We start from the raw sequence: 288,358 nt of genomic DNA on the forward strand, positions 1-288,358 counted from the left end.
TGTTATAAAATAAAATTAAATCTCTTTTACTGACCTAAATCTCGTGTGGAAAACTCTGAGTGGACGGGAGACCAAAACATAAAGTAAAACACATGTTTTCAAAGATATTTGTGTCTTGACTGATTGATAGATTCTGAACGACAGAAGTCCTCCTGTCCAGTGAGACAAAAACAGGCGGAAAAAAACAGGGGGAAATTTACAGATATGTTAGGGGTTATGCATACAGAGCATGAGTATTATAACTAATCATCAAACCTGTAATCTCGGTCATTTGCAGTCTACGAACATAAACTGTGGAGGGCGGTGTTTCACATTCCAAGAAATGCACGGCTGGAATTTTAGTAGAAGAAGAAAAACTTCACCCGGGATGCTAAACTACTAGCCAATAGATCCATGTTACTAGCTACATTTTGTGAGTAACTCGCAACAAAATGATTTCAAGTCTGCAAAGAAATATTGTGCGTTAAGTGGTTGTTGTATATCTGAAGAAGACGTTCTCCGCTGCCTGGTATGTTCGCTAATATCTCTGAAGAGCTCACTGTTAGCTTCAGAAGTGTTTGTCACCGTCAGCCCACATGCTAACGTTAGCTGCTGTGCTTCATCTGGCGGTGTGATGCTGACGATGATGAGTGTTTGTGCTGCTGTCAGATACACAGGATGAAGGTGAAGATCCGCCAGTGGAACGGGGTGGCCTCCTGGCTTTGGGTGGCTAATGACGAGAACTGTGGGATCTGCAGGATGCCTTTCAATGGCTGCTGTCCGGACTGTGAGTAACCGCGCTAACAGGATGATCTATGGCTGACCGACCTGTGCAATACGTGTGGCAGCAGTAGCTGTCTCTGCAGCAGCTGCTTGACATGTCCAGATCGCCCTGCAGGTGGACTGTTGTCTAACCTCTAAGCACATTTTGTATAGCACATACTGTATTTAAATGAAATCAGCAGGGCAGCAGCATTACTAGGACACAGAGGCTGTGTTTCTACTAGGAAGAGATGGGCAGAAATTAAAATAAATGATTGTAATTAAACAACTTTAAATTCATATTCTAATGAAATTATAATTTATATCATCATTTATTTATTGATTTATTATTATTATTATTATTATTATTATTATTATTACTATTTTAAGGATTTAGTTAAACAAATCAGGCTTGTCCTTTCACATGGGAGTTTTAATTTGCAGTATATTTATGCTATAATTCTTAATTGGCCTCAAGTTTATAATAACATTATAATATTGCAAAAAATGTATTTGATAAAATAATTTTAATCATTGTTTAATTATTGCATTTTAAAGTGAGTGCAAAAAGCATACAGTGGTCATATTCTCAAAGGGTATACAAATCAGTGAAGTCAATTTGTAGAAGAGTCAGTATTTTAAATTAAGTAGAACAGGATGACTTTTTAAAACTTAATTTTTATTCATTGCAGTATTACAGTAACTGTAGATGATGAAGTTTAGGTAAGGATGGTTTACTGAAGTGCCCCACCGGGCACAGGCCCAGAGCTTCAAAATGCCACTCCCCATTAACAGGGACAGGAAGGGACTCAAAATGACCACTAAGAAACATAAAAGGACTTCAGAGTCATGCAGAAATACCACAAAGAGACATAAAGCTACAATATATGCAAAACAGCTGCAAAGTGAAACAAAGACTCACGACAACTACGAAGAGGAAAAACAATCACAAAGTGACTACAAAGAGAAATGAAGAAACAACGGAAAGACACAAAGCGACTAAAAACAGATTTAAAAAAGACTTCATGGAGATGCAAAGTGACTAAAAAAAAAAAGCTGGACAACTATAAAACCTGCATGTCTTGTTCCTCTGTAGGAGAGGTGGTGGGTCCTTATGCATGGCTGTGTCCGGGGGGCCAGTTGTCTCATAATGCCCTCCATGAGTCTTTGGCTGTAGGCTATCTTTATTTATCACCAGTCATGCTATTTCAGAAACTAATTTTATTCATCACAGTTCAAACACTGAACTGTAACAGTCAAACTGTACTGGGTATTGATGGTTAATATTTGTTTCTCACCTCTCGTGCTGAGTTGTAATAATAGACTGATTTTGCAGGTAAAGTGCCCGGGGACGACTGCCCGCTAGTCTGGGGTCAGTGCTCTCACTGTTTCCACATGCACTGCATCCTGAAGTGGCTCAACTCGCAGCAGGTCCAGCAGCAGTGCCCCATGTGCCGACAGGAGTGGAAGTTCAAAGAATGAAGCAGTGGTGTTGGCCTGCAGAGACTCAGACACAGAGACATCCCCTCACAGGGGCCCGCTATCGGATTGAACTTTTATATCAGCTGTATATAACAATGTTTTTATATTCCTCCATTTCATGTAATGCTAAGCACATTCGGAACCTGTTAAATACGTGATTAAATCAAAAGAAAAGTGGACAGCCTGTGCTATGTTTGCCTCTCTGGACATGTGAGTGTTTCATCAGTCCGGTTGATTGCCCAGAATCCTCTGGCAGCGGTTTGGAAGCATATGACCTGATGTCAGCGTGCTGCTGACTGATTCTGACTTTAATCCCTCTTGATGAGATTTAGCAGATTGTTTTTGTGTTTCCAGTAATGGGCCTCAAGAGGCTCTTAATGAGAAGTTTATATCGGAGTCAAATTTTTCCTTTGAAATGGAATTGGAGATTTCTATATTTGAACTTTTTCGGCTCATATATCCATTTAGACTTAAATCTTTGTATCTTTAAAGCTGCATTAGTTGCTCTTTTGGCCACTTGGGGGCAGTAGAGCTGACAATTAACAACATTAGTGGCATTAGTGCAGTTATGTAGCCTTAACACACCGTAACACCACGTTACACACACACTTGTTTTTTTTACTATCACAGCCAAGGATTTGTCAGTGAGTATCAGCAGCATTGATTTTTATACATTATTTTTTTTGTGCAGTGTCAAATGCTCACACTCATACTGCTCTGCACACATAATGCGCTTTTCAAAATCAGGCTATAAAATAAGTTTTTACTTACACTGAGTTTATTTTTTTAACCATTATCAGACCTAATCATAAATATCAAATATTCATTAATTCTCAGAATTTTAACCCTTTAAATGCCAGTTTTTTGTCATGATGTGACTATGATTTCGATTTAAAAAATATTTTCAATATAATACATGTTAAGTAGATGTATTTATTTATTTTATTTTATTTGTTATGATCACAGCCTGGGATATATTTTATGATTAGCAGCAACAGTGCACCTAGTGGAAATAGTATGGATTTTCTCCTTATGACAAATTTGTTAAAAATGACATCATCAGATGGAAAAAAAATAAAAAAAGACAAATTCTAAAGTAAAAGCTCAGAATAATACCAAGAAATAATACAATGCATGTTTTTATGCTTTGATGGTTGTGGGATCAAAATATCAGTGTGAATGGGTTTCAATGGCATATTTTGATCATAAAATGAAGAATGAAAGGTGTGTAAAATGTGCCAACAGCTGTTTGGTGCCGGGCAGGTGGTGTATGGTGGGTTTATAGGAGAAGGTTTTGCTAAAACCCACTATTTGATGCTGGAAACTAGGTTGATAAGAGTGGTGTTTGGAGATGGTATCTGCAGAGTGATCTGAATCTGAATCTGAATCAAGTGTCCTGGGATGTCGCTGCGGGAAGCCGAGGTGGCGGCTCAGATTCTGAAGGTGTGTCCAGAGTAGTGTATGGGAGAGATGCCAGACTAAGAAAGAACGTGATGGAAGTGTTGGTGGAACCAAAAGCTGGTAACCACCTGGCCAGGTTCGGAGGCAAACAGAGGATCATCCTGGATGTGCTTTGTGACATCCGGAAATGTAAGTAGCTGGAGCGAATTAGGATGGGGTTTAGTACTGATTGAATGTTGAAGTAGAAGACAGGAGTGGGTTGGCCAGATTGGTTGGCTTTGGTTTTTTTCAATTAATAAACAGTGGTGTCATTTGAGAAAAAGGAAAGGTCCGAAAGGCAGCGGTGCCAACATAAATCGTAGCAAAGGGTTGAAGCAGTGAATTCTGAGCATATGAGAAAACTAGAGAAGGCGAAAATGAACATGGCCTCTAGATTTTGGGTTACGTAAGGAATGCTTTATCCGGAGTGGATGGTGTGAATGCAACATGACAGCAAATCCATAGTTAGTGGAAGTGAGCCATGAGCTGGGCCGGGACTGCCGGTTAGGAGCGTGGAGATAAACAAAATGCTGCTGAGGTAGACTTTGATGGTCTGGGTTTTGATTCCCAAGGCAGAATAGGTGTGGGTGATAAAGCAGGTTATGGTGATGAGATCAAGCAATGGAAAAGTTATGTTATGCCTGTCATGAAAGTGGCAGAAACAATTCCAAGCAGACCAATATGATGGGAGTTGCAGGGGACAAGGTATAGTGAAAAATTGAGGTGGCCCAGGAGGGAAAGGAGCCTGGCGTGGACAGAAACGGAGCAAGAGGAGGCTGGGTAAGATGGAGCACCACATAGGGAGCATTGCGGAGCTGCAAGAGCAGCAAAGATGCTGCAGGAATTTTCATTGTCCAGACCGCCCCAATGAGTGTCTTCATTGAATTGTCGAAGACGGGCCAAAGCATCAGAGGCAAAGTGGACACGATATTGGTGAAAACCACTGCCGCCAAAGTGGAGGGCCAAAATGAGAATGACTGCCAAGTAGTCGTCCATTTCCTGTCGACGGACAGGGTAACAGGAACACAGAATTTCCCTAAAGAGAGAGAAAGTACAAGCAAATTCTTTGGGTGTTGGCTCCCTGGACCAGGTTGTTGACCTCCCCCGCCGGTGGAGGAGCTCCTCATGGCCTTTAAGAAATCTGTCCCCAGGAGGCTGGTGAAGAGAAGGCAAGAGAAGAAGCGCAAGATCTGTGTAATAACCAACAATGATCCGATTACGAAGATTGGAGGGAACCGGAAGATGAAAGCATTAGGATGGTGGATGGGAGGATTAGTCGTGGCCAGGGTGAAGGCAGGTGATGTCTGCCGCAACGTAAAATGATCAGAAGAGACCAGAACCTTGGGAAGGAACTACGCGGTGCACGGGATGAGAGGGAAAAGTCGGTGGCAGGCGTGGAGGTTGAGCAGTACAGGGCACCGGCAAGCTCAGTGCCAGATGCCACAAGGAGAGTGAGCTGCCGTAGACGGCACAGTTGAGCAGGAAGCAGCGCTGGCATCCCAGTGCCAGATGACCCAGCGAGACTGAACTGGTGCAGTTGCTGAGGTTGTAACGCTGGGGGCACCAGCATCCCGGTGCCAGATGCCCCAACGAAAGCGAACTGTTGAGGTTGCTGCAGGAGTACAACTGGGGGAAACTACATCCCGGTGCCAGATGCCCCAGCGAGAGTGAAGTGGTGTTGTTGCCAAGCAAGTATGGCCTGGGGCATCGGCATCCCACTGCCAGATCCCCCATCAAAATCAAACTGCTGCAGGCAGTGAGGTTGAGCAGCAGAGAGCACCGGCAGTACCAGAAGCCCCAAGGAGAGTGAGCTGCTGTAGATGTCACAGTTGATCAGTAAATGGTGCTGGCATCCCGGTGCCAGATGAGCCAACCTGAGCGAGTCGCTTTAATAGAGGTGGGAGAACAGTCAAGGGCACAGGCATTCCGATGCCGAGGTCCCCAGGTTAGGCAAGCCGGTAGGAGTGAGAGGGTGCTGCCAACATTGCTGACGCCCAGGGTAAACCTGACTGCAGTGGCCGACGGGACCAAGGAGAAGTGGCCGCTGTAGCCATGGTGCCTCATGGTTTGCCCAAAGGTGCACGTCCCCGCTTTCCTTGCAGCTCATGCCGCTGGTCATGGGTCATCGGGTGTGGGCGAACTGGCCCCTTAACGGAGGTGCTGATGTCACAGCGCACAATGGGGGCTGTCGTAATGTCATCCGGTAGAGCGCAGATGTTTACAGAGCAGCCATGGCACGCTGACGTCAGAGAGTTGAAAAGTTTGGCTTTATTGTCAGTTCTGCGAAATGGGATTCCCCTGGCCCTCAATGCTCGTTGAAGGGTGGCCGCTGTCCAGTCGGATAGTTTTTGAAGGCAGCCGGCATTCGGGAAACCTTGTCGGCGGTGAGCCACGGAGCCGGCAGAGTCGGGACAATGGCTGGAGGCCGCCACCATCCACCACGTCGATGGAGTGGGAGAACCACAGCGGCGCAGGGCTGTCCTCGGGTGACCACGTCCTTGTTTCCCGCCGAGGGAGGTGGACTGGGAGAAGCAGAGGAGTCACCGGCTGAACTGTAGCCTTGTATGATGAGCAGAGAAGAACCAGGGGGAATACGGACCATGGAGGAAAACCAGTGGCAACATGCCAGAGTTGCTCGCTCGCCGGGCGCCAGTTGCACGGCGGAGGTCGGCGTCTCCGGCACTGAGGCAAGGGAGAGGTTTTCGGTGTCAGATCCCAGGTATGCCAGCACGGCTTGACGGAAACGCTGAGGGTGGTCGTCCTATCCTTGGCCAAACAGATCGTCATCTGACGGGGACAAGGAGATGGAGTCCATACTGCGGAACGGGTGAGTAGGCAAATCGCAGTTGACAAGAGAGAGGAGAAGCTCGGTGGCGTGGCGGTACGTGCTTGTGCAGAGTACATGTCCGAAAGAAGAGGAGAGGGTTAGGAGGGTATTTAAACTGGAAGAGGCAAGGTTGAGTTGTGGTCCAGCCCCTGAAACTCTGCTGGACAGCTTCACTTAAAGTTAGCCCCAATGGCATCTAGAAGCTATCCCCTAGAAGTGGTGTTCTCACAACTCAACCACTAGAATGCCAAGCATGTTGTGTAAACAGCTTGCCATCTGGTAGCCACAAGCTCGCAAATTCCATTTTAACCCTTTAACATCCTGATCTGCATTACTTGTCTTATTCCGCATTCAACCAGCATTTACACCTTTGAAACGTGAGGAAATTGGTTTGAATTCTGTCAAAAACATGGGAAAAAAACATAATGAGCAACTTGGCAAGAAATATCCAGCAAACTGATATATATATCTTATATTTATATACATATATATATATAATAAATAGTAAAAGGTGACAAGGAAATTATATATTATATTATAAGGAATATATATTTTTTAATAATTATAATTATAATAATAATAAATAGTAAAAGGTGACAAGGAAATTATCTGACTAATAGCTGGGCGGCATTAGTAGATATTATCCAAAAAAAGACCAGAAAACTACATTTAATTCTCTTTTAATTATATATTTAAGATTATGTTACAGAACAAAAATTGTGTATTTTTAGCACTTTCTTCAGGTCATTTTCTTGTTTTGTTTTTTTTAATTTAATATTTTTTTTCTTAATAATTTTGGGGATTTTTCTTTTAACTTTTTATTAGTTTCTTGCAAATTTTTGGGCCATTTCTTGTTAAGTTGTATGTTTTTGAAAAGAAATTATGCCAATTTGCTCAGGTTTCAAAGAGTTAAGGCAGCATTCATCTTTATGATGGCAGTCCTTTCACATGCACATTGCCAGTAGGTGAAGTTGTGCCAGAATGCTTCGAGTCTGTGTCATTAAAGCTGATGTGATGCTCACTCAGACGTTCACAGTAGTGCTATGATCACTTTTGTTCCCGCACAGTGCAGGTGGGGTCCAAGTTATTATAATTATTAATGTGGACCAAAAGGAAACAGTAACAAACTGAAATTGTTTGATAAACTTTATTTAGTTTATTAAGTATAAAATGTCATATACAAACAACAACAAATGAATACAGTTCACTTAGTCTAAAAGTGATCAGAAGGCAAGAAAAATAATTATAAAAAACAACCATGGGTGTTAATAACTTCTGATTAATTGCAAACATATATGATAGTAAGGCAATAAACACAAGCCTGTTTGCTATGCTTAGCTTTGTGGTGCGAACAGTGGAACAACCGTTTCAACTTTGAAAACATTCAGAAGCTCTACTTCCAGCAACATGCCAGATAAAATACAAACCCAATGATTCAATCACTTCATTTCAGTATAAAAAAGATGGTGCGCTCTTATAGGATGCACGACATATGTACAGCCCGAGATCAGGTGGGGGGGTCGAGCAGCAAAAGTTCACTCCACTCAGGAGGCAGCCTCCTTCCACCATACATCCTCAGTCTTTGACCTCCAGAGCTCAGACAGCTCACAGCATCAATATGCTGGACCGACGTGTCCTTTTCTGTCCTCCCCTGCGCAGCAGTCAGGTGACTGGGCAGTAGGTTTCACATGAGTTTGTGGCTTTAAAAAGCAGGATGTTTTCATTCACTGACAGCCACCCCGAAGAGCTCCAGCAGCTCCTTGTTGTCCAGTTCAATGAGGTCAGCCGGCTTCTCCCCGCACTCGTTTTCCAGCTCCGGGTCTGCACCCAGCGACAGGAGGTAGCTGGAAGAAACACAACACAGCCCTGCTCAGTGAAGAAGCAACTTGGCAGAAAATGTCTTGCAAACTGCAAAAATAAATAAATAAATAAAAAGTTACAAGAAAAATAACGTGAACAAGAAGAGAGAGAGGGAGTAAATCACAAGGAAATTTAACAAAAAATGGAATAAAATCCAGAAAAATAGTTATTATAATGATCTATTTAATGAATTATTTTTCATTTTTATTTTACTGTTGTTGTTTTTTTTCCTGTCTTATGCTAACTTTCAGGAAATGTTCTTGTATCTTTTACCAATTTAATGCAATTTTTTAAAAAAATCTTTGCTTATTTCTTTCAAGAACTTCAGAAAAAAAAGCATTGAGGCAATTTGTCCAGGTTTCAAAGGGTTAAAGTGCAACTATGTAGTGTTTTTGCTTGTGTAATATTGAAAGTAAAGACCATATCCTCACCGTGCAATGTGAGGGAAGCCATCGCTGCAGGCCATGTGCAGTGGGGTCCATCCCTCCTCGTCCCTCTGGTGGATATCTGCTCCGTGCTGGACCAGCAGCTTCACACAGTCCAGGTTCCCGGACAGGACGGCCTCATGGATGGCAGCCATACCTGCACAGAGAGCAGTGATGAATGACCATCAGGTCAGCATGAAATTAAGCTAGATCTGGAAGTGCTTCGGGGCGGTGTAAATGCTCGTCTCACCTGAGTGGTAGATGGTGTCCAGACTGACTCTTCTGGCTCGGATGAAACGTCCAATCCTCTCCAGCTCGCCGTGTCGCACATAGTCCTGAAAAACGACGTCGTTGGGGAAGTGCACGCTGCGGATTGGCTTCAGAGAAGCAGAGTTCTTGCAGCTGACTGGGATGTCACAATCCTGGGGGTAAGCCTTGATTCCCATGGTCTGGGACACGGGGCACTGGTAGTACTTCATCCTGGTCAGTTTAAATTCACCTCAGGTCTTGCTGAAAAACTGCTCAAATCCAGCAACAATCACAAAGATAAGCAGCTTTCTTAAGATCGGGTAAATCAGAGATGTTCTGGATGTTCTGAGGGGTTCTCCTGCAGACAGATCAAGCTCCTAAGTGTGGCTCTTCAGCTCTGTGGTGTCCTACTATGTCTCACCAGGCCTCCATGTGGCTCTTTATACTCTCCGTCTAGCTATTTTAAGACATGACACCTCACAGATCCAGTGGCGGGATTTGGAAGATGAGTAGCTCCCTAGTCAGATCCCTCCCACAAGTCTCCAGACATGACAGCCAGTAACCTCTGTTGTCCCGCTCGGGTGCCCACTTAAAGAAAGTGGTGACACCTCACGAGCTGCGGGGGAGGGACGGAGGGGGAGTCCGGAGGCTTCGAGTAAACAGCAGGCTGGATAAAAGTGGTTCACTGCTAAAGTGTGTTGGTGCCAACTGCAGGGGCACGCAGAGGTGAGGAGCTATGTGACCATGGACTGCACTGACATAAACAGTCAAGAAAGGCTCTGGTCCCCAGAGTCAGAGTCTATCTTAATCTCTGATGAGAGACACAGGGCGGGTAATTTCCAAATGACTGAGTGGTTTGCATCATTCTGTTTATTGCTGGTAGGAAATAATGTCACATTTAAAAAGAAAAGATTATTTAAAGTGGATAAATGCCAAACATTGTCTGGTTTGGGCTTTTCTCAATTTTATTTAAATTTTTGTGTTCATCATTCAAAGAAGGAGAAATTTTTATAATGGGCTCTGGAAAATTTTGTTGGTTACTTTTTGCTATTTTATAGATTCCCCTGAGGAATGAGACTAAAACCCCGCAAATAAGTTAGCATTTTAGCATTCCTGATTCCCTTCTTTTGAAGTCAGTGTTTTTTTGTTGTTTTTTTTTGCCTACATCAGACTAAACCATCGACTCTTTACTCTCCGTTTCCATCTTCAGATTTAGTCAACTCGATCTCAGCTGAGTGGGCGGATTCAAAGGTCTGGATTTTTCTGGTTAGATGTCTGAAATAAGGTCTGTGGTTGACACAAGCTGAGACTTTAACTTTTTATTTTACAACATAAAATATGTAGTAAATACCCTGCTGTGAATTTTGAAGCTTTTTGTGTTTAAAACGGCTGTAGTGGCTAAACAAGTGGCTAAATGAGGCTACAGAACGTCATCACACTGAGTCAAGCTGGACATGGCTTCACAGTGGCGATGACGTGCATGCAACCGTTGTGGTTTGTTTGAAGCCTTAAGTTTTTTTTTCCTATGGCGATGACATATTGGCTTCAAAAATCCTGAATGTGGCGTTCATTTGTGAAGATTATCTTGCTGACGAAATATGTATCTCTGCTGAAGACAAAAAACAGCTGAAAGCTAGGTTACGCTGGTAGCTGGTATTAGTTGGTTTTAGTTTGTCAAAGATGGTCTTCGATGGTCCTGACCCAGTTCTTGCTGGTCTTTGATGGTTTAGCTGGGTGGGCCAGCAGACGGACATGCTCATATTTGATTATAAAACAAAGTACAGGAAGATTTAAGATTTTGATCTGAAGTAAATGGCATTCATTTTTTGGTCTAGTGTGTATGTTTTACTGGCATCTAGTGGGAAGGTTGGGGGTTTCAATCAACTGAAACTTCTCTCCTGTGAAAGCACAGGACAACTATGGTGGGTGACATGAAAAAGCAAATGGCCCCATCAAAAGTCAAATGTTTGGTTTACAACTTCTGGACTACTGACAAACAACATGGCAGACCCATGCGTCGATATAAATGGCTCATTCTAAAGTAATGGAAACAAAACAATCCTTAGTTTCAAGTGATTATGCAAAATGAAATTTTATGTTCAGTTTCTGCCAATATATGCACCCAAATCCTACATACTGGGAATGCCTAAATTAGTGGGATTCACCCTGAGGATCTGTAAGAAATATGTTACAGCTCCAATGTTTGTGAATTTAAGTCTGGACAGCATTTGTTAACCAACACTGACACCGTAGTGCCAGAGTACACACACAGGTGTCAGCATTTGCTGCTTTTCTTTGCCTTAAAATGATAGAAAACTGAATATCTTTGGATCATTTTTCTACTGAAAACAAGTTTTAAAGACGCCACTTTGGGCTCAGGGATCTTCTGATGGGCATTTAGACAATTTCTTCACACATTCATCACGAAATAATCAAGGAGAAGAGCCCTGCACACTTGTCTATCCATACATACTGAGCAAAAATTTAAAAGCAACATTTTAGTTTCAGCTCCTATTTCTCACAGGATGAAGTTCTAAGAGTGTTAGTGAGAACCTTCCGTCCTCCTGACAGGTGAGAGTGCAGTTTTATGACACAACACAAAGGGGCTCATGCAGCAACGTTCTCTTAAATTTCTCTTATATTATCTTTTAAATATTTTGGTAAGAGAAAATAAAAAAGAAGTCAACTTCAGACTCAACAAATGTTCTGAACCATTCAAATGTGCTCTGACCAGGTGAGCTCAATCATGGATCCCATTGATCATAAGTCACCTGTTAGCACAGGTAACACCTCCTAAACTCTATATACGGGCAGGTTTAGTGCAAAGACTCTGACACATGAACAAGACTAGAGACATGACACCATAAAAAAATTGTAAGAACTTGTGCAGGAGTGAAACTGACATATCTACTGTTAAATAAATTTAAACAAAGTAAATGTGATTTCAGGTTAATGCATTGATGTATTAAAAGTCAAATATTAAACTTGGTTTCCTTGTATTGGACAAATAGTGGACTGTGAAAGATGTGTTTCTTTTATTTTACTACGAGTATTCTCAACCACAGATTTCTCCTACCTGAGAGAAAAAAAACATTGGTGAATCCCTGAAATCAGTGGGTACTAACAAAATAAGAACAAATCCTGGATACAAGCAAAATCTAAGAAAAAATGTGTACATATATAGTTTCTTGCATGAGGCCCATTGTCACAGACGTTGCAAGTTTTGAGGCAGCGTGCCATTGTCATGCTGACTGCAGGAATGTCCACCAGAGCTGTTGCCCGTTAACTAAATGTTCATTTCATGACCATTAGCCATCTCAAATATTTTGGTGAATTTGCCAGTACATCCAACTGCTGTCATAACCACTAGCTTTATTTTCACCTGAAAGATTGTCTGAGAGCAGCCGCCAGACAGCTAATGCAAAAGTTGGATTTGCACAACCCAAGAAGTTCTGTCCAAACCGTCAGACAGCATCTCAAGTTCAGCATGGTCACAGTCCTCACAATGGTTTTGACCTGACAGCAATTTGTCATCATCACAGACTTGCTACATCTGGCTGGTTGGATGTACTGCCAAATTAATGGAAACGACTTTGAGATGTCTTATGAAAGTGAAATGAACATTCAGTTTACATTACATTAAGTGTAAATTCTAAATTGCAAGGTTCACTTGTGGAACAACCAACATTTCAACAACAAAAAACAAAACAATAATGAAGACAGATGTTTTTTTTCCAATTTTTTTGTTTATTGGCCACCATTTCACATTTTCCACATCAATTTGGATATGATGGAATGCTTTGTTAAGTTTCCCCCACTGCTGTAGATGTCAAACCCATCACCTTGCTCTACTCAAGTCTCCCCTCCCACACACACACACACACACACACACACACACACACACACACACACACACACACACACACACACACACATTACATTTACTCTCCTGTTCATGGACAGCCAGAAAATATGAACTAATCACTCAACTCACAATTTATACACCATTCACACAGCACACTTAGCACTCTCTCTCTCTCTCTCTCACTCACACACTCACACACTCACACACACACACACACACACACACACACACACACACACACACAGCTGTGGCAACAAGGGTGTTGGGTAGAGCCAAGAGGGATGCAGGAGGTACAGTATGGGTGAGGGGTGGGGCTGTGCAATTGTTCCCTCCCACTTCAGATAGAATTGACACGTCTCTCAGACCAACCTGACCAGTACACTGGACCAATCTCTGTCTGCTTCAGTAACCACAGTGAATCTCCAAATAGGCATGGATGCAGTGCGACCTATCAGATCTGGCTCTGAAAACCATCCCCAGGTCTGAGAGTGTGTCCAAGGGCCAACTCTGCCCCAACACAGGGCCAACTGGCTACAGTTGGGCACAACGGTACATCATTAAAATGACAAGTCCTAAATTAAAAAAAACCCCAAAAAATCATAGTGAAAGCAATTAAATAAAACAGGAGTTTCCCCGAAACTTTGTTCCTTTTAGAAAATAGTCAGTAGCCATGCCCAAATGAGGAGACTGAAGCGAAAACTTAATTGGGAATGAAGAAATGAAAAGTAGACTTACCCCCCACCAAAAGAAAAAAACTACTGGTCTCAGCTACAGATTGGGGGGTTTTGTGCTACACTGGACAAGCTCTGTGGGGTTTATTATAGTGACGACATTGCAAAGTAAACACATCTATAGGATGGCCCCTTGTCCCCTGAGAGATCAGTCCTTACAAAACCACTAATGCTAAACTCTGGTCCTCTGGCTTTTCCTCAGAGGGAACAGAACATCGGCACCCTCCCTTACCTACAGATACAGGTTACATCGCTTGGTTAGCTTGTTCCCACACACAATGGCAAGGCTTTTTTACGAGGAGGGGAGCTAATTCAACAAGAAAAGAAACAAACATTTTGCAAACTGGATCTCAATGCCATTTTTACATTTGGTTTAAAATATACAAGGCAAACAGCTGATGTGGAGCTTTGTTAGAGAAGGCATTGAGGTCTTCCAAAGAGGTGGTGCGCTGTTCCACAGTCCCCTCAGGTGGGACAAGACGAGTCTGGCCAGAAGTTATGAGGTTGGAGATGTAGCTGTCAAAAAAAGGCCCTGCCACGCCACTGATGGACTGAGTGAGTGGCGGGCTGGACAGCAGGCCGGCTGACTGACTGACTGAGAGGCAGTTAAAGGGGAAATATTAATGTTCACAGGAAAGGGAAGGTCCACAAGGAAGTGAAGGTGGTGATGGTGACTGGTTTGAAGGGTTTGGGCGGGACTCGTCTCCTCTCTCTCTCTATCTCTCTCTCTCTCTCTCTCTCTCTCTCCTCTGCCAGCTCTTACAACTCATCGTGTCCGTCATCGTCCTCACCGTCAGAGTCCTCGTCCTGTCCTTCGTCCACATCATCCAAATCCTGAAGAGCAGAGGAGGAGAGGGGTTGTGTCAAGACAAGTATTACACTGCTGAAAAGATTAACAAAACCAAGATGGCTACTGGGGCTGCCCCTTCAAAGTTGGAGTTGTGAATAAGAAAATACCTCAGTCAACTGAGATTGCTTCAAGTCAAGCAGTCTTTTTTGGCTAGTCAGCATGCAGTGCAGTGTGCTTCTGCAGATGTTTTGGTTACCAGATTTTGCTGTGGAGTGAATGCTCTTATCTTTTATGCTATTCTTTGGTACAGAGGGCTGCAGACATGCAGGCAGCAGCACAGAGGAGGAGAGAGGAAGGACCTTCTGCATTGAAGTGCTGAGACAACAGCTTACAGCGACGTAATATGACGTAGCTCTATTCTTTGTGTCCATGGCAGTGGCATGGGTGGCGGGCGATATGAAAATGTGGTAGTACAGACTGTAGTTTAAGGAATAGCCTGAAAGCCAGTGAAACACCGCTGGATGACACGTTTTGCATTCATTTGGTTAGATGGTGGGACGTCTACTACAGTTCATCTACACATACTACCCACATTGTTTTAATACAATCGGTGAAGTATGCCTTCAAGATAGAATGCCAAACATGCACTACAACTTTATAATACATGCACAACAAACTAGACCTGCAGCTTCTTTAGATAAGAAAACAGATTTCCACCAGCTCATTCTCAGACATGCTCGGTGTCTGAACCTTAGCATGAGGCCATCATGAAGTCTAAACAAATCACATCCATCATCACCCAGCAGGATGTAGGATCAACGCTGTCACAGCCACAGATATACTTTTAGCCTATGGATGACATCTTGGTTTTTACTCAACCATTGCTTCACGTCTAGTCTGAGGACAGGTGGGTGGGGAGATGAGTCGGATACAGGAAGACCCTAATGTTGACCACAGTGCTGCACGTGCTGCTTTTATCATGTGTCCGGTAGCAGGCCAGTAAAGCAGCTCTGACAGCTGCAGAAGGCATTAGCCTACAGCATTCAGCTGGGCTGGAATTAGACTTCTGAGAAGGGGGCGTGGTGGCAATAATGGAAAGCTGTGAGTGAAAAGGATATAATAATATGCGCTGAATGCAGCAGAGCTGTAGCACACAGGAGGATATGTGAGAACGTGCAGGCATCCTCTACATTTTTAACCAAGATGTGATGCCAAGTATTACTGATGACTCTGCCCCATCTCAATGTGTAAGGAAGTTTAGGAAAGGTAATATTGTTGGCATAATTTCTAAAAAAACAGCATGGATGTTTTCTTCTAACAGGTATTTAATCCTGGGACCGTTTCTGTGACCCTTCCCGTACTCCTCAAGAAAAGACAACTGGGTCACCTCTAAGGTTACAGCTTACAACCCTGATGAGTTGGTCCTATTTTGGGTAGCTTTGGACTTGATGCCAAATATGCCTCCAAAAAGTGCTAGGGTTTCAATGAGACACGTACACGCACCTGAAACCAATCTTTCGACTTTCATAGTCACATGAATTAGTACTCAACTCCAAGAGGGAATGACTAAATAATATTCAGAATAACTGTTACAGAGAATGAGCCAATAAATTCAGCAGATAAGCAGCAGGTCTTTCTGATTGACTGAGGGTGTATTTTCTGGTTTTAAGCATTATGCTTAATCTTAAAAACTTAAGTGTAACAATAAAACCATTCCCTAAACACTAGTTATTCTTTAAACAACTCAAGGAATAGAACAATCAGTCTCTAAATCCTCACACTGAAGCCACTCTTTCAGTGTGGCAGCTGTTGTTCTTGTTTTAGTCACTGTCATCTACAGTTTCCCTAATTTATGGCTGCCTCCTCAATATGAATATGTCCCCCAGCGGTGTTGGGTATCAGGACACAACAAAGGGATAATGAGTATATATACACATTTGTCCACAGTCATTATGCAGTCCAAATCCATAATGCTTATTTTATGTGGTCTGCAAAGGAGAATACAACAAGAGCCAATACATCCAGATGACATGAACAGATTCTCAGGTCCAATCCCTTTTCTTGTTTTTAACCCTACCCCTTGCTTTGGCCTGCCCCTTTGCCCCTCAGAACAGAGTTAGAAGTGGTACTGGTTGACATCTTCATTGTGTAACAGGACAACCCTTCAAGACCTTGATACGTCGTCAATAGTCGCTGGTGGCGTAAACAGACGCCACTATAGCGATAATGGCATCACAATGACATATGCCATTTATCTGATGGAGATAGAAAAGCATAGACTTACAAGATTCATATTACCCTACCAGTCTGCACTGATATAAGAGGAGCGCTAACAAGTGCAGCAACTTCGCAGCTGGACTTAAGAGTTCAGTGTTTCCCACAAATTCATGCATTTGTGATAGTCCGCCATGATTAAAATGTCTGCCGCCACATATTGATTATATATTCTTGACATTGGACCATTCATTACGGGCGCTATAGGAAAATATATACCATTTGATTATTCAATGCACCTCAAGGAGCAGAGTGCCAGGTGCAGTGAAAGTGAAACTTTAGAGTTAATTGCACTAGGTTTACTTTCATTCCCTCTGCAGCAGCTGCTCCTCTCATTCATCAATTTGGTCAGCTCTGATCAAATTGACAGATTGATTATCCACCCCACAACTCAAACTTCTCAAACTGCTAAGACAAAAAAGAACTTGGAGAGTTACACCTGTGCTGTGTTCACAGACCTGAAAAAAAACCCATATGACTTAAAGAGGAAACATAAAATGATATAAAAAGGGATAACACGTATACAAAAGGAAAAGAAGGAAAGGAAAGTTAATTGAAAACATCCTGTTTGCCTAGGCATGAATATGCAATATAGAGGGGTAAAGGCTTAGTGGTAGGGATATGGGCTATATTGAACCTTTATCTAACTACATTCATTAAAGCTCAGACAGTTTTTTCCTATAAGGCTACATTTGTGCTGTGACAGCACTGCTTCCTATAGAGTGTGTTAATGCGTCTGTCAGGTGACATGATCTTACCTCTGCCTCCAGATCGTCATCATCGTCGTCTCCTGCAGGGGCACCGCCCTCCTTACCACCACTCTCTAGGAACTTGGTGAAGCCGTCCAATGTTCTCTCCCCGTTGTAATCAATCACCTGTTGATCAGACATGATTTCTGATAAATGTCCTACATTGTGTCTTATCCCCAGCCAAAGAAAAGTCTAGACCATGCTTGTGCACCAACTGCAAAAATATCCCTGAGTCTTTGACATCGGACCGTGCCATTTAAAAGTAGCCAATAAAGTTTGGCACTCTGTCTTTGAATTGTGCCGAGTTGGCCTCAGGTGATCTATGAGCAGTGACACAGCAACAAGCCAGAGGGATGACTGCTAAAATAAGGCTGTGCAAGAAGGGGACAATCAAAGGACATCTGCAAAGCGACACATTTAGTTTTTGGCCATTTCATCTGGCCATAAGAATATGCTACTGGGCAGGGTGATATGGCTAAAAAAATTATATCCTGATAATTTTCAGCTATATTACGATACACACACACACACACACACACACACACACACAAATCTCCTCTAACAGCTGCTACTAAAATTAAAAAAATACATATTAAATGGACTAAAGTAACAGTAAAGTTTAATAAAGTACTGTTATAATATGGTTAAATAAAGTATTGTTATAATAAAGTTAAATAAAGTACAGTTATAATAAAAGGTAAAGAGCTGTTCCAATAAAGTTAAATAAAATACTGTTATGAAGTGTAAAGACATACTATTATAATTAAAGTAATCATAGCAGAGGCCATGGTGCTTTTATTTTGAAGGACACAGCTCAACTCAGCCTGGAAGTGTTGATGTTTTTGCTGTTAACTTGAAGCTTCCAGTCAACAGTTAGATGTCAGCAGTTAGCATGAAGTTTAAGTGTTATGGCTGTGCCTTAAATCATATGGATTCACTTACTGTGAGCTGAAAAAAAACCTAAAACTAACAGCTCTCCAGTTCATATATTAATAGCATTTGCAAGTCACAGTGGTGTTCCATGGTCACAAAATGAGACTAAATGGTCACGGTGTGGACCTCTGCAAAAGCCGTGCTTACGTGTGTGTTTGTGAGCAGCAGAGAGCTGCAGGAGGGAGCAAGAGAACCCATAGCTGGAGTGTGGCCTATGCCAGTGGCTAAAAAAAAAAAAAACTAAAATAATTTACACTCCATGTTTGCAATATAGTCATTTTATACATTGCACGTGGAACAGGACACGATGCATATTCAGTATAACGTCTGCCCCAATGTGCTACACAACACCAAATGGCTGCCAATACAGCTCCATGCTTTTAAGAGCCTGGGTCCTGATGGGTCTTCTGCATGCTTCTTCTAAGCAGGGTCATGGGCTAATCCTTAGACTTACTATGAGGTAGCCTCAGTGTATACCACTCATTTAAGATTGCTAGGCTGCAGGCTGGCATGTGAACGGTGGGTAAATAAGGAGGACTTTGGAGAGAGGCAGGTGCAGGCTGAGCAGAGAGGCTCAGTGTGAGTGAAGTCATTGAGCAGGAATCCAGGAGAACCAAACACCACCATAATGGTGCAGAAACCCACGAAGCCAACCAGCTCAGGTTTCTGCACATGGTTTACACTGCTAAATCAAGACTCACTTATGTTACTCAGAAGGCCAATATGGCAATGATTTTAGATCCAAATAACCACGCAGATCACTTTAAGTCACAACTGCAGAGGCATGTCATGAATAAGCAGGCAAACCCAATTAATAGGGACAGAGAGGAGATGGAAGCATTATCAACATTAATGGAGAGGTTTACAGAAGATCCTGAAGGTAAAAGAGATGATGCCAATTAAATATGTAATCTCTATCTCTGCTGATGGGTCAAATGTAACAAAGGAAAGAAAACACTGTCTAGACAGTTGTAGACTCACTTTGTGGTCATCTCCTGCAGGGAAGAATTTAAGGGTGGGGAAGCTGTGGACTTTGACTGCCTCGATCTCATTGGCTGTGGAGTCCATCTTAGCCACAATGATGTCTGCGCTGTCCTTATACTTCTCTCCCAGCTTCTCCCAGATGGGAGTCAGCTGTTTGCAGTGTCCGCACCACGGTGCATCTGGAATACAACAACAAAAAGTACTTAAGTATTTAATTATAACAAATAAAGTCTTTTCTTCCATTTAATGAAGCTCTGCTGAATAGGGTGTCTGGATGTGTAATATTGTATAAATCAAGTGGACGTAGCAAACATGAAGTTACCCACGTGTTCGTGGACTACAGTTTTTAACTTTTGATGTTGCCATCTTGGTTTTTTGGAGCCATAAATCACAACATTTGGATGAGAGGGAGGAGTTTTGGAGAAGTGAGAGATGGATCTGACCCGAGGGAACAATGCACGGTCATTTATATCAGCCACCTGGCTGCACCTGGCTGCACTGTAGTTATCTGCTAACCCTAGTGCTAGCTGATTAGCTTGGTTTGCAAGGTGCTAAATTCACATAAATAGAATGCACCAGGGATGAAGTGTTTTAGTAGGCAGACACAGAAGTTAGAATTGCCCTAGTTCCCTCGTCAAGAAGCCTATAGGATTTTCCCATTTGGATCATAAAATATGCAAAGCAAAATAAGCTCTGTGGTAAACAAACATTTATGATACTTTGACATTTTGTTCAGCACTAATGAACATCACTTTCAGGATTTCTGAAGCCTAAATTCAATCAGCAGAAGTAATAAACTAACATTAGGCAACAAACGAACTACATCACGGTCACACTGCCACCACTACGCAGCCGTAAAGCCGTTTTCAGCTTGGTTTGACATTCTGTAGTCTCATTTCGCCACTTGTTAGCAATCGCCTTTTTGAAGACTTGTAAAAGCTTCAAAGCGGGGTTCATACTGACTTATTTTATGATGTAATACAAAACATGAAAGTCTCTGGAGCTTGTGTTAACCACAGACCTATTATGGGCTTCTAACCAAATTCCATTCAAAAAACCCCACTGACTTCAAGACGAGGGAACTGGAGGTGCTGAAATGCTAACTCAGTTTCAGATTTTAGGACTCATTACTGGGGTACTCTACTGTGATATTAATTGGGATGTTAATTTTGGCTACTAATGAGGCAGGCTTAAAACAAACACTTAACAGAAAAACTTTACAGCAAACTCCTTAAGACTTGGACATACTTGGTTTGCTTCAGCCCCTGGCAGTGTACAGGAGGGCCGGGACTTGGGCTTACCATGTCCCTACTGTCAACATCTTGTGAAAGTGATCAGTGCCGCTGGGTCTGGAGTGAATGTTAAAAATTCTAACTTCACCATGATGAGGGGGTTGTGGCTGGCTTGAAAGCAGCGTTTAGGAGTCGATTAGAGTGTGGAACAAGAGATTGGGCGTGCATTTTGGCATGCTTGGCTGCACTCGGACATACACATACGGTCCATGTGGACCCTCAAGAACGTGTGGATGACGACATTTACATTACGCATAGCAAAGCGGACCCTCACAGACACAGAAACTATGATTTGGCACTTAAGAGTGTATTTTAGTACAACCAAACACTGAACAAGACATTTTTAACTGTCCAAAATGTTATAACTAACTTCCATGGACTGAAAACACACTGCGAAAAGGGTTAAAGGTTTGTGACAAAAACATGAACACCCCAAAACAAGTTCATAGTTTTTTAAATGTATACAGTGCCATGGATTCGCATTCCTGCACCTCTATCCCATCTGACAGGTTGCTGTAGTAGCAACTTATCAATCACAAGGGAGCCACACCCTAAAGCAAACCCCGTTTTATTGGCTATTTTACTCCAAACAGGTCCATAATTTAAAAAAATTAACATCATGATGTATTTAAAAAGACTTGAAATTAGTGACTGACAGCATAAACTCATCTGGGAATTGTTGACTAGGGTAATAAATCAAGTGAGAAGCAGGGTTATTTCATACAATCCAGAGCATGTGAGCGGAGTGGAGCAATGAGAATTCCCACTGCTCGCGCATGGAGGTGTACGTTCTGCCCACTTGCCCACTCAGAGGCGATGTGGGCCGCTACGCTTATTATTGCTCTACCCTTCAGATTTCAAACCACTCCAATCGGTCAGCGCTTGCGCTCCAGAAAAAGAAAATAAAAACATCTGCCTTGAATCTTAATTTTAGCTTTTGACTTGACATTTTTGACTTGTGAGAGCACAGGCGGTCCTTCATCCTCCTCTTCCTCATGTTCAGCACTGCTGCTGCTGCTGCTGCTGCTGCTGCAGGCATCTGCGGTTACCTCACTATCCTTTTCCCCAGTGCCAGGGAGGAGGTTAAATGCTTCTGTCATATTGCTGTCAGTCACAACCTGAATCACAGGCCATTGCACATTCCAATTTTTCAGTGCACTTTCGTACTTTTGGTACACGCTATTGCAGAGCGAAACTTTACAGACTGAAACAATGTCGCCACAGTCTTTTCCTTTTTTTATCATTGCCTCTGTTACTTTTACAGGAATAATACACCAATATGTATGACTTCTCAGCTTCCTTTTTAAAATACTTTCTGGGTCAGATATGCTTCAGATGTATGGTGTGAGCGGTACCGCAGCGAAATTGGAGTGGGATGGAGCGAGAGATAAGGTGATGCTGCAGCTTTTTATAAAAGGCGCGCTGCGCTCCAGCCAAAATCCTCCCGCTGCGCTCCGCTCACATGCTACAATACAATTTGACTTCTTTTCACCCCCTGCTGGCCATTAACAGACACACAGATTCAAGGAACACTGGCTTCATTTTTCAGACCCGGAGGTTGCATCCACCTTTTTCTAAACAGGCTATGGTTTGATTTCTGACAGGTCTTTCCATCCTGCTGCAATGTATAGCTTGAAGCAGACAAACACTGAACATGTCCCACACAGCAGCTTCATGACCCTGCTAACCTTTGACTTGGCTGGGAAACCCTCCCCTCTTCCTCCCCACCTGTCAGGGAATACGGGCCTACCCTGCTGCACATGACTGGTAACAATCTGTATTTAACAGCCAGCAATGGAAAATTCCTCCAAAAATAGTGCAAGTTTGGATGTGCATCACTATAAAAAAAAATCCAGCAGCTATATTTAACAGCATCTTTTCAACTTCAGGGTCTGGTAACAAATTAATTTGCAGAGAGGGGGGCTGAGGGGGTGAGTGGGCCCCTAGCATCAGCTCTTGGTATTTCGAAAAGGGCTTAGCACAGGCAAAGTAAGCACAAGCAAGATTTGAGTTTCAGATACTCAAAGCTAGAGGCTTTGCCAAATCTCCCACCTATGAGCAACCTCTGACTGCAAAATACCCTTATAAAAAGTTGAACACGTTTAACCACAGCAAAAAGAGTATTTATAAATACAACTTAGTTTTGGAATTTAGAAATGTCCTCTGTCAAGAGGAAAACAGAACTTACAGAATTCCACAAAGACATTCTTTGATGGATCGAAAGCAACTTCCTCGAAATTCTTGCCGACCAAAACCTTGACAGGGTTTTTGTCCCAGTCTTCAGGGATGTCCTGACTCATAAGGTGGGGCTGCGAGAGAAGAATTACCTCAGAATTAATCCCATATATCTACAACATACATGTGATGCCATGTCTAAACACTCCTATCTCTCACCTTGAGTTTGCCCTCAATAAACAGTTTGCAGAATTCGGTGATGCTTCCTGCTGTGATGTCGTTGCTCTCGGGCTTGTACTTGGTCATCTCATCCTCCAGGGTGATGAGGCGGATGGCTGGGCACTCCTCTTTCTTCAGGCCAAAGAACTCCAGGATGCGCTGGTTGTCGTCCACGTCACTGTCAATGAAGATGAACAGGATCTGGACGAAGGAGATGAAAGGGGTCACTATTTGCTTTTGTCAGGTAATTTAAAATATCATGTCTGAGCAACGTATTCGAGTCACTGATCTTCCTTCTCAGGTCTGTGATCGAAATACATGCCCAAATTGAAAGAGTATTTCTCTCCAACTACATGGTCTATTTGATTAACCTTGGTCAAATATTAAAATTGACACTTGGGACATTTTCTAAGAGGTGTCAGTAAAGATGCTACTCGGTGAGATTAAATAAATAAATAATTATCTTCTCCTGAAAAAAACGTTACAGTTTTTGAGTCAATATAACGTTCAGGTGATATACCAGGGTATTCAGAAAGGGTATTCAGGTTATTCCTAAAGGTATGTTTTTAAATACTGTCATAAATACAGGTGCTCCCTTTTCAATTAAACTCATTGTATGTAGTGCACAGCATGCACTACCAGAGCTCAGCCTCTGGTCTCTACTGGTGGAACAGGCAGCTGAGCTGAAAGATACTGCAACACCTCATAGTGGAGGGAGAAGTTACAGGACTGCAAACAGCCGGCGGCCAGCAGGCAGAGAGATCGTGGGAAATAATGGCATGTTTTTTTACATCTAACTCAGTGAATTAAAGATTTATTACGACCAAACCAGAGCTGGTGATTGTTGGAACAGTGGACTTACTAACTAGATTACTAACAAGAGTAACCACAAAGGTTTCGGTGAGTTTTATAAGTGTGTTTTATGATGAGTTTAATAAGGAAAAAGAATATTTGAGAATATTTTCTTAACATTGTGTGGGTTTCTATTGTGTATTTATTAGTCTGAAAAGCTACAAATAAGTACATGTGCAACACAATATACCATTATATACTGTATATCGCGGTGAAATTTCAGAAAGGTATTTAATATTACATACAGCCCAAGCTTAGTCAATATGCCTTTAAAATGATGTAGTTGCAGCCCAAAACCACTAGTACACCAACAACAACCGCCCACCATCTGTGTGAAGCCACCATCAAATGAAGCAGAACACAGTCAGAGAGGCTTCACTAAGAAACCCTTTTTAGCTCTGCAAGTATTAAATCCATAAAAAGAACCGTTTTTGGCTTTATTTCAACAAAAAAAGTCATACTCGTACACATGTTCGCATTCAATGAAAACCATAATAAATGGTCAGAATGAGAGGAGATGTTTTTAATATAAAAAGAATGTGCACCAATCCCATTTGACTTTAAAACAGATCACCTACCTGACCCTTGAATCCCTCTGCGGCTTTCTTAAACTGATCCATTTTGTCCTGGAAGTCATCAGAAGTTTTGGGCAGGAACATGAGGATGTGGGACTTGATTTCTCCACCAAAGATTTTGGGGGCGGTCTGCAGAAAGCAGGCATACAACATATTTGGCATGTGAGGATAACACTTTGATTTACACTTTTCATCGTTGTCGACCGTAGTTTGGGGTGGGAAGACGAGATGGAATAGTGCATGTTGATGTGCATGGCCGCAGTCATTACCTGCTCTGTGAACTCAATGACCAGAGGCAGCTGGTTGGCCTTGACGAAAGACAGCAAGTTTTCTTTGGTCAGCTCTCCATCGAAGGTATTGCGCCCTTCATCAAACTGGGAAGGAAACATGGAAACATTTAGATACAAATACCATCCATCTGTGTAGTCTGCCTGTTAACGCCAAACATAGATTTACCAGACAACCCTTTACAAAATCCCCTGGAGATTTCCACAGAGCCAGCAGCCCCCATGGACTTTTATTAAGTGTTGAGGATAGCAGTGTACAGCTGTGCTAAACAACCCTTACTGGCATACAATTGGAAAAAAGTGCCTCAGTCAGTGCCAGCCCAGCGGGCACTGACTGAGGCCATGAAACTCAAGCCTTAAACCCTGCTGCAATAAACAAGTGAAAGACCCCAGCTGTTTATTGAGACTGAGCCCCTGCTTTTAGAGGGTTTGCCCAACTGGAGGCAACAAGCCAATACATCAGCGATGTTTGTATTGGAGTAAAGTTACCAACATGGATCAGAGGCCAGACAATGGCATTGGGAGGACTGATTCTTGAGCCAAAGTGAAAGATCATCCTTCTGACACTCACCAGACTGAGATATTAGGTTGCTGTTTCCTGTTGAAGCAGCTGCATGAAATTATGCCATTACTGATCTACAGCAAATTCTAAACAAATATCACATACAATTATGCCCATTATGAGATATCACAAGAAAAAGTTCTATGAGACATGAGTTTTAACCGCAATCTATGTTAAACAAGGGCCATCTCAAATACCACTTTCTGGGCTCTGGAGCTTTGCCATGAAAGAAGCATGTTTGCGTTCAGGTGCTGCTCACACCGACATTAAAATGTCTCGACTCAATCAATAAACCCATCGATAACTATTGGGCAAAATGATCATTCCTGTCACTGTGTGTGTGACAGGCACAGCATCAGGATCAGAAACACTGAAATGGCATCCATCCTCTGCAAAAAGAAAAAAAAAGACAGAAATATCCAAATGTCTAAATTGAAAACCGAATACCTACCCAATTGATGAATAGCCCTACACACCCTCACATAGCCCTAATGCAAATTCACTTTAACATTTGCACCTATTGAGGTTGAGCTTGAGTGTCCCTTTTGCTTTTTTAAAATACCGAGATATGATAAATGAACTCCAATCATGCAACACCTGAAAGCAGTCCAAAGCACTTCATCTGCAACCATTGCCACATACGCTGATGACAGCAGTGCTGTCACGCAAGGATCTGGTCTGCACGTTCGGGGTGGGTAGGGTTTCAGTGTCGTGTCAATGATTAAATCACCAACCCTCTGAGTGATTAAATACACAGATTAAAATCTCCCGAGGAAAACATTCAATCCTTTGGCTGCTAAATGTTCAACTATGGTCACCAGCTAGTAGGGTTGCAACAGTGGGAAAGTTTCAGCATATAATAAGAACATTTCACAGTTTCACAGAGTACAGTATTACCAGGGCCCAGGAAAGCAACTGAGCTTTGCAACCAATAGAGAACCCCATTACTAAGTCCTAAAATCTGGAAATGAACAAGCATTTCCGCACCTCCAGTTGCCTTGTGTCAAACTAATTTTTTTGAATGGGTTTTTGGTTAGAGGCCTGAAATCATGTCTGTGGTTAACACAAGCTGAAGAGACTTTCAGGTTTTGTTCTATGACATCAGTAATACATCAGTAAATACCCCACTGTAAACTCTGAAGCCTTCATGTGTCTTAAAAAATGCAGTTGCTAGCAAGTGGCTAAATGAGACTTAAGCAAATCCTCACACGGAGCCGAGCCAAACACAACTTTACAGGCTCGCTGACCATAGTGTAGTTTGTCAATACCGTAACAATAGATTTTTACTTCCGGCAATTTTGAAGATTATCTTGCTGAACAAAACGTTCAAGCATCATAAACGTTTGTTTGCTTGTTGGGCAGCTGTGACTCAGAGGTTGAGCAGGCTGCCCTCTAATCGGAAGGTCAGCGGTTCGATCCCCAGCTCCTCCAGTCAACATGTCGAAGTATCCCTGGCAAGATACTGAACTTGCTCCTGATGCTGCGCCATTGAGTGAGTGTGTGTGAATGGTTACTGAGTAGCAGACGGCAACTTGTACAGTAGCCTCGGCCACCAGTGTGTGAATGTGAATGTGTGTGTGAATGTTACAGGTAGTGTGAAAGCCTTTTGAGTGGTCAAAAAGACTAGAAAAACACTTTACAAATACAGTCCATTTCCATCAGAGCATATTTTTCTGCAGTGATCAAAAATCCAATGACAAAATCCCATAGGCTTTTTGAGGCGGGAACCAGGGCGACGTTTAGCTTCCTGGTTGTCCTACAGAAGAACGTTATCCCTGAGGCACTCTTATTTTTGCCAGTAACCATGTTAGAATCCCCCGCGACCGAAACGCATCTTCCCCATAGACCATTATTGTAACAGAGACGCAGGGATTTTCCCACACATTCATTTATTTGTAGCAGGCCACCATGACAAAATCACCCACTGCCACAAATAGATTTTTGGAGCTGAACTGTTAATAAGGAGCACTATTAGAATGGGTACGCATAACATTTGGTTATTTATAGCACAGTTGGGGCAGAGAGTGCAGCAGAACGTCAGGTGCATTGAAAGTGAAACTTTAGTGTTCACTCATTTGGGTCTTCAGCTTTGCTTTCACTTACAAACCTCTGCAAACAGCTCCTCTCATTCATTGATGCGATCTGATCAGTTGTGAATGCCACAGATCACTCATCTACCCCACGAGTGACAAACTGCTTTGGAGGGAAAAAGAAGTCATGGAAACTCAGCCTGTTGAGCTGTGTTCATGGACCCGCAAAAACAGCAGATTTGAAAGATATCATTATAAATAAGGATAAAAAAATAAAAAACATTTTTCATTGGAAGTATGTAAAATTTCTGACTGGCAATTATGGAAGAAAGGAGATGCACAGGTGAGATTCTCTGTCCATTTGCTCTTGCATTCTAGAAGCAGGTAATGAGTTTCAAATGTAAGAGTTCAAACAATAACATTTAGAGATGTGGTCAAATTTAAGCAGATGAATCTCTCAGAGCTGCAGGGTGAATGATGAGGGAATATTTGCTGCTGTGAGCTGACAATATTAGGATTTAAAGAGTTAAATTAATCAAACACCCACACGTCACTCAGTTGGCTCATTTTTTAAACTGCAAACAAACTGGACCTTGACCCAATCTGACAAATCTGCACGCCGACTGAGATACTGCTGGGCTGATAAGAGAGATAAATGATCTCTGACCTAATCTGACTGGGATGGCTGTGGTAACCTCAGGGGTGCAAACTCAGGCATGAAAAAAGGTCAAAAACCCTCTAATTGTTTTTAAATACCAGCTTTAAAATATGGATTTCCAGTTGATTTCAGCACAGGGACAAAGGGAAAAACCCACCCTAAAATTAATGTAATCTTACTGCTGCAAAAATAACATAAGGAGGTGCAGTTAAGGCCACTAAAAAAAATAGTCAAGAGTGGAGATCTGGCTCCAAAACTCTATCAAAGTACATTGTAGCTAGTTAAAATTAATGTGCTTTTTGCTCTTTTCAGCTGTTGCAACTGCTGTTTGGTCAACTACAAAAAAGAGCTTAGATATGACTGACAGATTTATAGATTGATTTTTAAAACTACTACAACTAAAAGAAAATTTGTCATAAGGTTGGGTAGGGGGTTATTTTAATTTAGCTTCTGTCGTTTTCAGTGAGCTTGTTATTTTCCCATTTCTTAGGAACATGAATTAAGCTTCTTTAACAAGCGTTCTGTTTGACTCCATCACAAATAACAGAGGTCCATTAGCCAATTGTCAGCATTTTTTCATTTCATCTATATTATGGAAGCACTGAGCACCTCTAGAATTCTGGGCCAATACCATGTTTAAAAAAAAAAAAAACCCAAAAAACAATTTGTCTGATAACCAACACCAAAGGCTTCAGTCCTTAATTACACTGCCTGTGGATGAGCATACATTCAATCATATTGTGTGTGTGTGTATATATATATGTGTATATATATATATATATATATATATATATATATATGTGTATATATATATATATATATATATATATATTTTTTTAGTTTAGTTAGTTTCTCACCAAAAACTACATTTTACAAGGTTACATATGAACATATTATAAGAATGTTATATTTTACCTTTGCCCAATACTCATTTTTACTTAATAAAACTTGAACACATCATAATGTAACTCAATGCAACCTCCATGAGCTCTTCCCTCTGGTCACTGGCTGCTTACAGCCAACGCTAATTAGCTCTTCTCCTGCTGATTTCAACTTGGATTTCTTGCTCACACTGTCGCATTTAGGAAAGGTCATCATAAAGCTACCGTAAAAGATTCCTGACATGCTGACAGACAAAAACTGACCTCATTTAGTCCTCGAGACTCTTCGCAGCCCCAGACCACCCCCAACCTTCAGCTTTTCTTATCTGATCTACACAAATCTCACAAATGAACTATTATGTATTCAAAAAGCGATTTTCATCGAAAGGTGACAAGTTCGCAGCCCTGCAGCCATTAGGAACATCCCATATTGTCTAAATTTCAATGAGCTTAAGCTTCAATGGCCTATTTGGCCTCGACAGGGAGCACACAGCTGCCCCTCATTCATCCTGCGCTCATAGCAATGGGGCTAGGTGAGGGACGCAGCATCGCCTAAACGGCGTGTACCCACCAAACGCGATGAAAATTATTTCATTGCGCCTCAAATGAAATCGCGTCGCGCCGGACGCTCCAGTTTTGACGCTCGTACAAAAACCCCAAAATGGGACCCGCCCAAACAACAACATTTCTTCCGCCATTTCATTCTCTCGTTGACCATGCCTGAGATAACCACGATCGCTGCACTGCACCTGCTCTGGAGAAGTTCCCAGCGTCGTCTGCGGGCTAGGCGCCGACGTCGGTTCTGGGTGCATGCTACCCTACGGAGGCGGCCTGGTCTTTCTTGTTCCTGTCCCTGTACAAGGGACAGGAACTGTCGTACAGCTCTGGGTGAGCGGTGACGGCGATGATAAGCTGCTCCTCCATTGTTTCTGGCGGTTTGATTAGATTTTGCGAGGGAACACCAGGACGTCCATACGTCAGCACGTCGATGACGATCTCAACGCTGATAGGCTGTCGCGGCGCGTCTTCATGCGACGACGCCGCAAAAGTTAAATTATTTCAACTCGAGCGTTGGACTCGAGCGTTGGACGCGAGGCGTTGGACGCGACGCGAATTTCGCGTCCAATGTGCCGCGCAATCGCGTCCATCGCGTCGCCCGACAAAATGACGCGTCAAATCGCGTCTTTGCACTGACTTTGTATGTAATCTTGAGGCGCGATCATTTTTCATCGCGTTTGGTGGGTACACGCCGTAATACAGCTCCTCACCATTCATCAGCACGAGCTCAACATTCTGAGGTCATCCACTGGGTAGGTTGAGCAACATGCCCAAAGGCAAGCGCACGATGTCAAACGTAGAACTAGCTCAGATGAGCCAAGATTAGCATCAGAGAGCAGATACTGTGAGGTCGACAGCGTCACGTTACACAAGTGTAGATCAAAAACACCAGGGTGTCTTCAGCAGCTTGTCTGTGACATACGTGTGTGTTTCACTAACTTATGCAAGGCCACTGATAACCTATTTACTGTATAATGTTAAAAATCAACTGGGCCAGCCAATAACATTTAAAATAATAACGAGTCAACCAATTACGGATCTGTATCTTATTATCTGTCTGTCTGTCTGAATACACATTGAATATGGAATATTTGTGAGCTGGTACTTTCATGCTGTGTGTCACATCTAAAGCAATTATTATGGCACAGTGAGTAAGTAAACTTAAGAACTTTGATTCACCTTCTTGAAGAGGACAACGCTGTCCTTGGACACCTCAAACTTGGAGAAGATGGCATCGTCTGCGGTAATGGCGAAGGGAATGTCGTCTGTGGCTTCAGCTGCTTTTTCATAGGCCTTGGCACCATCAGATTCAGCATCCTGCAGACACATGAAATCTTTCCTCATGATAAAGCTCGAAACAAGGGGTCCCCAATATTTTTAAAAAATATTTTAACTGCAGTGCTGTTCTTTAGATGCTTTGAAAGCAAAAAAAAAAAAAAAGCGGAGTGATAAAGGTGATGCTAGAAAATTTATTTCTAAATAATGAAGATATTTGGTGCCAGATCGACAAGCTTCTCCTGACCCCTGCTCAACCACAATGTAAGAATACAATTAAAACATGTAATCAAAACTTAAAGTCATACCTTAAAGAATCCAATGACTGCCACCTCATTGTCAGCGATCAGAGATTCTGCCTCGGTGACTCCACCTAGAGTGGTGACGGCTGGGCCTGTGCGTTTCTTCAGCCAGCTGACGATGTCATCAGCCTGTCTGCCAGCTGCAACACAACACAACACGTTCACTCAAGCAATTCTGGGACTGGTCAAAAGCTAAACTTTAATCAATCTTAAAGGGACAGTTCAGATTTTTTGAGGTGGGGTTGTATGGGGTACTAATTTATAGTCAATGTATTACATATAGTAAGAGTCAGTTGGCACGTTCCCCGTCTGGAGAAGCAGGCTGGAGTCCAACATGTTAACTAAGCTATGATATGTCCTGCTGTGGATGGGGGTCAGCAACAAAATGTATGTCATCTAAAAAAAAATCCCACCTAGAACAATCAATATCACTTAAAGTGCACCCTGTATTTAGAATATTTCACTACTTTACCTTAATGTCTACCAAGAAAATAAGGCAGTTTTATTGCACTCTTCAAAGCCAGACTCAAGTGAGAAAAAAAAAGTGATTTAACATCACTGAGCACAGGAGCTGCTGGTCTAACAGCTGTCTCATCAGTCAGCTTGTTTGTGTTATTGTGTGACTTTGGTGAATCCAAACTAACCCTTTCATTACCACAATGACACAAATTTACTGCCTGACTGAAGCAGCAGCAGACTAGCACCTTCTGTGTTAATCAAGCTACACTTACTGTTTTTCCTCAATGGAGTCTGGTGGCTTTGAGGAGAGCACAGATGGGTAACTGAAGGAGTTAATGGCTTCCCCATCAAAACCGACTGTCTGACATTGAGGTAAAGCAGTGAAAATATTCTCAATATAGCTTACACTTAAACTGATATTGACGTTTTTTAGATAAGAGTTTTATTTTAGGTGGCTAAAATACGTTTTGCGCTGACCCTCCACAGCAGAACATTACTTAACTTCCATGTCAGACTCCAGCCTGCTTCTCCAAATTGAATACATAGACTATGGATAAGTACCCCACACAACTCCACTTCACAAACACCTGAAGTATCCCTATAAAAAAATATGGACATTTTGATCAATGTGACATTTGGAAAGAAGGACACATTTTTCTTGGGGTTTGAAATAAGCAAAAGACACACTGAAGCTTAACTTAAATATTTGGGTGCTTCGCAGGTGCAGATGTTAAAGTGAATTTCCACTTGGGCTATTCCTGTATTCATCAATTGGGTAGGTATTCAGTTTTCAATTTAGACAATTGGATATTTCTTCCTTTTTTTTTTGCAGAGGATGGATGTCATTTCAGTGTTTGTGATCCTGCTGCTGTGCCTGTCACACACGCACAGTGACAGGAATGATCATTTAACCCAATAGTTATGGATGGGTTTATTGACTGAGTCGAGACATTTCAGTGTTGGTGTGAGCAGCACCTTAATGCAAACATGCTTCTTTTATGGCGAAGCTCCAGAGCCCAGAATATGGTTTTCGAGATGGCCCTAATTTGCACCGTCTCTGCTGCGGTCAAACTAAATAAGTGCAAGCACAGAAATTTCCCTGTGTGAAAGCTGAAGTGCATTTTGAAAGTGAAAATGTGTCAACAGTGTGCATGAAACCTCTCTGGCTACAGCTCTTATAATTCACATGACAATACAAAACACATTAATTTGTTTTCACTTTAAAATCTGAGCACTATGCTGTGTGAAAAGTCTGGCCTTCTCATTCAAGCTGCTCCCATTTGGACAATATCATTGCCCCCCTCTTATTTTTTTTTTCCAAAGAACAGATCCAAACTTAAATTTTTAAACATGCACAAATTACACACAGTAAGTCCAGCTGCTCTGGTAAATCCCATTTCCTATGTCCTGTCTCATCAAATTCTTATTCAAGGTGCCATGTGTGTGGTACGTTTACTGATGTGTTCACTTTTGTTATGCGGATACATAGAAATGTCAAGTGGTTGGCTGCTGCAAACCAATTTCCCTTCATGGATAAATAAAGTATCTACAAAAACTATGATTCAACTTTGAGGCTGCACAAACTTGTCTACCTTTTCTTGAAGTATGACTGTTACAATTAAACTGGACTCGAGACAGCCCTGGCTGTCAGACTGAACCAATGATGCAACCTAGCAGCAATTTCACTGAGAAACACAGTGTGATGCAGCACGTAGCCTCGGAGCGATGCTGGGAGGTTTTGTGGTAGTCACTTCCACAAAGAAAACACTTCCCCGCCACCCCTCCCTCCCCCTGCAAAGGGAGCCTGGCCCAGGCCAGCAGCAGAGAGGCAACGTGAAGAACTGCACATATCTCTACTGGCTCCTAGTCAGCATGAGAGGAACGTACAGGGAAAGCCCAACCCACATTGTGTCTCAGTCATGTTGTTCAAAGCTGATTGGCTGACCTGCAGTTTATGCTGCTGTGCAGATCATATTACCAAGATGAACAGGGCTAGCCTCTAGGTGTCAGAGCAGAATCTTTATGCCATCTATGAAGTCTTTCCATAGTTTATTTTATGATAAAATATTCACTCTCTTTCCTATGACAGGAGTTACTCAAGATTACATCATTTTGTGAAAATTTCTCCCATTCATTAAATTGCAATGGGTAGAGAAAAACAACAAGAAAAACAATAGGAGAAAAAGACACTTGACAGTTTTAAAAATGGGTACATGACTAACTTCAAATACACTAAGTTATATGTTGTAATTTGGGCAAATAGCAACAGTATAAACATCAAATCTTACTCCAACATACAAGTATAGAAAACACATCAACAGACACAGGTATGTATGTATGTATATATATATATATATATATATATATATATACATATATACACATACATATATATAAATAGAGAGAGAGAGAGAGAGAGAGAGAGAGAGAGAGAGAGAGAGTTAATGCATTAATGAAATTCACAACCATGCTCACCAGAGTACTCTTTGGGTGCCTCCTTCTCTCCGCCCTTAAAGAACTTGATGGTGGGGTATCCCCTGACGCCGTACTCTTGGGCCAGTTCGGTCTCCTCTGTGGCGTCCACTTTACCCAGGCGGACCTCTGAACCCTCAGTCTTCAGCATACCGGCGGCCTTGGCATACTCTGGGGCCAGGGCCTTGCAGTGACCACACCATGGGGCATCTGCAGGAAGTTTTTGGAGGACATTTAGCACATACACACAAATTTGCATTGTTGTTGATATGTAAACCTGATCTAGAGAGGTGCTCATTTTTGGCACAAACATTTCTTCAGGGTGAATCAAGTTTTGTCTTATCTTAAAATATTGACAACAAGACCACAGATTTATTTACAAATGCAATGTGACAGATATGGGGCTTCAACATGTTATTGTCATTCATGAAGCTCAAACTGAAATTTTTTTCCGCTGATGCAAAATCACCTCCAGTCCAAGCAACACGCACATCCAAAAGTGACAGAAACTAGGTGCTAAAGCAAAAATAGATATGAAAGAATAAATAAACTCTGCACACTAGTGCATGCTCCTTCCTCAGAGGAAGGGCTAACAAAAACCTTAATAACTTGACCAAGACACTGTCCTGTGAAAACGGAGCAGAATATAATGGTGGAAACAGTTAGCTGATTCATCATGAGAAATGATAACCAACTACTTTGACAAATGAAAATATCTAGCCCACTAGATACATTTTGCTGCAATAAAAATGACTGAAGTATGTTGAACAGTCTGCAAACTTTTTCTTATTAGATAAAAACAGACGTTGACAAAATGTTTCCTTAATTTGCAATTAAAAAAGGTAATAAATCAAACAATATGTTATCACAATACTCAGTGCAACAACAACAAAAAAAACATCTAAAATTGTGATAATATTGTTTTGTGTCATAAGTATCGTGATAATATTGTATCTGTGGGCCTCTGGTGATTCCTACCAGGAAGTGCAGGTTAAAAGTACAGAGACTAAGAAAAGTAAAATTGAGAGAATTAATATAATAATAATGTGATTGGCATTCATTTAAAAGTCAGATTAAATAAAAAGGTTTACAGCTGTTGTTTAACAAATATCGTCAGGTTTGAACATTTTTTTTCAGTTAATAACAGTTAATAAACTAAACCTCATATATTCAATATTATTGTAATACTAATGGATGATGGAAATAAAAAAGTGGCAATCCTTCATTGATATATTTCCAGATAACTTATTGTGAAATTAGTTCAACCTTTTTAGAGCAAAAGTTTAAACTTTAAAAGGTTCTCTTTGTGGATTAGTTGCAGCAACATTTTGCTGGATAATTTCATTGCTACTGTGGTTTTACGAGATAATTTGTAATTCATGGTGTACAATTATACAAGTCTGGACTCAAAATCCAAGCAGATAATCACATTATCACAAATTACACGTCAAATAAAATGACCTGCATTGCATCACCTTAAATTTTTGACAAAGAACAAAACTTCCTTGTCCCAGTGCAGCCAATATAAACGCACAGATGAACTTTTGCAAAGTACACGTCAACCTAGCTCCACATCACCCTGAGAGCCCGCCCAGTCACACAGACGTGGTCAGAGAAACGTTTTCGGCCCTCCCAGCCGGAGCTCATTGGAGGAACTTGCCCTCGGCCATCTGTGACTGGTCCACTGGTTTGTCACACAGAATGTGAACAGGTCAACAATCAGACAAAAGTATAGCGGGATGGGCCTGCAGGCTCTGAAGAATAGGCTCAATAAGGACTAAGCTATGGCACGTAAACTAAACAATTTATTGTAGTAAAAAACACAATAAATGAGACTTTTGGGCAGCACAAAAACTGAAACGTACTGTATGAAACTCCAGCAAGCAATTGAAACTTATTAGCCCCACACTGTAGTGATTCACCTAACGTTACTCCTTTGTCACTGGCTGATGATGGCGTTAGTGGTGATGCTATTACAGCATTATTCCGACGGCTAACAGATAATGCACGGCAAACGACTCCTCAAATGCAACTCGGTGCGCTGTTTTTAGCCATTTATAACATCATGGAGCTATCAAGTTAGCAAAATTATAACAAACATACGGCTAAACATAAGTTGCTATATGATAAACGTCTATTGTGTAACAAGTTGGGGGTTAACGAGTGCGTTGTGGAAAGTTTCCTCGTCAGGGTCTGTTTGATACTCTCTGCTAGCTCGTCAAATTTTATGGAAACTAGTCTGTGAAATCCAAAACGCAGTGTCAAACAATGTCCCCTCTGTTATTCACTCGGTTTGAAGTACGGTGAAACAGCTGGTATGAAAATAAGTTTAATAAACTCACGAATGAACGCGAATTAAACACGACATTAGTAAGTTAGCCGCTAACCGCAGCAACTTGTCACAAGTGTCAAAGTTTAATGCTAACATTAACACAGGCTGAATGTAGCTAGCTAGCCGGATAACCAGTAAGCCTATCTGAGAAAGCTAAAGCTAGCTGCAGAGATTTTGAAGCTACGTTGTACTTACAGAATTCAACCAAGAGGTTGGGGTGAGCTTTAAGAGCCTCGTCGAAGTTACTTTTCTTCAGCACCAGGACATCTTCTTCTTCGGTGATCTCGGCTCTGCTGGCCACAGCCAGTGTGCAGATGAGCAGAAACTTGAGCATAGTTACCGTCGAGTAATTCTCCCTGACAGAGAGGCGAGGGCTGCAGACACGACCGGCTACGGTTGGTTTGAGAAATTGGCCTTAGTTTTGGTGTTTTTCCTTGTTTAAGGTTGGGAGAGTAGCTGGTATTTTGTGTCTACCGCTACTAACGTGGCATCGCACGCAGAAACCGGAGGGGTCAGCCGTAGTGCGCATGCGCATTTATCAGGCCGAAAGCTGTTCGTGTTGAAATGTGACTGGACCGCAGCGGGCTGCACCTGGAAGTGAAAGAGCGGCGCTCCCTGCTCCCTGCCGGCGTGCCCACACATCAGCCTGACTGATAACACACAGACGTCATGACAAACTGCAAGGAAAAGATGTTTTTTAAGCACCCTCACTATATGAACCGACAAAGTCAACTACATCTAAACACAGTTTTAATCATATTCTAGCTACATTATGCAGTGTTTGTTTTGTGTATTCAAATGTGTTTTTACTTTATTCTTTAAGAACAATAAATGTATTAATAACTATATGTTCCTTAAGTGAAAATATTGACAATATTTTTTCTGACTCTATGTGTAACCTATGTAATTGTAACTGATGCAGCTATGTGAAGGGGAGGTGTTTAGAAAAGTGTTTTTTGTGTTTGCAAAGGGGAAAGGTCAAAGTCTGAATGAGTAACACTTGCAACATATGTCACGTGATGTTATTATGAAAAACTCTGCTTACACTTTAGTAGAAATCACTCTAAAGGATATAAAATTATTGATGTCCTGATGTAGTTAGGGATAAAGGGTTGGTTTACCCAACTGATTAAAAAACAAACAACCCGTATGGTGGTGTACCTATGGAGCCCCTGAAGGATTACAATGTCTTTTGATATTTATTTTTCTGAGCTACGTTTGCCTTTCCTCTAAATGTGTATTTGCATTCCCCCTGAGTCACATGGACAGCGAGTGTTAATGCAATCTAGTTATAAGACCCAGCAAGTTTAGGGAAATGCCCTACAAACACTATGTGGAAAGGAGAGATGATGAGACACTTTAAATGATGTGTCTGTTGCTCATTCGTTCTTTCAGAAGGCCGTCCTGCCTGAGTATAGGATCACACACACTGGCTGTGAGCACAGCTGCAGCTGTGCTGGGTGAAGCTATGGATGCTATTTTAACATTCAAACTATGGCTGCAGTTGTTAATAAACGTTTGATTCCATGGATATAATTATGGTATCTGTGCTGTGACCAGGGGCGGAGCACAGAATTCTGGGCCCTGGACATTCTCTATAGGCCCCTCCAAAGCTGTTCATTGTCATACTGTTTGGTGCATTTCCACTGCATGGTACAGCAGGGCGTAATTCACTCTCTCTCAACTCACTCGTTCTTGGATGATGTTTTTGTTACCTTAGAATGAGCGCTTAATATTTTAGCTCTGTCTACTAGAAATTATGAATATATACAACTGATTTGAAATGGCAAATACATTTTCAGGGAAACATAATGCCGACCAAATTACATTTTCTTTTAACAAAATGAGGAAATGTTGGTAATAATCAGTGTGAAAATGTTGACAATGAACGTATAACCAAATGTTCACTGACAGTATACATCAGTTGTTTCTGAAATTGGAATTCCTTCAATACAGTATTGACTCATGGTGACTACAGCATTATGTGTCATTAACATTTAACCAAAATTGCGATCTTTCCCTAAGTTACACCAAAGTGCATTTGTTACCTAAAACTAAGACAAGAGTCTTTCTTATTATTTTTTATAAAAGTCAATCTGAAGTCACAATCTCTCACAATCGCTCCTCCAGTCAACATCTCGAAGTATCCTTGGGCAAGACACCGAACCCCAAATTGCTCCCGATGCTGCGTCATCGGAGTGTGAGTCCGTGTGAATGGTTACTGAGTAGCAGGTGGCACCATGTACAGTAGCCAGTGTGTGAATTTGTGTGTGAATGGGTGAATGTGACATGTCCTGTGAAAGCACTTTGAGTGATGAGAAAGACTAGAAAAGCGCTATACAAGTGCTGTCCATTTACCGTTAAGCAATCATAGTTGCATATCCATATGACAAAAATACCATAGAAAATTGTTATAGATTTCTGCAGACTATTTTACAAAAAAGACAAAAGAAAACCATGAAAGAGATGGGTTTGCTTTTTCGGGGGATCATATTGTAAATGGCTACATCAAAGAAGCAATTTCATTTCTTTGTGCACAGGAGTCTTTCAAAGGTGGTACTGTTTGCAAAAGTCTGATTTTCCATTTCCCAACATATTGTTGTTTTGTTGTAACATGCAGGACAAGTTTTGGTCAGATTTCATTTAAAACAATGACAGTGACTATCAAAAGTTGGTTCAGTTTCCTGGCAACATGCTTTTTTGGTTTTCAAGTTAAATTAGTATTTATCCTCATCTCAAATGATTTCTACATCTTTGACTTTGGAACAGTTTTAAATTGTGATATGTGGTTGCCATAGAATTGCATGGATAAGTAAAAGTAGCTAATATCATGTTTACTTACAGTCTTTTTACACAAGTGTTCAGGAAATGACTGCAGTACCTGTGGACTGCTGTTTGCTTTGCTCTAACTAGATCCTGTCAATATTTCATAGAGGACACCAGATTTGGTGCGTGCTTATGCAGTAATAGTGCTTGCACAAATACTGCACGTAACACCTTAATGTCTCAGTGCCAACTTTACATTTTATTTCCAGCAAGGACAAAAAGACAGGCCTCCCTGTCCTTGTTAAGCCCCATGTGTCATGAACGCCTGGCACGCCTCAATCTGACAGAGCAGCGAGTTCTGCAAGCTGATTGGTGAAAACAGTTTGTCGCTTTTGCACCCGGTTTGACCACATCCTTAAAACTGTCACAGAAGACAAACCAGAATATCCTCACGCTAATCATGATACAGCATTCATATAATGATATAAAGTCACTGGTGTTATGAAATGTTCTGTTGTTTTCCTACGCTTACAGTTAGGTGCTACAGTAGTTTTTGCCCTTTTGCAGCTGTACTTTTCATATTAACTCACACAGTTTCTGCAAAACATGATCAATTTAAGCATGTATACAGGGAGAGGCTGCCGGTTTATCTTATCAAGGGCGTTTTTAAATGCAAATATTGCCCTCCCTTACAGCAGCTCAGCAAATTACCTCTCTTTTTTTTATTATTTGTTTAACTTTTATACAATCAGGCAGGCCAGCCCCAAACAGTCTGTGGTTTATAATGATAGAAAATGAAGACAATTAAGCCTTAGGGACTGCATTTTACGATTTCAGGCACTTTTAATTCTTCATTTTTTGATCATTTGGCTGTGTTCATGTATATGGCATACACTTTGGCAAGATTATGTATTTTTTTAAATCTTGGAATTTCCAGCTCAGCTCCTACAAGAGATGTCACAAAATTGTTACATTCATACTGTTAAGTACAAAAAAGTGCCATTTTAACCCATTCAAACTGCCCATCTGGCCATCCTTGTAATATTGTTTGTTTTTTTTAGAGCACCACCACCTCAAAATTATACTTCAAAAAATTATTCAGTACTCAAATGAATTAAAGGCTTACTTCTTTCACCATTGTGTATTTAAATACTGTAGCTAATAAAACTAGAAAAAGTATTTACTTAGTATTCAAGTGTTGGTCTTTAAAGGTATTCTATGGCTGAAGAAATCTGTGTGGATGCAGAAGATTTTTTAGCTCCGTGTTTGGTTCTCACTGCAGATGACCAAGGAGATTCTGAGCCACACTGAATCAGACGACAGAAAAAGCAGGCAAAGAGGAAATGTAATTGTTCCTATGAATGAGTGCAGCAGGAAGTTCGGTAATAAGCAGGATGAATTCATAGCAGGAGGACAGAATGAAAGACGAGGACACACTGATTGACGCACACAGCATCTCCAGCTCATGTTTTGACCAAAATGTATGCGTTCAACTTATTAAAGCTTAATGGGATTTTAATAAGGATGTTGGCAGTGGACAGGCAGGGAGGAGATAGAGAGAGAGAAACGTTCAGCTCTAAATACATTTATTAACAAAAAAAAAAAGAAGTCCAGTCACCATGCCAACGCCCCTAGGGACCCTGAGGTTACTGGAGGCAGGACATTAAATTACAGGGCACTCTGAATATGATGTGAGTTTATAATAAACAATGCGGACACTGATGTCATGGGGGAATTACAGTGGGTGCTGGCATGTTCTAGAATGTCAGTTAAAGGTATCTTTTAACCCTTTGAAAACATGAGCAGGTTAGCTCGATATCTTTCTAAAACATGAGCAATGAGCACCTTAAGAATAAATGACCCGGAATTAGCAAGATATTTATAAAAAGTACCAGAAATTACCTGAAAATTAGCAAAGAAATAAACTAAACACCCACCCATGTTTTTTAAAAAAAAAATAAATCAGTTTGCTCAAGGTTCAAATGTTTAAATATGTGCAAAAGGCATCTGAATGCGCAGCACAAGAAAGGCATTAAAAGAACCATAAAATGATGAACATGTATTATAAGCTGTTTCCAGACCTGTAAAGCATGAGCTATTTACACCAGATTGTTTAAAGGAATAAATCTGAGAATTAAGTTTGTTTTACTTATTTCTCTTGTTTAACAACACATTTTGTATTCACAACAAATTGGAATAGCACAAGAGGACACAAGGTTATGAATATTCATACATTATGCCAATACATTGTGTGTTTTCACAATTCATACCAGGCGCTCATTACCAGGCACTTCCTGTAGAGCCTCAGGCTCATATTACACATAACAATGATGATGATGAGAAAATATCAACTTCTTCCACTTTCTGCGCTACATTTGCTCAATGACCTTGCGTAAATGACTACTGGAGCCCGATTGCTTTTGTGCGCATTCTTCTTCCTCTTCTTCTTCTTCTTCTTCTTCTTCTTCTTCTTTTTCTTCTTCTTCTTCTTTATTTCTTCTTATTTGTTTTTCTCCACAAAGACTATATGACAAAAACTCAACAAAACTGGTAGGTAGGTTGCAAATTCCATCCATTTCTCAGGTACATAGATATAACACCCAATAACCTTAAGGTGGCACTGTAACAATTAACTTTACATTTCAGTAATTATCTCAAAAATGGCTCGGCTTAGAGACAAATTTATTTGCTCCTTTTGCAACTTTTTCCTCAATTTTCTCTAAATCATACTTTTACAAATTCGTATCAGACAGTTGGTCTAATTGTCGACACTTCTGCTGTATCATTTATTATTTTGAAGTTAACAAGGAAACTCTGATGAGTCACTTTTAAAGCATTTTTTAACATTTGTCTTTAAGTTTAATTTTACATGAATTCTCTTAAATCAAAAATGGTGCAGGCAGATGCAACCAAACTTGCTATGTATGTGTGAATGGTTTTATGACATTTTTGACGATACACTATAGTATAACGTTGTTGTGAAATAGGATATACTGAAGTGTGTTGTTTTTATACCAATATGGTTATACATACAATAGTTTGAATTTTTCATGCCATTTTGGACTACATACTATACTAAGATGTTTTTATGCCTTTTTGGATGATATACTATGGTATGACGTTTTCATGCTATTTTTGATGACATAATATAGTATGACTTTTTTATGCCATTTTTTACAGCATAATATAGTATGACATTTGTATGCAATTTTGGACCACATACTATAGTATGACAGTTGTATGAAAGTTTGGACGACATTTTGAATTTCATTCCATTTTGAATGACAAATGTTACAATGACTTTTTTAGGGTAGGTAGTGTCACGATCCCTGCTCCTCTCCTCCTTCCAGTACTTTTCCATTCACTCCCCCTCTGCTCACTCTACCTGCTAACCACGCCCACTCTGCCTGCTCTGCTCACTCACCTCCCAGCTGCAGCTCATCAGTATCAACCCAGGATATAAGCCTCCTCCACACACACACTCGTCGCCAGATTGTGCTTCCGCGCCATGCAAGACTCTCCAGCATTCTCCTGCCTGATCTTCGAAAGCCGACCCTGCCTGTTCCCGACCTGCTCTCTTCGCCTGATCCCCGGTAAACCTACCTGCCTTCTGTCCCCGACCACGAGTTCTGCTTCGGCGTTCCTGATCTGCTCCGCTGGTAAAGACTCCTCCGCCTGGCTCCGACGATTCTGCTGTTTGATCCCTATTGGTACCGCTGCATTAACGGACTGCTCAACCGGCTTCGAAATCTCCGCCTGTTCCCGACCACGCTTCCGCCTTCTCCTCGACAGTATCTCCACACGTGCTGCCGAGCCGTCGGACTACGGGGTTTCCTCCGCATCCACGCCGAGTGACGTAAGCTTCGTTTCTTCGCTTCGATCTCCCTCCAGAGACTTTGTTTTGGGTTCCGACCCGAAGAACGAACTTTGTGCAGAATTGCTTCACCTTGCTTCGTGTTTGATTTGTGCTGGGTTGAATAAACGTCATTACCAACTACTCCAGTTTACCGGTGTACTGCATCTGGGTTCACACAACACCCGTTTCAGTACAATCTGGCCAAACATGGACCCAGCAGATAACACCGCTCTCCAGTCCCGAATTGCCCGCGTTGAGGGAATGCTGCAACAGCATGAGGCTCAGCTCACCTCTAACGCAGCCGAAGCTCACCAATCGGCTTCAGCGTTGGAGCGTGCGCTAACCCAGTTAGCCACCCAAGTGCAGCAGATAGCTTCCTCGTTGACTCAGCACGCTCCGCCAACACCGGCTCCCGCCTCGCCTGCTCCACCACAGATGCTAACGCTCAGCCCGGCATCCGAACCTCGGGTGGGGGCTCCTGAACGATACGCCGGGGATCCAGAGGGCTGTAACCCGTTCCTGACAAACTGTTCGATCCTGTTTGCCCTGCAGCCACACACTTTCGCCACTGAGGGAGCCAGAGTCGCCTTCACCATTAATCACCTCACCGGCAGAGCACGCTTGTGGGGAACGGCGGAATGGGAGAGAGGCACGCCAGCTTGTGCCTCCCTCCAGTCCTTCGCGGAGGAATTACGAAAGGTTTTCAGACCAGTTCCAGCGGGACCTGACGCCACCGGGGGTCTCCTGAGTCAGCGACAGGGGAATCGGACGGTCGCTGATTTCGCCATTGACTTCAGAACCCGGGCCAGGCTGAGCGAGTGGAACATGGCGGCTCAGTGTGACGCCTTCCTCAATGGGCTAGCTCCATACATTAAGGACGAGTTGGTTTCGTTCGACCTTCCCAGCTCATTGGATGGCCTGATAGAACTGACCACAAGGTTAGACAGGCGGATTCAGGCCAGAAGGAGGGAGCAACGGTTGGAGGGAGCTGACCATCGGTTCCCCATCCGCCAGCATGGGCCACCTGCTAACCCCGGTCTCCATTCTGAAACCACCCCGGGAGCAGAACCCATGCAGGTGGGTCGCACCGGTCTGCCGCCCGAGGAACGTGAGAGACGACGTCGAGGGAATCTCTGTCTCTACTGTGGCCAGGCCGGCCATTTTGTGTCACGGTGTCCAGCAAAAGGGAGGGCTCAGCGGTAGACGGGGGCATCCTGCTGAGCCGATCACTGAACTCTGCCTCTAATCAACGGCCACTGTTTCATGCCCAGCTACTGTTGGCGGAGGGATCCCACACCCTCGCCGCCTTCATTGACTCTGGAGCCGATGTTAATCTCATCGATGAGGAACTCGCCCGGCAGCTGGAGATCGAGCTGGACCCTCTGCCCCGTCCCATACCGGCCAGCACTCTAGATGGTCACCTCCTGGGAAGAGTCACTCATCAGACCACGCCCATCTCGATGCTCCTGTCAGGCACGCACCTCGAGACCATCAGCTTTCATGTACTAAGGTCTCCTAACCTCCCCCTGATCCTTGGTTATCCCTGGCTGCGCCGTCATAATCCCCACATTGACTGGTCCATGGGGTCCATTTTGGGGTGGAGCCCCTCTTGCCGCCAGATCTGCCTGCAACAGACTGTCACGCCCATGCCACCTGCCATTTCCTGCTCCACACCGGATCTCTCCATTGACCTCCTTCCTGGTTTTGTTCCTCCCAAGGGGCGCCTGTATTCCCTGTCGGCACCTCAAAGAGAGGCTATGGATACATACATTAAGGATGCCTTGGCGTCCGGCATCATCCGTCCCTCCTCCTCTCCCGCTGGCGCGGGGTTCTTCTTCATCGGCAAGAAAGATGGCTCCCTGCGGCCCTGCATTGATTACCGGGGCCTCAATGACATTACCATCAAGAATCGTTATCCTCTGCCTCTCATTGCCTCAGCTTTTGAGCTACTCCAAGGGTCCACCATCTACACTAAGCTGGATCTACGAAACGCCTACCACCTGGTTCGAATCCGTGAGGGGGACGAATGGAAGACGGCCTTCAACACACCAACGGGACACTATGAATATTTGGTGATGCCTTTCGGGCTGACCAATGCCCCGGCCGTTTTCCAGGCTCTCATCAAGGACGTGCTCAGAGACCTGCTCAACAAGTACATGTTTGTGTACCTGGATGATATTCTGATCTTCTCCCGCACGAAGCAAGAACACGTACACCACGTTCAAACTGTCCTACAACGTCTGCTGAGTAACTCCCTCTTCGTAAAGGCTGAGAAATGTGAGTTCCACGCCTCATCAGTTTCCTTCCTGGGCTACATCATAAGCCACAATCATATGGAGATGGACCCTGCCAAGGTCTCGGCGGTTACCTCATGGCCAGTTCCTGATTCCCGCAAGCAGCTGCAGCGCTTCCTGGGGTTTGCCAATTTCTACAGGCGGTTCATCTGGGGCTACAGTGCTGTGGCGGCCCCTCTCACAGCCCTCATCTCCTGCAACATCCCCTTCCGTTGGTCTCCGGCCGCGGAGGTCTCCAAGCGCTCAAGAGACGCTTCAGCTCGGCCCCCATCCTCCTGATCCCGGACCCTGAACGACAATTCGTGGTGGAGGTGGATGCTTCCGATGTGGGAGTGGGGGCCGTTCTCTCCCAACGGTCCACTAAGGACCAGAAACTTCATCCCTGTGCCTTCTTCTCTCGACGTTTATCCCCAGCAGAGAAAAATTATGATATTGGCAACCGTGAGCTGTTGGCGGTAAAATTGGCGTTGGAAGAATGGAGGCACTGGTTACAGGGAACCAAGGTCCCCTTCCTCGTCTGGACAGATCATAAAAACCTCGAGTACATCCGCTCAGCCAAGAGACTCAACTCACACCAAGCCCGGTGGGCTCTGTTCTTTGCAAGATTCACTTTCACCCTGTCATACCGACCCGGTTCCTGCAATATCAAGCCTGACGCTCTGTCCCGTCAGTTTCTGGTTGGGGAGGGGGACTCCTCCAACCCGGACAGTACAATTCCTGCCTCTTGTCTCCTGGCCGCCCTCACCTGGGAGATCGAGGAACGAGTTAAGGCTGCGGTGGAGGACCAGCCGGGGCCCAGCTCATGCCCTCCGGACCGACTCTTCGTTCCCCAAGATCTAAGATCCGAGGTCCTGCAATGGGCTCACAGTTCCCGGCTCACCTGTCATCCAGGTATTGCTCGAACCAAGGAGGTGGTGCAACGGCGGTTTTGGTGGGCTACCATGGACGAAGACATCACTGATTTTGTTAACGCCTGCCCAGTCTGCAGCCAGATTTAAGACACCACGGGGGGCTCCTGCCGGTCATCTTCAGCCACTACCTGTGCCTCATCGCCCCTGGTCCCACATTTCCTTGGACTTTGTAACCAGTCTGCCACTGTCGGGAGGCAACACCACAATCCCAAGCTCCCGGCTGCTAAAGAGACTGCCGAGTTGCTTCTGGAACACATGTTCTGGCTCCATGGCCTTCCATCTGATGTGGTCTCGGACCGGGGCCCTCAGTTCACCTCTTCGTTTTGGAGGGAATTCTGCCGTCTCCTGGGTGCATCTACCAGCCTGTCCACCCACAGTCCAACGGCCAGACGGAGAGGAAGAACCAGCAGATGGAGACAGCACTCCGCTGTATGGCGTCTAAACACCCTGCCTCCTGGGCCTCACAACTGTTGTGGGTAGAGTACGCTCACAACACTCTCACCAGCTCTGCCACTGGCATGTCCCCATTCCAGTGTGCTTATGGGTTTCAACCCCCCCTGTTCCCAGACCAAGAGAGAGAGACTGCCTACCCTTCAGTTGAGGCCTTCATCCGTCGCTGCCGTCGGACTTGGGTCCAGGCCAGATCCGCACTGCTGGGGTCCGCAGAACGGTACGCTGCAGCTGCCAACCGTCGCCGTTCCCGAGCCCCCGCCTACCAAGTGGGGCAGAAGGTTTGGCTGTCGACCCGGGACCTTCCCCTGAGAGAGGACTCAAAGAAATTGGCTCCCAAGTTCGTCGGTCCGTTCCCCATCTACAAGGTGATCAACCCGGTGGCGGTCCCACTACGGCTGCCCCGAACCATGCGGGTCCACTCCACCTTTCACGTCTCCCGACTCAAGCCATTCAGAGAGAGCCCCCTACAACCGGCGTCCCGGCCACCTCCTCCTCCCCGCATCATTGATGGGACTCCTACCTACACGGTGCACCGCCTGCTACGCTCTCGCCGCCGTGGGAGGGGGCTTCAGTACCTCGTGGATTGGGAGGGGTACGGACCGGAGGAGCGGTCATGGGTTCCGGCACGCCAGATTCTGGATGACCGACTCGTGGAAGAGTTTCACCGTCTGCACCCCGACCAACCCTCCAGACTCGCCCTGGCACGTGGGAGTTCCGATTCTGTTCCCTGTCCTGCCCCTGTTTCCACGCCGCCCGGGGATGACGACGTGGGGTCTGCCTCGGAGGACGACGGTTCCCTCTCCGAGGACGGGGGGAGTGTTTCGGAATTCTCCGAGGAGTTCTGAATTGCTTCACCTTGCTTCGTGCTTGATTTGTGCTGCGTTAAATAAACGTCATTACCAACTACTCCTGTTTACCGGTGTACTGCATCTGGGTCCACACCACACCCGTTACAATTAGTATGTCATACAAAATTGCTTTTAAACATAATAGTACACTTTGTTGCCAAAAATGGCATAAAAAAATCATACGATAGTATGTCGTCCAAAAGTTCAAAAAATCATCATACCATAGTATGTTGTCCAACAGCATATAGATGTAATACGATAGCATGCCATTAAAATGGCATTGTCCAAAAAATTTCATACAAAAATCATACTGTAGTACTACGTCAAAAATAATATGTTGTCCAAAATGGAATAAAAACATCATAATATAGGTTGTTGTCTAAATGGCATGAAAATGTCATATGATACTTTGACACAAAAATGACACAAACTTTTATATATCCTCAAAATTAGCATGACAATGTCATGCTAATTTGCATGTAATTAAATTCTTCATCCAAAATGACTTAAAAAAATCTTATTATAATATTTTGTCTATAATGGTATAAAAATGTCATACTAAAGTATGTCGTCCAAAATTTCATAAAATCATCATACTATACTATGTTGTCAAAATTTGCATAAAATGCATTGTATAGTATGTTATCCAAAGTGACATAAAAATGTTTTAATACAGAATGCCCTCCAAAACAGCATGAAAACATCATACTATACCATATTGTCCAAATTTGTGTGAAAGTGTCATTGTATAGTATGTTGTCCAAAATGGCATAAAAATGGCATTCTATAATCCATATTGTAACATATCGTCCAGAAGTTTTTCAAAAGGTGATACTATAGTATGTCATCCCAAATGTCATAAAATTGTTATACTATAGTATATTGTCCAAAATGGCATAAAAACATCATTCTATAGTATGCCGTCCAAAATGGTATAAAAATGTCATAGTATAGTACATATCGTCCAAAATTTCATAAAATTGTCATTGTAAAGTATGTTATCCAGAATGGCATGAAAATGGCATACTATGGTGTGTTGTCCAAAATGGCATAAACAATACACGATACAACAGTATGACATAGAATGTGGCCACAAATTGAATAAAAAAAACATCCTACTAACATCTGTCAACAACATAGTCTTTCAAAATGGCTTAAATGTCACTATAGTGTGTTGTCTTAAATTTCATAAAATCATCTTAATATAGTATGACTTCAAAAATGGCATTAATACTACACAATCTATATATTATACTCTATTATGTAATCTAAAATGGTATAAAGACATAAACGTTATAAAAAAACAAAGCATTTTATAGTTTGTTGTCCAAAATTTAATGAGAGTCATATTATTAAATTGTGTAGTCCTAAATGGCATAAAAAAGACATACTGTAGATTGTCATCCAGAATGGTACAAAAACGAGATAGATAGATAGATAGATAGATAGATAGATAGATAGACAGATAGATAGATAGATGTAAAAAATATTGATAGTATAATAAAAATCACTAAAATGTCATTGTATGCCATAGTTTGTCTACAAATGTCATAATATAGTATGCAAAAATAAGTCATCATAGTATAGTATGAAACATGAAAATTTCATAGTATAGCATGTAAAAAAATATACATAGTATGGTATGTAATAAAAAAATCTGTATGTCAAAAAAAGCATAGTATACCATGCCATAAAAAAGTCATAGTGTGTTATGTAAAAATCTCACTGAATAAATTATAGTATAGTATGTCAACAAAATATGTTATGGTATAGTCTGCTATAAAAATACATGAATAAATCACTGTATGGTAAAGTAGTATTGTAAAAAAAAATTCCCCGCCATAATATAGTCTGTCATAAAAAGCTGCAAAAAGAATAGCATGCCATAAAATTTCATAATATTGCATAAATCTTCTCCCTCAATGCCAGCAACCACTAGAGGGCGCCATATGACAGGAAATGGGTGAAACCATGTCACTGCTCACAACTAGTCAATGTGCTGTTTATAACCAGCCGGCAAGCAAACTTTACACTACTGTAACTGTGAGTTTCATTAAACATGTATGTCAGTGTGTACATGCAATTTATACAGTATACACATGTTGAGGTTATCTTAAATAACTAAATACAGTAGAAAGATAAAGTCATCTGAAGAAATTAGAAATGTGTGCATGAGTGAGTGAGTGAGAGAGTGAGAGACTGTGTTTTATTCATGGTGTGAGACAGCTCAGGCCTTGCTCCACTGTTATCTGGTGGCCTCCTACTCCTCCACCACCACAATGGCTCCTGCTACCACATTTATCAACTTGTCACCACACACACTCACACACACACACACACACACTCTCACTCCACACTGTTTCCTCTCTCTCCCTCCATATGTCTTTCCACTCCACATTTCCCCGGCTACATTTGTTTTCACCGTATTGCTCTCAGAGAGGGAGAGTGAGTGAATGATTCTTCTAACTCATCTCCCACTCTTTGTGACACATCATTTGTCGTTGTGATTAGAAGCCATAACGGTGTGTGTGTGTGTGTGTGTGTGTGTGTGTGAGGCTGATTGTGTGTGTGTGTGTGTGTGTGTGTGAGTTGCTACAGGAGGAAACTGCCTGTCATTAACTGGTGGGCTTGTGGCTGACTTGCTGCTGCTGATCTCCTGAGATCAGCTGTGTGTGAGTACATGAGAGCTTTTACCTGCCTCCTGCCCTGTGTGTGCAGCAGTGCAGTGAGTTGGGTTAAGCTTATGATGTGATTTTAGTGCAAAAATCATTAAACAACATTTGTTCTGCAAATGTATCAAGTTGTATAGCAACCCTAATGAGAGATGGTTGGAAGAGACTTTGGTCTCGAATAAATATCTTTACTAACTGATTGTTATGAAATCGATATCTCTGAGAAAATGAAGCCCTTTGACTCTGGTGTTCATTCAACTTTTTTTGTCCTCATTTTATTATTTTAATTTCAATATTATCCTTACTTGTCTTACATGACATATTAATTATTGTTTTAAAATAATTTCATCATTTTTTTCGTGTAAAATTACCAAATACTTACAGTTTTATCCTCTTAAATGTGTTTTTGTAATAGTTCTATGTGTGTGTAAGATATATATATATATATATAGAAATGCATGGAGAGCGGTGATGTCACGACTGCACTTTGTGCGTACGCATTACGTTTCAGAAAAAAACAGCCATATGCGAGTAGGAGGACAACGATAACAACAGTGGCAGATTACCAAGCTGTGTTTGTGCTGCTGACTCTACTGAGCTTATTAACGCTGTTGCTTCTTGTGCGTGTGTTTGTCATCGTCTTCTTGTTTGTTTATGCTCGCCGCTCTGTAGGAGAACGCCTTTTTGCACCAGTGTTCTTCCATGGTGTGGTATTACAAAGTTACACTGCCAACTCCTGGCCTGGCATGCATACAACAGCGTTGTCCATTGTTTTTGCAATCTGTGTACATGAGGATCATTTTCACAACGTTATTATTTAACCACGGAAAGACTTATCTGTTTTTAGTGGGGCCATTCTCTCTCGTCTAAACGTGGCCTTAGCCTTGATGGTCTGGACTGCTGCTTCTATCAACAGTTGCTCTACTTATTCACACTGGTAATGAGCACCTCAACATCGGGCTCTCTGGAGATGTTAAGGTGTGTTTGCTTGGGGGTTGACTGTAGCAATCACCCCCAACTGCAACAATCCCCCTGCTCCCCCTTTACCCCCCGTCTTCCTCTTGTCCTGTCCTTCATCCTTCCTCTTCCTCTTGTTTTTCCCCGTCCCAGGTGGTGTCGCTACCGAACATGAGTAATGATGTTGTCATCTCTGTTAGTCTCCATTTATCAATGTCAAAAGGGATGCAGGAGTGTTGGATATGTGTGTGTGTGTGTGTGTGTGTGTGTGTGTGTGTGTGTGTGTGTGTGTGTGTGTGTGTGTGTGTGTGTGTGTGTGTGTGGTGCTGGTGGGTGGGGGGTAGAGAGTGGAGGAGAAACAAGGCAGTGGAGAGGGCAGTGGAAAAATGGAGCGGTAATATGAGGAGGAGAGGTAGAGTGAGATGGCCGTGATGAAGAGGAGAGATGAAGAAAAGGGGCCTCACTGACAGAGAATAAGGGAATAAGTTTGAAAGGGGCAGAAAAATGAATTACAACAAAAAGGTCCTGCCACTACGTGTGGTCCATCTGTCTGTCTGTCTGTCTGTCTGTCTGCTGACACCAACATGGAGCCTGTGATTCATCACCACCGTTACTGCCAGACAGAATTAAGGCTCTGCTCTTTAGCATATGCAAGTCTAATTATGCAAATCAGCTCCGTTAGACAAAACATTACTACAGCAGTTAGTCAGTCTGCTCGGAGGCGCTACATGAATGCGTGCAAATTTGTCTCCGTCAGTCTTGCGACCCTGAAATGAAATGAAATGACTTCCTTGTCAACTAACTGGGTAATATTGATGTCGCTGCATATCCGCAGGCAAAAATGGTGGTGTGGGGAGCCCCAGAAATGGACAATAACTTCTGACCAAATGTTCAAATACAGTGACATTTTTTTCTCCTAGCTGTTTTAACTGGAAATTTTCTTTTCATCACCAAATTTCCAACAAACCGAGCTTTGTCATCAAATACAGTAGTCAGTGCATGCGTTGTATATCATATTTATAAGCTGGAGAAAGAAAAGATTCTATTTTGAATTTCCCTGGGTAACTTTGGTAGCATTTGCCTACTGAATGTTTTCATTTGTGATGTATTAAGTTCCATTTTAGACTTGTCTGATAACCTTTGACTGCATTCTGTTAGTTTGGAGGCTCCACAGTTGTGGTCTAATGACTACACCAACAAATGAGCATTCATTTAATATGATCAGCGAGAACATTCTCTCTTTATTGTATCTTTTTGAAAAACAAACAAACAAAAAAAAGTCTTTTGTAATTCTCTTTTGTTAACATTTCAGAATTCTGTACAGGATAAAAAGAAATAAGCACTGCTTAAGAACTGAGTCAAATCTCAAACTAGAAAAAACAAAAGGAAAAAAATCCCAAAAGAGAGGTTTACATTACAAATTAGTAGTAAGACATTGTCTGAAGTGCAATGGCATAGCTCAGATGGGTTAAACGTGAAACCAAAAAACTTCAAAATAAAAATACTTCTCTATTTTCCAACAAACAGTAAATTCTTTACAGAGTAGAGACTGTATTATCTGATGTATTTAAACTTGTAAAAACATATTTACAAATAGCCATTATCTTTTATATACTTTTTCTCATAATCACATATATGTCAGCACCAGTAAAAAAAACAAACAAAAAAAAAACAAATCAAACAAAGAACATCAACAGTTTTTGTTAAAATGTTGTCTACAGACTTGGTCCCGGTACATAATGATATTTGGAGGAAGCTTTCTTGCTCTTCCTGAAGGGATTTCAAACCATATCATGAACCTTTACTTTGAAGACAAAAAGGTCACAGATGTCATGACCTTAACACTGACACACAAGTGTTTCTCCACCTTCCTGCCTCCAGTTTGGAGTGTTAAACCTCAGGTGTTTTCCTCCATCACTGGTCTCACACTGAGTTATTCTGTAAGCCTGCCTGCAGTACTGGAGCTGTCGACATTTTGGAAGCATCAGCAAACAATCCAAGAGTTGATCTAGACCTTGACACGCGTTTTTTATTGATTTCATCATCTCCCCATGATAAAAAAAAAAAGCGGAGCGCTACCACCCTAAAACATGTGCCTGCTGTTGACCTTCAGACTCCACACAGTGAGACAAACAGAGGACTCCTGCTCCCCAAACATGACAGACTCAAAGCACAAAAGCTCATTGGTCGGGGCTGCCAAATGCAGCGACGCTTACAGGATGAAGGGTTTAAAGTTTGTCTTTAAAGGGTTGGATTATACAACATCAACAACCAGGAGAAAATGCATCAAATGACGAGGAGTTACTTTACAGAGAAGAAGGCTTTTTGGTTTGTTGATTACAGCATCGTTCTCCAAACGTTCACTCTGATGAGATAAATACAAAGTAATGCAAGTACGACCACGCTGTCATCCACCGTTTCACCTGGAATACAAAACAGTTAGAGAAGGAAAGTCTACCGTACTACTGGACTGGATTAAAACCTATCGCACACATTAGTTACTCAGCCAATCAGGACAGCTTGGTGATGAATGAACGCCAGGAGGAAAGCTTGACTTCAGTAAGCTTGCACAGAGACACTGACTTCAGTGGAAGCACAGACTGATTTGACGCTAACTGGCACCAACCATCATCACCTTTAAAGGGACAATTCACCCCAAAATCAAAACTGCATATTTTTCCTCTTACCTGTAGTGCCATTTATCAGTCTGGGTAGTTTGGGTTGGATTTTGCACACTGAAGATGTTGTAGAGTTGTCTGCCTTCTGTCCATTATAATGGAGCTAGTTGGCTTGAGGTGCAGAAGGAAGCTTGCATCTACTCACAGACGAGAGACTCGTGATCGTGCCAGCGCGAGATGTAAATATTAATGCTCAGCCGAGCTGTCACGTTGGCTAGCTCAGTGGTGCAAGGCAGCGGTAAAATAAAGTATGTAGTTTCTTTACTCATGTAAAAGTACTGATTCCATACTTACTGTTTGGTAAATGTTACTTAAGCGAAAGTGAGTAAGTAATTTTAAGAGAATGTACTTAATACTTTGCAACCTAAGCAGCACTGAATGAATAAATGGCCCAAAAATTATCAAACATTTGTTAAAAGCTAAAAAATTATGACCTGAAAATTAGTAAAAATGACAAAAGAATGAAAACAGTAAAAAAGTAGATGCTTTAAAATGTATTATACTGTAGTTCTATAACATAAGTTTAAATATGTAATTATGATAATTATAAAGTATTTTTTTAAACTATAGATAATCATAGTTTTTACCTAGCTTTTTCCTTTTTCCCCTTTGACATTTTCCTTAGCTTTTTAAAAATAATAACATTCTAAATCTACTAATTTCTTGCAATTTGTGGAACATGACTTACCAACAAAACAAAACAACAAAAATGAAATTAGAAAAAAAAATAGAAAAATACCTACATGTTCACTAAAATAGTTGGCAATTAATTTTCACTCAGTTGGCTCATTGATTAATCAACTAATTGTTTAATCTGTATCGTATATATATCATATTTGATAAATTTGTATTATTTAAGCAAAAATCGAAATTTGTAAAGTAACTAAAGCTGTCAGATAAATGTAATGGAGTAAAAAGTACAACATGTCCGTCTGAAATGTAGTGGAGTAGAAGTATAGAGTGGCATGAAAAGAATAGACTCAAGTCAAGTACAAGTACATCAATTCAGTGCAGGAGTACATGTACTTAGTTATATTCCACCACGGTGAGCAAGCAGTAGATGCACGCTTCCGGCTGCACAGTGATACAGTTGGCGTGTGTAGTTTGACAGAAGGGAAATAGTTCCTGCATGAAACTGCACACAACAAGGTCTGTGGATAATCTTGAGTAACTGGGTCATGATTTCTGGAAAGAGATGCTGCTGTTGAGTTCTTTGCGCCTTGAACACAACATGCTGCGTGTTATTTAGTTCCATTATTTTGGAGAGAAGGCAGACATCTCAATGGCCGATATCTTCAACACTCTGCAACACACCACAACTATCTAGATTGATAAATAGCACTGGAGGTGAGAGGAAAAATATGAATGTTTGATTTTGGGGTGCATCGTCCCTTTAAGCCCAGTCAGCTGTCTCTACTGTTTCTCTGCTGTCTATCAAACAAAGTCAGGGCTTCGCAGTGGTTCCTTGTTGGAAGGGGACAACTCTTCAATGCAGTGTTACAGTACAGCACAGGCGTGTTGTAGTTTGGAGCAAAGGCGATTTCCAGCCGCGGAACAAGAGAAGCCATGATGTAAAGCCATGGTGACTGACAAGCTGCTGTGTCACGATGGGAGGGAAGGCTGCGCCGTGACCGGAGGACAAACAGATTTTCAAAAGACAACACAAACTAAAAAGAGGCTAACTTTTTTTTTTTTTTTTTTTTTACTTTTAATCGACAAAAACACAACCAGCATCATTGTTTTCGAGATCAAACAGCAACAAACAGTTGGGTTGGCTTTCAGTGAGCTTTTGTTTTTTTTTGTTTTTTTTCCTTAAAAAGAAGAAGTCACTTGTGGTGCTCAGATACATTCAGTGCCCAGCGATCATTTAGCCTCGCCTGATGAATGCGCTGCGGTTTGTGTCACACAGGCGGAGGGTTTAATGTAATATTAGCTGTGCTAGCTGCCTCTCACACATCCGCTCATCCTCCCAGGCTCATGCTTGTTTGTTGGTTAGTATGTGTGTGTATATGTGTGTGTGTGTGTGTGTGTGTGTTTGTGTGTGTGTGTGTGTGTGTGTGTGTGTGAGCTTTTGAGTCCAAGTGCTTGCTGTAGCTGCCTATTTTCTCCCTCCTCTGCTTTTTACTGTCTTTGTCTTCCCCTGCATGCACACCCGTCATCCACAGCTACGCACAGGAAATGAAACCCCCCCAAAAAACGCCAGCGAGGTCTGTTGCCTAGCAAAAGCACTAGAGGGCAGAGTGTGCTTGTGTGGGAAAATAGAGGAACATCATTTGTTCTGTTGTGATGTTCACAAGTTAAACAGAGAAAGGAGTGTTGAGAGCGAGGAATGGGTCTCTGGAGAGGAGGGGGGGAGAAAGAGAGAGAGAGATCAAGTGAGGAGAACAGAGAGACCGCAGAGGCGACAGATTTGTGTGTGTGTGTGTGTGTGTATGGGGGGCAGAAATCTAAGAGAGGAAATGAGAGCGCTGAGAGTGCTTTCTATTCCCTTCAGCTCCTCACACAGTGGAGAGATATGAAGCACTGAGCTGGGTGGCACAAACACACAAACACAAATAAATTGCTGTCTTGAGAACAAGTCTTCCTTCCCCTTCATCAGTCTGCGGCGTTCAATCAGCCCCTGCTGAAGCTGGAGCGACGCTGTGTAAATGGGGCTCGCTTTCAAACACTGAAACATGAGGAAAATTCACTCCGCGGAGAAAAGAGGGAAACTAATGAAACACAACTCTTAATCTCTATATTGGTTTTTCATTAATATGCACAAGACATAATGATTGCCCTCTCCATCTCTCTCTCATACACACACGCACGCACGCACGCACGCATGCACGCGCACACACACACACACACACACACAGAAAACACAAGAACTCATTTATAACCTTGCTCGTGTTTTACAAAACAAAAAAACATGCCAGTCTACTTCATGTCATCCTTTTTGTTTGACTTTCTCAGGTTTGAACGTTTGTCCGACTTTCACCTTTAGTTCATCCAGTAAAATCTCTTCTCCGGTTTCCCCGTTGGCTATTGGCTCGGGAAAAACTCCTCCATCCACCCATCGCTTGAGTCCAGCTCCGCCCCTGAGCCATCGCCCAATCCAAAGGCTCCTCCCCCTGAGGGCCCGCCCCCATATCCATAGGATGACATGTCCTGATTGGCTGTCCTCTGGTAGCCTGGTGGCTGACCTCCGACACCTACCCCCCCTGGTCCGTAGGGTCCACCTCCTCCTCCCCCTGCTCCTATTCCAGGCCCCCCAGGGCCCGGCCCAAAACCCCCCATCGCACTCATACCCTGGCCCATCACCCCCTGGTTCATCCCTTGGTTCATGACCATGGGCCGGGGCTGGTTGGTCCTGGGCTGACCGCCCATGTGAGGGCCCATCATTGGGCCACCCATACCGGCAGCTGGGTTGCCCACGCGGGGGTCCATTCCCTGGCCCATCCCTTGACCCGGCCCCTGAAAGTGTTGCTTGGCCATACGCGGAGGTTGACCCGGTTGCATCCCGTAACCCTGGGAGGAGCTGAACCCCACCATGTCTCCTCCCCCTCCTCCTGTAGTCCTTCCGACTCCTCCCCCTATCGCCTGCAGACTTTGTCCTTGCTGCTGCGGCCAGCCACCTGCCGCCATTCCCCCGCCTCCTCCTCCTGCTCCCAACATGCTTTGCAGTCTCTGTGCTTGGGCTTTGGCATTCGGAGGGCCTTTGAGGGGTTGCTGGGTCATGGAGTTCATTAACATTCCCTGTCCTCCATACCCTCCAGCTCCACCACTTCCGGGGCCTCCGGGCATACCTCCTACCCCGGGACCTGCGCCTGCCTGCCGGGGAGGCACTCCGGCGGGGTTGTGCTGCGGTGGAAGACCCATGGAGGCTTGCACACTTTGGCTCTGGTGCTGTTGCTGGTGAATCATTTGGCTCATGGAGGGGTTAAGCCCATACAGGGAACCCTGGTTGGACCCCTGGTTGCCATAGGGTAAGCCCATGTCAGACTGGGGTCCCACAGAGCCCCCCTGGCCCGGAACAGAACTCATTTGGACCATCTGCTGCTGGTTCTGCTGCTGCTGTTGTAGGAGACGGGCAGCCCGAATGTTCTGAAGAGCCTGGCTTCTGGATGCTAGATCCTGAGGAGGACCTAAGAGAGAAGAATCACAGGAGTTAACACTGAGAAACAGAGATGATAGAGTTTGGAAAGAATAAGAGAGGCACATGGAGACAGAAATCCTAAAGGAGATTGACTTTTGTAAAAGACTTTCTGAGCCTGTACACTAGATCCACAAATGGCATGTAAGACCAATCCATTAGTCACTGCTGGGGCAAAGATTTATGATCTGTGAGGACTCAAGAAACAAATCCTTCCTTCCAAATTTGGTTTAAATCTTGAATCCAACCACACTGAAACTAGAATTACTGCTGCACGGTTTTATACCTCTGCGCACCAGCTAAGTCTCTCTTACAGTTTACATCCATGTCCGTGAAAACATAGATGCTTACACACAACTTGAATGAATGAAAAAATCTCACTACTTCATCATTATATTATAATAGACATTTGTGTTACGTTGCATCCTTATTAGCTTAAGAACTCTTGAGTTATGGCCAAAAACATGTTTTGTACGGTCATATCGACCTTAACCTTTTATCACCAAAATCTAACCAGTTCACTATTGAGTCCAAGTAAATGTTTGGGCCAGTCTTATAGAAATTCCCTCAAGGTGTTGTAGGTGTTGTAGGAGATACTGTGTTCATGAGAATGAGATGGATCAAAGTGACCTAGATCTTTCACCTATGACCACCAAAATCTAATCAGTTCATCGATGACTCCAAGTTAATGTTTGTGCCAAATTTGAAAACATTCCCTCAAGGCAATCTTGAGATATTGCATACACAAGAATGAGACAGACAAGGTCACAGTGACCTTCACCTTTAAGCTATGAGCACCAAAATTTAACCAGCTCATTGTTGAGTCCGAGTTGACATTTGTGCAAAATTGGAAGAAATGCCCTTGTTGTGTTCTTGACATATTCCATTCAAGAGAATGGGACGGACAGTCAGATGGACATAGGGACGGACAATGTAAAAACGCAATACCTCCAATGATGGCTATCGCTAGCATGGAGGTATAATAAAACTTAAAACACCAATATTATAGCAGGAGTTATAAGAAGTGTTATTCCATCACATAACTCTCCAAAGGTTTAGCGGGTCATCTGGTAGTTTTAAATCCACAATTCCTCTGTGAAATCGTGGACTATCACCTGTCAGAAATCCCTCATACGTGGTCGCTCCCACTTATAAGGGGCTCGCCTTTCCATTATCGCTCGCTAACACGCCTACGTGGCCTTGGATTGGAAATAATGATGACTAGTGAGGTGGCTGCAACAGAAATAAACCTGCTAATGCTTTAGCATCCATCACCATGGCTCTTTAAATGATACCATGAGAGGAAGAGTTGCATAACATCACTCAATGGAAATGCAGTCATCTCACAATTGTGTTTCATCCACATTTTGTAACTATTGCTTAAATTTTGTGCAAATCTGTAATGGAAACCCACCTACAGAGAGGACCATCACACACCCCAGAGTTGTAAGCAGGGAGTGTACAGAGTTGGAGGTAATGTAACATTACACTGTTCCACCAGTCTTGATTATGGCTGCAGGTGATACTGGTGCTACGTAGCTTTTGAATGATGGGTTTGCTGCAGAATAAGTGAACTAACAGACATATTTGTGGGCCAGAGTTCAGAGCAGAAACCCCTCCTCCTCTTAGCATAATCTGCTGGATTCGCAGTCGCACTCTCTGATGGCTATAAATGGCTTTTGACATGCCCCCCCTCCCTGTATTTTCTTCATCTCTCCATCATACTCTCACCCACTCATCTCCCTCTTTCTTTCTCTTCCTCTACCTACCAGACCATCTACCAAATCCTGCCCCCCCCACATCCCTCCTCTCATCCATCTCTCTGACTTCCCCGGAACTCTGGGGGATCCAGGACAGACAAGTTGCCGTGGTAACAGGCAGAGCAGGAATATTCTTTTTTTTTTGGAGGGAGCAAGAGAGAGAGAGAGAGAGAGAGAGAGAGAGAGAGAGAGAGAGGCTGAAGAGCATCTGAGCGCCAACTGATGTATCTGACAGACAGAGAGGACGAGGTTTGGTTTCATGGTGATGCTCAATCACCGCTGCTGTTTGCATACATGTTTTTATGTGTTTGTGTGTCTCTGTCTGTCTCTAAATATGTCACAGAGTGAACTGTAAAATCTGTTGAATGTCTTGGCTCTCTACCATGTATACCATACTTGTTGCAGACCAAGTGTGCATTTGCGATTGTAGGCCTCTTTTTGTGTAACCGCCCAGATGCTCTGCAAAGAACTAGATACTGATTTACCAAAAATCCATTTTCTAGTGTGCTCATCAATAAAATGCGGAAGGTCTCGCCTTGTTTATTAGAAAATCTATTGGGGTGCTGCCATTTTTATGTTTATGCACAGACTGTGTGCATCTCTGCACAGAGGAAATGGGTGGATGAGTTGGTGTGTCTCACCTTGGTACTGATTGACCTGGGGGTATGGATTCCTTTGGCCTTGGCCCATTTGTCTGGGGAGATGCTGCTGCTGTTGGAGCTACACACACACACACACACACACACACACACACACACACACACACACACACACACACACACACACACACAGAGAGTTGTTGAGAATGTAATTTCATACATTCAAACTTAAAGGGTCACACAACAGATTTTTTAAACATAATTTAATAAATGTATATTGATGTCTGAAAGTCCAGAATGAAGCCAAGCTACCGTTTACTAGATCCAAATTTGGGCAAACATTTTTGCCAATTTTGTTTTCATTAAACTGTGTTGGACATAAGTGTGCAAAACCTTCTTTCCTCCCTATTAAATTATTTCAGACTTCTTGCACCTGAACAGATTTTTCGTACAGCAGAGACGGATGTTTGGCACAGCAGAAACAGATGTTTGGTTCAGCAAAGACAGATGTTCGGTATAACAGAAACAGATGTTTGGTACAGTAGAGCGGGATGTTTGCTTGAGCACAGACATATGTTTGGTACAACAGAAACATGTTTGGTACAGTAGAGACAGATGTTTGCTTGAGCAGAGACAGATGTTTGGTACAGTCGAGACAGATGTTTGGTATAATAGAGATTGATGTTTGGTTCAGCAAAGACAGATGTTTGGTATAGCAGAGACAGATGTTTGTTCAGCAGAGACAGATGTTTGGTTTAGCAAAGGCAGATGTTTGGTTCAGCAGAAATAGACAGATGTTGGCACAGCAGATGTGAGCCAGATGTTTGTTACAGTAGAGACAGATGTTTGAATCAGCAAAGACAGATGTTTGGTACAGCAGAAGTATGACAGATGTTTGGTAGACAGGCAGATGTTGGATGAACAGTGTGCATAATAGTCGCAGTTTTGGTGCAGATATAAAACATTTAGAAGAAAAACTTCATAGTCTGGATCCTTGCAGCTACTGAATGTGGGTCTGGACAGCATGAGGTGTTACTCATTTAAAAGGAGGTATGATATCTATTTAACGATGTACAGTAGAGCCAGGCAGGATGTTTCCTTTCAGACACCTATATTTGTGTGTCTGTGTATGTTTCTGCAGATCCAATTAAAACCAACATGGTGGGTGGTGACTTCAGAGTTCAGATCTCTTTAACACTTGATTCCCTCACAGAGAGAAATAAAAAGAAAACACCACATTATCACAGCAGGCGGCATGTGGCAAATACACACACACACACACACACACACACGCACACACACACACTCACTCGACAAAGATGAAAAGGGAGTTGTGAAGAGGGGCTGGTTGAGGGTAATTATACATGCAACGAGACAACAGTAAGGAAGAGGAGAGGATGAGCTGCACACACAGACATATGCAAGAGTGTATGAACATACACAAAACGCATTTAATGCCAGACAGATGAATCCCACAGGCCTAGCATTTTGTTTCATCACTACACCATCACAGCAACCTCATGCTATAAGCACACTCACCTGCTCAGCCAGGAGCTGCTGCTGCTGCTGCCTCTGCTCTCTGAAGAGCTGCTGCTTCTGCTGCTCCATCATGTGCATCTGCACCCTCTTCTCCTGCTCCATTGCCATCATCTGCTTCATCATGGCTGCCTGCTGCTGGTTGCCCACGTAGCCAGGAGGTGGTCCTGACCCCTGATTCGGCCCCACCCCTGAGGCCACGCCCCCAGCAGGGTGAGGAGGCGGGATGGCGCCCGGGGGTCGTGACATTCCCACCACACCTTGTTCCTGTACAGACAGATAGTAGGGGACAGCTGGTCACATGGATTGTTGGGCAATCAATCACTTATCAATCAGGTAAAAGGAAAAGGAATACTTTCACACTTAAGAAAGCTGAAATGCCTATTTGATTTTTTTGCTCTCATTTATCTTGCCTAGAACAGGCAGTACAAAGCTTTTGGTTAGCTTAGCTAAGCTTACAGTCCCTCCAGGATTTTGTGATGTTGTGTTTCCCAAAAATAACGCAAATTCAGCCAATCCCTGTGATTTCAGCACAACTTGCAATTTTGTCCAATCACTGCAAATATCTAATTTTCTCATTTTACTCTTGACACAGCGGCACAGCATATTGATCTCTCTTTCGCTCTCTGCTTATCATGAGACTGCTGCTGCACCTGTGACAGTCACACAAACACACACTGAAAGGAATAACCGTTAGTAACCAACGATCCAACGATCACCAATGATCAGCTGCTGCTGTCCCCGTCCCATCCACCCTCATACAATCATAAATTGATAATAATTCTGCAAAAATAACTGAATACTAAATGCTCCATATCTGAAACAGTATCACAGCTATTTTTGCAATTTCATTTGCCCCATCAATGTCATTCCAGAAATGCCTAAAAATATATAACATTATTTGCATTTTTTTTTTTTTTAGAAAAGCTGCTGTGAAATCAGGCATTTCAGGCTGCAACAATCACAAAAACAGCCCACCAAATCCTGAAGGGACTGCATAATGACCAGAAACAGGGGCAAACCACTGTCCAGGCTCCATTTAAAGGTAACCAACGTGTTATTGTATCTTGTTATGGCTAAAACTTCCTGCAGTCTCCGCTGGGTGTACTATAACTGCTCAGAAACAATTGGGTACGTAACCCCCCATAAAATAGTAAATTGTTGTTCTGAAAATTGTCTGCTCTGTAAATTGTCTGCCACTCATAGGAGGTCCTTAGAATTACTGTTTGATAATTTTATTTTGCTTTGTTCAAAATTTTAAATATGTCTGAAAATAAACATTAATATGAATCCAATGTACCTTATTATTAACAATGATAAAACAGATTTTCCATTTAACAAAAATAAATAAATAAAAAATTACAGTCCACATTAATGAGGCTAACTGTTACCCATGAATCATGTGAGTGAGCTAATGCTAAATCACTGAGCAGCACATCTCCAAAATGGTGAGGTGAACTTGTAAGCTAACATTTATGTATTTTTGAAACACATTGGCCAATTAGGTGTATTGTCCTTCCAAGGGTACAGAAATTCCTGTGAGCCACGCTGGATCGTTTTGTCACTTTTCAAGCAAGAGACTCTGACACATAGTCCACCTCAGAAACCACAGATTTAAGTACAGGGGAACCATGCTCCAACTGCTGCTAACTTAGCAGCTACAGGCAAACAAGAGAAGACACAACAATGATCAGAAAATGATCTCAAGTGCAAATTAATTTTATAAAATAAATGTAGTAGGGGGTTCCTGCTGCGTCTCTCTTGCTGAGGGGTGAGGGGTCCTTGGCTTGAAAAATGTTGAAAACCCCTGTGCTAGGGGGATGTTATCTTCAGACAGCCAGGCTAACTAGCTGCTGGGAGTAGCATCATATTTACCTTAGGCCTACAAGTGTATGAGTGGTAAAGATTTTCTTCTGTAGCTCCTGGAAAGAAAGCAAATAAGGGTATTCCCCAAAATGTTAAGCTAATAGCTAATGCTTTGAAATATATTTTAAAATCTGAATAGCTAAAATAAGGGGCGTTCCTTGGATTTGCGGACATTAAGGGCTTAGCCTGGGGTGTAAGGGTCCAAGGGATCCTTCCCCAGACTTTTTTTTTGTTTTTGTTGTTTTTCCTTTATGAACAAGCTTTATTTTGATGTTTTTTATGCACTCTAGACCCTTATTACTAACTTCCCAGATTACTTATGAATTGTGATGAGAACAATATTAGTAGCTGGATTAAAAATCTATTGGCTAACAATGGAAAAACAGTTAATTGGATGTAGTTATGTCGACAGGGTATTTAATCAAGTACAAATATGAACAAAGTGACAGATTATTAGATTGGGGACCTTTTTGTTATTTGGCCCATTTCCATTAAAATAGATAGATGGATAGACTGATAGATAGACAGATAGATAGATAGATAGATAGATAGATAGATAGATAGATAGATAGATAGATAGATAGATAGATAGATAGAAAGATCGATAGATCCTTGTCAGTACCTTTGTTACTTCTTTTTGTCAAAAGTGAATGTTGCAAAATGACTGAGTGCAGAAAGAATGCACACTCAGTACACTTTCAGTGTTGTTGCCATCTCCAGTGACACCTTTGCACACTCTGTTTTAAGCATATAACTGCAGTCAGCCGTTGTGTTGTATGATAGCGGTCTGTGAACTGGAACATGAATCAAACACAAGATAAAGACAGGACTGCCTCAAGTTTCAGCCTGGCCACTGTGAGTCCTTCCAACGGGGCACTGGTCCCTCTGCATACATTAGACTGTCATTAGCATATAAAGAGCACTCCTCCTCCACTCAGCCGGATGCTAATCTCTAATAGGATGAAATGGCCTGCTCTGGCCAATGGCAGGGGAGCGTTTATGAATCTATTAAAGGTTAGACAGCTGAACGAGAGTGGACACCGTTTAGGCCTGCTGGCAGGAAAGAGAGGGGAGAGGCTGGAGAGGAGAAAAAACCATTCAAACGCAACAACACGCAGCCACCCACAGCACACACACAATGTACAACAAATCACATTTAACTGCAGGGCAAGAATGAAACAGCAAAAGCAGGATTACAGCAGCATCGCAGCATTGGCAGAGTCTGTAACACACCACTATACTCAATATGTTTTGAAAGAGCTAAAGCCTCATAATCCATATTGAGGCTTGGCTCTTCTTAGAAAGGAGTTAGGTGGAGATAAACCTCATATATTAGAGCACAAAAAAAAAACCCTGCGGAGCAAACAGAATCGTCTGCTTAAGACTGGCTCAGCAGACAGCCGGAGCAGACTGATCGATGTTCAGAGCTACGTGTCTCATCTCCGGTTGGCATGTTCCTCGCGGATGGCAGCAAGGCATTGATACAATAAGAAGGTGCGTAGTGTCAGAGACTGACCAACAGGTGGCAGTGGTGATCTTTAAGCATGCGTTTGTGTGTGTGTGTGTGTGTGTGTGTGTGCGTGTTTGAGTCTCACTGGCCTCTCAGCAGATGGCTCAATCATGACGGTTCTGATCTACGATCTCTCCCTCTCCCCCACTCACTCTTTTCTCTCTCTCTTTTCTTGCCTTCTCTCCAAACACCCCGCCATCAAACTCCTTTCTCCACTCGTTTTCTGCTTTGCTCTCTCTCTCTCTGCAGACAGGGGGCCCTGAGTCATGTCCGCACAATTGCCAGGGAGCGAAGGAACGGAAGAGAGATGGATTTCAAAGGAAGGAGGAGGGGAAAAGTCTCGGAGAATTAAAGATTTTTGGTGGAAGTGGTGTGTGTGTTGCTGGGGAGAGGAGGCAGGAGGAGCACGGCAGCAATGACAGAAAGCGTCAATGTAGTTAGTTCAGTAAAGACATGCAAAAGAGAGGAAAGGATGAAAACAGATCACAGACAGAACAAATTAGCCGTAGTATCAGTCGTTTTTCAGAATAAGTGCCTCACTGAAGCATTGCTAATATACTGTAGACTGAATGTCATGCCAATAAAGTTATTGAATAGAAAGCAGGTTTCCCCAGGTATATTAAAGGGAAGAGAAAAGAACATGTATGAGGACAGAGGGGAGTCACAAGAGCAGGTTTTTGGGAGAAAAGACTGGAGGAATTAAGGGGGTGACGAGCCCGAAGCAGAGGAGTAAAAGGTGGCATAGAAGAGAGGAGAGCAGGTACCCTGGCAACAGTTGCTGCAGCGAGGAGCAGATGGTGCTTGAAAGAGCAGTTATGGCCCCCGTGCATGGTCACCCTCCACAATACTGGGCAGACCAGAACAAGTCACACGTACAGTATATACACACAAACACACACATCTCTCCTGAAATGTTTCTTTGGCTTTCTTTAACTTCTGTGTGTTTAACATCTCCCACTTTTCTGTCCTCTGTTTCCTCTCTGTCCTAACTCAGGGATAGTCAACTTTCTTTGCTATAGGGTCACTTTTGCAAAAGGACAGGAGGCCAAGGGCCAGTCGCAGTAGCCCCAAACATGTTTCTCAGATTTTAGGACGTTTCTTGGATTTTAGGACATTTCTAAGATTTCAGGACATTTCTAGGATTTCAGGACATTTTTCAGTTTTTTGGACATTTCTACGACTTCAGGACGTTTCTAGGATTTAAGGACATTTCTAGGACTACAGGACATTTCTAGGTTTTTAGCACAAATCTACAATTTTTGGTAATATCTAGGATTTCAGGACATTATTTTGATTTCAGGACATTTCTTGGGTTTAAGGACATTTCTAGGATTTTACGATGTTTTGAGGGTTTTAAGACATTTCTTGGACTGTAGGACGTTTCTCGGGTTTTAGGACATTTCTAGGACTTTAAGGCATTAGGGCCTTAGCTAGTACCTCAGTCTGTCAGTCTGGTGCGAGGGATCCTCCACTCGCACTTTTTTAGAGGCCATAAGTTGAGTATCACTGTCCTAACTCATGAATGTTGGCTGATTGATGTAACAAAGGTCCTCCACAATCTATTTCCTCTTTTAGTCCCATCAATCCAACTCTCCCTGTGTTTGACTCTTGTCTCTTCATCAGCCCAGATGCTTCATTTTGGCGCCTTGGACTGGCCCCAGTCAGTCCCCTAACTCTGTAGGTGAACAAAGGTTGTTTTGGAGGATGGATGTGTGTGTGTGTGTGTGTGTGTGTGTGTGTGTGTGTGTGTGTGTGTGTGTGTGTGTGTATGGAGGCTGTCAGCATTATTGAGTTAGGAAGCATGGAGAGCCCAGGTGATTACATTATACGTGAAGTGAGCGGAAATGTGTGAGTGCATGTGTGCAAGTGAGAGAGTTTGGGGGAGAGATAGTGAGAGATTGTCCATTTCATTCCTATGTCTCATGGATCGGGATCGGGATTAAATCACCTGACGAAAGACATACACACACACACACACACACACACACACAGTACAGTACATTCAACCATATTCAAAAACCACAGACAATCACAGATGGACAGACTACTACGGCACAACACGATGCCTCGCAGTTCATGCATAACGGCATTCAGTGAAACACGGAGCTGCACATCATGCGTAAACACACACACACACACACACACACACACACACACACACACACACACACACACACACACACACACACACACACACAGAGCCTATAAAGCAGCGGCGCCTGGCAGCAGAGTGCTGGGTGTCTGTGTGCTCTCCAGAGTGGCTCACATCTGTTACCCACTTGTGTAAGAGAAAAGAGGGAGGGAGTGTGAAGAGGAGGAGAGCCGGAGCCGTGAAAGAGTGGAAACAGAGAGAGAGACAGAGGGCTGAATGGATGAGGAGATACTTCATTAGACTACGGCTGTAATCACACTGAGAAAGTAAGCAGGAAGTACATCTGCTGGCATTATCATTACACCACCATGCGGGCCGCAGCCGTGCCCTGAGGTGATGTGTTTTGGGGTTGTCTGTCCGACCATCCATCTGATTTTTGTGAAGGCGATATATCAGGAACACTTTGAGGGAATTTCTTAAAACTTGGTGCAAACTTCCACTTGGACTAAAGGACAAACTGATTAGATTTTGGTGGTCAAATGTCACTGTGACCTCACAACGTATGTTTTTGACCCTAACTCAGAAATTTGCTCATTGATAAATAATTAATTTTTTCATTTCCTATTCTAATAGGACAAAACGAGTGAGTGAGTGATTACATTTAATATCCAATAGGTCAAAGGCCAACTTCGCTGTGACATCATACTGTTCTGGAAAAACACTTATCTAGCTATTATTTAACATCAAAACTGTATAGTCCTGCTGTGCTGCTGGGTTGAAGATACAATTTATATTACATTCCTTCAAAGTCTTCACTACAAATATTATATGAATCTGGAAAGACATGAATGTGAACTCCAACCTGACTGGTTGGTAGAGGTATACAACTGGGAGGTGGTATTTCTAATTTGGGTTTTGCATTTTCATCAGCAGCAAAGCTGAAGCAATGGGGAATGTTACCGCAGCTAAAGGTTTGTCCAATAGATGCATAGAGTGAGTCAAAGCTTCAAGGTCACAGGGTCACATCTCCTTCACAGCCAGTGCTCATCCATGTCTCAATGTCCTTGAGCTTCATGCTGGTTGACCTTGCACTTTGACTCTCCTGGTGATGCCTGAGATGTGTAGAAATATGCAAATCAAATCACTCTGTTCAAGACAATGGTAGAAATCCGACTGGATACAAATACCAAGCTGCCACTTCATGTAAACACACAGTTTAACAATTGTCCTTTATGAAATCTGGAGACCCTATTATGGTCGACGTCACAATGATGTCACGGTATAGAGTGGTGAAGGGATGACGAATTTTTGTAGCACTGCACTGGTTCTCTCTTCAAAAACCTTTTGGGAATTTTGAATGGGATTTTCAATTATCGCCAAAAATAAGCTCTGTGACAAACACAAGTTCATGATACTTACACGTTTTGTTCATCATAATAATCTTCACCGATGAACACGACTTTTGTGTGTTTTGAAGCGTAAATGCAATCGCCAGAAGCAAAAAGCTATTGTTAGGCTATACATGGACTACATCGTGGTAGCACAACCACTTGCCACTTGTTCGTGACCCCCTTTTTTAAGATGAGTAAAACCTTAAAAGTTCAAAAATTGGGTCTGTACGGATGTATTTTGTGTTGTTGAACAAAATGTCGAAATACCTTTAGCCTGTGTTAACCACAGACCTTATTTAAGGCCTTTTACGGAAAACCCATTCAAAAAACCCATAGACTTTGAGACGAGGGAACCAGAAGGGCAAAAAAACTAATGGACTTCCACGTTTTAGGACTCATTACTTCAGCACTCTATTAGCTGAAGGCAAAACATGGGAAAACTAGAAGGAAACACAAATCGCCACTACAGGACTGTAGGCTACAAAGGAGTCTTGTTGTGTTGTCGGGTGCCAGAATAGAAGGAGCAAAGGCTCAAAACTAGCTGACTGCCCGTCAACAAAAACGAAGACTATGGTTCACTGCAATAAGATGAAAGGACTGGACATAGGCAATCATGAAAAATGCTTGCGTGTACAGCGCATACTTTATATCAGGTATTAAGTATTTACTGTTGTAGGGATGAATAATGTCATGTGTATTAAGGGTAATCATATCCACCTAATCAGAAATTGGGGAGGTATTAAGAGGAATATTGGATTTCTTTGTAATGCTAACTTTTTAGTGCGTTAGCTTACATTAGCTTCCTTAGCAAAACAGAACAGAGGACAACAATTAAGAGTCATCCTCCGACAGTTATAGGCATCAGGACTTACACGCCCTCAGTTTGTCTTGACTACACACTTGTTTTTTCTATCAGCTAAGTGTAAATGTTCGGGCATTCCACCTTCAGCAGTCCCGTCAGATCATATATGCACTGAGTGAGAGCATATGGGTCAGCCAGTCTGCTCCAGCTGGTCACTGTAACTTCCACTAAAACTTGGAGAGTGAGCAACCTGATGTATTAAGAGACCCTTAACTGTCATCTTTCTCCACTGTCAAAAATAAGCCAACAAAACTTGCGAGCTAAGGCTTGCTAACGTCTGTAGAGAATCAGTTTACCTCCAGCTAAGCCCCGCCCACCCAAAAAAACATCATACTGTTAAGTGTAAAGTGTACTTTTTTTTTGACTTTTATATGCCATATGATGCTATGGCTATGCGTTTGTTGGTAGGAACTGGCTCCCTCAGGCATGATGCAGCAGGAGCTATAAGAGGTGTTATTGCATCACATAATAGTTAAGTTCATCATCCCCACAAACGTTGAGCAGATCATCCGGAAGTTTTAAATCCACAATTCCTCTGTAAAATCATGGACTATCACCTTTCATTCAAGATCTGACATGCATATCTGTCCATATCTATTCATTTATTCACAAATAGCCCAAAAATAAGAGCATTTGTGGTGTCCTCCAGTGGCAGAATATCTTGAGACTGCCCAGCGAAGCTCAGACATCCAAACATGTGTACCAGTATTTTTGTAACAATGAACTTAGAGCAGTGCATGTAGATGCAGCAGCCAGTAGCTCCTCCCCCCACGACTTTTCTATATATATATATATATATATATATATATATATATATATTAATCTTATAATTATATATTTAAAATTATGTTACAGAGAGAAACAGATTTAAATGAAGTTTAATTTCTGTTTTTTTAACTTTTTTTTTTTAACTTTTCTTTTTTAATGCTTATTTAAAGGTCATTTTATTGTAACTTTTTACTATTTTCTTGCTATTTTTGAACTGAAGCCTATTTTCTCAGGTTTCAAAGAGTTAACATGTTAGATGTAAATTATTTGTAATGATTATTGGTAACACACAGACACACACACGGTCACAAGCATAGGTGGAAGTATGAAGGCAGCAGTTTGATACTCAGCCACCAGTTGTGTGGAAAACCTCCACCCACTTACTCTAACCTCACCCCCTCAAACACACACACACACACACACACACACACACACGCCTACGCAGTTTGTCCCTGAAGAGAGTTATATTTAAACTACTGGAGAGGAGTCTTGCTCCCCACAGAGGTCTGTTTAATCTCTTAACATCTCTGCTCTAAACCCTAACTGGCCTATTTCTGAATCTTGGAATCACACACACATGCACACCATACATGCACGTACAAACATATATATAACTTCAGGGGCAATGTCAAAGTGAGATGCACACTTATGGTAATTCCCTGCACACAGTGCAAAATGATGGATTAACAGGTTTTCTTGGGCTCATTCTTCAGTCAGAACTTAAACAACATGTAAAAGCATCCTGCAGAATGCTGTTTGTGGGCGCTGTACTAAAGTGAGGCAATTCTCCTCATGATATGATGCCACCCACAGACAGTACACGAACTGGGATGTTATGTCAACCTTGATTACCATTATGTAGCACAACATAAAAAACAAACCATAAAATCACATTTTACCCAACAAGAGCTTCATTGGTATGTCTGTCTTTATAGTTACAGACGCAGCAAGCAATAATAATAATATTAATATTCATTCTAAAGACTAATGAAACAAAACAAATTTTGCTTTTGTCCCTGAATTAGCATCACAAACTACCCAATATTTTTCTTATGACCTGCTACCTGCCTAACTAATCTCCGGTACTTTGGGTTTTGTGCTAATTAGCAAGTGTTATCATGCTAATACTCAAAATAAAGGTGGTGAAACTCGCAAGTGGGAAAAATGTTACCTCAGTTTGAGACATATTACGATATACTGAAAACAAATGCAAATTCAATGAGTCTTGGCCTGTGGTCTCAGACTTCATTTACAGTCATTTACATTTAAGAGTTGCAAAGCTGAGGTGACTTCTAGTTTACCTGGTAGAGTGTACGCCAAGCCCCCAGGAAGTGCGCCAGGCTCTGATGCTAATTTTTATGTAGAGGTCATTTTACACAATTCTAAACCTGGAATTTTTTTAGATTCATGCACCAATGAGCAGCTTTCATAGAAAAGAACAGAGCCCTGCCCCCATGGCTGCATCCAGACATGTTTATAGAGGGTATGCACGTGACGTCACAGCACACAGAAGTCACTGGGGTTTGCAGAGTGGCAGTGTTAGCCTGAATGCTGCGACAACACAAAAACCACATCTGAAATGAGGAGGAGCTGTTGTGCTATTGACTGTACAAATAGATTCAACAAGCAGTTGAAGCTAACTCCGGGCTAAGTCCAGGAATGGAAACGTGGATTTGCGGTTCCCATTTCGTATTAACTGTACTTAAGTATCAAAAGTAATTTTCTTGCTTTGCATTGTGTTTTTTCGTGGCATCAAAATCAGGTAAATATAAATGTCAAGTAAATGATTTCTGGCCACATGTCAATGTCCATGGACCACTGGTTGTACGGTAAGTCGTAAGGATCATTGTCAAATCCAACTGCCCTTAGTTTCAGCAGATAATTTTTTGTTGTACTCCCGGTTTCACTATTTCCCCTGATAAATGCCGTCAGGTTGATGAATGTTTTGCCACTCAGTCTGACTGAAAGGGGCGTGTTCCGGGGATGAAGTGAGGTCAGTGCATACCCTCTATAATACATCCATGGTGTATGCCCTATAAGGGCTGAGCCCTTTGCAGCAGCCCGGATTTGATTCCAACATGCTGCCTTTTGCTTTGTGTCATCTCCTCTTCTCTCTCTCCTGCTGTGCTATTATAAAGGCAAAAAGCCCTAAAAGGTAATCTTTACTTTTAGTTTAGTTAGTTTTAGTTCAATCTTAGTAAGTTCGTTGAGTAAACTGTAGCAGAAAATGGTCAACTTATATCAAAATACAATACAATGTAATTTCCCCCAAAATATAGAATGGCCACAGTTAAGTGGCTAATGCTATTATTATTCAGAAATACTAATGACTGAGCTCGTGCATGAAGCTGCAATCTGTTAAGAAAATCTGATGACTTCACATTGTTGGTTTTTTTGAGGATAAATAGGCTACCTAGTTAGCTACTCAACGTCCAAGTAGCTAACGGACCAAGTAAGGCAGTAAACAGACCTATTTATTTATTTTAATTAAAATTTTTAATTAAAAATAAAGTTAAAATTTTAATTTAAACATTTATTTTTGGTCAAAATTAGATCCAAGTCAGGCAGTCTAAACCTCATGTGAGCGTAAAAGCTTTTTGGGGATAAATGCTGTTTTGTTGTTGTTTTTTGTTTTATTATATTGATGTGTTTTCATTAGGTGTATTCTATATTTGCAATTTCAATTTGTGCAATTTGAAGGTTAATGGAATCCCACCTGCCTATTTGGTTTTGTTTGGTTCTGACTGTATGATTTCTTAATGGCCATGGTGACATCTTCAAGTTGCTTTTGTCCTCTAAATGGTCCAAAACTTAAAAATAATCACTGACATAAAAGAAAAAAGCAGCGACTTTTTGACGAACGAAAGACTTTCTTAAACGAGTGATCAAAATCTCATCAAATATCTAAATATCAATTCATTTTCTTTCAGTCAACTAATCATTGATCAACACATATTTTAAGCCCCACTTTTTACTCTTGGTCATTTGGACCTTTATTCTTCCCGTTTTTGCGTGTTGCACCTGAGGAGGATAAGCAGTGGCAGACAGAGGAATGTGACGAGCGATGCAAGGACAGAAGACGGGAGTAAATTATGTTCATGACAACAAGCGAGGGAGGGAGTGTGAGCCAAGCACAGGGATGAGATCATTGGCGGCTGGGGAGTGATTGTGGCGAGCAGACGAGTGTACCACCCTGAGAGGGACCAGGTGCTATAGTAAATCACCCTGGAAACGGTTGCCATGGAGACCTTAAAGACACATGTGCACACACAACAGAGCGGCAATGTCTGGGAGAGTGTTTGAGTGAGGGATGTAAATGAGTGTGAGTATTTTAAAAGCGGAGAATAGTGTGTGTGTGTGTGTGTGTGTGTGTGTGTGTGAGTGAGAGAGAGAGAAAGAGAGGGAGGGAGAGACTGATGTGTTTCTGTGTAATCTAATCATGGTGGCTGAGAATGGTACATCTGAGTGACAACCAGAGCCACAGCAGGTGGACTGCTCTTCATCTGCTCTCATGTGCTTTCATATCATAACCTCCTTTATTACAACTGCGCTCACGTGCACACATATTAATGCGTACTGAGGGTAATATACACAGCTTGTAGCTGGTGGTAGCAATAAAGAGAGAGCGAGAGAATGAGTGTGTGTGTGTGAGGTCATCTCGTGCGGGCTACTCCCAGAGAGAAGTCTCAACTAAAGCGTTTAACTTACTCACAGCTGCGATCAGTGCTTTAACACAGCTATTATGTAAAGATGCGCTCCACACATCCACCTATTCTCTCGTCTCTGTTTACCTCCCTCCTTCATTCTTTCAATAGTACTCTGCCTTTTTCATCCATCCAGCCAGTCTCCATCTGTCCGAATAACCTCCTCAGTTTCCTTCTTTAACCCACTGAAATGGGTTAGAGCAAATTGGTTTGAGTACTTGCAAAAACATGGGGAGAAGGCGATGAGCAGCGGCCAAGACATGGCCCAAAAATAAGCAAAATATTCGCAAAAAAAATAGAAGAGAAAATTACCTGAAACTAAAATAAGAACAAATAAATGTATGAAAACAAGAAATAAAATAAAATTAACAGTGCTAAAAATGGAAACAAATATGTTCATTTTTTCCTGTAACACCGTTTTAAATATGTAATAATAATTATGAATAAATTTTTTCATTTTTTAAATATTTATAATAATAAACATTTACTTATTAACATATAATAATAATAATAATAATAATAATAAAAATAAATGTATGATCTTTTTCTTGTCACCATTTAATTTTTAGCAATATATGGGACATTTTTTGCCAAGCTCTCTTGCCCATGTTTTTCGAAAAACATCAAAACAGTTTGCTCAGGTTTTAAAGGGTTAAACAGCTTGTAAAAGGCATCTGAACGCAGCACTAGAAAATTGATGTGGATCCAGCTTTCAAAGGGTTAACGCCTCACCACTCACTCTGTTCCTCTCTTTCTTTTTGCTCTCACTCAGTCTATTCCTCTTTCAGTCTTTCCTTTTCCATCGTTCTCTCATTCATCTTCTCTCTCAGATCTCTCTCTCTATCTAAGATCTCTCCATCTAGCCACCCCTCCGCCCCACACCGCCCTTCCTCCCTTGTTCACTGTCCACCTTTCAAATCCATCCATCTTCCATTTATTTCCTTTCTTCTTTGTTCACCCGAGGGCTTATCCTGTCTCTTCTCGCCCGCCTCACCACCCAACACCGCTCCTCTCCTCCTCCTCCTCCTCCTCCTCCTCCTCCTCCCTTCAGCCCAGCTTTCATTTGTTTTTCTACCTGTTTCACATTTGTTTTTCAACATCCACACTCATCCATCTTTATCCTCGCTTGTGTTAATTTAACGTCTGGATCTGCTCCTGCCTCAGTCACTTTGCTCCTTCGCCTCCCTCCACCTCCCTTCTACCATTTTCCGTCTTCCTCCCTTTTTCCTCTCTCCCCCTGCTTTCTTTGACTCCATCTTTACCGAGTGGCCGTGTAACCTCCACCTCTCTTTGTCTCTCCCTCCATCTCCCTGCTTAAATCTATCTCTGCCTCTGTCATAGCCCCCTCATAATGCCCTCTCCTCCTCTCCACTCCCTCCCTCTCTCCAGGGGAGCCATTAGGTGCTGCTCTAAGGCTATCACTCTTTTGCTCTCTCCCTCTCTTTTCACTCTATTTTTCTCTCTCTGCTGTAGTCTCAGGTCAATAGCCTCCCCCTGCCATCCCTCCTCAGTCTCTCTATCTCTCTCCTCTTGCGGTTCTTCTTTTCTCTCCTCCTTTTCCCTCCCCCTCTCCACACGTCTTCACATCATCTGGCTCCCTTCCGCCTCCACCCTCTTTGCCCTACCTCCATCTTGATTTCTCCAACCTTCCAACCACCCCCCACCTCTCCCTCCATCCTGTTCCAGTGAGAGAGTCCACTGTAGCACCGGGCTCTTATACGCTCCATAAGATATCTATCTATCTATAGATTTAGTTTGTGTACGATACTGTCACAGATATTATACATTTTTTAACCCTTTGAAACCTGGATCCACATCAGTTTTCTCGTGCTGCATTCAGACGCCTTTCACAAACATTTAAACCTTTGAAATGTGAGCAAATTGGTTTGATTTCTTTCAATAACATGGGAAAAAAAGAGGCAATCAGCAACTTGGAAACTGCAAAAAAAAAAAACAAAAAAAAAAACTAAAAGGTGACCTGAAAATAATCATAAAAAATCTTTAAAAAAAGCAAAAACATTTTGAAATAACTAGGGAAAAATATCAAGAAAAATATAGAATTTTTATAATAATATATTTAAAATTAGCTTACAGAAAAAAAATAATTATTTCTGCATTTATTTAGGTTATCTTCTGTTTTCATTCTTTTACTTTTTTCTTTAATTTTAATTTTTAAAATATTTTTTGCGTTATTTCCATGTTTTCACAGAAAAGAAGCCAATTTGCTGACATTTCAAAGGGTTAAACCTTCAAGAATACCTCTGCTGTGGAATTCTGTTGAGTTGATAAAATGATGAATAAATAATTTTTTTTTAACCACTTACTGTATTAGAGGCACACCTTTGCAAATCAGTCTGAGCACGCACACTAACTACATTGACTTGCTTTTGTCTTACACATGTAGCTGCCTTTCTATGCTGCACCTTCAGCTATCTCCATCGCCCCCCGACTCTGCTCGTCTTTGTACGCCATTTTTCTCTCTCTTCCTTTACCTCCTCTGTTGTAGCTCTCCCTCTGCAGGGGAGAGAAATATGGAGACAGTCAAAGAGAGAGTGACCATTATCTAAGCCAGCATCTGCAATAATTCCACAGCAGCCTATTATCCACAATAGAGCCAAAATGGCCTTTGGTAATATGATGAAATCTGCCGTAAAAAGTAGAAATGGGACTAAAAGCGTCAGAGTGTAGAAAAACCTCCATTCCTCAGCTGCTTTATCACATTATTGCATTCTACTCATCTCTCTCTCTCTCAGCCTCCCTCCCTCCCTCCCTCCCACATTCACACCATTACTTTCTCCAAATTCTCTCTATTTCACTGTTTGTCTCTTTCTCTCTGCTTGTTTGGTGATCCCCTTCCCTCCATCAATCACACACTCCGCTCCTCTCTATTGCTTTCCTCGTCTCTCATTTTCTCTCTCTATCTCTTTTCTCTCTCCGAGGCTCTCGATGAGTGTGTGTCTATCTGTCGCCGGATAACATCATGTTCTCAAAAAAGGAGAAAATGGAAATTCCATTAAACTAAGTGTTGGTCTCAGTCTCTTCCTAATACAAGCTAAAACGCTAATCCAACTGACACACACGCGCGCAGACAGACAGACATGACTATGACATACACACACAATAGAGAGAGGACATTCCAATCAGTGCAAATAGGTGCAGAAAAAACAATTTGCTGTCATTGCTAACAGCTGCTGCTGTTATTGTGTGTGTGTGTGTACGCGTGTGTGAGAAAGAGTGAGAGCACCAGGACTATCTCTCCCCCATTCCTTTTCTCCCCTCCTCCACTGTGTCGTCCCAGGGGAGGTGGAGAGGTGATGTATGGACCCTCTCCTGATCGCACGACTCAGCAGAACAGATGGACACAGAGAGAGAAAGAGAGAGAGAGAGAGAGGGGTGTACAGTTATAGACTTAACAAAAGGGCCATGCGATGGTGTGTGTGTAGACCAAAGATGCTGAGAGCAAATACATTGTTTCAATAATCTGTGAAGCTGGTGTCCATAGTGTTCGCTGTATTACACATGTAAGGTGAGGGATCTTCAAACACCTCGCCAATGCATTTATCGTGACTGGACACATTCTCCATAGTTTGGTATTGATAAATATTGATCGGCCTGACAGAACACAGCACACTTGCCAGCATCATCTTTGGAGTCTGACAAAAGCTATTTCTAATGGCTTCCACCATGGATGCATGAAGAAAACGCAACACACTCTCATACAAGCCCGTCACATGGTGCTGCTCTGTCAGTGACCCTTTGCATCTACTTGTGCTGTTTTAGATATCCTTAGGTATCCATCTGCTTTTGCTCCAGGATGCTTTTATGGTGATATCAACAAATGCTCATGGTGGAATGAAGCAGCAAGGTCTTAATGATTACACAACCAACACCGACTTACTCGGGATTAGGCAACAAAGTTACGGATGGTTAGGTTTAGGCAAAAGAGGCACATGGTAAGGTGTGGAAAAAAAACCACATACCCACATGGGAAGTGAACTCCAGACTCCTGCACAAAAATCATTAGTTTGTGGGATCCATGCACATGGCTGCCCAATAAGCACGCTCAGATGCTACCAGACCTACAGAGCATCCACACTGTGCCGGAGCGGGTAACTTCCGCCTGTGGCATGGCTATGTTTGAGCAACAAACACCACGGCTGGCATGGATGGTTAGGTTTAGGCAAACGAGGCACATGGGAAGGTGAAGAAAAAACCACTACATTCTGATGGGAAGTGAACACCAAACTCCCACATAAGAGTCCATCCACCATCCTTCCGCCTGTTCTATAGGTACCCTCATGCTCCTATATTCCATTGTTCCCAGCAGCATTTCAACCTAACGCCGTCCTGCTGCATCTCATGCGCACACAATAGGTTCCGTCTGGCCGCATTCTCAAGTAATGTCGCCTGTGCGCTTATCATGTGGACACGGCAAGTGCTGTTCTTCCATCTGGTGGTGTATAATAACACTGCGACCGGGTCTGTCCAGACGCTTGATGCTGTCAAGTGGCGTATCATGCACAAGCTAAAGGTGCAAAACACTCACAAAGCAGCGTTATTTTACAAATATGGAATGAAAGCAGGCTGGATAGTCCCATGGATAACTGTATCCAAATTTTTGTAAACCCAATTATGGTTATGTCTATGTATATCTGAAAATCCAATGTCTATAACCATATGGTTCTAGACATACAGAGACATGCTGATACATACACCAGCTGCAACACAACAGGACCCAACCAGCACCTAGTTAGGCTGAATATAGTCATCTGGACTCTGGACTCTGGACATCTGTTACTTGTCTTGGTCCCAAGTGGACCCATCTGAATCACAAGATGCTAGTGACACATACAGTATACCACTCCATCTACCCAACAATCATAAACTTATTTTAAAGTTGCATTCATTTTTTGTTGTTTTTTTGCAGTGGAAACAGTAAACAACATAATATCTTTGAAGTTCATACAGCAAACTTGTTAGTAAACAGTCAAAAGTTCACTTTAATTCTGTTTGTGGTCACCATTGACTCCAGAGAAATCTCTCCAGCTCTTTAGCTTTAAAGAGGCTACGTGCTCTGTAGAGTTGACTGTGGTGATACTGTCAGTGGGTTCATTACTACTTGTACATAAACACTTGATCCACTGTTGATATAAAATATCGATAACATTTTAAGTTTCATTAAATAAGTGTTGCAAAGTGAAACTAGAATACCATCACGCAGTTGTATGCCTCCACACACCAGTCAAGTTACACTTAAAGTTTACATCCATGTCTGTGAAAACATGGAAACTTTACACGTTTTCCCCCACAGAAGGTCTCTACAATCAAGATTAGTGTCACCAATTCAGTATCTGACCAAATGTCTCCCCTTCTGTTTCTAAGTTATGGTGCTGAGTAATGGACAGAAAAAAACACTGAAGCTGACCATTACCTTATGGATATAAAACGTCATAACTTCATCATTTTATCCTATTCGACATTTTTGTGAAATTAGGTCATAATTGGTGTATGGATTTTTGAGCCAAAAACATGTTTTGTAAGGTCACATTGACCTTGTCCTTTGACCTTAATCACCAGATTCTAATCAGTTCACTCTTAGGTGCAAGTGGACTTTTGTGCCAAATTTGAGAAAATTCCCTCAGGGCCTTCTTGAGATATTGCATTAAAGAGAATGAAACAGAGGCAAAGTCACCATGACCTTCACCTTTGACCACAAAAATCTGATGAGTTCATTGTTGAGTCATTTGCGCAAAATCTGAAAAAAATAATTTTATGGTGTTCTTGGGATATCACATTCAGAAGAAAGAGACATACAGTACAAGGTCACAGTGATGTTGTTAATAATAGTTAATCCTTAACTCCAAATGGACATTTGTACTATTTGAAGAAATTCCCTCAGGTATTCTTGAGATATCACATTTACAAGAGCAAAACATACACAAGTTCACAGTGACCTTGAACTCTGATCACAAAAATCAAATCAGTTCATTGATGAGTCCAAGTGAACGTTTATGCGAATTTGTAAAAATTCCCTTAAGGTGTTCTTATGATATCGCATTCACAAGAATGATACATACAAAGGTCACTCATTACTTTGAGCTTTGACCTTTGACCACCAAAATCTAACCAGTTCATTCTTGTGTCCAAGTGGATGTTTGAGCTAAATTTGAAGAAATTCTCTTGAGGTTTTCTTGAGATATCTTGTTCAAATAAAATGGATGCAAGTTCACAATGACCTTGACCTTTGACCACCTAAATCTAATTAATTCATCCTTGAGTTCAAGTAAACATTTGTCCCAGATTTGAAGAAATTCCCTCTAGATGTTCTTGAGTTATTGCCTTCACAACAATGATACATACAAGGTCATAGTGACCTTGACCTTTGACCTGTGTCCAACAATTTCTCATCAGTTCATCCTTGATTCCAAGTGGACATTTGTGTGAAATTTGAAAAAAAATTTCTTGAGGTGTGCTTGAAATATCAGATTCATGAGAATGGGACAAATGTATGTACAGACAGACGGACAGACAACACAAAAACATAAAGCCTCGCACAGTGTCCAGTATGTGTGTCCATGATGGACTCAGTGGTATGGTAAGTAGGACAGCTATCAGTCGGTAACCACTGAACCCGACGACAGAGAGCGGAGCATAAAGCCTGGGCAGACTCATCAAAGAGCAGCGTCTGTTCATTTATGCGAACATGTCACTTCTTTGAAAGTGTACCTGTGCAGGAAATAGACCTTCACGGGCTGACACGACACTGCAGGGCTGTGGTGGTGAGGCGGACTAAACCGGAACACTCTCCACACAAAACTGAGCTGTAAAGAGTCAATTACCTCAGTGTGACCAGAGACACTTCCTCCTGCCGCCTAATCATTTCTACAAAACAAGAGCAATTGAGGAGTGGTTAAGAGGGAGGGAGAGGAGCGAGTGAAGGGTGGGTGGAGGAATGACTCGAGGAGGGGTGGAGGGAACGCTGTTGATAAAGGAAAGGGAGCAAACAGCTACCCTGAGGAGATGAGGAGAAACGGTAAGAGGAGGGAGGGAGGGAGGGATATATAGGGGAAATCATTTTTGAAGGAATGGACTGTTGGCCAACCTAGAGGGAGAAATAGATGTGTAAATAAACATTGGCTATAGGGACAAACACAAGCGAGTCGGAGGGAGAAGGAGAGGAGGGAGGTGGGGCGAGATGGAGGCAGAGTGGGAGGATGGCATGGAGAGAAAAAAACAAGCTTGACCATGTGTTTAAGTCAACAACAGCGAAAGAAAGCTCAATAAAGAAAAAGGTGTGGGCTGAGAAAACACTCCACGGGGAGAGAGGAGACAGATGTAGAAGGAAACAGGCACTGTGAGGAGCGAAGAGAGATGGAGAGAGGAGGACAGAGACGGACTGAGAGATCCTCAGAGAAGAAAATCAAGATATATCGCCATGCAGACGCTTCCTATAGCTCAGTGACAGCGCTGAGTGGTGCCAGCAGGAAGACGAAGGCGAGGTGGGAGGAGAGGAATGGAGTGATGGAGGGGTTGTGGGAATTCGACAACAAGACGAAAAACTAATTATTCTGTGATTCCGCTAATTAGCTCTGGCTTTACTGACAAGCTTTGCAAGGCAACAGACGTTTACCAAAGGATTCACACTACCCTGATGGCCCGGGTGGGAGGGACCGCAGGAGGGAGGGAGGGAGGGAGAGGATGAGGGAAGGCAAGGTGGGAGGGAAAAAGAGCTAAAAAGATGGGTGGAGGGAGGGGGGAGGCGCAGAAAAACGGATGAACGGAGAGGGATAGAAGGAGAGAGGAAGGTGGGTGAGGTGGTGGCGGTAATGTGGTGCTGAAGTTAGCTAAAACTGCTCCATCAAGTAAGAGAGAGAGAGAGAGAGAGAGAGAGAGAGAAAGAGAGAGAGAATAGTAACCCCCCCGGGAATAAACATGTGAAGTCTTTTTACCCAGCAGCTTTCACATAAACTAACAATTAAAATACCTCATTTCAGCTCTTAGCACTGCAGATAACACACACAGTGGCACTCCAGTGAGGGGAAGTCATCTTTAAACACTGGCTACTGTGACACAGGCACCAATATCCTGCTGTTATTCCGAATGTGACAATATTCTGAATGTGACGCGGGTCATATAAACGGCATATTCCTTTTACATATTCCCAATCAGACCATTTTCCAATTTTAGCATTTTCAGATTAAGACGTGGGATATGCCGGTAATATTCGGATTTAAGGAGCATAATTTAGACAGGTATGCAGCCAATTTGGAATATGAGTTGCAGTGTTGCTGTGTTTTTTTTTTTTTTAAGTCTGTCTACGGTCAGCTCTGTGTGTTATCATGGATATGTTGGAGTCAAACCAGCTCGCCAAAAGTTTGTAAATCTCTGGCGTAGAGCCGTATGCAATAAACAATCCCAAATTTCTGGTTGGAAGGAGAAACACACTTGCTTTTAACCTTTATGAAAGACTTCGATATCAGCAGGTTTTTGGATATGCACAAATGTCGCAGTGCTGATGTTTTCAAGATGGGGTGGTTTACTTAATTTTTAAATTATTACTTCTTGGGAATCTTTTCGTAGGATTTTTCCAGCCCGTTCTTACTCTGAGGTCATCAAATACTGCCACTTTTCGGCCACAGATGCCAACACCAAAAGCCACCTTTCACATCCGAATCATACGCTGCTGATTGGTCTCAGATGAGAACGCAGACAGACAGAACTGTTCATGGTGTTATGATACATCTGTGGCGGCAGCATGATACGCCGCTGGACGGGGTCAGCTTGAAATGCTGCCGGTAACAACACATTATAAGGAGCACAAAGGTCCCTATGATGTGGGCAGGAGGGGCAGAAGATGGTTCTAATAAACCTTGGAGTCGGGTATTCGCTTACCCTCAGAATTTATGTTGATTTATGTTACACCTTACCATGTGCCTCCTTCCCCTAATTCTAACCATCAGTGTCAGCATGTGCATTTGTTGACGTCCCACTGTTGGTTATTATGTGCTTTTGTTTTCTTAACATAACCATGTGCAGTGTCATCCCACCACGTGCTTCTGTTGACATCATAATAGGGGCATCCCGGAATGTAAATAGCAGATAGAGAAAGATACCAAGAGCGTAATATGTAGAATCTATTGGAAAGTGGCAACATGTGATGACTTAGGATGTTGGATTTTTCAACATCAGTGAAGTTTGAACACAATCACAGCAATTAATGCAAATTCAACCAATCTCTTTGAATTCTGCACAACCTTATAATTTTGGTCAATAACTGCAGATTTGACTATTTAAAACGGGTAAGATCTCCTCAATCTAGAGCAGCACAGGGTATTGATCTGCTCAGCCCCTCCGTCTCTCTCTCTGTTTATCATGAGACTACTGCTGTGCCTGTGACATCTCTCAAACACACTGACAGGGATAACTGCTAGCATCCCACAGTTAACGATACCTAATGTTTATCAACAGGTTTAATGGCAGAGTAGTGCCATTTCACTGTCAGTGTGAGATTGTTGGGACAGTTTACCAGCTTAGTGTCTGTTGTTTGCCACTGCTGTTAGCTCACGCCGGGCAGAGAGAAGCAGGAAAGAAGCTTACATTAGATGTTCCTTCAGTCGTGGTTCAAAGCGGCAGCAACAGTCGATCGTCAGCAATAAATATTGCAACTTACATCGCAATTGTTTTTAAAATCATACATTTCAGGCCACAAAAAACGCTAAAACAGCATACAAAATCATGGAGGGACTAAACTTCTGCTACTTCTGTCCACATTTCTATTCCAGCACGGCACATTGCTGACTGATATTTTAGCTCTGGCTAGCTAACATATGTAATCTACCATTAACTTCATGTGACACTCTTCAGTATGTGATCACAGGTGTTTCTCCTGGGAAAAGGTAAGGAGATTCTGGAAAGAATTTCCACAAAATCCTGTGATCCTGTGAAACGTGAAAGAGGAAAGTGTTTGTGCCTATGCTAAGAGCTCATTTGCAGTTTCTGCGTTTTACTTTGGCTGTGAGGTACGCCACGTGCCGGGAACGTGGCACTCAACAAAGCATTAGTTTACTGATCACATACACACACATTCAAACACACACACACACACACATGCACACACACACATGCACACACACACACACACACACACACACACACACACACACACACAGGCACGCTGCAGCTAATAGTTACTGGCAGATCCAAGCACAAGTGAAGGGGGCGAAATGAAAGAGAGGGGTTAAGTCGCTGAGTATGGAGGGATTTAGACCTCAAACAGTTAGAGGAAAAGAGAGCGAGAAAGGGGGGGGGGTACAGAGAATGACTCACTGAGCGTGTAAGTGTTTAACTGTGCCGTGCTGGTGTTAGTGAGCGATAGGGAAATCTACAGGGACCAATGGTGAAGGTAATGCCACCACTGCGGCAGTAACGTCTCTCTCTCGATTTCACTTGCTTTCCGCTTTTCTGGATCCCCGTGAGCCCCAGGAGATGGGAGGAAGAGGAGAACATGCTGTGGAAGGAAGAAGGGATATCCCTGCATCTCATTTCTCTTCTCTGACTCTCTATCCTTCCTCCCATCGTGTGCTCCAAAGGGATGCTTCTTTAACAGATGAGATATCCCACATTATTGACCCACTGTATTGATACGCTCCACATTTTTTTGTGTGCATGTATGTGTGTGTGTGTGTGTGTGTGTGTGTGTGTGTGTGTGTGATTGTCCTGGGAGACTAATGTTATGCCTCCAGTTTTTGCTGCAGAGAAATCAATGACAACACAACCCATCCACCTTAGAAAACCAATGATGAGGTGGTTAGCAACACATGTATGTGGCTCAGTGTGCATGCTGTGTGTGTGTGTGTATGTGCTTGTTAGCTAGTTAGCTGATATTTACACATCCTCTTCTTTTCTGCATCAAAGAGGGATATCAGGGCAATTCATAGCTACACAGATAAAATATGTCAACCTATCTGCTAATCCTCGCTGTGACAGTGTCTTTGAAAGCAGGAGGTGTTTATTGGTGCTGGCTAATGGCAGCCGAGGTGGGCTAATGCATCAGGTCCTCTCGGAGAGCAGAGAGGGCCATTTGTGCCGGGGCTGCTCAGATTGATTGGGGGTGGGCGAGAGCGGCATATTGTAGCGTCATTAGCCTTGCTCATTGACCATATGGAGATCAATACTTAGAGCGGCCCGAGGACAGTCAGAAACACACACACATAACGTGAGCACACCCACATTCCTCTATAGGCAAACACAGAGAGCGAGAGAGAGAGAGAGAGAGAGAGAGAGAGAGAGAGAGGTGTACACACTCTACATCCACAAACAGCCTGTGGTCTAAAAAATGTTAATGATTTGACCATTAGGACTGAGGCATGAATCAGTGGTAATGGCTTCAAGAGAGGGGCTGTATTGACAAATTGTTACACGTGTACATGCACGTTTACACACACACACACACACACACACACACACACACACACACACACACACACACACACACACACACACACGTCCTAATACACACAACGTAGCATGCAGCAAAATACAATTGGAGCCACACATTTGAGAGCTGCAAAACCCAGAGCGTGTCCAAGGGTAGTAAAGAGACAAAGACGTATCCTGTTCTGACATTAACCTGTTTCTGATCGGGACCAATCAGGGAGGACAAACGGCTGATGACAGTTTCAGCTTTCATTCCTCTGAATGTGGAAAGTAATCACAGCAACGATTGATCTTCCACCTTTACAATCATGAATCATTTACTGATATTCATTAAAACTTCATGTCACAAACGAATCAATCATTGTTTACTTATTTACGCATATAGTGTACTGCAGGAATGATCCTGCCCTCACGTGTACATTGGAAATATCACAAAGTCGGAATTACAAGTGACAAATTTTGATGACACCCGAGTTGCCAAGTTCTGATGTTTGCGTGATGTTTCAGGTCAGCAGAAATGGCTGAAAGCATGTAAAGAATGTCAGCAGTTTATGGTAAAAAAATTATAGATTTTGTTTCTAGTAGCTATCATTTACTGTTAGTAGTTGCACATTTTAGTATGGCATCTATTAGCTGTAGTTAGCAAGCAAACTTTGAACTAAAAAGCATGCCAGGGGAGTATACAACATTGACGATAATTTATAACATGCGTTGCTGACTTGACGTCATAAATGCATAAAGAAATGTTTTTATTAATTCACGTATTAAATACCGATTTTTGATCACATGTAAAGTGCAATACGGAATTGATATTAACTGCTAAACTGCTCTGTCTAAAAATATAATGTATAATATGTCAAATATTAAAAAAATAAAATAAAAAAAATATATATATACAAAAATATAAATGAACTGGAAACAGCTATCAACCTCTTGCTTAACCACTCTTAGCAATAAAATGCAACCAATTTTCTTATAGCTTCCACGTTGTTCCCACTGTACAACCTCAAAGGACATGAATGCAACAAATTTGGAAGAATGACATCCCAACTCAGAAACTACGACCTTTCCACATCACATAAATGTAGCATGAATCTTAAAACTTGGACCCGGATGTGAGAGTTTGATGCCTGCAATAAGGTCTGTGGTTAACCAACTATTTCTCATACAACGGGCCATACCATATCCTAGGAAAAAACAAGCACAACAGTTTGTATGATATCGTACAAATTAGCGCCCCACGAATGATAGTACGTTGTGTAATATTATTTAATTAAAATACTGTTGCATCGGTTCGTGTCTTTACTCGGCAGCAGCAAACCATGAATTTTTGGGGCCGTTAATGTTTTACATTAACAGCGAAACTCTGTAAGATGACTTTCTTTGACGGGCAAGAAAAAACGTGTTTCTGATTGGAGTTCAATCCACAGAAATAATGTTTCAGAACAGAAACAAAGTTGTGGCATCAATCTCATAATGATTTATTAGAGAAAAGTCGTGGGAAGTAACTAAGTTAAAAGTACTTAAGTGCCGTACTTTTGTACAGTTTAGAGGTACTTTTATTTTATTTAAGAACTTCTATTTTGTGCTACTTCTACTCCACCAATTCTCAAATATCTGTATTATCTATATATATTTTTTAAACTGAGGAACATTTATGTCACAACTTTAGTTAATAGTTACTTTCACACCTTTGTAAAATATATGAATATATGAAAATGAACAGTTACTTACACATTAAAATGTCTATTAAATCAAATGTTCTTTTCTCTGTCACCTACAGACTGCTGAAAAGCATCAGTTAAATGGCAGTATGGCACTACTTCACCAAAGATGGCGATGCAGTTGTCAAAAAATACTTGTAAAGCCAGGCATCTAGCATATCCGTTCATTTGTTCATTTGTAGAATTGGTTAGCAGGGTAAATCAAAAGTGAAATATTCTTAAATTATTTGTTGAAGAAATCAGCCTTGTGAGTACCTTTGTATGGTCATATCAAAGCAAAATCAGTGCACAATCTGAATAGAAAATGTCTATTTTTCAAAAAATTAACTTTATCAGCCGCCATATTGGTAATCTGTGATTTGTTTTCCTCTCTAAAATCAGGATCAGCGTCTATCCCACATTGGTCAGACTGTAGTATTTTGGACCACCAAATATTAAGCTTAATCCGGGCTTGACTCAGGTTTGGAAAACATACATTTAGGTATCACAAGGTCACAGTCACATTGTGACTGCAGTTTGGCCAGTCCTGAGCAGGCATGAGGAGGAACGACAGGACCGTTTAGGGTCCGTATTCCCAGGTGAGTCTCAAGACACTATGCCGGCTATTTCAGTCTCATCTGCAAGGAGGGAGAAAAGGAGGAGCAGGAGAGAAGGAACGGGAGGGTAGGAGAAGGAGGAACGGAAACTAAGGCTCTAAATTTAGCCCAATGCGACATTCCAGAGAAGAATAATACTGCTTCCCCCTGCTGCTGCTGCTGTTGCTGCTGCTGGAGGGAGACAGAGGGAGAGGGAGGCACCAGAGGTGGGACACATGAAGACACACTGATGTTCCCATTTTTAGAGGCCCGAAAACTGAGACAATTGACTACCAATGACAGGTTAAGAATGTCTGTGTGGTGAAAACAATGCTGTGATCTGAAAAGTTTCCACTCTCAGAATTGATGCTGAACGTGGAAGATTTCAGTCTGAGTAGTGATACTATCATGTGACTATGATCGTCCTCATAGCCCTGACCTTCTGCAGAGGGAGAGAGAGAGGGGGGTGGAGAGTAGAGTGAGTGGAGGAAGGAAAAAAAGGGAGGAGAAGGAATGTTGAAAAAGCAAGGAGTAGAGGTATTAAAGAGAGAAAGGAAAAAGAAGGAAAACACCCCCCCCACACACACACACACACACACTCTATTGGCTGGCTACATGGCTGCAAACACACACACGCACACACAAACAAAATTATTTGACGGTGTTGTTTCCACAATATGGTTGGTTTGTGTGATTGCGAGTAAGTATGTGTGTGCGTGCTCTTCAGACTCACGCTGACATGACCACACACACAGCTTGTGGTGCATCACACACCAGGTGACTGTGTGCTCACATCAAAACACCTGCTATATGTGTTACACATGACCTTTATCTGTCAGTGTGTTCCTGTGTATATGCATATCCAAATGAGCAAGAGCAAAGACAGTTATCATCATGTTATCTCTTAAACAGACTGGAAAGCCTTAAACTGTGTCCACTCTCCCAAAACTAGAACTGAAATTAACTGTCTGTGCCTTAACTCTAACCCTACCCTAACCCTAACACCCCTCCCCACACACTTTGTTTAAAGGTCCCAAATTGTAAAAAGTCAGATTTCCACATCTTTTTAAAATTATAAAACAGGCGTAAGTGCTGCTGAAAGTATCAAAATGCTAAATCCACAGAGAAATTTAAAGTCCTTATTATATAATCTGTGTCTCTAAACGAGCTGTCAGGATTTCCATTAAGTTGTGATGTCACAACTAGAGTTGACTTGATTACTAGATTTGCCGTCTGGTTCGGCTTAAACGAACTTGAACCAGTTTGATTTATGCAAACCAGCTGAACTGGTATTTGTCAATATGACACATTCTGGCAATTTTAAAAGTAGCCAAAGTCACAAGCACTAAATCCACTTAAAATTGCATTAGTGATAGGCAATTTGACAGCGTGATTATTGTACGATCATGTTTGTATATTGACGAACGGGGCCACTAGTGTCCAGTAGGCTGTGTGTAATTAACTGCCGAGCCAAGGCGGCTGGTGTCTGCAACATGAAAGAGATCAAATTTCAGCAGAGGGGGGAAAGCGGCACTCTGTTAGCTTACTTTTTGGGGTGATGAGGAGACATGGTAGTTAGTCTATTAAAAAAAGACTAAAACTGCACCAGTATGGCAACATTTTGGATTCAAAGTCAACAACAAAAAGGTTGTCCTTACTGGTTACAGGTGTTATGCTGTGTTTCTATTTATTCATGTTGCTTGCCTTGAAAGCATCACAGTGGAATAGGAACGGCTGATTCATAACATTGAAATAAGGAAATATTGAAACTAAAATTGAAATTATTGAAACACTCCTTGAAATGTGGAACTATTCCTAAAATCTGAATGAATGTCAGACTCATTTTTAGCAATGTTTCAAATGCATGGGAAGGAGACAATATGCAACACACAAGTTCCATGTTATCTTAGTGTACATCATTTGTAGACCAAACCATGTAAATATCATGTAAATCCAATGATCATTTTCCCTCAAGGCTTACTTGCTCTTGCCTGTAGGTGGGGCTATTATGACTAGTGAATATTGTCATACAGATGTGTTCAAGGTGGAACCCTCATAAAACCTATGAGGTTTCATGCAGATCAGACAATGTTCACCAAAGTTAAAACAACGCCCGAACGGGAAAACTGGAAAAGTTTTGCATGGACCTTTGATAACTTTCAATTGTGAATGTCTTAAGATCATACAGACAGAATTTCACCTGGATCTGATTAATTGTGTAGACCAAGTTCATAAAAAGTAGAAAAAAAGTTATTTCCTGTGGCCACTAGGTGGTGTTATCACGACTAGTGAATATTGTCATACAGATGTGTTCAGGGCGGGACCCTTATCAAACCTATTTCAGGCAGATCTGACAAAGTACACCAAAGTTACAACAATTTCCTGTTTTATGGCAAGACATCAAAATTGTACGCTACGTAAAGGGAAAACCGTAAAAGTGTTTTGCGGACCTGTAATAACTTTTCATCACCAAGGGGTTGAGAATGGACACACCACATTTGAAGTCGATAGGATTAATCCTGTAGGACAAGATGGCTTAAGTATGAGGCCCCGAAATCGCCAAAAATGAGCACATAATTCAAAATGGCCAACTTCCTGTTGTGTTTGCGGGGGGGGAGGGGTATCCAAGAGGCTTTGTGTGTCTTGGCATGATACAAGTGTACCGAATATTGTAAATGTGGGTGAAACCGGCCTTTGGGGCTACACGTTAGGGGGCGCTGTGGAACCATTTTGCCACTCCCATTTCCAAAACCACCAAGATACAACATTTTTCACCAGGCCAGATGTGCGTACCAACTTTCATGAGTTTTTGATTATGTTTAGACCTCCAAATTCCTCCGATTCATTTGGTAAAAAAACAAAATTCCTTGCATTCCAATAAAGTCCTTGCACCGGTCGGTGCTTGGGCCCTAAATAATTTTTTTTCTGGAATGTAATTTCGAATATACTTTTCTGGATACTGTTTTTTTTTTTGGATAACATCTAACAATCTCACCTCATAATTTTCAAGTTATTTTCTAATTTGCCCTTGTTTTTTTTTGTTGTTGTTTTTTAAATCAAGCCAATATCTTCAGTTTCCAGAGGGTTTAAATGCTTGTGAAAGGCATCTAAACGCAGCATAACAACACTCAATCCAGGTGCCAAAGGGTTAGCTTGGTACATAGTTGTAAGAGTTGATAGAAACAGCGGCCAAACTTACAAATTTAGGACCCAAGTGGAAAAACATTGAAAATCCTTTCAGAATCATCCCTCAATTAAAGCACCTTAACTGAGCTGGAGTGGGAGGGTGACAGGAAGCAGACAAGTGTTAACTCAACTTCAGCGCAGAGTACCAGTGTGTGAAAGCAGGAAAGAGAGAGTGAGAGAGAGCAGCAGAGATTGGGCCAGAGGAGTAGGAGTTGAAGGGCAAGTTTGTGAGATTTTGCAAGGAACTGTTTGTGCCGTTCTAGACCGAGGTGACATGATGGCGGCACGCATTAACAAACTATCAGAACACCAGGATCAAACTGCAGCTTGATTAAAGTCACTTCTCGGCACTCTTAGACGGCAGCGACTCAGCAGAGACATGAGCAGAGCTGTGATGGGACAGCGCGTGTAAGAGTGTGTGTATTGGTGACCTCTTGTTACATGTAGACAAACAACCCCACCGCTTCTATCTCCGTGTCTCTTTCTGTCTCAGGGGTAGAGTGGCAGGGCCCGCCCACCTCGATGTCAAAGACAGATTTACTCTCTTATCAATTGGAGCAGACAGCTGCCTGTCAAAGGGGCGAGACGGAAAGAAGGAGAGATGAAAGATGGAGGCATGGATGAGATGGGAGAGCTGAGACGGGCAAGGTCACGTTACTATGGAGATTTTACAGTGGCGTGACGTTGACGGCGACTGTTGTGACTGTCTGACACAGACGCACACGTCAAGGTCTCCGATCCAGAGAGTGAAAAAAAATGGAAGGAGAGAGTGATAGATGGAAAACAAGACAAATTTGGTCTTTGCTGTGGCAGCGATGGAGAAAGCAGAGAGCTCAGTGTGTGTGCGTGTGTGTGCTGCAGCCCTCCTCTGCCAGATTACAGAGTGACGTAGTGTTATCATTTCTGTGATAGGAGGTCTGCCACAAGAGGAGGAAGAGGAGGAGGCTCAGGATGGAGGGAGAGGACAGAAAGGGGGAGGGGTGACAAGTCTCAATGCTGGAAAAATGGTCTGATAGATGAGAGAAGGGCAGGGAGGGAGGGAGGGAGGGAGGGAAAAGGGAAAGTGAGGCAGAGAGAGCAGAGATAGAGACATAGTGCCACACAAAGGAACAGAGCATACACAAAGAAAGAGAAACAGGCTGAGGAAAAAAGAGGGCAAAGGAAAGGGAGAGCAGTTGAAAGTGAAAGAAGAGGAAAAAAAGGCAGGGAGCTTGAAAAGAGAGAAGTCTTTGTGTGTGAGATGAGAGAGTGCAGAAGCAAGGCGAAAAGTTAAAAAACAAGCAGAGTAAAAAAAAAAAGGGAGGAAGAAAACAGAGAGGTGACGGAGAGGTGAGAAGGCAAGAGGAGAGAGACGGGGAGAAAGACAGGGAAACAAAGAAGAAAAAAAGAAAAGATGAGGGGCAAGATACCCTGAGGTGCCCTGAGAGGCTGGTGGGTCACAGAAAGTGTGTGTGTTCGTGCGTCCGCATGGCAGCAGCAAGCAACATTTACAAAGAGGCAGCTGTTCCATTAGCTACTGCCATTGTGTCTAATTACATCCTGATCCCATTAGACACACACACACACACACACACACACACACACACACACACACACACACACACACAGACAGCATATGTGCATATAAACACACAATTACTGCCTCTCCAGCCAACCACGAAATCCCTACCATGCAAGCTAACAAGGAAAGGAACTTGGAACGACAGACCCACAGCATGTGTGTGTGTGTGTGTGTGTGTGTGTGTGTGTGTGTGTGTGTGTGTGTGTGTGTGTGTGTGTGTGTGTGTGTACGCGTATGTCTGTGTTAATCACAGTGTCATGCACACTCCCTTACAACCCCACCCCCCTCAACACAAGAATACAAGGCAGAGAAAAGATCCACGAGTGGCTGCTTGTGTGTGTTAGCCAGAATCTCTCTCTTTCTCTTTTTCTCAAACACACACACACACACACACACACACACACACACACACACACACACACACCTCCCCCAGTCTTTGAGGAGAGGAGGATCTGAGGCTTTGTGAAATACCAAACATACCAGAGAAGCCACATGAGAGAGAAAAAGGCAGCTTTTGAGGAGCCTCAAAAGACACACACAAACACACACACACACACACACACACACACACACACACACACACACACACACACACACACACACACACACACACACACACACACACACACACACACACACACACACACACACACACAGGCACGCTGACTGAGACACAGGGTTTACAGGAGTGAGGCTTTTCACACACAAACACACACGCACGCTAAACTAACATGATATAAAAGCAGATAGGCAAACAAATTTTCACACTAAGAAACACAAGCACGCACACACGCACTTATGCACGCACACACGCAGACATCCTCCCTAATCAGCTCAGTGGTGTAGCATTTGGATAAGAAGCCCTCCTAAGACTCCTCGACAATGGTGAGACAGGAGAGCTTACATTGTATTAAACCAGACAAACTGTACACAAGCATCCTTCAAACTAAGCACCACTGCAAACCTGCTGTCTGAGGAACACACCGGCACAGAGAAACCAAAACCCAACGGGGCTACGAGCCAACAAAACACCAGCATGATTTTCCATCAAGTCAAGCCAAAAAGGTTTGTCACAATGTAATCTGCAGCAAGCCAACGAAATACAACTTTAAATGTAAAACAAGGACAGCAGAAAGCTGTTGTTGTTTAAAATATCCAAGTCATGACAATCTAGTTGTTACAATGTGCAGACACGTAGATACCAAATATCAATTACCACATAAAGACTGAACACAAAAGATGTCCCGTGTCACAAGATTATTAGCGTGTCCTGAATTCATACAACATACTTATTCTTAAGTATGAACTACTGCAGGGATACTAAACTTTCTTTGCTTGGAGGCCCCTAATACAAAATGACAGGAGGGCAGGGGCCAGTCTCTCTCTCTCTCTCTCTCTCAAACACATACGTACACACACACACACACACACACACACACACACACACACACAAAATTTTTATGCTTACATGAGGTGGTGTCTCAGGTGATTTGAAAAAGCCATCTTTCACAAAACTGCAATGGAAACCCTGTTATTGGCTTTTCTAGGTCACATGGTGCTATGGTTATGTGCTTGTCAGTAGGAACTGGCTCCCTCATGATGCAGCAGGAGCTATAAGAGGTGTTATTGCATCACATAACTCTTCAAAAGTTGAGCGGATCATCTGGAAGTTTTGAATCCACAATTCCTCTGTGAAACTATCACCTCCCAGAAATCCCTCATACATGGCCACTCCCACATATAAGGGAATTGTCTTCCATTATGGCTCCATAACACGCCTAAGCGGCCTTAGATTGGAAAAAATGACGGCGAGTGTGGTGGCTGCTATAGAAATAAAACTGCTAATGTTTTGCTTCCTATCTTATTTTCATTTTAAAAAAATATTGCTTCAGTTCTGTGCAAATCTGTAATGGAAACCTGCCTAGTGTTGTGTTACACATCATGCCTCTTTAGCTTCCAGTGTTGTTTGGTTCAGCATAGAAAAGCTTAGCCGGCATACTGGCAAATCTTCACTGCAGAACTGCTGAATCTCTGATTACAAAGTGCCAGAGAGAGAGAGACAGAAGCAGAGACAGAAGCAGAGAGAGAGACAGCCAGAGAGACAGAAGCAGAGAGACAGAAGAAGAGAGACAGAAGCAGAGACAGAAGCAGAGAGAGACAGCCAGAGAGACAGAAGCAGAGAGACAGAAGAAGAGAGACAGAAGCAGAGACAGAAGCAGAGAGAGACAGCCAGAGAGACAGAAGCAGAGAGACAGAAGAAGAGAGACAGAAGCAGAGACAGAAGCAGAGAGAGACAGCCAGAGAGACAGAAGCAGAGAGACAGAAGAAGAGAGACAGAAGCAGAGACAGAAGCAGAGAGAGAGACAGCCAGAGAGACAGAAGCAGAGAGACAGAAGAAGAGAGACAGAAGCAGAGAGAGAGACAGCCAGAGAGAGAGAGAGACAGTGAGGCAGAGAGACAGCCAGAGAGAGAGAGAGACAGTGAGGCAGAGAGACAGCCAGAGAGACAGAAGGAGAGAGAGAGAGACACAGCCAGAGACAGAAGCAGAGAGAGAGACAGCAAGAGAGACAGAGAGAGACAGTAAGGCAGAGAGAGAGACAACCAGAGAGAGAGAGAGAGCGAGAGAGAGAGAGAGAGAGAGAGAGAGAGAGAGAGAGAGAGAGAGAGAGAGAGAGGCAGAGAGACAGCCAGAGAGAGAGAGAGAGAGAGACAGAGAGGCAGAGAGACAGCCAGAGAGAGAGAGACAGAGAGGCAGAGAGACAGCCAGAGAGAGAGAGACAGAGAGGCAGAGAGACAGCCAGAGAGAGAGAGACAGAGAGGCAGAGAGACAGCCAGAGAGAGAGACAGAGAGAGAGAGCGAGAGAGAGACAGAGAGGCAGCCAGAGAGAGAGAGAGAGAGAGAGAGAGACAGCCAGAGAGACAGAGAGGCAGAGAGGGACAGCCAGAGAGAGAGAGAGAGAGAGACAGAGAGGCAGAGACAGAGAGACAGCCAGAGAGCGAGAGAGAGAGAGAGAGACAGAGAGGCAGAGACAGAGAGACAGCCAGAGAGACAGAGAGGGACAGCCAGAGAGAGAGAGAGAGAGAGAGAGAGAGACAGAGAGGCAGAGACAGAGAGACAGCCAGAGAGACAGAGAGACAGAGAGGCAGAGACAGAGAGACAGCCAGAGAGGCAGAGAGGCAGAGAGGCAGAGAGAGAAAGATGAAGCAGGCAAGTCACCTCGTGGAGCTTGGTTCTCTCCCACACACACACACACACACACACACACACACACACACACACACACGCACACACACACACACACACACACACCACAGGTTTCTCTCATCTCACACTTAGGAGGGGAATGGGAGGAGTTTGAGTGACTGCATTACCATTGCTCTGAGGGCATACTGTCCATTACAGCTCATTAGTTTCCTAAATTGCTATTCATTTTCAATGGGGCGCCCTGTGGTCTAATCCCACCGCGAGGAGGAAATGGGAGGCCATACAGGAGGGAGAGAGAAATCGCTCATGTCATCAACGAAGAGGCTGACACCGTGCTGACGTCAAATAAAGCAAATACAACATCTGAGGAGATACACACACGCCCCGCTAACGGCAGGTATGATCCTGGTAAAAGAGTAACATACTTCACACACAGTCACCCCCTCCCCACACACACACACACAAACACACACACACATAGAGTCTTCATCCCTATTTCCATCCCCCACCCAGATTTATGAGCTCAACCTGGGATTGCTTTCCACACGAAAGGGAGAAACGTATACCAGCCTGCTTTTTGAAAGACACACACACACACATACACACACACATGTCATAAACCCATGCCTGCCATCCATGTCAAGGTGAAACGGAGTAGGAAAACAAATAGATGTGCTCGTGGCAAACCACTGGTCTGCTGAACAGCGACTCTGGAATAACTGTTGGACACACACACACACACACACACACACACACACACTTGAATGATCTTTTTAAATTTTTTCCGTCTACATCCAGCAATCAGCGTGACAATAAAGATGTAGAGGTGTGCAGGTCTGCAGATTGCACCTGACCTGCAGAGGTCACATGGTCTGAAGGGATTATACCATTTAATGTGTTGCCTCTCTTACTGCTGCTGATGTTCAGTATACCAACTCCACTATCATGAGCTGTGACAGATTGAAAACAAAAACACACACACTTTTACCCTTTTTCACCGGAAAGGTGATGTCCATCCAGGTTTCAAAGAGTTAACCATTTGCACGCGCTCACTAACTGATGGCACAGTTTGGGTTCTAGTATCTTGACCAAGGATACTGCAACATGCGGACTGGAAGAGCTGGGGATGAAACTGCAGATTTTTCGATTAGCGGACGACCCGCTCTACCTCTTGAGCTACACCTGATCAGCAGCTGCAGTGTTTCTACTTTAGGTCTTTAAGGATGACGTTGAGATGCATGCGTGGAACTGTGTGTATAGTTCTGTGATGTGAGTGTCCAAAACAGGCCAAAGGAGACGCAAATGCCCTTGTGTGTGACGCATCACTCAGCCAAGAGCCCAGGTGTCAAACAGATACTGAAGACTGATGGTACCTCATTCCTGTTTCTGTCTATGAGTGTGTGTGTGTGTGTGTGTGTGTGTGTCATCACTAAAAACAGAAACATATAACCTCTAATGCCCAGAAATAGTCTTCTGAATGATACTGTCAGCATGATCTGTAGTCTGTTACCGTCCAGCCAGCAAGCTAAGCCAGAGCCAGGCTCTAGAACAGCAGACAGTGCTGTTGTGGATTAGCCTACATAACCGTACATGTATTAAAGGATGTAATGCAGGTATTTAGCAGTTCTGGATTTAGAGCTACCCCTGCTTCTCTGCTGTCAACCAGAGGGGAGCACAGACATCTTTAAAGCAGCAAAACGGAATATGGAATGCCATTCACTTTCACACCACAACTCTACTGACAAGATTTTTATGTGAGGAAACACCAGAGAAGTTTGTCCTGGTTGATGCTGATATGCTGGATAAAGTTGTTTCACAATTGAAACAAGCAACCTGCCTTTTAGATCCCATTCCCACATCCTTTCTTAAAACTGTTTATACCTTTTAAATAAAAATGTTCCTAATATTGTTAATTATTCTCTTCAGACGGGTGTTTTCCCCCACTGCTTTTAAGACCGCTATAGTTAAGCCCTGTCTGAAGAGAAACAGTTTAGATCCCTCAGTTTTTAATGACTACAGACCAGTGTCCAATCTGTCATTTTTAAGTAAGATTTTAGAGAAGCTTGTTTTATAAACACCCACAATATTTATGAAAAATATCAATCTGGCTTTTGGGTAAATCACAGCACTGAGACAGCACTGGTCAAAGTTGCTAATGACCTCAGGTCATATATGGACATAAAAAAAGTTTCCGTATTGGTCCTTTGATACTGTGGACCTCTTCATTCTTTTAGATAGACTTCAAAATTTGATTGGCATCTCTGGTACTGTTTTTAACTGGTTTAAATCTTACCTCACTGATAGACAGTTTTATGTTACGACACTTTTTAACATTTACATGCTACCACTTGGCAACGTCATCAGGAGTCATGACATTAACTTCCATAGTTATGCTGATGACACACAGTTGTACACTGCCGTGTCTCCTGATGATTCAGGGCCAGTTGATGCCCTTTTTAACTGTATTTTAGATATCAAGTCATGGATGTCAGTAAACTTCCTTCAGCTCAACCAGGACAAAACTGAGGTCTTAATTATTGGTCCTGAAGCTCAGAGAGAAACTGATTTTAAAACTCAGGACATTATCACTGACACCCTGTAAACAAGCAAAAACCTTGGAGTTCTCTTTTTTTTCAGATCTTACCTTTCAACCCCATATCAGAAATACTACTACAACAGCATTTTACCATCTGAAGAACATTGCCAGAGCCCAGACGTTTCTCTCTCAAGCCAATGAGAGGTTAATTCATGCTTTTACTACTAGTAGAATTGATTACTGCAATATTCTACTTTCTGGTCGCCCTAAGAAAATTATATCTCATTTGCAATTGCTACAAAACTTAGCAGCATGTGTGCTGACGAGGACCAGAAGTAGAGCTCATACTACATCAATTTTGAGGTCTCTGCATTGGCTCCCAGTGTGTTTCAGAATCGATTTTAAGATTCTTTTATTCGTTTTTAAAACTCCTAACGGTCTTAGTCCCAGTTATTCATCAGATTTGCTTTTATCTCATGAGCCCTCTCGTACCTTCAGTTCCTCTAGCAGTGGCCTGTTAATAGTCCCTAAAGTCAAGAACAAAGACCTATGGCGAGGCATCTTTTCATTACTGCGCTCCACATTTGTGGAGCAGCCTGCCTGCAGACCTGAGGGCAGCAGAGGGGATGATATCTTTTAAAAGCAAACTCAAGACCTACCTTTTTAGTTTGGCTTTCAACTGAACTTATTCATTTATTGATTATTTATTTTACTTTCTTCATCATTTAATTATTTTTTAAAAATATTTATTCATTTTACTTTCTGATTTTACCTACAATTCTACAATTTTATCCAAAGCGACGTACAACACAAGCAAGAATTTAGACTTTAGAAAAAACCCTTAGTAAGTGCAAAAAGTGCTTCAGGTGTGATTGGTCACAGGTATTGCCGTCTAGTGGCAGAAGAAGTGCCGCACAGCCCCCCCACCCCCTTTTTTTTTTTGGAAACCAAAGTAATAACCAGTAGCGATCTCAGCATCTGAGATTCAGCAATCTCAGTATCACTACTTACGATGACAGTCAACATACATCATCAAGTGCTGGGTTTGGACCTTCTGACTTACTCTACCCCAAAGGGCAAAGAGGAGAAGAGTCAGGTTAAGTGCCTAGGTGTTCTCGGAACAATTGAGTTTTCAATTGTCTCTTAAAAGTACCCTTAATCTTCCTCTTTTTTTACAGTTTGCATATTTTAACAATTACTCATCTACTTATTTATTTATTTTTATCACTATTATTATGTCATTTATTCATCATTTTATCCGCTTCCTTATTTATTTACTTTTTCATCTTTTATCTATAGGTCTTATCCTACCTCTGGTGTTTCCTCACTTATGGTAGCATTTCGCATTTCCTCAGTTCCCGGTTTTGATGAGTACAATTTTTTGTGTTTTTATTTACATGCTTTTGCATGTGTGTGCGTGTGTGTGTTTTGGGAGGTGGGGGTAGGTTTTGGTTATATTGTAAGTAACACTTTTTGTTACAGTTCACCTGTATGAAAAGTGCTATACAAATAAAGTCTGACTGATTGATTGATTGACAGATTTAATCAACATCATAATTTCAATAACATAAGAGTTGTTTAAAGCCTCTGGGAACTCAAATCATCAAAAACTTTCTTAATATATAATTTAGGGTCTTAAGTGCATAATAAAAAGCATCAGAAATGATCAGACATTAGCCTCAATCCAAATCTGAAATCTTGTCATTTTAGTTTTTTCACAGTTTCCTGAAGCTGGGTTGATTTGGGTGTGGTTATCCCCAGTCAGCTGTCAGTTGATGGATTTCAGTTTGTTAAATTAGAACAAACTGAAATCCATCAATGCAGCACTGTATGTTACATAACCAGATGTGTCTATGTCATTCTGGCATGTATTTGACAGTGTTTGTGTGTGTGTTACTGGCTTTTACCAACGTTACACAGATCAACGAGACCAGTGAGTATGTTGCAAATGGGAAAAAATATTGAGGATAAATTAACAATATGGCATTAGTGTTTGCTAACCCTACAATGCCATAATTTATCATTGTATTCATAGTTTTGATAACAAATGGCTGCATCTCAGCTTATGTCACATGGGCTCTGTTATGCTAACTGTATTTCATTAACATTCACTCTGAGTGCTGGAGTGCACTCTGGCACAAACTGGACCGTTGGTAAATTTAGAGCACTATTGGAATGTGCCATTCAGTTAATCAGAGCACCACACTCTGGGGGCAGCAGAACGCCAAACTGATTGAACGTGTGATGAACTTAACAGTTGGTTACTTCATGGAGAAACAGAACGCTCTGTGGCTTTGAACAACAGCTCTCTCATTTTAGTGTAGTGTCAGATTAGATTTAGGAACGAAGCCAGAGTCAGAGGGCTGGAACAGATAGAGCTGTACCACGCCGACTCTGCTTTGCTCCATGGCTGTTGTCATGGAGATGAGAGAGAGTCGATAAAGGTGGAATCCACGGAGGTGTCAATCAAAACATGATCTGCCACGCCCACACAGTCTGGAGAAATGCTGTTATCTTTAAAATGAGCTGTTTTCAACCCAGTTTTCTCATAGCTGGAAACAATAATTTTCACTCAGATCTTTGTAGATACACAATGAGACACTCAACTTTGATATAATATGTGCAATCTTACTATTTCAAGTCATGTTTCCAGAGGCTTTAATGGAACACTACAGAAACAAAATATACAAAAATACTGTGAACCAATTTAAAGTAGTAAGAGAACATAATATGACCTGTCTGAAATAAGGCTACAGTGAACTGGAAACTTTACCTCACTAGAGGCGCCCCAGAGTCAGCCTGATCAGATGCCCGAACAATGTTGAACGACCTCTCAACAAAAAGGAGCAGTGGCTCTACTTCAAGCCTCCTCTGGATGTCTAAGGTCCTCACACTGTCTGTAAGGGTGAACCTAGCCACTCTCCAGAGGAAACTCATTTCAGCTACTTGTATCCACAGTCTCAATCTTTTGTCACTACCCAAAACTCATATCATGTCCTTGTGTCCTGATGACAAAACCAAAGTTGAGCATCGATCTCTGGCATTGGGTGTTCTAGTACCAGATATACTTATGAACCTCCCTATGCTCAACATGGTTTTTGATATGGCAAATCCAGGTCTAGCACAGAACTCCAATAACATTACACCACACAAGTTCAGATCAGGTGGGCTCCCAATCAGCCCCAAACAGGTAACTCCATTGTAGCTCACATGGGCATTGAAGTCCCCCAGAATTATAGAGTCCCTGATTGGGACCCTTTCCAGAACACTCCCTGAGAGTCCAAGAAGGCCAGGTACTCCGAATTGCTGTTTGGTGCCTAAGCTCAAACAACAGTCAGGCTTCCTCTCAGATTCTTGCAGTGGCATGGAAGTGACCCTCTCAATCCTAAAAGTGAACTCAAACAAACCAGGTCTCATCAAGGGCAACTCCGAGAGAGTCAAGAGCCTAGCAACTCTCCAGGAATTTGTTTCCATAAACAGTGCAATACGCAGAGTTGAGCCCGTCTATATCTGTGGTACTGCTCCACCTCTCACACCAGCTCCGGTTTCTTCCCAGGTGATGTTTCATGAAAGCAAGCCTGCGATACCTAGGATCAGCACACCCTGTTACCTGCCCCTGCTGGCACCTGACCCTCAAAATCCATTGTTACCGTTTCATCAAGATTTCTTGTCCCCAACTTGTAATAACTTATATATGCTGCATTACTGTTGATTTGACTGAAATAAACCAATGTAAAGTAATGCCTCAAAAAAATTTCACTTAAAAATACATTGACTATCTGCTTTAGATATATTATTATGCTGCCTCAAGCTCTTGTATTAATTTACACTCAAACTCAGCATGATAGCAAGACTTGCTCTCGATTGGAATTTGCTTTACAGAATAAAAGAACCATGTGACATGACTTAGCACAACTTTATGTTCCTGCGTGCTCTTTGCTGTTTTCCAAAAGGAAATTAATGGTGCTAAACTGTCAATTTACAAATCTGATCTTCAATAAAAAGTGTTAATGGTCCACAGTGTTGTTTCCACATGAAGGTGTATGCCCCCAAGACAGAAGAAACCTGTCCTTGTAAACACAGAGGCAGAGTCACAAACCAACACACACAGACACACACACATACAGGCATTGTTTACTGTACACACACACACACACACACACACACACACACACACACACACACACACACACACACACATAGAGCCATAGAGCCAGGACAGAATATGCATGCACATACAGTATATACACACTCATTCACGCACTCACGCACGCACTCACGCGCGCACTCACGCACACACACAATTATACAAACAGGTTTGCTGTTGATGGTGCAGGTAAAGCTGTGCTTTCACAAGCAGTTTGAACTTTGTGAGAGACTAGCAAACATCCCTGTGTGTAGGGTAAGCAGATTTTCTGCCTTCTTGCGCAAAAACTACAATAAGGGAGAGTGGGATGGAGGGGGGAGGGAAGGAGGTATTGAGAGAGGGAGGAGGGAAGGGATGGCAATAGGAAAAAAGGGAGGGATACAGAGAATGACAATGTGTTTTAGTGCTTACTTTCAACAAAATGGTGGTAGACAAGGAAAGGTCAGAAAATATATGGGGAAGGTGAGATCTCTTCCCTCAACCTGCCTCACTGTCATAACAATTGCAGCAGCACAAAGCATATGCTAAATGACACTCACAGGTAGGACTAAATCCTGTGTCATTATACATGCATCTAGGGCTGAAACTATTCCTTGAGAAACTTGAGTAACTTGATTACTGCAAATCATTAATGCAAGTTTTCTACATCGAAGCCTCGTTTAATCCATATACCTCATGGATGTTTGAAGAGACTTGGATACAGCAGTGGAGGCAGGATCCCGTCTTTTCTTGTGAAAAGTTGCTCAGTGGTGTATGGAGCCAAAAAACTGCTGCTTCTAAAATTACCTGGATGATCGGCACTGGTTTCACATCATTGGGTCCATAGAGCAGGCACACTAGAGACTTCAGCCGGTGGAGTTGACTACCTCTGCTTTAGCGCTACGCTAACTTGAATGGGGATAAAATGATTTAATCGTGCAGCTCCTCTTCACTTCCCAATGTTATCGGAGTGAATGGATTAAATGCTGTGAAATGAGTTATTTTGTGGTGGTTGTGTCGCTTAAGAAAATGTATCCATTAATTTACAGACATCTCTTTCCCAATGCAAGTCTATGAGGGAAACAGTCTTTTTTGGGCGCATTGGCATTAAATGATGAACATGGCTTTTGTAATTAGCATGGCCACTAAGAAAATTGGCCCAGCAATTAAAGCCTGCCACTCACTTCCTGGGGGTCTGATATAACTATGTACAGCACACTGTACAAGAGCAAGACACCTTAAAATCATACATTTATGCTCAAATTAGAGGACATGATTTGACAGCGTGGACTCCAAAATGACAGAAGAGAGAGAAAATAGCGAGGGGTGAAAGGAAAAGAGAAGGCAGGAAGTAGAGAGGAGAGAAAATAATATTAAGTGTCCAAGGTTTGGGATAATTTCAAGCTGAAACAAACAAAAACTGTACAGTACATCTATTGTAAAACCAAACAACAGCACACCGTCAATACTTCAACATATCAAGACAAAGCATCCACTCTGCGCATCAAGTCTCCAACTGGACCCTCAACATTAATGTTAGTACTGATATTAACCGTCTTCTGGGCTGCCAGCGCCCGGAGTTCCCCGTTCATGTGCCGGCAACAATTTCCCAGATGATGTGAAACCTGGGGACCACACAGCATGGAGCGAAGAAAAATACTATTCATCTGGACAAACTGGCCACCCTGCAGTGACACAAAGCTGCTTGAAAATCTGCAGAGTTTCCTTTTTAAGAATATACGATATATCAATATGGTGGCTAGTTAGGTTTCACTAACTGACTGCAGCACTTTTCTTTTTTTTTTGTTTCTTCTCCTGAGCAAAGCGGAGCTAACTAAGGGACACAACCACAGAAAACAAAAGGCTGCAGTCAGTTAATTAAGCCGTAGCTTTATCCATGCTATTATTATGATACACATACACACGCACACAAGCACACACACACACACACACACACACACACACACACACACACACGCACACAAACACACACACACACACACTCACACCTACAGTAAAATGTTATTTTTCTAAAAAGAAAAGCAATTAGTTGCTCATTTAAAAGACCTGTCTTTTTCTCTTTTGTATATTTACTATTGATCTTTTATAAAACAAAAGTGGTTCTTATCCAATGAATCAATTAATTGATAGTTTAATTGGTAGAATACTCGATTATTAAAATAACCAATAGCAGACAGTTTTGACCTGATGCAGCTCAACCTGCATCAGGTCAAAACTGTCATAGCTCCTCTCCAGCTCCATCTGCTGAACACAGGCACAAGCTATGGAAAGCCAGAAATGTACTTAAATGGGAATAATTTCTGCTATGGACTCCGTACCCTGCACAGTTTGGTAACTTTAGAAGAGGACTGTACGAGGCAGTTTGGATACCTGTTCCTTTTTTCTGTTTAAAAATAGTCTCAAAGTTGTGTATTTCTGAAATATTTTTCCACAGAAGTTGGAGGAGTTCAAATGTAAAGGGGGATATTTTAGGAGACCGACATGTCTGGATTTCTATACAAACTGTGAATCTTTATCAAATGACCGCAAGCTATTGTTTTACATAGCTATAGAAAGGATGAGCAGATTCAGAACACTCTGTCAGACTCTCATGGCAAGTTTAATAAGATTTGGGGTCCTTTCATAGAACATGTCAGGAGGGAGAGACCACAATCTGTAAATTGATTGTCCTTTTTTTTTGTATTCACACCCTGGAAATTGCTATCCTAGCTTGCATGGGGCCTACCTTGATCCCCTTTGGTACTGGTCTCTTGGACTTCATTTGTGATGCTCTGTAATTGTGTCAATGATCTGACATGTACATTTGCTTATCTTTAGTTTCACTGAGTGCTGGCAGTCTGTCTGTCTTTTTTTTGTTTGTTTTTTTTGTTTTGTTTTTGTGTTTTTTGTTTCTTTTTGTTTCTTTTTGTTTTTTGGTATTCTGTCATATTACCTTTTGTAATTTTGTTTTATTGAAAACTGTATAAATAAAATTTATAAAGCCATAGAAAGGATTATCCTAGTGTAACAGGCATTGTGTACTATTTTCCATATTTTAAGCAACAACAACAAGTAACAACCATTTTATTGAAAAACTTATTGTAAGATCAATCGAGAGTGAAGATGATGGTTAGTTGAAACAAACAAAAAAACAAAAACCAAAAACAAAACATATTTAACTTTAGAGTAGGCTTGGGCTGAATTTAATATATCATACTTTTATACCGTCCTGAAGTTTCAACTGGATATGCGGTATATGATGATATAAATGTGCCCCCCGCCCCACTCCTTTTCAGATTACTAAATAAACAATAGAAACCCACAAAATGCTAAGAAAAGTCCACTACTCCATCACCATCTCTAGTCTGGTCAAAATAAATCCTTAATTCACCACGTTAGATGTGTTGTTGTTGGTCGCCTTCTGTTTACAGTCATGTAACTTCTCCCTCCACCACTAGGGTATGCTGTGTCTTTTAGCTCAGCTGCCTGTCACCACTAGAGACTGGGGACTGAGCTCTGGTGGTGCGTGCTGTGCACTACATACAATGAATTTAATAGAAAGAGAAGCACCTGAATTTATGAACGTATTGAAAAACATACCTTCAGGATTTCTAAATATCCTGAAATACTCTAATACAGTGATACCGCCCAAGCCTACAATTAATTAAAGTGTCTGCATTTAAAAACAAAACTTCAACATAATAACTCTCACCGTAGCTCCATGTGTGAAAGAGTTTCTGTGCCTCTATCCAAGAATTTGACTTCAGTGTTAATTATGGAGCTGCTTGTCTTATTTAATGCTGGATTCAAGAACACAAGATACTTCATGAGACATGTCCACCTCACTTTCATCCATTCACATGTGCTGTCATGGTCCACTAAAACCAAACAGGACATTTATAAGTTTTGTGGCACTGATTGTGTGTTATTGTTCACAGATGCTTATGAAATATGCTGGGAAGACAGCCACTAGGGAGGAGCTACTCAGGGTGCAGCCATCCACCCATCTACCAATACTGCATTAAATATCTATACCATAATACAAAGTTACACAGAGTAAGGCCAGACACCATACAGGCACTAACTTGAACCAAGCGCATTGAAATATGCAGAGCACAAGACAAAAATAGCATCTTCAACCACATTTAACACACTCTTTCTCTCTCTCACACACACACAGACACAAACACACACACACACACACACCAGGCAAATGGATTTTGCCTGTGCAAAGAGCAGCACAGACTGACATGAAGCATGTGAGACTGACGCTCAGTGCCGCCAAATTGAAGCTCTATGTCTAAAATGAATTATCTTTGGCTGGCTGGGGCTGCCTCAATGCTCTGTGCGTGCGTGTATGTGTGTGTGTGTGTGTGTGTGTGTGTGTGTATCAACCCCTAAACTTTTAATGTGTGGGTGTGTATGAATGTGTCCCGGAATGAGTGTGACAGCGCATCTTCCTGGTAAGGGTGTGTGTGTTTATTTGTGCAATTGGACGAGATGTTGGGAAGCCTGAGATATAATAATCTAAGACTGTGAAACAACAGACGGGAGGGAAGCTAAAACAGATGCGCGCGCGCGCACACACACACACACACACACACACACACACACACACACACAGTCAGTATGGTTTTAGATCAAAAAGATCAGTTCCTATGGCACCAATGGAACTAATAGAAGACACTAATGGATCTAATAGAAAACATCACAAGAAGCATAGACAATAAGAAGTATGCAATTGGAATATTTATTTATTAATTTATTTACTGATATTTATAAAGAAAGTGATAATATTGATCATGATACTTCAAGAAAATGGAAAGATACGGTATACGAGGTGTTAGGTTGGCTAAAAAGTTATATGGGAAACAGACAACAGTTTGTACAGATGGGTGACTTTAAGTCAAACTGTCTAAATATTACTTGTGGGGTCCCACAGGGTTCAGTTTTGGGACCAAAATAGTTTATTTTTATCAATGACATCTGCAAGTTATCTGAAATTTGTTATTTTTGTGGATGACACTAATAAATTTTGTGAAGGGGAAGATTTACAGCAGCTTTTGAAATGGTATCTGCTGAACTGACTAAAATATGGTTTGATAAGAATAAACTGTCTGTAAACTTGAATAAAACAAATCTTATGTTGTTTGGAAATCGTAAGATCGATACCACAAGTCCAAGTGATGACTGACAATGTTATGATTGAAAAAGTACATGAGAATAAATTTCTGGATGTCATACTTGACGAAAAAATATGCTGGAAACCCCATACTAAATATTCATGTTCAAAGTTAGCAAAGAGCATTGGAGTTTGGGGCAAAACACAACATATTCTTAACTACAAAGCATTATGTATTCTGTGTTGTACACTTGTATTGCTGTATTTAAATTATTGTGTGGAGATATGGGGCAACACCTACAGAAGCAGCCAATATGCCCACCACAAAAGAAAGCCATTAGGATTATTTATAATGTAGGATACTATGAGCACACGAATGCACTGTTTTTATGATCTTATGCCTATAAATTTATAGACTTGATCGAATTAAGCACTGCAATAATAATGTTTAAGCAAGAAACAACTCACTTCTAGGTAACATTCAAAGACTGTTCCGGGGCTGAGGGGGTGGGGGTATTTCTATAGAGGAAAATTAAATTTAAAACAACCACCTGTGCGCACGACTCTTAAAAGTATTTGCATGTCGGTGTGTGGGGTGATTCTGTGGAATAGTGTGGATGATGGAATCAAACAAAGTAAAAATCTGGAACAATTTAAAATGAGATACAGAAGCGTGATTCTAGAAAGATATAGAAAACAGAAAGGAAGAAATATGTGAAAAAAGGTTAGTGGAACTGGGCTGTATGAAATTTTGTTTCGTAATGGACTGATGGAGGTATCGATCATATTATTGCATGTATTTTCTTCTACTTTTTAAATAATTTCTTGTTTCCTGGGTCATTTCTTCACAAGTTGCTCCATGCCTTCTTTTTGTGATTTTAAAAGAAATCAAGCCAATTTGCTTATAGGTTACGAAGGGTTAAGTCATAGGGTGACACTGAGCAGCAAAAAAATATGTGCATATTTTATTATCTGTAGAACCAAACGATTAGTCAAACTACACAAGCAGTTTGTGTGTGGTTGCTGTGAGTGTGTGTGTGTGTGTGTGAATGAACAGGAGAAATACTGCTACTGGGGGAGAGAAGAGGGAGGTAGGGAGTGTGAAATAAAGACCAGGGAAAAAGGGGAAAATTTGGAGAGAGGGATCTTCACGCAACCATCAATCCCCTTTTGGGGGTGTAAGTTTATTTGGCTTCTTTTTAATGAAATACACAACACACAGAAAGGCGATGGGCTGGGGGAGGGAGAGAAACAGAGGAAGGCGGAAGGAGAAAACAGCATGGGAGGAGAGAAGGGGAGGGAAAAGCAGGTGGAGAAACTACCTGGGAGTAATGCTGCACTCGTGATGTCTGACGGCTGGAGTTTCAGAGTCAGGTAGTATAGTAATATACTCGCCTGGCATGATTTATAGTTCAAAGTTTGCTTGCTCGCTCCAGCTAATAGATGCATATACTAAAATGTGCAACTACTAAAAGTAAATCACAGCTACTAGGAACAAAATAACCAAATTTAGATATTTTTTACCATTAATTATTGACACTGTTTCCATGCTTTCTGCCTTTTCTGCTGCCCTGACACGTCACACAAATGTCACAACTTGGCAACTCGGGGATCATCAAAATTTCCAAATTTCTTACTCTTTCTAATTACGACTTTGGAGAGCCGTTCATGTACTCGTAACAAGTGAATACAATATTTTTGAGGAGCACCTGAATGCAGCAGAAAGGGGATGAAGAAGGAGGCAGGGAGAGAGGAGAGGGCAGAGAGGTCAGGTAATAAAAGAGAAGGAGAAGATACACAGAGGGAAGAAACAAGGGAGAGATCAGGGTTAAAATGCCTTTGCATCTACAAGTCTTCAAATATGTACATAAACTGCACACAGTATTGCATCAGCATCACACAGAAACAGATTCTCATCCCAAAACCACACATCTCTCGAAAGAGACAGAAAGAAGAGACATCAGCCGAGTGCTCCTATCGAGACGGGTTTTCTGTGTGTGTGTGTGTGTGTGGACCCAGAGTCTGCCTCGGTGCTCTAATGAGAGACTAGAGCTCTCTCTGTCTACAATCAGCCCTCCATCACTCCTGCTCTCCTGTTTGTCTTCAGAACTACCGTAAAACAACTAATAGCTATGGCAAATATTTGCTTAAATCACTGAACTCAACAGACCTATATCTGGGACAGGTGTCTATATGGGATGGACTTTTTATTCATTTCTCAACAAACTGTTGCTCAGCAAAGATGGGTAATACAATCAAATTGTTTCATTAAATCTCTGTTTTGCAACTTTGTTTACTCTGTCCGTGCTTTCTTTGGTGCTGATGATTTTAGTCAAATTAACTGAAAAATTGAATTGTAGAGAATAATACCAAGCTACCCGTGTGTGTAGCATGTCCATATTGGCAAATGTTTAAACATTTATATTTGTATGTCCGATCTAAGCAGGGAACTAAGCTTCAGCAGGCAGCCAACGACCCAGTCTTATACAAGCACTTCTATGAAAATGGACTGCACAGCAACCAGATCGGGCCTCTAATTGAGACAGGTCTTGATTTGTCAAAATGTGTAGCCACACTGGAATACTAAAAGGCACAGGGTGTCTAATTGGGACAAGGCTTATATTTGAAGTTTTTTTTGGAGAAGTATATGCAGGTAACTTTTACTTTCTGTCTCCATGTCGCTCTTTTTCCATATGAGCATCATGTGATATTTTTCATCCTGTGATCAGGTTCCATCTTGTTCTACCATCCACCTTCTCTGCCCCAACACAGCCTCTCCTCCCCATGTTCTCGTACACTTCTCTTTTTCCAGAGCAGCCCACTTCTCTCTGCCATCATACCCGACTAACATATGACTCACAATTCCTTCTTGCCATTTCGCACATTTCTTCACTCTGTTTTATGACTTAATCATCCATTTCTCTCTCCCTTTAACTCCTTTCCTGTCTCTATCTCTTCATCACAGTCATGTCAAGTTTTCAAACCTTATTTAACAGGGTCAGATCAGGGTTATCTTATTTATCCCATGTTCAACATTTCTTTTGTCAGCTGAAACCTAGCCAGCCAGCATCCCTTACCTTATATCAGCTAGTTTTTATCATGTGTTGAAGTGTTTGTAGCTTTTGAATGACCATGGTGGAAGGCAGGGTCCCATTATAGAGAGAGGTAAGGTCCAGTGAATGATTTCACACAGCTCCTCATAGAAGGCATTTGTGAGAAAATGCTAGTATACTTACCGGAACGCTTAAGCTCCTTTTTCACTGCACAAAAAACCCACTGACGGTCCACAAACATCTGGTATTTAATGTAATGGGAAATGTTAGAATCAACATTCACACCTGTGTCAAATGAGTCCTCTGTGGTCACAGGTATTTATTGGCTACTGCTCCAACTTGATTCGATGGAAATATAACCCCCCGGTGAACACGCTACTCCTAGCCCCTTTCACAGCAAGATACAATGACAGGCTGCCACAAGATATCATCTGTATCTGCCCAAGCAGCGCTCAAACATGGTTAGTTTGCACCAAGTATGAGAGAAGGATACATAACAATGAAACAAAGAAAATAAATAAAAAAGAAGTAAGAAGTAACCTCCATAACATTTTCACTGGCCTCCATGCTGCTTTCAGCTGTTTTATTGCCTGTTTTCTGGCCAGCTGTGATGTCAAATGAGACATAGCAGAAGAAAAACACACACACAAACACATATGCACGTGCACACAAGCACACGCACACAGAAAGGCATACTTTCTGCCGTATACACGGCTCTGGTCTACTGGCAAAGGGAAAGCAGTCTATTATCTACTTTTAGTAGGTTTTCCTGTGTGTAACAAGCCCATGTACATGCACTTATTTTGGTGTTGAAAGGGTATAAGACTGTTGTTGATGTTCACACCAAACAGAGGACAGTCACAGTAAATAATATGATTTGCAAGCCACTCAAAACAAGTAGAACCAGATTCAGTTAAGTGGTCCACCTTATGTGGTGTTGGAAATCAACATATAATCTGGCATCGCTTTTTTATAGCAAATTTACTATTCTGCCTGTCTGACCTGTTTGTTTGGTGTATACAGGCTGCTTGACACACACAACTCGCTACTCCATCCCAAACCCTCACTCGTTTTATTCTCTTTTTTCCCGTCCTACCTCTGCCACTCTCTTTTTTTCTCCTTCCTCAGTATCAGGTACAAGACTGTTGGATTAGGCTCCTTTAAGAGCGGATTAGCTGTGTCGGAGCCGTTTGAGGTAAATTGCTCCAAGGAGTCAATCTACCCCCTCCACCACCACCACCTCCTTTCTCCTCTGTAAAACAGAGTCAAAATTCTCAACCTAATCCTCAAAGAGCCTAACCATACCCTGTATTGCACCCCCTCTGTCTGCCTTCTCTGTTTCACCCCCCCTCCCCTTTCAGCCCACACAGAGGAGTGATGAGAAGTGGAAGAGTGATAGACGTGTGGGATGGGTGGGGTGGAGTGAGGTGGGGTGGAGGTTGAGAGGAAGGGAGGGCGTATGAAGGCAAATACCTTGACAGTGCATACACATGTAGGTAAGGACTGCAAACCCAAGACTGGCTGTACTTGTGTGTGTGTGTGTGTGTGTGTGTGTGTGTGTGTGTGTGTGTGTGTGTGTGCAATATACTTGCAGGAGCGTGTCAGTGAACAGTGGTGAGTGGTGTTAATGGGATGTGGCAACGTGTGTGTATTTGTGTGTTAGCATCTGACAGAGCAGATGGGGAGGGTGGGGTGCATGTTGGGGACAAGGGCGGGGTCACATCTGTGTCGTCCCTAGCGTTTGTCTTTGTGTGTGTGTGTCACTCGGCATGGTGGCCACATTTAGAGCCATCAACACAAACAAGGTGATTAGCAAGTTGGGAGCAACACATTATGACTCTGAATTAATGGACTGACCTCGTACTTTTTGAAAATAGCCAACTGTTTCCCCTCCCGTCCCTCTCAACAGCTCCCAAAATTGGTATTGTCTTTATTCTAGGCTGATATCCAATTTGTACAACACTGATAGTGCGCTGTTAATGCAATCTGCAGCTGAGCCGTATGCCATATTTATCACGAAACTATACACAAATGCAACCTGCTTATAGCCTGGAAAATTTGGACAGAGACAGGCTGTCGCGTGTACGCACACACACACAGACACACACACACTGAGACACACACACACACACACACACACACACACACACACACACACACACACACAAACACACACACGCATACACACAAGCTACCCCTGCCTACCCTCATCTTGGAGCTGCCATTGATTTGGGCTGCAAGGTGCTCTGGGCAATGGTTGCCATGGCAACCGGCAGCCGAGCAAGGCAGCCAAAGTTTGAGCTGGCATGAGGAGAGTCTGTGTGTGTGTGCGTGTGTGTGTGTGTACTGTTTGTGAGTGTGTATATAAGAGGTAGAGCAGCGAAGCATGCATTTATGTCTGTGTGTGTGTGTGTGCGCGCGCGCGGGAGGTGCTGGCGGGGTGACAGCAGTCTGTTTAGTATGCAGCCTTCTGACTGCATCTCCCTTCCTCCCTCCCTTTGGCCCACAGACACAGCATAAGAATGATATACCCCCCCATGCACACACACACACACACACACACACACACACACACACACACACACGGCGATGGTTGCTCTTCTACATATGTACATGCTTTAAGTCACACACAAACACACACACACACACACACACACACACACTCACGCATGCACGCACGCACGCACACACACACAGACACACACATATACTTACTCACTGAGACACTATGTGCCTGCAGACACATAGTGTCATTGCTGGTTTCTTACACAGTGAGGCTCGCAGGTCAGTTTGTAGATGAGGTTAATATGAGAGATGGCTTTTATACACACACACACACACACACACACACACACACACACACACACACACACACACACACACACACACACACACACACACAGTTGATAAACACTCCACCATACAATGGCATTCCTCTGAAAAAGCAGCCTGTTGGTGGAGGTGAGTATTGATATTTCCTCTCCAACCCTGTATTCACACCCCCAGGGCGTGTAGAATGGGTGGAGATGGTCTGTCTCAGTGTGTTTCCTCTGGTGCTGTCAGAGCCAACCAAACAGCTTTGGTTGTGTGTGTGTGTGTGTGTGTGTGTGTGTGTGTGTGTGTGTGTGTGTGTGTGTGTGTGTGTTGTGGGGTGGGGAGTCAGGGCGACCCTGGGAATTGTTTTCCCTCGCACTGCTGCCGATGTCTCTCTCGAACACTATTTATACAGACACATAAACAAACACACTTATATGCTCACCCTTATGTCAACACATTTGCATTACACACTCACTATCACGCATGTTTAATGTGTATGATACACACACGTCAACTTTCTTATGTAACTTACATTCACACAACAAAAGTCACAAATGACACTCACAGTGGTGGAGAAACTATTCAGATCCTTTACTTGACTAAAGGAATGAATACCACCCTGTGAAAATACTCTGTTACAAGTAAAAGTCTTGCAATCAGGATATTATTTAAGTAAAAGTAAGTACAATCAGGAAAATATACTTAGTTTTTAAAGCAAAAGTACCCAATGCAGAAAAATCTTTAAAAAATAAACAAAGCACCCCCAAAAATTAAAATGATAAAAGAAATATAGAAAAAACACCCCCAAACCTCAAAATTATACAACATAAATTAATAAAAATAGACAAAACACGCAATGAACTCAAAATTATTTAAAAAACACTCCCCATAGCCTCAAAATTATTTTAAAAAAGCCTCAAAAACATAAGAAAAACTAAGTTATTTATCAGAAATGAAAAAACTAAACATATTTTTTTTTAGAAGAAGAAAAAAAATCTGTCAGTCAACTGACTGATTAATTGCTGCTTAACAGCTGTACTTGGTTAGACTTGTATTTGAATTTATTACAAAACATCATATTTTTTAAACTCTTAAGTGTCATGCAAAAATCTTTATATGTAAATAAACTAAAGTGCTGAGATAATGTATTGAAGTAAGAAGTACAATATTTCCCTCTACAATGCAGTGTAATAAAAGTAAAAAGTGTCAAGAAAAGAAAATACTCAAGTACCTAACATTTTTACTTAAGTAAAGAACTTGAATAAATGTACTTAGATTACAACACTGGACAGACATATATAATCGGCCACATGCACGGTCTAGCATCATTATCATAATCATCACACACACACACCCACACACACACACACACACACACACACACACACACATTTCTATCTATGTTGAGAACGTACACAAAAAATGATACACACACATTGTATTGATTGTGAGTGGTGAAGTGGAGCTCAGCACTAACAGGTCCCTCTAAGCACAGGAGAGGCAGAGTGGTTAAGGAGGCAAGGAGGAGGTAGAGGGAGGAAGGATGGAGGGAAAGGATGAAAGGGTGGGAGAGGAAAGTAAAGGAAATGTTGGGGAGGAGAGGAGAGGCAGAGAGGAGACAAAGAAAAGGAGAGGAAGATGAAATTACAAAAAGGAAAGGAAATGTGAGAGGAAAGCGAGGAGGAGCAGAGAGCAGGTATAAAACTGGGCAGCAGGAGCACAGAGAGAGCTGTTTGTCTTGTGTTTGTCTTAACAGGAAGCATCTCAGAAGGCACAGAGAGAGAGAGAGAGGGAGAGAGAGCAAATACCCTCCACCTTCCCGCTCCACCTGAGCACTCCTTCACAACCTGCTCCCCCCTCCCCATCCTCCGAGCATCTCTACAGGATCTGAGAGCAGCTCAGCTCAAGCCTTGACACGTGTGCCTGAGAGAGGGAGAGAGGAAGAGAGAGGTGGAGGAGTGAAAGAAGGAGCAGCGTTCACTTGTGTGTGTGTGTGTGTGTGTGTGTGTGTGTGCGACACAAAGAGAGTGGGGGGTGACAGAGTGAGCAGGAGATGAAATATGTGTACGTGAGACAGGGAGTGAGGGCGGGAAGGTAATATCTCCTGCTCATGGGGATAGATGCAGGAAAGAGAGAGAGAGAGAGGGAGAGAGAAAGAGAAATGACTTGGTGTGGGGCTGTGCTGTCCCCAGCTCTTTTTTTCTTCCTCTCTTCCTTCCCTTGATGTCCTTTCCTTCCATCTTTCACCATATGCTCAAATACATATATTGATATTTGGAGGTTTGAAAAATCTTATAATTGATAATATGTTGGCTGTTGTTTGGGGTTTTTATTTGTTCGTTTTTTTTTACATAAATGTTTTTTTTAAATAATGCATAACAAAATCACCCTTTGATTTTCCAAATCCATCAAATTAAAACTATAATACAGCCAATGAAACTGAATGAATAAATAAATAAATGAATGAATAGAAAAATAAAATAAAATAAAATAAAATAAAATAAAATAAAATAAAATCAGTTTAAAGGTCCAGTTGATGTATGTTTTCTTTCGTGTTTAACACCTGAAAATAGGAATCATTCGCCCTCATTTATGAAATGAAAACCTGACAGTGTAGAATTATCTCTACACAAACCTCAGCATGTATCAACGCGGACATGAGTGGAGGCTATGATCAGAGCCGGCGCATGAACTCTTACCCCTCTAGGCAAACACAGTTACGTGCCCGTCTATTTCCAATGTACCATACCAGCAATAACACACAAAGGCAATTATGCCATGCACACAAAGCAGAAAACAGCAACAACAAATGCCAATATGGCCGACACATGACAAACGGTCAGTGTGACAATAATGCTCAGCTTTCTGTACTCAGATCTGCACTGGTTTGTACGTTTGATTGTTAAATGAGGGTCAATGTGCTCTCATGAACTTAAAATGAACAATTTTTTCTTTCTGGGGGGTGTGTCCTCGTCCACAGAGGCTGCCATGTTGCCCCACCCTGTTTCTATGGTAGCCTAGAATGGACAAATGAAACACTGGCTCTATTCATGTTTTTGTGTGACAATTCAGTCAGCACTGGAAAATCACTAATTTTGGAAGTGAAACTACTTTATTCAGTGTTTCTCCCATCCACTTTATGATCCACTGAAATAACTAAAAGTGTTTTTACTAATGTCCTTTGCTGGAGCTGAAGGCAAAGTTTACAGCATTTTAAGCTGTGAGTTTTGAATTGGGGGAAATAGCTTCATTTCCACCAAGAGGTCAGTTCAGTTCAGTAACAGTACATAATTTTATTATGTGACAATAGCTATTTTATTTAACTATATTGTAACTGCAGTTCATTCAATAATTTTGAATTTTAGGAGCTAACATTAGTTTAAAGGATATTTAAAAATATTAAAATATATAGTGTATTGTGTTCTAGTCTTAAAATATCATGATATTATTTTAAAGCCATATTGCCGAGTCATAATTGAATTTATTATACCTCAATAATATTGGTTCAGCCAATGGATTGGCAAGGTTCTAAATCAGGATGTGTGAGACAGCCTATCAGAAACTGGCTGCGTTTGTGTTAAGTCGACCACCTTTGAGACCTTGTGGAGGTCAGGGTGCTCAGGAGAAGAGGATGGAGAAAGGGATCAAAGAGAAGAGAGAGAGGATGATGAGGGAGGCTGTACCTCTGGAGGAGAAAGGGGTGGAGAAGGCAGAGAGCAGGGCAGGCTTTGTCAGAGAGTGTGCATGCCTGTGGGTGTTTTTCAGAGCCTGTTTATTTGTTGAGTGTGTGTGTGTGTGTGTGTGTGTGTGTGTGTGTGTGTGTGCCCGCGTGTGTACACATGTGAGGGGGCTGTTGTCGTGACTCACAGGCCTATTAGCACCGGCGTCGGCTCCTTCATGCACTGCAGTCATTGCGACACTGTGATCTCCTACACACACTAACACACATGTGTGCTCACTTCACACACACGTACTCATCCACACACACAAACACAGTTAAACCTCCCGCTCCACTTTATCAGGATGACACCAAGAAACTTCATCTAAGCCCAGCAGCTGTCAGTCCATCCTCGTCCAATCATCACTCAGACAACCCCAGAGACCCGCCCCCGTGCTGCCAGCTTCGCACAGCTGCACACACGCTTGTGCAACAAGCCACATCCGTCTCACAATCACCCTGTCTCACACACACAAAGTGAGGCGACCGCATCATCCGTCACTTGCAGACAATCACACAAACATCTTCCACAGACTCATTCACGCGCCTGTGCTCCCCCACTTGCTGCTTCCACTGAGACATCCACCACCGTGGCAACAGTAACCGCGACAACAGGCATAAATTAGCGTCATGGTGATATGCAAAGAGAGGGAGCAACAATTAAGTTTAACTAACGAGCTTTTGAGGAGTGAAGCTGAAGTTTCCCCCAGCAGCTTCAAACTGGATTAGCAGACACACGTGCACACAAACGCGTGCACACAAACGCATGCGCACGCATACGCATGCACACACACAGAGAAACAGCAAGGATGGAGCAGAGAGACAGCATTGTTTAATCACCACCTGTGAGATGACACACACAAAGCCAAAGGTTAATGTCCACATACGCTAATGCAAAGACAGAAATCAAAGTCTAAACACAGATAACATCACTTCACCTCAACACAAACAAACACCATCACCAAGGAGGTCTCAGGAGATAGCAAAATATTAGTGATGTCACCCTATATATAAATTGGACTGTTTTATTGTTAAGTTTCTAACTGTGATGACCTGTTTTAATTCAGGATTTAAAGACTTTTAGAGCATCAGATGATTGATTTACAGTCTATACACCAGCAGACTGTTCGAGGTAGTTTGCCTTGCTATCCAGCAGAGGGCGCTGGATAGTTAGTAATGTTGCATTGCGAGGAAAATACAGTGCTCCGCGGATGGACGCAGAAGTTACCATCGCCCTAGTTCCCTCGTCAAAAAGCCGATGGGATTTTTCCATTGGATTTTGGATCATTGCAGAAAATAATAATAAACAAATGCTTATGATACTTATAAGTTTGGTCAGCAAGATAATCTCTACAAATGAACACCACTTTGAGGATTTTTAAGCACACCTGTAAAGCCGTGTTTTTATTATCATTATATTATATTATTTAAAATTTTTCATTGATCTATTATTATTATGATTATTATTATTATTACATTTATTTACATATTTATTTGATTTCTATTGTTTATTCCTTTATGATATAAATACATATGGATTAACAAATTATTGTGATTCTGTGCCTTAAAAATGTTGGTTTTCTCTGCTGGGATGCACTGTATATGTTAACATATAACTTGTTAAATGTGGCTGTCTTTGTAATATTGCCGAATCTGCATGCCAAAGAAGGCACAAAATGACCATGTGACAATAAAAAAAAAAAGTTATAACTGGAGTTCTGTCCCGATTTTGATTGCACTGATATCAACTCTGAGGATTCAGCACCCAGTCTCAGAAAGTTTAAAATTACTCCACAACCAGAAATATACACAGAAACATGTGATCCTTTACTTATCCAACTGAGCTTTAAAAAAATCATTAACAGTTTTACTTTAGTTTAAGGAAATAATCCAACCAAAGCTCTAGTTTACAAACTAACAACTCAGACACAATGAATGTTGGAGAATAGAAACATAGACACAAAGAAATCAAGAGGCTAAAAGCTTTGTTAAAGCAGAAAGCAACTGTTATTGTATCATCAGATCTATATGTGTTAAGTGTTGTGACAGAGCATATAAACAGCCAATCATCAGATCTATATGTGTTAAGTGTTATGAAAGAGCATATAAACAGTATGCAGCGATGAAGGGTTGGGTAACTGTTTTTAAAACTTTTTTGTGGCATTATCTTATTCACAAAGCTGTTTTTAGCCTTTTCCAGCATATTTATGTGTTCACATTAAGCAAAAATTGGAAATGGTTATGCTGTCTGTTCACAGAACTTGTTCTTATTGTCTGTATCTATAAAGGGGTTTGTATGAAGTTTGGCAAAAGAGCCTTTATGTATGCAGCTCCATATATGTGGAATCTTCTGCAGAAAGACTTAAAACTGCTCTCATTGGTTCCTCCAGGTTGTTTTTAAAGCACTGCTGCAAGACTTTTGTATGTCATCTTCTACATGCCAATGCTGCTGTATCTTAGCTGGTCTTTTTCTTGTTTTTATGGATCACTTATAGCATTTATTAACATACTTTTTAGCCCTTCCTTGTAATAACTTCATTTTGTGTTCTTTTTTGTGCTTTATATTGTTTATTTTGGAGTTGTATATTTGATTTTGTATTCATGCTCCATGTTGTGGGTCTGTAACTTATGTTGCTGCCTGTCTTAGCCACTAGACTCTTGAAAAAAGAGATTTTTAATCTTAAGATTTTTTTTCTGGATAAAAAAGGTTGAATTCAACTCTTAATCTCAGCATGTAACTGTAGCACTTGTTGTTACATTTTGCATATGTTGTCATTATTTTCAGGATTTCTCACCTTGACATTGTGAAGAATGTTACAGCTTTCAGTCCAATGTACCTACAATTTGGGCACAGGTGGTTTTATTCTAACTTCTTAGTTAAAGAACTGATTGCCAAGACCTCTTTTAAGGCTGACAAATGTTGCCAATTCCTTTCCGTTTCATGTTATGCGAGTAACAGTATTTATTAACTTCACTGTTAAAGCCCATTCCCATTAAAAGTCTGCTCAAGAGATTTTGTATTGCACTTCAATAAAGTTAGTAACAAGCTGGTAACATAGACTTTTCACTGAAAGATTTGTTGTCTGGATGCCAAGTTAACGCTGTGACATCAGCAGCGTTATTTTTTCAGACCTGACAAAGTCCTTCCAGAGCCACTTAAGACACGATAACAATGTTTTCATAGGCTAAGTAGTACTCGTAGTTGTATAAAATCAGTCAAATCAAAAATTTCTCCACACCACTCTATGTCACCTGAAAAAGAAAGGCAGCTATGGGGGATTTCTGTTCATTGACTACAGTTCAGTGTTTAACCCTTTGACACCTGGGCAAATTGACCTGATTTTTTTCAAATACTTAGGAAGAAGGCAATGAGCAATAAGAGAAGAAATTATGCAAAAATCACCAAGAAATCAGTTTAAAAAAAAACAACAAAAAAATGAAAATTAGAGAAAAAGAGTATACAATCAAGAAAATGACCCCAGAAAAGTGCCTAAAAATTATAATAATTTTGTAACATAATTATAAATATGTAATTATGATAATCATAAATGCAGTTTTTATGTATACCTGCAAGTTGTGTTGAAAATAAATAATTGTCAAAGAAAATGTATTTTTTATCTTTTTAATTTTTTTTGCCCAGGACATTTGTTCCATAGCTTTTTAAAAATAAGTTTCCCTACTCCTTAACATCAACAAAACAAAGGAGCTGTTACTGAACTTTGGAAAATGCAGCAAGAACTTGAGAAGAGTTTCCATTGCAGTTTTGCCACCTCATGTGAGTATAAAAACAGTTTTGTGATAAGTAGGGGTTAAAAGCATTTGTTTTTGCGACTGCTGCCAACTGTTATAAGTACTGTATTTCCACAATTAAAAGCACATACTCCTTTATGAAGCCATGCAGTTACTGCATTGTCAACAACGAGGTCCTGCAAATATGCCTTGTGTCAACAACAGCCATTGCTGGCCGCCAACTGTTTACAGTCCTGTAACTTCTTCCTCCACCACTGGGTATCGCTGTGTCTTTCAGCTCAGCTGCCTGTTCCACCAGTACAGAATAGAAAGAGGAGCGCCTGTATTTGTGTCTGTAATGTAAATCATACCTTTGCTATTTCTTAATACCGTGGAATACTCTAATATTGATAAAATAAATCTGGAATGTTTGCATTTAAAAACAAAACTTCAACATATTAACTCTATCCATAGCTTCATGTGTGAAAGAGGAGCACCTCTATGCATGTTGGTATTGAAAAACATACCTGTGGGATTTCTAAATACCCTGTTACACCATAATACCGTAACACCACCCAAGCATAGCGGATAACTGCCTTTTCACCCCGTTGAGGTCAGTAATGAGTTACTGCCCCCCAACAGATGTATATTGTTATTATATCCTGATATAAGTAATATAAAGCTCTTCTACACCCACTCCCACCCTAAATGTCAGTATAATGGAACTACACTCGTGTAAAACAGTGAATATTTTATATTTCAGACACTCCACTCTGCATTGCTCACTTATTTTTCTCATTCCAGACCCTTGACTTTCATTTTAATATGCTCCATCCTCACTCTTCAATAAATCTCCCTCTTTTTGCATTTGCCTTTCTCCTTTAAGTCGTTTTTTTTTCTCACTCTCTCTCTCTCCCTCTCTCTGCATCCCTCTCCTCTCTCTTCTCGGTCTCCATTTCTCCTCAGCTCACTCAAATAAATCTCTCCACCCCCCCAGCTACAACCCGCCTCCTGCCCAAATCTATGAAACGCACACAAACATACATGTGCACGGCCTCGCGCTTGCTCGCTCACTTACGCGCACAAACACACAGCCCTTCAGGCAGCAGCCACAAAGGCCCCATATTAATAAATCTGCTCCTTTATTGGTGCTGAGTGTGTCTGGCAAGGAGAGAAAGAGAGAAAGAGAGGGAGGAGAGGGGGAGGAAGGGGGAGGAGCAGGACAGGAGACGCAGAGATCACCAGAAGGGAGGAGGAGGTGGCTGACTGACTGTAACCATATCATGAATGCAAGGGAGGCAGAGTGAGAGAGACGGAGAGATAAAGGGAGAGGGAGACAACATTGACAAGTGAATCATCAACAAGCACACACACAGCAGCACACACACTTTCTACTGGCCCTGAGATAATGACAAGAAGCATGCAAGTGTGATGTTTCACTTGTGTAGGTGTTCATTTGTTAAGGTATAGTCCACCCACACTTCCTAAACGCCCTCCGTCCTGCGATTATTAAGGACACCTGCCATGTGGCTGAGGCAGCGGAGCGATGACAGTGGGCTGGGCTGCTCACCGGGCTCAGGAAACAAACTGCCCGAGGTGGGCTCTCGGTAATGACAGGAGCTAGCTTGGCTTAGTGGTCCAATCTCAGCCATCAGTCAGCTGTGACAGATTGGGGATATGAGCTAAGGAGCCGTTTAGCTTTGGTGTTTGGCGTGGTGTGTGAGTGCATGCGCTCGCGTGTCTGGGGGAGGAGGAGTGCGGGGAAGCTATCAGTGCTGCTCGTGTTGCAGAGGCATCAATACACTGTCGACAGGCCATTTTCCTATGCCTGTTCCCAGCCCCGGCTTGTTGCTGGGGAAACTGCCGCCATTTTACCTTCTCCAGCTGCACCTCTAGAAGGTTTTGTAAAACAGCGACCCATTTTCCGTAACATGTCCCGTTTAGCTCTCTAAATAAGCTTGTATTAGCTTGTATTTTTATTTCCTTGACATCGGGCATTGTGTGGTGGTATACTGCTTCATCCAGTATTCTGATTTGATTCTGATTGTGAGTTTTCCAAAGATATGAATTTTTCACATAACTGAAACACACACTACCAATCATCAACAGGCAGTAAGATGTAAAAGAGAGAGATGACTAGTTGCTCTGTGGGCTATAATCAAACGTAGGTCAAAAACTTGTGTCAGGGGCTCAGGAAGGAAATCCAGACGCTCCAAAAATGTAAAAAAAAAAAACCCAAAACTAAAAACGTGAAAACGAGGAGGAAATAACATTAAAATCCCTTTATTATAGTGCCTAAATAATTAAAAAAGCCATCAAGTTTCTACCACTACCAGCCTTGATCAGGGCTTAAAAAAACAATGCAGTAAATTGTGTATTAGAGGACAGAAATGTGACGTCAGCGGCTTTGAACAGCTCAAAGCCTTGTGGGACACAGACGCTATTGTAGAGACCGAGTAACATACCAGTTGGTGGCGGCATGCACCAAAACATTTTTTTCCAACTGCTGATGAACCTCAAAGAGAATTATTGAGTACCAGTAGCAGATGTAGTTGAATTTAGGGGTGGGCGATATTGCAAAAATATCATTTCACAAGTTTTTTAAGGCAGGATCACGATCACAATTTTATCACGATTCTTTTTCATTTTGTATTTTAAGACTATTGTGCATGTTACTTAACAGTGCAACCAAGCTAATTTCCCAATTAAAAAAAAAATAACCCTAAAATAAAAAAGAATAACAGAACATTTAGGCCAAAGTACCTTTTTGAACAGATTTTAATCTGTGTGTGCAATTTTGTTTTCCACTGTTTTAATTGGAATCATATCTTTTGTTTGGTGAAATATTATCGATGTCGAATTTTTTGGGGGGTGTTTTCATTTTCATCCATGACTTCCCACTTGTGAAATAAGGGGTGGGGGGAAGAAAGCCAAGACTGGACGGTTTGCTCTGATTGGTTTATCTGTGTATTTACAGGGGAGGCATGAAACGGACTAGCAAATAGTGTGCTTCAGCTAGGTTAAACCTAGTATATGGCTGAACCGTGTACAGTGGTTTCCAACCTTTTTCCTTCAGGAACTTAATTACTATCAGTGAGTACACTGAAGACATATCTTAGGGATATTTCATATTAAATCAAGAGAAAGGTTGAAAATAAGGCAATGTACCTGTGGCCCCAGGCCCCCAAATCACTACGTCTGGCCCTGGTAATAATAATGAGAGCTGGAAGAGACACGGAGCAATGTGCTCTAAATACTTCCATCCAAAAATCTGACTAAACCTGAAACTAACACAAAATAGTCTGTAGAAATCTAAAGAAGTCACTTTCCACCTCTGAATATTTGTTTATTTATACAGCTTGAAAACACACAGGGATAGTGAACGTCTGCTGTTTTAGCAACTACCATAACTGTTTTTACAGCTGGCGTGGATCACAGATCACTAATGGAGTACGTTATTTTTTTTAATGTTTGTAGCTTTCCAGCTTGGAAGCAAAACAAAATACCCTCCATGTTTACAGCTAATGTTAACCACTATGATGGAAACTAGAAAAAGATTTTTTCTTGAGTTTAAAGTGGCGACACAGAGAGAGGTGTGTGTATGCTGAGTGGTGATTAGGTTACTTATCTTTATCATTTCTAAACTGCTCGAAAGTGTAGGCGTTCACTTGATAAAAAACATGATAAAACACGTTTGGAGGAGTTGCATTTGGCAGCTGGTGAAAATCGACTGACCACAGCCAAATCAACAAATCAAATCGAACTGTGAGCCCTAAAATCAAAAGTCTAGTCAAATCATGGAATTAGAGAATCCTGTGTGAACCGCTGACAGTGGAATAAGCCTCTATAAATCTCTATTAAGGGTGAAATAACGCAGTGATATACCGTGAAACCACGAGAATCCTTAAAAATACCAAGATACAAATTTAAGGTCATACCATCTGGCACTACCATCAGGCTTTATGACTGCAAAAATGGAGTCCAACTTATCAGTTTTTATTTCATAGAAAACCTCAAGCGCACAGCCAGCATCTCTCTCATATGGTGCCTCGAGGATTGACAAGCAAAAACTGTTGGGTGTTTCATTCTCCTCCCAGGGTCATGGGGTTAAGTGTTCTATAACACCAGCACCCTGGCTCTCATCTCCACAGTCACTGCTTTCTGTTTTCACCTGAAAAATGACTCTGCAATCAGAGCTCACACTATGGACAAACAACACTTGCAGAAACCGTTACTGCTGGACCAACGCAGAGGCAGCAGCGTTTACTACACTTGAACTGCAGCAATGTAAAGACAACAACTGTGCACAGCCACACTGATTCAGCATGAGAGCAGCAGTTCCCTTACCTGTCCATGAGGCTGCATGGCACTGTACGGCATGCTCTGGTTCAACACTTTCTGCTTCATCAGCAACATCCTCTTCTGCTCTTCACTGAGGTGGGCCGTCTGCCCCGGGATCGGCCCCTGGGTCTGCCCTGGCCCCGCGCCCTGGCCGCCGCCTCCTCCACCACCCATGTAAGGAGGCATCATTGGGTTCTTCACCTGATTGTTCCCTCCAATGGGAGGTGTCATCCTCTGGCCTATGTGATCGACCCCAGCACCGCTGAAGTGACTCAGCGGTTTGGTGTTGTTGTAGGACAGTATGGCTGCTGTTTGCTGCTGCTGCTGCTGCTGTTTGGACAGGGTGCTCTGGTTTGGCTGCTGCTGGCCCATCATGCCCATATGGTTGTGAGGGAGGTAGTTGTTCATGGGGGTTTTGGGCCCATTGTTGGGAGTCATCCCAGCCACTAGAGGGCCCTGTGGCGTGTTAAAGGCTTGCGGTGGGTACATCATGGGGCTGTTGGGTTTGTCTTGGTTAAAGGGACCAGAGTTATAGGGACTGGTTGGAGCGCCTGCAGGGGACCAGTTGGCTGCTTGCTGCTGCTGCTGCTGCTTCTGCTGCAGCAGTTTAGCTCGCTGCTGGGCCATCGCTTTTAGCTGCTCTGCTGGAGAAAGTTCAGGCGTCACCGGCCCCACAGGCTGACCTCCAGAGGCCACTCCGGCTGCTCCAGGTCCCGTGCCCGCCTGACTCACCCCTGGGCCCGGGTTCATCATGTATCCATTCCCAGGCCTTGAGACTGCTTGTGTCTGAGCCTGGGTGGGGGTCTGAGGGGAGCGAGCCACGCAGTTGTGCAATGGGGAACCTGATGCCATGGCGACGGCTGGAGACTGCTGCAAAGGTTGCTGAGGAGGCGTTCCATTGGCGGTGGTGGCAAACTGGGGGCCTGACGAAGACGGTCGCACCTGAGGAGTTCAAACACAAAACAACCCCATGAGACCTACTGACTGTTAAATCTTACATGACTTGTTCTACACAACAATAGTGACCTATCGCAAAGCCCCACCCTCGAGCGCCACAAACCAATCACATTTCATGCAGCTACATAGTGCACTCTGTGTACAACTAAGTATACATGATTGTTAATAATAATAATAATAATCACATAACAATAATAATACAGGCATAGAATCATTTTAAAAAAATCTCAAAAACATATGAAAAACTGATGCAGTATTCACAGGAAATAATCTGCCCAAAATACATCTAAAGTTCTCTTTTTACACAAACTGTACATTTTATTATTTTATCAGATGTTATGTACTGCTAATGTTATACATTGAAAAAATTGAAAATTTTAAATATTCATAAAATAAGCCACTTGGTCAGGGGTCATGAGTTGGCTTAATGAAAGTAAAGGTGTCTCTTTGGGAAAATATTAAGAATCGCTGCCAGTGACAACTCTAGAGCTTTCTTATGAACACGTTGTCTCTTGTTTAATCTGTACACAAACAGCAAAGTAAAACAGCACTCTGTGGTTTTAGGGAGTGACTTCTCAGAGTCTTGTTATAAGAGTTTTCTGATACCATCGTGCCTGTGCAGATATATTGAAGCCTGTGCTCACTGGCCGTACAGAGCAGATACCGCACAGAGGCACCTGATGAACGGATAAAGTCTTGTTGGTCAATAAATGCTTACAGCAGCTCCCCTTTAACTCGCAACTTTCTGTTTGTACATTTCTGTTTGTGAACATATTGAACAAATGTGATACAACTTTCTAATCAGACAGCTTTACAAATGTTGGTAGTTTTATTTTTGGACCTTGACGAGAGCTGGGCTAGCTGTCTGCACTCTGCTTCAGTCTTTCTGCTAAAATAAGCTAATCTCGTCCTGGCTTCAGCTCCGTACTTCAGCTTGATCATCTCATCTAACTCTCAGAAAAAGATTTACATGATAGCAGAGGCACATTCGCTCATTAAAGCAAAAAAATGAACACTTCTGCTTAATAAAAAATAAATGAAACAATATAAATAAAATGCAGAGGTGGAAAGAGGTTGCCGCTTTTATTGTGGTAATCTACAAGTAACGTGACGTTGTATCCGTTTTAAGAAACACAAAGCAGACAACAGATTGCTCCAGGGATGGCGTTTTTCTGTAGGACGACGTGGAAGTAAGCCTCCCCCGGTTCCCTCATCAAAAAGCCTTTGGGATTTTTCCACAGGATTTTGGATTATTGCAGAAAATAAGATGTGTTGTTAACGCTTATGAAACTTACACGTTTTGTTCCGCAAGATAATCTTAAGAAATGAACACGACTTTTAGGATTTTTGAAACCTAAATGTAATCGCCAAAAATGAAAACCTAATGTTAGGCTATAAACTAAGTACACTATAGCTGTGTCACAACCGCTACGAGGCTGTAAATCTGTGTTCAGCATGGTTTGATGTGATGACCTTCTGTCGTCTCATTTATTCACTTCACTGCCAGTTTTCAGACACATAAAAGCTTCAAAGTTCAGAGTGGGGTATTAACTGACCTATTTTGAAAGTCACTTCAGCTTGTGGCAACCACAGACCTTATTTCAGACTTCTAACTAAAAACACATTGAAAAAAATGTTGACTTTGAGACGAGGGAACCAGAGGTGCTGAAATGCTAACTACTTTCCAGGTTTTAGGACTCATTACTAGGTTCTCTTTGGTGAACAGCCCGAGGACATGGACCTTCAGCTGCTCAAATGCATCTTGAATTCAGCCAGCAACCCCCCCCCCAGCCAGATTGGCAAACTTTCTGCTGCTGTTACATTAGATTAGACCCAGCCTGCTGTCAACTCCAGAGCTGGGGTTTGCATTTCCGGAGTCCGTCTGTGGAGCTTCTGCCTGCTCTCCTCCCAGTGAATAGTCTTCTGGCAGTGCAAAGAGGCAGAGGAACTGCGGTGGGGCCAGCTTGCTAGTTATGGATCCGTACAAATACTGACTTTTTTGCGCCCTCATATCCATTGTATCAATGCAGACACGCCAAAGGCTGCTAAAGAACAAGAGCAACAGCGAGTGTGCAAGCATTTCAGAGCCCCTTTTTCAGTTCACAATGGCATCCCCCTCAGATAAACAGCTCAACTTTTAGAGTGCAGACAGACGTCACCATTGAGACCACAAAAACATTATTTAATTTACCACCTCTCTATGCAGTATATGATGTTGCTGAAGTTAAATACACGTAACGTGCATTGTTTTGAAAATATGTCTCATACACTGTCTCTAGAGGAGTATGATTTAGCTTTTTCCCAGTTGTCTAGTGTTAAAAAAAATCGCCATTAAATGGAATATAACAATACTTGTAGAATTCTATAATTATATTGCTATGTAATGCCCTTGCAATGTCCACACATATCTTCAGATTTTTTGTTTTATTGTGAGACAGACTGTCTTGCTGCTCTCAGACCAAAATATCAGTTAGCTTACAACTTTGTTCGGCTATATAACCCCAACACACAGTGTTCATGTTTGTTTGTCTCTCATTCTGCACACCTCACAGTTGTATTCATGTATAATTTAGAAACTGTACAATAAAGGACCAAAATGTGTGAATATAAATGATTTAAAAACAAGACTCGGTTCCTGTTTGAAACCATTTCAAATTTCCTGATTCCTGAAGAAAGTGGATCAGAAGCAGAAAAGGAAATCAGAATTATTAGGAGCCTAACTAAACTCCTAAACCCCCATTTTCAGCCTAAAACCACTATATATGTGTAGTATTATTAATAAATTCAGGTCCAAGTCTTTTAGTGAAAAGTGTACTGAACAAAATTTAAATGCAACACTTTGTTTTTGCTCCCATTTCCACAGGTTTAAGTTAAAGATCTAACCCAGCTAACAATTTTTGGTTCTAAAAACGTTCTGAGAATAGCACAATGCAACCAATGCAACGCTTTAGTATTCAGCGGCAAGTTTTCTTTTAGTTCTCAGAATGTTCTTCTTAAAGTCAAGGTGACATTCTCTATAAACATCAAACAAACATCTTTTTTTTTTGTTAACATATCACATTATATTTTCATAAAAATGGTCTGTGATCTCAGCCCTTAATAACATGTTATGATTGTTATTTTGAAAATGTTCCTCCTTTGTTCCCATGTAACAATGTGGGAACATTTTATGAAAGAACATTCTATGATCTGTCATCTCTCAACATCACCAAAACATCCTCATAATGTTGCAGTTATAACGTCACGTCTTAGTCAGCATCTAACCTTTGGCTTTAGGAACATGATTTGAAACTACAAACATCCTTTAAACGTTCTTTTTTTTTTTTTTTTTTACATTAGAAATGTTTTCTTTAAAACATTATTATAACTTGTAGGTAACGTTAGCCAGTGTTGTGGGAAAGTTCCCTGCTAGCTGGGAATACTTTTTTATGCAATGAATAGATATATTTCTCTCAAATTTTGGTTGCCAGTGAGCACTTCTCCATGATAATCCATTCACCTGGTAGGTGTGGCATGTCATGATTAAACAGCATCATCACTACACAGGTGTGTCTTGGGACGGTTGCAATAAAAGGCCACTCTAAAATGTGCAGATTGATTGGTTGCATTCATACATTTTGTTCGATGTCTTCAAATTCTACATATTCTGTTATGAATATGTAAAGTAACTGCCCTCTACTACTTGAAACCTGGCTACTGCATGGTAGGTGATGGATATGGTGGAAACTTTTGTAACCAACCAACTCCCCCTCCTCTCGTCCGCAGCACAAGGGAGTGACTGGGCGTGTGTTAGTCCCCCTCCCAGCCCTGCACATGTTGACACTTTCTGCATTGTAGAGGATTTTTTTCAAATATCCTGGGTAGAGGCACCTTAGCCAAAATTTTGGGATTTAGTTACTCATCGAAAAACCTGCAATTTCTACTCATTATCTAAAATCCTTGCATCAGCATTGGACCATAAACTGCAATTTGTACTGTGCATGTAGATAATACCTCGTTCATGAATTGTACATTTTTTTTTTTACCATATTTGGCATATGGAGAAAATACATGCCATTTCAACTACGTGCACTGCCGTGATCAGCGCTGCTGCAAATCAATGACATATCCCAGACTGTGATAATAAAAATTTTAAAAAAAACTTTGCATGCAGTATATTCAAAGTAATTCATTTTCTGTCTTTTTTTCATGTAAAAATCTAGTGGCATCATGACAAAAAAGGCAATTAAAGGGTTAAAATTTAGAAAATTAATGAATATTTAATATTCAAAGTAGAAAATTATAATAATAAATTATAATAATATATATATATATATATATATATAATAATATTTTTATCACCTGATTCTGAAAAGCGCATTTTGTGTGCAGCGCGGGTATTTGACCCTGCACAAAAAAGTATAAATATCAATGTTGCTGCTAATTACTGACATATCAAAGGCTGTGATAATCCCCAAAAAATCTAGCATGTAGTATACTGAAAATAATTCATTATTTGTGTGCTGTTGTTTTTTTTTTCACCTAAAAACACAGTGGCATCATGACAAAAACCTAGCATTTAAAGGGTTAAAATTCTAAAAAGAAATAAAAAAATGAATGTATATTTCATAGCTATGATTAGGATTGAAAAACTCAGTGAAAGTAGAAAATAATATTAATGTTTAATATTTCTTAAAGCTTGACTTGATCAGCACATTTTGTGTGCAGAGCGATATGAATGTGTGTAATTTAAAAGGGGTTAAGTGGGGACTCCAAATATGGGTTACACGCTAACAGTAAACTATAATTCTAACTTGAGAGAAAATAACAGACAAATGTGACTAAATCGCCAAAAGTGGTCACACATTAGGACAGAAATAGGGGTTAAGTGCTCCTGCCATAGGACACTGTCTCAGTACTAACCTGTGGTGAGCCCATGGGGACCTGAGGGCCCCCCTGTGGAGGCTGAGGAGGAGGAGGAGGCAGGGCTGTTGCTGGTGCCGCCCCCCCTCCCGCTGCCGTCGTGTTCCCAGCTGCTTCTTGTGGTCCGGGTGTCTGATTGTTTGCCAGCCTGCCAAACTCTGCCTCTTTCTTGTCCTCAAAGTCCTCATTGAAGAGGTCGTGCATATCGTCCTCTGGCACAGTGTTAGCCAGTTCATCGATCAGCTCCTGCCACTCCTGGTCATTGAGGTTGATGTCTGAGAACAGTTTGTTCTGATTGGACAGAGACTGGGGATCGGAGGACTCCATCCCGCCTCCGTCATCCAGTGGCTCCTGTTTAAGGTCTTTGAGGAGGCCAAAGCTGTCCTCCAGGTCCAAGGAGCCATTCAGCTTCATGTCTGGGAGATGGCTGCCACCGTTCTTCCCCAGCTCGTCTGACGCCTGGCCTACGTGGTTGCCGTTGCTGTTTGTAGTGTTGTTTCCGGTGGAAGTGTTTGGCCCACTAAGTAAGGGCTTAATGTCCATTTGGTGATGCAGTGGGGAGATGGGAGGGACATTGTTGTTATTGTTGTTGTTAGGGAGACCTGTTAGTGAATCCAAGCCCGCGGAGCCCTCCTTCCGTACCCGTTTGGTCGTCGGCGAGTAGCTGCCTCCATCACAGATGCCGTTCTGTTCTCCATTGAGGGGCGATCGTGCACTGTCCAGTTTCCTTTTTACAGTCTCCTGGAGCTGTATCAAAGAAGACAAAGACAATGGATTAGGTTTGGACTAGCACCAGATAGGATATGTTATTGATATGAAAACTTTTCTAGGGTCTTCAGGTCGCTTACAATGGGAGCAACACGAGATACCAAATCAATAAGGCAACAGGCAGCTTTCTCCCTACACACATCAACAACTGGCAAGAGAATGCAAGAGGTGTGCCGAAAATCCAAACATCACCAAGGCAATCGAATTTTCTCTACTGATTCAGTCGAACTGAAATAATGTTCACACCAGTTCCTTGAGAGAGCACAACCATTTGTATGTTTTCTCAAGAAAAAAGTCAAACATGAGGCAAAACATTGAGAAGACAAGCAGAACTCTTTGCAGGCTGGACTCAAGGTTTTCTAAGGAGGTTAGAAAAGATGAAAAAGAAGAGTTCATTCCATCTGTAGTATTCTCCATCATTAGAATCAGCCAATGGGTGGATGAGCTGCCCTGTCTAAACCCACACCCCAGTCATAACCTTACTGTAAGCAGCCACCGCACAGTCCACCAAACTCCCCAGTCTCAGTGCTTCTGTCATGACACAGACAAGATAACGACGGGGTGCTAACGAACGCTGGATGGCAGTTAAGGTAATCACTATCATAGACCTGGGCTGAAGAGGAGAAGAGGTGTGGAGGGACAACAAACAGAAACTCAGACAGAGTGAGAGAAAAACGAGACAAAGGGAATGCAACAGGAGAGGAGCAACACCATCCCAGCATGAGAAGATTAAAATTCTCTCTGCTTTGGACTTTTATAAACACTAAAAAAGTGCTCTCCATCACTAGGCAGGTTTCCATTAAAGATTTGCACAGAACTTGAGCAAAATCTTTCAAAATAAAACACAATTGTGAGATGATGTTCTTCAACTTCTTCTCTGGTGATAACATTCTAAGAAACATGGTGATGGATGTTCAAAACATTAGCAGCTTTATTTCTTTTGCAGCCACCACACTAGCCGTCATTATTTCCTATACAAGGCCACGTAGGCGTTATGGAGCGATAATGGAAAGGCGAGCCCTTTATTCATGAGAGCGGCCACATATGAGGGATTTCTGGGAGGTGATAGTCCACGATTTCACGGAGGAATTATAGATTCAAAACTTCCGGATGATCCACTTAACCTTTGACGAGGACTAATAATGGATTATCTTATTGTGTCGTGTTGTGTCGTCTTGTATTGTATCCCTGAGGGAGCCAGTTTCTACCGACAAGCGCATAGCCATAGCTTCATAGTCAAAAAAGAGTTTCCATTGCAGTTTTGTGAAATATATGCTTTTTTAAATCGCCTGACATACCAACTCATGTGAGCAGAAAGACTTTTTTTGCCATACATCAGAGTTTTTTCATGGCTAACATGTTTCCATTAGGCGTATTTTATATTCCCAATTCCGATTTGCGCAATTATTTAATCCCATATTGTGACTACGGAGCAACAATGTGACTTGGAAATCTTTGCAATTTATGAACTGGAGAGCTGTTAGTTTGTTTCCGGCTCACACTGGATGAATCCTCATACCGCCTTTACAGTCTAACTTTCTGCTAACGCTGATACAAGCTTCAAGTCCACAACAAAAAAAAAAACACTTCCAGCCTGAGTTGAGTCGGGTCCTTCAAAATAAAAGCACAATGGGTTCCACTTTGATTTACTTAATTGTAACAATACTTAATTTAAATTGACAAATCTGCATATAATTCAACTTTGTACTTTACTTTATTTAACATTAAAACAGTATTTTATTAAACGTATAGAATTAGTTTATGTAACTTTATTTATGGCAATAGCTACTTTATTTGTAACTGTAGTTTATTTAATAATTTAGTATTTTAGTAGTTTAAAGTAGTAGAGATTTCAAAATATCGAGATACGGTATATGTCGTGTATCAAGATTTAGCCTAAAAATACTGTGATATTATTTTAAAGTCATATTATCCCCAGCCCGAGTCAGCGCCCATTCATTTCCAAAGAGCACACCCAATTTGAAACACCAAAACTCACATCATCCCTCACTCCAGCCAATGGTTCATCTCTATCACTCGCTCAGTCACTCATGGACAGACTTTTGCATTAATAAGCCTGGCCTCATACGCTGCAGTTCAGCCAATAAGGGCTTTTGTTTCAGGAGAAAAGCCATGCATGTGTCAGAAGTGGGCATGCTGTAGTCCTCACCCTCATGAGGATGGCATGGAAGCTGGCAGTGATGTAGAGTCAGGTAACCACTGGGAACTGGCAACAACTAAACTATGATGAAAGGGGGGGGGGGGGTCTAAAAATTGAGGTTTCTGTGCAGTGACTATGCAATCTAATAAACTCTCCATTTTCCTCTTAACTCCTGTTAATTTCAAAGCCTAATGAAGTTGGCAGAGAAATAGTTGATGCTATTAAAATGACGGATGGGAAGCAGGGACCTCATTTATGAAAGGTTCCCAGGGTGCAAATTTTGTGCTCAGACGCAAATCCAAGCCAAAGTTTAGGCTTCATTAAAAAAATGAACTTGCATTAAAATCAGTGGCATAGGCTTGCCCTTAACGTGATTGTGCATGGAACAGATCCGACAATTCAAGTATTATTTCCTCTGTTTGTTCTGCAAACAGCCTGGATAAAGTCATAGATCAGGCTGTGCTCACAAAGTGTTCCTACATTTTCCTGTGAAAAGCAATGCACCCAAATTTGTACACTTATTTTGAAAGGCTGCCATCACATGACCAATGCATTGACTGGAGCAAACAAGGAAGCAGTCCTAAGAAGGCAGGTTGGGGTTTTAGGGAGATAAAAAATAAAAATCAGACTCCCTCCCGGGAATTTCCTCAGAAGAAGTAACAGTTACCATCTCTTTTCGTAGGATATTAGGAGAACCATTCTATGAGGATCCGCTGCATGTACTATTCTTAAGCCAAGTTCAGACCAAAGACGTGCAACCACTTGCATTGAACCTGCCAACGTTCTCAAAACCAGCCAGTTTACAACTTAGTAAGAAATGTTCCAAAAACTGCAAAAAAAGTAGATTTACAAAACTTTTTTACAAAAAACAAAAAATTGGGAAAAACAACATTTCTTATTACCGTAATAACATATTTAAAATCATATTACTACAATTTTTCCTTTTCCTTTCTTTCTTTTTTTAAAAACATTTTTTGTTTTGTGTATGTTTTTTTTGGTGGACACATTTTCAGGTAATTTTCTTGTACTTCTTTTTTTAAATTAATGTCGTGCTCATTTTCAGGCCATTTCTTCTTTGTTGCTCTTTCCTTTCCTCCCATGACAAAGAATTCCAGCCAGTTTGCTCAGGTTTTAATGGGTTAATACTACAAACGTCTGCTATAATTGAAAAAAAACTACATTAACGTCCCTTCAAAGATCATGTCATTAAAATATGCAATATACAAAAAAAAAATCTGTTGTAATACTATCCTGAAAAATATACACCTTTACCCCATTAGTCAATTTACACACATGTCACACACACACAAAAACACACAATTACACAAAAGCTTTCCAATGCACGATGACTGGAGCAATTCACATTTACAGTTGGCTCTGTGTGCATCCTGCACATCTACATTTCAAAAAGCCCTCTGTGGAAAAAAAGGAGCTCAGGAGCAGTAACATATTTTGTAAAATCCACACTCTCAGCTGTCACATGTAAAAGAGTCAAACACACACACACACACACACACAAAGGAAGCACCACTGATACATGTGTGTGCAAATGCATGCTTTGCTCTTTGTTATTCAGACGGAACGATAGACGAAATATATTCAGATTGTATTCTGACCCTGAGGTGGACCTGCTCATGCTGGCGCACACATTCGCATACATGCACACACACACACACACACACACACACACACACACACACACACACACACACCAATACATCCTTTTTGACTTTCTTGGTTTACTTGAGAGTATGTGTGTGTGTGTGTGTGTGTGTGTGTGTGTGTGTGTGTGTGTGTGTGTGTGTGTTACAGGCTTTCCCTAAATGCCAGTGACTCATGTTGATAATAACAGACTCGCCTTTCAAAGCCCACCTATAAAAACTCCCATAATTATCCAGGTGGTGTGAACTACAGCACCCTCCCACACACGCACAAGCGCGTGCACACACCAGGTTTTGCACACACACCCACCTATAAAAAATTACGAATTTAACCTTCTTGATAAGATCCTGGATATAGACACAGAAACAAAAAAAAAGAGGAATGCATGCAGACAGAAAGAGAAAGACGGACTGTCTGCTCACTTGTGTGTGAGTCAGCATACCACAGCCTGAGGGAACGTGCCCGGATGAATGATAAAACTGAGCCACAACCAAATACTTTATATCAACCGCACTTCATTAATCATTTGCTTCTTTTAGCACAATTAGCAACCCAATGACACCTCTGAATAACAGTAATGTACCTGGCAATGTGCTCATTTGATAGTCACAGCACTAAAACGTATGAATTGGGAGAAACAAGCGTCTGCATGTGTGAGGGAGTCAGGTGAAGACAGAGAGAGAGAGGAAAAGATATGGAGAGTCAGAGACAAAGAATTTTGAAGTAGTTTAATCAAGCTGGAGTGCTTAGCGAGAGCGTGGGGAAAAGAGCATCGGAGAAGAAAAGGACGAGAGGATGTAAAAGAGCAAAGACAGGAGAGGGAGAGAAAGGAAGAGAGCGCCGCTTGTTTCCCCTCCTGCATCTCTCTCTGTATTCTTTGACATAAACACCTGCTGACTGCTCCTCTGTCGGCTCCCACAACAGAGAGAGAGGGAGGGAGGATGACAAAGATACAGAGAAACAAAGGTAAGAGAGAGAAAGAGAGAGACGCACACAAGGAAAACGAAGGGATTCATTTGTCAGGCAGATGGTCTTTTTTCCTTTGAGTGGAGGAGCAAGCAGAACATGAAGATGAAGAGGGGGAGAGAGGGGGAGAGAGAGAGAAAGAGGAGGGAGGCAAGAGAGAGAGGAGGAGATAGGTGGCTTGATGGAAAGGCATAGCGCACCAAATGACAGCAGGGAGCAAACGATGAGAGGGTGATCAGAGAGGGAGAGGGAGGGAGAGGAGAGAGACAGAGATGGAACTACTAAGGTGCTGTTGTTATAGCAACCTGCTGCTCTGGTGCTTTGTGCACCGCATCCTCCTTCCGCCTCCTCCTCTCCTCTCGCTCACTTTACTCCCTCTCTGTAGAGGTTGAGCATCATATCCAATTCAAACCAAAGCCTGAACATAAAGAGCACGAGACAGCTCCAGAAGACAGGATTATTTTCATGCTACATGTTTAGGCAGACGTGTCTTTTGGCCCGAGGAGGCTGATTAACAGCACAAAGCTTTTGTCTTGTACAGCTAGAGAACAGTGTTTAAACCACACCTTCTATGGTGATTATCAGGAGGAGTTTGAATATAGATTGTACAAGGTGTTACATTATAAACCTTATCAAAAATCTCACATCTTCTTCGAAAATGATTGCCTGAGCCATACTATGCAGCCTTTCCTCTTACCAACCTCTATTCATCCATACTCCCTCACTCCTGTTTTCCTCACCCAGTGGTGGTTCTAGCACATTTGGTGCCCTATAGGTGCCTAACCCTATTTCACTTGAAAACACATCTTTGAAAAATGAAAAAAATAAAATAAGCAAAAAGCCTTTTTACTATTTATATCATAATTCCCTCACTATTATCAATTTTATATTGCTGTAAACACATCAACAAATTTCACCTTCAAACTAGGGCCGGGCGATACGGCTCTCAAATAATACTGCAATATTTGAATGCTATATCATTATAGACAATGTACATGTTAATATTTGAAATGTCCTTTAACCTTTTATCAACTCCTAAAATACAAAATTATTGAATGAACTGCAGTTACAATAAAGTTAAATCAAGTAGCTATTGTCATATAATTATGTTGAATACACTTATAACAACCTTTAATAAAATATAGTTATGACGCAGTTAAAGTACTTTTATAATGAAAATTTTAAATGTATTGTTATAATTAAAGGCCGGAAGTGTTGATGTTTGAATGTAAATGTGAATGTATGGGAAACTCTGAACACACATATAAAACACACTAAGTGGCTAACTGGTCATGAGCCAAGAAAAAAAACAAAAAACAATAACAGTTTACCAAAGAACAAACACATCAACAGTATACATACATGTTTTTGCATTGTTTCTGTTAAAACAGGATTAAGTTTAAGTATCATCTGCATATCAGTATGTCTGATCCATGAAACTCTTGCTGAGAACTCAGCCACAAAGTCCAGAACAGCAGTTTGTAAATAAATCCTGATCCCACTGTCACGAAGGGGTTAACCCATCCACTGAGTGGCAAGTTATTATTATCATTATTTATCAGTCAAATTTCACAGTCAAAGGATAAACATATGGGTATTTCTCTTGCAAAGGGATGAAATCATTGTCTACATTTGTAAATCAATCACAGAATACAGCCAGCATTATTTTGTTTGCAAAGATGAATAATGTCGATTCAGTGTAATCACAGAGCCACAAATATGGGTCCGAATTGTCCAATTTTCACAAGGTCTTTACTGGTGCAAGCTACTATGTACCTTGTTTGTATGTGTGTGTGTGTGTGTGTGTGTGTGTGTGTGTGTGTGTGTGTGCGTGTATGTGCTTGCTCCTGGTCTGGCCCACTAGACTGTGAAATGAGTCAATTAAATCAAACAGGTCTTTAATAAGTAAATGTGTGTGTGCCACTGTGTGTGTATGTGTTGTTGGCCCGCATCCACCTATTTTAAACCATAAACTGCCAGTAAAAGCTGTGGTTCAGTTACAGTTTCTCTAACATGATGTAACCACAAAAACTGACAAGTTTCTGAGGCTGTGTCAGGAACTGACAGTAGGTGTGCACCAAAAACTGTTGCGACTTACTGTATTGGGAAATTTAATTTTAATAAAAAATCTAGTTGATCTGATATGTTTTAAAGGATTATTTCACAAGACGAGAGAGGTATAGACCAACAGGACAAATTGCCCAAACATATCCTTCGGTTTCATTACCTCACTAACTTGCCTTTTGGGTTTACAGCATTGTTTTCAGCCAAAGAACTTAAGTCCATGACTGTTTTGTTTATTATAAAAGAAGCCAAGAGCAGGTGCCATTCAAATGGCAACCTCCGAAGCAAAAAAAGGAAGCCAACGCAGAAGTGCAAAAGACTGCAGTTCCTCTAATGACCTTTTGAGGCTAGCTCCAAACAGAGTCAATCCCCATAAACCCTCATGTTAAAATGCAAAACTTTATAGCAGAGATAAACATGTTTACAGCCTGGTACACAAAAAAACAGTTTTTGGTCTCTATAGCTAATTTCAACTAGCATGACAACTGTAAGCCTAGAACACACTGCCTGCAGGAGTAGCACATGAGCGTCACTGAACCTGTTGGGTTTTTTTTTTGAGTGCCCATGGTAACAAGTCAGAGCAGCCACAGGTGCATCTCAGCCGCGGTACATCTAGAGAAATGTTGGCTTGCTGATTTCTTCCGCGCAGTTGTCAGGAGAAATAGACAGTGAAAATGGTGTTTTGTCACAGAGATGAGGAAGTTCAACTATATCTGTTTTACTCAAACTTTACTGCTTCTGTTTCAAAATAAAAGTCGTCTAACTGTCTCTGTCAACATAATCCCTTCTGTAGTTAACACAAGGCATTTTATTGTGAAACATATGCAGGGCCGTGTAGTTGACAATGCAGGAGCTGCATGACTTCAGAAATTAGTGGAATATTTGCTTATAAATGTATAGCAGCAGGTAGCTCTGCAGCAGTGTCACAGCCACAACACTGCCAGTGTGGACACCACGAGTGTGCAATGCACTGCAGTTTGGCGAGGTTGCTGTCACACACTGCTCACACAGGCAGCGTGTTCCAGGCGTAAGGGGGTGATTTTTACATAACTCTCTCGCTAACATTTTATGAAGGCTTAAAGTTAAGTATAAGGACAGGGCCACTTGAGTGACAAGCTGTCTGTGTGGCATTGCTCGAGTCCCCCCCTCACTTCTCCACAGCTCCAGCCTAATGTCCAAATATGGTCACTTAGGTCCAAAAAACCAAGATGGCGACAGCCAAATTGCTAAACTCAAGGCTTCAAAATAGGACAAACCAACGGGTGTGGTGATAGCAGCTACATTGATTGTGTTATACAGTGTAAGGTGCTGTGATTGTTTATTATGAAATCTCACAGTTTTGTGAGCAGAGATGAAATGAAAAAAGGTCACCTCTCCGTCTTGTGGAATGCCAGTTACACAGTCTTTTTATTTCATTACCCCTCAAGTCATTTTCGAGTGAAGAGCACAAATCAAGAGTGAAAACAAGCACAAGTGCCAGAGAGTCCGTCCTTCATCTCAGGGACACTGGTTCAAGCATGTTAGCAAGCGCACGTCCTGCCTAAGTGTCCTTGAGCAAGTCACTGGAACACACCACATGGCCCTGACATGAATGCTCTGTACGCAGGTCCAGGCCCAAGAGTTTGGAGAGATTTGGAACGGGTTCATGTCGGTGTGCAGGTTTGAGTAATCTCTGAACCTTGAACAAATAATGCGCTTATTTGTTGGTTTCTTGCAAGAGTTAGATGAGGAGATGACATCATTTTTGGGTCTATATGGTAAAAATGGATCTAAGCAGTTAGCTTATGCTGTTACCTTGTCTTCATCTCAAATCTCACAAATCACAGTTTGGACTGTAAAACACCAGCCTGTGCAGCACCTTAACATTATTTTGATGACTGCAGATTGTAATAACTTTTTAATGCCGGCCTTTTAACACACAATTCCATGCACAGTTAAGTAGAGCTACAGTTATAGCTCGATTACAACAATAAGTTGGACTACTGTCGGAGAATTGATTCATTGACAGACGTATGTCTGACTCCACCACAGTAGGTGCCGATATGCCCCCTTTCAGCTAGTTGCTATTGGACCTTCTACCAGTTGACATATTACGTCACATAGCAAACAAGTTAGCAAGTGGCGAATGGGTTGCATGTCGAACAGTGACAACATGGGTAACTTTTCTGTGCTCTACATTTCAAACGTTCTCTATACTTTACTTGGTACCTTCGTCTTGTTTTGTTTACTTCCCCTTTTCTTCTTCTTCTTATGTTTTTCTGCCTTTCTTCTACAGATTTATGTTATTCGACTTCCGGGTCAAAGCCCGGCGCGGGGACTATGGAGCATGCTCAGAACACCGAGGCCAGTTCAGGTCCAGTTGAGGCGTTTACATAAAAGAGTAAATCGACCCCAAGCCGCATTATCTAAGTGTGTTAGTCCAACTTTGAGATGTAAAACTGAGTACAATTTCAGTCGGACTAACATGTCTACATGTATTTTAAAAGTTCAGTTTTAGTTGAACAAACACAACAATTCGGCTTTTTCTAACTGAGTTTTTGCTTTCCTGACCACATCCCTGAACGTTGGGCAATACACAGAAGACAAAAACAAAGAGTCTGTGGGAGTGAAGGACAGAAAGCACCAAGTGACAAGAGGAAGGTGCAAACAAAAGAACCATTTGGCCGCCATCCCAGAGAATAGAGAGTGTGTGTGAGTGTGTGTGTGAGTGTGTGTGTGTGTGTGTGTGTGTGTGTGTGTGTGTGTGTGTGTGTGTGAAAGCGCCTGCCAGTCTGCCTTCTGTACACAGGGGGCCTACACACCCCTGATTTGAATACACACACAATTCTAAACTTTACTACAATGTCATAAATGTTGTCTTTCCCAGTTGTGCAGATGAATCCACTATGTTTCTGCAGTCGGAGCATTTGCAGATTTAAGTAATGCTTCTTTAGCATTCACACACACACAAAAAAAAAAAACTATATTAACCAACATGCATTCTCGTGTCATGACTCTGCGTTGGCAAAATATGTGCTTTTTAGTTCATCAAGGCTACATGTCCTGTCCAAAAACTCTGGGATGTACTTCAAACTTTATGTTATATTTATTAAAAAAGAAGCCATGCACATTTGCTTGCAAAAACAAAAATGAGGAACCTATTTCAGTAGCAATCAGGACTGCTGGAGAGCATGGCGTACTGTATCTGACTGGACAGTCGGTGTTGTTTGACTGTTATGGTATTGTAGTAATTGTTATTGTAGTTTGTATTTGTTGCTTGTGTTGGTTGCTATTTCAATATGGCACATTACCAGGGGTAGCATGGCTAATGTCGCTGTATGATTGCATATCCGTAATAGTATTATTTTCTTTTTTTTAAAATTTATTTAATAATTAATTTAATTTATTTATTTAACACTTTTTAGCATTTTACTATTGTTGTTGTTGTGATGGACTATTACACTCCTTATGTGACTATGCCTGGTGCTACATTTACTGTTGTATGTTAACCATGGTGGCAAATGAGTTTCCCCTTTGGGAGTTAATAAAGTTTATCCTATCCTATCCTATTCTAGACATCAGGTAATTCATGTCCTATAGTACCACCCTACGGAGGCAGGTAACACACACACACACACACACACACACACACACACACACAGATTGAGCAATATTGTTGTGTGCTTCATTACAGTTCTTTCTAATATATGTGTGATTTCTGTGTGTGTGTGTGCAGTGTGAGCCTGTACATGAACGTGTGACATCGTGTGACATCAGCACTTTCAAGCCTGCTGACCTGACATAAAAATCTTGTGGCCACAGAAAACCATCAGGTTCCCCTTCCCATCCCCATCCATCTCAGACCCCCGTCTCAATAACAGAGACCTTTAACATGTGTGTGTGAATGTGTGAGTGTGTGTGTGAGAGAGAGAGACAGAGAGAGAGAAAGAAGGAAAAAAAGTCAGCAGGCTAAGCAGCAGTGTGTGTTAACACACATATTTACAAACCATTAGCAGTAAATGCACAACTAATTATCATCCGAGTAAAGGACTGTATGCGTGTGTGTGTGTGTGTGTTTGAGTGTGTGTTACCCGTGCGTGTGTATGTCTCAGAGTGTGTATGTTTTTATTTCCGAGATAAAGTGTAAGTAAGAAAGAGGGCAAGCAGAGAGCGGAGAAGCAACAAAGAGAGAGAGAGAGAAGAGGGGACGAGAGAGGGGAAACTGTGTGTGTGTGTGTGTGTTTGTGTGTGTGTGTGTGTGTTTGTTAGTGGTTCCTGGCTGAGCAGATCCTCTCTATTTATAGAGCTGCGGCTCCTTCCTGTTTCTGGAGCTGTACCATCACACCAGGAGGGGGGTGGGGGTTGAGAGTGAGAGAGGGGGGGGTTAAGAGAGGGAGGAAGTGTGAGTGGGTGTGTGGGAGGGGAGACTGGTTGTGTTTGAGTCTTTAGTAAATCAACAGATCCACCCCTTCTCTCTCTCTCTCTCTCCCCCCATCCCATCCCTTCTTCCTCCCCCTCCCTCTCTCTTACTCAACAACATGAGCTCTGCCAGCAGCTACGACAAAACTCAGACAGGGAGAAGCAGAATCAGAGGAAACTAAACAGCGCTAAAGGATGATTAGTGGCATATTTCTGCATGCCATGGTGACAGTACAGAGCTCTGTTGCACAACGGGACGATGATGATTGAAAAAATAATGTTGAGAGATGGTTGTGGACATGAATGACTAGAGCCACAGCAACAATGGTTGACCCATTAGCTTTATAAAATCATGTGGTCTGTGTGTGACTGGAACCCTTCTATTGTTCTTTGCAACCAGACAAATTGAGAATCAAAGTTTGGTTCTGTGGGACTCACAACAGACAGAAATGAAACCCCACTGAATGACTGAGACTCACTGAAACAGTGTATGAGAGCAGTAATCCTCACAAACAGCACAGCCACTCCCTTCCTATACTGCCTGTGCAGACACACTCTGGCTGATCAAGCAGTTTGTCATACAAAAAAATCTGGAATTTGGTTACATTTATAAATGGCAAAAAAACAGGTAGGTTATGCTGTGTTGAAAAAAAAAACAAGAGTATAGAGCTGGATTAATACACCGACCTGGCCCTCTGTCTCACAAACTCGGACTGAAATCTCATCAAACAGTAAAACTAGGCAGTGCTGATTGAATATATATCAAGTTTATGCAACTACACAGCAAATTTCTTGTGTTTTCAGAAACGTGTTAGTGCCCCATCTAGCTCTTATAGCAACAGTTTATTAACAGGAAGTGGGTATCATGCTACTTCCTGCACACTGAAAATGGAGGCTGAAAAAACTGAGATCATACCAAGCCCCTAGGAAGAGCGCCAGGCTCTGATGCAAATTTTACATAGTGGCCAAATCTGGAATTACACCATGTGGGTCAGTCACATGATGTCCACTGGCCCAGAAAGATGCTTTCCCATTTACTTACATCAGGAAAGAGATATCTGTAAATCAGTAGATACATATTTGTAAGTGTCAAAACCCCCACGAAACAACTCATTTCACTATCCAGATTTAAACCATCTAGTTCAATAACGTTCCATAACAAAAGTCTAAAAGAGCCACAAGATTAATTTTTTTAGACTGCCATTCAAGCTAGTGAAGACAGTCAGTTGCCCAGCCAGTTGAAGTTACCCCCTCAGGCACACTTAGCTGCCCAAAGTATCTAGTGCACATGCCCCATGGGCCTGTAGATCCGGGTATTTTATAACTGGAAAAAAGCCTTTTTTGCCTCAATGACCAGCTGTCATAGGAATGACTGAGGCCCCACCTACAGACTTTCTTTAATACATCCATGGATCAAACAGTAAAACTAAGCATCTCTGATCAAATATAAACCAACATTCTGTAACTAGGTTGTCTAGTTCTTGCCTCAAATGTTTTCAAAAACATGTTACTGTCTGACTGTGATAAGAGATCGTTTGTTATCCTGGCTGCCATTGTTTTGCACATACAAGTTCGAATTACGCCATCCAACAACGGGAAAGTTTACTGGTACTGTATGTTTTCTACCTCTTGAGCAAAAGCATCCTTTATCTCTGTTTTCTCTGGTCATGTAGCACCAATTTTAAAAGTATTTGTATTTTTCTTCTGCACTGATATCCTAGTTTTATTAAAAGGCCGTCTCTCCAGCTGTGAAATACGTCTTTAAGTACATTCCTGCTTAAATATAATGTTGATCCCAGCACTAAAGTGAAAGTATTTGTAGGGGCTTTGAGAAATGTGTGGATAGTGGACAGATTAGGATGGCATGCTTTCTACTGTATTATTGGCGTTCTTTTTTAAGCCAAATAAATTTCTCACCACTTTCTTTGGTATATTACAAAACAGACTATTAGCACCACTTCCCCACAGCGGATTTACATGGATTATATAAAGCTCAGTGATAAAAGGAAATTCAATCAGTTGACAGGAGAGGCCAAAAATGGCTCTTGTGGTTGTTGACTTAGACACAAATGGACAACTCAATTCTTTGAAAACTGAGCAAACTCAGCCTGCCGATGAGGACCACAGAAATGCAGTTCAAAGCTCCAGCAGAAGCTCTCATGTGAACCTTGAGTTTGTTTTCATTTGTAAAACAAACAGCATTATTCATTTATGGGAAGCCAGTGGGGGATCATGTCATTAGTTAGCCGTGGCACCTGTTTGGTTGAGGTCAAGATTCAGGTGGGACAGCAGAAGTCCTTGTAAGTGTTGGGCCCTCCAGATGAAGAAGCTGCTGGTGGCACCAAGTGCGACCGAGTACACAGCACGTGTCTGCTGGCACTCTACTCAAGTCATCAGCGGATTTAGCATAGATGAGGATGCAGGTGCAAAGTTGGAGCATTTTATAAAAGGGGCTCTTTATAAAATGCCTCTGATAGGTTCAAAAATCTTGATCAGGACACTGGACTAATTTGCCTGTTGCATGCTGCTGTGTTCCTCTGATCTGCTGGTCACTTTGGAAGGTGGTCAGTCATTGTTCTGAAGGCCTGTTATATTGTAAAATATCATGGGAAAGCAATGTATTTTATCAGCAACTAAACTAATCACCAAAAAAAGTGTTTTAGTCCTGACTGTACATATGAAAAAAAGAATAAAAACAGAGGGCAGGGACAGACAGAGTGAAGGGGGGGACTCCTGGCCTGGCCTGGCTTCATGGCCAGATGGCCACCAGTAGGGGCCTGACAGCTGTGTGTGTGTGCGTGTGTGTGTGCGCGAGCGTTTCTGTGCAAGTGTGTGTGTGCAAGAGAGAAAGATAGAGACAGATTGTGTCCAACACCTGTCCTCCCTGGACACAACACGAAAAGAGAAAGCAAGAAAGGCGAGTTAAACATGGGCAACATCAAACACAGAGCAAGAAACAGAGAGCAGGAGAGGGAGACACGTTTACATGACGGTAGAAAAGTTGAATTATTGTGTTAGTTCAAATAAAACTGGACTTTTAAAAAACATGTAAGCAAGTTAGTCCGACTGAAATCAGACTAATTTGAATTTCTCAAAGTTGGACTAACACACCTAGATAATACTGTTTGGGGTTGATTTACTTTTCGCGCCTCAGCTGGAGCTGGGGCCTCATTTATTAACGTTACATACGCACAAAAGACTTTGACCCATGCATACGCACAGAAGATGGCAAGGACAAACTGCTACTCCAAAGGCATAAGGATGAAACACAAGAAATGGTGTGAAATTGATACCATTGTATAAAATGAATCGAAATATTTCCTCTTACATATTATATATGAAGAGTGAATTTGCAAAAATGGACAAACACGAATAAACAAACACCTGTTTGACTGATACTCCCTGGAGTGCACGCATTTTTTATAAAACATGACTTAGGTTGCTAAATACAAGCAGAAATATCTGTTAATGTAAAAGAACCCCTCAAATACATCCTGTAATTATTAAATTACATTCAGAGACGCTCACTGACGGTCCGACACTGTGTGGCCTTAATGTGTGCGCAGACACAACTTCACCGCTTTCTCTGTGATACACCTCAGGGCAAACAGACTTCCTTGTATAAAGAAAAGGGGGCGTGACAGAATGCTAATTGCAGACAGAATGATTATGATTCACTAACATACACAGAGGGAAGCACTAAATCAGCTAGTACGTATGTGTCATGAATCCAACGGTAATTTTGCAGATGCACTTATTTATGCACAGAGTAAGAAAGTTTCTGCGAACATTTTTAGTGAATGAGGCCCACCGTCACAACATAATTTTTTGCCTCACTTGCCCAGCATTATTCAAACATAACAAATTCAAACTCTATTCTAACATTAATCTGGTTATTTGGCAACTTGGAAAGACAGTGGGAACACAGGGAGAAAATCAAGAAATGAATATGATGGTAACAAAACGTCATGCATCGAGGTATGTTAGCACTACAGTGCATCAGTTACAGAAAATAAATTTGCCATTCTGTTACATTACAAGAAATGCTATCCATGAAAAAAATTCTGTAACAATATCATTGCAAACAACTCAATTCTATGACCTTTTCCAAACTTTGAAGGATTTAACTCACTCCTTGAACTCACTCCAGGCCTGGAAAATGAGATTGTGGAATTCCCTGACATTTCCAGGTTTTTTCATGACCTTGGGAACCCTGGGCCTCGACGTTCTGCACATTCTCCTTATACCCCTTTCCCACCGAAATTGCATGCGGGTCTTTTAAACACAGGTAATCCCTCTAAATATGAGCAATTGGCCGTATTCCCACTGCCATTATACTCACCATTGGAGAGCAAGTTGGGCTTTCTGTCAGCTGGGCTGTGTGTATGTGTGTGTGTGTGTCTGTGTTGTTGTTTTGTTTTGTTTTGTTGGTGTGTCCGTGTGACATCATGGACAGCAGGTAAACAGTGGACAGCAACAGGATCAGAGGTCTTTGAAAACTTCTCAGTGGTTTATTCTCTTTATATATCTCTTAGTTATTCATTCTGTCTGTCAAACTCAGTGTAGATGTATCTGAATCGGTGTTTTAGCGCTGCTTTAGGAGGACAGAGACGGTAATTAGGGACGGTGCGTCATTGCATCTCGTCGGTTGAGGAGCTGAAATTACAGAATTCACCCGGGTGTTGTTTTCTCATCAATGCCGACTGGATAAAAAACCGTGTCTACTGCAGAGTCATAGAAGATATGTATGCTGAAAAGTCATCCATGTTTTCACCATACAACATGCCATCCATTTGCCGCTTGCTTACTTATTTGAAGAAGGTACAAGGTACAAGGTAACTTTATTGTCATCTTTCTTAAATATGGTATAATAAGAAATGAAATGTAAAGGTCATCCTATATCCTGCTACATCTTTTGATGTAGAAGGAGGAGTTGAGGAGTCTCACAGCCTGGGGAAAGAAGCTGCTCTGTAGTCTGGTGGTTCATCAACGGATACCTCTGTATCTTTTTCCAGATGGCAGCAGGGTGAACAGACTGTGGCTGGGGTGGCTGCTGTCTTTCAGTATCCTTTGGGCTCTGTGCAGACACCTCACTTCACCGAGGTCACTGATGCTCTGTAGATGGGAACCAGTGATGTTCTGGGCAGTTTTAATCACCCGCTGTAGAGCCTTCCGGTCCTGGACCATGCACAAACCACGACAGTTTGTGATGTTTCCGGTCAGTATGCTTTCTATTGCTCCTCTGTTGAAGTTAAGCAGGATCTCGCTCTGGAATTTAGCCTTCCTAAGTTTCCGTAGGAAGTCGAGCCTTTTCTGTGCTTTTTTAACCTCGGTGGTGATGTGTGATGACCAAGACAGGTTCTCACTGATAGTGATTCCAAGGAACCTATAGCTGTTCACCTGCTCCACCTCAGCTCCACTGATGTAGACAGGGGTGTGTGTCTTTGCCTCCTTCTTTCTAAAATCAACAATCAGCTCCTTGGTTTTATTGACGTTGAGCAGTAGGTTGTTCTCTGTGCACCACTCTGCAAGATTGGTGATTTCCTCCTGGTATGAACCCTCATTGTTGTTTGTAATACAGCCGATGATGGTGGTGTCGTCCGCATACTTCACAATAGAGTGCTCCTGATGTCTGGGAGTGCAGTCATGGATGTACAGTGTGAACATAAGGGGGCTGAGCACACAGCCCTGGGGGGCTCCGGTGTTGAGCACTTATGTGGAGGAGGTGTGACTGCCAATCTGAACTCTCTGGGGTCTGCATGTAAGGAAGTCCAGTATCCTGTTGCACAGTGTTGTACTGAAGCCCAGAGTGTTAAGTTTTCCAATCAGCTTCATGGGAGAGATTGTGTTGAATGCTGAGAAGGTCCAATAGCAACTAGCTGAAAGGGGGCATATCTCCACCTACTGTGGAGGAGTCGCACATACTTCCATCAATAAATCATTTCTCCCCCAGTGCTTGTATACTGGGACAAGGACAGTAGTCCAATTAAATGTCCTAATTGAGTAATAACTGTAGCTCCACTTAACTGTGAATGGAAACATACTGATTGAGAGAAGGACTGAGTAAAAGAGAGGAAGTGACGGGGCAAGGGAAAGGCAGCAACAGAAAGAAATAGACAAAAAAAGAATGAAAAGATGAGAAAGAGGTGGATAATGAGTGGAAGGATTTTTTTTTTTTACCTTTGTGTCTTTATATGGATCAGAAACCAAAAGCCTGTTTGTGATAAATTAATATTAGTATTAATCTGTCAATGAGTCTACTGTATGTTTATATCTGTGTGTGTGTCTGTGTGTGTGTGTTTGTGTGTGTGTGTGTCAGGGGCTCCTCTGATTGGCCCAGTCAGGCAATGTTCCACAGAGGGCCAGCGTACGATTGGCTGTGTTGAAATCCAGTCGGCTTCTGCCTCTGCCAGAGCCTGTCGTGAGGGCAGACTGGTGCACGCATGCATGCATACACACACACACACACACACACACACACACACACACACACACACACACACACACACACACACACACAAATTTATGGATGCTCAGTGGAGGGAATGGCAGTTTTTTCCCTCTTTTTCACCAGTTTTCCCTCTCTACACTGTTGCCTCTAAGCTGAAGGGGGAAAGAGCGAGAGAGCAAGAGCTCCAGCGAGGGAGCAAGGCTGCTATGGTAACAGATCACTGTGGCAGCAAGTGGAGGGGCCCTGATGGCTATTTGGCAGCAACGCCAGTGTCTCACTGGCTCTACACACGCGTCAGTGTGAATGAGTGTGTGTTAAATGCGTGCGTTGACCAGGAGACATGGTGGACAATGGGGAAGTGTGTGTGTGTGCGTGTGTGAGCTCTCTGGGAGGAATGAACCCATTGAGCTGGTGTGTGTGTGTGTGTGTGTGTGTGTGTGTGTGTGTGTGTGTGTGTGTTTGTGTGTGTGTGTGTGCTCTGTGCTCCAGATGTCCTTAGTCGTGCAGATCGATGGCCACACGAGAGCACATCCCACTAACTTGAGTCACGACACCCGTCTGCTTATTCCTCGCTCTGTCTCTGTATCTGCAGGCTGCAGGACTCCCACCCTTCTTCTTCTTTTCAAGATGTTTGAATCATGAAATCCTTTCCTGTGACCAATCAGTTGATCAACTAGCTTTATCATTTCAGTCATGATCAATCACCTGATGAGACAGCTGCAGGATGTTGTTGTAATAAAATCATCTTATTCCAGCTCTCTCTTCCTGGCTGCCTTCACTCTCTCCTCTCTCTCATTTTTCTGTGTACATAACTAGGTCATGCTGTAGTAGACTGCTGCTGCCTCGCCGCTGTGCAATTCTCTGAATGTGTGTGTGTGTGTGTTTACACAGCCTAAACACACATTTCAACTAGACCTGGAAAGAACAAAGTCCAACCTAGTATGCGTGCATTCAGGAGACAAATGCAAGATCCAAGTATGTGCGCACATACACACACTATCACAAAATGATGTGCTTTGAAATGGGTTGGTGTTTAGAAAAGGTAGTATACCTGTTAGACTTCTGAGTTTGCTTGACGCTAACCTATTATGGTTTCGGGCCCGCTCAAGCCCAAACCCCCAGGGAGTGCACACAGGCTCTGATGCAAATTTTACATAGTGGCCAAAAGTGGAATTACACTGTCCAAGTCAGTTATGTGTTGCCACTGGCCCAGAAAGACTTTTTCCCATCAAGAAAGAGACGCCTGTAAATCAGTGGATCATTTTTTGTGGGCGTCAAAAGCATCATGAAACAACTCATGTCACTATCTAGATTTAAACCATACAGTTCAATAACATTTGGAAAGAAACTTGAGAGAGACTTAGGACTCAGCAAATAGAGAGGTCCATAGATAATAAGACAAGATAATATCAACAACACAGAAAAACAAAAATGAAAAAGGGACATAAAAAAGAAATATAAATGAAATAAAAATATATATAGATATATAAAAACATCCAAGGTATTTACATACAGACATGAATCAATCATGATCAAGCAACAGATGAAAACAAACTCCGCTGTAGTCCACTTCTGCTTGGAAGTCGCCATTTTCTGGAAATGGAGAAACGTACGTTGTCACGTCTCCTTATGCGAGGACGGAGCATGTGCAGAAAGAACGCACCCAGAGATGAATCAGCTTCATTGTTTACATCACACAAATTTTCTTTGGATGGGTTTATGGAAAGGTTAAAACTCCCCCTCTGCAAAGCTGACTGAGGTCTTTATATGGACCACGTTGAAACTGTTTGGGCTTTTAACCCTATTCTAATCAGATCAGTAGGCACCATGTAAACGTGCCTCATAAAAACTTATCACAATCCCCACTTTTGGTTTGTACTAGTCAAACGACCCCAACAAACACTTCAATATTGGTTCTAGTCTTGCTCTATTTCTATGATCTGTCCCCTCCTCCCTGTTTCTCTCTCTTCATCCCCTTCCTTCTATCCCCTTCTATGTTATGCATCATCTCTCTCATCTGTGCAGAGCAGGCAGACCCATCATTACCCAGCATGCAAGTATTGATCCACTGCCCCAGTGTGTGTGTGTGTGTGTGTGTGTGTGTGTGTGTGTGTGTGTGTGTGTTATTTTAAGATGCTCAGACCTGTAATCAACGTGTTAATGATAGTTATCGCCAAAGCGACAGGCTCTGTGTGGTTATCCCAGGCCTGTGGATAGAAGCGAGGGGCTGGCAGCGCAAACACACACACACACACACACACACACACACATACAAACAAACACATGGAATAGGGATGGATGGTGGTGTTGTGTTCTAATGAGTGCTGCTCTGGGGCTCATCGGGTCAAATCTGCAGTGAGGAGCGCTTCCTGCTATCTGTCCGTCATAAAAATTAGATTTCATAGCTCACACATGCCATTTCTCCAGGGCTGTTGCAAGTTTAGTGTGTATGCCTGTGAATGTGTATGTGTATACGAAGCAGTTACATGTGGCAGCAGCCTTATCTGAGGAGGGTGATGTGGTCTGTGTGCATGCGCACTGTGGTTATTAGAAACCTGCAGGAGAGTTCAGAGCTGCGTATTTGATCAGAGACATAAAGTAGTGATGCCTCCTTTCAAGAGCTGAGCCTGTTCCCCGAAGAACAGGGAAGAAGGATTACTCCAATTAACCAAGTTAAGAGGTCCTGTAGCCAACAACCACAGAGATGGTGACACTATGGAGTACACCTGACTACACATATGCAAACATCCAAATGTCAACGGGTGCAAAGAAGCCAAATATCTGATAGTATTAGCACACACAAAAGAGCTCAGGGACTTGAGACAGTGCAGGTGTGTGTGTGTGGCAGGCTTTGACCTCTGCATTTCCCCAAAACATGGCAATTTTTTCATCATGAAGTAACCGAGGTGCTGCACACACACATGCACAAACACACACACACACGTGTGCGTACACACCAAGGAACACATATGTCTTCATGCATGCACAAACACATATGCAGATACAATACAATTGATCTTGATATATTACAGGATAGTGGGGTTGCACCCCCACACTATCCTTCCAACAGCAAATCCATACACACACACACACACACACACACACACACACACACACACACACACACACACACACAGCTCTGCCAGTATGGATAAGCCCTATTTGGCAGTGTTGAGGAAAATGCATTTCAGAGGTAAATGACATCATTACCATATAAATGACTTCCAGCCAAACACATCTGCTAATGTTGCTACACACACACATACACACACAAACAAATATGTTATGGGTTACACATACTTTTTGTGCAGCAGACTTTCACATAGTGTGCACACTTAACGCAAAAACTCTGCCGTAGCTGTACAAATCACACACACTGCTCAATGAAAAAAAGAACGGGGCTTAACGCTCGCAGGAAGGGAGGCTAACCCCGAGCTATAGACATCACAGAGCATGTGCAAACACCGGAGCAGAGTGAGAGTTGAGGCTAGAGCCCAAATCAAGTAACACTTTATGACCACTTCAAATAATTAGTTGCTGTAATGCTCCCTCGTGTACAGAAAGCTTTATTTATGCGGAGAGTGTAGAGTGAAAATATAAGCTCTTTAACAGTGCGGCATTGCCTCACATTCACATGTTCTTAGAAACACATTCACAATATGCTTGGGCACTATCTATTTTTTCATACCTTTATACTTTTCCTACATTCTGCACAATGTCTTGCCAGTGTCTGTCAATTCAATTCAATACACAAAATAATAATGAGACAAAAAGGTAATATTCCTAAACATATTTTCCTTATTAAACAGAGAAAGACAACTGTACACCTTCTGAATTCATGATTCTCTCTTTTATGACTAAGACTGTCCATAAATGGAATGACATTAAACCAACACCAGGCATGTCAACCACTTGCCGGGATACAGGCGGACATAATAACCGTTACCACTGACATCACACATTATCACACATTATCAACCCCCCGTAGAGTTGTCATCAATGTTAAAATAAAATATAGAGACCAAAACCATTTTTTAACCACTGGCGTCAGTTTTCAGCCGTAGAGGTTGCCTGTTGGCAAAACTATGACTTTATAGTATTACAATTAGCCAAAAACTTCCCAAGACCTTTAAAGTCAGACACCAAATACATTGGTGATGAAGACTGTTAACTCTGCAGAATACTTGTGCCACACTGGAACCACCACAAACTAACTTTATCATCTACAGCAGTGCTACGGGCCAAATCTGGTCCCCCAACCATTATCTAATTCACAATAAAGTCAATCATACTGGGAATTGTTATTGTACTTTTAGTACAATAGTAATACAGTACTGACAGTAATACAGTGCAGTACATTAGGTGCAAGAGGGCATAAAACAACATCAACATAGAGTTTGTTTATCAAAAAAAATGCCAGGAGGGGATCCCCCCGCACCACCGACAGAGGTCCTAGCAGAGACCCTAATGTCATACAATCCTTGATACATCCTAAAACCCTAAAAATGTCCTAAAATCCTAGAAATGTCATAATACCTTTTAAATGTCCTAAAATCTTAGAAACATGCTAAAATTAAAAAAAAGAATAAAAATAAACACACACACATATATAATAAAATCCAGAAATTTCCAAAAATCCTGGACATGTATTGAAATCCTAGAATTTTCCTAGAATCTTTGAAATGTCCTAAAATCCTAAAAATATCCTAAAATCCTCGAATCATGTATGCCCCCTGTCATTTTGCAAAAGTGGCCCCCAAGCAAAGCAAGACCTAAAGCATCCATATCTAATAAAACACATAGTGCACATCGAGGGCACTTACTGTCTCAAAGAGCAGCATTTAGACTCATCCTCCAGAGGAACATATAGCAGAGTACTGAGACAAATGTACTTTCAGCTTCTTAAAATGTTAATGGATACTCTCTTTATTCTGTTACTTGTTTTTATTGGTAAAAGACATGGTGCCAATAGGATTGGCCAAAAATTAGGGACTAAACTCTTATCTGACCCAAGATATAAGGTCTATGGCTGAAAACACTTCATACTGTGGGATTTATTAGTTTTATTTATTGTAGGGCTGGAAGGTATGGCTTTAAAATAATATTGTGATATTTTCGGGCTATATTGCGAAACATGATATATATCTCAATATTTTTAAACATTCTTTAAACTAATGTTAACTGCTAAAATACAAAACTACTGAATGATCTGCTATTACAATAAAGTTAAATAAAAGTAGCTACTGTCATATGATAAAGTGAATTCACTACTGTTTAATAGAATATGGTTGTGAGGAAGTTAAAGCACTTTTATAATGAAATTCTTGAAAATTATTCTTATAATTAAATATATCAAAGCCGGGCTCATGGTGCTTTTATTTTGAAGGACCTGGCTCAACTCAGGCAGGAAGTGTTGATGTTTTTGCTGTGGACTTGAAGCTTCCGGTCAACAACTGGATGTTAGCAGACAGTTAAACAGATAACGCTGTGCCTTTAACTGTGAGGATTCATTCACTGTGAGCGGGCAACAAACAAACAGCTCTCCTAGTTCATATATTAATAGCATTTGTCATGGTGGTGCTCCATGGTCACAAAATGTGACTAAATAGTCACAGTCTGGGGCTCTGCAAAAGCCCTGCTGTGTGTGTGTGTGTGTCTGTGAGAGGCAGAGAGCTGCAGGAAAGAGCAAGAGAACCAAATGACAGTGGCTTATAGAAATAATATGACAATTTATATTCCATGTTCGCGATGTAGTCATTTTTTATATTGCAGATTGAACAAGCTGCGATACCTTGAGCATATTCGAGATATCACCCTTCCCTAATTTACTGATATGAAAAAACGTTGTGAGAATGTTTTTTGCCATACCACCTAACTGGAGTATTAAGATTTGAGACAGCGCTATACATTTGTATTATTCTACTAACCCTTTTGCTGCTAACAACTTATGTGAGAGTACACAACACTCTTCTTCTGTGGTGTCTGTATTTTTCCAGCTGTGCTGCCCCCTGTAGTCAAATAAAGACAACCTCTTCTGTCCAGAACAGAACTGCAATGAGCAAACAGGCACCACAGAGAACATCTTTCCATCCGAGAGATGTACAGTACGTGTGAACAAAGACTTTTGCTACCTTACCCCAAAACAATACAGCGCAGTGTTCCAGCTGCATGTGTGGAGGAGCTTATGTGACAAAGGAGCAGAGAGTGTGCTGTGACATAAGACTGAGCCGGGATAGAAGTGCCACAGAGGCTTTACAGATGGTCACTGGCTGTGTGGAGCAGGCGCTAACATAAAGCTGGCAGCGCACACACTTTCTCATGCTACAGACACAAGAGGAGGCAGGTAGGCGACGCTGACTGCAGCAAAGCTGTGCTGGCCATTATTGTCCTCAAGACTAGGACGGCTTTTATCTGCTCTCCAGGCTTACAAAGAGGAGCGAGGAAGAGAAAGCCAGGGATGGGGGGGTAAAGAGAGAGAGCACACAGACTGCCTGCGGCTCGCTTTCAACATCTCAATGACTACATACACTCGTCTCTCTCTCTCTGTCTCTGTCTCCCTCTCTCTCCGGTCCTCCCCTCTCTCCCTATCTGTAATTCTGTCTTTTTTTCCCTCCTCCTACTCGCTCTCTATCCCCTCATGCCCCCAGGCCATAAACATCCGCATGTCACACACATGCCATGAAACACAATGAGCACACACACACACACACACACACACACACACACACACACACACACACACACACACACACACACACACACACTCACACATGGCTGTGGACGCACAGACACCACCAACACTGAGAAATACCAGCGTTTGGCTTTGTTCCACAGCGCTGGCTCTGGGGTCCTGAGGAACCGTTCATGCAAAAAATAAGTGTGTCTGCACGCACATACACACACGCACTTAACCCCCTACTACCCGAGCGCCCTCCCACCCAGACTGTCGCTTCTTAACACCATCACTTATACATGTGAGTGAACATTAGAACAGGACTCTCTCTTTCTCACTGCCGAGTGTGTGTTTTTCAGAGAGGGGGGTTTGTTAGTGGCGCATGATTGCATGAGAGATGTTGTGTGCGTGTGTGTGTGTGTGTGTGTGTGTGTGCGCGTGTGGTGTGAATATAGTAGATTTATTTCCATAGAAAACAACAGAATCGGATGACCAGTTTGCTCTTACATTGCTGTTTACTCTCCTCTGTGTATGTGTGTGTGTGTGCACATATGTGCCGTGTCTGAATGGGTTCCTGTATGTCAAGAGAGAAAGTGAGTCAGTGCGAGGAAGAGAAATCTGCGGAGAAGAAAGCGACGGAGGAAATTATTAATTATTTTGAGCTCCTATTAGGAGGAACACGTCTAGTGGATACCCCTGGAGACGTGTCATGAACGCCTCTTATTGTTCTTTAGCTGACATACGTCGCTCTTCTCCTCGCCTCCTACCTCTCCTCCCCCCTCATCTATCCTTCTCTCCCTGTCACATGTGCCTTCCCTCTCCTCCCTCTCGTTCACTCCGGCTGTGACATGCTCATCTCTTTCTTCCTACCTCCCTCATTTTCCATGATTTTTTTTCCCTCCAGCAGCACCTGTCCTCTGTCTCAACCTTTTCACTCTCATTTCCCCTCTCTGCTGCTCTCCCCACATCTTCAGTCTCCATTTCTCCTGTCTCATCTCTCATCATTTTTACCTCCTCCTCCTCTCCTGTGATATTGCCATCCTACCTCCAGTTGTTCACACGAGTGAGCTATCCCGCCCCTCCCTCCGTTTCTGTTCTACATGTACTAAATCTCTCTTGTCTTCCCTCTTCTTCACCCATGCAGACACAGCTCACTCATCTCTGTTGAACTGTCACACTGTTGTATGTGTGTGTGTGTGTGCGCGCGCGCATCGTTGAGAGATCATCTGGAAACTCGCAGCCTGCCTCGGCTCACAAGCCGCCACGGCTTTTATCCCCTGCTCAGTCGCATTGACTAGAACCCTCCCACAACCCACTAAAGCAGCCAGTGAGAAGCTGGCAGGCCACTTCCTTATTTCAAACAGCATGTGGTTTAAAGAGGCATTGGACAATTACACACAGCGAGGAAAACAGACAGTTAGAGACAGAGAGAGACAAAGAGAAAGGGATTCCCAGTGTATGAGACAGCTTTCATTACAAAGCAACAAGCAGGAAATCATGTTTACTGCTGTGACGGTGTCAGCAAGGGTTAATGCAATCTGGCTCTGCAACTCTGCTAATGACCGAGGTTTAGCTCAGGTAGAGCTCTGAAAGGTGAACAAAGGTCACTAGAGAAAAGTTCCCATAATCCTTTTTGCACATTAGAAGTAAATTTGGAGTACTCTCAAACCAGAACTTGTGCTTTCATTCATTATGACAGCAGAGGACTATTGATCTGCTGCATTCAGTTTTTATGGAAGAATAAAGAAATTCTGCAAAGTTGCACCACATTTTCCCCATTAGGCGGGTTTCCATCACAGATGTGTGCAAAATTTAAGCAGTATTTTCAAAATGTCGATAAAACACAATTGCAACATGACTGTGTTTCCACCGAGTGATGTCCTGTGACTTTTCTGGTGATAACATTCCAACAAGCACGGTGATGGATCCTCAAAACATTAGCAGCTTTATTTCTATTGCAGCCACCTCACTAGCTGTCATTATTTTCAATTGAATGTGACGTAGGTGGGTTATGAAGCCATAATAGAAAGGCGAGCCCCTTATACGTGGGAGTGGAGTGCATCATGAGGGAGCCAGTTCTATTGCAGTTTTGTAAAAAAAGTTATTTTCCAGTCACCTCATACATACTTCATGGGAGCATAAAAACTTTTTAGTTCGTTTTTGTTTTTTCTTTTCAAAATTGACTTGTTTCCATTAGGCTTATACTACAATCACAATTTCAATTTGCACAATTTGAGGGTTAATGGAAACGCACCTACTGTCCACCATTTCCAGATGAGCTACATAGCATATCTCAAATCTCTTGACAATTTTACCTTATCAAAGTTGCACCAATCAATGTTTACATATTAACAACAGTTCAAATGGCCCTGCTAACATCTGGCTTTTTTGTAATGGAAAAGGCATTCACACGCAGGTCAAATGACTCTGCAGTAGTCGTGGGTATTAATCAGCTCTGGCTCTGATCAGCAGTAATGGAAATACAACACCTGGGTGGAAATGCTAATTTTAGCCCATTTACCAGTGAGATGCAAGGACACAGCACCACAAAATACCGTCTGTCTCCACCCAAGCAGCGCTCAAACATCGATCCAAATTAGTCTGCATCGAGTTTGAAAGAGAGACTGAATAAGTAATAGATTTATAAACCACAGTTAAGTTTCATAGTCCTCCATGCTATTTTTGCTGTTTCCTAACCTGTTTTCCAGCATCACCATGATGTCAAACAATAAACACCAGAGAAAAAGTACTGTAGATAAAGGTGAACATTAATAAATATGCTATATCAACACGTTCTCATGGTAAGTAAGAATCACAATTTTGGTCATTTGATAAATTCAGTTTTACACCCAGCCTTGATTTCCAGTGTAAAGTTTCAGTGACAAACTAAAAGTTTATAGAATTGCAAAAGCTCTGCTAGCATCTGGCTAACAAATGAACAAATGAGCGAGTCTCTAATAAGCAATCAGTAGGACTCAAGTCAAGACAGAAAGATCTTTGACCTTGGAGTCAACAGTCTAATACGCAAATGAGACACTAATTATCTGTGTGCAAACATGCACACACACACACACACACAAAAATATCTTAAGCATGCAAACAGATCAAAACCATTATTGTATAGATGTCTACCAACGTGCACATATACACACACATACACACACACCTCTACTGTCCCCCAGACAAAGAAGGGAGTGCATCCCTGTGCAAGTGCCCCTGGGGGAGACATGATTCTGCACCCACCCCTTAACCCCCACATGAATGCATACAAACACTCACACACACACACACAGATATAGAGCCACCCCCATGCTTGACAGCCTATTTTGAAGAGTAAAAAACAGGCTAGCAGACAGAGGTGGGGGAGGGGCAAAAGGGTCCCTCTATGGTAACAAGGGCATTATAAGCCAATTAGGAGTGCTGCCTGAGTGAATGAAAGACGGGGTGGGGAGCGCGACACAACTCGCTGTCTGATTTGAAGGTGTGTGTGTGTGTGTGTGTGTGTGTGTGTGTGTCTTTGTATCAAATTGCATTCCCCTCTCTTCTAACTAAAGCTTTGGGCTAAAGGGCTCTAATATGTGCACACAAACAGAGTGTAACAGGCACACACGCAGGGCAAACATCCACACGATCCCCTCCCTTGAGGTCCACCTCCTACACACGAAGGCATTCAAAAGATCTCTTTGTCTCTGTATCGTGCCAGAGAAAGAGGAGAGGAGAAAGACTAGAGAGAGGGAGAAGGAGAGCGAGGGAGACTGGGGAGGGAAAAAAAGAGAGAGTGGAGAGGAGAAAAGAGCAGCGAAAGGGTTTGCAGGAAAGCAAGGAGGATAAAGGGAGACCTGAAGAGGAGGGGAGGGGGAGACACAGAGAAAACATGGAGCTGGAGACAGAGGAACGGGAGGGGGAGCACAGAGGAGGACGAGGAGAGAGCGGCGCAGAGATGGAAGCTGGGAGACTGCTACAGACAGCCGGGCTCCAGTGCTGCTCTGAACTCGTTTGATCCAGTTCGTCTCGCCAGGCGTTCCTCGAGATACATTCCTGTGGCTGGCTGGGCGCGCGGCGAGCGAGAGAGAGACACAGAGAGGTAGTGCGAGAGAGAGAGAGAGAGAGAGAGAGAGGAGCTTGTAGGTAATTTGTAAAAAAAGAGTAAGAGACGAATATCAACTAGAGGATATTAAAAGACAAGGAAAGCAAGGGAGCAGCTAGCAACAGGCAGAGACACCCAGAGAGGAATTGTGCTCAGGAGAGAGAAGACGCAGCAAAGTTCTCAAAGTGCCAAACATTACCTGCTCCAAAAAAGTTCAAGCCTCTAACCCAAACTCTCTAACCCTTTCAGTTTTTGTCTTGTCACTGCTGGAAGACTGAGTCCTACAGTCAGGCAGCCAAGAAATCAAAAGATAACACAAAACGGAGAGGAGAGGAGAGGAGAAGTACACATTGGCACACAGAAAGGTTCTGACACATTTAGAGTCACTAAATTCAATCCATGATAGAAGCAAACCAGAGCAGATGTGTGTGTGTGTGTGTGTGTGTGTGTGTGTGTGTGTGTGTGTGTGTGTGTGTGAGTGACAAAAACATCCTTCAACGTTGTACACACTCAGAGTGAGGAGTGAAAAAAGGACAGCACGAGAAGTAATGGAAATCCAGAGAGGAAAGATTTATGAATTCTGTCAGCACAGCCAATTAGAAGAAGAAACTGAAGGCTGTTTTTCTTCTTTTTCAGTTTCATGTGTAAAACTTTGGAGAGTTCCTATAGAGAAGAAACATCAGACAATCAAAGATAGGAATTTATACACCAACTTCATAAACTGCCTAATTGCTTCAACTGTGTTTGCAAATCAGTTCCAATAGCTTTTATTGATATGACACTTGACATGCTGCCAATGCATAATTTGGCCACGCTATGAGAAAGAGACAGTAATGTTCAGAGGTTTAACATGTAGTGAGTCCTCAGGGCCCACAGGTGGCCCTTTGAGTGGCTTCCAGGGAAACTGAATAAAATGTATGCTTTTTGACAAATGGTAGAATTAAACTTGTGTTTAGGGCTGGGGCGACGCGTCGGCGTAATCGATTATGTGAATGCGTCGATTCACGTAACGTGCGTCAATGCATCGCACCGGTTCACACAGCGGGAGAGCGTGAGTAGCGCCGAGTGTGTTGTTTTTTGTTTCGATGCTCGTGTATCAAGTTAGAGCGTGCACTCTGCCTGCCTGAGCAGCCCTTGTCAGGCGCGTCTGAACTGCGTGTCAGCTGCAGCACATCCAGAGAAACGGTGACTTGCTGTTTTTTTATGCGTGATGCTCGCGTTTGTTGACTCTATACCACTTTATGCTGCAGTTTAAATTCTCTCTCTGTCACAAAGATGAGGAAGTAAAACAAACATCTTTGTATTTCCTCATGTATTTCCTTGCTTCCCTTTCAAAACAAAAGCTATCTGTCTGTCTCTATGGACAGAATGCCATCAGCTGCTGATACAATGCATTTTATTTTGAAACATTTACAGGACGGGGTTGTCAGCTGTGCAGGAGCTTGTATAATTTCATAAATGAGTGGAATATTTGCTCATAAATATGAAAATACAGCACTCATATCAGCAGGCAGCGATATGCCTTAAGGCCCAGTTAAGGATGGACTATTCTGATGCAGAAAGAATCTACTAGTTATAATTATTTCTGTTAGAGAAAAGTTAGAGTGTTTTTCAAATTGCACTAATTTTACTGTAAGATGTTTTGTTGGACTGCTAGATTTGAGGTTTGTTACTGTAACAAAGAGTAACTGTTTTGTTACTCCTCCTGAAGGTGACTTGAATTTTACATTGTTTTATTTATTTTGCTGTTGGATTGTTAAATGTAGATTGCACTAAATTCCTTTTACTTGAGTGGAACAAGTTCTTGCATTCATTTTATTTTGGAGAGACTTTATATCAGATTGTAAAACAGATTACCAGTTAAGACTGGGCTATTTTTTGTTGGGGAATAATGCCCTGCAGTGTATGAAATGTTTTAAAATGTTATTTTTAGTAAATTCGTTGTTTGTTTTTATTGAGTAATAAAAAAATAATAGTTAGATCAATCAAAAAATAACTGATAGATTAATCGATTAATCGAAAAAAATCCCCACTGACCAATCGATTCTATTAATTGGAATTTCTAAAAGTCGGACTAACACACCTAGAAATTCCAATTAATAGAATTTCAATCAGACAAACATGTTTACATGTATTTTTAAAGTCCAGTTTTAGTCGGTCTAACATAATAATTTGACAGTTTTTTTTAACATCATGTGAAGGTACTGAGTGAGACTGAGAGGAAAACAAAACTCCCATTGAGTGAGATATAAGATATATACGGAAAGAAAATAGCAGTGAGCAGTCGGGCTTTAATCGACCAAAGAAAATCTTGGTCGCCTGAAGTTCTACTCACTTTTCAACAAATCGACTGGTCAGTGGGGGGAAAAATCTGCACCTTATCTCTTGTTTAATTAAATCATTTAAACAAACTGCCTGCCATTTCAAATTGGTTTAATCTTGATTCTTGTAAAAATTGACAGCCCCCAACCAAATAACAAAAATTATGCTTCATTACAAGTTGAGTCTTTTTTTTATCATTTCTGTTGATTACAAAAGTATTGTTCGCACCAAGGTAGCTGCTTTGGTGACACCAGCGGAGTCCGACGGGACGAGAAAGAGTGAAGACAATACGATTTGTTGTAAATAAACCTAGAGTTTCGCCACATGATCTAAACTGTTTTATTTAGAGATTAAACCAAAAGGCAGTGTGCCTAAAATGTTGGTAATAATTGCTCAGTGCGGAGGAAAAATATGTACTTTGAACAGAGGAAGTGAAGTGAGGTGACTGGAAGCTTTGATCAGACAGCCTGGTGAGCCCAAACAGAGCTACAGCTGTCTCACAGCTCTCAGCTCAACAACAACTATTTGATAGTCCACTTCTAAAGTTCAGATGGGAGAGATGAAGCAGTCAAGGACACAACAATGTATGATTGTTATGCAATAAACCTTTCATATATCAATGTGTCGGTTGATATGTGAGTGCATGAGAATTTGAAGTGACGAGTCCCAATGCTCTTTTATTTTTCTTACAACATAGCATTTACGGCTGTCTGTTTAATCACTATTAATCACATTTGCAGTCAAACAAGTATAGAATAAGTTTTCAACACCTGTAGCAGAGAGTGTGATCAGATCAGCTATATTAAAGCACCAATCCATTATCCATGACAGCGTGGATGTGAATGACACCACGTTTGGCAGCATAGCAAGATCCTGTGATCTGACTGTGAGGGAGGAGATGCCTAAAACAACAAAAGTGAAGGATATCGCCAAAGCTTTTATGGCGCATAAGGAGGAAGGGTTTATATTTATATTGATATGGCACACTGATTAGCAAGAAAATGTAAAAATTACACTTTATATCGAAAAGGTTGCCCACCCCTGCGCGACACACTCACCATCCCTCCTTTTCTCTTTCTTCCCTCTGCACTCTCTGCCTCTTTTATTTATATCTTGTGTCAGGAAATGGAGAGTGAGTGTGTGTGTGTGTGTGTGAACATACGAAGAGGTGGGAGGGGGTCTGGCCTGTCATTAATTCCTTCCTGCAGGGTCCCTTTTACGCCACAATAAAATGTCTGAGTTGCTGAGGCATTCTCCATCCCATCTCCAGGCCACCTTTTCATCCCTCAAACACACACACGTGGGAGCTTTGTGTAAACTGCTGTAAGTGTGGTTCATGCACTTCTGCTCACCTCTGACCTTTTCTACCAAGTGCTGTGCTCTCAAAAGCTGGCAAAATTCATATACCAACGGCAGTCCATCCAGCAGGTGGATTTACAGAAGCTGTGAAGTACAGCATCACATTCATCCATACAGTCATTTGTAATCGTAGTTTCACTGCCCCTTTACTGCTGGACAAATGATACACGAGCAGAAAACAGCTTATCTGCTTTATAATTCTAAATACAGTCTTCATCACAATTTACTTGACTTAAAAAAACAGTTCAAAATTTGAAGTATGCTTAATCTCTTTTTCTACCATGTTATATGTGATAATCAATAACACTCTCATGTCTTTACAGTAAAAATAGCCATCAGCTAGTTAGCTTAGCCTAGCCTAGCTTAGCTTAACATAAAGACTGGGAACAAATCCTAAACTGAGGACCTTTAAATATGAGTATAATGGTGCACTTTTTGGAACACTCACTCCTGGAAGACATTCATGGTGTTGCACTCAGCTGATCACATGCACAATGGAATAAATGCTAACGATGAAAGAAGAGAGCTAGTGAGAGAAGTTCAAACTAGCCTTTTTTCTCTCCCTTCATACAGCTGGCTGGTCACATCGGACACATGGGTGTGAATGTTGGATTGTCCATTTCAGAAAGTTTTAGAAATTGTGCGACACATTATATTTGTATAAAAAAGCTGAAGTAGGAGAACTTATGCTGAGTAGATTTCTAGTTGCAATGATGGCCCTGCACAAGGAAAGTGTGTGCCAACTAACACACACACACACACACACACACACACACACACACACACACACACACACACACACACACACACACTCATGTCCACTCATAACAAGATTAGACACTAGTCCTGTTGGCAGAGGTGCTACATGTAGAGCTCAGTCACACACACACACACACACAAATACACACACAGAGCCTATCCTCCCTGTCTCCTTTCAGAAGCTCAGCAAGTTCCCCAAACACAAGCCGATGAGGGCAGAAGTTCAGAGGCCTGGTAGCCATGGTGACAACAACCACAGCAATGCTGAGAGTTACAGTCTGCAGTACACCTGATTGCACATGTGCAAACATGGCAAATTTCAATCGGGGTGTTTCAACCAGCAGGTTGTTACAGTTTAGTTTGGTTTGCATTTTCTGTGTTTCCATTGTGAAAAGTTGTGGATGGTACCTTTTGTACCTTTGAAACCATCCCCACTTTTTGTCATCCCTCTGCTTGGGGTACCTAGCACACAGATCCGGTACTAAAAGATTGAGCTACAAACGCTGCAGTCTGTTGATTGGTGACAACAACCCTGCCCACATGTCAGAGTACTGTCTGCAGTGGAAATGCTCAAACGCACATATAGGGTGTTAGTATCCCTTTGTAGGTGGTACTTCTGGTTCCAAAGGTACCATAGCAAAAGCATTTGGTGGAAACTAAGCTAATGTTTGTGAAGAAGCAAAATATGTGATTTAGGCGTGGGCGCTATCAAGGTATTACAGTATAGCGGGACATTTAGAAATCCCGAAGGTATGATTTCTCAATATCGTCAAAAATACAGACGCTCCTCTTTCTATTCATCTGAAACAGAAACACTGCATCGGGGCAATGTAGTGCACAGCACGTGCCACCAGAGGTACATTTTTACTGGTCACCATGATGTTCCTCAGCATGATGGAACAGGCAGCTGAGCTGAGAAAGATGGCGACTGTGAGTGGTGGGGATAACATTACAGGACAAGTAAGAGAAACATGCCTCTGCCCCTGTTTACGATTATTGTTACATGAGATGACTTCTCCCAACTACAAAAGCAGTTTATTAGTCGCATGATTTTATTCAACAATTGCAATGTAACCTGACAATATTAGTATAGAAGACTACTGTAAGTCCAAGTCATTTTACAGAAAAGGGATTGATAAATGTTGTATGAGAAAGGAAATGCAGTTAGGAGAATATGACTGAAAATAAAACAATGTGTATTTGAGAACCATACAAACACTTAAATGTAGCATTAGCCACCATTAGCTAGTCAGCCTTAAGTGTGGCCTGTTAATTTGTGTACTTCTTTTTTGGGTTACCAACTATTACTTTACTGAAACTCCACTATATTTAACTATCTCAGGTGTAGATGCCAACATTTTGAGTTTTCTGAAAACCATCAGTTGTTGTGGCTGGTGGATAAAAAACAAAGTTTGTTACCCTCTGAAGAACAGATGAGTGAGATGAGAAGCCCACCATTACATAACACCAGTCAGAGGTATTCTGTGCGTCACTATGTGTGTCTGTGTAGTCTGTGTGCACCACAACAAATGACTCAATGTAGTGGACTCTTACACATACTGCACATGCAGGTGGACACTATATCTTAGTGTCGTATTACACATTGTGGCACCTTTTGCCTTCTGTGTGTGTGTGCCTTTGTGTGTGTGTGTCTGAGGACCAGTGTCTTTAGTAGACTTTTGGTAATCCTCTTAGCGTATGCTGCTTGAAGCTCAGAGCGCATTATGTAACCCCTCTAATCCAGCACTGCATCAAGACAGACAGCAAAAGACCATAACCCATGCTCCCATACACACACACACACACACACACACACACACACACACACACACACACACAAACACACACACACAGAGTTACTTACACCTAGGTTGCCAAATACATTTACCCCTTTTCCACCAAAACTAGCGCAGGTTTAGCAGGTTTTTTAAACACAGGAAAACCAGCTAAAAACAAGAGAGTGACTCTTTGCAGAATACCACTATACCAGAGCTGTGCACATGGCTCTGCAGCAGGCAGTATGCCTTTCTAACAACCTGAAAAACAGGGTTAGCAAACATGGAGCAGCATGGAAGCCAGTGAAAATGTATGGTAGTTACTTCATTTTTATGTGTCTTGATAATGTAGTCTGTCTTTCAAACTCGGTGCAAATGAACTTGGAATGATGTTGACAGAATGTGTTTTGTGGTGACCTGTCACTGAATTGCCCTAGCAAATGGGCTAAAATTAGTGCATCTATCAGGCTGTCGTATTTCCATCACTGGCAATCGGAGCCGGCGCTGATAAATACCTGTGACTACAGCAGTCATTTGACCTGGGAGTGAAGGCTGATTGTAACTTTTCCACTATATAAAACACCCAGACATTAGCAGGGTTTAGTGGGGTTTTTTTTCATGCAGTGAGGAAGGGGTTTATGTCACTTTATGTTAAATCTCAATGTCTGTGCCATATTGCTGGTGAACAAACACTGTAAACACCAAGGAGTGAGATGTCCACTAGACAGAAAGATATTCTCAGCACTAGTTAAAGCTGTTAGTGCTGAAGTCTAGAGAGAGGCTGCAGAGAAACTGCTGCCCTCTTCACATACTCTCTGGATCTCCCTGATAACCTTAACATCCAACCAAAAAGAAAAAAATTCACTCTCTCCTCCTGATATCCATTCTGTTGCCAGGGCAACAGCGGCCATCTTGCCATGCCCCATCTGTCTTGGGTACACATCACATGCCGGTCATAAATGTGGAATGACAGTCAGAGAGGGAAAGCAGGGAGGGTGAGACAGAGGAAGAGATAGAGAGAGTCAAAGGAAGAGAGGGAGAGACTGGCCAAGACAGAAAGACCCACAGATCACAGAATAAAAAGCAGGATTGGCCATCTTGGCACAGTGCTGTCTTTATCTAATCTCATTCACATGTTTGTACAATATTGATCAAACTGTGCTCTTCTCTTACTTGGGCTTGGTATCATTTTAACTTTCTCTGTTTCCATACAATGCGAAACAATACTTCTTTAACACCTCCATTTGAAAAACATTAATATGTTTTTCATTTAACAAATGAAAAATGTTTTCAGAAAATATGTTTTAGCTCACCATTTTACCGTAACACGTGATCTGACCAGCTGTCATTGTTTTACACAAACCACTCCACAATACGTCTGCTGCATAGCATTCTGGTGCTTGTAGGTTTTCTACATCTTGAGCAAAAACAGCCCTTTTCTCTGTATTTCTGGTCATGTAGCACCAATTTCAAAAGTATGTGTGTCTTTCTACAGGCTAGTTTTATGCAAGGGCCTTCTTTAGCTCAGCGAAATACTTCTTTGAGGCCCTGCAAATTCGCCATGCTGGCAGTCCATGGCCCTTGTCACTGAATTGTGTCTTGCACCTTTTGCCCTTGTTGACCACGACCATTGTTTTTTTAAGGTTAGTTTATGTGTTAATGTATAGGTTTATGTTACATTTTTGTGATCTTGTTTGCTGAGACAAAGCGATGGGAGGCTGAGCAGCAGGGGTTTCTCGTCACCACTAGTTCGCTAATGTTAATGTATGATGTATGTTGATCATGTTAATGACGTTCATTCTCTATTTCTACATTTATTTTAAGGGCCAAATTGTAGGCAACTGGGCTCAGGTCTAGACCTGAAGAAGCCTCTGAGATGAAAGGTGAAACATTTTCAAGAAAGTCAAGCAAGTCCAGTTGCCTACAATTTAGCCCTTAGAATTACCATGACCTGGATGGCGAAGGAACCATTGCAGTTTGGCCTTTCGTTCATTGAACAACAGTGTTTGGGGGCCTGAAAACGCAAACTTTTGAAACCTTTGAAACCAGAGTGTAATCTTTTGAAAATGCCACCCCTTGTGTTGCCATGTAAACTGGCAATGTTCAGATCCTGTTGTTTTAACCCTGTCTGCTTCCTCTTCTTACACAGGAATAACACGATGTTCAGACCTACACTGTGACCACATACTGTGGCACAGTGGTTAAAAATGTAAAGTTTTCTAGAAATAGCACAAATTAAAGTAGCAAAAACAAGTACGCTGTTGAACCATGGAAGACTCAGGCCTTAGCCACAGCTTTTGTTTTTCACCAAAGGGCCCTGACACTCCAGGCAGATGGTCCACCTGTGGGTCAATGTCGGGCCATTGGTAAGCATCCTCTGCCCTGTTTTCCGCTGTGTGCTGCACCGTTGGCTCTAGTTGGCCCTTGTCAGTGGCTTTTTGGCTGATTAAGCGTGTTGAATCAGCAGTGGACACATTACATAGGATCACATTAGGAGCTCAGTACACAAGAGAGACAGAAGTGAGGAAAGCAAACAACTCTAGTTAAGACAGAGTGAGTTTGAAACAATGGCATTAAAAAAGGTAAGATCATGTTTTAGCCGTCAAGCGCTTAAGCAGAAACAGTTTGTAATTGTTTGAGTTAGTGTTCAATTACGGTAAATACCATTTGTTCTTTCAATATGTGTTGTGTTGTTAATGTGCTAACAGGCTAAAGAGCATCTTGAATCCATCCTGTCGGTATTCAAGTTCTGTTTTTGAATGCTGATTACAGATGACCGCTCTCTGCTGGTATGGAGTCATTTCCTCTTGTGCAGGCACAGAATGTGCATGTTGGTTGGCTGTTGGCTGTAGTCTTTGCGATGTGTTTAAGTGCAACTTCTTGGCCAAGACACAGGCGACTTGAGGCACAGCATTAATCAGCCTTTGTTGCTACTAGTCCTTATGTGGGTTTTGTGTGTCTGGGCTTAAAGAGTCTCTATTTTGAGTATTTTTAGTCCTGTCTGCAATCGAGGCACTGGTTAAATGGACAAAAGCATACTACAAGCATTATTGATACAGAGCTGGTTTGGTCTGCTGCACTCAAATAGAAAATTGTGACACACTAAATCAAAACTGCTCAGGGGAGATTAAATCCACCTCCTTACACCTCCAAGAGCTTTAAAACAACAGAAACTTCAAATGTGTGACAGTTAAAATGCAAGGCAACTGACTTCATCCATGAGCCATTATTACCTAAAGAGTGCAGCCAGTTAAAGGCTGTGTGGACTGTAAGCTCACATTCAAAGCACAATGGAGGCTGCTGTGACCTCACATGACCTGCAGCTCACGGGAAGTGACGGAGTGGGTGCTCTCTGCCTGTGATGAAACTCAGACACAATGCTCTTGGTGACAGCGTATGACACACGACTGCACCAGAGGCGACTCACAGAGGCTACACAGAGAGGCTAAAGGAAATATCAGTTGGATTCTAGTGGGATGAGGGCAAAAAAATAGCAAAAACAGGAGGGATAATAAAAAATACAAGAAAACAACACAAAAAGGACACAAAAAGCAAAAGGAAAGAAAGAAATGCATGGCAATAAGCAAGAATGAAGACGGCAGGCCCAATGAGAGACAGAGAGAATAATAAGTGTTGCTCGGGTCCTTGGCTGGGTTGGGTGTTGGGTTACTGTACGTGCACAAATACAAATGATGAGTCACTTTCTAAAACACACAGACACAAGCTTGCACACACAGCTTTAAATATAGACTCATTATGCTCCAATCCAAGCAAGTCCTCCAGTGTCTCTGGAACTAGCAGCCATTCCCTTTAAGTCCTGACCAGCACACAGACATGGACTAATGCATGACAAATTATTACGATTTTTTCCTCTGCAACATTTCCATGACCTTTCTCTCAAGGCAAAGAAAGCTAAGAAAAAGATTATTTTTTAACCCTCCGCCCCCACCCCAGCCCCCTTCACTTCTCTGCGTGGCCCCATGTGCATGTTCATGCACACGCCTAGGCCTGCTCTTTTTAACATTTTCTCAGAATTTTGTCATCTTAAAGAGCACTAATTACAGGCTTAAACATGTGGGCAACTGTAGAGTACACACACACACACACACACACACACACACACACACACACACATATGCACTCCCACCCTCCCAACTCTCTCAGTAAGTGAACATAATTAGAGAGTTGAGAAAGCTATGAATGAGTGGGAAGAAGAGAAGTTTGGAGGAGAGGAGATTAGAAGACATGAAAAAGTTTATCTTAGGAGCTGAAGATCAGGGAGGAACTTTACACTGACTTCTTGCAGTTTTCACTTTTCGACCACAGTTTCTTTATTGGAGCTGAAGCTGTCCCACTGAGGGACCACGAGAATTCCGGCAGTGTCGGGTCAGCGTTAAAAAGGCTAAAAGAACTGTGTGTATCAAAGCGCAAACAATTATTAATTAATTAATATTATTAATTAACCTGATGGCATGGCCACCATTATTTATTTGTGGAGGCCCGCCACTATCAAAACATCTGCAACCACGTATTGATTTGATATTTTTGGTGCTTTACTGTTCATTAGGAGCGCTATGGGAATATATATTAGGGCTGTACCTAACTCAGAATTATGCCAGTCGAATCAGATTTAACTGCTCAATACGAATATTCAACAATTCGGGGTTATTTCATATAAAGTTTGAAAGTTTGAACAAGGCTCAGCGGGACTTCAGAGTAACAGCAACATTCATGTAATATAACAAACAAGCTAACAGTGGATCAGCAGTGCACAAAAATATTTTTTGCCAACACCAGAAATCAAACAAAAGCCAGAAACTGCGGCACATTAAATTGCTGTTAGCTGTAAATTCACCATTTCTGAGCAGAAGAGAGAAGATAATTTTGTCTCACAGCCTAAAAGGGGCAATCACACCAAGAGGCATCTCGCCAGGCGTGACTGCTCCAAAAATGCCTTGGAAGCGCATCTGGAAAATACCTGGGAGCGCTTGGAGAGTTAAGCTGCATGCACATACTGTGTACCCATGGCCAAAAGTTATACTAACGAGGAGTGTGACTCTAAGCCTTGAACAGAAAAGTTGAAAATATTTTAAGTTAAATGCACGCTCCAAAAACCACCAGAAAAAACACGCTGAGCAGCAGCATGAGAGGAGCGCCCAAAAGGTGCACTGTACAGCAGGGAAAGAATGGTTTTGCTGGCGATGCTTTTCTAGCGATGCTTCTTGGTGTGATCAGCCCTTTACAGCATAGTCTCTCTTCCTCTGTGCTGCTGCATCGCATTTACACGGCAGCCTATATCAAAGAGTAGTGTGAAATTGAAGAGTGCTCACTTTGCTCCAAAATCCCAGGACCAAACACACTACACAGCATAGTGACTAGCAAAAAAAAGAAGAAGAAGAAAACCAACAAGAAAAACTTACTGCTTGACTTGAAACAATCACTCTCAACTGAGGGTCTACAACTGATGTTTCGTATTTCCGACTTTCAGGGAGCAGCCCTAGTGTGTATACTATTCAGTTATTCATTGCACCACATTCTCAGAGTGCAGAGTGTACTCTGGGCACAGATGGAGCAGCAGAACATCAGGCACAGTGAAAGTGAAACTTAATCGTTTATTGCACTAGGTCTAAAAGTTTGCTTTCACTCGACTCTGCGGCAGCTGTTCCTCTCATCCATCGATCTGATCGGCTCTGAACAGATTGACACATCAATTATCCATCCTGTGACTCAAATTCACAAACTGCTGCTGAGGAAAAAAAGAACTCATGAAGAGTTTTGCCTGCACTGCGTTCACAGATCCCCATGAATCTGAATTTGTCTGAATTTAGAAAGGGGACACAGAATTATCAAAAAAAAAGTACACACACACAAACAAAAGACAAAAGCAAAGGACGTTTGCTCTCAATCCTGCCAAGACAGAGCGAGAACGAGCAAAGAGGAAAAGCAGGCTCCCAGTAAAGCTGCTCAGCATTGCAGCAAATTTCTCCCAGTGGCTACTCGCATTATTGCACAAAAAAATCCTCTGCAGCCCAAAAAGCATTTTTCCCCGAGGCGTCTGTAAAACTACTGACAAGACATATCCAGTTGCAAACAACAATCATGACTCTATCTATTCTGTATTTTTAAGCCATGTAGGTCTTACATTTGTTAAACTTTCCTCAAGCTGAGAAAGCAATTAAAAAATCAATCAATAGGCGCCATCTTTGGTCCGCTGTCTGACTATTATTAAAATCTGTGGTGAAAACCAAACATGGAGGACGATGATGGTACACCAACAGAGTTACATTTTCAGGCAACCCCTGCCAATGTTAAATTCAAGTTTGTTGCACAAATTTGGGATTCACACACACAAAACATCAACTTAAGCTTGTTGACCACAGCTGTGCAAAGACAGGCAGTGAGGTAATATAACAATACACAAATTAATATCTGCTCATGCCATATGGAGCTAAATGCTGCTGAGGAAGAAGAAAATTGTTTTACCTGTCAACAAACTCTAATGCAGGTGAGTTCAGAAAACTAAAGCTGAACAAAAAAGTCAAGACTTTACAGAGATGTAAGGCACCGAAAACCTGTTTCTTTATCGGCTTCTTATGAGTATCATGATGGTCCAACATGAGTGCGAAACCAGTTTAGGCTGTTTCACATGAAAGAATTGTGATTTTTGTGTTTGATGGAATCTGAATGAAAATGTGATGCCAGTTGTGGGGTTGTTTGCTTATGCTGCCAGCACTGTCAATATCTGTGGTTTCATCCTCCTGTTTGATGAGAATTTTCAGAAGTTTTTGGATTTGAGAGAGAATGTTTCTGTTTACTAATGTACTAATGAAAATGAGTATAGCTCCATGTTAATGTTATAGAGAAGGATTTAAGAGCAAGTTTTGCTCAGTGTTTCAATGCTGAAATCTTTTTCTGTCAATCTGAATGAAACTGAATATTTACTTTTCCACTCCCAACAGGTCAATTGCAATTCTTTTCAGCAGCTGACTCTCAGTCAGATATCAGAGCTTCCTTGAATGTACCTGCTGTATCTGCTTTCTACGGCCACATCACAAGACAATCATGAAATTTGAACCAAAAATAAAGGGAACTTAACCGTGGCATGACAGACAAACTTCAGTGTTAATTAGGGTCAACAGATTATCAGCCTGGCCGACTCTTTGGGCCGATATTTGGCATTTTATCATTTTATTTATCTGTCTGCATTTTATTTTAATGATCGCAGATAAAATTAATTAATGAAAAAGTGTGCATATTACACTCAACAACAGTACAATACATGTAAAGAAACTGTCATTATGGGAGGAACTTTTACTTTGTAAAACCTCAGGGAGCTATTTTTATTTATCCATTTCTTTAATTTATTATATATATTATATTTATATACTTAATTTTTCACTGAATTTTCAAAAAAAAATGCTGGGACTTGCTGTACATAATGTTGATAGTTTCAGTTTGGATTAAACATTTTCTAAAGGCATTTAAACAAAGTTTTGTGTTGGAGTTTGTTGTATTCCAATGTCTGAATTTCGACAGAAACGTAAATTTTTATTGTAAATCTAATAGGTTCCAAATATTGGTCAACAGTCTCATTAAATAGTAATAATAGGTATTGTTACCGGCCCTGAAAAACCAATGTTGGTCGACCCCTGGTGTTCTGCATTTATTCACATACTACAAACAATTTCAGGGAAGATAATAGTGAGAAATCTTGGATTTGTGCTTTAAAAGTTTGTATGTTAGTTAGCTCTGAATTGTGTGTGAATGAGGCCCGTTGTTTTTTAAGGTCAATTCCTCGATGCAGTTCTTATTTCTGGATGTTTTCTGGACGTTGCCAGACTTTTTCCAAACTTTCTTGCTGTGTTCACAACTCTTTTCAGCTGCATCTCATCAAGCTGTTCCTCACTACCTCTCATGATTCCCCTCTCTGTCTGTTTGCATCTCTCACTCTATTTTTAGCTCTCTCTTTCACAGATTAGGGGCCTATTTATAGACCCCCTTATGCTGTCCAATGAGAGGGCTCTCTGTGGGAGACTAGCAGTATCACAAGGATTCACACACCTCCCACTTGGCATCGAGCCCAACCTCCCTCCCTACCACCCCCACCCAGCTCATACCACCCTCTCCTTCGACTTTTTCGCCTTCTTCTCCCACCCCATGTCACTGCACCCCCCCCTCCTTACACACAGGAAAGAGCGTCACATCACCCCCCTGCAGTTTTTACACACAGCCAGTGTGTAAAAACTGCATCCTATTCACAAAACTAATCTGTACAGACAAAAAATATAAAGTAAAAATATGCATGCCTCAGACTGCATGATATTCATAAATACCACCCCCCCAGCATTCTGAGAAACATGCAGAGAGAGACATACAGATGGACAGATACTTTTTTTTCTTCTTCTTAACTTTTTCCCCCTTTAAAAAAGAGGACATTACATAATTCTCCAAACACTTCCTCTCTAAACCGAGCACTCTGGCGTTTTATCAGACACACACACACACACACACACACACACACACACACACACACACACACACACACACACACACACACACACACACACACACACACTTGACATATCCAAGCAGACAGGCAGCCTGTTCGGGCGGTCTGCATCACAGTCGCTATGACAACGGCGGCGGAACAATCCACAAAAACAGCCACTCAGGAGGAGGGGGAGAGAGAGAGAGAGAAAGAGAGAGAGAGATGGACAGACAGACAAAGAGAGGGAGAGGGACACACACACACAGAGAAAGATAGACAGAGAGAGCAATAGACAGACAAAGAGGGAGCGAGAGACAAAGGGAGAGAGACAGACAGACAGACAAAGAGAGAGAAAGAGAAGGGGGGCTAATGGGAAGCTCATGTGTACGTGCTGCTGTACCAGCGCGGGCTCTGTGCCATTTCTTTGCTGGATCCCTCAGTCTGCTTCTTCTACCTGCCCTCTGCAGGACCGACACATTCTCACCAGCAGCGGAGTCACATTTCAGTTTCCACAACATTTTCCTTTCTTTGGGTGTTTTTCCATGACTGCGTCTGACTGAGAGTCACAAATAAACACGGTCACACAAAAAATGACAGCCAATCAGGATGCTGTCTCCCTACCTTCAATTCTTACTCATCACATACACACTAAAGGCTGCAAAATGAGGTCGCGTTCTGTACAGGTTTTACAGGGCAAACATCAACTGGATCATTTTGATGCTCTGAGCATTGATGCTGATCATCAGTGCAGACTGTGCTGCAGACTGAGAAGGCTCCACATCAAAGACTGGGGCTGTTTTGTCCACTCAGGTCCTACCTAGACGGTCAAAAAGAATGAGACTTTTTCACATGGACAGAATGTCACTGGGGACAATGTGGCTGAGCCTAAAGCTCTGGATATTAGGGGTGATATGGCTTTAAAATTACATCTTGATATTTTTAGGCTATATCATGATACATGATATATTCCTCAATATTTTGAAATTTTCTCTGAACTACTGTAAAGTGCTAAAATACAAAATTATTAAATTAACTAGTTATAAATAAAGTGGCTATTGCCGTAAGATAAAGTAATGTAAATTACTGCTATATTAAAGTCTAATAAAATACTGTTCTAAAGTCAAATAAAGAACTGTTAAAGTAAAGTTAAATAAAGTATTGTTGTAATTAAATAAATCAAAGCAGAACCCATGGCAATTTTATTTTGAAGGACCCAGCTCATCTTGGGCCAGAAGGGTTGATGTTTTTGCTGTGGACTTGAAGCTTCTGGTCAACAGTTGGATGTCAGCAGAAAGGGAAAGTGTAACCACAGTGTGAGGATTCATCCACTGAGAGCCTGAAACAAACTTACAGCTCTCCACTTCATAGATTGCAAAGAATTCCATGTCGCACTCCTGCTCTGTTGTCACAAAATGTGACTAAATAGTCATGATTGGAGCTCAGCAAAAGCCCTGCTTTTTATGTGTGTGTGTGAGAGAGGCAGAGAGCCGTAGGAGAAAGAGGAAAAAATGAAATGTTGAAGTGAGTCTCATGCGGGTGGCAAAAAAAAAGACAATTTATACTCAATGTTTTATACATCACAAAGTGGGACAAACTGCGATGCATTGAGTATATTTGCATATTCACCCACCCTGGTTCTGTGTCTGACTTTTCATACCCAAACACACACACACATCCAAACGACAGAAGGAGCCCCTCTTTTAGACTACTCCTTGTTTTGAGTAGGCCGGTGGGTGTCAATGTCTTGTGCTGAATCACCTCTTTCATTATCGCTTTCCAGCTCCTCCATGTTTGTTTTAGTGCCGTGCATTGTGTAGAAGGCCATATGAATGAATTAAAAGTGTTATCAGATGACATAAACTAAATAAACGAATCGGCATAGTATGACACGATAGACATTTTTTTATTGTCAGATGATAGATTTTATCATATCGCATAGTCGTACTGGAGAAACGATTGAACAAAATGGCGTGGTAATGCACCTGCACCTCCGGCTCTTTGGTGCTTTCCTAGGTACATCACTTAATATAAGATGTGCAATTCATCTTTTCCTTTTCTGGCAAAGCCACTTCAACTGAAATCCCAAACAGCACCAAACATCACAAAGTGAATGTAACTTTGACCATGAATGGGAATAATGTACATCAAAGGTAATCTAGTTTTGCAGTAGGACAAACAGCAGGTAAAGCCTGGAGAGAGCTGTAAATCAGCCACAGCAACACCTCAGCTGTGATGTATAATTCAGGCATTGTCCAAACTGAAACCTGATCAAGATGCTGTCAAGAGACAAAAGATCAAGATGAGAAAGAAGCAGAAGTCACTTTCAACTTCTGCTCACAGAGAAACTGTCTGACCACAGTAAGAAGTGGATAATACCAATAAATCTCTATCATTGTAAGTGGAATCATATATTGCAATACCACTGTGTGCAGTATATTGCAATCAAGTACATCAGGACACATCCAACCCAGAGGCGACCTCTGAGTGGCCCATCTAGCATAAAAGCGTCAAAGTTCACAAGAGGGGTATTTCATATTTTATGTCATACAAAACATGAAAGTAGGGATGCACAATATTGATTTTTTGCTGATAACCAATATGCCGATATATAACAACTCATTTGGCCGATAACCAACACTGATGTAATTTTAGTGATCACCAAGTCTCGTCTGCAGTGGAATTAAAATCATATTTTGCATACTCTTATCTTGATGGCCAACCAGCAGATAGAGACATAAGTACAATGCTTTTAAGTGTCTGTAATATTAATTAATCGTGAAAAAACTTCCAGCTTTAGGGTGATATTTTGTACATGTTCATTTTATCAATAAAAGCAAAACAAACAAAAAAAATCAGTTTGTTATATCAGCAGAAATCAGCATGTTGGCCGTTCCCAATATTTGATTTTAAAGTCAACTACAACTGCAGATACTGAGGACTTGCTGATATTATCATGCATCTCTACGCATCTCTTGAGCTTGTGTTTATCATAGACCTTATTTCAGGCACCTAACCAAAAAAAAAAAAAAATCAAAAAAACAAACATTGACTTTGAGACGAAGGAACTGGAGGTGCTGAATGCACATTTATTTCCAGGTTTTAGGACTCATTTTTGAGTTTCTCTAACAATCTAAGTTATAAACCAAAGTGTTGCAGAAAATCTCAGTACATGCCAATATATAGTGGATGATAACACTCTGGTGGCATTAGAGAAACAGACAGGAGGTCACCAGAGTCAGTAGGATTCATCCTCTGGGCACCATGCACGTCTGTAATAGTTATTTCAGGCTGGACTGACTGACAGCCATTGTCACTGACATAGTTAGCATGTCAGCAGACGTATGCATGCTGAAATATATTTGTAAGATGCATTAGTATTAACCAATTTAAGACACAACAGACGAAACAAATCATCTTCATCAGCTGTGATCTGTAGCATACACTGCAAAATGTTTGACTGTATGTTTACAATAAATTACTAATTACAATAAATAAATTACCGATTTTCACAGTAAGTTACTGTTTCATCTTTTTAAGTAATTTATTGTGCGATATTACAGTTACACCCTGTAAAATTCTGGAAAAAATAGTACAAAGAGTACAAAGATTCTGTGATTATTTCCAGGATTTTCCAGCATGTAACTAAAAGTTCACAATAAATTACTGAAAATGAAAAACTAATTATTATATAGAATATTTCACAGTAAGTTGTTTGTCATCATTTATACAGGAATGTATTATGATATATTACAGTTATACCCTGTAGAGTTCTGGAAATAATTAACAGCATAAATAGATGAGATTATTTCCAGGATTTTACAGGATGTGACTGCAATATTTCAAAATAAATTATTGTAAAAATGACAAACTAATATAGATATGAACATGCTGGAAATTTTTCCAGGATTTTCCAGGATCTAACTGTAATATTTCTAAATAAATTACCATAAAAATGATACAGTGATACACATACACTATAAACTGTTTGCATTATTTTCACAGCAAGTTACTTTGTCATTTTTACAGTAATTTATTGTGAAATACTAGAATAAGGAAATAATTAACAGTGTACAAAGATGCTGTTATTATTTCCATGATTTTACAGGCTCTAACTAATATTTCACAATAAATAAATATAAATAATGATACAGAAAAATGTTGGTACCTTTCAAATAAATTACTACCCACTAGTTGCATCACTTGCACAGTAAGCTTGTGTATCATTTTACAGTAATTTATTGTGAAATATTACAGTTTATCCTATAAAATACTGGAAATAATTAACAGTGCACAGAGTATATTTCTGCTCTACATGTGTGACTCCATGTCATTGCTGTGTGTGAAACCACAGAGATGCAGACTGTATTTGGATCGTTCCTCACTGGGTAGGTGTTGATCGGTCCTGTCACCAAAGCTACAGGGTCCATTCCATCTCTGTGTCTGTGTGCACACTGAAAGCAGCTTGCATTTGCAAAGGCCATATTGTTGTTTTTCCCCAACACGTTTGCTTGGCAAACAGGTGTAATGAAGTGGAAAAGCAATGGTGTGGAAAATACACTGTTAATGTTCCAAAATATTTAGTGTATGAGCAGAACAAAGATTAGGACTTCTCCGTCTCTCCAGGGACCTCCATTGGCTGACAGTTCGGATCCTCGAGGGGCTCTCTTTGTTATGTTTTGTGTGGCAGTCATTAAGTATCCATTAAAAAACTCAATGGCTCCTTAACTGTCAACAAGCCAAAAATAAAACAAGAATCCCACACTTTCCATTCTCATGAGCAGGGAAAAGTGACAATAACAGAGCTTGAAAGGAGCAGTATCACTGCCAGTGCTGCATTTTTAAACTGTTACAACTTTTTACAAACAAAAGACTTCCAGGGCCTTATCACTGAGGGCTTTCAGCTAAGCTTTAAGCTGCTAACTCCACAAGGCTCACTTGACAAAAATCACACCACATCTGACCCAAATCTGCTCGAATTCTTCAGGGAAATGTAGTTTTTCTTGGCTATTTTTGAACTCATCCTGTGAGTTCCAGTGCTTTGCGTGCTCCACTGAAGTGAACAGTTTGTGACAGCAGAGAGCAGGGTAAACATCTGCCCATCTTTTCCCCTCTGAAGAGTCCACAGCCGCTGCTGGAGGACAGGCAGGCAGAGACAGACAGGAGAGGAGACAGAGTGGTACAGAGAGCAGAGGTTGCAAAGATACTGTGAAAGACTTGAGCTGAGGAGAAGGGATGAAAAAGTGAGACTTGGAGATGAAGGAAATAAAACAGGAAAAAATGAGGCACTAAGTGTCAAGAAGAAAGAACAAGAAGCAGAGAAGCAGAATAACGTCAGGGCACAGAGGGTGTCAGAGATAACAGAGACAGAGGACAAGACAAAAACAATATAAAATCTCGTCAAAAATATGCAGGTTTCCATTACAGATTTGCACAAAACTTCAGCAATATTTATGTAAAACACAATTGCAAGATGACTGCGTTTCCATTGAGTGATGTTCTGTGACTTCTCCTCTGGTGATAACATTCCAAGAGGCGTGGTGATGGATGTTCAAACATTAGCAGCTTTATTTCTATAAAGCTCGGCAACATGAGGTCATCATGCAGTGCATTGTGGGTGTTGTTAGGTTGGAACGGTCTGACTCACCATATTGTGTGGCCACCCAGCAAATTTATAGCAACAGGTAATAGGTGACAGGTATTGGTTATATTATGCTCATTTTTCATTCAGTGTGCTGAAAAGTAGTTTGTTTACCCGACGCAAAAAAAAGGTTACATCAAGAAGATTAACTTGATCAGAGGAGCAGGTCCCTATGAAGTACCAAAACAAGACTGGCTTACGTCCTCGATTTTGTTAGTTATCTTGTGTGTGGTGTTAGTGCCTACACTGCGTCCCAATTTCCAAATTTTAAACCTTCAGAAGCCCACCTTCAGTTTACCAATGGCTGGGTGCATGATCTGGAAATTTATGTAAGTCTAAATCATCATGCACAGTTCGTAGCGTAGTGTAGTTTCCAGATGCACGTGCATTGTGTTACAGCTCTGCTGCGGTTTTTCTCCGTGCTCTATCATTCACCAGCTCCAAACCGGTGACAGTTTGAGTCAGGCACAGTGCAGCACTACCGGATCAGCTGGACAGCCATAGAAAGGATAGCGTGGAATAACTTATTGGGAGTATATGGAGTGATTACTTCTTCTTCTGTACTGATATAATGTGCGTGATTCTGTAATAACCGCAGGAACTCCTCGGTCTCATTTTTCCCTGTACAATCCACTGTCTTTTGAATTACATGTCAGCACACTGAGTGCAAAATGAGCATAAAATAACCAAAACCGCTATCTGTTACCTATAACCTGTTAGCTATTCGTTTGCTGGGTGGCCACACAATATTGCAGTTCTGACCCAAACAACACCAACAATGCACTGCGTGATGATGTCAGTTGCCAAGCTCTATTGCAGCCACCACACCATGTCGCCATGTAGGTGTGTTATGAAGCCATAATTTAAAGGCAAGCCCCTTATACATGGGAGCGACCAAGTATGAGGGATTTCTGGGAGGTGATAGTCTGCAAAAAAAAACGCCATAGTCATATGAACGAAAGGCCAAACCACAACAAAAGTTTAATGTTTTATGCAAGAACCGTTGCTGTGTAAATGGCCCTTCATGCTACAACACATCAACAAATACAGAAAATAAATTGGCCATTATGTTAAACTACATGGCAGGTTATCCATGAAAAAAATCTGTAATAATATCATCATAAACAACTAAATTCCATGACTTTTTCTGAACTTTCAAGGATTTAACTAATTCCATGACTCCCCCAGGCCTGGAAAACGAGATTGTGGAATTTCATGACCTCTCCAGGTTTTTCATGACCGTGGAAACCCGGCATACTGATTCTTTTTTGGTCTACACTAAAATAAAAAAACGTCAGGATGAACCACACTATTACCAGGTCCTGCGTGTCACATATATTCTTATTAACCACGCACTAACATTTTAGGCATCCCCCCCACAGACCAGCATGGTCACTATTTATGACAGGAATGTAGCGACACAACAGCCAGCGCTCTGTTTACATTCTCTTCATCACAATCATGTAAAAGCAGTCCCAACTCTCCGGGGGCATTATTAAAACAGATGAAAACAGAGCAGACATATCTGATTTATGTTTAATAAAAAATGTCTTTGGGAAAGCAACAGCAATCTTAAGATACACAGCTTCGTCAGTCGGAGAGCTTGTGACAAACCTCTTGCCATCTAACCAATGTCTAGATATTCCTCCTCCCTCTCCCAGCCGTTTCACTGGCTCTTGGGCTGTTGCTCAAACTGCAGACTGTTGTTCTACATCTCCATATTGTCTGCCACCCATGCTGCCGCCGCTGACACAAAGAGTAAAAAGCTGGATCAGAGACAGACCCGCCTCCTTCTCTCTGTCTCGCAAACTCAGATCAAAATCCAATCAAACTGTAAAACTGGGCAGCGCTGATCAAATATAAATTAAGATTATGTTATTGAACTGCCTATTTATCTCCTAAAATGTAATCGGTGACACATTTTAATGTCCGGTTTTGCTGTAATAGTGACAGTTTCCAAACAGAAAGACGGTGCCATACTACTTCCTGCACAGTGAAAACAGAGGCCAATAAAATGGAGATCAAACTGTACACCGAAAAAAATAGAGTTGTTGAACAATATAAATAATTAATTCAATCAGTAACAATGAAGTTATTTTCAAATCAAGTTATCATGTTTGATTAACACAACTGCCTGGAAATCGAGTTGAGAAAACGTGTTGCAATCTGACGTAATTATATTAAGTTGGTTAAGAATTCTCTTTTTTATTGTAAAACTCAGCAGAGCTGGTCAAACGCTCTGTTACTGAGTTGCATATTTCTGACTGCCCCTGTTTCACATGAACCAGGCCGTGGGGGCCGTCATCCAGCAACAGGGGCCTTTATTGGTCTGGGGCGGCAAGCTGCATTCTTTGAGCAAGTGTCCTTTTTCTGTGTTTTCTCTGGTCATGTAGCACCAATTTCAAAAGTATTTGTATCTTTCTACAACCTAGTTTTATGTGAGGACACTCTTTATTTCGGTGAAATACTTGAAATACTTTAAGAATCACATTTTTTTATTTTTATTCTTAGGCAATTTTTCAATGCAGGTGTCAGAAAACACCACATCATCGACAGTTAATCATCCAACTCTGAGTTTTACTATCAGTGCTTTTTGTGCCATGAAAGATACTTTAAAAACCTTTTAAGTCACTCAGCATCACTGTTTCATTTCTACACAGATGTGCTGTTCACAATGTAGCATTTCCGGAGAAAAAAATCATGTGTGTCTCATGGACACATCAATAATGAGTTAACTGCGTCTGTCAGAGTTGTATTTGTCACAAACACAGGATGTAGCACCATCACTGTGATCAACATTTTAATTCGATTAGAAGGATCAGAGTTTAGAGGTGCTGGGGAGGGCAGATGTTATCAGTATGTGTTTCCTCTTAGAAAAGGATGTATCAGACTTAGAATTATGCCAGTTGAATCAGATTTGGCTGTTAAATACATATATTTGACCACCTAATTATGTTTTCTTCACAAACATTTAAGATGCTCTGTGGGTTGTTCAGTGTGTGTTACAACGGGATTCATATATAATATAGTAAAGCTAATGGCACCAACAACAGGTCTGCTGATACAAGGTATCAAACAAAAGCCAGAGAATGTAACGTATCAAGGTGCTTTGAGCTGTAAATTCACCACTTCCAAGCAGAAGGTCTCTCCTCCTCTGTGCTGCTGCCTGCATGTCCGCAACTCCCTGTACCAAAGAGTAGCGTGACAGACAAGAGCACTCACTCTGCAGCTAAATCTGCAGACCAAAACATCCCCAGAAGTACAATGCACAGAACAAAAAATGAACTCAAAATAACAACTACTCAACTTGAAACAATTTCAGTCAACAGAGGTGTCTCTGACTGACAATCCCTGACTTTCAAGGGACAGCCCTAAAATGAGGTATAAAACTTTAACAATTTAAGTAACTGCAATAGCTGGCGCCACACACGTACACAGCGGCTTTGAGCTCTCATGATTATTTATTATTTATCTGATGTGCCTTTTATTATTATTATAATTAGTAGTAGTAGTATTTATTTAAATATTTACTTATTTATTGCTGTTTATTAGTATCTCTTAAGTATTGTTTTACATATCTGGGAGATTCTGTGCTCTTTCATTGTTTTAATAACAATGACAGAGATTTTTGACTTGCAAGGACTGGACTAGATTCAGATAAACTCGGTGGAATGGTGGAAGACAAGAGGACGGTGTGCATACTTAAATAGAAACAGGGGACACACCGGATACACTAAACATTAAATCAGGTAATAAGAAGGTGGGTCACAAGGTAAGTTGAAGTAAAATGTGGTTCTACTCACAGGTTCAATGAGAAACTGTCAATATTTTTTTTATGCTTTTAATGATTTGAGACATTGTATTTTTTCCATCGGCAGTCTAAAGATAATGAGCCACTGACAGAAAACAAAAGGCTGCTCTATTCTCCCAGTAACTTTATGGACTGCGGCTGTTTGTGTGTAACATGGAAGGGCTGTGATTAACAGAGGATGGGCCTGTTACTTCCTCATCTTGTTATCATGTACTTAGATTATCTCATTAAAAAGTAGAATTGCTGCAATTCAAGCAAATATGCAAAAATATCAGGTGTTTAATAACTTGTTGCTCAGAGCTCCTAAAAAATCTTTGTAACCCAGGCCTGAGGAGACAGGGCAGAAAGTGAGTGTGGTTACACAAGAGCAGCTGGCGTTTTCCTTGGTTGTGATCGTTGCTGCTGCTATTTTAGGAACCATTCAGGAAGTGATCTGCAGACAGACTGCTATCGGAGTATTCAGCCCAACCAAACACAGCTCAGCTCATCACCACCAAAACAAGTCCAGTTGAATGGAATGGGTCGACACAATACACGAAGAGAACAAGACGAAGCTCTATATCTGTATGGACATTTTACACCTCCATTTGTTTTACTCGATCTGTTTAAAGTTGACTTTGTTAGAAGCTCTGGCTGCATATCAGACACAGAGTGAGATGTTTGTTGGTGGTTTGCTTGCAGGTTTCAGTTTTACAGATTTGACCTTTTCTCGCCACAACTTCAGCAATCAAGTTCCACATAATAACATGTGATATTTCTCAAAGAACTAGGCATCACATTTTACCATTGGATGTCGATTTCTTCAAATCTGGAGCACTCCTGTTTCTCACCAAATGTAACCCTTGACTTCTCCACCATGTTAGCTGACAGTCTATCTAACTTGGGGAACAAAAAGACTGACATCAAAGATCTAGTGTAAACAAAAGCAAACTGTTGCATTGCCACACGTCACCTGAGTCTTGGCCAAAAAGTTGCACAGCTTGATCCGGGATGTCAGGGATCAATCATGACTCTGAAGATGTGAGCAGAACAGTCCCAGATCCCCCTGCCGCTGAGTGAGCCAAAATCAAATCTCATTCACTTCGCCCTCCCACGATCAGACAGTAGATAGAAGAAGGCTTGGTAGAGGAGCAGTTCCGGTCCAAGTCAGGCCAGGCAAGTCAGGCTAGTCTCACTGTGATCTTCTCCCCTTTCAGTTTCATTTCTGCCCTCTGGTCTGACCGGCTTGTTGGCGTATGCTGTCGGTGGGGACCCTCTCGTGGTCTGCTGCATTCAGTCCAAGCCCCACACAACTTTTTCCAATGCTGATAAATCATAGAAAATTCGTGCTTCAGAAGAAAGGGCTATGATTTCGAAAAACCGTTGCTGAATGAGCCTTAGTCGCATCTCATCCACTTTTCTCTCCTGCCAGCGGACATTAGATAGAAGACGGCTTGGTAGAGGTACAGCTCTCGGTCCAGGTCAGGTTAGTCTCGCCCAACACTGGCTCTCCTCCCCCTCTTCATCTAGTGTTTTCAGTTTTGTTTCTTTCCTCTGGTCTGACTCGCCGTTTGAAACAGGTGGAGATCCTCTCGTGGGGCGCTGCACTCAGTCCAAGCCCCAAAAAACTTCTCCTGCCTAACACTTAACATGCGATGGCTGCTATGCGCTTTGGTTGCCTAAACATAAGCACTTGCAGTGTAATCCCACCATGTGCATTTGTTGACATCTTAGAAATACCATCTGGAACGTCAACAGCAGATGCAAAAAGATACCTAGAGCGTAATATGTAGAAGCAGAAGTCCACTGCAAAACGGCAATATGTGACAACTTGGGATGAGAACGTGTTTGAAGGTCCACTTGCATTTTCAACTGCATCTGCGTCTATCATCAGGAATTTACTAATCACAACATAAAATCTAATGAAATCAAAAAAGTAGGTAAAAGTAAGTGAGTCAAGAGTTAAAGGGACACTTCACCAATTTTCATCCAGCTTTGTATCAAAGCAATGTGGATAGTATGTGTCGATGAGCTGTAGTAAACTTCCCTCCTTCTGACCAATGCCTAAATATTCACCCTTAGCAAAACACAGCTGGATTACACAACATGTGTCATCCTGGGGCGTTTGGAGGCTTTTGGGCTGGTGCTTGAACTACAGGCTGACATTTTTGTTTTGCCTGCTACCACACACATAAAAAGTATAGACGTAGACAAACCAGCCCCTCTCCATGTCTCTCAAATTTAGATGTTAAAATTCGGCAATGCTGATCAAATAAAAATCAAGATTATGTTACTGCACTGTCTATTTCCCTCCTAAAATGTTATAAAAACACATTTTAGTGCCCTGAATAGCTGTAATAGTTAGATCTGTGAACAGGAAATGGGCACCATTCTGCTTCCTGCACAGTGAAAACGTAGGCTGAAAAATCTTAAAAGGTTTTCAGAAATATGTTTTAGCTTACTGTTTAACTGGATTGGATTGTTTGTTACTAGCCTGTTGCCATTGTGTCAAATGGACGACGTAACGTTACCCGTTAGTTGGAGCGTTTATTGGTCTGATGCATTATGGTAGTTGCAGGTTAGTTTTTATAGCAAATAGCAAATGCTGCAGCGCTTTTTCTCCATTCTCTCTGGTCATGTAGCACCAATTTCAAAAGTATGTGTCTTTCTACTGCAGAGAGCCTAGTTTCATGAAAAGACCTCTACTTCATCGACATTTTTGACTACTTTTTCCAAAGCCAAGAATGAAGAACCATTTTCAACAATTTTCATCAACAGTGACAAACAGTAAGTCCAACACAGCAATTTAATGATCACCACTAACTGTTTGATTTAGGCCTGCGTGAGGCAAAACAAGTCAGCTGACGCTGTCACCATCCACCTCAGAGCTGCTTGTTTTAACCAAATGTGTTGTCTTCAGGCAATGTTCACTGTCATATGTGCAGGGCCCACTGCTGCACTACCAGCAGACTTTCAGTGTGAAATCACCTGCTATAAATCAGTTAGCAGACAGTGGCATAGCAACCATGTCATTAACTGTCTGACCACACAGTTAATATCCTTCCTCACACTGTCCTGCTCTGCCCCACTCTGTCCTCGCTCCATCTCTCCCTCCATATTGCCCTCTGCAGTATTATCAGATAATGTGCTTTTTTTCTCCTCCTGTTCTGCAGCCACTGTGGCACAATTACCCCGGCTGCTGCACTAATGGCTATTGATGCAGCCGAGGGCCCCACACACACACACTTGCACACGCAAACATTCATAAAAAATTCATGACACTGGCTGGATAGGAAGGTGCGGGGGTCTGGCCAGCCCTAGAAAGAACAACAAATGTCATCTAACAAAGGAGGGAAGAGTCAGACGATACCACTCTCCATCTTTTGTGCAATATGACACAGAAAAACACTGACTCACATGAGATGCATAAACATGTGCTATTGTCTGAAGAAGTTCAAACAGACTTGTTAGCTATGATTGAACAGATATTTGTGGGTGTGTGCAGATGTAGGCCGGTGTATGTGTGTGTGAGTGTTGCTGGAGTCCATGTGGTAGGTAATTCCCTCTTAGTGCTGGATTTCTCCCTGCCACCGACCTGCGCTGAGAGAGCTTTAGAGCGCTAAGCCTGCTAGCAGAGACTGAACCAGGGATCACTGGAGACATAGAGCACAGAGATGGAGGGAGGGATGGAGAGCGAGAGAGGAGGGAAAGCACAGGTGGGTGTGAATGATTGAAAGGAAAATTGGGAGGAAGGTCGACCCTTTTCTACCAAAGTTAGCACATGTACGTATGCAGGTTAAACATAAGCTCTTTTTACACAGATAGCGCTGTAGAGCCACTATGAGATCCCTTCCTCATGCCTTCTTTATATTTTTACACAAAACCAACCGACAGCGGCGTTATTCCATCCCAGTGTGTTGTTATACATTGAATTGTGGTATTGCAGAATCAAAAGAGGTGTGACCTGCGTGACATGTAAAACAATGGTGTCCGCCTCTAGAGTGGCATAAACATAAGTGTCGGCTTTCTAAACTATAAAAATGGCATTAACGTGCCAAAAACAACTAGGGTAGGAACTAGAGTGCATTGGGAGTTAGTTGGTAAAAGAGCCTTTATGTATGCAGCTCCATATCTGTGGAAATCTTCTGCACTGTTGCAGGACTTATGTATGTCATCTTCTACATGCCAATGTCAGGGTGTATCTTAGCTGGTCTTTAAATTGTCTTGTTTTTATGGTTTACTTATAGAGTATATTAAACGTTTTACTCCTTCCTTGTGGTAACTTTATTTTGTGTTCTTTTTCGTCTTTTATATTGTTTGATTTGAATTTTGTATTTTTGTTCCATGTTGTCTGTTTGTAACTTACATTGCTGCCTATCTAGGCCAGGACACTCTTGAAATAATGTTTTTTTAATCTCAAGAGGATTTTCTGGTTAAGAAAGGTTAAATAAATAAAGAAAAATAATATTTAAGCGTCTCTGTTAAAGCTGATCTCGTCCTCTGTTTGGAGGGTAAGAAGCTCTCGAATCTCATATCTCATTATTTTCCAGTTTGCGGACATTTAAGGCTTCTTTGGATTAGCCGCTAACTGTTTACAGCTGCTTTTTAAATCTCCTGCAGTGGGTCATATGCGTTACACGCCATCAAAACACACTCACCTCACCCATGGTCACGTCTTTCAAACTTTACGTTTTACACAGGCCTCTTTTCAGGGCTGTTGCTACCTGCGTTTCTGGGTCAGACATATATTATATACAGGAAGGTGAGGCAACATTATGGTGCATAATTCCCGCCTTGAACACGGCTATAGACAGACTGCTTTCCCATGGCAAGTAGGCAGCTCTGCAGTATACGAGTATGCTTCACTGATTTTTTTTTTTTTTGTCTGATGTGTCCCATTCATTGTCTTGGATGGGCCAGAAAACAGGATGGTAAACAGCAGAAAACATCATGGAGGCCAGTGAAAATGTTATGGTGGTTACTCCTTTTTTATATCTCTTACTTATTCAGCCTCCCTCTCAAACTCAGCGCAGACTAATGTGGAACAATGTTTGAGCAATGCTTAGGCAGATGGTATTTATTGCAACGCGTCATTGTATCGCATCAGCAAAAGGGCCAAAATTAGCTTGTTCATCCAAGTTTTGTGTTTCCATCATTGCTGATTGGAGCCAATCGCAGTTGGGGCTGATAAATATCTGTGACTACTGCAGAGTAATTTGCCCAGGAACATACTGTAGTTTGCAACCTTACAATAGCCAGTGAAAACATTACAGTGATTACTTTTGTTTTGTTTTTTTTTATCTCACCCTCTCTCTCAAACTCAGTGCCGACTAAATTTTGAAATACGTTTCAGCACTGCTTGGGCGGAGACGGATGGTATTTTGTGGCAGCCTAACATTGCATTGCGTTAGCAAAGGGGCTAAAATTCATGCATCCCGGGTGTTGTATTTCCATCACTACCAAAGCTGATAAATACCCACAACTACAGCAAAGTCATTTGACCTGGAAATGAATGTGGATTGTAACATTTCCCACTGAGTTAATTAAAAAAAAAGAGTGAAGATAGCTTTAAGTTGGTGGAGTAGCAGAAAGGAATCCTTGCTGGGCATTAGCAGATGTCAATGTGTGGAGGGTGGATGTGTAGAAATAAAGTGGAAAGAAGGGATAGAATAGGGTCATGTGATTAAGTTCAAGAAAATGAATTTTGGGGAAAGGGTTACTAATGGATTCTGTTTGACCCGGAGTTTGAACAGACAAACAGGAAGGTAACAGGAAGGTCGCTGGGTTGTTGCCTGGCACCAGCAGGAAGCTGAGAAATGTCTGTCAAAGAGTAGGTGGTATTTCCTCTGCAACTGCACGTGCACAAAGGAGATGAAAAGTCGTTCGGATCAGAGAATTTGTTGATACTGAGCACTAAAAAAATCTGTATTTCCAGAGATTAAGTCTTTGCAAAAGACTGAGTCACAGGGATACTAAAGTGTAAATGTTTGTTTGCCCCATTAAACTACAACACAGCTGTCACTGTAACACTTGCTAAGTTGCTGCATTTACTCAAGAACTGTAGAATATTTCTCTTTAGGGTTGGGGCAGTGTGAAAATTTTCAAACTGGTTTGATATTAAGCCAAACACCAGACGGGACTGGTTTACCAAATTTTACCACGTGACCCACTTGACTCAGCAGTAAGTGCTAAGTGGAACATAATGACACCATGTCCCAACAGAAAACCAGTTTAACTTTCACATAGTATTGCACATCATTGGAGCTCTCTGCCCACACTGATTCAATTAAATGTGCACTTCTGTTACTTCCTCTAAACAAACTAGATAGCTATCAGCTGTGCGCTCCAGATCAGACTGGAGAAAGACTGGTGAGTAGCCTACTTGCTATGTTTGTAACTTTTTTTAAATCAGAAAGCACATGTTTTATATTGTGATATTTACTGGGAATTTCGCACAAAATAGCCAGCAGCAAGTAACACTAGCTTAGCTTGTTTTAGTGATGATCATTGATCTCACCATAAACTTTCAACTTCCCATTGATCTCCCTTCAGCCAGCTGACGCCTGGCTGTCTTTAGGTTTATGTAGTGAAAACAGTAGGTTTCGTATACATAATTCCTCATTTCAACTTGGACTGGACTGAATCAGCCATTCTTTGACCACGGCCACCTTGCCTCAGCAATAAATTAAAACACGACCCTCTATTAGGTAGGTTTACAAACATGATATTATATTATTCATGCTGTCAAATTGCTTATAACTAATGCAACTTGAGTGGGATTAAGCACTGTGGTAGGCTACCTTTAAAACCACCAGAGCATACGGCTGGGTGATTAATCTGATTTTAATTTCGATTAGGATTTTGAAACAGCGAGTCTCAGCACGCTGCCTCTCTGGTTGTTTTGATACTTCTCGGTCTCATTTTGGACCCAGACAGCACGTGCAGCAAGCATAGAGAGCACGAGCAGCAACGAGCACGAGCGGGGAGACCAGACGTATATGTACTAGTGATGATGACAGTGAGGCTGCAGTGAGAGGAGCAGAGAGTATGAAGTGAAACACGGTTGTGGGATGTGTCAACAGTTGAGGCTGTTTGTCAGAGACTAAATGCTACAACTCCATGTCTAGCTCACCAGCTGCTGATTAAAGTAACAGAAGTTAGCCCCGGAGTTAGCAAGCTAAGTTAGCTTCCCACTGGAAACCATGGATGTATTATAAGGAAGTCTGGATACAGCCGTGGGGGCGGGGCCTCATTCATTCCTATGAGAGCTGCTCAGTGGTGCATGAAGTAGAGAAAACTCTTTTTCCGGGTTTAGAAAAGTGTAAAATACCCGGATCTACTGGCCCATAGAGCATGTGTAGAAGTGATTAATGGCAGCCGAATGTGGCCGAGTGCGGCCGTGCGTACCCAAGCATTGTCTCCGACTCACTGGCTTGCTCACACAAGTTACCCGAATTGAGTGCTCGAGGCGAACAGCCCTCTGTCACGAGCATTCCTCTCATAGTAGCTTAGCTTATTAGCAACAGCCGCTAATCGGCGGTATAATGACAGCGATGCTGTCGGTTTTAATACTTACGTGATAATCAGATAATGGCATATTTATCTCTCTCTACACACACACACACACACACACACACACACACACACACAAATATACATACAACTTATCAGGGAATCATATCGTAATCACGAGCGGAGAAATTAAATTAACAGAATCAAAAAGTGTTGTGCCAAAAAAATATAACCGGTAGTTTGAATACAGACTGTAGACTGTATATACGGTCTCTGATACAGACAAGGTAAGACGTCCATATTACAGGCTTTACAGCCAGCAGCGTATGGATGTGTTGTAAAATGGTAAAAATGATGAATTATGATTCAAAAATATCCATTACTACGGCCGGCACGAAGCCTGTGTTGTGTCAGGGACTCCCGCGGGTCCTGTGCGCATTCATTTTATGTCCAGAGACATACCGAATTCCAAATCTTGATTCGGAAAATAGCGCATTTTACATCTTTATGACTTAATATTTTTAATAATGGCTACAAAAAAATGCGTTCTGAAAAGTCAACATGTCTCAAAAAAAATTATCCAGTGATTTAAGGAGGTCTCTGTCCCAGTGTTAAGCAAATGAGGAAAGTCTGTCTGGGCCAGTGTGCATCACGTGACGCTGTAGTTCCACATTCGGCCACTATGTACATTTTGCTTCAGAGGGTGGCGCACTTCCTGGGGGCTTGCTGGAAACTGACAAGGCTCCCTTAAGGTGGACTGTTAAGGTGGACCAGCTTTTCTCACTGTCGTGACACTCCCAGCTGCTTCTAAACAGATAATGGAGAAATGTCTCTCTTGTGAGTCTCTCCTAAAGTTTTAAGGGTTTTTTTTAAGTTAAAAGACATCCAGTGTTAAAAACTAAACACCAGAGTTAATGTTCAATAACTGCATGGTGTTCTGGAGGCCAGTGAGTAATCATGTTAAATAATCGTGATTTCAAAATCAATCAAAATAATCGTGATTATTATTTTTGCCATAATCTAGCAGCCCTACCAGAGGATAACATAATGGCAAATGCTGGTTCAAATGGTTTGCACAAATGAAACCGGTTTGAGCTTGTAAACCAGACCAGACTAGCAACTTGAGTACAGGTTTGAGTTACATATATAATATTAACAATAAATCAATTTGTTGCAATAGTTGGCCTAAATAGAATAATCTAAGACATTGGCCTTCCTAACACCATTAAATAACAATAGACTTAACAGCAAAATGAACTGCATTACAAGCCAAACATACTCAAACAAACTCACTTGAGTTTCTCTCTCACCATACTGTGGCTTTATGGCAGATTAGTCCTGCCTATGTGACATGATTATCACTGAAGCAGAGGTTACATGAGGAGGAGCTTCTCAGACAACCTGTACCTCCTCAAAGTCAGCACAGGCTCAAGAGCCTCTCCACAGGCAAACTGGACACCGTCACTGTTGGTGGCACATTTAATTTTTTTTCCATCTGTCCATTATGCAGATATTTAAAAAACTCATGTAAAGTAAGAAACAACATGATGTAACGCAACATATACTGTGATTCCTGAATAAGGAACACATTTCAGACAAGTGAAATGTGATTACAGAACACTGATTATAGTTTAGTTAACTGGTTGTGGCTGTTTTTAATTTAGCTCTGTAGTGGTGGTGTACGTGTGTGATTGTGTGTGTGTGTGTGTGTGTGTGTGCATTCGTGTGCGTGCATGCATGCGTGTGTGGTGTACAGCTGACATAAACATGTCATAAACTGCATGTTAGATGATGAAACAGAAGATTATTCACCACCTTCAGTCATGACTGCATTCAAAAATCTTTGACATGACACATAAACTCAAATACTGACATGCAAAAAAACATTCTCTAACTCACATTTATGAGAAATTCAATGCACATATACACCTCAGCTCGAAAACACACACACACACACACACACACACACACACACACACACACACACACACACACACACACACTTGTGGTGGATCACAGGACTGAGGCATCTCTAATAACAACCTCATCTATATTTTACCATTTATTTATTTGTGTATGTGTGTGTGTGTGTGTGTGTGTGTTGTGAGAAAGACATGAGAGGTGAAAGAAACAGAGATGGGTTCCCACCATTCTGCTATCAATAATGTTAAATCTTAACTGCAGTTCAAAGGCTTCTCTATGCATGCTACCTAAATTCTGCAAAAATCTGGACAAATGTGAATGTACTTTTTTTTTTCTATAACACATTTCATACCCATAAGTAGTGATACATGATAATATTTTTTTCAAACGATATCAATAACCAATCATTTCCAGCTTCTTGTGGCTGATGAATTACAATAACCGATCATTTCTTTTTGTTGTAGTGAGTACAGATGAATTTAACATTATAGCTCTGACCTAACAAAATATAACTGACATCACTACAGTTAAGGCAACAAAAACAACAACAGTTCAGACTCTTCAAATGGACATTTTGTTTTCAAATGAAATGCTCTGACAATCTGTCAAATCAGAGCAACTGTAAATTCTATCACTCAATAAAAATATAAAAGCTTTTATACCACCAAAAGCCTATGGCTGCTTAGTCTGTAGATTAAACACTGAAGATAGTAGACTGTTGTGACTTCCAGAATATTTTGTTTTGAATATATAAACAATGAATACATCAAGATAAAGAACAGATCTTCAGCTTTCATACACAAAAAGAACACTTATTCTAGTTTCTTCCATTCCTTTTTTTTTCAACATCTGAATTTGTGCATTTTCATCAAAAAAATGACATTTCAGGCAAAAAAGTGGGAAAATCGCATTTTTGTGAAAGAAAGTCATTTTCATGAGGAAAAACACATTTTTATATATACATTTTTTTCTTCTTATCTTCTTATGTGAACTTGAATTGTATAAAAATAATGCCGAAAATAATATTCTATTTGAGTTATATTGGAACTATAGAGTTGAACATTCTCCAAAATGTCAGGAAGCACCACAGCTACAGAACAGTCCCTAAGTAGCGGATTTGCTGTGATTTCTGCAGGAATCAAACATCAGATATCGGTTTATTCTTTCAACATAATCGAGCTGGAAACTCACTACATCTGAATTCACACCGCGAGCAGGGTGTCCTGTCATCAGCGTCACACACGGAGCAGAAGAAGAGGGAGGTTACTGAAAGCATCGAGCATGGCAATAAATAACAGTATATTTCCTCCTTGTTCCCTGTTGATCTAAATAAGTTGCTTGCTGAGCACTAAAAAATGCAATAAGTGTTTCTCCTCTTGCGTTTTTTTAAAAACAACGCCGCTGAGAGGGTCCAAAAAGCCGCTACATAGCAATTAGGGCTGGGGCGACGTATGGACATAATCGATTACGCGAATATGACGATTCACGTAACATGCGTTGACGCATCGCACCGTTTCGCTCAGCGCACGTCATGAGAGCGTGAGCAGCGCTGAGCATGTTTTTTTTTTGTTTCTGCACTAATGTATCAAGTTAGAGCGCGCACACTGCTCGCCTAAGCAGCGCTTGTCAGGCGAGTCTGAGCTGCGTGTCAGCACATCTTTTTTATGTGTGACACTCGCATTTGTTGACTCTATACCACTTTAAACTTCAGTTTAAAGTCTCTCTCTGTCACAGAGATGAGGAAATACAAAGATTTTTGTTTTACCTCAACTTCCTTACTTCCCTTTCAAAACAAAAGCCCTCTGACTGTGTGTCTGGACAGAATGCCATCAGTTACTGATAAAATGCATTTTATTTTGAATGTTTACAGGACGGGGTTGTCAGCTGTGCAGGAGCTTGTATAATTTCAAAAATGAGTGGAATATATGCTCATAAATATGAAAATACAGCACTCATATCAGCAGGCAGCGATATGCCTTAAGGTCCAGTTAAGGATGGACTATTCTGATGCAGAAAGAATCTACTAGTTATAATTATTTCTGTTAGAGAAAAGTTAGAGCGTTTTTCAAATTGCACTAATTTTACTGTAAGATGTTTTGTTGGACTGCTAGATTTGAGGTTTGTTACTGTAACAAAGAGTAACTGTTTTGTTACTCCTCCTGAAGGTGACTTGAATTTTACATTGTTTTATTTATTTTGCTGTTGGACTGTTAAATGTAGATTGCACTACATTCCTTTTACTTGAGTGAAACAAGCTCTTGCATTCATTTTATTTTGGAGAGACTTTATATCAGACTGTAAAACACAGATTACCAGTTAAGACTGGGCTATTTTTTGTTGGGGCATAATGCCCTGCAGTGTATGACAAGTTTTAAAATGTTATTTTTGGTAAATTCATTGTTATATTATTCGAGTAATAAAAAAAAAAAAAGTTAGATCAATAAAAAAATCGATAGATTAATCAATGAATCGAAAAAGTAATCAACAAACTAATCATTCAAAAAATAATCGTTAGGTGCAGCCCTAAGAGAAATAAATTTGGCACATTAGTAGTCCTCTTCTGTCACTCTGGGACCTTGGATTGTCTTGTTCATTTGTTTTTGGACTTGGAAATGTTGTTTTATGGCACAACATCCGTAACAGTGTCCCCTACACTCACACTCAACCCTGCCGCTGACTGCCATGACATGTTTTGGACTGATCTAGTAAGCAATGGGAGGTATTACTATTCTTTTAGACTACAACAAAACCCACAAACTATTAGATTCAACTGGAGCTCATGAAATGAGTGACAAGAACACAACACTGTGAGAGAGTGAAAGGAAGCAGGGCCTTGTGGGCACTGAAGGGGTGGGTGGGTGTGTGTGTGTGTGTGTGTGTGTGTGTGTGTGTGTGTGTGTGTGTGTGTGTGTGTGTGTGTTGGGATGGGGGTGGGGGAAAATTCTTAACAGGGGAACTGAGTCTGTGGCATTTTTCATTCCTTGAACAAAAACTCATAACAGGTGCAGAAAAATACCTTAAGTGAAGTGAGTGGAGCTGCTCTGTGTACGGGAGCAGGAGATGGTAGCTGCACTGGACTAGACTACAGAGTGCAAATGATGTCAATGTATAATTATGAAGTTATGAAGCAAAGAGAAACACAAGTTGAAACAAAACAGACCTTGATAATTAGAGCCAAACAATAACACATGCAACCTCTAAGAACTCCACACTGTTAAGCAGGGAAACACAATGCAGTTTGCGAGGAGGTGACAAGACTAAAAAAAGCCCATGGAACTAGTTAAGTAAATATTTGAGAACTAAAACATGAACAAGGCCTTCTGCCAAACCCTGTTGAACCATCTATGATTATGCAAGTACAACCTTCTTAACAGGTAGACTACATTTGTAAGTATCTGTGTACATGACAGAGGAAGTGTCATAAACTATTATTTATAACTCGACTGACTACAAGCTTTATTTCAGAGATCTTTATTTTCACTTTGTGCAACTCAAACTTTCTGAACAGGAGTCCAGCAGCCTAAATGTAGGGAAAACTGCTCCCTCGCTAGGGTCTGTGCCGAACGTGTGTGTGTGTTCCTGTAGAACATGTGAACAAGCGTGGGTGGAAGGGAATGTGGTCGCAGCCGCCCCAAATCAAAAACATCCAGAGTTTGTGCGTGTGCAGGGAGACTGAGAGTGAGGGGTAAGAAGGAGCACAAAGAGGTAGTGACAAAAAAATGTAATGAGGTGCATGGGAGCAGAGACGATAAAGGGAAGAGTTTGAAAGACACAGTCCATAAAGAAACAGACGGAGTCAGTAAAACAAGCATGAAATGAGTCAATAACAGCATGCCTGTGATGTCACGGGTGGATGTCTACGTCACACACTGCGTGTGTTGCAGACTGGTGAGTGTCAGCTCCATGCCAGCTCACTGGTTTAAATATAGCACTTGGGCAACAGTCCCAGCTGACATTAACAATGCTTTAGCCACCAAGACCCATCCACACTACATTAGCGCCGCGCTAACGCTGAAACCAGAGAAGTGGTGAACAGAGGGAGGGAGGAGAGGAAGGGAGGGAGGGAGGAGAGGAAGGGAGAGAGAGGGAAGGCCTCGGATTCATGAACACTCAGCCGCCCACACTCCGGCTTCTGCTGCCAAGAGTTGAGCAGGACAACAGTGTGTGTGTGCATGCGAGAGAGAGGGAGAGAGAGAGAGAGAGAGAGAGAGAGAGAGAGAGAGAGAGAGAGAGAGAGAGAGAGAGAGAGAGAGACACATTCCTCGGCGAGGTGGATGCCAAGGAGTGAGCAGAGCTGAAGACAGACTGTCCTGAGCTACTGTGTTTTACTGGGACTAACGAGCCCCTCGCTGTGCGCCTCGGCCTTGCAGCTGGAGACTTGTTAGCGATTAGGTAATCAGATGTGACTGGATGTTTTGTCAGAAAGTACAGGTCACAATTTGGTTTTTCAGCAGCATCGTGGCCCGTTGGTTCACAGACACGTGCCTGGGACTGAAAGGTCACAAGTTTGATCCTCATAACAGCCTATGTGCTTCCATCAGGATCTTAACAAAGCAGTGAAAACATGACAGCAACTGGTGTTGTGTTTGTCTGTGCCCTCTGATCACCAGCTGGGAGTAGACACCGTCACATCATGTTAAAATTTAGCATTAGTTTGGCAAATTTTACCCACTCTTCATTTTTTTTAATTTTAGTTATGTTCATGCATATGGCATACATTTAAGCAAGGTTGTGTATTTATGTTTAATCTTTGAATTTCCAGCTCAGCTCCTACAATAAGTCTAAAATACACTGTGGAAACTAAATTGTTACATTCAGTTAAGTGCAAAAAATGCTTCATTGAAACCCATTCAAACTGACAATTGAACCCCACCGCCATCAGAGCATAAAAAATGCATTGTATTATTTCTGGGTGTCATTCTGGGATTTATGCCTTGGGATTTGTTATTTTTACTATTTTCTACCTGATGATGTCATTTTTACCAAATTTGGCAAATGAAGAAAATACATGCTATTTCCACTAGATGCACTGTCACAATCAATCTTGCTGCTAATTATTGACATATCCCAGGCTGTGATCATCAAAAATCCCCTTTGCCTGTAGTATATTAAAAATAATTCATTCTGTGGGGTTTTTTTCTCATCTAAAAACATAATGACAAAAACCTGGCATTTAAAGGGTTACATTTCTGGAAATCAATGAATGTTTGATTTGTATGATAAAAACTGATGCTGGTTAAAAATGAACATAATGAAAGTAGGAAATCATATTTTTTTAAAGCTTGATTTTGAAAAGCTTATTTTTTGTGCAGAGCGGTGTGAGTGTGAGTATTTGACACTGCACAAAAAATACAAAAATAAATGTTGCTGGTAATCACTGACATATCCTAGGCTGTGACAATCAAAAAAACCCAAACATATATACTAAGCATGTAGTATACTGAAAATAATTCTTTTTTTTTGTGCTTTTTTAATCTAAAAACATAGCAGAATCATGACAAAAGCCTGGCATTTAAAGGTTTAAAAATCAGAAAACTAATGTCTATTTGATATTTATGATTAGGAATGATGCTGGTTAAAAATTAATTGAAAAGCCCAATTTGTGCGCACAGTGATACGAGTGTGTGTAATATTCGAGTGGGATCAGAGGGTTAAGACACTGAATGCAGCCACAATGAAGTTTGACAGCAGGCCTCTTTTTAGCTACATGTAACACATTTTTTGACGTTCATCAATCGTAGAAAACAAAAACAACACATCTCTCCACCAACAATGACCTCAACATGCCCAAGTGCGACACAGCCAGAGAACAAGTTGTGTTTTATGGTGTGGTCCTGTTATTGCCATCACTAATTCTCTCTCTACAAACATGTGGTGAACATGCTCCCACCTGTTCCCTGTGGGTCATCTGACTGCAAAGAGGAGCTCACCAAATTATCTTTAATGCAACGCTCATCACACATTGATGATATCTAACAGTCCAAGATGACTGAAGGATGCCACTGAGTGGTCCAGTCCATTTGAGATTGGACCATGAACTAGAGGGTGACACGGGAGTGTATTTTTCACTCTTGCCCTATTGGCATTTTATTTGAGTTATTGCCGATAACATTAATTATTTAAAAAGCGCAACGAAAGTGTCAGCATGGGAGGATCTTTAATGGATTTTTCCTGGTCAAAAAATATTTAGATAACGGGAACTCTGAGCCCCAAGCTGACCAGTCACAGTACTTGTGGACCTTACATGGTATCTCTGTAATCACCATAGCCCCTACATGCAGATACATTTTTGAGCAGCAGCACTTCAGCTATGGTTGACATGCAGAGATGCTCTGTAGTTACGCTTACTGCACAACTCCTTTATAAACCCAGCTATAGACTGTCTTTGCTCTTGTGTCATTTAAACTAATGTTGACTCTGAAAATACAAAATTATTGAATGAACTGCAGATACAATAAAGTTAAATAAAGTAACTACTATCATATAATAAAAAACAAAAATGTTGCTTTGCAACTTAACAGAAACACTCGCAGCCTACCCCAAATCTATCTGATCAGCAACCAAAATATGGTGCCAAGTCACCAGAGGCACAGAAAATAAACAGAGCTGTAGAACACATATGCATGTCATGTGTTCTACAGGGCTGTTCCAGACTCAAAATAATGTCAGTCGAATCAGATTCTGTCGTACAATACAAATATTTAGCGATTGGTTTTGTTTTCCATACAAAGTTCTACCGCTTAAACGGGGCTCGGCGGGACGTTGAGTGTGACAGCTGCATTCATGTAATATAGTAAACAAGCTAACAGTGCTAACAAAAAAAATCACAAATGCACAACAACATTTTTTGCCGTGACTATATCGAATGAAAGCCACAGCCTGTCGAATTAAGTTGCTGTGAGCTTTAAATCAACATCGGAAAGTGAACATGATTGTTTGAAATCATTTTAGTAACTAGAGGAAATCTAATCAGCTCTATGACAAAACAGTGGTCTTCTGAATAGTGATGGAGTGTAACAAAGTATATTTACTCAAGTTCAGTACTTTATTTGAGTAAATGCATTTTCTGCTACTTTAAATTTCATACTTCATTTAATTCAACTTCACACTTCCACGCATCGCACCGAGCTTCCAGCAGTGGCCCACGAGGTATCTATTGGCGCTTTTCCACGACATGGTACTGGCTCTACTCTACTTGACTCGCATTTTTTTGGCTTTCCATCACAAAAAAGTACCTGGTACCTGGTACCACTTTAGCACATGCTCTCCTGGGGTTCCAAAAAAAGCTGACCAGGTACTAAGAGGTACTAAAAGGTGACATGGACACAGTACAGACCACTGATTGGTCAGAGAGAAACGCCACTGCATCATCAATGCGCAGCACTCACAGAATACTCTGATTAGTGCAAACAGCTAAGCTATTGTAGCAGCTGCAAGAAAGATCACACCGTGGCCGCTCGAGGAGGTGCAAACGATCCTCACCTTGCTGGATGACATGCATATCCCAAACACAGGGGACAGAGAGAGAGAGGAAATATTACCGGCCGGTAGAATCTTTTTTGCAGTTTCCCTGTTATTGACCTTGCGCTGCCACACAGTTTATGAATGACACATGTTGTAGTAGTCGTGCGCACCAAAAAATGGGTCTCCCCCAAAGTGGCATTGTCCCACAGTGTTGCTATGACGACCAGCTACACTGAGCCGGTACTATCTTCTAATGGAAAAGACCCCCAGAAAAGTACCAGATACCAAGGGCGAGTAGTGTAGAGTAGAGTAGAGCCGGTACCATGTATTGAAAAAGCGCCATAAGTTTCTATATCTATGGGTCTCCTCCTCTGTGTTGCTGCAGTAGACGCTGCCAAAGAGTAGAATGACAGTCAAGAGTACTCACTCCACAGCAAAGACCAAAACCAAAATGTCCCACAACACAGACTAGCAAAAAAAAAAATTGCTAACAACAGGTCTGAAATGTGCAGCAGCATCACAAGAGCCAGAGACTGTAAAATATCAAGTTGCTGTGAACTGTAAATTTACCACTTCTAAGCAGAAGGTCACTCCTCTCTCCTCTGTGCTGCTGCCTGCATGTTTGCAGCTCCCTGTACCAAAGAGCGGTGTGAAATTCAAGAGCACTCACTCCACAGCAAAATCTAGAAACCAAAACATCCCCAGAAGTACAATGCACTGAACAAAAGAAATACATTTAAATAACGACTGCTTGAATCGGAGCTAGCTCAGTCGACTGAGGGGTCTCCATCTGATGATTTGAATCCCTAACTTTCAGTGGGAAGCCCTACTGTTTGTTTGTATGTTTGTTTGTTTGTTTGCTGCATGACCTGAGATATACTAAAAAATATTGTTGTCATTGTTATCTTAAAGTAATATTGCTGGGGGGGGTCCACTACCTGATGCAAATTAAAAATATTGTTTATGTGATGTTATTGTTTGTATTGTTCTTATCTTCATTCAAAATATCTTTTGTACCTCTTAATTTTTTGGTTTTTTTCCCCAGTGGTACTAAAAATGGTATCAAGTATTTTTCTGGGTATGAAGTTAGAAATACTAGTATCCTGACAACACAACAACACACCTTTAATACCTCCCCAAGGAACTATAATTATGGGCTTTTACAATGTGCCTGGAAGTTGCCTGCTTCTAAACTGTTAGATCATCTGTCCTACCCATCACCATAACCTACAGCATTTGGTTGACTTCTAATCCAGAGTTTAGAAAATATCCAGAGTGAAGAAGTGAATGAATCATTGACTATCACAGTATTAGTGTTATGTGATATATGGCTGATGGCAGCAGGCATAAAGGTGGCCTGTTAATTCAATCCTCCTGTGTTTAGACTATTTCAAGTTAGGACGTGTTTGTCTTGAGAAAGTGGACATCAGCAATGACTGTGTCCCACCTCACTGTCTGGCTGTTAGTGGTTGTACTGGGAATATCACACCCCAGGTAACATATGTGCTACAGTGCTCCCTGAATGATTTCCAAGAAGTGGTGGGAAAAACGGCAGCTCCCAGTGTCTTCTTTTCCTTTCTCAATAATAGCTAGCCCATCAACACAAACACACGCTTTCCATAATTACAGGCTTGCCCCTGCCACAGTGTGGGTGTGTCTGAGAACCATTAGACATCAGCACAGTGTACTGGCATGCACATGACAATACGAAATGCTCAGGAATATCACACTAACAATGACAGAGTGAACCATGGAATTACACGTCTATTATTTCCAATCTATCAGTAATGTGTCAGAGCTGCGTAAACTATCTTTCAAAAACCAACATGCTGGTTTTATCTTTTACAAACACATTGATTTTCATTTTCTTCGCCAACTTTTGCACACTGTAGACATTCCTGAAATTCTTCAAACGGACAATAAACATAAAGACACTGCAAACCAACCAGTACAGCAGCACTCACACTGCCAAAGAGACACCTGTGCTATTTTAGCCTCATATTGTGAAGCCTTTATATACAGAGTTCCCACACACTGTTATGGACAACATTTTCAAAACTTTTCCATGAATTTTCAAGTCCCCAAAATATTTCTTTTTTTCTTGCCTAACTTGCCTGGCGGTTTTTAAACATAAGATTCAAACTCTATTCAGTCATAATTTCAATGTCCTACATGATGTGGTCAAGGACCATCGGAATTTGAAATTCCCAAAAAATCTTTAATAATTTACAGTAGACAAACAACGGTTTGGCTAATGTAAATGATTTAATTTGGGGAACTAAAAAAATAAATGTGCCTTTCAAAAAAATGAGAAAAAAATAAAAATAAAGAATAACCAAAATTTTAGGTTTTCAAAAAACTACCAGAAACTTTAAAGAAATAAAAATTTGAAAAAGAAAAGAAAATTTAAAAACATGCCTTCAAACCCGTTTTCTTAAAAAATAATTACAAAAACAAAACAAACAAAAAATCTTCAAAATGTTTTAAGTTTTCTAAAAAGACATTATCAAAAAATTAAATAACTTAATAAAATAGAAAAATATATATATATATATATATATATATATATATATATATATATATATATATATATATATATATAAGTTTTCAATAAAGACATGGTTTCTCTTAAATCGTTTAAAGAGAAACCATGCTTTCCAGAGCCATAATTTCATTTAAAATCTGCAGTAAAATAAATACAAAATACAGCCATTTAAAGCTGTATGCCCCTTCCCTCAGCCAAAAGTGCTTAAAAATTATTTGAAATGCCTTGTGGGCATACATTAAGGTAGGAATGGAATGCGGGGCAAAAATGAAGAAACTCTCGCGATGAACAAATGAACAAAAATGTAATATAACCAAAATGCTGTCACACAGTGACACATGTTATAGTTATGTCACATCACCAGCTACAGAAAATAAATTCCCTACTATGTTAATGTCATTTATTACAAACAACACATTTCCATTTTTTTTCTTCAAGACTTTCAATGATTTTTACTAGTTTCATGACTTTTCCAGGCCGGTGAAATGGGATTGCAAAATTCCATGACTTTTCAAGGTTTTCCATGGCCGTGGGAACCCTGTATATAAAACTAAAGCATAATGTGAATTGACACTGAGCTCATCTTTTAGGCATAACTGTCTTCAAACACCCTCTCAACACAGTACGCTTCCAAAAACAGTCTGTAATATAACCCTACAGATTTTGGGGTGTGTGTGTGTATGTGTGTGTAGTTACGTTAATAGCACACTTGGCTTTCCTAGAATGCCTGCTTCTGCAGTGACTACATACAGCCATCTAGCTGCAGCTCTGCTCCTCAGAGGCAAACGGGAGAGGGCTGGCAGACTCTCCTTTCGTTTCATCTCCTATACAATCCATGACTAAACAATGCCAACAACTTACAATGGAGCATATAATGGGTACAAACACCAAGCTCTCTGTAATTTAGCTGCTGCATGCTGTGTGTGTGCATTTGAGGTATTAGCAGCAGACAGGGACAGAGCAGAGGGATGCCACTGTGTCTTTAAGCAGTAATCCCTTCATTCTCAGAGCATTTGTTGCCGGCCATCTAATGGGCCGTTCGGTTTAATGTCCACAGGGGCTGCTGGGAGGTCCTGCACTATTAAAATCACTGCTGCTCACTCAAGATGTGGCTGCTCAGGCTTGCGTGGTTCCTAAATAACTACCGGGGCTGTCTCAGAAATTAAAGACATTGTGATTTTGCATTTCAAAGGGGGGTAGAAGCTGGGCTCGTTGCAGCAACAAAAGGGACAACAATGTTGACATTCCCGACATGTATCCTTTGGTGTTTTCTAAAGGAAACTGGAGGTTGCCCACAAGAGATATGCTGTAACGGGGTGGGGGGGGGTACTACACAGTTTGCCGGTGTCTGTCCCCATCTCTGTCATGCGAGCAGTGACAGTGAAACATCCGGATGGTTCCTTTGTAAAATACACATTGTGATCATTTAAGGATGTGATCTGCAGAACGGATCATAAATAAAAAACGTCTCCAAGCCAAGATCCTCATTCGACAACCATAAGAAACAGAGCAATCGTCCATATGTTACCACTGCCCCCTACCATCAAGACATCACTGTAGCATACCTACAAAACCTACTCTAAGTTTATCTGAGCTCTATTGGACTGATACTATAGTTACTAAAGCATCACTGTTTTACAACTACATGCACTTTTGTGGAAGATATAGAGCCTCCTTGTGGAATGTGTCATGTGATCACAGCATTACTTTGCAGGAGGCTCCACAGTCAGTTATGAATGAATCTCCAAAAGTTACTTACATGTTCAGCAACAATGTGGCAGCCGTCTGAAGTATTTTAAAGTTTGCTTGCAGGGTACTTTAAGTGAGGAGGTGGCTGTGATTAAGTGTTTGCAACACTGTGAGGGCTGATTTTGAGAGTATGTTACAAAGGTTACAGAACAGGCTGGAGTGTAAACTGCTGCTGCTGCTGAGTGCAAGGAAGCAATGTTGCAACCTTAATGCTGCCTGTCTTGCAGAACAATTTGAACCCAAAAAGCAAAAAACAAGAAAGGAGAAGTTGTTTTCATGCACACAAAAAACAGCAATCCTCCAGAAGTTAGTTTGAAGTATCTGAGGTGAAAATCTTTAGTTGATTATCAGCAAGTGCCTTCCAAACTTTCAGCCTTCTCCTGAGTACAAAGCTGCACCTAGCTTGTGAAAGATCAAAAATCAGCTGTCAGGCTTGTCACTTCCGAATCATGTGCCCTTGTAGCCTGCTTTCTTCAATGGGGGGCTGCATGTGTGTGTGTCATAAACTAATGGTAAGCACTCTGGTTTGAAACAGTGGAGTGTGTGTTTTACAAATTCTCAGAGCTCGGTGAACGTGATTTCAACAAGTTTGCACAGCAGTGAACAAGCAGTAGTAGTAGTAGTAGTAGTAGTAGTAGTAGTAGTAGTGCTGTTTGCAGCTTGATGAGGGTCCAAGATATTGGGGGACAAATGAAAGCCAGACTGTAAAGAGACAGATGTGTTTGTGTGTGAGTGAAGGGGTGTCTCCGGGCTGTCTTGCCCGTGACCGAGAGCTCGTCCTTACCGCTATGAGCGTGTTATTCCTCTGTTCCGTGGAGGAGGCAGAGTCCGGGTCCGGCTGCTTGCTCTGCGGCTGCTTGCTGCTGCCGCTGCCGCCGCTCGACTTCTTGGCCCTCTGCTCCAGACTCCGCTGGTAGAGGCTGACCGTCTCCCTCCGCCCTATCTCCAGCTGCTCGGCGTGCGCCTGCTGGTACCTGTTCTCACAGTTGACGTGGTGTCTCCGACAGCCCTCTATCCGCTGCCTCAGCCGCTCCACCACCGTGCTGTGCTTAGGTATGCCCACCGTCCCGGCAGGCACCACGCTCCCGGCGGCCGGGTTCATGCTGTTGTTGATGCAGATACTGCCGTTGGGTCCGGCAGCGGGGGAGGCGAAGTCCCCCATCACTGGGCCGAGTGGCTGCTATTTTGGAAGAACTTTTGTCCCCGTCAAGCCCGCCGCCACCTTATCCTTCCTCCTCCGGCCACCTCCACCTCCGAGTGTCCTCTCCCTCCTCCGTCCTACCCGGCCCAAAGCAGCAGGACAGCGGAGCGACAACAGCCGCGGAAGCAAGCAACGACCGGGAAGGTTTAAAGGTCCTCGCGCCCAGTGGTCATATGGTTAGGGGCTCGCGAGTGACCGTTTCTTCTCCTCCAAACAAACTGCTCCACAATCAGTGATAACAGTGCGCGAGCCCACAGACAGCCCCAAACAGAATTCAAGAAGAAAGCCGCTGCCACGCTGCTAACAACAACTCCGCGGCACAAAAACAACAATACCGAAAAGGTATGGACGTTAGCGGCCACTCTACGGCCATGTACACACAAACCGTCCCGCGGAGGAGCGGCAGCGACAGCAACAGTCCACTCGCCGTTCTACGGTGTTGTCCTTTGAGAAAAAGTTTTGCTGTCTGAACCGAACGGGCTCCGGAGTTTCCCAGTGAACTTGCATCTCATATGGTTTTGGTTTGAAAGAAATCCCGGTGAAGATGATGTTTAGTTGGGGTAAAGCGCACAGGCGCCCTCGGTAGTCCGGTTGTGAGGCAACTCGAGTAGCCCAGACGGCGCAAAACGCGGATATGGGAAGCAGTGGCGGAAGTCTGTAGTCAGTGGCTGCCGCCTGCCACCATCACAATAATCAGGTCCGCTTCTCCACCATGCCAGCGGAGTGATATCAGGACAGGAGTTGAGTAAAAACCAGCTCGAGGCTGTGAGGAACCCGCTGACGGACACCCGGAAAATCCGGAGTGGAGTTCAGAGTCTCCCGGAGAGGACAGGTGTTGTGTTGAAGACTGTTTCTCCGCTGATATGTGTCCCCCATCTAAACCAGACCTAATCCCTTCATATTTTATAGCAGTCAGTGGTGAATGAAGGACCTGAAAGCCATACTATAATAAAAATACATATTTCTTACCAGAAAATGTTAGAAGTTAATGTCACTTATTCGGGTATTACTTGAGTAAAAGTCTTAAAGTATCTGATATTTATTGTGCTTAAGTATCAAAAGTAATTTTATAATATCAAATCTGCTTGATTATTAAAAGTCCAAATGAAGTAAATGCTGGTGATAAAAAAAGAAAAGAAAAGCAAGCCTTAAAAATTCTGAGGACTATGAAGTTAATTTCTTGGTAACATACACCATCTTAAAAATGCAGTGTACATTATTCTAGGTCACTACTACTAGGCCACTAGGTCTTTTTTTTTTTTACAACTAAAAGGGAAATACAGTTTCCTTCATTCATTTGTCTGTCTCTTCCTCCTTTTCTTCCTTATTTTGTATTAAGTAGCAAAAGTGCACAGGGAAAATGTATTTGAGTAAAAGGGAATGTTGACAGAAATATAATAACTCAAGTGAAGTACAGATACTCCCAAAAATACTGAAGTACTGTAATGAAGTATTATTACTTTGTTACACAATACACCACTACCTATAGCACATATCTTTTTATGGTTTTATTACGAGCCCAAGTTTGTTTTAGTGTGTTTTGTTTATTCCAGCACTATTTTTATTAGTAGCACTTACATAATGTTATTTTAAATATAATAATCATTTATTTATATCATTATATATATATTTCCCTCTTCTATTTTACCCCACTCCATCTTTTTATGAAATCTTAATTTTACATATTTTATATTATATGCTATATTTTATATTTAAACTGTCATTTTAACACTAAAACTTTGATAAATGCACCCAATATATGCAACGTCTGCCCCCCTGAGCATGTGAACTGCTACCTTTTATTTTATTTTATTTTATTTCATTTTATTGTATTTTTAAAAGGTTTTTTATAGGGAAAACTTAAACTATTTTTCACTCACCTAGTCCGCGTGTCCCTTTAATACAGCACCTGGCTGTTCATCTCCTCACCTGTGCTGTGTTGGATTCATAGCATAGAATTAGCAATGCAGGACAAATAACTACCGCATCTCTTCTTACAAGGCTTTGACTTCCATAGAAGGACTATTTGTTTGTACAGAAAAAAAAAAGAAAAAAGAAACAAACACATTTAGGCCCTGCGATAGTCTGGTGACCTGTCCAGGGTGTACCCCACCTTCCGCCCAATGACAGCTGGGATTGGCTCCAGCCCGGAAAATGAATGAATGAATGAACAAACACATTTAACATAAATATAAAATATAGGCTAGATGCATATGTAATTAATACAAGCAAAATGAAACCAACAGGTCAGTAACAACAACAACAACAACAACAACAACAACAACAACAACAACAACACATATAGGTCCAGAATTAAGCAAAATCCCAATAACAGAGAATTAATAATAGTATGACTGCAAATAAAATAATGGGCCTCATAACACATCAACACTGGAGTGGGCAGGACAGCAGCAGGGCAGCTACATTTTTCAAGTAAATGATAAAATTAGTTCTGATTAATTGCATACTTCTGAACTTTTTTTTTCCATAATAAACAACATGACACCGAGGCACAATAAACCTGTTTGATGTTTTCAATTACAAATTCTCAGTGAATTACAGGACACTATTATAAAGATATTATCTGTATTAACAGGGTAATATTATACTATAACACATTACAGATTACAGAAATCCTACTGGCTACTTGTATCTGTTGAACTAATGAATGCTCCACACATTAAATTCATACAGACAGCACATTACAATTCTTAAAGGTCCACTGTGGAAGATTTAGAGGTATATATTGGCAGAAGTGTAATAATAATAGTAATAATAATAATAATAATAATAAACTTTATTTGTATAGCACCTTTCATACAAAAAATGCAGCCCAGCGTGCTTTAAAACAAAGAAATTAAAGACAGAAGACATAAAGACATAATAAAACACGCATGTAAAAATAAGATAAGATCAGAATAGAATACATAGAATGCATCCTCACATGGATAAAACTCACTTCATAATACTCGTAAAAATAATCTAAAAGTGGAATGCACAGAATGCATAACATAAAATGGAAAATAAAACCCATTGAGATAATAATAATAATAATAAGGCTAAAAATAGAGTGTATAAAATATGTAAAATAAAAGAAAATACAACATTTTAAAGAGGTGCAGCAATAAATAAGTGTGAAGCGGAATGCAAAGCAGTAAAGTCAGAGCTAGTTAAGGGCTAAATTGCAAAGATACGTTTTTAGTTTTCTTTAAAAGATATTTAGCGAGCCGGCTTCTCTAATATCTATAGGCAGTGTGTTCCAGACAAACGCTGCATCCCTAATTTTCTTTTGGCTGTTTTTGGGAACCTCCAATAAACCAGCTGCAGATGATCGCAGTGTTCGTGAAGGCAAGTAAGAAACAAGAGAGTTAGCAATGTAACTTGGTACCCGCAGATCTAAATGTTACAGGAAGCCAGTGCAGAGCAGCTAAAACTGGACTGATGTGCTCTCTCCTCTTGGTTCTGGTTAACAGCCGAGTTGCAGAGTTTTGGATCAGCTGAAGTCTCTCAGTGGATTTTTTCAGTAAACCAGTAAAAAATGCATTATAGTAGTAAAGTCAGCTCGAAACAAAGGCATGAATCAGTTTTTCTGCATCTTTCTGATTTAGAAATGGCCGTACTTTAGCTATGTTTCTGAGGTTAAAAAAAAAGATGTTTTCATCACCTTGTTAATGTGGGACTGAAAGCTCAGATCTGAATCCAGGATAACACCTGGATTTGTGACCTCAGATTTAATCCAGGGAGTGAGTTCCCCACATTATTTGAAAGCATTTCTCTTTTTGTTTTAGGGCTGACTAGTAAGATGTAAGTTTTGTCCTCGTTAAACTTTAAAAATGTATTGCTCATCCATTTATTTATTGCCAGCAGATAGATAGTGATGGAGTTTATAGCTGCACCTTCATTTGGTTCAGCAGAAATGTACAGTTGTGTGTCATCTGCATAACTACGTGATCAGTGCGTTTTCTTTTGTGTATAATCACCTAAAGATAAATCCATTTCTCCAAATTTAGACCTGCCCTGAAGTATGAAATAACACACAACAATATCAGAATTCCCCATGAGCTGAATGAAATATTTTTTCTGTAGCTAATGAATCATAACTAAAACAATTTAAGCAGGAGCTGATGTAATCAAATGTATTAAGTAGTGGTGATGTGAGCTGCTCATATGATGCATTGATTAGGTGTGTTGTATGATTCTGTGCTAATAAATCTGTTGAGTGTAAAAGTTATTACGCAAGGCAGTGAATATGCAGCACGTAGCAGGTTAGTAACACATGGGTGAGCTTCCCTACAGTTCAAACTTCCTAAAGTTTTTGTCATTTAAACATTTTCCATCAGAAAAAAAACCTACATGAAGTGTAACTTTAGTAAAATATTCATGATGAATTATTTAAAAATGTACAAACAGATTCAAATGATGAAGCAAAACTGCATGGCAAAATTACTTCTGATAATAATAGCTTAAAATACAAAGATGAACAAACAGTGACAGTTTAAAGTGTTAATCACTGTCATGTTAGCAGCTAGTCTTACAAACAAAGCAGAGGTTCAGAGGACACAAGTTAGAGTTTTATTTTGAAATATTTAACCATTGAAACTTACAGCAACAACACTTCTAGTGCTGCTTTCAGACACCTTTCACAAACATCCAAACCTTTGAATCCTGTGCAAATTGGTGAAATTTCTTTTAAGAACACAGGGGAAAAGGCAACGAGAAACTTGGTAATAAATGTTTCACAAATTTTGAGATATTAGCAGATTTAGAAATTTATTTCAAAGAAGCAAAGGGAAAATGTTTAGGGGAAAAAGAAGGGGAAACTAAAAACTATATTGCAATGATCATAATTACATATTTAATTCAATGACCATAATTACATATTTAAAATGTTTCAAAAGTATTCTTTTCAAAGAACTCTTCAGATAATTTCCCTTGGTATTATTATTATCATTATTTTATTTCATTTTTTTGTTTTAGATTTAATTTAATTGTTTTTTTTAACTAAATGTCAAGTAATCTTGAACTTTTTGCACAGTTTACACTTTATGGCATTTAGGTTATGTGTGCATCAGTTGAATAAGTTTCAGTTCCATTTAAAGACCCCAATAATAAGAAGTAGAGAGCCACTGTGCTTTACTAAGAGCTGTTAAAAATACCTCTGCACAATGAAGCACACGGAGAACAAAAAAGGGAAATGAAAAGATTTAATTCTTTGAAATGAGAGCACTTGTAAACTCCCACTTGTTCTTTATAACGACTCTGTGGTTCACATCTTTCTATCAACTGTCAGGGTCTCATATTTGAATAATCATTTCACATGAAATATGATTAAGTGACAGCATGATTTCTTGTAATCATAGTCATGTTGTGAATCAGAGGCACACTGATAACCATGCATGGCCCTCCTCTTCCCAGTCAACACAGTGATCACTGGCACATGCATGCTCTCTCTCGCGAGCACACACACGCACGTGTGCGAACACACACACACACATTGAATCTTATCTTTACAAATGCATGGGGTTCATTTCAGTGTTACAACAGTGCAGGCCATTTCTCTCTCTCTCAGTGTGTGTGTGTCTCTCCTGATTTTATTTTTATCAGTCATGTCATGTGGGAGTTCTGAGCTCCATCCCCGACTGTTCAGGCCATATGTGCTCCCTTGTCTCTTTCGAACCACCCAACCAAAACACACTCATGTGCTAACACACGGTATCATTCACTCCCACACGTGGTAAACCAACAGAGACATGGACCTGCACTCATAGATACACGCACACACACACACACACACACACACACACACACACACAATCACACAATCTGTGTAAGTAATTAAAACATGGACAGCATGTGTCTCTGCTTCCTCTTCATCATTCTGTTTCGGACTTATCAAATGATCAATCGGGTGACTGCAGTGATGAAAATGACAAACACTAATGTTTGTGAGAGACAGCATGCTTCACGATACAACTTTGTCCTCATAGTATAAGTGTGTGAGAATTTCGATAGGTAATTTGGATGATCTTCAAATGTTGTGTCTGCTTTAAAAGGCATTTTAATATCCCTCTTGGTATTTTTTATTCATTTATTTTTTAAATCAGACTGACTTCATGTGGGGACTAGTGTTAAAGGCTGGCTTAAGCAAAATCAGAGATGTTAGCATTTCTAACTATTTTATAATGTCTTTTAGCTGAGTATTGTAACTGTTTGTAATACTAATACTTGTGTCCTTTTTTTAAAAACTTTTAAAAAAAATGTATTTTATTTTTTGCTCTTTACTGTATGTTGTAATTCCATGTAATCTTGTTGCAAATATTTAACTTTTAGTCGTTGTTTTTACCATAACTATTATTGTACACAACTATTATCGTACTTTTCTTTGCTAAAAGCCTAACTAGGGACAGGAATTGGAAACCTGCAATAGCTAAAAACTTTACATGTGAAACATCAGTTACTACAACCAGTTTGTAACAGGCAGAAGTTGTACTACGTTGATTTGCATTGTCCCTATCAATAAACTATTAAAAAAAAATAAATAAATAAATGCTGATATCGTACACCAGTGGTTCCCAACTTTTCTAGCTTGTGACCCATGAAAGATTGGCTAGGTAATATTATTTTGGCCTCATTGGGCAGAAAGCCCTAAATAATTTATGAGCATATTTTAATTCAGGTGACAAAGAGTTTTTTGAGTGAAAAAAAAAATAGCATATGACAGGAAACTTGAGCGAATCACAGTCCATTTCAGACGGATGGCCATTCTATTGGCTGTTCTACAGATGCATGTGCAGATATACTCTGGTACCAACTGCCTCGTCAGGAAGGAGGCTAAATGACGTAACACATTTAGGATAAATTTTGTCGAAAGAACAACTGGCATGGCCATTTTCAAAGGGGTACATTGACCTCTCACTTCAAACATCTGAATGAAAATGGGTTCTGTGGGTACCCACGATTCTCCCCTAAACTTGTTACCAGTAAACACTTTTTTTTTCCATCCACTAATGTATTCCCTCAAATTAAAGCTGTACAGAGTATCCCAGTAATGAATTCTAAAACCCGGGGATACTTTAGCATTCTCCTCCGGTTCCCTCGTTTGGAAATAAATTTTTTGAAAGGATTTTTGGTTAGGAACCTGTGGTTTACACAAACTGAGGAGGCTTTCATATTTTGGTCTATGACATGAAAACCATCAGCAAAATCCCCACTTTATGTGTCTTAAAAAGGGGCGCCTACATGCGGCTAAATGAGACGACAGAACTTCATCACGTCAAGCTGTGCAGAACACAACAATTATAGCCTCAAAATGGTGGTGACGCGGCAGCAGTGTTGTTCGTGTATAACCTAACATCAGCTTTTTACTTCTGGCCATTACATTTAGGATACATATATATATATATATATATATATATATATATATATATATATATATATATATATATATATATATATATATATATATATAGGTATATAGGATCCTAAAAGAGGTGTTCATCTATGGAGATTATCTTGTGTGTGTAAGTATCATAAACATTTGATTTCCACAGAGTTTATTTTCTGCAATGATCCAAAATCCAGTGGAAAAATCCCATAGGTTTTTTGACTCGGGAACCAGGATGACGTTAGCTTCCGCATTGGCCTACAGAAAAACATCATCCCTGGGACACTCTATTCTGGCAAATTCCAGATGGGCTTTCTCACCTTTTGAGCTGCATGTACATGGACGATAGACAGATGAAACATTAACTGAACTGAACTCCCCTTCCAGTGATCCATCATTGTATGAAAGCTTTATATTTGTTGTTTTACAATGTTCTGGCCAAACAGTGACGCTCTTTCCAGGGAATATTCCTGTGGAGTACAGGAAGGGCACACCAGCATTGTTTGTTTAGAGTAAATAGAAGAATTAATAAGAAGTTAGCAGGAGTGGTTATAGCTGAAAGGATGAAAAAGAATTGTAACAAAAAGTTAACATCAATAACTGACCATCCCAGGAGATATTATTCATAGACACTGTCCGATCACAGAGTAAACTGTGATCAGGTCAATGCAAAACGAAAACAGCACCACCGCAACCCTAATTCTCTAACTGCCTGTCCTACCACAGCAACATACAGTATATCACCAAAATGTAAAAACAGGGACCTCCCCATCCTGTTTGATTGTGATGTGACAGTGGCAAGGGAAGAAAAACAGTGGCAGAAGCAAATGGTTACTATACTGTTTCATCATCCCCGATCTGCCAGACGTGAAGCCTGGCAGATTTTCTTGAAGCATCCTGGCTTTCTCTTTGCTTTGTAGACCGAGGAAGGGCTTTGGTTCACTTGCTGTTGTTCTGAGTTCAGCGAGGAGACGTCTCCACTGGCCCTGGGTGAAATATTGGCTCAAAAAACACTTGCTGGTGCTTCTTTTTACATGCTTATAGTGCACTACACCCAGAGGTGTGGTGGTAGTTGATGAGTTGGGTGTACTACTAAGTAGTCGGGTGGGTTACCAAGAAGGAAGAAGTGGATATTCTCTCTCATATATTTTAAAGACTTTTGGGCTGATAGGTTTGTATAATGTAAACAGTTGTAAAAAGAGGTGGGTACACCCCATAAACCTACATATACCCTCCACTACAACACTGACTATACCTTAGAGGATAGTGTTCCCTTGACTGAGAGAGTAACATACAGATTTCAGCCAACGACTGTTTAACCTTCCTGTTATGTTTTAGGTCACTTTAACTCATTTTAAAATGTTTCTTTTAGTATGAAACATCTTCTACTGGACATAATAAGTGTAATCACATTTTAAAATGAAAATGGTTTATATCACAGATGTACTGATCAGGTCAAACTGACACAACAGTGAAACTGGGGTCAGAGGGGTCAAATTTAGATCATTTATTTCTTTGCAAATAAGTTCCAATCTCAAAGGTTTTTTAAAAATGTAAAACTTTTTTTAATTCTAAAACTGTATTTTATATCTAGGTTATTCCAATTTTTATTTTAATAAAAGTCTAAACATGTAGGCCTATTTAAAAAAAACCTGTCATGATCTATGAGAGGTGAATAACACCATTGAACTTAATATTGATTGAACTGTTAGTGATTGTGTTAGTAATGAGGTACAAACGATGTTTATTTAGATTTATTGGTTTCTTACAAATAAATGCATTCATCCAGCAACTTGGTGTTAACAGCTACTGATTGTCCACTTATGATCATACTGACAAATTATCCTATCGATACATTACCTCTGAAAACATTAAACAGCAGCATGTGTAGCTGCAGCAGCCAGTAGCTCTTTTTGCTATATTTTTAAATTGTTTCAACTCCATGGCCCCCTCTGCTGAAGCATGACTTTTCTGCGATAGAGAAGCACTTATATACATCGGGAAAAGTTGTGTTGGGTTTGGACTGAATGCAGCAGATCGCGAGAAAATCTCCACCAACGGCATACACCCAGCAGCCAATCAGGCCAGAGGGGAGAAACGAAACTGAAAGCACCAGATGAAAAGAGGGAGGAGTGCCGGCATCAGGGCGAGGCTGGCGAGACTGACCCGACTTGGACTGAGAGCTGTTCCTCTACCAAGCCTTCTTCTGGCTAATGTCCGGTCACAGGAGAATAAAGTGGATGAGATGTGACTGAGACTCACTCAGCAACAGGAAATCAGAGACTGCTTTGCACACATCTTCACAGAAACATGGTTAACCCCTAACATCCCGGATCAAGCTATTGCACTGGATGGGCAGACCTTGTTCAGAGCCGACAGGACACAAGACTGTGATGCAAATTCAAAAAATGCACTGCAGGAATTGTATGATGTTATCAGCAGCAACATGCCCAAACAACTGGATGGAATTTTCATAAAAAGCTGCTGATTTTCATCAGCTCATCCTTCAAGTTCAAAGATGTAGCAGGATCAAGGACACATTTTAATTTTTTTTTTTTTTTTTTTTTTTTAAATTTTTTAAAAAAGACTAATAAATCTACCTTATACCTTGTATTCCTAAAAGCTTTGATAGACAAGACTGGCATTGTGTCATCAGCTGAAACCCACTCTCATTTGGGGCAAAGAGTCATATCCTCAGATATAAAGGGAAAAAAAGGAAAATGACAAAAAGCTTAGGTGTGAAAATGATACAGAATGATGCTTCAATTTTGAGCTATAAAACTACCTTCAGCATTGTTATGTTATCACTGTAGCTCTGTTACCATTGTTAGCACTGCTAGCTGTGCCAATATCGTCAATAATGCTAAAAGGGGTTTTGTAGTCATAAAGAAGCTGCTCACTCACAGGGCTGACCTGGGGGCTGTCTGGAAGGTGGGCACAATAAAGCATTTTGACACTTGGATGGCGTTACAAGCTGATCGCCAAATGAGCGTCACCGCTGGCATCTAACATTAGCTCCCATCCAAGCTCAGTGCAGAACCACTGAAGAGACAGGAGGCTGGCTAGTGGGCATGTTTCCACATGTTAATGCTGCTGGCCAGATGTCTGATGGCAAGGACAACAGAAAACAGAATAAAAGTCAAGACTGTACATAACAAAACATTACAGTTTAGCCACCTCTTAACAGATAGTGCTGTGAAATCAGCGACGGATGAAGTACCTGGGGGCCATACTTGAGTAAATGTAAAGATTCCTTACCAGAAAAGGCCTTTGGTAGAAGTCACCTTTATTACTTGAGTTAAAGTATTCAAGTATTTGATATTTGCTGTATTTGAATATCAAAAATAATTGAACGATATTAAATGTACTTATTGAAAGTAAATGTTCAAGTAAATACTATTATAAAAAAGTAAGAATTTGGAGAATTTTAAGATTATTTTTTTGTAGCATAAATTACTTAAAAAATGGTGTGTAAATTACACATGAAGGAAAACAAGGTATTTTTCGATACTTAAGGATTTAAGGACAAACTCCAGCTTTTCCTCCCCTCCCATTCCTTCATCAGCCCATCTGTCCCCTCCTCTCTTTCTTATTCCTTCCCTGTAGTAACTAAAATGCTGAGGGTAAATGTAGAGAGTAAAACTACTTGTTTTATTTGGTAAATGCAGTGGAGTAAAAGTGAAAGTTGCCAGAAATATAAACAGTTGAGTAAAGTACAAATACTCAGTGTTTTGTGTGCTGGGTGGTTTTTTCTGTTTCTCTCCCTGTGTTGCAGGGGCTGCAGCTTCCTGGTACTGGAGCTCTTAGCACACTTTCTCACCTGCACCTCATCACCAATCACCTCTCCCTGCAATATAAAGACACTTGCTTCACTCTTCTCCGGCGCTAGATTGTGTCCCACCTTACCAGTGGTAGATCAGCCATCTCTCTGAGAATTTTTGCTTGCATCTTATGCCTCTTGTGACTTTTGGATTTTGTGCTTACTCGTGTTGTCTCTGTGCTTCCTCTAGTGCTTCTCCTCACCGAGCTCCAGTGCCTTACTGCCCAGCCCCTCGCCTTCGGACTCAGCCACCGTCAGCCCTCTTCCCCACGGACAATCCTCGCTCTCAGCCACCACCAGCCTCACGTTCTCTCTCGCCACGGACAATCCTCGCTCTCTGCCACCACCAGCCACACGATCTCCTTCACCACCCTACAGCCACCATTCCCTACAGCCTCACCGGCTTCCCATTTCCCCAGTCCCTTTACCCTCTGCATCATTGTTATCATTAGAAGATTTTGTTAATTGTTCACCCCACGTCTGCGTGTTTGCTCTTGGGTCCTACACTCTCACTCTGGTTATGCAGAGCGTCACATAATGTTTAGGAGTATTAGTAATTGACACCTCTAGTCTGGACTAAACTGGGCTGACAGTCCAACAGACGAACATTACCATTGCTACAACCACATTACTAGCATGCCTAAAAAAACATTGCAGTTTTCTGTATTTTAATTGGTTTATCATATTTCATTGCAATTGTTTAAATCAGCTTTAGGCAAACACCTCATGAAAGAGATTCCATGGATTTGCTTTTTCCTGCTGCAAACACCATGTTTTCCAAAGTACTTTCCAATTTTCTTAGGACTTTAAAGTCATTGTAATAAGTTATTAGAGACTATCAAATTGTCCTCATTTACTTTTTATTCGGTTCAGATTTCTGACAAAATGAAAACATGTTTAGTAAATATCTGGCCTTGGTTGACTTCTCGCTGGAACTTCCTCTTCTACTCTGCTGTGCAGCACAAGCCATGACTACTACTCTGCATCACATCCACCAGCAAGCTCTACAAGCACAGTCTGATAAAGAGACTCAGCTGTGTGTACATGAATCTGTGTGTGTGTGTGTGTGTGTGTGTGGCTGTAGCTGGTGCTGCTGCCCAGTCTGGCCGGCTTAGCGCTTCAGGAATGAATGGAATGTTGTTTTACATGAACACACACACACACACACACACACACACACACACACACACACACACACACACACACACACACACGCATAGCACAAAAAACACATTCTCAATTACTTGCTTTCACCTATTTTTACTCAACTCTTCTCTGTTTCTTTTCCGTCTCAGCTACCATCAAACAGACATATTTTTGTTAAAATTGGTTTTAATAGCAAATGTTTTTACTTTCTATCCACTGTGGCTGTCAGCATTGACATAGTGGGAGAGGTTGGTTGTGGATGTTTTCAGGATTTTGGAGCAGAGGAGTGTATTTTGACTTTGAAACAGCGATTGTGAAGTAAAAATACGGGTTTCCCACCAGCCTGAGCTGTAGGTCATGCATTCGGGTGGTGTGTGGCCATGCTACACCGTGCAAAGGTATAATATATAATAATGCAGATGGCTTTTAACACTCACAGTTAGCCAGACATCCTTATTAAAGGCGACAGTTGTTTTTGAGAGGTTAAAGTGATTATTAAAAGATGTTAATAGCTGTTTTCACTGGATCTGCCTCTGCATTGTGCACTTACACAAAAGCACAAAAGATCATTTGTTGTTCGCTCTCGAACAAGGCAGAGACATATTTCTTTTCTTTTCTCACTGTCATGCCGGTTTGTCTGCTCACGACTTCAAGTGTGGGAGGTAAAGAATGAGTTGAAACAAAAGGTACGCACACAGAGAAACACACTCACAGGGATGAGAAGTGAGAGCTGGGAGGAAGCACTGAGTGTGTAAAAATCAACAGCCATGTCTGTGTCTCGCTGTAGGTTGCTCTCTTTGTTACATCACAAACCAATCAGATTCCAAACATCCACAAAGAAAATGTGCTTAACCTAATTTGAGGATTTCCTGCCACACTGACACCACGTCTCCTCCTCCTCGCCTTTTTCCATGTGGCCTTTTCCATCTACCTCTGAGCTCACCGCATCGACTTCTACAGCGTTTTGACATTCAGACGGTGCTGTTCACCCCATGATGACCTCCAAGCACATGCTCGGTGATCCTCAGAGGGAAAACGGGGCTCTCCCACCCCTCGGGCTCTTCCGGAGACTCCCCTCCCTGGAGTGGCAGAGAGAAAGAGAAAGAGAGAGAGAGAAAGGCCTCTGCCGTCTTCTCAGTGGAGAGGTTGCCGGGCTGTTGCACTAGACCGTCTGTCTCTAAATATTTAATGCACCTCCAAGAGTGAGATAAAGAGAATCAGGGTGGCTGATATATTGATGAGCCACAGGGAGGGCACAGGACGGGATGGAGGGAGGAGGAGTGAGAAATGGAGGAATAAAAGGAGGAGGGAGGACACAAGGATGCGAGGGACAACCTTGCTCAAGGACACACTGATGGTAGTTAGTGAGGGAGGGGAGAGTTGCTTGTTTGCACTTTGCGGGTTAAAATGCTGTCAACATGTTCGATCTACACTTTGTTTCCACATCGTTTTCTAAAGTCTGTTTTGAACTGTGGATGGCAGTAGATGAAATGTGAGAAAATCACCACATAGATGACGTTTCCAGTCGCCTCTGTCAGCTCCACTTTGCATTATATTTGTGCTAAATGTAGGTTCTTATGTCTATTTTGCAAGTCTTGGTGGTGCTCTCTGTGACTGGCTTTGGACGGTGGTGGCATGTGGCTTCAAGTTCATCAAGTATGATGAAACAACTCACTGGTCTGTAAAACATCCTACACACTGTGAGATTTTTGCAGTCTTATAAGTACAACTACACTGTACACTGATCTTAATAAACTTCGGTACCACACCAAGTTTGATGTATGCAGACTGTGCCTTGACATCACCTACTGAATCGCAGGCTACAACATAGGTCCATCGACGTCAATATAGAGGAACAAAATGTTGTCAGCGTGCGTCATCCATCTACGCCGCTGTAGTGGGGAGAGTGTACTGAAAACAACAAACTGAGCCCTCGCTATTACGGAATGTGTTTCGGAAAAAGTCTGAACACGAGGAGTTGGAGGGGAATGTTGATGTGGTCGTGGCTGGGAAAAAAGACCAACTTGGTGCACCAGGTTGAGGAAAAGGTGGAGAAGAAAGACCACCAGATGAACTAGCATCCTGCTAGCCATTGTACAGGTGTTTGACAGTAAACTTGGTGACCTCTGTGCTGCATCCGTTTCCAACAGGATGTCAGAAACTGTAATATCTTTTCACTGAAACTCGGCTAAATCCTGGGCAGCATCATTTGTGTTTTGTGATGAAGAAGGACTGGTGTGATGATAGGAGTGTGACGTGTTGCCCTGTTCCTGCTGTGGATCACTGCTAATGGTGGCTGCAGTGTGGGGCTATCATGCAAGATTAAATAACTTTATCCCCAAATTAACAAAACGCTGATGCAGAAGTTGGCTGCACTGCAGCACTCAGCCACCATAAGTCTCTAGTGCACATGCTCTACAGCCCCCCAGCAACATCTCAATCCGAACTTGTAAAATAGTGGCACTTTATTGGCGTAAGAGCACAATCCCAGTAAGCACCTTTCGCATGTGCATGAAACATTGCTGAACAGCTGCAGGTGAGAACACAGTTGGACAGAACCTGTTGCAGTGCTATTATACGCTGCACGGGCAGCATCACCTCAAAACACGGCCAGATAAAACCTGTTGCATTCGCATGAAATGCCTCAGGACAGCATCAAGTTACAATGCTGCTGGTAGCAATGTAATTTAAGGAGCGTGAGGGTGCGTGTAAGGTGGGCAGGAGGGGCAGTGGATGGGTGAAACAAACCTGAACTTTTATGTGAAATGTGATGTTCGCTTTCCGCCTGAAGATGAATTTTTTTGTTTACACCTTACCATGCGCCTTTTTTAAATACACAATATATTCTCTTATAGTATAAGAGAATTATAAATAAATTTTCAAGACAATTTCCCCATGTTTTCTGATAATATGCAATAATCCCCCCCTCCAGCTAAATTTCAGGTAATTTCCTTGTCTCTTTTTAACTTTTTGTTTTTTTAAATTTTTTTTTTCTTTTTCCAAGTTGCTGGACATTTCTTGCCAAGCAGCTTATTATGTTTTTTTTCAGTGTTTCTGAATAAATCAAAATAAAATTTCTCAGGTTCCAGTGATTTATTAGCTAGATGTCTGAATACAGCAAGAAAACTGATATCAGTCTAGGTGTTAAAGGGTTCAAGATGAATCTCACGTAAATTAATAATAAAAACAGAGCTTAAACAACATGTTATCTGCACTTAAAACTGATTTTAATTTTAATAACTTGACTAGCACATCTATATGACATTCTGAATTCACTTGATAGTCACATGACATTCTCAAAAACATGGTGTGGTATGTGTGAACGGAGGAAGAGACTGAGATCTTCTTAACTCTCTTATGAGACAAAGAAATTACGGCTGCAACAGAAATAAACCTGTCAGTGTTTTGAACATCCATCGCCATGCTTCTTGGAATGTTATTGCGAGAGTAAAGTCGCGTAACATCGCGAGAGAAGTCGCATAACATCCTTCAGTGGAAACATAGTCATCTCGACATTGTGTTTTAACGAAAAGTTTTGCGCAAATCTGTAATGAAAACCTTCCTAGTGAGATAGCTGTTGAAAGTGAAGATGAAGCATTGTCCATCCAGACTTGAATATTCTTTGTCTTTATATACTATTATGGCAAACTAGCAGCTCAAATTTTAAGTTGGATGTTGCTCATGGTCTCATGGAAATGAGGAAAAAGATTTAGCTTGAAGAGAAAGAGAATTCAATTGTGTGAGTTTTGCTTGTCCAACTTTCTGTGTTCCAAAACAGCATCATATTAGAAAATATGATGTGCCAACGCACGTTAGATGAGCAGTGTGTAAGCACACTCTGCAGTGTGTCCATGGCCTGGCAGCATCTGACTCTGAAGTGCTGCAATAACTGCTGCTTTTCATACAGGAATGCTATTGTTACTCACACATACACACACATTACCACAGTGTTTACTCGCAGTGTTCAGTGCTGCGCTGCTCTAAACCTCTGGCTGTGAGACAAGAGGTGGTGACTGCACTCGCCATGGAGGCTGGAGAGGAAGATCGTGTTGTTTTTGCCTCATCAGCTGTTTCACTGGAGGAAGAAGCAAAACAGAATGGGCTAGAGAAACAGTTTGAGAGCCGACTTCCACTGAAAAAATGTCATTTTAAGCCTTTTAACTGAAGCAACATCACGTTTGTTTTGCTGCTTTTAGACGCTTTTCACAAGTATTGAAACCTTTGAAACCTGAGCAAATTGGTACAATTTATTTAAAAAACATGGGAAAAGACAATGAGCAACTTGGTAAGCAATGTTCCACATAGTATAAAAAAATAATAAAATAGAACAAAATCAAATAATAGATTTATAAATTATTTTTAAAAAAAGCTAGAGAGAAATGTCTAGGGAAAAAAGAAAAAAGCTAGGGGAAATCTATATTTTTAATTATCATAATTACTGATTTAAAATTATGTTAAAGAATTATTATGATTTTAAAGCACTTTTTCCAAGTCCTGTTTTACCTTGCTTACTTTGTTTTTCTTTTTAATTTTTATTCATTTATTCATTTTTTTCACTGTTTTTTTGGATAATTTTCTTGTACATGTTACTGATTTATCACTATTTTTGGGGTCATTTCTTCTTTTGTTGCTCATTGCCTTCTTCCCATGTTTTTGAAAGAAATCAAGCCCATTTCATCGGGTTTAAAAGGATTAAAAATACTCAGCACATTTACATGATTTGAGTCGAATTATTGTTTTAGTCTGACTAAAACTGAACTAAAACTAAAACACATTTAAACATTTTAGTCTGACTGAAAATGTAATAAGTTGAAGTCAGACTAGCACACCTAGATAATGTGATCAGGGGTGGATTTACTCTTCTATATATATGCCTCAATCGGACCTGAACTGGCCCTGGCGTTCTGCATATGCTTCATAGTCCTCAAGCTGGCCTTTGACCTAGAAGCTGAACAGCATAAACATACGAAATGTACAGCACCAAAGTTATCCATGTTGTCACTGTTCAGCCTTCAGTCTGTGTGCCACTTGCTAACTTATTTAGCATGTGACATAATAGGTCAATATGGTCAATAGGAAGAAGGTCCAATAGCAACTAGCTGAAAGGGGACATATCACCACCTGCCGTGGTGGAGTCGCACATACTTCTGTCAATAAATGGATTCTCCCCTGCTGCTTGTATACTGGGACAAGGACAGTGGTCCAATTAAATGTCCTAATCGAGCTTTAACTGTAGCTCCACTTAATTGTTCATGTAAATGTACTTGCTGTTATTGTTGATTTTTTGACAGTAAAAGAAACAGAATTGATTTTCAGGCTGTCAGAGGGAAAAGAGGTTTGAATGAAGCAAAGTCAGACACACAGGGAGTGTGGGGGCGGACTGTTAATGACAATAAAAAGACAGAAAAATAATCTCCCCTGTAAACAATACAAACACACACATATGCGCACACACGCACACACACACTTCAATACACACCCACATGGTTGTGTCATAATCACAAAGGATGCTGGGTAATTATGATAATGATGCCATAATGAGATGCATATGCCCTCTCTCATTAAGGAACGACATCTTCTTTCCTCTCAAAATATGTTAATTTTAAGTACCATGCACACGATATTGAGACATACAGGGACACACACAACCACACACACACACGCAGAACTATGACAACACATTTTAACCCTGTATATATACACAACCACACACACACACAGAATTATGATGAAACATTTTAACCCTGTATATATACATAAACACACACACACAAACACACACACACACAGACACACACACACACACACACACACACAGGCCCACCCATTTGCAAACAAAAATGTTTAAAAACACACACACACGGCATACACGAGGCATTATTTACATATGAGACTGATATATTGATAGAAGCGATGGGGATTACATGGCAGCCATAAACAATACTGTGACATCCGATTTTACGGAAAACAAACACACACACGCACACACACACACACACACACACACACACAAACAAACACACACACACACATACAAGGGTGAATGATAACTTTAACAAACCGTCTTAACATTCAAGTCAGTATCAAAGCAACTACAATTTAACACACACACACACACACACACACACACAGTCTGACTTCTAAATTTAGATCATAATATGTGTGTATGACTTCATTTGTGCATTTATGACATCATGACACCATGGAGACGTTCCATGTTCACACAGGTCGACTAGAGGAGCACCACCGCTGACTGATGTCAATAACTCTACCACACACACACACACACACACACACACACACACACACACTGACTCATATCCCTTAATGAGTGTTATTTGACACTTTCTTGCCATGTCATGGTGACGCAAGGCAAAGAGAACGATTAAATATGACTGTTTTGTCTCTGCAAAAACAGAAAAACAAGGTGGGCCCGACTCTGCAGCTCTGAGGCCAAAATCAAACCTTTTGTTTTGTCCATTTTTTTCTGTTTTTTCTGGTGTTGTAGCCAAGGACATCACTGTGTTGAAAAGTGGTGGGGATATAAAAACTATTCTAACTATGAAACCTGGATCCACATCAATTTTCTTATGCTGTATTCAGACGACTTTCATAACCTATTTAACACTTTGAAACCTGAGCAAATTGGATTAATTCTTTCAAAAACACGGGGAAAAGGGCAATGAGCAACTTTACAATAATTTCCCATAAATCACAAAATAAAAAAGAGACAAAAAAGAATGCCCAGAAAATTAGTTTAAAAAACTCACTTTTATAATTATTAGGATTATTTCTTCAGATGTTACAGAAAAAATGTATATGTATCATGTATACATGATTTGTTCTTTCAATTGTCAGCACTTTTTTCAATTTATTGTCTTCTTTGTTTTTGTTTTTAAAGTTATTTTAAGATAATTTTCTTGTAGCTTTTTTGAATTTACTAATTACTTGCACATTTTTGGACCATGTCTTATTAAGTTCATTCCCTTCTCCCCATGTTTTTGAATAAATTCAGATCAATTTGCTCAAGTTTCAAAGGGCTAAGAGGTCTTCGACACATGCAGTTTTAGGCAAGGTGCAGTAATGGGGAGATCTGTGACAAAAAGCACATCAAAAGGGGACGGCTCAGGAAATTTTAGGCATGAAACATTTAATTTGCTGCATTCTGGTGAATTTTTGTGCATCAATTTATTATGGAAACGTCTTTATGTAAAGGATATTCAAAGTTCAGGTTTTAGATGACAATTCAAAACTAAGTCCGCAGACGTCGGCATGATTTACTCTTCAGTCTGTTTTTGTGTCTCTTTTTTCTAGATAATAAAATGACAAAAAAAAGACCTTTTCAGACCATTTTTATCCGAGAGTTGATGCAGCTGAACCATGTGGGGAAGGCCCTGAAAAGGGGACTCAACATGGCCTCCAGAAAGTCATGTCATGATATAAACAGTGCCGCTGGTTTCCTTAAGGCCCAGGCTCTTTTTTTAAGCATTGCAACATAATTAAGAATAAATTGTGTGAGTGTAAACAGCCAAAAATGGGTAAGTTACCTAGAAGCAACACCATAGAGAATTAAACTCAAATGCAATGAATATGAAATTAGTTAAAAGGTAGATTTATTGATCATTCTTGTTTTATTTATTGATCAAAATGAAATTACATTTGTCTTTGATCCTGCTATATCTCTTGAGTTGAAGGATGAGTTTATTAAAATCAGCAGCTACTATGAAGATTCCATCCAGTTGCTTGGTGATGTTGCCACTGATGGCATAATTCAATTCCTGCAGTTTTTTGAATTTGTATCAGAGTCTTGTGTCCTTATGGCTCCCAACAAGGTCTGCCCATCTAGAGCAATAGCTTGATCTGGGATGTTAGGGGTTAACCATGTCTTTGTGAAGATGTGCGCAAAGCAGTCTTTCTCAGCTAATGTCAGCGGACATTCGCCAAAAGAAGGCTTGGTAGAGGAACAGCTCTCAGTCCAAGTTGGGTCAGCCTTGCCCTGATGCCAGCTCTCCTCCCTCTCTTCGTCTGGCGATTTCGGTTTCATTTCTCCCCTCTGGTCTGACTGGCCACTCGGCGTATGCCATTAGTGGGGATCCTCTTGCAGTCTGCTGCAATTAGTCCAAACCCCACACAACTTTTACTGATGTTGGTAAATGCTTCTCTGTTGTAGACAAGTCATGCTTCAGCAGAAGGGGACATGGTGTTGAAAAAATAGAAAACTATAGCCAGGGTTTGAAGCCTCTGTGTGAATAATTTTATCATGATTAAAGCACTCTTCAGTATGAGGTAGCTTGTATGTCTCTGATCTGAATCCACTAAGCAGAAAGTTTGGAATCCAACATGTAGCAGCTTTAAATCAAGATAGGTTGAGATATTTAAAGATAAAGTATTTTAACTAGCTACAACCTGCATCCGAATGATTCACCAGGTTGGATTCGATTTTTGTGGAAACAATGTTTTTGGAGTGTGCAGATTATAGATTTGCATGTGTGTTTGTTTGCGTTTGTGCACATGCATGTTGGTGTATCTTGCTGTCTGAGCCTGTATTTTCTAAAAGAACAGCATACACGCTGCCTAAAGGTCAAGGTATTTTCACACAGGTGTAACGACAGATCTGTGTTGGTTCAGTCACGCCAGGAGGTAAACTGTTATTTGGTTGAAGTCAGTCTGCACCATGTAGCTAATAGTTATGGGTGGATTAAGCCCCGGGCCCCTGACTCACAAGGGGGCTCTAAAAGTGTGTGTTGTCTCTGTGTTGTGCAATCATTTGTACTTTCAATATGCCATCTTTTCAAGTAATGACATAAACAAACCTGTGCTTTAGCTCATCAAATGAGTTGTATTAAGTTCATCCCTGGCTTCTGAGGGAGGTCAATAAAAACACTGGGGTGTTTGATCCAGAGGAGGAGCCCACACATCCCTTCATCAAAGGAAAATAAGCAAAGATTCAGGAGTAAGATGAGAAACACCGGGACTGACGGAGACTGATGTGTGAAGTTTACAAGACACAGGTTTTCACTAGGCAGAAAGAATTCTGAAAAAGGACACTATCAAGCTGCATTATGGGAAGTGTAGGATCACAGGTTTTCAGAGCTTGACCTCTTGCTCTGTGGGTGTGCTGCAGATCAGCTGCTTTGTTTCAGTCCCTTCTCACTTTGAACTTGTCAAATACATAAATACCCATCCCATATTGAAGCATGTTCCAAATTAAAGCATGTTGAGTGTGGAGTGTCAGTGTGTTACTGTGGTGGACGGTGGAGCAGATGATGACGGCTGGATCTACAGCTGGATTCTGTCCTGTGGTTTCTGGAAGACACACAGTCAAAAGATATGGCACTTCAGAGTGCCGACAACTACTCTGCTCACTCAACTATTTTTACAGCAGCATGTGTGTGTGTGCTCGCCCCACAGAGTATGTGTCAGTGGGATGAGATTGAGGCAGAAGGAATAGAGTGAGGGAGAAAGGGGAGAGGAGAGAGGAGAGGGAAGGTGAAGGGGGAGACATGTGAGTAAGATCATAAACTAACACTATAACAGTTCATGGCTGCCTGCAAACACTGGAGCGGATTATTATTGGAACAGGACAGAGGGACTGAAGGATGGATGGATGGATGGGCAAATTTTCGGTCATTTTTTTTTCTGTTGCTCATTACCTTCTTCCTGTGTTTGTTGTTTTTTTAAAAATTAACAAATAAGGTCAATTTGCCCAGGTTTCAAAGGGTTAAATAAATAATTTGACTGTATTCCCATCTTTGCTGAGCAACAGTTTTGTGTGAAAGGAAAAGAATGCCCATCCAATATAGATGCCTGTCCCTAATATAAGCATGTTGAGTTCAATGATTTCAGCAAATATTATCCTGGGCTATTATTTTAACTTTTACGGTAGACTGCTGCTCATGTCTAAAGAGAGGAGAAATGAGAGAGAGAGAGAGAGAGAGAGAGAGAGAGAGAGAGAGAGAGGATGAGATAAAATTGATCCTCATTCAGATGTCTTGTTTGCCCGCAAGCTGTTGAATATTTTAGAGAAATTCAATTAGTTGATGGGTAAAGCTACAAAGCGGGACAAACACACACATTTAGCACCACAGGTCTACTCCATCTCTACAGGCATGCAAAGAAACAAGGAAAGCTGGTGACCTCTGTTAGCTGCTGGTCCTTCCTGAAGAGCTGGACAATCTAAGGATATGCAGTGTAGTGATAATTAGTGTGTATAGGCCACTTTATTTTTGCTATTTCTACCTTTTCACCCTGTCCTTGATAAAAGACTTCCCAAGCTTGACAAGTTAGAGATACCTTTCACAAACAGAGACAATCATTATTACTCCATTGCATATCTTTTTCCCTCTGTCTGTCTTTTTCACTTAATCCTCAATAAGGAACAAAAGAGAAAGAAATAAAAATGATAGCACATTGCAGTTTTGTCATGGCTTACAGTCCGTCCCATGAAAAGATGAACTCAGAATGAAGGTTTAGCTGACAAATCTCCTACATTTAAATCCATTCCACAATAATCTGGGTAGCTCTAATTGCAAATTAAGGATTTTGAGTCATAAAAGGTGGTCTACACTACTCTCAATTTAATATCTGGCCAACAGAAGAACATTTACTCAAATATATTAGATTTATTTATATAATAGCATAGATTTGGGGCAACAGAAATCATCTGGGTTTTTTTGGTCACACGTGTTCAGATGTTCATGACTTCATTTCTTTCAAAAGATACACAGTTTGATCACTTAGTGATTCATTTTTACCTTTGCACATTTGGATTTTTTTCCATCTATGGATAATACAGTAATTGTTACTGATTCTTGCAAAACCAACAAATATTAATAAGGTATAATAAATATTCAGATATGTCCAAAGATTAAGGCTATTTTCAACATCTTCAACTAGCGGTTCAAATTTCAAATTGTGCATGTGAGGTTATGTTTTGGTAGGAGTTAAATATCATATGGTATTAAAATACCAATTTACAAAGTTAAACGGCAAGTTTGAGTTCATCTGCAAATGGTTTTCTAAGCCGAACCCATGATTGCTGAATTGTAGAAAACCTGATGAAACAGCGTCTTTTTATTCTTTAACAAGGCTGAATTCAGCTTCTATACTGCAGAGATTCACCATTCGACTCATTCATAGATGCGCTTACACACACACACACACACACACACACACGCACACACACACACACAATGTTGAGGACACTGTAGGGCGACACAAACATGCTGATGTGCTCAGTACCAGTTTAGTGAGGAGATGGACAGATGGACGAGTGCTCTTTTTACAGCCTCCTCTCCTCCCTGTGTGTATGCACACGTATCAGTGTGTATGTATGTGTGTTTGTGTGTGAGAGAGAGTGTGCTGTATGTGTATGCCCCATGCCTAGCATAACACTGGCAGAGCATTGGTGCCAAAGTGGGCATCTGGTCTGTGGACTATCACAGGGGAGAGAGGGGGGGGGGGCAGTGACACCAATGTAAAACCTCCTCTCTCTGTCTTTCTAAAGTTGTGGATAATCCTGCTACAGATCTTGTTCTGCTTCTTGAATGTCGCAGCTTAGCAATAATTAACTACACACACACACATACACACACACACACACACACACACACACACACACACACACACACACACACGCATACAGGAAAGGAAAGGGAAAAAAACACACTGGTTGCAGATTTTGAAAGTAAGAAGTTGTGCATTCAGTACAGATACACACACACACACACACAGGAGTCAGAATACAGGTCACACACATCTTTTGGTGGCTTGATTTTTTGTGAGCATCAAGCTGTGGTGTGTGTGTGTTTCAGTGGACTGCTTCCAGGTAGTGTAGGGGTCAAACCGTCTCTGGGGCCTGGATGATAGCCAGGCCTCCAGGAAGGCTGCTCAGCCTTGCAGCCAATTTTTCCCAGTGGCCACTCACAGTATTGCAGTGAAAAAATCCCCTGCAGCCCAAAAAGCATTTTCCCCATTGACCACAGTTGTAAAAGACAGTCTGTTGACAGGAAACCTCTAACTTCAAACAGGGTCAATCATGAATCTTTTCATTCTCAATTTTGGCCATGCTGGTTTTATATTTGGAAATTTTTCCTTGAGCTGATGAAAGTGATTTACAAATCTGTGCTGTCACAAAGTAATGTCTACAACCGAGTGCAGAGGCACTAACAAAGTGCCTGCAGTTAGCTAAAAACATTATATATCAGCATGACAATGGATTATTTTAGCACCTTGTGTCTTCCAGACAGGAAAAGTTACATTGCGAAACTGAATATTGTTGCTTTGATCCCACCTTCTCGTCTTGCTTCTCTGTGAGAAATGATCCCACTCAATGGCCACAAGTGACATACTTTATAACTACTTGATTGAATCATCAGTTAAGCTAAAACCAGGCATCCCATAGTATATTTAGCTTCAAACCGTCTGCTCAAATGAACAAAATGCTGGCTGCATGTCAGTATACTGAATGTCAGGATCCCCTTCGAACTCGTCACATGGTGCCGCTCTGTCAGGACCTTCCACATCAACCTATGATGTTTAAGTATCCTGTGCATCAGCTGTTTGCGCTCCAGGATGTCATTACGGTGATGTCAACAAATGCACATGTCTATTCCAAGGTTATATGACATACATTTTATCCTGCTGTATGCCCACTTTGTGATAAATGTAAATCTGACAATGGTACATTATTGCATTTGTTTTGGGACTGTCCTCAGAGTTATCCTTTCTGGTCAAGACTATTTTTATATTTATCATTTGACTCATAATCCAGGCAGAGATTTGGCTCTTTTTGGTTGCTCTGAGGATTCTTTAGTGCTACCAATACACATCCAAAGAACCCTGATGATGTGCATGGTAATCGCAAAGATAGTCATCCCCAAAGACTGGAAGACACCAGTATCATCATGCTTTAGAAATTGGCTACATGAATTTATTTCAGTAATCCATGGAAAAGCTACAATTGCTTGATTCAAAATTTCAAGATAAATGGGAGAAATCCCGGGGTCCCTTTTTGTAATATTTGGATTCCAATCCCACCTCTATGGATATATGGATCAAGACCTTCCTTGCTGTATTTTAATTATCACATTAAGACACATGGTTATCATGAATTGTTGAGTTTCTTGTAACTCTCTCCCTGGATGTGTGTATATGTCAGGGTCTGTGTGTGATTGTACTGTTTTAGTTGTTTTTGTTTGGTTTTTGTTTGTTGTTTTGTTGTTTTTTTCTCTCTCTTATGATTTGTGTGTAGATTTTGTTTCCTAATTTGTCAATAAAAAAAAAAAAGAAAAAAAGAAAAACAAAACACATTCACGTGTGTGGGATGAAGCTGCACATTCCCTAAAACATCGTGGAACGTCACGAAGGTTGGGATTAGACACCAAAGTCATGGATGGTTATGTTTAGGCAAAAAAAGGCACATGGTAACGGCAACAAAAAAAGCATACACACATCCACATGGGAAGTGCACATTGAACGCCCACATGAAAGTCAGTTGTTTGTGAGACCCATCCACCTCCCCACCCGATAAGTGCACTCGGGCTCCTTAAATTACGTGGTTACCAGTGGCGTAAGTACCTGCCTCTGTCCTTCAGCATATTCAGACGCACGCGTTTCGTCTGGCGGCGTTGTCAAATATTACTACCTGTTGCATGTGGACACGTCTGATGCCATGCGGCTGTTGCCATCATATGAAAACAACACCACTGGTTCTGTCACGATTGAAAGTACTGACAGAGCGGCGCTATTTGATGAGTTCAGAGTGAGAACACGACATAACGTTAAAAGTTACGTTTTTCACTTTAACCGCTTGTAAAAACTTACTTATGGATTATTTAACATGTTGGTAGTGTTTTACAACACAAAGCAGCTTTTAGGTATTTTTGTGTTTGCATAAATTGAATAAATTGAATAAATTTGAATAAATGTATTCATTATTCACTGTTACAGAGACCTCATGATGGCGACCTGTCATCACACCAATACAAGCTGTAGCATATGTTTTAGGCTAGGATCTGTAGGATAGAGTTTTAGGGCCATATTGAGGGAAAAAAAAACTGAGAATGTGAGAATAAAGTTGTAATTCACTTTATTCTCATAGAATTAAAAGTTTTTTCTCTTATAATTACAACTTTATTTTCGCAGTATTACGAGTTTATTCTCATGAGATTACGATTGTTTTTCTCATAATATTCTGACTTTATTCTCATAATATTCTGACTTTATTCTCATAATGTTACTACTTTTTTCTCAAAATATTATGACTTTTTTCTCTCATAATATTACAACATTATTCTCAAAATTACAGCTTTATTCTCATAATATTATGAAGTAATTCTCGAAATCTAACACTTACTTAGTTTTTTTTGTAACATGGCCCTAATCCGCTGTCATAGGGTCAGATACCAGATGAAGCATTAGTTTACAGTACAGTTCTTTTCTAATGTTATTACAAAATCAAGCAGGATATTTTGTTAAGTTAAGTGCAAATTTGACTGCATTTTCTGCCGTTACTACTGGTTATTAATAGTTAATAGATGAACCGGTGTTACAGTTCCAATAAATGTCACACACCAGAAAAAGCAAGCAAAACATCCAGATAAAATGCAACACTAAAAACAGTCAAATACATTAACATGCACAATTTTTCGATTTCAGTGAGAATTAGAGTAGCAATCATGATGACGAAGAGTGCTATTGTCTAGATCCTTTAAAAGTGACTTATATTTCTTGATAGTGATCAGCTCAGACAGTTTCAAGTCCTTGTGTGAGTTATTCCAAGAAGAGGGGGCAATATATTTAAAAGCATTTTTATGCCAAGTTGTGAACTCTGGGGACCAACATCAAGAGAATTTTGTGACAGCGCAGGCCATACTGTTTTTTGTTTTTACACATGTATTTAAATCAATAAGAAGGAACCAGTCTAAGCAGACTTTTATATATAAAAAAGAACCAATAAACTTTAAAATGTAAAGCACAATGGGTATACAGAATCTAACTTGTTTAGGCTGCTCAGGTGCATTCATACAGAGCAGATCACTGTAGTCCAATAAAGGTATAAAAATATTGCCAAAATAAAGTGTTTCCTTTCTGGGAGGGAGAAATAGGACTTATTCCAGAAAAGGTAACTTAATTAAAAGTTCAGCTGTGAAACAAGGTTTTCAGCATCTGGTTTGAATGACAAGTACTGATCAATAATAACACCCACGTACTTATATGTAATCAGGGTTCCTACAGCGTAAGGCAAGCTGGATTTAAGACTTTTTTAATGCTACTCAGAATTGAGTTTAAGGCCTATTTTCTAATAACCAAACTTTAATAACCAGACTATTTTATTTCGCCAAACTCTTTATTGCTACTTAAAACATGATTTTTGAAAAGAAAATGTTATCAATGTTTTTGAAAAAAAAACCAACACTTTTTAGAGTGGAACACATGGAGGACAATTAACATATTATATCATCATAAAAGTACAAAAGGAGAAGAAGAAAGAAGAAGTTTAAAAAATATATTTTATTATTTAACAAAAAAAAAATGGATGTTAGCAATTATTCTGAGACTTTACAATGCAACTTCAGCAAGAAGCAATGCATAAAATCTTAATTCCCATGTCTGAGCATTTCTGAGACTTTTGAAAGATTAATTTAAGTCAGTTTAATATCAGTTAAGGCCTATTTTTTGGAATATTTAATTCAATGCTTTTGAAGACTTTTTAAGGATTCGTGGGAACCCTGGTAATGGCCATTTCAATTTCAGCTGCTTGAGTATAGATACCCTACAGATATGAGTGTGAGTAGAACTACACATAAATGGCAAAATGAAAACATAACAAAAATGCAGATGTTGACATATTGTCTTTGAGACAACAGAACCACATGCTGCTGTTACACAGACTAAGTGCACAGAGTGTGTAAGTATTATTTTCAGCTGGCTAGACTTAAATACCCCATTGGACTCACCTGCTGGAGTGTCCTTCTCTTGTTTGTATTATTATGTTATATTATATAGTATTTCCAGTCTTTCAGACTGTTATTAGCACAAAATGGCATATGTCCTCTCTACAATCTCTATTTATTACTATTATTCACTAAAGGGTCTTTTGTCAAAATAGCAACAAGGCAGAAAAAGAGGCCCTTAAAGATTTAAATCTCCTCTCTTCCCATATATTTGTAATCTGCTGTCAGTGTTGAGTTCATGTGGTTTGATAAACAAAAAAAAAAAACCTCATTTCCTGATCCTTTTGCTGTTTTCAGAGCTTTCAAACACATCTCAGACCGAAAATCAAGACCAAACTTTCACACTTAGTTTGAATGATGCTCTCCCATTTTATTAGACCTATTTTATCTCATATGGTACAAATAATATGTTTTTTTCTTTAGAATGTTTTTCTTAGTGTTTTCAAATAAAATGAGAGTTGAACAGACTGTAGCGTTAACATAGCAGAGTGGTCAGAGCAGCTGCCATTTTTATCACACTGTTGACATCACCATTGCTGTTGTGGGTAAACTTTCATATAAACTTCAATATAAACAGACCAGTTTACGCCAAGTCAGGAGCTCACTGAGGTAACTAAACAAGCAGAGGAGTATTTAAGTTACCTTTTCAAATAAGCAATCTATTACTGTTAAATCACCACCATTACTGTCATTTCCCTGTTTGTTTTGTTGCTATAGAGTGGTGAAGTAATCCTAAAACGTGGAAGTCTGTTAACTTTTTTGCCCTTCGTCTGTGGTTAACACAGGCTAAAGATTTTTAGACGGTTTGTTCTGCAACATAAAATACAAATACAAACCCATTTTTTTTACTTTTAAGGTTTCGCTTGTCTTAAAAAAGTCGGTTGCTAACAAGTGGCCAAATGGGACTACAGTGTTTGTTGGGGATGTTAGACGTCATCACACTGCACACAGAAACTCATTAAATCCACTTGTCTGCCTTTACAGCTTTACAGAGTCACACTCGAACTTGTAGTTTTATCTATTATAATATTTTTCAATTGTGTTTTTACATGTTTTTACAGTGAAGTTGAACGATTCGGGGTGGTGATATTTAAGTTGTGCTACTACAATGTAGTTGGCTTATAGCCTAACAATAGCTTTTTGCTTCTGGCGATTGCATTTATGCTTCAAAACACTAAAAAGTGTGTTCATCTGTGAAGATTATCATGCTGAACAACATGTGCAAGTATCATGAACTCATCACAGAGGTTATTTTGGGCGATAATTGAAAATCCTGTTCAAAAATCCCGTAAGGTTTTTGACGAGAGAACCAGTGCAGTGCTAACTTCCTGCTCTATCTCAGATAATAGTGAGAACAATCACCCAGGAAAAAATTATATGCAACCCCCCCAAACAAATTTTTGCACCTGTGCTTGTATAAACCCTTTGGTAATTTTATTAATTACAAAACATCACATTTTATAAACTTTTGTTAGTTTTTAATTCAAAAACCTTTATTTGTAAAGTAACTAAAGCTGTCAGATAAATGTAGAGAAGAAAAAAGGCCTCAGGTTTGTACATTGTGCTGCATAATGTGATATGAGATATCTAACTTAAGTTGCCTCTGAAACTCTTCACAGGTTTACTCTTTTTATGTTAATGCAATGATGGCTAAAATATTTTTCATAATCACGCTGTGTAGTGGAGAGCATGAAAGCGTCAGGTGGTCTTTGTTGTGTGTAAAGTGCAGCGTCACTGCAAGCTGCTCACATGATGGAGTCTGTTATTGTCACTGAGCCGCAGTGTTCGACATTCACCAGCAGAGGGCAGGCTGCTCCCAAAGAGCCAGTCACACTGGTTTCCCATTCATGTCCACTCCTGTCATATTGGGTCACACTGCACTGAGACGCTGGGCCTCATACATGAAACAGTATACAAACAAATGTTCTCTTATTTATGCTCATATCTTGGTTTTGTTCTTATTTTGTTAGTACCTATTGATTTCTGGGATTCAACTGGCCACAAATTGTTGTCAAAACAAGGAATAAAAAGTTGTATATTTGAGGAACATTTAAAAAAATGGATGAATATCATTAATCAAATTGAGTAGTTTAATAGAACTCATACTGATTGGATTATTCAATTTCAGGGCTGAAAAAATACTACTATACTTAGTGCATTGATCCCAGTTACTGTAATTTCCATTACTGTGCATCCCTCTGCTGACCATTGGTGTAATTTAACTCAGTACATTTACTCAAGTACTGTACAAATCTGAGGAACTTTTACATTACTTGAGTATTTTAAACTCATGACACTTTCTTCTTCTTCTCCACTACACTTCAGAGGGAAATACTGTATTTTTTTACTCCACTTCTATTATTAGATAACTACTTTACAAATTAAGATGTTAAAGCACAAACCAAAATTATGAAAATATATAAGTGCAGGTCAGACAATTATTCAATTAATTAGAAAATTAATTGGCAACTATATTTATCATCATAAAAGTAATTTTTCATGCAAAAAAAATTAATGATTCCATCTTCTCATATACAGTATAATGTATGAGGACTTGCAGCTTTTTCTTTTAATTCTTTTGATTTATTAAACCTTTTTGCATGTGTACTTTTACTTTCAATACTTTATTTTATTTCCTTGAAGTCGCATTTACTTGATTTAAGTTTATTTAAGTGTAGGCCTACATCAGTTTCACTGCTGCAGAAGTTCTTCTTACAATGTTTTTTTTTTGGTGTCGCGTCTCCAGTCTTGTTCATGTGACAGAGTCTTTGCACATGGCTCTAAGCCTGCCCTTATATAGAGTTTAGGGGGCATTACTTGTGCTAACAGTTAACTTATGATCAATGGGACTCATCATTGAGCTCACCTGGTCAGAGCAGATTTGGGAACGATTTCTGCATCTGGAGTTGACTTCTTTTATATTTTCTCTTACCGGAAAATTAAGAGTATATATAAGAGAAATTTCAGAGAACGTTGCTGCATGAGGCCCAATAGATCATTAGATAAAATGCATGAATCAGTGTGGAAAAAATAAGTGAAACGTGTGTTATAACAATGTGGGATTTTCTGGTTTTGATCAGGGTTAAAACAAAAAGAAGCATCATCAGACGGCACACCTGGTTAATGGGGTTAATGTGTGACTCTCTGCCAATTACACTTTGACCACTGATAGTTCTCCTGATAGGACGTCTGTCTCAATGTTGTGGTCCAGTGGTTGCCATGGTGACGCATTCCCATGACAACTGTGTAACCTGAGCCACCAGTCAGACAGGGCAGGTAACCGTGACGATGTGAACGGGTCAGGCGGCAGGTGTGTGTGGAGGCAGGGCCAAAAGAGAGACGAAACAAGAGCAAAGTTGAAACAAAGACAAAGAGAAAGCTCTGACACTAACGAATGAGTCTGTGAGATCAAAACAATAAGGAAACCATGCTGGAGGAAGGAAAGGAGACTCAGGACTTTGAGGCCGAGGACAATGAGGACGATGGGACGTTCACCAACATCTCTCTGGCAGATGATACAGGTAAAACTGCAAAAAGACTATTTGGCAATTATAGTTAGCCCTTTTATTATCTTCATCTGAGGAAGCAGTCAGATCACTGACATGTTAGATGAGATCTTCTAAAACTAAAATGCTGACTTTCTACATTGTTAAATCCCTCTTGATGTGTTTTCTGTAGAGAATTATCCATACAAATTGCTTCACTCTTCATAGATAAACTAATTATGGAACATGCTTTAGGTGTAAAGTGACTATTAGACAATCTGACTGTTAAAATATCTACAGATTTAATGAAAATGATCAGTTTATTATGTATGTATTTTTCTGGTATGAATGACAGTTTACGTGACCTACAATTAACCCTTTGAAATCTGAGCAAACTGGCTGGATTACTTTCAAAAACAAGGAAAGAAGGCAATGAGCAACTTAAGAAGAAATGATCCCCAAATTGAAAGGAAATTAGCGAAAATAATAATAACAATAATTCAGGAAAATTACCTGAAAATTTTCCCACAATGTTTTTGAGATAAAGCAAATCAATGTGCTCAGGGTTCAGAGGTTTAAATACTTGTGGTGTCTAAATGCAGCGCAAGAAACATGATGTCTGTCCAGGTTTCAAAGGGTTAAAGCAGTTGTTGTAATCATGCTAGACTGAACAAAGGGCCCTGAGGCGGAGACAAACAGCTTGTAAAACCAGAGTGGCTATGTTGGTGTGTTGTGCTGTGACAGGACTGAGGTGTGGTTCCTACCAAAGTTGCATCGCTTGCTTTTTGGGATTCATTCTGACTGCACAAAAAACCCCACAAACACCTGCTAACATCTGGCTTTTTAATGCAGTGGGAAAGCGTACCATCAGCATTTTTATCTGGGTCAAATGACTCTACGGTGGCCACCGGCATTTATCCCTGTAAGCTCTGATTGGCATCAATGGACACATAACACGATGAACGTGATAATTTCAGCTCCTCAACTGGTGAAATGCAATGACGCGCCATCACTATTAACCGACAGTCTCAACCTAAGCAGCGCTAAAACATAGATTCAAATTAGACCTGGAACACTCTGGATGCGCGAGCAGTGTGTGACGGCAACCTTACCGAACTGCAGCATGTTGGACACTCACAATGTTCACACAGGCTGCGTGGTGGCTGGGATGCTTCTGTAGGGCTACCCGCTGTTATGAGTACTATATTTCCACTTTTACATATTCCACTCATTCAAGAAGTCATGCAAGCTCCTGCATTTTCAACAACACCATCTACAATTATTTCACAATGGAATGCCTTGTGTCAACAACTGATGTGATTCTGTTGACAGAAGCGTTGTCAGAGGGCTTTTATTTTGAGACTGAAACAGGAAAGTTTGAGTAAAACAGATATATTTGTTATTCCTCATCTCTGTGACAGATAAAGGCATTGAAACTGTAATAAAAGGCAGCGTAGAGTCAATATAATTGACAAAACACCATTTTCACAATTTATTTTTGTTTGTCTAGATGTGCTGCAGCAGACAAGCAGCTGAGATGCGCCTGACCAGTGCTGCTCACACAGGCAGTGTGGCTGCTCTAACTTGTTAACGTGGGTGCCAAACAAACTCAAAACCCAACAGGATCTGCTATGCTCAGGTGCTGCTCATGCAGGCAGTGTGTTCCTGGCGTTAATATGCCCCAAGTTTGAAAGAGAGACTCAATAAGTACAAGATATAAAGAGAAGTAACAGCCGTAAAGTTTTCACAGGCCTCCCTACTGCTTTCTACTGTTTACTTCTTCAAATATATACGCTTGTGGTGTTCACACTGACAGCGCTGTAGCTGTGACGCTTCTTCAAGGCTCCCTGCTGCTATGAGTGCTGTATTCCACATTCATAAGCATAAATTCCACTCATTTATGAAGTTGTGCAAGCTCCTGCTGTCAACAACACGGTCCTGTAAATATTTCAAAATAAAATGCTTTGTGTCAACAACTGACAGAGACGTTGTCAGAGGACATTTATTTTCAAACAGAAGCAGGAAAGTTTGAGTAAAACAGACATCTTTGTATTTCCTCATTTCTGTGGCAGAGACAGACCTCTGAACTGCAGTATCAAGTGTTATAAAGTCAATATAACTATCAAAACACTATTTTCACTGTCTATTACTGCTGACAACCATGCATGGAATGCAGAAAAAGCGGCAAGCCACAATTTCTCTTAATCTGCCAAGGCTGACAGGCAACTGAGACCTGCCTGACAAAGCGCTGCTTATGTAGGCATTGTGGATGCTCCGACTTGTTAACATGGGCACCGAATAAAACAAACAAATTTGGCACTGCTCACGCACTGCTTCCATGTGCAATGTGAATCAGGCCTAAATCTTTTGATGACATTATGGAGTTTAGATGGATAAATCCATAAATCCTTCCATAAATCCTTTGCCATTATCTGTTGAGAAAAGTTCTTAAAGTGTTGGACTGCTTGCACACGCAGCTTTTCACAGGGTGACAATCCTTGCTTGAGAACAATGTAGCCTTTTGAGGATGCCTGTTCATACCCAGGCATAACACTTCAATCTGTTACTGTTATTACTCTTTTAACACTTTTTATAAGTTTTTATTTCTATCTACGTAGGTTTGATTTTTTTTATTACTAAATTATCTTTGTAATGAAACTGTTACCACAACAACTGTAATGGTACAATACAACATGTGTGTAACTTAATGCATAAGCTAAATCACTTTTTGGGTGAAAAAAAAATAAAGTAACACTTACGGAATGCCGGTTTTAAATTAGTCTTCACTGGTTTTGCTCTGCATTCTTCTTCATGGCCTTTGGAAAGTGCACTTTATAGAGTAGGTCTCCATCAGATGTTCTGACTTGTGGTCGTTGAGTGTTTTCATCGTAAAGCATGGCAGCCAGGTAGAGCCTTTAATTCATAAATAAATCAAAGATGTATATAATTACAACCTTGTCACATTTCTTAAGTTCTAAGTCATCACAGCTACATTTACCTGCACAGTATACCAAGAAAAGGAAACACAACATTTTTTGATGCTGCAGCAACGAAGTGTGATGCTGTGAAAAGCCTCCAAAAATTAAGTCTGGTGGTGGGGCCTCAGTTTAGCGACATCTTTCAGAGTCCTCTTGTTAGTCAGCACCTTCTCCAGCTTGTAGAATGCAGGAGTTGCTAAAAAAAGACATATATTATACATACATTATATGTATACATAATATTGTAGACTTTACAATACAGTAAAATACAAATTAAAAATGATATTATTTGTGATCTAATAAACTGACCCAATAAGTCTGATTAACATCAAAGAATATTTTTTGATATTCTTGATATGATTTTGGTCAGTATATGAACAACACACCTGGTGCCAGCCGTTTAATTTTGTCCTTCGTTTGTCCTGTGTTTTTTTTTTTTTTTTTACATTTTTTAAAAAAAATTTAAAAACAAATTCACTATGTGTATAAAACAATCATCACAAAAGTGTTATCACTGGTAAATACATCCTGTTTTCTAACACCATCATGGTTTAATGTATCTATAGATGTTATATTTTTACAATGTTAGCACTAGTACATATCCCTCTTCCCGAACACAAATGAACAAAATATCATAAAACTTAGATGGTCTCATTCACTTAGAATCTAACCTTGGCTTCTTGGAGGGGGGGGGGGGTTAGCAGTTAGCTTTAGAACCTGACTCGTCACGCAGTAGCACAGTGCAGTGACCAGGTGAACTGGATTGTGATGTGATGTCACTTCAGGAGCGATTTCTAAACGGCTTGTTTCAGCACAGCACTACACAGTACTACAGAGCAGGCATGCCCACAGCTGAATGATTGGGTAGTCTTATTTCACACTTTGTGTGTTTGGCAGGAATAATACACACACACTGAACAAGTGGGTTCTTCATAATAGGGCCCCTTTAACTTGTTTACCTGTGGTGTGTTTGTGTGTAGTACTTTATAGACTTTAACCATTTGAAACCTGGAGCGACATCACTTTTCTTGTGCTTTCAGATACCTTTCATAATTATTTAAACCTCTGAACCCCAACAAAATTGATGTGTGGTGGTAAAGCTAAGGAAAAACTGTCAGGTAAAAGTCTTGTACTTTGCAGTAATTTCTTGCTATTTGGGGGTCATTTCTTCTTTCTTTTCAAATTGCCTTCTCCCCACGTTTTTTAATGATTTCTTAATATATATTTTTTCATATTTATTTTTCAAAGAAATCGAGACAATTCACTTTAAGGTTAATAGTACCTTTGAGCGCGCTTGCGCAATAGTGGCTCCCCCTGTCGGTCGGTGTAGTTCATAGGTTGTAAGTTGTAGTCCAGTCTCTCACATACGGTGACGTCGCTACCATCTTCATCATCATCACCGCCGCCTCAGAGCCTGTGTGTTTACAGGGTCACTCCGCCACACGGAGCAGACATTTCTCGCTGTAGGTGAGTTAAACGCCGACATGTAGCGGTTGTTTTGAGTAAGAGAATAATAAGTGGCGAAATCACAGGCAGCCTCTCCATTAACATCTGAAGCTAACGCTAAATATTAGCTAGCAGCTGCAGTTAGACTGTAGCGTTAACAGTTAGCAGCACTGCGAGCCGTTTCACCTCGCTTTTTATCAAATTTATTTTGTCAAAGAGTCACTTCTGAATATATGAACAACTAGAGGATGTTGCTGCGGGTTGCTGGTGCTGAGACACTGTCCTCACAGTGTGCTGAAGTAGCGGCTCCGTGGACGTAACGTTGGCTAGCTACACCGGTACATAGCTCACATAGCTAATATACACGCGTCCATTATCGGGCACATCCGCCCGTGACCCTGCTTTTGCCAATTTTTATGCCCGAAAAGGTTACTGACAGTCTCCGCATCGATCAACCCTCCGTGTTAAAATACATCTAACAATGTTTTTGCAAGCTAAGCGACGGTAGTGATGACCATACGTTTTTTTTTTTGTCTGTTTTGGAGTATGCTTAATTTGTTTACGGGCAGCTGTGTTCGGACAAGCCAAGTCTCGATCGTGAATGAAGATATGACATCAAACATTGAACCACGCGAAAGATCAAATGATAAGCAACAGAGGGCCAGAATAAATAAAGCAGTGTTAGGTGTAACAATGTGCATACTATGTGGCTGTCCGATAATAGAGCTGTGGCTCTGACTCGGAGATGTGATGGACCGTAATAAGGCGTTAGTAGCTCGTGTATTTGTGGCTGTAGTGGATTTAAGTTATAACCCGTGTAAGATTGTTGGAAAGTGGACAGACACAATAAAGTCTCCACACATCTAAAGAAGCGTTTGGCTCCAAGCAGGCATTTCCGAGGTCCACTTTGGCTGGTGAGCAGTGGGCATCCTGTCCCAGCCTGGCCCTGGGTGTGTCAGCTACCCTCAGCACAACATCACTAAACTTACTGTTTTATCTGACGAGACTTAATGACACTGACTGACAGTAAACACAGCAGGGATTATCACCAAATATTACGTATAGCATCTTTGCAAAGCAAATCCAAGCCGTGCAGTGATGTGTAAAGATTCTGTGTACGGTGTGGTTTCAAACATGTCCCTCACATATTAAAGCGTAACTTGGCTGTTGTTCATCCTAGACCCTTTTTTCCATGTTTTTGTGTCTAAGCGGCTAATGGGAACAACAATTTTTGACTAGGGGTAGACAGATTATCAGCCTGGCCAATTTTTGGGCTGATATTTGGCATTATGCTGTTATCTGTGTCATCATTTTATTGGATTGCTGATAAAATTAATACATTAAAAATGATTATTCATTTTTTTATTTTATTTTTTTCTTGACTTTTTAAACAAAACAAAAAATGCTGTGAACATGCCGTATATGATGTTGAAAGTTTCATTTTTGATTACACATTTGCTGAAAGTATTTAAACAGAGGATGTAAAGGATGTATGTTGTGAAGGTTCTCAGTCATTCAGGTCATGGTAATTCTGGATGAGACCTGAAACGTCTTCAAGAAACTAAAGATACCTACAGAGAGAGGCTCTTTTTATAAATCATTTGAAACTTGGATTGCAATCACTTTTTTGTGCTGCATTCAGTTGCCTTGCAAAAGTATTAAGACTTTTAAACTCACAGCACACAGGGGAAAAAAACTATGAGCAACTTGGCCAGAAATGTTATCCAGATGTGGGAGAAATTAGGCTATTTAGACATTTGAAAAAAAAGAAAAAGAAAAAAGAAAGCTTACCATCCTTGACTAAACACTTTCCTAGTGGAAGCCTGAAATAACTGTGATAATTGTTGTTATTTCTATGAACACACAAGTAGATAATGGCAGGAATATGTACTGGCTATTGAAATATTCATCATGTTATCAGCAGACCGGAGGCTGCTTTATGGAGCTCATGGTGTGTGTTTCATTCTTTGACAGTGGCCAGTGGATCTGCAGCCCTGTACACGAAACAGGAGAACGAACTATTCATCATGAACTGCGACATAGACGGTACGCCTGCTTCCACACACCTCTAAAGGGCTGCATCATGTCATAATAATGAGATGGTGTGTTGTGATGGTGTGTGAATCAGTGTTTGTGTGTGTTTCAGGAGACATGGAGAACCAGGTGGAGATGGAGGAGAAGACGCGGTTAATAAATCAAGTTTTGGAACTTCAGCACACACTGGAAGGTAACACACACTCATATCACATAGACACACCCCTTCATCTACATGGAAGTGTGTGTCTTGCTCCAATAAAAATCGGCATAAATAAATGCCCAAACCCTCTTTGTGCTCTCTCCTCAGCACCAGAACGTAACTGTCTGTGATGCTGGGGTTAAAACACTAGCTGTGTTTGAAACACTCATTCATTCACTCACTCACTATGTAGTGTGAATTAAATAGGGCACTATATAGGGAATAACCAACAGATTTCAGACACTACGTTGGAATTTTTTTCCCCCGGAAATACACAGCCCCATTGCATTGTGGTATATGGGCGTTAAATGTACGGTACATCATACATATAGTCAAATGTGCTGTGCATTGTGGGTATTTTATAGTGCACTATATAGTGGTTGAAATGAATCACTGAGAATTCAAACACCGCTACAAAATGGCAAACACACTATATAGTGCACTACATCCGTGATAGGGGACGGTTTCGAACACAGCTACTGTCTCCCTCCTCTGCTGCTCCTCTTTCTCCTCCTCTCAGACGCTCTGCTGTCTCAGTAACGTCCTGTGCTAATGCACTCACTCGACCTCTCCTACACTCTCCCTCCATCTCCTTTACACACACTCACAAACACACACACACACAAACACTATGCACATAAGCACAAGATTTTCTCCAGTAGATTGGAGTGTTTCCAGCACACGTAGTGATAGACATAAAGACATAATAAAACCTTTGTGTAGAAATATGATTTAAAAAAATGAGAATAGAATACATAGAATGCATCTTCACATAGATAAAACCCACTTGATAATACAGGAAGAATAAAAGAAATAGAATGCACAGAATGCATAACATAAGATGATAATAATAAAAATAATAACGATAATAATAATAATAATAACTTTATTTCTACAGCACCTTTAAAAACAGTTGTTTACAAAGTTCTTTGACAGACAAAGCAAAGGCAAGAACTCTGGGAATAAAAAAAAAATAGACATCAACAATCAAGCCAAACAGACAAAAAGGACAGAACAAAATACACATACAAAGGTCAACAAGGATAAAGCAAATTTTTAGAAGTTTTTAGAAAATATAAAAATATATGCAATAAAAGATGATAAAAATAATAAAAGAGGAAATCTAACAAGGCGACAAGACAAGATCACATCAGTGGGGCTAAAATAAAGGTAGGATGATAAAAACAGATGAATAAAGGATAGATGAGCAAGTAGATAAATTAAAATGAGACAAGGGGCTAGCTCACCTGCTAGAGTGTGCCCCCCATATGCCGAGGCCTTTTCAGTGGCCTGGGTTTGATTCCAGCCTGTGGCCCTTTGCTGCGTGTCATTCCTCCTCTCTCTCCCACATTTCCTGTCATTCTACAGCTGGAAATAGAGGAAAAAAATCCCCCAAAAATTATTTAAAAAAAATTAAAACGAAACAAGATTGTAAGAACAGGCCATAAGAAGGATGGGGTACGAATAAGAACAGTTAAATGAAAAGAGAAAGAGATTAAAAAATAGAATAAAATAAAATAGAAAATAATAATAAACTAAAATAATAAATAAATATGTAAATAAAGGTGACATCAAATAAAAGCAAGTCTATAAAAGTGAGTTTTAAGAAGTGATTTAAAAGATGTCACAGATTCTGCGGGCCCTCAGGGAGGTTGCTCCAAAGTCGGGTGGCCCTAATGGCAAAGCCACGTTCACCCTTAGATTTAAGCCTCGACTTTGGAACGACCAGGATTCCCCCACCTGAGGATCTAAGGAAGTTGGTTTATATGGGGTCAGCATTTCAGAAACGTAAAATGGAGCAAGACCCATACATGCTTTAAAAGTAATCAATCGAAATCAAATCGAAAGTAACTCCTATATTTCTTGCTGTTTCTGTGATGTTTGAATGTAGTGGACTGAGGGAGCTTTCAATGTGACTGATGTGGGATTTTGGACAGTTAAACAGGATGGTTTCTGATTTTTAGTTGTTCACTTGTAAAAACCTCTGGGCCATCCAACATTTATTATCTTTGAGGCAGTTAAAAACAGCAGCTAGGCTTTTTTGGTCACCAGGTCCAAGTGGAAGGTATATCTGTGTGTCATCTGCATAAAAATGGAAGGAAAGGTTATGTCGCTGGATGATATGACCAACTGGAAGCATATAAATAGAGAATAAAAGTGGACCTAGAATAGAACCTTGTGGTACACCACAGGCAAAACAAGAGGTGGAGGATGAATGGTTACCTATGGTGACCGTAAAGGTTCTGTCTAAAAGATAGAAATAAAACCAACTAAAAGCAGTGCCCTTGACACCACCCCAGGTTTTGAGACGATGGCATTAAAATGGCATGATCCACAGTACCAAATGCTGAAATTAAGTCTAAAAGGATTAAAATTGTGCTCTCTTCTCAGTCAGCAGCTAAAAGAAGGTCATTTGTTACTTTGAGGAGAGTGGTTTCTGTGCTATGTAATGCTCTAAAGCCTGACTTAATCTAATATTTGGGTCAAAACAACTTTCTTTAAAACTTTGGATAAAAATGGGAGCTTAGATATCGGCCTAAAATTACTAAGAATAGTAAGATTAAGATTTGGTTTCTTTAAAAGGGCTTGGACCACAGCATGTTTAAAAACAGAAGGAAAGTGACCAGTTAAAAGTGAGCTGTTAATAATTGCTAAAATACTGGGCCCAACTGTGTCTATAACTTCTTGGTGATATTTAAATGGAATGGTGTCAAGGCTGCACATAGTTGGATTCAAATTAGTTGAAATATCTGATAAAAGCAACATTAAAGTAGGGTTAAAATTGCTAAAATATTGATCAATATATCTGTGAGATTGTAAAACATGGTCGGGGGGGATAAGCCTAATGTCACTGATTATATTCATACATTTTTTTAAAAAATGTCTCACTTTAAAATAAAAGTTTAGGTTAGATAAAATTAGGTTAGAATAGAAAGATGCTCTTGCTTCTGTAATTGCTCTTTGGTAATTTTTCATGGCACCTCTCTAAATCTCACAAAATACAATTAACGATTAACAGTGGAGACCATCTCCTCTGTATTAACATGTGAGTTAAAAGCAGTTAAAGAAGCGGTGGTAAAAAGCTCGGAAAACTTGCAGGCAGACGTACAGTTAAAACACGGCGAGAGACCGGTGTACTGTTAATAACAGGTAAAAAAAATAAAACCACACTAAATAAAACCAGCTTATGATCTGACACACAGATATCCTGAGATGGAAAATAAAACCCACTGAGGTAATATTAATAAAAATCAAGCTAAAAAAAGAGTGTATAACATGCATAAAGTTAAGCAACATGCAACATTTGATTTTATTTTTTAAGATTTCTTAAGAGGGCACTGAGTTGCATTACTTGATGGTGAAAACATTTGCACTGAACTAAATGTCATCAACCGGCTTTTTGTTATTAGGACAAATGTTTGTTATGGCTAAACTGAGCCTTTTTAGTGTTTGACAAATGAATCACACACACAGGCAGATTTTTTAGGATGCTCCTGAAATTGTAACTTAGCATCTTCCTTTTTTCTGTGCTTTTTTTTTCTTGAAAAAAATAAATAAATAAAATAATGTTTACATCCCATGTTGCTTTCTCCCCAAAACACACTGTATCCTTGAGATGTAATTAACACACTGATAGTCAGTAGGCTTGGGTGGTATGTAATATTTTAACCTTCCTGAAATTTTACTGGGGTATACAGTTTTTCACGGCGATAACACCTGTACACCTTCTGAACTCAACTTTTTCTCAGTCACAGAAGACTCAGCTCCAGTTTGGGAGAAATAAATTCACCAAGTTAGATGTAAAAAACATGCCGTGTTGATGCTGATACTAATGATGCTGTTTAATCTTGATATGTCACACCTGTCAGTCAAGTCAATTTTATTTTATATAAAGCCCACAAATGACAGTTTGCCTCAGAGGGCTTTACAGCATGCAACATCCCTCTGTCCTTAGACCTCACATCGACTAAGGAACCCCCCCCCCCCCACACACACACACACAAAAAAAACCCTATAATGGGGGAAAATGGTAGAAACCTCAGGAAGAGCGACTGAGGAGGGATCCCTCTTCCAGGACGGACAGACATGCTATAGATGTAAATAACAGAAATTACAATAATGACATAAAGGAAAGAGAAAGGGAGAGGGAGAGAGGGGGAGATATACACAGCAATAATGGAAACAATAACATATGTGTGATAGACACAGTGATAGACAGAAAATTAATAAATGCAATTTATGTTGCATGTCAGGTGGATGAATTAGGTGAAGGTGGATTGAATGTGCTTACTAACATGGATTTTAATACATTTTTGACCATAATTTGAGAGAAATATATCTGTTAAATGCATAAAAATGTCTTGGCTCTTTAACTTAAACCTGTGAAAAATGGGAGCATAAACAAAAGTGTTGCATTTAAACTTGTGCTGAGTGTTATTAAATCTACGACAGAGCAGATTTCTTCTTCAGTGATGAGGTTTGTGTTTCTTTGTCTTTGTTTCAGACCTGTCGGCGCGGGTCGACGCAGTCAAGGAGGAGAACCTCAAGTTAAAGTCTGAGAACCAGGTTCTCGGTCAGTACATCGAGAACCTCATGTCCGCCTCAAGCGTCTTCCAGACCACCGACACCAAGAGCAAACGGAAGTGAGGCAGACCTCCGAAAAACACCTCAAGTCCCGGGCCGGCCGCTGGGAGAGGAGAGCCGCCACGGAGACATGGAGAGGGCTTTGTTTTCTCAGCAGACCTGGGCGCTTTCTGTTAACCTACCCGAGTTCAAACTAACTATTTAAAACTCCAAAACTGACTGTCCACCGTCCTGCTGCCTTGGAAATAGATCATTTAATGTTAGTGCTGCCCGGGTGTGTTCTGCAGCAGCTTCTCCTCACTGCAGACCAGGTAGATGTCACCCTTTAATCACCAACACTAAAACAGGAGCAGGTCGTGTGTACGAGCTGGTTAAAGGTCTTTGGACCTTGAATTTCCTCTTAATACTCTCCGTCAGAATAGTATCTGTAAATTCTTAGCTCTAGTTTACCTGCTTGGTTTTCAGTTTGAGGACTGCTCTGATTTTCTGTGGTTTTCCCAACGACAGCGTTCCCGTCTGATCCCGAACCACAAACCATCCGCATTACAAACACTGTTTGACCGTGAAGCTCAGCTCAACACTGCTTTATATAATTATTTATTTTTTTGAAATGTTTTCTACGTCAGCCAGAGTTTTTTAGTAAGTCTTGGATGTCATCATGTCTGTGAAGCACGACTACTCCTCCATTTACAAGCTGGCAAACTCGACAGTATTACTGACAAACAAATGTATTTTCATCGCATGTATCAGTCGTTTTAGTTTAAAAGATGAGTATGACATGTCTCTGAATCGATCAGTAAATTACAGACTGTATAAAGCTACTCAGAATTTTTTAACAGGTGGAGACTAGAAAACTAAATGCACTATGAGAGCTCAGTAACAATGCAGCTACAAGCACAGAGAAACTAAAAGTTGTGTTAACTCCATAAAAGTGTCAATCTCAACTAACTTCAGAGATGTTTTTTTTGCAAGTGGTTAAATTAATAAATTCCAATGATATAAGATTTCTTTTCTGTACCTCAAACTTTGGGAAACTTTGGCTTGATTTCTTTCAAAAATTTAGGAAGATGGCAATGAGCAACCTCAGAAGAGGTTAGCGAGAAATTAGGAAAAAGTACAAGAAAGTTACCTGAAAATTAATAAAAATAAATAAATACAGATGACATAAAATGTGCTTATAAATGCTAATAATTCAGATTTTTAAAAGCTTTTTTAAAAATAAAATCTACTAACTTCTTGCAAGTTAAGGGACATTTCTTGCCAAGTTGCTCATTTTCATTTTTTCCCCCATAGATACAGGAAATAACATGACAACAGTTCATTCACAGCTAACCACACATAACATAAAAGCACCCCTGTAAATAACCACAGGAAAAAAGAAATAATAAACATTCAAAAATACTCACTTCTAAAACTATCCAGTTATGATAAATACTATGTATTATATTAAAATTTCAGTGTGCAGAAGTGCGGTAGTTAAAAACAATGATTTAAGAGCATTAAAAAGTCTAATGGCAGCTGAATGTTTCAAGAATGTTTTTGAAAGAATTCAAACCAATTTTCTCCGGGGTTCACAGGGTTAAACATGTCTGTAATCCTCAGTTTATGTCATGAATGAGTGTTACAGGGAAATGGTGTTAAAGGAAATGGTCAAATCATGAGTTAATGTATTATTTGTCTTTAACATCCACGTGGGGGAGGGGACTGAGGACAGCAGGAAGTGAGACAAGCAACAAAAAGTTGCTTTTTTTCCTTTAACTGCAGCAGCAGCAAAGAGGCCTGGAGTGCTATCGATCCACTCAGCCAGGACCACAATGCATCACTAGCTGGAGGAGGGGTCTGACTGTAAAATGTGCAGCAGAGTGGAGGGTGTGTCCTCCAAAGCGCTGCTGCCTCAAAGCTAAAGACAAAAGTCGTGTGATCTGAACAAATTTGAATTCCCTTTAACCTGCAGCATCCTGTTCAGCTCTGATTCATGTGGAACATCCGTGCTGTCTGAAACAGGACCATTGGTAATATTACGGGAGGCTATAAACGTAAACTGTATATGCTGTAATTTATTTTACTATTTTTTAACAGTTGTACAGTATTTCATTACTTTGTGTGATGGCTGAAAATCCCAAATCTACACCCCCCCAACTGTCCTGTGTGTAGACACCCTGCAACCTTTGAACCTTTTTGTTTTAATAAAAACCTCAGACCGACACTTTAGCGGGGTCTTTTGTCAGTCTTTTGTGAGTGCTTTGACAGATGACTTTTTATGGTACAATAATCGTCTCAGAAAACATCACGGTAAACGGTATTACACAATTATTATTATTATTATGAATCATAGCGAAACTGAAAGGAATGAAAACAAAAAAAATGAACAATGTGGGGCTTAACTGCAATTGCAAATGACTGTGTGAGGGTTAGTTGAGCTGGACAGGGAAGTGGTGTGTGTGTGTGTGTGTGTGTGTGCGCGTAAGTTGCGTTACCAAATGGATAAGCAATGCAGTTGAGCCCAGAAGTCAGCTCGGATGTGGACAAGCGGATTTTATGTCAGACTTTTTAAAATTTCAAATGTTTTTGTGGTTAGAGGTTAAAGTTAAAAGCAGGACATATATATTGATCTGCATGGCCGAACGGTTCTCCCTGACATGCACAGACATGTTTGATGTGTTTCCTCCTTTGGCAGACACTCTGCCTCCACATTTTCTGCAAACTGGAAACACATCAATGACAACACGGTGTTCATTTTTGGGATATCCAAACTGATCCCACATGGCTGTGTGTGTAGCACAAGCTGAGGAGTCTGACAGTCAGGGAGGAGATGGCTGCACAGTTAAAATTCTCTGACCAGTGGCTTTTTTTAATACCAGCAGGTGGGTTTTCATTACAGATTTGCACAAAACTTATAATAAAGCACAATTGCGGGATGACTGTTTCCACTGAGTGATCTGTGACTTGCTTCCATGAAGCATGGTGATGGATGCTCAAACATTACCAGCTTTACTTCGTTTGCAGTCACCACACTAGTCGTCATTATTTCCAATCCAAGGCCACGTAGGCGTGTTATGGAGCCATGATGGAAAGGCGAGCCCCTCATACGTGGGAGCGGCCACGTATGAGGGATTTCTGGAAGGTAATAGTCCACAATTTCACAGAGGAATTGTGGATTCAAAACTTCAAGATGATCAACTTTTGAAGAGTTATGTGATGCAGTAACACCTCTTGTAGCGTCTGCTGCATCATGAGGGAGCCAGTTCCTACTGACAAGCACATAGCCATAGCACCATGTGACCTCGAAAAGCCAAAAAAGTGTTTCCATTGTAGTTTTGCAAAATATAGCTTTTTTTGAATCGACTGAAATACCACCTCATGCAAGTGTAAAACATTTTTCACGATAAATGGAATTTAAAAAAAAATTAAAGTGTTTCCATTAGGTGGGTTTTATATATGAGATTTTAGTTTGCACAGGTTGAGGGTCAATGGAAACCCGCCAAGTGAAACCGCTGTTTCCTTAAACCCGACATTATCAGTCAGAAAAATTAAAACCACCCCAAACTGAAGGACATGATGTGCCTCATCTCATCGCACTTTTGACACGTTTTTTTTTGTATTAAATAGTTTTATTTTCAAGAGCAATGTACAATTTGCAAACAAATGTAAACAGGGAGATTCTGCCAGAATCTGGCATGAACATGAACTACAAAAGCTTGAGACAATATAAAACAAATAAATTAGCATCACTGGTTTCCCCAGGCGACAATCACGTATGTGACCTCCAGCTGGTCTAGATCTTGTGGTAAAACACTGCTGTGTAGTGACTGAATGAGACGCTGTCGCAGGTTAAATACCCAGCTGTTTGCCGCACATATCCACTCTGTCACTGTGACAACTGATGGCCGAGGCAGTCAGTGTTTTGATCAGGCGGTTCACACAGACCCAGGCTCAGAGTGAGCACACCAGGGGCATAGCTTAAGCAATGTGCCTCAAATCACTCAAAACACTGCATTATTAAATCTTTATTCATTCCAGCATAAAACTAAGCCAATAAATAGGGTCATGTGTGCTAACCCTGGACTCTTAGATTGCTATAACTTAGTAAAAAACACGTAGAAGTAACTGATGCTCCTTACAAACTAGCTAAAATCTAAACAGAACATCCATTTTTAAAGAGGTAAACTTTGAAACCTAAGCTGAGGCGACTCGTCAGCTGAAATACAGAAACATCGCAGCCTCTCCGAGCAGCTCCTGGCCTGTTCTTGGAACCCCAACAACTTCAGACAGGGAAGGAACTTTGTCAAACGGTGTCCTCAGACATGTTCTTCAAAACAAAGGACAGGAGAATAAAGGATGTCGCCCCCTGTGATGATATGCTGTAAAATGTGATGAGGGAGCGGAGAGGACAGCGGCGCCGACGCTCTCTGCTGTCTGCACTGACAGGAGACACACGGGTAAATCTATGATGGCGTATATTCAGAGAGAAGACTGACGGGGACAGCAGGGACAGTCATGGAAGAGGCGGGCCGCTTTAGGCTGACAGGCATTTTGACAGCTTAGAGAAGACGAAAAGGAGGGAAAAGTGGAAGCTCTGGGCGGAGGAGGGAAAACATCTAAATGCACAGAATCTCCAGGGATTCATCTGAGCCGAGAGGGGGTGATGCAGGATGTGGTGTGTGTGTGTGTGTGTGTGTGTGTGTGTGTGTGTGTGTGTGTGTGTGTGTGTGTGTGTGTGTGTGAGAGAGAGACTGCGGACCTGTGATGGGTGTGGCCTGGGTGGGTGGGGCAGCCGGGGTGACTGCAGGCTACCAGGTGGTTTGGAGGAAATACATGCTGCTCCGCTCAGAGAAGGGAGGAGCAGCGGCAGACACGGCCCTTCCACCTCCTCCGCACTGGGGGAGAAAGGAGACAGTAGGCGGTGGGATCATCTCCTCAGTCTTTCCGTACCCTCCTCTTTCTCACTGCTTGTTTGTGGCTCTCTTCAGCGTCTCCTCCCTCCTTTGGCTGAATCGGAATAAAATAAAAAGCAAGAAAAAGGCAAATTTAACAGAGGAGACAAACATTTTTTTCTTCTGCATTTGCCACATAATGAAAATATTAACAAAAGTGTAGTCAGCCCCCATTTGGCTTTTAATCTTATTTGACCATTTTATTTATTGACTATTTATTTATTCGTTTTTCTGGATGCTATATTACTTTACTAGTTTTTAACATTTTTGTCTATTATTTGTTCCTTTTATTTTTAATCTACCATTTTATCAACTATTAAGAGTATCTTTATTTATTTATTGATTTTACTTATGATTAATATTATATTTATTCATTTTTATATTGTACATGTAGGTTTATCCTGCCTCTGGTTTTTTGCCTCACTTATGGTGGCATTTAAGTCTGATTGATTGATTGATCTGGAAATGTTATCATGTCACCTTAAATTGACTTTAATTAATTTAAGACTTTTTAAAATGCTGAGTAGAATGAAAAAACTCAGTGAAAATGAAAAAGCAGCCAGCCCAGCTAGCAGGGAATGTCCCCACAACATCGCCTAATGTTACCTACAAGTTGTAATAAAGTTTTAAAGAAAATATTTTAATCTTATGCTCATAGGCTACTTTTCAATTTACCAAAACATTTCATAATGATGAATGCAGGTTCAGTGGGACCGGCCTGGACTGTCAAAACTGGAAAATGACTCGACTCTACCAACCACCTGATTAAAACCTTTACGACCTTCGAAAGGCCAGCAGACGCCAGGCCAGTTCACCGACGCACGCTCACTAGTATGTTAATCTTCTTGTGTCACCACAGCGTAAAGCAAGCACACAAAAATCTGTCTTTTGCTGCTTTGCTGTTAAGCACATAAACACGATGTTTTAGCTCTGCGCTCACTGCACAGCATCAGAAAAACTGCTACTCTACTACGTGTGGTAAAACAAGTGTGGCAGCCAATTCACACTTTTTGGACGAGCAGACAGACTCTGACAGATGGAGCGTCTTGTAATAGCTGCTATCAGTGCTGTCAAAGCCCGTATATTGTAGTGACAAATGGAGTCTGGAGATTTTGTGGATTTTGTGGTTTAGCAAAAAGGATCTTTAACAAAAAGGTCTGTCTTGTCAGACACTACAACAATCTAACAATCTGGGCCTGTCAGTGAAGAAAAAAAAGGCAGTTTTAGTGGACGGAAATTGGCGGTGCTAACATGCCTCAAATGTTACGTTGTACGCTGTTTTGCGGCTGCTGGGCCTGTGTTCAACATGTTCCCCACTGCACGAAAAACCCACAACCACTAACATCTGCCTTTTTTATTTCATGGAAGAGGTTTAAATTGGTATTCACTCTCAAATTAACTGACTGAAGAATTAATCGGCTCCAGCCATGATGGGCTTCGATCGGCTACATTTATCAACAGCTGCTCACTCCTACGCTGTGTTTAGAGGGATATGACCATTTCATTATTCATTTTTATATTTTATTAATTATTTTAAAACTATTTTTATGTTCATTATTGTTGTTGCTTTTTTTTAAATTCAGTATTCAATCTAGGGCTGCACCGAACAATGTTTTTTAATCAATTAATCTATTGATTATTTTTTCGATTAATCAATTGATTATTTTTTTTTATTGATCGAATAATTTTTTTTTATTACTCGATCAATATAACGACAAATTTACTAAAAATAAAATTTTAAAACTTGTCATACACTGCAGGGCATTATTCCCCAACAAAAAATAGCCCAGTCTTAACTGGTAATCTGTGTTTTACAGTCTGATATAAAGTCTCTCCAAAATAAAATGAATGCAAGAGCTTGTTTCACTCAAGTAAAAGGAATGTAGTGCAATCTACATTTAACAGTCCAACAGCAAAATAAATAAAGCAATGTAAAATTCAAGTCACCTTCAGGAGGAGTAACAAAACAGTTACTCTTTGTAACAGTAACAAACCTCAAATCTAGCAGTCCAACAAAACATCTTACAGTAAAATTAGTGCAATTTGAAAAACACTCTAACTTTTCTCTAACAGAAATAATTATAACTAGTAGATTCTTTCTGCATCAGAATAGTCCATCCTTAACTGGGCCTTAAGGCATATCGCTGCCTGCTGATATGAGTGCTGTATTTTCATATTTATGAGCATATATTCCACTCATTTATGAAATTATACAAGCTCCTGCACAGCTGACAACCCCGTCCTGTAAATGTTTCAAAATAAAATGCATTTTATCAGCAGCTGATGATGTACAGTCAGCTTTTGTTTAGAAAGGGAAGCAAGGAAGTTGTGGTAAAACAAACATCTTTGTATTTCCTCATCTCTGTGACAGAGAGAGACTTTAAACTGCGTATAAAGTGGTATAGAGTCAACAAACGTGAGCATCACGTGTAAAAAAATGGCGAGCCACCGTTTATCTAGATGTGCTGCGGCTGACACGCAGCTCAGACGCGCCTGACAGGCGCCGCTCAGGCAGTGCACGCTCTCATATGATAACACGAGCGCTGAAAAAAAAAAACCCCAACATGATATGATTGGCGCCGCTCACGCTCTCATGCTGTGTGAAACGTTGCGACGCGTCGACGCACGTTTCGTAAATCAACGTATTTACGCAATCGATTACGTCGACGCATCGCCCCAGCCCTAATTCAATCCCACATCATTGCTTTGTTGACTTGGTTATATGTATGCCCTAAATGGGGAATAAAAGGTTGAAAAAGAAAAAAAGCTAATTTCATAATTCATATGTGAACACTATCATAGAGTGATTTCTGGGCTCAGATCGGTTTATATGACAGACTGATAAATGAGGTCAAATGACACCAACCTCATCCTCTAATGTTCTCTCAGGAGCTTTGCTCTCCTCTTCTCCCTCCTCCTCCTCTTCTTCTTCATCATCATCCCCCTCTAGATTGTCGCCTCCAGCATCAGCTTCATCCTCCTCCTCCTCCTCCTCCTCCTCCTCCTCAGCCTCTTCTGATGCTTTTGAAAGAGGGAGAATAAAGGTTAGGACACTGAGGACAAAGACATAAGACATGACACACTGATCGATACTCTCAGAGGAGTGTGTGTTTGAGCCTCTGACCTGCAGCTGGTGCTCCCTCTGTAGCTTCAGCTGCTTTGTCCTCCTCATCTGCTGCTGCCTCCTCTTCTTCCTCATCCTCCTCCTCCTCCTCTTCTTCTACATCAGCCCGGGGAGGGTCCACCTTCTTGTACACGTAGTCGTCATCTGATTTCTACGACACAAACAAGAGAAGGGATCACCACTCATCATTACAAGGATTTGCTGGTGTGCTTCTACAAAAATCAGAAACGATAAATAAATGACTCGTTAGGTTCTTGGTACCTTTGGCCAGCAGAAGAGTACAGTCAGTCCTATAGGCAGGCCGACTGTCAGGATGTAGATCACCCAGAGCCACGGCCGCTCCTCTGCTGCCATCATCAGCTGAGCAAAGATCCCCGGCTGGTGGGGATGAAGGGCGAGGACGGACAATGAAGCAGCGAGCACATAGTGAGCCTTTCCCTCACACAAACTGACAGCCCTGTGCTGAATTATATGCATATAGCGACGATGCATGTGCCTGTTAGGATGCTGCTCTGTGTTCTCCAAGCCATTACAAACATCACACTGACCTCGTTAGCGCTGGCGACCAGTTTCTTCAGCCCCCAGCTGTCAGAGGCCCAGCGGTCGGCCACCTCCTTGTGAGAGGTGATAATGAAGTTGTCAAAGTAGATTTCTGAGGTCATGGACCACAGCTCCAGGCCCACAGCCTTGAAAGGTGTCATCCTGAACGGCTGCAGGTCCTCAAAATATTCCGGGTTATCGATCTTGCGCGGCTTCCAGACTCCCTTGGGAGAGAGCAGAGAATGTAGAGGAAAAATGATTAGGATGGTTTCAGCTAGGGCACAAACATGCAGCATCTCCTACAGGACAGGTTAGAGGTGTTGCAAATTGCAGAGAGAAAAGTGTCTCCTGTCAACTGTCTCAAATTACATTAATAATAAGCCAGATGACAGCATGACAGGGTTCCTACAGCTAAAGCCATGTTAGATTGAAGACTTTTTTTTATGCCACTCATTAATAGATTTAAGACACACACAAAAGAAAACACATGAACTGACAGCTACTACCTAAAATTTGGGACAATTCTGCCCAAATCTTTAGTGTCACATAAAATGTGACTTTTTTGTCTTGTGGCCGATTCAAGGGTAGAACAAAAGTAACGTTACATTCGTAGGAAGATAGCAAGTAAGCTACTCACTCATCTTTTAAGTGTTTATGTCTCTTGTCTGATCTCGAGTCCACAGCTGATAGCTACGTGTTTGTTTACATGAGGTGACAGAGGTGCATATCTAATGGATTTAATGTGGATAGAGAGCTCCAGTGTTAGGTGATTCTACTAGATAGTGAGACACTTGCTTTCGTGTTGGGACATGGTGTCCTTATGTTCCACTCAGGATTAACTGCTGAGTCATGTGGGACACGTGGTAAAGTCTGGTAAACCGGTCCACTGTTTGGCTTAATATCAAACTGGTTTTAAAATGTTCACGCCAGTCCAAACCTAGACAGCACTACCACCGCAGAAGCCCAGCTTTCAACTCCTGCGGATTCAGGTTAACAGCAACACATATTTTAACCATACAAACAAGGCTTACCTTAAAAAAACAACAACAAAAAAAAACAATATCAGACTTAGCCGGACCCAAACAGCTGATCTGTGGTTGAGAAAATGTAGTGCCAAAGGAAAAGCTGTCTGACACCAAAATAGTGTCCACTTAGACCTATAATGATTCTTTCAGGTAGGCCTTTTAAAGTGGCTAAAATAAGTTGAAATTCCCCATCCACAGCAGTGCAGTGCTGAGCTTCAAGGGTGATTTGTAATTGTAATTTGTAATATATTCATTTATTTACGAAGAAATAAATGTAGATACACCCAAGTCAGATGGGGAGCTAGTTTTTATTGGTAATCCCTTCCCTGATGTTTAAAAGCATCCTAAAATTAAAAAAAAAAACAAAAACAAAAACAAAAAACGAAAACCATATATAGATACAATATACACAATGTCTACGACAAACACAACTAAGATAAACAGGCACACAATATAGTTAAATACGTGCTGGTCCTATCTGTTTCTGCAAACAGGGGGCGTGCTGACCACTATTTGCTGAATGTTATACACTGACTATACACAAGCGTCTCACACAGCCCCCATTTCAAAAATCCCTTTAAAACATGAATTTGAACAGTGTAGGCACAAAGAACTGATCTGAGGAAATAATCAGCATTGAGCAGTAAGCCCTGTGAATGTAGCCTGAGTTTGATTTGTTTTTATTTTTTTTTTACCCATGTAGTACAATTAAACTCTAATAAGCCCAAAACAGCTGGTTAGGTCCTGGTTATAGTTGTAGTTACCTGATAGTTGGGATTGTCCACCAGAGGGGCTTTCCACTTGCCCTTGTACTGAGGGTTGTTGATCTTGGGACGCTTCCACTCCCCGCAGCCGGGGGCCGTCTCACAGGCCGGGTTAGGAATCTGCGGGGCCTCCCACTCTCCATCCATCTCCTCCTCCCTACACACGGAGGAGAGCAGTCAACCTGGCTCACTAACTCACTCTAAGCATGATTCAAACGCTGTTTGTTTGGGAGGTGGATGTGTTCACTCACCAGTCCTCTGGTTTCTCAGCGTTTGGGTCCGGGACAAACTCTGGTTCGTCGTCCAGCCAGCCCTCTGGCTTTAAAGCATCAAGGTCATCAATCTTTGCTGGAGCATCCTCATCCCTGAGACACACAAACACACACACACGGCCATGTTTGTTATTATAAATATGGTCACTAAGGCCCTAACATTTAACCGTTAGGGCCCACTTTATTATTACACACACACTCATATAGCTGTGCACAAAAAATGCACTTAAAAAAAAAAATCAAACTTAAAAAAATATTTTACCAACATCAGTCCTAACCATAAATATTAAATATTCATTAATCTTCAGATTTTTTAAAAATCACAGCCTGGGATATGTCAATTATTAGCAGCAACATTGATTGTGACAGCTAGTGGAAATATCATGTATTTTCTCCATATGCCAAATATGGTTAAAAAAAATTGTCATCAGGTGAAGAATAGTAAAAAATGACAAATTCCAAGGCAAAAGCCCAGAATGACACCCAGAAATAATACAATGCATTTATTTTTTATGCTTTGATGGCTGTGGGATCAAAAACTGAAGTTTGAATGAGTTTTTAATGGCACATTTTTTTTGCACCAAACAGTGTGAATGTAACAATTTAGTTTCCTCATATTTTAGACTTATCTTAGGAGCTGAGCTGAAAATTCCAAGATTAAACAAAAATACAAAACCTTGCTAAAATGTATGTCATATGCATGAACACATCCAAAATGATCAAAGAATGAAGAATGAAAAGCATGTAAAATGCATCAGACAGTCCCGAAGGGTCAAACATTGTGCAACATAATCTATACTGTCTACTAGTGCAGGGATTGTAGTCACCAGTCATCGGGCTTGACGGCTTCAGGATCAGGAATCTTGGCCCTCTCGTCCCAGTCCTCCGGCTTGGAGTCACTGGGGTCATCTATCTCTTTGGGTGGGTTGACCGGAGGCACCACGTCATGCAGCAGGCTGCCACGGCTCACGCTGGACTGGTCGATGAACATCTCGTAGCTGTTGTCTGGGTGGAGGACTGACAACAGGAAAAAATGTACAGTGTGGTGTATAAGGTATTATTACATAGAAAAAATATACATTTCAGATAGATATACAAACATATATATTATTAAACATATTCTCTTTTGGAATCGACTGTGTACCCAGAGTGTAAAGGTGAGTCTTCTTGTCAGTGTAGAACTTCTTGAGGTCGACATCAGCCCTCTTGGCGTGCTTCTCTTCCATGTCTTTGTTCAGAGGGTTCTGGTGGCGGAAGATGAAGTGCAGCTTGTAATCCTCGCCGCACTTGTCTGGACCGAACATGATGGTGTAAGGTGTACGGTCGTGGAATTGCTCCTACAGTGCAGAAGAAACAAGTTTGATTTGAAAGAGTAACTAGAGTCTATTTAGTCTAAATCTGCATAAAAATGTATTAAAAATCCAGACAACCTTCCCTCTACCGCACAAACACAAGAGAAAGGAGGACTGCTCTGAAGATTTTGGATTCTGTTTCCATCGATAACTAAGATAGATAACTTAGATAATCACTCCAGGGTGATTATTTAAATGGCCTGTGTACATCTCAACTTTACATAATATAAATAGAGGAGGGTAGAAAGAAAACATGTATACCTACCAGATTGAGATTGCTAGTGTCTGACAGCAGTTTGATGTAGGCTCCACCACAGTCGATACCATCCTGGAAATTTACCTCATACCTGCAGCCAGAACACAACAAACAAAGAGCAGGGAACAGATTTTAGTTATTCACATCCACAAATGCTAACCACTGTGGCTCATGAAAAAAGTCCACTTGCATGAACAACTAGAAGTACAGCCTAGTGATTGTATGCCTCTGCAAAGCTGTCAAGCTGTAGTTACAGTTTACATCTGTGTCTATAAAAACATGGATGCTTCAGCTCACATAGAGGAAGATCTCTATAGTCAGCGCAGATTCAAGATTAGTGTCACAGATTCAGTATCTGACCAAATGCCTCCTCTAAATGCCTCCTGACAGTCAGAAAAGTGTTTTCACTGAACATTATGTCACAGTAAAGCTGACCTTTGACCTTCTGGATATACAGTGTCATCATTTCATCATTATATTCTGTGAGACATTTTGTCATGAGCAGTGCATGAATTCTTGAGTAATGGTTGAAAACATGTTTTGTGAGGCCATGGTAACCTTTCATCTCCGACCACAAAATCCTAATCAGGTCGTCCAAATAAAGTCCAAGTAAATGTTTGTGGTTGGAGTCAAACCCACAGCCGCTGTGTGAGGACTTTGTACAAAAAAAGACTCTACCTAGTAAGCTACTGGGCGCCCTGTTTGTGCCACAAATTTTAAGAAATTCCCACAAGCTGTTCTTGAGATACCGCATTCACGAGAATGCAACCGGTGAGGTCACAGTAACCTTGACCTTTGGCCCACGACCACCAAATTCTAATGAGTTTCCAAATGTGCCAAATTTGAAGAAATTCTCAACAGTTGATCCTTGAGCCTGAGTGGGCATTTGTAAATGATTTAAAAATTCCTTCAAGACGTTCTTGGGATATAACATTCATGAAAATGGGACAGATGGACAACCTGAAAACACAGTGCCTCTGGCCAAGGCTATTACCAGTGTGAGTGTATGTGTGTGCGTGTTTGAACTCACTGCACAACCAGAGGCTCATCCTGGAAGACAAAGGGTTTGTTGAGCATTGCAGAGATAGCGTGGTGTTTGGCTCGGGACTTTAGCACCAGACCCTTGTCTCCTGGAACTTTGTTCTCCTTTAGCTGCTCCACAGCCCACTTCCCTGCAGCCAGAGAGGACACAGTCAGCATTTATCGTCATGGTTTCGGAGTCTCTGCTTGAGACAGCTTTTGTGTCGTCAACAGAAAAATCACAAAAACTTTTTAAGAGTCTTGAACTGAGGTGTTGTGACATAATAACTCAACAATATGGCTGCAAAGTGTGATCATAACCACTAGAGATGGTGGCCCAAACTAAAGTACGAGACATAGTTGTAAATATATTTATTTGCATCATACATCAGAAGAATGGGTATGAAGGAGGGAAAGATTTAAAAAAAACCAAATTGTACAAGCCCTTATACAAACATGTCTAGATTGGCAGAGAGGTAAAAAAGCAACTTACCATCATATTTGGCGATGTCATCATCTGCATCTCCCTTCACTGTCTGTGACAGCTGCCAACTGTGAGGATAAAAATAAAAAAACCTCTAAGCTTCCACACAAGAAAAGGTGTCACACTAACACACTGCAACCACTGACTGTGTGAGTTTATCCTGATCAATCAGCACCACCACAGGCTCATGTATCCTCACATGCACCCAACACTGACACTCAGGGCTCCCACACATTGTTATAGAAAAAAATCTCAAAACTGTTTTTATTTCTTTATTTTCTCTCATTATTTTGGCTTATTCTTATTGCTAGGCACTACCTTTACTAAAGTTCTATTTGGGATTATTGCAATTCACGTAATTTTGTTATTTTTTTTACTGTACTGTGCTACTCATGAAAGAGGTCTGTGGGATAGGATGGAGTTGGACTGAATAAGGTTTATGGTTAGGGTTAAGGTTCTGACAACTCTTTGTCAAATAAAACCAAAAAGAAAACAAAAGAAAATATTGTCTGTTTTCTGTTTACTCCAGCTACCACCGGCTTGTTTCAATATCTTTTGTTTGTTTTAGATGGATAGATGAGAGAAGATATTTGCAGATTTTTGTCACTGAAAGAGAGTTTTAGGCCAAGCGTGGTTTAGTTTCACTTTTAATGCGCCTGATGTTCTGCTGCGCATCTCTGCTGCTATTACACTATAAATAACCCAACGCTGTATATTTTTTAATACCGCTCCCAATTAGCAGTCCTGCTCCACTGAGACTATGGTGGGATGATTTAGACTGTGATGGCCCGCCATAGTCTTGATTATTAAGGGGAAACACTGCAGCCAGAAAACCAGACAATAGTTTGTTTTTACAGTTTCTGGCTGTGATAAATGGTATCGTTTCGGCAATTTTTAAAGAAAACATATCTATATATTCTATAGTTTTTTTAAGAAAGGCAAGTTTGGCAGTAAAATAAATAGAAAATAAAGCCATTTGAAGTTGTATGCTCCTCCCTTAAAGTCAAAAGTGCTTAAAAAAATATTTGACATGCCTAGTGGGCATTCATGAAGGGAGAGATGGAAGAAAAATGAGGAAACAGATGGTGGACAAATTAACAAAAAAATCCAAAACCTTGTCACATGTCGACATATATTAATGCTACATTACATCATCAGCTACAGAAAATAAATTTGAGTGTAGACTATAGACTGTATTTACTAGTTTCGTGACTTTTCCCCACCGGGAAAATGTAATTGTGAAATTCTCAGACTTTTCCAGGTATTCCAGTGACCGTGGGCACCCTGTATACTGTGTTTTTAGCAGTGGTGGTAGATTTTTCAGGCTGTACCTGTCCAATGATCCATCATCAAACGTCTCTGCTAAGTAAACGTCTCCAGTGGGAACGGGAGTCTTGTATGTTACCTGGGCAACATAAACCATAAATCAGAAGGCTGTTTTCAATCATCCAAAGCTTTGCAACTGAGAAGGAGAATCTTTGACATACTTCAGTTTGACCTTAACCCATTTCTGACCTGAAAGGAGACATTTGCATCCGTTCCAGCTTTGCCAGCCTTCCCATTTTCTGTGGCGTCAGTCTCATCGACGTGGTCATCGTCCATCACTGTCGCCTCCTCCTCTTCCTCCTGCTCCTCTTCTGCCATCAGAACCTTTAATTCCTCCTCATCCAACCCCATATCTTCATCGCTGTCTGAGACACCAACCTCCGACTGCTGCTGCTGGGCCACTACAGCCGCCACAGCCGAGGAGAAGAGGAGCAGCGTGCACCACATCCAACCCTTGTCCAACTTCATCTGCAGGGGGGAGGAGGGTGATAGCAGGACGGAGAACAGAGGGTGAGATAAGGGAGAGAGGGAAGGTGTGTTGGGAAAAAGACACAAGTGTAAGATGTTAGCTATGAAGTGCAGCCATGTGTGTGTGTTGATGATATGATTTGAGAATGTGTGTTAGAGGATGGAGGGATAAGAGGGTGAGAGAAAACAAAGAGATTGAGGTCACATTAGGACACAGTGCTGCTTGATATGGGCCCATGTCCTCAGATCACATCCTTATCTCTCATGTTTCGCACCGTTTCCCTACAAAAGCTTTAATTCGGCCCCTTCTCTGCTCCAACGCTTTCCCACCAGCTTAAAGACAGACTCCTCCGAAACAGATGCCAGAAACATCTGTGCTTTCAAATCCATAGCATACAACTAGCCTTGATGGATTTACAGTGTCCCCTTTGCAAGCATCTTTACAAGAGAGATATCACTGTGTGTTGTATTTATTTTACTGCCTATTGGTATATTTTCTTGAAAAAACATTTAGACCACTTTCTTTTTCTTTGAATTTTTTTGGCTATTTTTAAAGAAAAAATTCTGGCTTTTTTTTTTCTTTAAAATTGTGGTTCTTTTTAAAGAAAACACACCTTCCAAGCCTGTGGGATATTTTCTTTCACAAAAATCCACCAAAAATTAAACCATTTATCACAGCCAGCAACTGCAAAAACAGAAATTATTATTGGATTTTCACATTTCTGACAGTCGTTGAACACATCATATGTTATTATACTGGTTTGTGAAACAAAATTCCCTGACTTTTTCAAAACTTTGAGGTAGGGTTGCAGCAATATATCGGTTTTAAGGAATACCATAATATGAAAGGTGATAATAATCATACTGTATACATTTGTTTATCTATGATATGAAAAAAATATGCAACTGGACTGAGAATCTCACCTTAGTCTTTTTTTCCAAAAGTGAGACTTTTTACCCATACTTCAATTTCTAAAAATGGTTCCAAGTTTTAATTAAAGAGATAAAATATTTGTTCAACCAAAACTGACCCTTCTGTTTTTATTTCTTTAAGGGTCATTCTGACTGATAATAATAAAAAAATAATAATAATAATAATTCTGTAATACTGTTAAATTTTCTGAGACGATTATCTTACCATGAAAGTCTCATCTCACTGTAGCAACCCTACTTTCAGAGTATATTTAGTTTACCAAGACAATTTTTGCAAATTCAATAATTTCTCTAGGTTTTTCATGCCGTACAAACCCGTTTGGTCTTCATTTGTAACAATAAATTGATCAGATTAAGATCTTTGTGTGTTCCCCTCTGTGCTTTAGAAATCTTCCCTGGCTGAATACTGGAACAATTCACAGATCAGTTGCACCAAACAGCTCCAATGACCTATTGATCAGGCCACAGATGCTGACTCTTGTTGTGAGCCGCCTGAAATGAGAAGCATCACTGCAGACAGCACAGCAGCACGCCTCCCTTCATTCCTGATTACCTCTAACTCCCATACTGTTATTGTTCTATTTGCCAACATCAGAGAGCAAGAGGATCAAAAGGAGAAACAGAAGGGGAGAGATGATGAACCGGCTGCACTGATAAGAGCGATCGTGTTTTGAAAAGCATCAAAATAATGCTCAGTTATTAGTTTGAATGCAAGCAAGGTAACAGTTTGTGAGAAATCTTGGCCACATCCTGTATAGGAAAAGGTGGCTGCATCCCGTGTAGGAACAGCCAAAAGGTTCTTATATTAAAACACAAATGTGTATATAGGTATTCACCTTCAAAGTGTGCAAACTAAAACTGCAAATAAAAAAAATATGCCTAATGGAAACACGTCAATTTTGAAAAAAAAACTCCCATTAGTCGCAAAAAGGTTTTTACTCTCACATGAGGTGGTTTTTCAGGTGATTCAAAAAAAGCCATATATTGTAAAACTGCAATGGAAATGCTTTTTTGGCTTTTATAACTCACATGATGCTATGGCTATGTGCTTGTCAGTATGAACTGGCTGCCTCATGATGCAGCAGGAGCTACATGAGGTGTTTTTGCATCACATAACTCTTCAAAAGTTGAGCGGATCATCCGGAAATTTTGAATCCACAATTCCTCTGTGAAATCATGGGCACCTCCCAGAAATCCCTCATACGTGGCCGCTCCCACATATAAGGGGCTGGCCTTTCCATTATGGATCTATAACACGCCTACATGGCCTTGGATTGGAAAAAATGACGACTAGTGAAGTGGCTACAATAGAAATTAAGCTGCTAATGTTTTAAACATCCATCACCATGCTTCTTGGCATGTTGTTGTGAGAGGAGAAGTCACAGAACATCACTCAGTGAAAACACAGTCATCTTCAAGTTTTCAGTCTGTTCATCTCCCCTTCACATTTTTGCAGCAAAATATATTTAGTGGACTGAAAAGTGGTTGATTTTATTATTCCAGTCAGCCACCAAAGAGCAATCATATTTGTAATATCAATACTTTATTCATTAAAAATCAATACTTAGGAGACCATGCTACACTCAAAAATATTGCGATACTTCGATTTTTGTTTCCCACCCCTACTATTGCTTCGCTGTGTGATTTTAATAGTGTGCAAATGTTTTGCTGGTTCCTGTTGCATTGCTTGATCTGTCTATGAATTTAAACCATCACCTCATCAGTTTCAAAATATCACGCTAAAGGTCAACAGCTGAAAATAAGCCAGCTGTCTAAAACTGGCACATTCATAGAAATGTTGATAATGTGCATTGTAGAAATGAAATGAATACATTAATGGTGGAAATAAAAAAATAATAAATAGAAATAAAAAACATATTTACAATTGTCATAATAATATATTTAAAATTATTTTGCAGAATCATTATATTACATCACTTCTTAAAACCCATCCTTTTGGACTTGCCTTTATGTGATGTCATATTTTCATTTTGTCTTTTTATTTCTTTTTACCTTCTTAATTCATGTTTTATTTCTTTTATTTCCTTTTAATTGTGGTTTTATTGCTTTTATTGTTTCTGTTGTTGATGTGTTTGGTCTATTACATTCCTTTTTTACTAGTTTTTGTGTTATTTCTTAAGTTGCTCATTGCCTTTTATCTGTGTTTTCAAGCCAATTTCTCAGGTCTCAAAGGGATAATATATGCAATTAAAGGTTATTAAAATCATGTACCACGCAGCTATATAAGATCATAATACACAGATATATAACGTACTAGATTATAAGTCATACACATACCTAATCAAATCAACCAGCTTTTCTGTCTGGAAGTCAGTTTCCAGCAAATTCTAGTTCCCATTTAGCTTTAGTCCTACTGGACACAGTCACAGTTCTGTAGCATCCCTACCAGCCTCTGGTTGATTGCCAGAAAGCTATTCTTTAATTTTTATAATTCCGTAGAGAAGCTTATCACTGAACAAAAGTAGGAGCTCGACAGAAGAGGTCACGGGACAGTGTTGAGGAGCTAACATGGCTGCCAGCGAGCACTGCAATGTCCAAACTCTTTTAGATGAACGGCTCTGGCTGCAGCACCTGCTCCGCTAGCTAGCTATGCTAACTGAACGGCGCGCCAATCATAAACACGAAACGTTGGCTTAAGCTTAGCTGGCAAACTAATGGAGCCCACTTCCAAAACATACCCTGGCGTTCAAAACATAAAAATCTCAATTCAAAGCGAAGGGTGGCTTTAAATGTCCTGTTAGAGAGCAGAAATGAGTGGACAGCATCGTTAGCTCGCTCGGTTAGCAGCGCTGTAGCACAGGGAGGATGGAGAGAATGAATGAGCGCGCACAAACAAACCTTGCGTCTTCTTGTAAACGCGGAGGGAATGTCGATAAAAGCTGATATTCCGCCTGAAAAGCACAGAGGTAGTATCCTGTGCGTCAGACCTACTCGGAGGCCTGCCGTACACGGTCGAAAAAAACCCAGTTGTCGGCTAGAGAAGATGGGAGGTAGATGACAGCTTTGCTCGGATAACGGTGCGCGCTTGATGAGTGAGCGAGACGGCCAATGCGCACGCGCACGTCGCGCAGATGGAGAGCGTGAATGGTGCGTTCATGTGTAACCAACAGTCGGTACAAATCAGAGCCGAGATGAGAGCCATCTTTCTTTCTTTCTTAATTGACCACTTTTCAAATTATACAGTATAACACACATGCACAAATGAATATTTAGAGTAATTTGAAGCCCTTTATCTAAGCCTTGTGATATTTGCCAGTAAGACAGACAAATCTGAGACATCATCAGTGAAACAAGAGCCTGTATTACAGTTTAGAAACAAGACCGTGGCTTCCAAAATTGGTGTCAGTCTGTTAAAATATGCATAGATCTACAGAGACACTTCAACCCAGAATTCTTGAGAGTAAAAACATTCGTAGCGTAAGTGAGAGATTGATTCAGTTTCTTCTTTACAGACAGAACAAGTTGGAGAAACAATGTTCTTGCTGTCCGAGGCTTTTCTCCTAAGACTTTTACTAAGAGAATGCGAACGCTATTCTCTTGCACGAGAGAGGCTACTTTTTAAAATAAATAACATTTGTTACTGACGCGACTAATTATAATTGTATATTTAAAAATTATGTTACAAAAATAACATTATGTATGTGTGTGTGTGAATGCCTTTTCAGTTAATTAAAAATTTCTTGTAACTTTTAATTCCCTGGCGAATTTTAAATTTTAAAGGGTAAAAGTGTATTATAAACAAATCAGCCTCTATGAATGAAATGTTTTTGCCAAAATGTTGTTGGAGATCCAAGTGAAAATCTGTCCAGACGTCACATGTACAAATAGTAAAAATATGAGTACAGTCAAGCAGGGCAGTTGCTGTAGGTTTGAAAGCTCCAAACTACGATTTCACAAGGGGCCCTTTAAGGCATCACAGGCTCCCTCTTTAGCTGCATTTCAAATTAAAAGCTTACTTCCAACATAGATTTCACTAAAACGTCCTCTGGGCAAACTGCAGATCTGGTTCATAATAAATAAAGACAAACAGTCCAAAATAATTGTGATTTTGATTTGGAATCATCCTAAACAAGTGAAATAGAGTAAATGATTCCCCTCCACCGTTACTGCGGCTTGCCGTATGTACTTCCGGGTTGGAGTTGAGAAAACATTTATGGCGGCCACATGTGTGTCGGAGCAGCAGCAGTGTACTTCAAGGATTGAAATCTAACTGCGGCTGTTAAACAGTAGTCAGAATGAAGGACACACCGCTGTCCAACTGCGAGCGGGACTTCCTGCTCAAAGCCATCCAGGAGAAAAAGGTGAGCAGCTTCTGAATATTATATGTCCGCTACATGCGCCGACACAAACCTGATGTCCCGCGGTTCAACAAATCAGCCTCCAGTCACTGGAGATAAAACATGTTTCAGTGAGTTGGGTTCATCGATATCTAGCCCATGATAATACCGTTAGTTGACGTGTTTCGTCCCTGCAGCGACTGGACGGCCGGCAGACCTACGACTACAGGAGGATGAAGATCACCTTTGGGACGGACTATGGATGCTGCTTTGTGGATCTGGGAAAAACCAGGTGAAACTACGGCCAGATGAGTGTGAAGAGTTCCTCATATATACTCTAAACATTTACTTCAGAGCGGGGTGATATTTTTTTCTTCATTATTATTATTTTCTTTTTCTTTTCTTTTTTTATACTAAGGGACTGTACTTTATTTAGCGGGGAGGAGAGCTGGGGTGTGACTTTTTTTATTTTGTTATTTTTTTTATTTTATTTAAACAAAAATGTTGTCTTTCATATATTTACAAATATATAATCTACAAATATTTTGACCTGTGCCTCCTTGAGTGAATGGGGAAAAAGACATGACCCTCCCTCCACCATCAATAAGCACACATTTTAACTGAGACTTGAAAAATAAATGTAGTTTGATGATGGGATGCCTTTGTCACGCACAATGTGTTGACCATCGGAAATTTGAAAATGTAATGATACATTTATTTATTTATTTTTTACAGTTTCTAGCAATGATAAATTGTGTTATTTGTATTTTTATTTTTTTTAAAGAAAACATGTCTGTCAAAGCTGCAAGGTTTAGAGGGTATTTTTATTAAAACAAAATTATCTACAGCCATTTAAAGATTTATGTCCGTCCCCTGAGCCAAAATAAAATAACACATGCCCCACCCCAGTGCTTAAAAATGACTTGGCATCCCTCTCCTTTTTGTACCCCCCCCCTCCTTCTCATAAATAACAAACAGTCCCTAAGGACATTAAGTAATTATCTGTATGATAATGGAGTATCAGTGTGCAGGGTCATGGCTCAGGATTCACAAACCTGTACAATAACACACGATTTGTTCAAGGACAGTCGGAAATTTGAAAATCCAATGATCATTTCTGTTTTTAAAGAAAACATGCTTGCAGGTTTGGAAGGCATGTTTTCACTAAAAATTACCAAACATTTAGTAAAAAAAATTAAAATTTGCCAAAATGATTTTAAAGAAAAAGAAAGTTTCCTAATTTTTTTCAAGAAAATATGTCAGTCAGCAGAAAATTAAATGCAAAACACAGTAATTTAAAGTTGTATGCACCTTTCCTAAAGCCAAAATAAAAATACACAAGTCCCTCCCTAGTGCTTAAAAATTTTTGACATGCATTTCCTCTTTTGCACCACCCATTTATTCCTCATAAATAACAAACAGTCCCTAAGAAGTTATTTTTTGTGTGATAATGGAGTATCAATGTGCTGCATACAGGGTCATGGCTCAGGTGTCATGTGAGCTGGTGGCTCCGAAAGAGAATCGACCAAACGAGGGCATCATGTTCTTTAATATCGAGCTGTCGCCCATGGCTTCACCAGCGTTTGAACAAGGCAGGTGAGGAAAAACAGTAGTCATGATGTTTGTATGGACTTTTCTACTCACACACATCTGGGAGACTCTTATGTTACGTGTTCGCTGGTGACATTTCTCGTTGATGGAGTTAAGTCATACATTAGACTGTGTCTGAAACATTGTGTCTTTAGTCCAACTGTGCAGAGAGTGTAAATCACCTGAGGGGGTTTGTCTCTCTACAGACCGTCTGAGCTGTCAGTCAAGTTAAACAGACAGCTGGAGAGATGCTTGAGGAACTCTAAGTGCATTGATACTGAGTCTCTGTGTGTGGTGTCTGGAGAAAAGGTAAAACACACACACACACACACACACACACACACACACACACACACACACACACACAGACCCTCTGAAACCTGAGTATCTGCTTTGATTTCTTTTTAAAACTTTGAAATGAGACAACAACTTGACAAGAAATGATCCATTTGACCATATTTTTTATATGTGTCACCATTAGGAATATATGATTATAATAAGTATAAATATAATATTCTTGATATTTTTCCATTTTTTTGATAAATTTCTGAAAATTTTCTGTCTCTCTTTGCAACATTTTTAGGTCATTTTCTTGTCATTTTTTGCTAATTTCTTACAATTTGCAAGATTTTTTTTTTTGGCCAACTTTCTTATTGCCTTTTTTCACACGTTTTGATTTATTTGAAGGTTTGATCCAGGTTTTAAAGGGTTAAAAAAGAGGAGAACTTTAACCAGTGTGGTGATGATGATGATGATGATGATGATCTGTCTTTGTTCAGGTGTGGCAGATCAGAGTGGACGTTCATATGTTGAATCATGATGGGAACCTGATGGATGCAGCCAGCATCGCAGCAATCACCGCTCTGTGCCACTTCAGACATCCTGATGTCAGCATCCAGGGAGACGAAGTTACTGTGGTGAGTCAGCAGCAAACAGCAGGTGGTGCCTCTGCTTCACTGAATTCCCCGGGGAAAACTCCACACACCCAGCAGCTCTGTTTTTTGAGTCTTTGCCCTTACTCACAGGGGAACAGTGTGAAATTTCCTGCTTTACGTCACTACTTAATCATTATTTCTGTTTATTTCAGTGCTATACATCTTTTTATTGCTGAAGTAAAAAATACCCTACAGCAATAATACTCAACTTTTGTCTCACTCACCAAATCTGGCCCCCAGTAGGTGCTGGTTGGCTCCCCAACCATTTTTAATTCACAATAAAAAAAAAGTGATTCATACTGGGAATTGTTTTTGTGCTTCTAGTATACATAAGGTGTCAGAGTGCATAAAACAGGATCAACATAGAGCTTATCTATCAAGAGAAGTGCCAGTGAAGGATCCCCCACTCCCCCGACAGAAGTCTTTACTAAGACACTAATGTCTTAAAGTCTTAGAAACATCCTAAAACCATAAAAGTGTCCTAAAATCCTTGAAACTAGCTAAAATCCTATAAATGTCCTGTAATCCTTGAAACTTCCCTAGAAAAGTCCTAGAAATATCCTAAAATCCTAGAATTGTCCTAAATCTTAGAAACATCTATGGGGCTGCAGAGACTGGCCCCTGTCCTCTTGGCATTTTGCAAAAGTGGCCCCCGAGCAAAGCAGGTTTAGTATTGGTGCCCTTCAGTTAGGTTGAACCATTGATTTAATTTTTACACTCATATCAGAGCAATTTTCTTTGCTTTGTACTTAGTGCTGGTTGTACTTGAGTATTTCTTCCTGTGCTCCGCAGTACAGTCCCGAGGAGAGAGATCCTATTCCTCTGAGTATCTACCACATGCCCATCAGTGTCAGCTTCTCCTTCTTCCTACAAGGGTAAGACACAACGTCAGAATACAAGACGCCATTATTTTCTGTGTGAAGTCGCAAAATGTTGTGATTTTTATTGAAAGGGTGCAGTGTATGGCGGTTTTAAGGATGTAGTTAACCTACATACATTTATATAAAAGAGGTGGACAAAAAAACAGAAAGAGCTGTTGGTTCAGCACAATACACTCATCAGCACCACAAATTATATCCTCCACAATTAGATTAGATTCAGATTCGATTCAAGTTTATTGTCATTGCAGAGTTCACTAAGATGACAGCTGATAGGAAGAAGCTGTTCCTGTGCCTGCTTGAGGTTAAGGTTGTTGGTTGAGGTTGTTGAGGTGCTGGACCTCCTCCCTGTAGGCCGACTCATCGTTGTTTTTGATGAGGCCCACCACAGTTGTGTCATCTGCAAAGTTGATGATATTGTTGGAGCCATGTACAGGAGTGTAGTTGTGGGTGAAGAGGGAGTAAAACTGTCATGCAGTTGAATCAACACCTCTTAAACAGTTTCAACAAAAATTGAACATTAAAAAAATCATGAGGGTGTAATTAACTGCACGACTGGCAACTGAGTGCAGAATACAAAAAGCAATGACTATAATTAAAGATCATCCAAAATATTCAAAGCACCGTCGGGTGAAGTAAATAATATTTATCATCTCGTTACAATGCAGTGTTCTGCTGGTAAAGCTCAGGACATAGGTGCCACTTGACTCACACCACCCACCCAAACACCGCTGCAGAACTATGAATCATGGAAAAAATTCTAGGGCACACTAGGATGCTCAGCTTGACGCTTATTTGTTCACAATTGAGATTAAAAACAAAAGAATGAGCAAACTTTGTGTTTGGCGTATCACTTCATTAGATTCACTCCATATTATTCACCATCAGCTGTTCCATTTCAGTCATTAACAGAGGATGAGACAGGTGTGCTTCAACAATAAAGTCATATCAACTGTAATGTTATCCATTATCCTTCCTCATTCCTAGCTTTCTTCTTCTGTACTTCCCGTTGGCTCTGCAGGACGTACTTACTAGTGGATCCCTGTGAGCGGGAAGAGCGAGTGATGGACGGCCTGCTGATGATTGCTATGAACAAACACAGAGAAATCTGCTCCATCCAGTCCAGCGGAGGCATCATGTTGCTTAAAGAGCAGGTGAATAAATACAGCGCGCTTCTTTTAGTAATGTAGTCATAAAGATCTGTCAGCTTAAACAATGATATTACAGTAAATAAACCACAAAGTATCCACATGAGAAAAAAAAAATGAGTTTAATAGCAATATATTTTGTGTGCATGTTGTTGAAGGTTATGAGATGCAGTAAAATAGCCAGCGTCAAAGTTTCTGAAATCACAGAGCTCATCACTAAAGCCCTGGAGAATGACAGGAATGCAAGGTGAGCAGTGACATCTCATCACCACACTTCTGCATTATTGAGTCCCTTCAGGATTTCGCAGTGTTGCAATTGAAACAAAATCCAGCAAATGCAGGCAATCTGTGAATTTTGATGGGCCTTGCAATTTTGTCCAATCACTATATCTTTGCCACAGCTTCGACTCATTTCATTGTACAGCTGTGTGCGGCGTATTGATCCACTCAGCCCCTTTTTTTCTCTCTGACATCTGTTTCCTTGTATGTCTTTAATAAGCTATTTAACCCTTTGAAACCTGAGCTAATTAGTGTGATTTATTTTGAAAACATGGGGAAGAAATGCAATGACTAACTTGGCAAGAAGCGCCCTGCAAATCACAAGAAATGTAAGGTGACAAGAAATGACCTCTAAAAAAGGGGAGTTTTTTTTTTTTTAATATCAGAAAACCAGAAAACCACTGGAAACTTACTATATGTATATATATACACACCATATATAGTCGTGATCGTGAACCTCACTGTTTGTAAATCTTCCTGACTGACTCTGACTTACATGGCAAAGAAAACCTTAGACAAGCTAAGATTTTGTAAAATATTGGTTTTATTTTACATTATATACATTGGCTTTGAAAATGCAACACATGGTGATGTGATTATATATATATACAAAAAATTCAAACTCTCATGATAAAAAATGCCTAAAAAAAATATAGAAATTATATAATATTTTTTAGAAAAGCTACCTGGAAATCAGGCATTGTAGGCCACAACAATCACAAAAACAACTGTCAAAATCCTGGAGGGACTGATTATACTGTGGAAGTGGACATAAAGACCACTGTTTGAACTCTGCTGTTGGCTCTAGATGATTAACAAGAACTCTTTATTTTTACATTTCCCAGGAAGGCGGGTGGCAGGTGTGGTTTTGCAGAGTCTATGCCTCAGGAGCGAATCACAGCCCTAAAAAAGGACGAGACTCCAATGGAGATGATGGATGTATCGGATAAAGTTGATGACATCGTGATGAAAGGCGAGGCCCCGCCTCAGACGTATTCTTTACCGAGGCTGAACAACAACAGCACTTACCTGCACTGTGTGTTAGGCTTAGGCAGTATTTATTTTTTCATACCTTCATACCTTCCTGGAGTTTCACTGGGGTATACAGTATATGACAGTACCCGCCAACCTCTGGTACCACTGAACAGTGAGTTCGCAGCACCCCGCAGGCCATTCCGCAGGCCATCCCGCCATTTTCAGTCCATTCAAGACACAACACGCTCATTAGATGTCAGAACTCCCCAAAACTGTCTTGGTCAATCTTGTCAGTTGTTTAGTCATTCCACTGTTGTTACAATCAGCACCTCTGGTTTGGTCCAAATAATCAGCTCGTTCTTATTTGAAACTCGTAAAATATGTCAGGTCTGTCAGTGCTTTCAGCGTATGAGTGTGACGCCAAATGCCACTTTCCGAGTCAAACCAGAATGAGGCTGGAAGGCGTCAGAGACGAACGCGCTTGGACTGAGCTATTGATGTTGTTATCATATGCCTTTTGTGTGGGAATGCAGAGTTCGGCACCTGTGTGGATGTAAAAAAAAAAAAAAATTCTGCACTTTACCAATGTGCGTCTTTTCCTAAACCTAACCATCCGTGACTTGTTGCCTTATTCCAACCATTGCTGGTTGCCATGCGCTGTTGAAAAACAAAGGACCATGCAGCATAATCCCACCATGTGCATTTGTTGACCTCAACATAACAGCATCCTGGCATGTAAACAGCTGACAAGGAGGGATACTTAAAACATCATAAGTAGACACAGGAGGTCACTGACAGAGCAGCGCAATGTGATGAGTTAGGATGATAACATGGTGAAATAATCCCTTAAATCATGGGGTTAGATGTTCCAATCAGCAAATTTACCTGTGGTCTCTGGTGTTTGCCCTTCTGCTGCTGGGGGCTCAACACAGGCCACTGTTGACTGGCTGTTTACAGTCTTGTAACGTTCTCTGCAGGTTTTTGCACCACACTGACCTCCAGTGGCACGTGATGCACAATGCATGCAAAACATCCTCATTACAGTCTCTCTAGTATGACATTAATAGATGGATGAGGGTCTGTATTTTTGATGGTATACCATCAAAAAAATACCATGATACTGCCCAAGCCTACAATGTGTCTTTCTTTACCTATGCCATATTATATCCAATGGTGCTACTTAATCATACACACCAGAGTGCCCTCCCCAGTGGTGCCAGTCCCAGGTGTGGGTCAGGTAGGACAGGGGCTGCAGAACACCTGGGGACTGGAGGAGGAAGAGGAAGAGGACGAAGAAGAGAAAAACGACAGCAGCAGTGAAGAACAAGAGGAAAGAGTAACAAAGAGGGAGAAGGAACAGTATGAAAAGGAGAAGAGAAGAGGAGGTTTGTTAATTTTTTTTTATGTTAGGTCAAATAGAAATTATTCAGGGAGGTTTCTCTTTCTGAAGAGTCAAACAAAAGAAAAACGCATCAACACTCATACACGTTGTTGGAAAGAGAAAGTGCTGTAATAATGAATCCGATTTCCAAACAGCAACACCTTTATTGTTGTTCTTTAAGTAATTATTTTGAATAATTTGAAACATAAATTGAACATTTGTGTTGATTTTCAGGGGATGTTGTTGAAATATCTGACAGTGAAGAGGAGGAGGTGGTCATCCTTCATCCAGAGACACCAGATAAAGCTCTGAAGTAGGTGCTCCAACTATCAACTGAGGAGGTATGTTCACAAAATGCAAATTTTGATCTCCCAGCCATCAAAGCGTGAAAAACTGCATTGTATTATTTCTGGGTCTCATTCTGGGCTTTTGCCTTGGAATTTGTCTTTTTTTTTTTTTGACCATATTTGAGAAAATACATGCAATTTCCACTATGCGCACTGTCACAATCACTGTTGCTGCCAATCACTGACATATCCCAGGCTGTGATCGTCAAATAATTATAATCTACTTAGCATGTGTTATATTGAAAATAATTCATTTTTTGTCTTTTTTTTTTCATTCAAAAACATAGTAGGATCATGACACATCCAGCTCCCACCAGAAGGAGGCAGCAACATCAAAGAAAAGAAAGAATAAATGAAAGAAGAATCCACTTAAGCTGGCTGCAGTCAGGGATCTGCTCATCTACTGCAGTGCCACTCAGTACTGCCCCACTTCAGAATAAAGACTCCTGTCCAAAGATGTCACAGTGCTGATGTTCTTCAAAGTATGGCTTCTTATTCTTTGAACATGAAGACTGCTTCTTGTTTGTTGGTATTTGGAATGAGTTTTTTCCAGATTTTTTTTTTAAATAAAGAAAATATAAAATAAACTAAAAATAAAAAATCTATATTAACCACTGTTGGGTTTTAGCAGACTTTTAATTTAAGTTGTTTGAAAAGTGGTGTATTTTGAGGGGGAAATGTGCTGTGGTGCTAATTGTGAATGGAAATAAAAAAAAAAAAGAAAGATAAAGGAAAAAGAGTTTGGCTGGAGTGCTGCTTCACGTGTAGTTGTCAAAAACAGGTGCTCTTTGGATTCAAGGACAAAAATATCCCCCCAAAAAGGAGGGAGAGGTTTTGTCTTTTTAATTTTTATGTCAGTAAGTCAAAACCAAAAAAAATCAGTGCACACCATTTTACAAAAGTTAAAAAGCCTTTGAATAAATGGGCTTGACATCTATTCATTTTGACATACAGTCTTAATCAGGGCATGCAAAAGCAAGTGCCAGCTCTCAGACATACTAAGGCATAGGGATTTGTCGCTGAATATAGTGTTTATGGGGCCAGAAATAACAAAATGTGACTGCAATGGCAAATGTCACTGACTTTATCATGACAGACAAAAAGCGATGATAAAGATATAAATGACTGCACATTATTTACAAAGATATAGAAAAGTCAGGTTCCACCGAGATTTGAACTCGGATCGCTGGATTCAGAGTCCAGAGTGCTAACCATTACACCATGGAACCAGTAGCTCGAATAGAAGTATTTACTAAATATATTTTTGACCAGATGACAGGATGTCTAATTTCTTTATATATAGATATTTTTTTTATATAGACTTGCATAATCACGTCAATCAAAAATAGAATACAATGTTTGGCTATCGTTGAATTAATTAACTACCATCACTATTAAACGCAAAAGGAGTGGCCCGTACGGGGATCGAACCCGCGACCTTGGCGTTATTAGCACCACGCTCTAACCAACTGAGCTAACCGGCCATACATAATTGGAAGAAAACATACTAGAATATAGTTGTGTAATGAACAGATACATGTCATGTATACATGTATTTATGTAAGCTCTCACAGTACCATGTTGTCATTACCAATGTTCTACTGCATAGTTAGCTCTTCGTCTACCACAGTTTCTGTTATCAAACACATGCGGTGCTTAAAGCACATGCTAACTTTTTTTTTGTTTGTTTTGTTGTTTTGTCATTTAAACTGCTGTATATATGTTTTGATAGCAAAACCATTTATACAGCTGCTGATTATGTATCTTTCAACATACAGGCTGCGGTTGTTGGACAACAAAGTTGTGCCTGTCACAGCTGTAGTTTTGGCACAGGCACTGTCACTGTCACGTAGTGAAACCCGAGTAAAACGCCAAAATACATCTGGTGGTGAAAAAACTGTCAGATCACACATCTTAATATTTCTGCTCTTTCCACAGGCCCGACGTTGCCACTGAGGGAGAAAGACTGGCCTTCAGGGATCAAATCCGCCAGCACTATTTTTTAACTGATAATCTGATCACATTTTAAGATATTATAGGCTTGCATTTACATTCAACACACTTTGTAGCATGATATACATATTTGTAAATAATCTTACTTCTATTTCATTTATTGCTTTGGTAGTATAATGCACATATTTTTGAATACTTTTTTCAAATTTTTAGATTTAGTATTCTCTTTGCTTATGTATAGTATGAGAGAAAACAGTGAAATGTCACAATTTTCTCCTGGGGAACAATGAAGTATTTATGATTCTATTCCAACCCTAAATTTGCTATTTACCCATGTCTTGTACCCACCTACCTTGTATTTCAGCCATCTATTAAATAAAACTTGAAAAAAAGTGTCATTATTTCTTTTTTCAGAAGCTTCTCAGGTATTACTTTATTTTTTTTTTTAGTATTTTTCCACTACCACTATACTGTTATCAGATATAACCCACCATTTGTTTATTGGGTTATCTGTGTAATAAATTGGTACCACAAACAATAACGTGATTATCAACATTAGCTTGCTAGATAGCAAACAGTGGCACATTTTAATTAGGCATTGGGCATCATTAGATATTGTTGTGGTGTAAGCTACACTGTCTATGGGTGTGGTTAAATTTAGTGTTTAAGCATGTTAAATTTTCATCCTCAACACACAAGATTTAAGGTGTTTAGGTGCTTGACAAGTTGTTAATAATCGCAAACTGTGGCAGCTTAAGTCAGCTGCAGCTGTGGCAGCTTAGAACCAGCCAGTATATGCCATGAACATTACAATGCTGTGAAAGAATGTTCATTAGCATTACAAAAAATCAATCCCTGCTGAAAAAAAAAAACAAACCGCTAAAAACCTGCTTATTCTGGTTGCTGGTTTTAGTTAGTTGTAGCTGGTCGAAGATGGTCTTAGATGGTCCTGAACCAATTTTTGCAGGTCTTTGATGGCTTAGCTGGGTGGGCCACAAGCCCGGCATACTAGTGTGACCAGCCTTTCAGGCTGCGAACATTTATCTTTATGAATATTTCATGACAGTAGACCCTTGCCCTTTACTTTTCATACATTCCCCCTCGTGGCACTAGGTGGGTTTCTATTACAGATTTGCGCAAAACTTAAGCAATATTTTTGAAATGTTGATAAAACACAATTGCAAGATGACTTTGTTTCCATTGAGTGGTGTTGTGCTACTTCTCTTACGATGTTATGCTGCTTCTCCTCTTTTGATAACATGCCAAAAAGCATGGAGATGTATGCTCAAAACATTAGCAGGTTTATTTCCATTGCAGCCACCGCACTAGCTGTCATTATTTCCAAATGTAGGTGGCGTAGGAGTGTTATGCGAGTGATAATGGAAAAGCCAACCCTTTATAGGTGGGAGTGGCCATGCAAGAGGAATTTCTGGGAGGTGATAGTCCACGATTTCACAACTTACGGATGATCCGCTCAACTTTTGACGAGTTATGAGATGCAATAACACTTCTTGTAGCGCCTTCTGCATCATGCCTGAGGGAGTCCGTTCCTACCAATGAGCACATAGCCATAGCATCATGTGACCTATAAAAGCCAAAACAGTGCAGAAGAAGAAAAGCTGCCAGTTCTTGTGAGTTTGTGTGATGTAATTTCTGGAAATTGCAAAACTGCCTTGTTTGATCTGAGACAGCACTATCCTGTTAAAATTCACACCCTTTGCAATGAAGCAGGCCATATAGTGAACATAGTATACTGCATGTGAGTGTACTCACAGAAGTATCCGATATGAGACACTGGGACTCTTTCTTCATCATCATAAACTAATATCTTAAATATATTAAATGTTATCCTCTGAATGCTTGATTATTTTATTCGTTTGATTGATTTATTGCCCTTTGAATTTATTACATGCAAATTGCCTGCAGACTGTTATGAAGCATGATGAGTCAGAAGGATCCCGTAAGCTGGCTTTGAGAAGATGATTTTTTTCTCACGTTCTGGCATGTTTAAACATGCAACTAAATAAAAGAATTGTGTTTTATACAAAAAGGGATGCAATTTGAAAAGAAATACTGATAATCCTGGGGTTAAAATTGTAAAATGTACATTACTGGGGTCTTCACATTTCTGTAGAGGAAGGAAATGAGGAAGCAGGGAAATTTTCTGATTGGTGTCAAGCTATATAAACATCACGCTCCTCCTTTGGCAGCGGATGACGTTGGCAACGTTCCCAACTCACAACCATACACATACACACATAGTTGTTACTGCTGATACAGGGTGTTACCCTTTAAGATAAAGGCAGACTTATATATGTCAGTTGTATGTGACAGTATTTGGATCACATCCAAAGCTGTGTTTTGTACCAAGTACAAAATGACTCATCAGGACATTTCACATCTTGCTCAAATAACTCCCCACCCTGTTCCCTTGAAAACAGGTTTGGGCTTTAAGTAAACAGTCACGAGTATTCATTGTTTTTTGAAGGTTTTACCATCACAGTTTCAACACTCAGCCGCCCTAGTGCTCCTGTTGGTGAAAGAAAACAATAGCACCTATGATAACATAAAAAGCTATGACAGCTTTACAGTTAGTACAGTTAAACTAGTCAGACTGATGGAGAAAACCCAGCACATTGCATTGCCACACAGCATGAGTAATGGTAAAGGAATCCACTGATCAACCTATCATCATTAGCTCTGCATGTCGGTTACTTCATACAAGGTTTCATATTGCTATAATAAGGAAAAGGCTATCTTCAGCTTTCACTGCAAATAATATAATTACATCTTATCTGCTCTATTCTCTGTGACTGGACATTAGCCAAAAGAAGGCTTAGTAGAAGAACAGCTCTCCTCACTCTATTCGTCCGGAGCTTTCAGTTTTATTTCTCCCCTCTGGTCTGACTGGCTGCATGGTAGACCAAAGAATAGAAGAATAATTAAAAAAAATATAGGTAATGTTTCTCTTTTTTAAACATAGTACTTATTAGTCATTTTTTAAACGTAGTTTAAATAATGACTAATGAATCTACCTTGGACTTTTAATTTTTTCCAGTCACTTTTGTGTGTTTGGTATGTGCCTGTTGTGTTTCGGTTTTGTTTCTCCTTTGTTATCCCCTTCTTGTCTGCACTCCTCCACTCTGCACACCTGGTGGCACTCGTAAATCAACACACCTGCCTGCAATCAAGCCAGCTACCTACAAGAGAGCCAGCTCCACAATCAGTCCCTGCTGGATTGTTGCTGAACACAGTGTGTAAGACATGTCCAGCTCTATTCAGATCTTTTCCATTTTTTTTGCCCACTTGTCAGTTGTTTTTTCTTTTTGCTAAGACCTATTTTGTGATGCCAGGATTTCCTGCCAGCCACCCTGTCCACACCTCCAGCTAATAAATAAGAGATGCAGACCACACCCAAAGTACTCAGGACGCACACTGAGAATATTCTGGATTGAGCCACACCTAAAATGAAAAGATGAATGATCAGAGTGTATTTAAAGGCTGACAGTTAAGCTGAATTTGGCGTTCTCAGATTATTGTTGAATTCTGTGCTGTTTAGCACAAGTACAGCCATGATGACAATAATAAATTACAGTAATATTGAAATAACAATAACCAAACCTCTGTGGTCTGGCTGCCTGCCATATATGTTGTTTGCATAGAATGTAATTTAAAGTCAGTTGCTCCCACAATTCATAGCAGACTCAGGGTAGACATATTTTGTATTTATATTTATATCAACGATTTATTCTGCAAGAATACACCTTTCTTTTTTAATAATCGGCTGTCCGTTAGTTGGCTGTTAGAAGCAGAAAGGCAACTGAGGGACAGCTGATAATTGTTTCTATTTATATAAGCTGACTTGCATGGGGAGCTTGTGCCTTTCCCACTAAAAAACAAATTTAAATTGATTATTTAAATCGATTTTAACATTTAAAATAAAAACACATAAACTTACATAAAATCAAGTGTGTAAAGAGATACTAAATATCCTGTGTGCTACACATGGACAGATTTGTTGGCTTTTACCACAAGCACTACAACGTTAGAGTATCAAGTGAGCATAAATAGCTCACTGCAAAGTACAAAGTAGCCACCAAGTGCTAAAACACCATAATGAATGCTCATTTAGACCTATTAGTAATGTTGATTGGCTAATTTAGACTTAGGTTGCTACCTTTATTTAGGCTGTGTTACCTTCAGTATAAGGCTCATATATGTTTTGCAGGTCGAGACAATTCTTTTAATGTTATTTTGTCCAAGAAAGGCTCTTTTTATAGTAAAGGTTGCCGACCCCTGGTCGAAACCATAGACTGTATATAAAGATGGACAACACACCCCTATGCTGAAGTGAGGTTAAAATATCTGAGATACAGGCATTGCCACCTGCTACTGCAGCATGGTACATGGACTGTCAATGTCAATTCGGAACGGAGCTTGGTGGAACCTGTCGCATCCGCATGATACGCTGCTTGATGGCGTCAGGTTGAATCGCTGCTGGTAACGATGTAATAAATGAAGCACGAAGGTCCCTAGAAGAATACCAAACTCGTAATATGTAGATGCAGAAGTCCACAGACAAAGCGGCAACATGTGATGACTTGTGATGAGATATGGCACGATGACAGGCTTTTGTCTCGCATTGTATCAAACTGGGCTCTAAGATGACTGTGCAGCTTCAGGATCAGATTGTGGAAATTTGTCTTGTGTCATTTTCGTAGAGGTGAGATAATCATCACTATTTAATCAATGCACTACGCATTAGTTAGAGGAACACAACAAAAATCACTTGAGTAAAAGTGAATGTTGCACAATCTTAAACACAGTCATCTTATACACATACACACTGACTGCAAACATATCCCACACAGGAGGGGATATATATGTGGTGTACACACACACACACACGCACACACACACACAAATCTGGGCGATTTTCTTGTTCTGGCCCGACTGACTCTTATCGGACCAACATATAATTAACAAACATCTCAGCTCTATCAGCTCTATCTTAGCGTGTGCGTAAATGTGCACATGACAGTGTGTGTGTGTGGAAGAGGAGTGGTACCAGTTGAAACACGATCACAGAGGTACAATCAGTGCAACATATTATAAAACTAATAATATTATAATTATATAAAGTTATATATAAATCTCATCCGTAAACCAGGGGAGTAAACCATAAATATCATGGGAGTGAAGTCTGCGGATATCTGATGTTTAACCTCGTGACTGATGCAAATCCACACACCAACCAAATGATGTCTGTGAGTGGATTTATCGCTTTAAATAATAGTTTGAAAGTAGTTTCAAACGGACTCTTATTAAACTTATGTATCATCATTTGTGCATGTGTTTGTGATGAATCAGAGCTCTGGCTTACGTTTGTGTCTGGTTGCACACAGCTCGGAGCTTGTTATGATGCCTTAGGACATGGCACTGAGGGAGCCACATACCACACACCTCTGCTCTTGCTTCACATTTTGTGGAGGCCATAACACGCACACTTTGAGGCGCCAGTGTTGGCACCGGCTGTCCCCTCTAAACAGATACACACTGCTAACTAGCAATGTAGTGCTGCCTTATTCATGCTGTGTGGCTGTGAAATTCTGCCTCTGAACCATTTTTTCCCCAAGACTTCAGACTTCATCAAAGGATTGTCAATTTTTTTTTCTTTTTTGTTTGTCTTTTGCTTCTGATTCGTTGATAACCTTCAGCGAGTGTAGCTGCATTTTTTTTCTCATAGGCACACAAGGCCCTTACACACATGCACACGTGCAGCCTGGTAGCTCGGTCAGTGGAAAAGTACTGGAGCCTGCACACCAACCCTCAGCACTCCCACAGTCTGACACAAAAAACCATGGCTGCCTACTCAGACTCCACAGGGCAGCATTTATTTATCTGCTTCATGCTAGAAGGGGTTAAGACAGTGGTTATAACGGGTGAACTGGTCATGAATGTATATCTTTAATTATGTTAAAACCAACTGAAGAATATAATTAGAAAAAAATGGTAATTTGAGCAGACTGAGCTGGCACATTTTAATGGTAAGCAAAATTAACTAATGAAACATCCTCAATTTCAGGTGATAACCTGAAGTCTGATTTAACCTGGGGTTTAAAAGCAGTCAGATCTATGTATGCAGCACAAAAAAGAGGGGTTATTGTTTAAAATCTTAATAAAATGCTTGTGGAAAATACAAAAAAAAATGTCCCATTTTAAAATGCAATTTGAAAATGAAAACCATTAAAAATGTTCAGGTTTGTTTGTCTTAATGTTACCATTGTACCACTGTGGAACAGTCCATTAAAAAAATGTAAGTACATTTTTTACGTAACTTCAATTGTCATCAATTGCGGATGTATTGTTTGAGTGTAAACGGTCACAAGAATCTGTTATTTACTTGAGTTTTTATATTTCTGTAAACTTTCACTTTCACTTTACTACTTTTTCTAAATAAAATGTAAACTTTTACTCCATTGTATTTCCCTTGAGCATCTCTGTAACCTACTAGAAAACAGTGAAGGAAGGAAGGAAGAAAGGATGGATGAATAGAGGAATGCGAGGAAGAGGAAAAAATAGATTTTGTTCGTCAAATGCTTTAAGTTGCGAAAACGACCTTGTGTTTCCTTGAGTGTATGTACGCTCCATTTTTAAGGTGGTGTTTGTGTTATGAAGAAATAAACTTTGCAATTTTTACAAAATTCTGACCACTTTTGGTTAGTTTTTCGGGAAAACGGCACATGGTATGGTGTAGGAAAAAAATCAGTCAGACAGGAATCGAGCGCTGAACTCCTGCATGATAGTCTGGGGTTTGTTGGATCGTCCCGCCCACCATATAAGGACATTATTATATTACATTGTTACTGACAGTGTTTCAACTTAGTGCCATCCCACCGCGCATCAGGCGGACCCAGCAGGTTCCATCCAGCCATGTTCTCATCTGACACCACTTGTCTGAGTATCATGCTGCTGCAAAAGGTGCTGCCTAATAACACAGTGAATGATTCTGTCCACCCACATTTTCAGCTGATGGCTTCCAGCAGTAGATCATGGGGATTTTGTGCCAAAACCACTGCAAAAGCAGCAGTTTTTGAATACTTCAGAATGACCCATATAAATACATTGTCCAAAGGGAAATGCTTTGCCTCCAAATACGGTAGTCTACAAGTTTTGCTTTCTGTCTCTTTTGCTCTCTTTTTAGTGACCTCTTTGATTTTAAAAAGTAGAAGTGTGATAGTGAATCTTCCCAAACAAGCAGTACTGATGAGTTCCTCCGAGGTACCTCTGTGTATTGCATAATGAGTGTTAGAATTGCAGGTTTGGGACAGTTTCAGAAAGTATTTCTTGCCCTAAATTAGGAGATGGCAGATGGCATCAGTGTGTTTCTCTCCTCTTGAACCTGGCCTGAAGACTTGTATGTCAGTTCTCAAATGACCTGGGTGGATGACATGTCGGACCAGCTGCTGAAGGTGGTTAACAGGGATACAGGGGCATCACTGCATGATACTTAAGTCATAAAAGACAAGTTCTCCAGATGACAGGGCTAGAGAGGAAAATTGAGTCGAAAACTAATAGTTTTCTCATAGCTGTCTCCTAGAAGTCCTTACAGAGGATGATGTCGGACCTTTACTTGCTAAAAAATAAAAATAGCTTAGTAATAAAGTTGAAGTTGAACCAAAACAGTATAGTTTAAAATGCCCATGCTAAAGGATGTTTTTCAGACATGCTTAACACAACATTTCTGCATGTCTAACTAGCTAAATAACTCGCTGAATAGCTAATGATCTTGAACAATTACACATTCTGCATCCCAAAGTTTTAATGGTTAATGGCTGTAAGCTTCATAACAAAGTTAATAACTTAACCTGTTTCCATGATTTAGAGTTGTATTCATACCCCAACCTAGACTGTACCTAGAAAGGATATATGAATGTGTGACACTTGTTTTTCAGAGAAACTATCTGCAGTCATACACCAATTAGCTTGGTAACTGCTATAATTACGAGCAACAGTATCTTCTTCTTTGAAACATGATTGCATATTACATCCACCTGTCATAAATAGAATAAGAGTGGTGTAAGAGGGTGGCCCAATTCCCTCACTCAGTTGGCAGCTTTATGTGTTTTTTTTTTTAAGAATTCACTTTTATGTATTTCATTTAACAAGAAAGTATTTTTGTTGCCCAGTGTTTTTACAAACCTTACTTTCATTAAGTCAGAGCTAGCTTTAAAAATAAAAATCTTGTGCACGAAAAAAAAAAAATCAATCCAACAAAGATCTGCTGGGGTTATTGTATTTATCACTTCATCAGTTTATCCTTTGGATAAGAAAGCTACAACAGTCCTCAATTCACCAAGT

The 288,358-nt window shown here is 40.9% G+C and overlaps 8 protein-coding genes and 2 non-coding genes across 22 annotated transcripts; 4 read left to right on the forward strand and 6 right to left on the reverse strand.

Annotated features, from left to right (window-relative positions):
* Positions 1-264: 264 nt before the first annotated feature.
* anapc11 (APC11 anaphase promoting complex subunit 11 homolog (yeast)) lies at positions 265-2,402 on the forward strand. 2 transcript variants are annotated; one of them, XM_042485733.2, is made up of 3 exons: positions 265-412; positions 649-766; positions 2,078-2,402. In XM_042485733.2, exons 2-3 carry the CDS (start codon positions 658-660, stop codon positions 2,221-2,223), a joined length of 255 nt encoding a protein of 84 aa, XP_042341667.1. In that variant the 5' UTR covers positions 265-412; positions 649-657; the 3' UTR covers positions 2,224-2,402. The 2 variants fall into 2 exon arrangements, with proteins under 2 accessions (XP_042341667.1, XP_042341666.1); XM_042485732.2 differs by having other exon boundaries at positions 319-508.
* Positions 2,403-7,623: 5,221 nt separating this feature from the next.
* On the reverse strand, positions 7,624-9,482 carry ppp1r27b (protein phosphatase 1, regulatory subunit 27b). Of its 2 annotated transcripts, none has more exons than XM_042485844.2 (3): positions 9,026-9,452; positions 8,782-8,932; positions 7,624-8,334 (listed from the first exon to the last, which is right to left on the reverse strand). In XM_042485844.2, the coding sequence occupies exons 1-3, from the start codon at positions 9,252-9,254 to the stop codon at positions 8,211-8,213; spliced, it is 504 nt and encodes a 167-aa protein (XP_042341778.1). In that variant the 5' UTR covers positions 9,255-9,452; the 3' UTR covers positions 7,624-8,210. The 2 variants fall into 2 exon arrangements, with proteins under 2 accessions (XP_042341778.1, XP_087931461.1); XM_088075335.1 differs by having other exon boundaries at positions 8,261-8,398; positions 9,026-9,482.
* Positions 9,483-12,750: 3,268 nt separating this feature from the next.
* p4hb (prolyl 4-hydroxylase, beta polypeptide) lies at positions 12,751-36,799 on the reverse strand. Its single transcript, XM_042484995.2, has 11 exons — positions 36,475-36,799; positions 33,951-34,157; positions 31,023-31,156; positions 30,619-30,756; positions 24,733-24,837; positions 24,467-24,592; positions 23,037-23,237; positions 22,831-22,951; positions 19,348-19,529; positions 17,443-17,559; positions 12,751-14,454 (listed from the first exon to the last, which is right to left on the reverse strand). Exons 1-11 carry the CDS (start codon positions 36,611-36,613, stop codon positions 14,380-14,382), a joined length of 1,545 nt encoding a protein of 514 aa, XP_042340929.2. The 5' UTR covers positions 36,614-36,799; the 3' UTR covers positions 12,751-14,379.
* A 4,655-nt stretch (positions 36,800-41,454) lies between these two features.
* LOC148189860 (uncharacterized) lies at positions 41,455-102,439 on the forward strand. 4 transcript variants are annotated; one of them, XR_015776164.1, is made up of 3 exons: positions 41,455-41,595; positions 62,667-62,789; positions 101,717-102,439. XR_015776164.1 is itself a non-coding variant. In XM_088075336.1 (2 exons), exon 2 carries the CDS (start codon positions 42,554-42,556, stop codon positions 44,102-44,104), a length of 1,551 nt encoding a protein of 516 aa, XP_087931462.1. In that variant the 5' UTR covers positions 41,455-41,595; positions 42,477-42,553; the 3' UTR covers positions 44,105-44,113. The 4 variants fall into 4 exon arrangements, 1 of the variants encoding a protein (XP_087931462.1); XR_015776163.1 differs by lacking the exon at positions 101,717-102,439 and adding an exon at positions 65,370-67,272 and having other exon boundaries at positions 41,455-41,599; XR_015776162.1 differs by lacking the exon at positions 101,717-102,439 and adding an exon at positions 65,370-67,272.
* Positions 52,244-207,385, reverse strand: maml3 (mastermind-like transcriptional coactivator 3). Its single transcript, XM_042485283.2, has 6 exons — positions 206,264-207,385; positions 130,926-131,672; positions 125,073-126,008; positions 61,748-62,011; positions 60,251-60,329; positions 52,244-57,841 (listed from the first exon to the last, which is right to left on the reverse strand). Exons 1-6 carry the CDS (start codon positions 206,639-206,641, stop codon positions 56,739-56,741), a joined length of 3,507 nt encoding a protein of 1,168 aa, XP_042341217.1. The 5' UTR covers positions 206,642-207,385; the 3' UTR covers positions 52,244-56,738.
* A 30,939-nt stretch (positions 207,386-238,324) lies between these two features.
* On the forward strand, positions 238,325-251,921 carry scoca (short coiled-coil protein a). 4 transcript variants are annotated; one of them, XM_088075340.1, is made up of 4 exons: positions 238,325-238,507; positions 244,870-244,941; positions 245,045-245,122; positions 249,636-251,921. In XM_088075340.1, the coding sequence occupies exons 1-4, from the start codon at positions 238,414-238,416 to the stop codon at positions 249,776-249,778; spliced, it is 387 nt and encodes a 128-aa protein (XP_087931466.1). In that variant the 5' UTR covers positions 238,325-238,413; the 3' UTR covers positions 249,779-251,921. The 4 variants fall into 4 exon arrangements, with proteins under 4 accessions (XP_087931466.1, XP_042341773.2, XP_087931468.1 ...); XM_042485839.2 differs by having other exon boundaries at positions 238,331-238,507; positions 245,042-245,122; XM_088075342.1 differs by lacking the exon at positions 238,325-238,507 and adding an exon at positions 242,759-242,916.
* Positions 245,884-269,267, reverse strand: clgn (calmegin). 4 transcript variants are annotated; one of them, XR_015776165.1, is made up of 16 exons: positions 269,073-269,267; positions 265,002-265,280; positions 264,818-264,891; positions 263,496-263,554; positions 263,013-263,154; positions 261,992-262,073; positions 261,519-261,711; positions 261,202-261,391; positions 260,354-260,467; positions 260,103-260,259; positions 258,322-258,537; positions 258,035-258,151; positions 257,774-257,924; positions 257,516-257,670; positions 254,457-254,704; positions 245,884-246,499 (listed from the first exon to the last, which is right to left on the reverse strand). XR_015776165.1 is itself a non-coding variant. In XM_088075339.1 (15 exons), the coding sequence occupies exons 2-15, from the start codon at positions 265,278-265,280 to the stop codon at positions 254,633-254,635; spliced, it is 1,995 nt and encodes a 664-aa protein (XP_087931465.1). In that variant the 5' UTR covers positions 269,073-269,267; the 3' UTR covers positions 253,305-254,632. The 4 variants fall into 4 exon arrangements, 3 of the variants coding, with proteins under 3 accessions (XP_087931465.1, XP_042341091.1, XP_087931464.1); XM_088075339.1 differs by lacking the exon at positions 245,884-246,499 and having other exon boundaries at positions 253,305-254,704; positions 257,516-257,664; XM_042485157.2 differs by lacking the exon at positions 245,884-246,499 and having other exon boundaries at positions 253,305-254,704.
* A 1,082-nt stretch (positions 269,268-270,349) lies between these two features.
* exosc9 (exosome component 9) lies at positions 270,350-278,660 on the forward strand. Of its 2 annotated transcripts, none has more exons than XM_042485242.2 (12): positions 270,350-270,535; positions 270,709-270,803; positions 271,988-272,107; positions 272,308-272,410; positions 272,881-273,018; positions 273,829-273,911; positions 274,936-275,068; positions 275,221-275,309; positions 276,187-276,333; positions 277,514-277,701; positions 277,932-278,038; positions 278,335-278,660. In XM_042485242.2, exons 1-11 carry the CDS (start codon positions 270,470-270,472, stop codon positions 278,012-278,014), a joined length of 1,245 nt encoding a protein of 414 aa, XP_042341176.2. In that variant the 5' UTR covers positions 270,350-270,469; the 3' UTR covers positions 278,015-278,038; positions 278,335-278,660. The 2 variants fall into 2 exon arrangements, with proteins under 2 accessions (XP_042341176.2, XP_042341175.2); XM_042485241.2 differs by having other exon boundaries at positions 270,351-270,535; positions 278,332-278,660.
* A 541-nt stretch (positions 278,661-279,201) lies between these two features.
* trnaq-cug (transfer RNA glutamine (anticodon CUG)) lies at positions 279,202-279,273 on the reverse strand. Its single transcript has one exon. It is a non-coding gene; the product is annotated as a tRNA-Gln (tRNA).
* Positions 279,274-279,454: 181 nt separating this feature from the next.
* Positions 279,455-279,528, reverse strand: trnai-aau (transfer RNA isoleucine (anticodon AAU)). The gene has a single exon. It is a non-coding gene; the product is annotated as a tRNA-Ile (tRNA).
* Positions 279,529-288,358: the final 8,830 nt, after the last annotated feature.

This window comes from Plectropomus leopardus, chromosome 3 (assembly GCF_026936395.1).
Source record: "Plectropomus leopardus strain MGB_pleo_1.0 chromosome 3, ASM2693639v1, whole genome shotgun sequence".
Taxonomy (NCBI): Eukaryota; Metazoa; Chordata; class Actinopteri; order Perciformes; family Serranidae; genus Plectropomus; species Plectropomus leopardus.

Excerpts from the sequence above, each read along its gene's own strand:
- anapc11 (XM_042485733.2), top strand. The coding sequence starts at position 658 with ATGAAGGTGAAGATCCGCCAGTGGAACGGGGTGGCCTCCTGGCTTTGG. Across the intron at positions 767-2,077 it reads CAATGGCTGCTGTCCGGACT|GTAAAGTGCCCGGGGACGAC; the intron begins GTGAGTAACCGC and ends CTGATTTTGCAG.
- ppp1r27b (XM_088075335.1), bottom strand. The coding sequence starts at position 9,254 with ATGAAGTACTACCAGTGCCCCGTGTCCCAGACCATGGGAATCAAGGCT. Across the intron at positions 8,933-9,025 it reads GGACACCATCTACCACTCAG|GTATGGCTGCCATCCATGAG; the intron begins GTGAGACGAGCA and ends CTCTCTGTGCAG. Across the intron at positions 8,399-8,781 it reads GGCTTCCCTCACATTGCACG|TTTGCAAGACATTTTCTGCC; the intron begins GTGAGGATATGG and ends TTATTTTTGCAG.
- p4hb (XM_042484995.2), bottom strand. The coding sequence starts at position 36,613 with ATGCTCAAGTTTCTGCTCATCTGCACACTGGCTGTGGCCAGCAGAGCC. Across the intron at positions 24,593-24,732 it reads TCATTGAGTTCACAGAGCAG|ACCGCCCCCAAAATCTTTGG; the intron begins GTAATGACTGCG and ends TGCTTTCTGCAG. Across the intron at positions 23,238-24,466 it reads CAGAGGGATTCAAGGGTCAG|ATCCTGTTCATCTTCATTGA; the intron begins GTAGGTGATCTG and ends TCCTTCGTCCAG.
- LOC148189860 (XM_088075336.1), top strand. The coding sequence starts at position 42,554 with ATGCAAGACTCTCCAGCATTCTCCTGCCTGATCTTCGAAAGCCGACCC.
- maml3 (XM_042485283.2), bottom strand. The coding sequence starts at position 206,641 with ATGGGGGACTTCGCCTCCCCCGCTGCCGGACCCAACGGCAGTATCTGC. Across the intron at positions 62,012-125,072 it reads CCATGCAGCCTCATGGACAG|GAACAAGGTGTGGTGGGAAT; the intron begins GTAAGGGAACTG and ends CTGTCTGTACAG. Across the intron at positions 60,330-61,747 it reads AGCAGCTCCTGGCTGAGCAG|CTCCAACAGCAGCAGCATCT; the intron begins GTGAGTGTGCTT and ends GTGTGTGTGTAG.
- scoca (XM_042485839.2), top strand. The coding sequence starts at position 238,414 with ATGCTGGAGGAAGGAAAGGAGACTCAGGACTTTGAGGCCGAGGACAAT. Across the intron at positions 244,942-245,041 it reads CATGAACTGCGACATAGACG|GAGACATGGAGAACCAGGTG; the intron begins GTACGCCTGCTT and ends TGTGTGTTTCAG. Across the intron at positions 245,123-249,635 it reads ACTTCAGCACACACTGGAAG|ACCTGTCGGCGCGGGTCGAC; the intron begins GTAACACACACT and ends TCTTTGTTTCAG.
- clgn (XM_042485157.2), bottom strand. The coding sequence starts at position 265,280 with ATGAAGTTGGACAAGGGTTGGATGTGGTGCACGCTGCTCCTCTTCTCC. Across the intron at positions 260,468-261,201 it reads GCCGTCAAGCCCGATGACTG|GGATGAGGATGCTCCAGCAA; the intron begins GTGACTACAATC and ends TGTGTGTCTCAG. Across the intron at positions 257,925-258,034 it reads TACTCTTCTGCTGGCCAAAG|AAATCAGATGACGACTACGT; the intron begins GTACCAAGAACC and ends TTTGTGTCGTAG.
- exosc9 (XM_042485242.2), top strand. The coding sequence starts at position 270,470 with ATGAAGGACACACCGCTGTCCAACTGCGAGCGGGACTTCCTGCTCAAA. Across the intron at positions 275,310-276,186 it reads GAGAATGACAGGAATGCAAG|GAAGGCGGGTGGCAGGTGTG; the intron begins GTGAGCAGTGAC and ends TACATTTCCCAG. Across the intron at positions 276,334-277,513 it reads GGCGAGGCCCCGCCTCAGAC|AGTGCCCTCCCCAGTGGTGC; the intron begins GTATTCTTTACC and ends CATACACACCAG.